The 288,111-nt window shown below is 37.0% G+C and overlaps 6 protein-coding genes across 15 annotated transcripts; 2 read left to right on the plus strand and 4 right to left on the minus strand.

Moving 5' to 3' along the window:
* Positions 1–4,543: 4,543 nt before the first annotated feature.
* On the minus strand, positions 4,544–113,649 carry LOC133529636 (uncharacterized). 3 transcript variants are annotated; one of them, XM_061867392.1, is made up of 19 exons: positions 113,323–113,649; positions 27,799–27,890; positions 26,709–26,864; positions 26,145–26,277; positions 25,486–25,649; positions 24,785–24,958; positions 24,235–24,404; positions 23,105–23,161; positions 22,155–22,320; positions 21,397–21,533; positions 20,398–20,599; positions 19,788–19,928; positions 19,509–19,627; positions 18,059–19,122; positions 17,703–17,800; positions 14,862–14,973; positions 13,751–13,846; positions 12,779–12,908; positions 4,544–6,808 (listed from the first exon to the last, which is right to left on the minus strand). In XM_061867392.1, exons 1-19 carry the CDS (start codon positions 113,447–113,449, stop codon positions 4,597–4,599), a joined length of 5,550 nt encoding a protein of 1,849 aa, XP_061723376.1. In that variant the 5' UTR covers positions 113,450–113,649; the 3' UTR covers positions 4,544–4,596. The 3 variants fall into 3 exon arrangements, with proteins under 3 accessions (XP_061723376.1, XP_061723378.1, XP_061723377.1); XM_061867394.1 differs by lacking the exon at positions 113,323–113,649 and adding an exon at positions 64,526–64,633; XM_061867393.1 differs by lacking the exon at positions 23,105–23,161.
* A 321-nt stretch (positions 113,650–113,970) lies between these two features.
* On the plus strand, positions 113,971–125,539 carry LOC133529642 (uncharacterized). 3 transcript variants are annotated; one of them, XM_061867403.1, is made up of 8 exons: positions 113,971–114,266; positions 114,348–114,433; positions 116,108–116,296; positions 117,392–117,515; positions 118,710–118,900; positions 119,207–120,664; positions 121,124–121,225; positions 122,516–125,539. In XM_061867403.1, exons 3-8 carry the CDS (start codon positions 116,114–116,116, stop codon positions 122,636–122,638), a joined length of 2,181 nt encoding a protein of 726 aa, XP_061723387.1. In that variant the 5' UTR covers positions 113,971–114,266; positions 114,348–114,433; positions 116,108–116,113; the 3' UTR covers positions 122,639–125,539. The 3 variants fall into 3 exon arrangements, with proteins under 3 accessions (XP_061723387.1, XP_061723388.1, XP_061723389.1); XM_061867404.1 differs by lacking the exon at positions 114,348–114,433 and having other exon boundaries at positions 113,971–114,308; XM_061867405.1 differs by lacking the exons at positions 113,971–114,266; positions 114,348–114,433 and adding an exon at positions 115,388–115,701.
* A 1,473-nt stretch (positions 125,540–127,012) lies between these two features.
* Positions 127,013–134,446, minus strand: LOC133529662 (zonadhesin-like). 2 transcript variants are annotated; one of them, XM_061867430.1, is made up of 9 exons: positions 134,280–134,446; positions 133,508–133,711; positions 132,561–132,764; positions 130,066–130,278; positions 129,567–129,752; positions 129,101–129,313; positions 128,571–128,756; positions 128,062–128,274; positions 127,013–127,278 (listed from the first exon to the last, which is right to left on the minus strand). In XM_061867430.1, exons 1-9 carry the CDS (start codon positions 134,326–134,328, stop codon positions 127,184–127,186), a joined length of 1,563 nt encoding a protein of 520 aa, XP_061723414.1. In that variant the 5' UTR covers positions 134,329–134,446; the 3' UTR covers positions 127,013–127,183. The 2 variants fall into 2 exon arrangements, with proteins under 2 accessions (XP_061723414.1, XP_061723415.1); XM_061867431.1 differs by lacking the exon at positions 133,508–133,711 and having other exon boundaries at positions 134,280–134,343.
* Positions 134,447–141,006: 6,560 nt separating this feature from the next.
* Positions 141,007–205,596, minus strand: LOC133529647 (protein phosphatase PP2A 55 kDa regulatory subunit). Of its 4 annotated transcripts, XM_061867411.1 has the most exons (12): positions 205,290–205,596; positions 161,761–161,914; positions 148,572–148,726; positions 146,179–146,379; positions 145,302–145,438; positions 143,849–144,023; positions 143,397–143,460; positions 142,563–142,710; positions 142,181–142,259; positions 141,904–142,031; positions 141,551–141,680; positions 141,007–141,457 (listed from the first exon to the last, which is right to left on the minus strand). In XM_061867411.1, exons 2-12 carry the CDS (start codon positions 161,894–161,896, stop codon positions 141,332–141,334), a joined length of 1,479 nt encoding a protein of 492 aa, XP_061723395.1. In that variant the 5' UTR covers positions 161,897–161,914; positions 205,290–205,596; the 3' UTR covers positions 141,007–141,331. The 4 variants fall into 4 exon arrangements, with proteins under 4 accessions (XP_061723395.1, XP_061723398.1, XP_061723397.1 ...); XM_061867414.1 differs by lacking the exons at positions 161,761–161,914; positions 205,290–205,596 and adding an exon at positions 159,274–159,452; XM_061867413.1 differs by lacking the exons at positions 161,761–161,914; positions 205,290–205,596 and adding an exon at positions 159,180–159,452.
* Positions 159,754–169,004, plus strand: LOC133529659 (cytochrome b-c1 complex subunit 6, mitochondrial-like). The gene is made up of 3 exons (XM_061867428.1): positions 159,754–160,266; positions 167,272–167,317; positions 168,831–169,004. The coding sequence occupies exons 1-3, from the start codon at positions 160,207–160,209 to the stop codon at positions 168,989–168,991; spliced, it is 267 nt and encodes an 88-aa protein (XP_061723412.1). The 5' UTR covers positions 159,754–160,206; the 3' UTR covers positions 168,992–169,004.
* A 1,781-nt stretch (positions 205,597–207,377) lies between the features above and the next one.
* LOC133529644 (ABC transporter G family member 23-like) lies at positions 207,378–286,894 on the minus strand. Of its 2 annotated transcripts, XM_061867406.1 has the most exons (16): positions 286,702–286,894; positions 233,112–233,265; positions 228,666–228,825; positions 227,215–227,477; positions 221,374–221,464; positions 217,663–217,801; positions 217,045–217,154; positions 216,432–216,535; positions 215,672–215,793; positions 215,087–215,211; positions 214,638–214,812; positions 213,914–214,017; positions 213,014–213,096; positions 212,721–212,874; positions 212,102–212,300; positions 207,378–211,609 (listed from the first exon to the last, which is right to left on the minus strand). In XM_061867406.1, the coding sequence occupies exons 2-16, from the start codon at positions 233,231–233,233 to the stop codon at positions 211,395–211,397; spliced, it is 2,166 nt and encodes a 721-aa protein (XP_061723390.1). In that variant the 5' UTR covers positions 233,234–233,265; positions 286,702–286,894; the 3' UTR covers positions 207,378–211,394. The 2 variants fall into 2 exon arrangements, with proteins under 2 accessions (XP_061723390.1, XP_061723391.1); XM_061867407.1 differs by lacking the exons at positions 233,112–233,265; positions 286,702–286,894 and adding an exon at positions 232,974–233,099.
* Positions 286,895–288,111: the final 1,217 nt, after the last annotated feature.

Here is a 288,111-nt window from a genome sequence, read left to right on the forward strand (position 1 = left end):
AATTTGGTTTGTTAATACTAATAACGGTATGAAATTTCCAATGTAAAGTCCGTGAGTGTACATGTTTCGATGCACTCTGTTTATTTCGAGTACAAGGTGCATTGATTTTATCATGTCCTCAAATTCTCGATCTTGAAATAGTTTTGAGTATTTGTGTTGCGATTTCCGATAGATACATTATACATTGCTGACTAACTAGAGTAACTAGGTGTAAGGAATTCAATCGATCGATCAAATAATGCAGCAATGTATCAAAAATAACACGCAATGCAAGGTTATGTGTTGAAGATGCGTTTCGATTTTCGAATGACCTTGCTCGCTACCTAATTCTATACTGTACTTTAGTCTGTAGATTGGCTCAGGATCGATTCGTTCATAATCATTGACATATATATCTAAGGAAGGGCCTTACGGGCACTAAGAATGGCGCTAGTTCAGAGGGCCTACCGCGAACCACGTTCGACGTGTTGCCTCCCTGTCACACTTACGTATGAATTCACAAGTGCGACAGAGAGGCAACACGTCGAACGTGGTTCGCGGTAGGCCCTCAGTGGTGTCACTCTCCAATTTGAGCCAATCGTGCAGTCTAACGCAACTAGTTGCGACCAATCGCGCGCGTGGTGTGAACTCATCAACCAATCGCGTTGTGGCGTTAGACGGCACGATTGGCTCGAAATCGTGTGCGTGACACCGCTGTACTGGCCCCATTCTTATTGTCCGTAAGGCCCGTTCTTAGATATATATGTCAATGTCCATAATTCTATTTAGTCACCTTTTTAACTTGTCAGTATTACCAAAATGTCCACTGATTCGTCAACATTCATACATCGTCACTTTCCTAGAGTCAGGCCAAACTAAGTTGGCAGCGATTTGAGATTTCTGTAGAATGACCCCAGTAGGTAAATGGTTGGATAGATGGCACAAAAAAAAACAAAAAGTAAGTTTAAATTTGGTGTATTTTCATAAACATCCGCATCACTTGGGACCAAAGAAAGACTTAGGTTACAAAGTGACCAATTACATTTAAGTAACTTTTACTACAAATGACTACCTAAGTGGTTTAAGGTCAAAATAACTTAGTGCTTTTTTAAACAATATGTGAATGTTTCACAGTCTCGAGTATAAAGTAAGCTTAATAATATTACAATCAACCAAACATCACATTAGCTGTCCAACTGTGAAACGCACTTATTTATTCTTTGGTTGTATTTACAACTAGTAACCTTAAAGCCTTACCACGAGATTGACACTGACATATTCGCTAGCGTGTACGTATACGCTAACTTACTTTCTATGCATCTCGCTCGTACTGGAATGTTAGTGCAAGCGAGTGTCACACTTGTGGTAAGGCCATAGTTATGTACTTTTCGAGCTCACTTAGCAAAACCTATTCAGAAACAGAAGTAACACAGTGTGTTTTTGTTATAGAATTTAAGATTATGTTATTTCTGTTTCAACATATTACACAAAAAAACTGGGTATAGTATTAAAATCAAATAAGGATAATTTTTTTTTAACTCATTAGTGTTTATCGACTCCGCTATCCTTTTCTAACGATCATAGGCTCAATAATTTAAAATTCCCACCGACCGGCTGGAGTGGGGTCGCGCCGGAGCGCATTTTCAATGTGTCAATACATCGTAATATATGTATGGCAGAAGCGATGGAGTCCGTCCGGACCGTCCGCGTCCGTTCGGAGCCATCCGCATCCGCGAGGAGCCGACCGGCTTGCGGACGTAGAAATGTAAAATGCGCTCCACTCCGCCCGTTCGGGTGGAATCGTACTATAAGGGTCCGTCATATCTAATGTTTACAATTATATTAGAAAAGTATAGGTGACATATGTCAAAGAATTAGGTATTTAGCTTTCAATCACAGATCTCAACCTTTTTAAGACACTCAAAATAATATAAATGCGAATCTTTCACTTCAGTGCAATTTACTAAAATACAGTCACATTAGTTGCCATTTATATTTCTGTAAATACTTATTCCGAATATTATCTATAAGCAGCTAAAGCATCACTTTAATTTCTTCGACGGGTTCAGTCTTCGTAAGATATCGCCGTAAAAGCCAAAATAATTATTAATATCTAATTTAAGTATTATATACACATTCATTGATAATTTGTAATTACAATTAGCTTCCATAAATTTTATCCTTATATTTTTAATGATCCAGAAATCAGAATTTGATTGATAAAAATAGCTAGGTAATGCCTTAATTTGTCTATATTTCCGTTGTGTAACGAATTCATTAAGGTATATTCGTGTAAATTCGAAAATAGGATACTCTCGAAAATTCTAATCATTCACATCCCGTTGCAATAAGAGTACCTATTCGAAATTAAACGCGACTTTTTAAGTATTTTTTCTTTCGTAATTACCCGAATAGACCTACCACAAATTGAATATGTATTTTCGTTAAACAATGGAATATTTATATTGCAGAAGAATAAGGCCTTAACTGACAAATCAGAAAAAACATATCTACTGTTGTGTTACATATAATACATTGTAAGTATGTACTAACTTCGATGTAATGAAATATATATTATGTATTAATTTATGAGAATTTACTTTCCATTTTGTGACACCACATCAGCACCATCTGATTTGTACATAAACAACAATCTGGCAGTGGGAATTACATGAAGTACTAAATTTTATAAATAATGATTTAGATGTTTATATTTTAAAGTTACATTGAATCTCACAACACATTACATGTATCATGCGAATATATAAATAGTTAATTACATAGAATACAACTGTCGTATAGAAATAAACGATTTCTTGCCTTAGCACCAGACTGAGGATGAAAAAAAGTAGGTAGGTATCAAAACATAATGTTACTATCATCAGAGACGACAATTAATAGGGACTGGTAATCTCTATAGAAAGTTGCGTTCCGAATTGGTGTATATTTATCTCGACAAAATGTATAGGATTAACCAGGACGAAAATTTGTACACAGATTATCAGTATTAATCACTTATATCTTTGCTATCACTTTAAGCCCGTCACAGACGGAGTGATAATAGTACATTACGATACAAGTGCGAAAAATAGGAAATTCGAAACGAGTGGCAATAAATTAAAACACGAACGAAGGGAGTATCGTACAACGTTTTACAGTACATATGGCTCTTTAAATGTTCGACACAGTAACGTAATATGCTAATTTTCGCACTAGTGCTATAAAGTAGCACCATATGTACTGTAAATAACTATTATAGTAAAGCTAAGCAGCACACACGACAATGATAGCTAAATATATATCGCTAACTGTCTAGCACCTAAATTGTGAGAGAAACGAAATATATCGAATTATATACCGAGCTATATAGTTATATATGGTAAGGTATCTTAAGATGTCTTGCTATAAGATATGTAAGATACCAAAATACATATTATAGCTTCGTGTGTGGACTTATGGTACGTAAAATATATCGTAAGTTGCCTTGCTATATATCTTTTGGTATATTATCGCTCGTCTGTGACGGACTTTATACTTTTTTCAACAAACACACAACTAAATTTATATCTTTAACTCGCAAACGTTACTTATAGTCTTTATAAAAATACAATTAAACCATTTATTGTATGTACGACTTTAAGACACTTCATGTTAAAAATCACAAACGCGAAAGAAAATGTACAAAATTACAATTAAATTATTTACAGAGATCTCTTAAACTATCCTATTTTCGTATGAATTTTACTGCCCTTTTAAAATGCGTAAAAATCGTCAGGAAACAGTAAAAACCCATACAAATCTTAACCGAAATATATTAAGACGTTTATACATTTTAATGATAATAATTATCTATTCGTCAAAATGCTTTTCCATTATCAAAATATGAACACTGAGTTTAAATACGCTATATTACATTAAAATAATGTCAAATATGGATGATATTACAAAAATATTCCGTTAAATCTAATAACATAAACTCAAGTATAGTTTCTAGATACCAAAATTACGTACCTATATAGAAATAAATAATGCAGCCCTTTTCGCACAGGACATTACAATAACCAATTCTTCCACAAATTGATATAACTATCTATTGACAAATTAACATTTGTGTTGTTAATTTACACATATCACGTTTTGTAACATAATATCGGCTGTAGCATATCAAAATTCAAACTATTCCATTATGTAACGAAAGTAATTTTTGTTACACAGTGTTATTAGGTAATATGCAGAAATTATTAATAATTTTGGTACCTAGAGATTATAGTTATGTCGAATTGTCTGAGTGTCGATTTACTTACTATCAGACTAGATGTATTTGTTTCTTAGCTGCCACTTGTTTTCTTACTTATGTATTATGTATATGCTAAAAGTCAATCACGTCGTTCACGACATTTTGCAAAGATACAGTCGCGCTTCATCGTCCATTCCATTGCGTAACTAAATTAATTAATATAAATTGAATATTCGTATTTGTAACACAATGGTTGTTTATTTTTATTTATTAAGGGTCTTTAAATGTATGATATTTTTTTTGGATTTATACAGCACTGCCTGTGGCCTTTTAAATAAAACTGCTGAAGCTATACAAAACGATAGCAGTTTTCCTTAAACCTATTTCTTAGCTACCGGCTCTTTGCCAATTGATTTTCTATTTTCAAACTTCTGCTGCAAACTCGCCACGTTTGACGGTTTAGACGTCAGCTTACTAGCGTTAGGTTTTATATTTGAGTCTGTTCTTTGTAGTCCCGTAGGCTTTGGGACCACTTTGGGTTTGTTTTTATTAATGTTGTCTGCTATGGCAGCTACGTTAGAGTCTACTTTGGAATTTGTACGGTTTATTTGAGGTTTATTTATATTAGTGACCGGTTTTAGTGTAGGTTTGATTGTTGGCTTTTTATCGGCGGTCGGAGCGGGTCGTAAAGGCGGCCTGTTGTCATTTGGTTTAGCTGTGATGCTAGGTTTCGCAGCTACTTTTGGAGTATCATTTATTTTATTGTTGTTAATAACATCAGGTGCTTTTACCGTTTTGTCAGCGACGGCACAGCTCGAGACCACATCTGGACTGTTCGTTATTTTCGGATTTATTTTATTTGTAGTTTTAGGCGACTGTGGGACTGTTTTAAAAGTCTTTAAATTAGGGGGAGTCACTTGTCTTGAGAATTGTGGTATTTTTGAGTTCGCTTTTGGAGATGCCGGGGCTTTCTCCTCCTGCTTATTTTCTACTTTATCTTTGTTCATATACGTAGGTACATTAACTGCTGATGGATGTAAGTATCCACTGCTAGTCGTAGAAGCTACGCTTTTTCCACCAGAATTACTGTACACGCTTTCCGGCGCTGTGTTCATGTACGTGCTATCTCTGTCACCTTCATTTTCCTTCGCCCTCCCTTTCTTTTTTCTTAAAGTCGACGCGGAATATATAGAATCAAAATTTCTGTTTTGAATTTCGTCAACGATCTCTCCTAGGAGACCCATGCTTTCTGTACTACCAGAATTGGAAGGGATGGGTTTGGGAGTATTATATCCCACTGGTGGTGCTTGGGGTATTGTTTTTATAGGCGGGGGCACTCCAGGGAGAGGTTTTGAATGTTTCTCAGGGCTTTCTTCAATGATAGCGTAAATATTATCGCCTGATTCTTCATCGATATGAGCGAGGGGTGCTTGCTTTTCTTCAATACAATCCACATAGTCTGTTTGTTTAAGATCTATCGGTTTAGGGTTCTGGTAGACTGGAGTTTCTTCTATAGGAGCTGGAGGGGGCGGTGCAGTAGGCCTACCTACTCCTGAAATAGGTCGCGGGGCACCTGAGGGTTGCCTCATAGAGCCGAAGGTTTGTAAAGGCGTTTTGGGAACGACGGGAGCCGCTCTCATACTTTGAGTCCTGTTCACGAACGCTTTAGGATCTTCGGCGTCTTCCGAGTCTGAAACGACCGGCACTGTAGCTACTGGGAGTTCTATTCCTTTTTGTAATATAGGATTCGATATCTGTAGATTCCTTAGCGCAACTTTATCAACAGCTTTGGGTACTTTTATCTGATGGATAGGATTTTTTGGGAGCGAGTGGCTTCTTTCAACTGGACTGCGCTCCTTCTCCTTAGGCTTGTCCTGTTTTAAGAAGGAGGCTATCCTGTTTAAAGATATACCTTCTTTAACCTTCTTAGGTTCTTCGGGCAGGGGCTTCTGAGGGACTGTACTCGCGTGCATGCTTAAAGGTCTTTTTGGTAATTCCGGTGATACAATTGGAACATTCGGGGCCGCTCGAACGGGACCTAGGGTCTTCGAGCCGAGCGGGGATATCAACTCCTTCGCCGTACAAGTGGAAGCTTCGAGTATAGGACTGGATATGACCGGCCGCGGCGGCGGGGTCGCCATGACGGGGGTGCTATCCTCTTTCTCCGCATTCATAAGCGCTTTGATCCTCTGAACGGAGCTGTTAGTTCTTTTAATAGACGGACTGGTCTTCGGACTGTTCGGGACGACCGGTAAAGGCGGCGCGCTGCGGAGGACAGGTTTCAAAACGCCCTGGTTGACTAAATTGTTACTGTTGCTACCACTTCTATGTACAGGTGTGATTTTCGCGCTTTTAACGGGTTCCTTAGGTTGTTCTTTTTCCTCTTCTTTTTCGATAGGGGCGAGGGAGAAGCCCTTAAAGTTGCCGAAGAAGTTGACGGTGGGGTTGAGGGGCGGCGGGCTGGTGCCGGCGAGCAGGCTGGAGCTCATGTCGTCCGGGCGCGCGGCGGGCGGCGGCGGCGCGAAGTTGGCCGCCAGCTTGTGCGCGCCCAGCGAGATGCGGTGCTGCAGGCTGCTCTTCGGGGACTGGACCCTAAGGGGATAAACATGGTTAATGAAATAAAGTGGCGGTTGGATTTTAAAATGGATCCTGTTGTCTGAAATATATAGGATCGAGATAATATATGTTCCTAAAATAAATATTCGGCTTTAAAATTTATTTTTTTCTACTCGTCGACTGTAATGTTTGAATTAAGACTTCGTAAAGCAAAACTATAATTGCTTACTTTTCATGTATGGGCTCCCAACTCAACTATAATATTCTTTACGACATGCTGTAGTCAACTATAAAAAATTTGACCATTCACGTGCCGCCGCGCTTCCATAGAAGTCTAAACGGGCGCGGGGCGCGGGGCGGGAGTCGCGCGATTATGTCTACAATTTTGTCTACTGAGATACTTACCAATTTTCATTAATTATTTAGGTTTTATAGTAAAAAAGTATTATTTTAGATGACTCGTAGAAAAATTATTGTATACAATAGTGATATAATTAAGCTTTTCAATCTCGTATCGTACCTTACGACTGAAAAGCTCTCTATTATATCACGATTGTACTAATAAGTAGGACTCGTAAATTCTTTCAATTATTCTAATGCGATTGACGCTTGACTTAAAAAGAAAATGAATGTTTTTTACATAATACTTTTTGCAAGATAATATTTTCCCACATCCAACCTAACTAAAATATTGTTTATAACGTGACACCCATATTACCTACATTATATGATTCAATAAGACTGATTTTCGATGAACATTAAAGTCTTTAAATTATTCCTCAATTTACACTTATTAGCATATTACATTTCTAGATATCAAAACTACCACTGGTTCTAACCGTACATCACAGCGCCCAGAACTACCAACGCAAAAAACTCGGCAGGACTTATTCCAGAAATTACAGATTGCCTCCTTATGACAGTAAATCTTTATTTTCATGCAATTTTAAGTTACATTTTGAATAGTCAGTTATTACCACATGCATACACGAAATAATATAAATGGCAAATCATTAGTAGTTATCAAAGAGAATTGATTGTAATGAAGAGGTAAAATCTAAAATAAAAGTGCCCCTTTGTTTGTGCTCCTAAGTTTGATATCCAAAACAGATGGCGTTGTCAAACGTCAAGTTTTGACAATCAGAGTTACCGCAAAATTTATAGAGCTGTACAGCGCCATCTCGTTTACCTGTCAAATTCGAAACACGAAATTGTCTTAGATTTTCCACATTACTCGATCAATGCATCTTTGGTAGTTATAAAGAAAAATATATGTGTACAGTAGTTACTTGTTATTGAAAATGTGTTAATATTATGTTACTAATTAGAAACAAATACATAAAATTCAACCTAAAAGCATGCAAATTGTTAGTAAATGAAAACATTTTGTGAAACAACTCACCAAAGTGCAGAAAAACTAAACCACCAACTAAAGATATATTAAATGATACCAGTTTTTTTATGTTAAATTTGTCTGCCAAAACATTCAAAAGAATTTACAATATTATGTATGCTAGTATGTAGTTGCTATTTTAATTGTAAAACTCCTATGGCACTCGAACATATTAAAATTACTTTAAACGGGTTTCATTGGACGTTTATATACTTGCAATATTAAAGCTAGTTTGTGGTTTTTAAATAGTGATTATTAAAAAAAACTGGTAACATTTTTAGGAAGAAGGAAAAGAAGAAAGAGAAATGTTATAAAATTTTAATAGAAAAATATCTACACTTAAAAATATGTACAATGAATTGAGAATAGGGAATATTACGTGAAACCTTACGTAGGGGGCAAACCTTGCGTAGCACAGACTGTAAACAAACCGCCTTGATGCATCAATGTCATATTTATTCGTAACAAAGAAAACTTGTCAAATAACCGTTACTCTATGGTTTACTTAGAGCATTTAGCCAACCGGGGGCGTCTTTAACAGCTTACCCCTCTGTCGAAAACCACGGCCAATGGTCATATACATTGTATGGACTGACGTTTATAATTACGTTACGTACAAATAGCCGAGCATTTGACGTGCACTTCCCCCGCAAAAATCATAGACAAGTGGTCTCCGGTTGGTTAAATGCTCTAAGATGATTTACGGTTTGTGCTAGCGCTGCCTCTGGCGGCAGAACATTGTAGTATTACTCCCTATTCCGTTATGTTAAATTTTATCTTTATCTACATTGATAAAATAATAGTTGTAATACAATGAGAAAAACCCTTAGTGTAAAGACAACGTTATCGCACTATAAGTTGAGGTCTCGCATACAACGTCCATCCAGCATATTTTTAGTTTGTGTTCTTTTTAGGGTTCCGTGCCAAAAAGGTACAAAAGGAACCCTTATGGTGCGACTCTGTCCGTCCGTCAGTCTGTCTGTCTGTCTGTCTGTCTCATCGCTAAATATGTCGAGAACCACTTAAGCTATCGATTTGAAATTTGGAATAGGTATGAACAACGCTAACGCAGACACATAGTTTTTTTTTTTCATACTACCGTTAACTGTGTGCGTCTCAACTTAAATTGCAGTAACTATGTATTGTCTTACAAGCTAAATCGGACGACAATTAAAAACCAAAATCCCACAAAACATGCACGGTCTCTAAGATATCGGGAACAGAACTATATACCAGTATTGGTCGAAACGTTAAACAATTGACCAATAACCATTCCAAATTGAACCTTAAACTGTAACCGTCCGTTACGGTTTACAGTTCGATTTGTAATGGTTAACTTTCAATTGCAATTAACGTTCAGCCAATATTGCTATATACCCGCAACATGAGAAATAACACATTTGAACTTAAATTTATTAAGGTCATTGTATTATTTACCATTAAAATAAAATTATAATGAGCTTTTTTTTAAATACCGTAAAACCACCAATTATAGCCGGTCAAACAAGTTTGTCAGTGAAAAAAGGCGCGATTTTTTCCCTCCGGCCGTTCTGGTAACTAAGTTTCGCAACCAGTTGTTGAAAAATAAGAAATAATCTTGTTACGCAACTAGTTGCCCAAAAAGAAAATTTATTCCTGAACCACAACTACCGTAGATGACAGTGGAGTTTAGCAACCAGTTGTCGAAAAGGAATTAAATATCTTTGTTTACAACTGGTCACCAAATAAGACTTTCTCATTTCGCAGCTATATATTATTGATAAAAAAGCGGCCAAGTGCGAGTCGGACTCGCGCATGAAGGGTTCCGTACCATTTAAGACGTATTAAAAAAAATCTACTTACTAGATCTTGTTCAACATTTTACCACTTTGGACACACATTTTACTTTGGAAGTGTCTCTCGCGCAAACTATTCAGTTTAGAAAAAAATGATATTAGGAACCTAAATATCATTTTTGAAGACCTATCCATAGATACCCCACACGTATGGGTTTGATGAAAAAAATTTTTTTTTAATTTTATGACGTATTAAAAAAAAACTATTCACTAGATCTCGTTCAAACCAATTTTCGGTGGAAGTTTGCATGGTAATGTATATCATATATTTTTTTTTAATTTTTCATTCTGTTATTTTAGAAGTTACAGTGGGGGGGGGGGGACACATTTTTTCACTTTGGAAGTGTCTCTCGCGCAAACTATTCAGTTTAGAAAAAAAATATATTAGAAACCTCAATATCATTTTTAAAGACCTATCCATAGATACCCCACACGTATGGGTTTGATGAAAAAAGATTTTTTGAGTTTCAGTTCTAAGTATGGGGATGGGGAACCCCCAAAAAATTTTTTTTTTCTATTTTTGGGTGAACATCTTAATGCGGTTCATAGAATACATCCACTTACTAAGTTTGAACAGTATAGCTCTTATAGTTTCGGAAAAAAGTGGCTGTGACATAATCGGACAGACAGACGGATATGACGAATCTATAAGGGTTCCGTTTTTTGCCATTTGGCTACGGAACCCTAAAAAATAACATGTTTGACTTATTGCTTTAAGAAGTGAGTTGTCATTGTCGCTTCGTATAATAGTAATTGAAATTGAACAAAACAGAGCAAAAGTCGAGCTTCGAAACATCAAAGAAACTCTTGCAGACGCCAGAGATCGAAGGGGAGCGTATATTTCCATGCTTCAGTATCTTGAATGCTTCCGAACAGTCTTCAGACCGGTACCCAACATACTGAGGATAAATTTCTTGTGCAAGCTCAATTTTTTTATTTGACCATGATTTTATTCTTGCAAATTCTTATTCAAATAATGATTTTATTCTTGAATTCCCAACACTGTATGTAAGTACTTTTATATGTACGTTTGTTTTTGAAGCCTTGGAAACTAGCCACATTTTCTCTAACTGTCTGAGCTCTATTCTTCGTTGGTAACTGGATATCAAACAGGAATAGATATTCTTTTTGGGCAACTAGTGGCCTAACACGATGATATATTCTTTTTTGACAACTGGTTACGAAACTTGGTTGCCAAAACGGCCGGAGGGGATTTTTTTTATGGGACGATAATCGCTCGCGCCTACATTTTTAAATTTGCCGGTTTTTTAACAGACTATATATGTTTTTTTGCAGCGATCTTGACGTCTTTTCATTAAAACCCACTTTTGAAAAATAATTCACATCAAATATGTAACAATTATGATTCATATATGATTATTTATATTTGTTTGCTTTCATAAGCAATATAAACTATTTTTTTAGCGGTTTTGCAATCATTTTCAATAAAAAGACACTTCAGGATTGTTTACCTTTTTTCTAATGCTAAAAAACGAACTAGAGACAAAGGTATGATCAAAAACGAATTCAAATGTCTTCGTTTATTTTCAATAACTCAGTTCTGAGGCAAAATATTTTCATTCATAGTAGAATAAAACTCTGTCAAAATCATATGGGCATTGAACACAGGACCATAGTTGTACGCTCACAGACTTTAAATTGTTCACTCGTCTAAGGTTCAAGCTCATTTGGTTGCTAATACTAACGGTATGAAATGTCCAATGTAAAGTGAACCCTAAATAACTCAACAATTAAAATCCGCGACTTCTGAAAATATCGATACGAAAAATGTGCCAAAAATAAGTATACACTACACCTTAATATATGGGCAATAAAGTTGTGTATACATATTTTTGGCACTTTTTTCGTATCGATGTTTTCAGACGTGACCGTACTATTGAGCTATAGTCGAGTGGTTTTAAGGTACGTAAATGTCTGCAGTACATGTACAGTCGCCATCAGATATATCGGAGCGGCCGAGATGCTCAAAATATCTAAACACGAGCTCTAACGCCTTGACAACAGAAGCGTGTTCAGATATTTGTGGGCACCTTGGCCGCTCAGATGCATCTGATGGCGATCCGAAACTATTGTTTTCAAACACACTGGCATTTAGCTTCACTCCCATTCCTAAAGCGCTATTTAGTAACTTTACGTAGCTTAGACCTCTGGTTCACAAGCTCATTGGTTGTAGAAGCGAGACCAGTGTTTATTATCTCCGGTTTAGGTTTATTTTCGCCTGGCAACTTCGGTTTCACATTAGGCTTAGGACTAACACCAGGCTTCGGGCTTAAATTAGATTTTAGAATTATAGTTTTTTGAGCAGTTATTGGTGAATCTAAATTCTTAACAATCTCTACTTTAGGTTTACTTATGTCATTAATCTTTGCGTGATTTGCGTTAGATTTTAAACCTTTATCGGATACAATTTTCCTTGTAAAATCAACTTTAGGTTTAATTTTGACATCTAACTTTGCAACAGCATTAGAATCAGCAATAACAATATCTTCTTTATTTATTTTGCGGTTAAATTTTCCTATCTCTTTATTTTTCTTGTCATCGGCAGTAATTTTTTGGACATTTGAAGCTATTACCGTCCTATCTGCATTTATAACACTAGATATATTCGCATAATGCGGCGTATCAACTAACTTATATTTAGAGCCACTGGCCTCTTCTACAACCAATTTGTTGACAGTATTTTTAGTATCATTTTTCAACCATTTACTGAACGTTGTGAAGTTAGGGAGGGCCATGGAGGGTTTGGTGTGTACGTACGATTTGCGCGGCTTCTTCCACCAGAGCAGGACGTTGTGGCGGGAGTAATACACGAGGAACAGGACCAGGAGGATCCCCGGGATGATGCCGAGGAAGATCACGTACATCACCACCATGAAGTTTCTTTGGACTGTGGAGAAAATAATAATGTAAATGTAAATTAATAATTTATTGTTAGTCATAACGGTAATGAGAATGTGTAATAGTACATCACGATACAAGTGCGAAAAATAGGAAATTCGAAACGAGTGGCGAATTACTTATTCGCACATGTATCGTACAACGTTTTACAGTACATATGGCCCTTTAAATGTTCGACACAGTAACGTAATATGCTAATTTTCGCACTAGTGCGGTAATGTAGCACCATATGTACTGTAATAGTACATTACTATAGAGGACGCGAAACGAAGGCCAAGTAGATATAGACAGCCGAGCGAGCGAGCGTATCGCACCTGATATGTAGTATTTCCGGACCTAATTTGAAGTAAGTCATGTCAACATTTCATTACAAGTTCGAGAAAAATAATATTATATTAACAATAGCAGGTATTTTGTGGTATTATTACTGCTTTTCTAGTTATTCAAAAAATATTTTTTAGATAGACTGATGTATTGGTGCCTTTTTGAAGTTCTACTATAGATTTTTATGGCAATGAATAAACTTTGATAGATGAAAAGACTGACAACAACTAACTGCAATTCGTGTAATCTTCCTAAAAGTTTTCTGATTTTTGCCTAGTGATATAAAATATGAAATCTCGTTAATCTGACGCCATATAAATTGACATTTAATTTATGTATAATGCCATTTTGCGCGGAGATTAGCAGTATTTGTAATATTATTCCTCCTTGAAGCTTTTCCGGTTACATTTAAAATGAAACGGACGTCTTTATTATAGAGAAATGCCTTATCACCTAACCTAATAGTAAAGCTAACCACATTTACGAGAAAAATAAATAAAAACGAACCAGTAGGATCAGTAGCAGGGCCAGAGTCGTACGAACCACCCGGGCCGGGGAGCGCGCACAGCGGCGGCGCGAAGCCGGCCTCGCAGTGGCAGTTCCCTGCAAACATATTGCGATTATATTCAACTGGGTCACTTAAACACTTAGGGCACACCTATATTTGTATTGGGCTCCCAACCAAAATATTCATTTCGAAACGGTTTAGTTAACTATAATGAAATTGACCAATCACAGCTCGCCGCGGTCAAGATGATGAAATAAAACGATAGCTCAAATTAATTATTTATTTTAGGTTGTATAGTAGAAACAATTGCTTCACTCTTAATATAGTAACATCCATAGACTACGAAAATCGCTTACTGTTGCTTATTAGTATCCATAGGCTATGGTGGCCAAAATCGAGAAAAAAATTGTCCAAAGATTGAATTTAGCGCAGAGCAAGTACCAGGGCCTCATGAGTTACGAGGTGTCATTGACCAATGGCCGGGGCGCGTACGAGTATGAAGGTATCCCGGCTGCTCGCGTAGCTTACATAGCTGTAAACTTTTAGTTTCTTTACCTATATGATATCATAAGTTTAAAGTATTATTTTTGTTGACTCGTAGAAAAAGTATTATATACAATAGTGATATAATCAAGCTTTTTCAATCTCGTACCCAATAAGGTCTAACAAGCTTCGTGGCCTTAACACGGTACTCGACTGAAAAGCTCTTTATTATATCACGATTGTATAAAATACTATTTTGTTTCTTGACTGACATTTTATGCTAATGGTATGTCCTAAAAAGAGGTACGGGCAATGTGAATGTCATCTCAAATCTCTCAAAGGTGTCTCGCTTTGTGTGGCAGGGCACAGCACAGCAGATGTCATTTCAGATCTAGAGTAGAGCCCAACTGTGGAAGTTGGGTTGGGAAAGTATTTTACAAAAAAAACCGCAGCCAAATAACACTAGACCCTACTCATAGTGTTGTGTTCCTGCCGGTAAGATTGCCAGAGCTCAACGAGGGTGCGGGGTGTTAGGGGTCGGTAACGCGCATGTAACTCCTCTGGTGTTGCAGGCGTCCATAGGCTACGGATTTGTTTGCCACCGGCATAGTATAAACAAACGGTTACCGTTGGAGTTGCAGAGGCCGTGGCCGGAGCAGTTGGAGGGGCACACGGAGCCGCGCGCGCCCAGCGCCGCGCGCACCGCCTGCACCGACACGCACCTCTGCTGCATGCACATCTGGAAACGTAACAAACACTCATCAACCTAAGTAGACGACAGAACGGCGGCCAACCAGAGAGCGCGATGCCAGCGCCGGAGTTTCGCACATGCAACACATCGACGTGCAGCGCGACCCGAGCATCGACCTCTTGCATTTTAACCACTGAACTGAACGCGCGTGTCCTAGACAAAGAACCTATCAGTTGTAACTTGCAATAGGCCATTAAAACAATGGTACTATTTTAATGTATTGTTTTATTTAAATAGCGCAATAACGCGCTAATATTTGGCGACCGTGGCAGGACACGTGTCGAATATTATAAGCATTTTTCCAGTGCCTGAGCAAAAGCCGCCATATTGGGACGCAAATCGCCAGCGACCATCACTGCCAGCCATCGCCGCCAGAAGAAGTACAGCCCGAAGACCAAGGAGGGACGGCAGCGGCGACTGGGACCGGATCGGAATAAAGACGAACGACGGCGTCTAGCAACAAGGCGGCAGCGCGTGGCGGCCGGCGAAACAAGGGAAGTGCCGTGAGGGGTGCCTGTTCCTTTCCTTGTTTAATCCTAACTTAAACACCTTTTTCTTTAACTTAACTTAAATTCCTTGTCCAAAAATTGCAACGTAAATTTAAAAACTTGAACATTCCTAAACTCAGTGCATTGACCTTTACTTAACCTTACATGACAACTTAAAGACCATTGAATTCCCTTCTAACCTCCTTAAAAGAGTGCTTATTGTGTATTAATTGCCTTCATTTGTGTTTTACAAATGAAATAAAATATCATGTACTGCTGTGTGTATTGACGTGGATTCCGAAGAAGATATAGTATCTGTTTCTATATAATTTTATACAAACCTCACGTATTTTTTAATTTGGTGGACCATTTATGTCTTCTATTACACAACTATCGATATCGATAAAAAATATTTCTAACACTAGCAAGATTGCGATAGGCTTTTGTTTTGCCGGGAAAATTCCAGGCTCTGGATATGAAGTTGTTAATTTAGATGCTCACTGTTTGTCTATTTTATTGGTTTTGGCTTTGATCTCAGTGGTTCTGAACTTATTTTAATTAGAAAGTTAACATTTTAACAGACTTCAAGATTTCAAAAGAAGGAGGTTATCAATTCAGTTGGTGATTTGTCCTCTTCGCTGTGTTTGTGAAGTAAATTATATTTTTAAGACAAAAGACAAGTTCTGACGATGGGGTCCATGAGGAATCGAGGGAACTCCTCAAATGTTAAAGGCATATATATAGTGATCTTAGTATTTTCATCATCAAATCAAGCATTTACATTTGTAGAAGTGACATTTGATGAAGTGGAACTGCTGATGATGAACAGAATGGAACTCTTCAACGCCGCATAGTTCACGTTTGGCAATTTGTTATCTTCGCATGTTTGTGAAGCAGTTAGGTTTTCAAGGCACATTTTAGTCAAGCTTGATTTCTGATGATGGATTTCATGAGAAATTGAGGATATTTCTCAACACTTTTAAGCTAACTTATAGCCATTTTTATTATTATTTCATGCATGGTGTGAAATGATTTATTTTGAATATAGTTGAATACCATATGTCGGGTTTTACCAGTCAACCAGCAAATCTGAAATGTGTCAAAGTGGGTGCTGTGACAAACCTCCTTTTACCTCTTTTTCTACATAATTAGGCGTAGGACGCTGTCTTTTTAATTTGAAAATATCCCCCTCATTGAAGTCGGTTTATTTCTTAATTTTTAGGGTTCCGTAGCCAAATGGCAAAAAACGGAACCCTTATAGATTCGTCATGTCCGTCTGTCTGTCCGATTCTGTCACAGCCACTTTTTTCCGAAACTATAAAAGCTATACTGTTCAAACTTGGTAAGTAGATGTATTCTATGAACCGCATTATGATGTTTACACAAAAATAGAAAAAAAACAATAAATTTTGGGGGTTTCCCATACTTAGAACTGAAACTCGAAAAATCTTTTTTCATCAAACCCATACGTGTGGGGTATCTATGGATAGGTCTTTAAAAATGATATTGAGGTTTCTAATATAATTTTTTTCTAAACTGAATAGTTTGCGCGAGAGACACTTCCAAAGTGGTAAAAAGTGTGTCCCCCCCCCGTAACTTCTAAAATAACAGAATGAAAAATAAAAAAAAAATATATCATATACATTGCCATGCAAACTTCCACCGAAAATTGGTTCGAACGAGATCTAGTAAGTAGTTTTTTTTTAATACGTCATAAAAAATTAAAAAAAAAAATTTTTTTCATCAAACCCATTCGTGTGGGGTATCTAAGGATAGGTCTTCAAAAATGATATTTAGGTTTCTAATATCATTTTTTTCTAAACTGAATAGTTTGCGCGAGAGACACTTCCAAAGTGAAAAAAAGTGTGTCCCCCCCCTGTAACTTCTAAAATAACGGAATGAAAAATCTAAAAAAAATATATGATATACATTACCATGCAAACTTCCAACGAAAATTGGTTTGAACCAGATCTAGTAAGTAGTTTTTTTAATACGTCATAAATGGTACGGAACCCTTCATGGGCGAGTCCGACTCGCACTTGTCGCTTTTTTTTTATAATATAGAAGGCAACCGAGCAGACGAAATGCCTGATGGTAAACAAAAGAGTTGTCAGTGCGTTGTAAACATTGTGGAAGTTTGCGAAACAAAGGAAATGCTTGAAGAAATTAACTTGGTTAATAATTATTAAGTCAATATTTTATCTACATAGAGATATTCTCAATACCAACCTTATCGGGTCCACACTTGGCGCCGTCGGGCACGAGGCCGGGGTCCACGTCGCTGAGGCCAAGATCGATGATCACCGTGCGGCACGGGATGATTACACCTGCAAAAATAACCAATATATGTAAAGGACCATGGCAACTTTGTATAAGATCTATTGGATCAGTGTCGCACCTTGCTGCAATAAAAACAATATACATATTTTTATATGTATGCAGCAACTCACCATTGTTGTTGTTGTTTATGAAGGTAGCCGTCAGCACGGCCGCGTTCTCCATGCCGAACTCGAGCCGTTCGTTGAGATGCCAACACTGCAGCATGCCGCACATTACGTCTGGTCAGGACGTTGTATACAACTCACCGTTGTTGTTTATGAAGGTAGCCGTCAGCACGGCCGCGTTCTCCATGCCGAACTCGAGCCGTTCGTTGAGATGCCGACACTGCAGCATGCCGCACATTACGTCTGTTGAGGACGTTGTATACAACTCACCGTTGTTGTTTATGAAGGTAGCCGTCAGCACGGCCGCGTTCTCCATGCCGAACTCGAGCCGTTCGTTGAGATGCCGACACTGCAGCATGCCGCACATTACGTCTGTTGAGGACGTTGTATACAACTCACCGTTGTTGTTTATGAAGGTAGCCGTCAGCACGGCCGCGTTCTCCATGCCGAACTCGAGCCGTTCGTTGAGATGCCGACACTGCAGCATGCCGCACATTACGTCTGTTGAGGACGTTGTATACAACTCACCGTTGTTGTTTATGAAGGTAGCCGTCAGCACGGCCGCGTTCTCCATGCCGAACTCGAGCCGTTCGTTGAGATGCCGACACTGCAGCATGCCGCACATTACGTCTGTTGAGGACGTTGTATACAACTCACCGTTGTTGTTTATGAAGGTAGCCGTCAGCACGGCCGCGTTCTCCATGCCGAACTCGAGCCGTTCGTTGAGATGCCGACACTGCAGCATGCCGCACATTACGTCTGTTGAGGACGTTGTATACAACTCACCGTTGTTGTTTATGAAGGTAGCCGTCAGCACGGCCGCGTTCTCCATGCCGAACTCGAGCCGTTCGTTGAGATGCCGACACTGCAGCATGCCGCACATTACGTCTGTTGAGGACGTTGTATACAACTCACCGTTGTTGTTTATGAAGGTAGCCGTCAGCACGGCCGCGTTCTCCATGCCGAACTCGAGCCGTTCGTTGAGATGCCGACACTGCAGCATGCCGCACATTACGTCTGTTGAGGACGTTGTATACAACTCACCGTTGTTGTTTATGAAGGTAGCCGTCAGCACGGCCGCGTTCTCCATGCCGAACTCGAGCCGTTCGTTGAGATGCCGACACTGCAGCATGCCGCACATTACGTCTTGCGGTGCGCAGCGGCGGTAGATCTGGTTGACGCGGTCGTAGCCGCAGTTACCGTGGCTAGAAAACGGAAGTTTTTGTAAAATAAAATAAAAATTAATTTATAAATACCATTAGTGACACATCTGAAAACTATTGCCTAAGCATGATTCGATTAGATTACACGAAGATATTCAAGGATAAACATAAGGCGATTATAATCGATAATTACATATTAGGGGCGAAAACCTCGTACCATATAAATGGTTTTCTTCAGAATTTAATTCAGTAGTGAAAAAAACCCCTTAGATTACTCCCAGCTGGACGCGTTAGTTAATCCTAACGGGATCCCCAAAATCGTAATGACCATCTTCTGTTATGAATGCAGTGAAAGGGTATAGTTGTAATCACGGACGGAGTATAGGCGACAGAGTGAATCTAAAGCTTAATGAACACTGAGCACTTACTCGTCGCCCTTTATGTTGGAGTTGTTGTAACACTTGTCGTCGGAGGAAGCGCCCGTGACGCCCCACAGTAGCCTACATTGGTCTGTGTGGGATCGGCATGAACCACGCACGCAGTAAGCCTGTAAAAAGATTATATTTCAATGGAAAATGTGAATCAACTTTGAAAAAAATCCACCAGTCGTTGGTGAACAGAAATACACTTTATACGTTTGACAGTTTTCTGGTAACATCGACCACTTAGTGTTGCTAACTTAGTAATAATAGTATTTTAGAGTTTACCTGGCCTTTCCCGCATGGCGTGGCATCCATTTTGTGAACATCATGGGGACAGAATTGCGAATGTCCGCTGCAGTACTCGGGCAGGTCACACTCGCGGTCGGCGGCGCGGCATTCTGTGCCTGGTGCTTTGGGACGACATGTCTGGAAAACAAATAGATACAATTAATATTAATGTTCAACAAATTGTATAACTTTAAGAAAACTACCCCAACATTTGTAATCAGGTCCTTAAGTTCAACAGTAGAGACTTGGTGGAGGTTCGAAAACTTACAATAACTTTACCTGTATTTAAATATTTATGCAAGAAATCTTAGTTGAATTTTTATCTAGCGACGTGGTAAATTACTGTAATTAAATTTGATGCTCAACCAGACTAAAGAGGTACCAATTTTGTCTAATAGATACGTCTATTAGTCAAGATTGGTACCTCTCTAGAAGGATAAAAATAAATCTGAACAGAAATATAAATCTACTGTTAAATCGCAGCACTGCCCGTGGCCACATTGGGCCAATCAGGCTAGCAGTACGTCGTACAAGCGTTGCGATTGCTGTCTTCAGAGGAATATGTACCGGAGATTGACGTACTAGGTTGATGAGTATCACAGCGTACCGTGAGATCACAGCACTGGCCGTGGCCACACGTGGCGTTGGGCCGCAGGGTGCAGTCGGGCCGGCAGCACGCCGAGCACGCGGAGCGGTCGGCGGCGGCCGGCCGGGCAGCGCCGGGCGCGGTGCCGCAGTCGCACTGCTCGCCTTCCTCCAGGAACCCGTTGCCGCAGGTCGGGGATTCGGCTAGCTGCTTAGGTTTGTTTCTGGAAAGGGTATAATCGGGTAAGCATGTTCAAAGGTTTTTACTGTCTACTTGTATGAAGAGAAAGTATTATGGGATGTTACAAATTCGAGTTTTTCACACTGTTAATCACCATTTAAATTTTTGAAATTCTTCATGAAATATATAAATTTGATAAGCGTCGCAATCTCGCACGTATTTTTTTTATTTTTCTGAAAATTTTCAACTCAATTTTTTACTATTTTTCCAAGAGATAATTCAATATATATTTTTTCATAAAACGACTTTAATTGTATATAAAACACACCCAAATAACAAATAAATCGGATTAGTATTTTGGCTGTAATAAAATAAAAATGTTTTTTCTTTTTTTTGCATTTTTTTTATAATCTGAAACATTTGAGGCTTAAATTTTAGTGAAAGCACTACATATATTAATCCAGTACGTCAATAATCCAGTAAAAGGAAATTTTTTTTTCGCTATGCAACAAAGAACGGATTTGTAATCTTTAAACCCCTGGAGTCCCGTGGATGCGATATCGCATCGGCAGAAAGGCTACCGTTGAAGTCTGACGGAAGCTAAACAAATTACACGCAATGTCATACAAAATATATGAAAAGTGAAAAACCCCTGAGACTAAGGTTTTTTGAGATTGCGACTAGAGGTTTCTACAAACTACACATGTTACAAGGTTGAACCCGCTATAGGCCATTTTAATATAATAACGAATCAAATCAACTTCTCTTTGACAAACGTCGAATCGAAACCACTACCTACTTGGTTTCGTTTCAAAGTATAATCGTCATAAATAGACTTACCTCAGACAGTAGTCCATGCCTCTCTCAAAAGACAAGGCCAGAGACTTGAGACTGCAAGAAGACCAGTGCACCGGCGTCACCGACGTACTCGAAGGACTCATTATGCATTTCTTGTCAGGACACTCGCAATCCGGTTCCTGCGGGAATCATAATGATATTGTAATGCCATGAAAACCTAGCTGAAATACACAAACACTAAGATTAATACAATATAAATTCATTTATTTCGACCAACTTAGGATCATATTACATTTAACTTATTATATTTAAACGTAAGATTAAAATTTAACTTAAACTAAATTAAATTAAGTCAAATATACTCATATTTTAACCTATTCTGGAGAGGCTTGGACACCAGTACGTGAATCATATGACAGTGATTCAGGCACTGGCAGTCAAAGTATATCTGTTTAGCGTCTGGCAGTTAATGTATAGTAGAGGCTTCAAATAAGTTTACAAGCCATCGTGACGTCATGGAGGTTACGTATTTTTGGTCGGATACTACTATGTATGACACTTTTTGGAATTTTGGATAATTACGTGAGACAGTCGTGACCAAGTCGAGCCCGACTGAACTACTGACTAAAGGCTAATTTAGACGATTTTAGTTACATTGCAGACTATAGGTTACATCTAGTTCAGCCGACTGATCAAATACCGCAATGTAATGAAACTTGTATGCGAGTTCTCGCACCGTCTAAATGAGTCCTTTTGAGATCCTTCGCCTGGAATTCGCCGTCAAAACACATCGTCAGTACCTGGTCGTGCTCCATGCCGAAGTTGTGTCCCATCTCGTGGGCAATGGTCATGGCCACCAGCCCGATGACCCGCGAGTGGTTGGTGGCGACTCCGGCCGAGTAGTTGTACGAACACATGAAGCCCTTGAGGGCTTTACCGACCACGCCCGCTTTGAAGTTCTGGCGGCTGTGGAAGGGTTGAGCTGTTTATATGATTGTCAAGTTTAGTAGAAGTAGAGGTTATTTACTAAACAGATTTTGATGTCTATACTATAATAGTAGTTTAGTAAAATTATGACCTGTTGCGATATGTATGGTCTTGAGTATGTATAAATTTATGAAGAATGTGTAATAACATAATGATTTACATTATTTGAGAACTACTAATTTACAATATACATACAGGGATAATCGATGTATTGAAATCGAAATTGACTAGAAAATATACGATTACGAAGTCAATAAACGTTAAATAAATAAAAAGTCATTAAAGTAAATACATTTTATAACGAAATGTTTAAGCGGTAGGTATCTATCTACGAGTAGCTATCTAAACAATGTAATACAAATGAATATTTGGCATGGTTTAGATTAGACCAAAAACATTTTACAAATAAAGATCCCAACACATGCTACTAATAGTCGGCCACATTAAAGCGTGAATAAGATGTAAAGCTAAAATACAAAAAAAGTTTGATTGGACTGGACGCACGCGGCGGGCGGCGCGGCAAGCTACCGCCGCTGGCGTCCTAAATAGGTTCAGTCCCGCTAGGTACCGGGTGGCGCGAGCGGTGGCTAGCGCGGCACGATCAAAATGTAATGAACCTGTTTTGGACGAAAGCGGCGGCGGCCCTCGCTCGCCGCGCCGCCCCGCTCGAAATCGTTAATTGTAAAAAGTTTCAAAGATCTATATCTCTGTCCTCTCTGACCTGCGATTCCTTTGCAAAACAACATTACCAAAATGAACTCACAAATGGGGCTTCGTGTAGTCGTAGTGAAATTCTTCTTTTTTGATGAACCGAGTTCCCCTGCGATGAGATTAAATAGCTAAAAGACTATGCGTTAAACATCCCAAGCGGTTACTACACGTGCAATATCTACAAACAATCACAGATAGCGTTAGGAAGAAATTAGAAAATAATAAGTGGAAAAAATGCATGATAGAAAAAAAATACACCGCCGTCTGCCCACTTTTGTAATCTAACCCCCTTATCATAAACGTGTGCTAAAGTTGACAGGCCGGTAACAATCGTTTGTCCCTTTCCATCATACCAATACGTCGGATAAGGACATACGATTATTAGCGGCTTGTCAACTTTAGCACACGATTATGAATAAGGGGGTAAGTTTGCGCGTAAAATGTGCTCAAGGGATGTTGCCATTCAATAAAGTTTAGAAAGGAAAAAAAACAAGTAAGTATGTAGAAATAGAAATCGATTTTTCTTCAAGGATGTGTGCTCGATGTTTGTAAATAACGTTGTTAGTTAAGCACATATTTATGTAGATATGGGTAGCATTGGACAGTCGTGTGTATGTCCAAATTGAATATTTCCACTTTGCTTATTAGAAGTAAATGGTAAACAGATTGGTATTTAGAATTACAGTGCAAACTGAAGCATGCGACTTATTTTATTATTCACGTCTCAAACTAATTCCGAATACCATAAAATTTGTAAGTAGCAATTAAACCAAAAGTGATTTTAATACTCCATGACCAGAACAAGGATTCATTTATTGTACCTATGAGAGTAACTGTCAGCGTTATCAACATTAGCTGTCAAATTCGAGGCGTGGGCGAAATGGGCTCTCGCCACCGCCTTCGATTCAAGGGGGCTCGCAAAGCCTACCTTTTTATTATCTTGGGAATAAATATTGAAAAACATGACTTCGCCCACCGTCGCCTAGATTAGTTCGCGCTACGCCGCTGTTCTCACGTCCAGTACAATAAATGAATGCCAGAATCCAAATACACTACTACTTCGTGACTTACGTGCAAACTTAAAAGTTGATTGTGAACTTACCATAAGGCAAGAAGAGATAAGTATCTCTGTCCTCGAAGACATTTCTTTGGATAAAACAAATGTTCTACGTTAGAACTTACGTAAGCAGTTGAGCGTTGTCGTTAGGTATCCTAGTGACTAGTACAGTCTTCCGATAGTGTAGGAACTTGTTGAGTGTGGCGTCTCCGTCCTCTTCTAACACGATTTCGTCGTTTTCTGACCATATCTCAACGCCTACGAGCGCTATGAAGATGTTTAACGGAGCATATACCTGAAAGTGTAAATATTTAGAGTGTCAACATAAGGTAGAAGATGTAGCCAGGCCTTCAACTCTCTCGCTTCTTTTCTGCGGGCCGAACTGTGTAGTCTTTGGCTTTTTCGCTTCCGTAGGCCAAAAGCGATGCCGTAACTTAGAAACTGTTTTACTGTTCCTCATAAAGGTTAGCAAATCTGTTACTTGATTCTCATGCCAATGTTACTTAGTGTCTTTCAGAGGTCGTGTGTGAATCTTGTAGGATCTTCTTCGAGATAAATGCACCATAGACCAGCTGCAGGTCTTTGCCGCTGGCGAGGAACTTACAGCAGTCCACGAGTTCTACGACCAGCACGAGCCCCACGTATGGTCCGCGTTGTATGGCTCTAGTGTCTCACCGAGTTGATGATGTTGGCCAGGTCCTTCATCTGCCGATGGACCAGCTGCAGGTCGCCGCCGCTGGCGAGGAACTCGCCGTGATCCACGACAAGCACGAGTTCCACGTAGCGTGAGCGACGGTCCGCGTTATAAGGCTCTCGGACTAGCGTGTCCTCGTAGGTATCGCGTTTGTACTGGAATGAAGGTGAATTTCAAGATGCTATTCAGTACAGTGATCTGGTTTAACAAGAAGACGGGTTCTTACGTTATGAATAAGTAAAAGTTTCTTTACATATTTGACCAAACTTTGGTACCTAATTCTAACGTAATTTACGTTGACCCAACTCAACACACCCACGTTTCATTGTTTCTTTGGGTGTATAAGCCAACGAGAAATTAATAACAAGTATAGGTACGTATAATATGATAATAGTACGAGTATTTACACGAGATTACACATTTAACACGACATTCATTCAAAAGCTGTCTACACCAACAACCTAAGCTTTATGTAAGATGCTAACTGCTTCACCCGACTACCTTGCATGTTTTGTGGTTAATAGTTGCCGTGCTCTTCAAAATCTGAACAGAACCGAGCTCAAATAACTTGAGCTTAAAACATCAATGGGCTTAGCACGATTGTATCTTGCGCGCAACATAAGCCTCCAAACTTTTTCTCACTATATTAGCCTACAGAAAAGACACGTTTCGAATGACTCACCCGACTGACTCGGGACCTCTTTCTTGCTAATTCTTCTGTCCTCTGTTGGAACAACATGGGATCGTAACTTGAGTTATGTGTGGTGCCACCTTCGTAGCCACATCGGTGCTCTTTAGCTAGGTGTTCGTGGGAGTACAGGAAATGGTCAGCGTTTATGTCGTTGTCTGAAATAAATATGAAATAAAGTAAGAAATTGTATATTCAACAGCACTGAGCTGTCAAATCAGACATCTTCAAAAAGGCAATATTGCAGACTTTCTGTGTCTGTTTCCGTTCAGTAGCTAAATATGAATTGATAATCCACATTCAAGAGTAACATAAACTGACGATCATTGGCATACCTACCTAAATAAATGTTGAAATCTCAGTAAAACCACAGAAGTTCAAAATTTCATTCAGAGAGAATTTGTATAGTCTGAGCCTTAACGCCTTCAAGAATCAGGAGTGATTATATCTTCTCTCTTTGTCAGTTTATTAAGAGACGTGAGAACGTGATCAAAATCACATCAAACCTCTCTAGGCTCAGTGTAAATAGGTATAGATTGTACCTTCGTTATTAACTACTGTGGCATACTTTCGTCACCTATGTTGTACCAATTTATAATGAAGCTAATGTTTTAAAAGCATGTGGTTTTATGCATTGATGTTGAAAGACTAACCGTGTGCTGGTTCGATGTACCGCAGCTGCCGTCCATCGTAGAGGACACCTTTAACCCCATGGCAGGTTGAGACTGCGGCCCATGAGCCCGGCTTGCCTCGCACACGTCCAGAGTACTGGCATATATCTAAGTCCTGGAATCACATGAAGTGTGAAGTTATTTTATGGTTCGAGTAGTTAAAAATATAGCTAAATTTATTTTTGTAAGAGATGTTTCCTTGAATTTCAAGCCATTAATTGAAACCCAGCTTTCGTGACGAATGACATGGAAAAATGATTTGATACTCATATGCTGGACCACAGGCCCACTATCATGGACAAGATGGATTGGGTTGTCTTTGTCCCAGTTTAGTGCGGATTAGGGGCTTAACACACATATAAACCGTGATTACCTTTTATATTGTTTTGATTGAGCTCCCGATATTTCGACGCAGTTACTTCTCTTATTCACGGGTAACTGGAGATAGCGGGTGGGTGTCAAAGTTGTGTAGACCGCGATGGTCGATTTAAGTGTAGTGAAACCAACCGTGAATCATTCAAAACTGTTATATGCCCAATTACCCACCTCTTTCTCTGGCACGTGCACTTTGGTCCGGCCATTCTGCTGGTAGCTCAGAGAATGTCCTTGAGGCACCAGCGCCTCGTTCAGTCGCAGATCTAGCTCGTGCTCTTCGCCGTCTATGCTCACTGTCAGCGTCACCTCTGGATGGTGTGAACCCATCTGAAATGGAAACAATTACGGTAAGTTACCAGTCCTGGTAGTTGTAGTTACTAGTCCTGGCGCCTGTAACACGCTAACAATTGATATTTGATACTGACAATTTCCTGTCCATTTCTGGGTCGATAAGTAACGACGGTACCTAGCGTCAATACCTACTTGATGGACCTACGTCGCTCTCAGGTAAAATTTGACACAATGTTGAAACAGGGGCCAGGAGGCCCGGGAGGTACAAGTTACAGTCGATTGTCTACTGACGATTGTCGCCTATCATGAACAATTCCCCCTATATAATAGGTATATTATATTAGAGAATGGATTTCCATTGAGCTATTGGAAAAGGGAAGTTGAATCAACAGAAACAGAAATCGGATAAACCCAAACTACTTCTTACTAAGGAAAACGTTTACTACGTGGAGGTACCGGATTAAACCCGATTGTCCGCATACTAAGGAGATGAACTATTTATTTACATACCTTAACTATTATTGACGTATGTACATACCTACAGTCAGCATCAATATTAGCGGATGAGACAACGCTCCAAAAGTATCTGCCACTCTAGAAATAGTTTTCTTATAGGGATTAGAGATATATCTCTTCAATTCGCGTTATTAAGTATCTGTCATACTCGTAGTCTCGTTCATTGTTCTACATATACAAAGACATGTGTCTATTTTTTAAGCCATTAGAGAATGTTAGATACTTTTGACGCGTAGTTACTTTTGATGCTGACTGTACTGTAAGGAATTATTCTTTATTGCTCCAATAACAACACATTTTACATACCTACATATATATTTGAACAGTCAAAGTCAAAGTTCTAATTGTTTTAAATTATTCAACATTTCCTTAAAATTACCGAAATTAACAGACCTACAGCGGTAACTTTAAAGAAATGTTTAAAACAATTGGAACTAATCATGTGGGCACTGACCTCATCTTGTGTCGTCGTAATTTCTCTTTTCGTCCTAGTGTGGTGAAATTTCGGCCTAACTATACTATGTTTACTGAAGTCCGAAGATGGATCTGAAACAATACAGAAATTAATTCATTATTGTATTACAAATTAATTATTAGAAGTATTTGGATAAACATGGTCAAACTATAATACAATTTTAAGAATGGTGATGGCGATGGCAGCAGTTAATGATGATGGCGATTTTATTACAAAAGTAGATGCCAATGACTGAACTGCTATTTTCCTAGTAGTTTATCCTGTTTAATTGTTGGTCCTTTATTTTAACAATAGTGTAAAAAACTCACTATAGATAAAGGTAGCGACATCGTAAATATGTAAATGCAGTAGCAGTTGCCAAGAAAGAAAATGAATCATGAGATAACGTAACTTAACTAACTTACTAAGACACAAGAAATACTAAGATTTTCTTTGTAGTATTAGTGAATGTAATGAGTAGGTATTGCACATAACAATGAGAAGGTATTACCTATTATAGCACTTTAACAATACTGAGATCCCATGATTGGTAAGTGTGCGTCTTATTGTTCTATTGTTGTACAATCCTACCCCCGTCTGGTTAGATACTTTAGTAAATACACTAAAATTAAAACTAATACTTATGTATAGAAATTATCATAGAAAGTGACCAGTTTTAATTCCTCTTTTTAAAACATATAGGTAGTGGTGGTTTGTATCATTTATTTATTTGACTATCCTTTTTTCGTTAACCATTGAAAACTCTGGATAGTACTCAACAAACATACATATAATCACACCTATTTCCGGAGCGGTAGGCAGTGACCACGGATTTCCACATGCTACGATCCTGACACACCTACCTCTTTCGTTTCCTTTACTTTCATAACATTCCTCATACACAGTGCTTAACTGTCTGATAATTAGGTAAGCCGGTGGAAATCGAGTTCTGTGGACTCTTTGTCATCGCCACCCAGACAATACAATCTTAGCGAAAGCAAAAGCATCAAAAATAATTATGATAACAATGATTTAAGCCTAATATTCATTAAATATCAAAGCGAAAAAGGTGTGTTATTTTTAACAAAATGTCATAATGTAAGTGTATTATAATATACCAAGTATCGATTATATTAGTCCTTGCTGTAATCAGTCATACATCACAAGGCTCAAAAACAGGAACAGAAATGCAGGAAATAAATATCCTGCGAGCTGTCATTTCCTTTTGCATGTTTACCCCGTTTACCACAGGATATGTAGGTCGTACGGAGATATAATTTGTCTTTCCTGTACCCAATATTTAAACAAATCAAGTGATTTAGAAAGCAATTTGTACAGTATACTTTCCTACACAAATTATGGTTCTCAACATTATCCGTACACAACCTTATACAACAATAATTGAGACAAGCCTGTCGGTAATGGTAAATTTGGTAGCCTAATATTTTGTCTTTTTTTTTTTCATAGCCAAAAAGAAACAAATAACCCGCGTGTTTGATTAATCAAACACACGAAAACGTCCACAACTTTATACAGGGAGAGGGCAGTATATTTACATCACAGTCACAACTTCCTTGCATCCTTAACTTTCTGAAGGAGAAGAGTCAACTTTTGTTTTTTGTGGCCTTCCTACTTAGGATATCCTGTTAGGTGTTACGTAGTGTTTATAAACCACTAGCAAACTTGTACCTATACCTGTTTATTGTGCATGCAGCTTTAATCCCCATGAATGGTTTGAGCCCGGGTACCCCACGCGTCGCGTCCAATTTCGGCATAACCCAGTTACGCGTTATTTTTACGCCTTTACTTACGTCATTTTACCGCGGGTTATGCAAGTTGTTAGATTTACGCGAAATGCAGTTATGGTTACGTTATGGTTCATTGAGTTGCGATTGCAGTAATAAGTTACATTTTGCATCTCTGCCACATTGCAATCGTACCTACAATGCAACGTGCGTCGCGGCAGCTATTCTGTTTCGTCTCAGGAATTGTTCAAATAGCCTATATTTAATATTTATTTAAGCTGACACACTATTACACTAAATTGGGCCATAATGTCTAATTTTAAAAACACATTTCATAGCCGATATTGCGTCCGATTCTGAAGATAGACTCAAGAAAGAGTAAGAAATTGCTTGTTTACTTAATTAAATCGAACCAAGTTTTGCGTAAGGAAAATTCATAGAATTTAAGTATTAACGGAAGAAATTGCAAGCACAATTTAGTTAGGTATAGGTTTTTTCAATAAATTAGTCATTCTATTCCAATAACCATAGGTATAGGTATGTAACCGAAGGACGATTTCCCTTTAAGCAGGATTGTTTTACAAAAATTGTAAGTTTTGTGCACATGTACGCTTCCAAACAAACATTGATAATAAAACTATATAAACATCCGTTATCCCGCAACGTCCTCAAGCCTGATCTCAAGCACTCGGTGTCCCGATTACTGATAACGAATGATTTACGGAGACTGTTCCCTGTTCTGATATGAGAGCAAGTATACGAGAAATACATTACTTAGCCCTGTTTACTTAGAAACATGCAACATGCAACAGACGTTTTCATCCGAAGTTATGAAGAAACCAGGCCTTGTATCAGGTAAATCTCATGTCGGGGTTTCGAACATGATCGAACTGATTGAAATAACGGACCGAAAATTCTATTGACTACATGACGAAAGTACAGTTCTTGATAGCCAAAGGACAGAGTACCCGGACAATACAACGGGGCCTTCTCCTTGAATTTTTAGAATTTCCGTTTATAATTGGCGTAAATAATTGGCATTTACATTAAATATTAGTAAGAGTAAGTATATAATGTGTTCGACTCTTTCTTCAATGACTTATTAATTTTCAAATAACGAGTAAAAACACACGGGTAAATTTGTCTCAAGTTCGTTGCTGGATAGATGATCTTATTGATTGTTGGGCTAGAACTTGTATATCGTATAAATGGACACTATCCATTCCTGTCATAAACCGATCTGGTCATATCTAATTTGCGACCACTACGTAACAGTTATAAAGACATAAACTTATCCGCTTTAGATATAAATATGGCGTTTCCAGAGCAACTTTCTATAAAAGTAAGTACTGAAACTTGTTTAAAGGGAAAAGATAACAAGTGTATAAGGACTTGATAGATTATTCTAGTACAGACGATGGACGGAGTTATCCACATGATGAAGCATTCGTCACTTTTTAACACCGCGTGATAAAGAGAGATGGACACTCATTAACACGTAGACTAGTACCTAAGACCAATTATATTCGTACTGGACTAAAGTAGCCTGGTTGATTCGCATTGATTTCCGAGAGATGGCGTATCACACGCTCAAACGAGAAATGTGTAGTCAGCATCAATAATGAAAGTACGCTTCAAAAGTATCCTCCATCCGGGAATTCTTGTCCAAATATTAAGATGTAGAAAAGGGACTTTTAGCTTTTTGTTAAGCTATAAGAGAATGGTACTTTTAATGGTATACTTTTGATTTCAGGCATAGACAGATCCGTTTCTTTTGATGCTGACATTGCCGACTGTAGCTAACGCTGTTAAGCTGTTATCACATCGCGAAGAAAAATTAGAAAATAACAACGCTACCTAGTATTTTATAAATTCTTCAAAAAACAAGAAAGCCCAAACAATTGGCGTGGGATCAAATTCCTTTTAACCAATCCATATTAATAAAAACAAAGAGAAAACTTCTTTCAGCTGCCTATTTATTTGTTCTGCAATAGCCAATTTCCCGCATTTGTACCTCCAATTGTCTTAATCATACCGTGGGTTTATTGAATAGGTTTTTTAAACATTCCAAACTTACAATTGAGCGCGAAGCGACTTGCACTTGGAATTACAAACGTGCGTTGAACACATCGAATGATCTGCGTTACGATGAACGCATGTTCAGTCGCCATCAGATATATCGGAGCGGCCAAGGCGGCGAATATCTGACCACGCCTCTATTGTCAAGGCGCTAGGGTGCGTGTTCAGATAATTTTGGGCACCTTGGCCTACCACACAACTTTAAGAGCCATTTGCAGCCAACTAAGTCGGAGTAAATCGTTTATACACTGTATATAAACGGTACTGTTAACTCTGAGTTTAAACGGTGAACTCCAAGTTTATTATTTGATCGACTATCTAATCGATTTTACGACAAACGCTTGTAGAAAACAACTTATATGTGACACATTATGGACCGTTGTAAATCGGTTACATCGGTAAATATTAAGGATTCTCAGTAGATATATTAATGTAGGTATATCAACATAATGAACATACCTATTTCGTGATTGTTTTGTTCAAGCCTCCAGTTTAATTGGTACAATAAGTCTAGCGAGGCGTATGGGGCCAATTTATTCGTATGAAGACTGTGAAGGTATTTTGTATCTAATGTTCTGTATATCTACGCTATCTAGGTTCTTATTTCTAGCTTTAAAAACTTCTACCAGGGTACAGGGTCTCAAGAGGTTTAAGAAAATGGGTACGTAAGTTATTTTTTCATTTTTCATTTCAAATAACTTTAAAATACCAGGTTAAAATAATTTCATTATCTGATTGAGATAACGCAGACGCAGTTTTTCGCTACGTGTAATTTGTTATTAAGTATTAGATTTTAATACTTAATAATAAATTACACGTAACGAAAAACTACATGATTTCGAAAGCATGAAGAACCTTCACGGAGCTTTTAACCAATATAACACAACAACATCCGAAATGGCGTTCAAAACATCCAATATTTACGTAAGCTAACCAGAAATAAATGATTTACGTTCTAAAGCTTACTATTCGAGTAAAATCGAAGTCATAAAATACAAAGCACTTAGGTTTAATTGTCATTTAAAACTTTCTTTGTACATTATTTCGACTTTATATGCTTTTTGCGCTACTCAATCTAATGTGCGCTTTCTATTAGTTTTGTGATTACTGTTAGGTACTGAAGTAGTTAGTATTAGCCTCTTTGTTCAGGGCTAGATCTAGTTTAGAAGCATGAATCACCATTTCTTACATTCTTGTCCTTAAATGCAACAAAGGAACTTTGGAATTAAGTACGGTTCGGATTCTTTGTTGACTTGAAATTTTGTTCTAATTGGAATTGTTTTAAATGGTTGTATCTTGAAAGTTTATTTCGTTGCTGTTTTCAAGGTTTTTAGCAAAGTATTAAGCAAGATTATGTCAGTTTCAGTCCCTAAAACTTAAATAGCCTTGTTATTATTCCACTTTTTATTGTGTGACTAGAATGTTTAAGGGTTCCGTCGAGTCTATCCATCGGAATACTCTGGTGTTCATTCCGTCCTTTTCATTATTTAGCTTTATACACGTGAGTGAAAGAGTATAACGATGAATGTTATTGACACAACACAACATCACCAGTTTTATGTCTCCCTAGTCACGAAATCCATAAAACTTTCAAATTAAAAGATTTAAACAGGGGGGTATGGTATGCTATGCACATACTGTAGATTTTATCTGACAGAAAACGTACGCATTATGAAGTCCATAATATTGTGGCTATTATGTATTGAGACATTTGAGACTCGACAGTAACTTTTACTCCTTGTTTGAGGAAGATCGTCTGAAAAGTCACCCGCTTTGTTAGATCAACATCAATGAAAATTATATAAAACTGACTTTCTTGCAACCTCTGATTAAAAAGCCAAAGTAGTTTTGTGTTTTGTAGTTAAAATTAAGCTTAAGTACGTTCATAACCCAATCAACGAAATGGACTAACAGTGACAGGGTTCCTTAGTGAGCCGTGGTAAAAAGCCAGCAGAGCTAGGAAAATTATGACAGAAGGTTTCTGCAATAAGATCAAGAGCGTAGCCAGCTGCCGCCAGCGCTGCTCCTCCCCCCACCACCCCTTTGGCAATGCCATTGAATAAGATTGCTCGCGTGAGAGGCACTAAAGACAACTTTTAATATGTTCACTTCACAAGCCTTTATAAATTAGGCGTCTTCCCTTGTACAACATAACTTTTTTTTGTTGTTCAGTTTGTGTGTCACGCCCATTACGATTCGCTGCGCATACGGCCAGACGGCGTGAGTAACGCCGGTGCATAATGCATTTTAACGACACGCATCGACGCATGACCCTTGCTTAAACAGTTACCAAAACATTGTATCTTGGTCGTAAGCTTGTGTCTAATATAAATTGACCTGACCTGGTGGAATAGGTAATCATGTCCAGTAGATACAAACAACCCATAGTTAAAGCCATTAAAGGTAAAACCTTAGAATTTGAAACATATAATACAGTAACTTTATACATTCGCGTTTGCGGCAAATCCGGTAGTTCCGATTTTTTGCAGACTTGTTTATGAATGATTGGCCCAATGAATTATCCAAGTTTGTGACCTCGAGCGCCGAACACAACTTTGTCGAGAAAACCGCGAATATTTCGTATTTTTTTACATTTGAGCGATTATAACCCTAATGGACTGGTTTTTGATAGTACCTTCTCAGGGCGTTTTTAAAGTAGACTAAATTTTCTACAATACGAGACTAGAATTGTCTCTTCATCATCATCTCCCATCATAAACAAGTCTGCAAAAAATCAGAACTACCGGATTTGTCGCAAACGAACCCCATTACAAAAGGTGGCTTGACTAAGAAGGGTTATTTTTTTAAATTGAACCTGTAAAGAGGTGAAAATTGAAACACTCGGAGGTCAGTGTTCAATATGATCATATCGATATGCCGGACTAATCTAAGGCGATATGCTGTATGTATTAAGAATAACATCCCATGTCTGTTTAAACCCACCAGATATGCATGACCTACTACAGTGAATAGCAACATTCATATGAGGGGTCTCATCAATATGGTGGTGTTATGGCGTCTGCCGAACCTTGACCAAACACTGCTTAGCATTTGAATCGAAACGGATGTTAGGTTGACAAAGAACTGAATCATGTTGATGCAGTCCAAACATCTGATTAGAATTCTATTGTAGCGATCTGTTGAATGCAATCGATTCAAAGTTAAGGTGGGTCACGATCTCATTTATGATTGAATTGATTCAAATTATGATGATGTACCTACCTAATAGCAATAAGCAGAAGAGCGGTCCACGGGTTCCACCAGAGTCACTTATCTGTTGATTTTTCTTGAGAATTTTGAGTTTGAGTTTTGCGTCAACACTAAATTTTTAAACCAATAATACTTGGTAATAATAGGTTTGGTTTGGTTTAAAAAATTGCCAAATATCTTCCTTAACACAGAGTTTCTAATATTCGGCCTGGAAGCAAACTGTATTTTACTGTAACTTCTCCTTAATCGCGGCTGTTTTGTAAGTAGGTACATTTATTGGAGATTGACACACCCTCAATATTTTCTTGATTTTTCAACCAATCTGTTAACAAAGTGTAAACAAAATACCGTGTCATTCAGTCGTTCAGCTAATGCCATAATTCCATTGATGCAAAATGTTATACCTCATTAACCAAAAGATCGAGTTTCGTCAATTTTCGTTTACCCTTTTTTTGAAATCAAGGCAAGGCAAACAACTATTTCGCTTTAGGTAAAACTGAGACAAGAGCATGTCAAATATTTCTTCTCGCTTCCTCGTGTAAGTGTGTCTTCACTTAAAGTATAGTCGCACGTTTAGTTTTGCATCAAAATCAATTTTGCACGAAACAAAGGCGTAATTACACCAATCTTCATTTTTGCATACAAATATTTGTCCCGTTGCGGACATTGAACCATTCTTCAGTAAAAAGGTGTAAATGTTTAGTGACTTTTTGACTTCTAAATTCGACTTTAAGTTAACTACACTAGAGTTTTATTTCAGATAACGTTTACACTATATATTTGAAGCCGAAAAATACGTTTGAAATTTTGCGCGATATGCGCAATGAGCAAGAAATACCTAAGTCCGGGTATCCACAACTAGGAAGAGAAATTTGACAGTATTGAAAAAAAAAAAGTGAAGGCGGAGAGCCAAGTCAATCGCGATAATTTCACGAAATTCTCACTCGCAATTGGCTGTTGACTATTTTTAATTCTGCATATGAGCTCTAATTTTCAAAATAGTCCAGTAAGTACAATCCGAAATATTTAATTTACTAAGAAGCTTAGCAGCTTGACCTAACATGCCCTTGGTTCTAAAAATATATCGTCTCAACAACAGTGTCTGAAGTTACATGCAGTTTGTTAATTGCATATGTGGTATAGCATTACATCAATACGTCAAAATGTCTAAAGTTACAATATTGTTATGACCCCGGCTAACATAAATACAATAATACAAGGTATTTTCAATCCTTAGTCATAGACTTCGAGAGGAAAATAGGTAGAATAGGTTGGTGAATTTCCAATATGACTTGGAACTCCGGTAGTCAAAGAAGTGTAATGTTCTTACGGTAGATGTCGCTAGGGTCCCCTAGACCCATATGGTGGGAAAATTTGCTGCCTATGGATGAGGTCTTGGTGGCTCAGACGGCAGAGCGCTGGAGTATCTATCCAGAGGCCGTGAATTCAAGTCTCACCCAAGGCAGTAATTTATCCACTTTTAAATTTATTCTAAGCTTAAATTAGGTAGAGTCAGATCAGATCAGAAGCTAAGTTGGCAGCGATTTTGATAGCCCACATGCAAGTGTTATTTTAAACGTGAAATTTCTATGAAATTATGACGTTTACTTAACACTTACACCTCTCGTCTGACTGGGCTATCAAAATCGCTGCCAACTTAGCTTGGTCTGACTCTAGGTAAGGATCACATTCAGTTTTATGATTCCGGGTTTCTACTTTATAGAAACCTGTATGTATAATAAAAGTACTTTTTTTTTTATATAGGAGAACAAACAGAGTAAAATGTACATAAGGTTCTATTAAAACTAACTTACACATAAAACATGCATGCTTAGTTCATCATATAAATAAATAAATAAATATAAACTTAAAAAGGGTTGAAAAAACAACTGCATGTCATATTATGGTGAAATCCGTCTAGCAATAAGTAAAGATAAGAACACAAGACTTGTTTTACGCTAGTACAGTCAGCATCAATAGTAGCGGCAGAAACAACGCACCAAAAGTATCTGATATTCTGGATAACTTTTCCAAATATAGATAAATCTCTAAAATTTACATTCAAAAGTATATCTTTTACCGTCTTAATTGTTCTACATATAGAACCATCACGTTTTGTTTAGCTGTTACAGAATGGTATATACTTTTGAAATCTTGTTTGATCCTACTTTTGATGCTGACTGTACAAGGTACTGGGCAGAACGTTTTAAAGGAGGGAGATAACGTGTATGTGACTCCTCTTTGGGTTACATTTTGTTGATTTTTATTCATAGACTGCGACGACCACTTACAGTCGCCATCAGATATATCGGATCGGCCGAGGTGCTCAAAAATATCTGACGCACTCTAACGCCTTGACAATAGAGGCGTGTTCAGATTTTTGTGAGCACCTTGGCCGCTCAGATATTACTGATGGCGACTGTACAATCACGCTGGTCGCACGCAAAAACTGTTAATTCTACTTTATATTCATAAACACGCCTCGCCAACAAGACAAATTTGCCGAGGGTTTACTTATTATCTCCACTTGGCAGTTTCAAAACTGGAATTCAGAACGCCAAGGCCGCCGTAACCGTGTTTAAAACAAAAGCGGACCATAGATAATATGCACGGGCATGCACCAGTACAACAGCAACACTTAAGTAACCATTGGTGAACCTTATGCCTTTAGAATAAGGTTCACAATATGACAATTTACAGTGTGAACTATCTTACGATTTGCATGAAATTTGAATTCTGCTCTGTATGTTGGTAGCGCGATCTGAATTCTGAATCTAGATAAAAGTCAAGGTTGTTGACTGTAGAATCCAGAGTGATTTAAAACTCGAAGATATGTTGAATGTAAACGTTTTGTCCACGAAACCGGAATAAGCAAGGTAAATACATATACATGTATGTAGGTAAGCAAAGTGAGTCATACTTTGTATTGTTATAGTAGCATTTTTTACGGTGTTAGACAGATTTTTCTCGGTACTCTAAATTATGTAGATGACTGATATTTACGTGACTTAATGCAATTTTATTTCGAAAAAAATCAACGTATGATAGGGGGGGGGGGGGGGGGAGGAAGACTGACAATCTTACATTACAAGGATCGACTTTTAGTTTCAAGTTATTAATTTTATCTTCATTTAGTTTAAGTGTTTCATGAACTTTTGGTTAATAAAGAATGGAATAGTGATCATTCAATTCAATGTAAATCAAGTTAAATTACTGAAAATAGACGTAAACAAAGGTATGAAGCCACGTAAATAGAAATAAAAGGTTTTTTCTATGACATACGCACTCGTACCTGTCAGATTCAGATCTATGTACGACATCACATTATTCATTATTTTATGTTTATTTCTCTATCCACTTCCAACTTTCAATCCGGAGGTTGCGGGTTCAAATCCTGGCTCGTACATTGGTACGAGCTTTTCGGAATTTATGTACGAAATGTCATTTGATATTTACCACTAGCTTTTTGGTGAAGGAAAACATCGTGAGGGAACCTGACACATCTGCCAAGAAATTCAAAGGTGTATGTGAAGCCCCCAATCCGCATTGGGCTAGCGTGGGGACTATAGCTCAAGCCCTCTCGCGCATGAGTGGAGGCTTGTGTCCAGCAGTGGGACGTATATAGGCTGAATTATTATTATTATTATTTGTATCTCCTTGGATTTCACGGGCCTATAAATCCCGGTCTTTTGATAGGCTTGCGTGGGGATATAGATCCAACACGTAGAGGCCCTTTGGAGAGATTTAATGTCATGTAGAACGCCTGCTGGAACCAGTTCACAGGTGCAACAATAGATACCCATGAACCGGTCGCTGCAGGCATTGGGACTATTGTAGAAAAAGTGAACAGTAAAACGGTCTATGGATTGAAAATTATTATTATATATTTTCTATCTATGTATATTTGTATCAATGTGTGTTCAAAACTTGCATTTCATTAATTTCAGTGATTGTACACTTTTGTTTGTGTTTGTCATTCATTCATCGTACTTCTGTTCTACTCATTACCTCAAAGGTTAACTGGAAGAGATCCAATACAGGGATAAGTTCGCCTTTGTTGTAACTGTGTAACTGTGCTTTTCGTGTTTTTATTTCTATGTACAATAAAGTATATACATACATACATACATCAGTACCCATACCACGAGTCACTGACAATGTCAACACTGATATACGCTAACGTCTACTTAATTTACTTTTCGCTCGCACTTATATGCCAGTACGAGCGAGATGCATAGAAAGTAGTTACGTTCACGCTAGCGTTTATGTCAGTGCCTAACTGGTGGTAACTGTAAGTAAGTAATTAAAAACACTTTATTGTACGAGAAAAATAAATATTACAACTGTATAGGTAGCCTCTGTAAAAAGAAGATAATATGGCATCATTGCAATAACGTTTTGTTTGTACACAATATTTATCGATGTTTGTTTACATTTGAAAGCAAATACAAGACACAATTAGTACCAGTTGAATGTCTAATCATAGGAATAATTCATACTATTACTAGCTACTGGTCGCGATTTCGTCTGCGTAGAATTAATTATCTTTAGTAGAACTAATAGACATATACAGACAGACAAAGTTAAAGTTACTTTCGCATTATTAATATTAGTAAGAATTACAAATTAGTTTAAGTTTTTAATTAACTGTATTTGACCCAGTAAACGAATGCATTATTAAATTACACGCCTACCAGGGTACCAAGGGTCAAAAGGAGGTTGAATGGGTCCGACAATGGGAGGAAGTTCACAGGAAAGTGACTCATCGCCCCACCGCAGACACAAAGACGTTTTTACTTTTTTTACTCTGGGGTCGTTTCGTTTGTAACTCCAAAAAAATGTTTGTTTAAATTTTAGTCTGATAGCGCAATAAAAATCATGCAAAACTGTAATAAAGTGTCATTTTTATACAGGGCTGTAGCTATGGGGGGCATTAGGGGGCAACGCCCTACCTTAAAATCCAATTGCCCTACCTTAAGAAATATACCAAGGACTTTGATATTATAGGTATTGCGCCCTACCTGTAATTACGGCTTGTTTTTATGTGAATGGTGACAGTTTTATTTCCGCTACTCGTGACTTTGACTCATGACTACATTTGAACGTAGGTACGTACATATACATATGTTCAAATGTAGTCATGCAGAGAAATAAATGATACCACCTCATTCCGATTTAGAAAAAACCAAACAAATGACCTACTATATAGTTCATGTCATCCACGATTACACGCAGATTTGTCAAATCTAACCTTTATTAACATGACATTATGAGCCAAGGCACGCGAATAACACGATCTAGAGATCGCAAATGACAACAAAAGCGTGTAACACATTTTTTTTATTCCGTTTTTGCAGTTTACATGTCGGTCAGTCGGAAATTAATAGGTTTGAACATGCACAAAAAATACGAGCGATTACATACTAGATTACTAGCGAGTTAGTGGTGTACAGATTTATTGTAAAGCATAAAAGCAATATTATTTATGTACATGAAAGTATGTATCTTGTACGTTGTTTTACAACTTGTCTTGTATAATGAGCACCATGATGAGTAAGTAGGTTTTGTAATTTCGAGCTGCAAAATCAAAATAGCATGGACACACTATGAATGTGTATGTGTAACTTTGTGTCTGGGTGTACCTACTACAAGTTTAATTATGGTCTAACCTAATTAAATATTTGTATATCTCTCGGACTCATTAATTTTTAAATAATGTTATGCGATTGTATAAAATAATTCATCAATGTCATTTTGGACATATACATGGATACTCAACAACCAATAAAAAACAACTTATTGTGACCGATCACTTTATTAACACACTTTGTTTAAGTAGCCTTATAGTACGAATATGATGGTCGTATTCGTCTACGTGACAGTGTGATAATGACATTGTTCGTGTCTTTTAATTACGTGGTTCAAAGAGTGACACATATTTTATCACGTGGATAAAAGCCCTCCATTATGCGTCTGCTATATCGCCAAAACTGCGCACTCAATGTACCCGTATTAACAATCTCCTTCCGAACCAGGTTAGATTTTATCAACGCTAAGAATACCCTGCTCCGTTTATAGACACTTTCCTAATCTACCGGCAAAGGTCGGGGTCGTTTCCGATCTGAGATTTCTATTTTCGGAACCTTTCCCGATATCTTAAGTTGCCTTACCTTTGCCAAGGGGCTACATTTTTAACGAGGGTTGAGGAAGAAATCTACAAGATTGAGAAGGAACAAGTATCATAAAAAATAGAGGATCAAACCCTAATTTAAGTACATAGGTTTAAGTATCTATTTAACTATATATAATAATAACATGTACTTAGTGTACCTACAGCGATCTGCAAAATTGCATGGACACATTATGAATGGAATTCATTCATAATGTGGCCTCGGCCACGCTCGGGAACTTTTCTCCGCCTGATGGTAAGCGATTACCGTTGTCTATGGACACCCGCAACACCAGAGGAATTGTAAGTGCGTTGCCGGAATTTGAGATGGGAGTAAGCTCTTTTTTGAAGATTTGAAGTAGTACCGGTTCGGAAATACTGCAGGCACAGTACATAACTTTTGCAGCTATGTCAATTTGTCGAAGCTAAATCGAATAAAACATGATTATTTTTATAATTAAGCAGGCAAAGTCATTCATTGCAAGTACAAGACATTCTCATCGAAATTAGCACTAAGTATGTAAATAAGTGCAATCTGTATCTGCCCTTTTATAACATTTGCATGAAATCCTCGCTGTATAAAATAACGAATGCATTGAATAAATGTATAGTGAGTAGTTCTCATGATTTCCAGTAAGATTAGCATAAAGGCACGTTTTGCACGTGTGTAAACAAGAAATATTACCAATACACCATTCGACACGACTGCAAACTCAGAAATTGTAGTAAAACATTTCCTGATCCGCAATTAACTGGGTATTGTAATAATACTAGAAACTGCAGAGTGGCAATGCGGGCAAAATACCACAGCCCCAGGCCCTAGAGGCCCCAATACTTACATGACCGAGAGATCGCGAGCACAGGCCCCCATAGGCTGTCTTCCACTAAGGCGAAGACGAGCGGAGATGAGAGGAATTTGAGGCATTGGTTGTAATTCACAACTCTTCTCTGCTAGAGAGGCATTGGTTGTAATTAACAATTCTTCTCCGCTGGAAGGGCATAGGTTGTAATTCACAATACTCCGCTCCGCTGGATTACAATCAATGCTATTCAGTGTTGCCAGATGAGCGGATGAGAATTATCGTATTTGAGTGTCAAAATTATCGTACCGATGAAAAAATTTTCGTACGCCTATCAAAAAGGCACTACTCCCAAAATTTCTGGAAATAAGCTTACATGTCCAATGTATTATCAAACAAAAACGCAATTTTCGTCTAAATTGCGCAAAAAACAGTTATATTTGTGTATTGTTGTGATAGATCCAAACGGTTTACAGGAAATTTCGATATTTTTGACGTAAACTATGGAGCCGAACACCTAAAAGGTGCTAATTGTAGCCTCTTTCGCAAGGAAAGTGTCATACTTTGCTTCAAAAACTAGACTTTTTTGGTGTCATTGTCTAAGGGCTGAAATTATCGTACTTTTGCGTACGATAATGCTCTTTGGAACGTACAACGTACCGGAGCCCAAATTATCGTACGTGTACGTCAATTATCGTACGCCTGGCAACACTGATGCTATTGGTTGATTCCTCTGATCTCCGTTCCGACAGCCTTACCCCATTCAATGGATTTGGCCGTATATATAGTTACGGCACTGATAATACTCGTAGACTCGTTCTAGTCTCTGCTTGTGTTGTGATTTTATCGTCATAAAAATCATTAAACTAACCCCTACACCTCCCCCTTAGAGTCTCGTCATAACTATTACCCCTTTTGAACCCTCTTAGGTGATGAATTCTGGGATGACAATATCCTATGTGGATTTATATGTTCTAAACTATTTTATACCTAATTTCATCATAACGTTCAGTCGTTTTTAAGTGAAGAAGGAACAAATATGCAAATGAAGATTTTTTTGAAGTGTTCTCAAGGAAATTCTCGCCTGTTTTCCTTAAAAAAACACACTAACTATATTTTAAAATGAACAATAATATATCATTTACTAGAGAGTGTTTTATAAACAGTAAATAACCTCTTCCAAGAAACTAATTGATAACAGAAACCGTTTTAGCGAAACTACATAGAAAAAATCATAACCATACACATAGGTACAGTCAGCGTCAAATACTTCGTAGCAGTCAAAGTAGTTAAATAGTTCGGTACACCATATATTTAGTATGGTACGTAGATAAAAACACCCAAGTAAACATAGATAAATGACATAATTAAACTTGCACTAATTAAACAATAGATAAGATAGATCGTGCATAAAATACATAATAACAATTGATAACCGATAAGCATAAAAACAAGCGTGAGATGGCGATGACTCATCATGACGTCTATGACTCAAGCGTTTTCCGATGAATCTCATGTTTTTTCCCGATTTTAAGATGACTCTTTGCTAATTTGCACTGATAATACAACCAGTGTAAGGTCACGGACTTTAAGACGACGTATAGTAAATTCTAGCGCCAATCTGGATTTATCTCAGCAAGTACCCTCATGAAAGTAATGTTTGGTGAACCGGTTATTCAACGCATCGAATTCATTTCTGTAGTTGCCGTTACGTGATTGGTTAACTTTTATAGCCGAGAAAATCGCATCAAAGATGTCTCTTAAACAAACATTTTCATTGTACAGGTAAATGAGACCGATTCAACTTCAAGCCTCGAAGTTTTACGTATATTAGTCTAAACAGACACTTCAATACTGTAGTTGTGATTTTTCGGCTAATTCTTGTTTTTTTTTTATTTTAAGCGGTAAAACCTGCTTTGCTGCACACGACCATATAGATACAATAAGCCAGTGCAAAAGTGCAAATTCACTAAAGATGAGCGCGGCTGTCGGGAAACAAGCAAGAGCCTTTTTAGGCCCAGAGGAAGGACACTGGATAATTTTTAACCTGGAAGTCATCCTTTGAGAGGGTGGATTTTACTACGAAAGTGATATATGGAAGTAATAATTCTACGTAGACAAACAATAAACCATAAACGAGACAAGAATTAAATTCCCCGACTGCACAAAAGTATCATTAGGGTCTCCCCAAACTAGTCGACGCCGTTTCGGCAAATCGCGTACGGAAAAAGCTTTATGTCAACGCAATAAGAGCGAATAACTCGTAAATCGGCTCGGCCCACGCGAAACGACGTCTTTCGACGGGAAAACGGCGTTTTGCCGTAAAGCTGTTCGCATTCGTACGACGCTGTTTGCAGCCTACCGCACACGTTCGCATTCATAAATCTCCTTATACCGCCGTACGGTGCCGGAAAGAGTTGAACGGCTCCGATCACGGCCGAGTACCTACGATAAGGACCGGTCAGAGCTGGCGGAAGCCGATCAGCGTCTTCGACGGCCGAACATAGCTGACGACGGCCGAACAGAGCCGATGACGGCCATAATAATCGTAAAACATTTTTGGATCGAGTCTCAAACGAGGATATCGTAAATTAAATTCACCTTCACTTAATCTATATTGCCACAAAGAATCAACCCACGGTCGCCTCCGCTTTTGCTGCTGTTCTATCTCTTCCAACAAGTAGGCTACGATAAAAATGCTGGTAAGCCTTTTTTTCCATGCCCGTCTACGTAAAATATCCATCATCACAGGTTATTATATAATATGTAACAATTACCAAGGAAAATAATCTTACAGGTCTGTTCAATTTCAAACTCAGGTTGTTACTAACAACCAGTCTCCAAAAATGAGATTTACGATTGCCGATCACCCGCTGTCCTACATCTGTTCGTCGGACTCAACGGCTGTACGTGTGCTGTTTGACGTCTCGACGGCAGGACGGAGCACGGGAGAGCCGACCGTCGCTTTACAACTGTTGCGATAGCAAGTCGCAGGCGATCGGGCGTCTCTACGGCCGCAAGGAGGATGAGACTGCTAAACGCAGGTGTCCAACCGCGGAGACGGTCGATCGGCTAAATGCGAATAGTGTGGTGTAAAACACTCGGCGAAAGCCGACTCCGCGTCGACTGGTTGGGGGAGACCCTTAGTATAAATTATGCAAAAACTCTTTATTCGAATTCAATGAAAACTGAAAAGATTGCAAATTTAACATACTTTGCATGTCTTTTGTAGGACTATGTAAAATTGGTGTTAATCATTTAACATACACTTATGTGCTAAAAGGAAACTGTTAGAACATGTATGTTTTGTACTAAGTATTACATTACAACAAAAGGTGCAAACACAAGCTTAATGGTACCGTATTATTGAATTGAATTATGCAAAAGTGACGACCGGTTTGGCCTAGTGGGTAGTGACCCTGCCTACGAAGCTGATGGTCCCGGGTTCAAATCCTGGTAAGGGCATTTATTCGTGTGATGAGCATGGATATTTGTTCCTGAGTCATGGGTGTTTTCTATGTATTTAAGTATTTATAAATATTTATATATTATATATATCGTTGTCTAAGTACCCTCAACGCAAGCCTTATTGAGCTTACTGTGGGACTAAGTCAATTTGTGTAATAATGTCCTATAATATTTATTTATTTATTTATTTAAAAGTAGCTGTCGTCTCTAACATATTATACTGCAACTCAGGGTAGTCGGGGTCTAATGTAGCTCCCGTACTCATTTAGGAGGTTCTTCTACTCCAGTACTTCTGTTTGTCAATTAAATGACTGCCAGTGATATCGAAATCAACTTTATAAGAAGCGCGGCACATGTGGGGCGAGGCCCTTGTCTATAGGATCATAACAGCAGTGTTGTTAGGAATATTCATAAATATTATGCAACTGTTGTTTTTTTTAATGCAGACTTCTAGGCACAGCCAATATTTTCTTTGAAAAAATATTATGTGCAACGGTACATAATTTTACATAATTATCCATTTTACTCTAACTGTATTCTAACCCTGCTAGATAAACTAGACCAACTAGATCTTTCGAATAACCCATGGTTGACTGGTAGAGAATGCCATTTGGCATTAAGTCCGCCATTTGTACTCTTCATGTATTGTGTAATAAAGTTTAAATAAAAATTAAGTTCTCAGGCTTGTCTTTACAAAATACAAGTTCGTTTCGTATTGTAACTTCGGCCCTTGAATTACAAGAGCCCTTATTACGTAACTGTTGCAGAAAATACTATTAAATAGAGGTACAGGATGGATTGTTCCAGTTGCGTCCACGTTCACGATAGGGTTGCCAACCGTACTATATTATATAGTATTGTACTATATTTTGGCTCTCTGTACTATATACTGTTGAAAAAATATATAGTACGCTAAAATACTATATTTCCGACATCCTTCTAATTTGTTCAAGATCGATTATCAATTTAATTCTAATCAAATAAAATTATTTCAAGTAATAAGACAAAATGGCGTGAGGAATGCAACAAGGCTGACATAAATTTAATAAAAGTGAGCTATTAAATTGTCATAATATTCAGGATGAATGTACTGAGTCGTTGTCTCATTTTATTAAAAATTAGACATTACTAAAAAGTGCACAAAGCTCAATAAAAAATATGAATTTAAACTTTAAATAAATATTGTTACTAAAAAGATTTTTTTTACTCTTTATTATTACTGGGCGTATGAGATGACGAGTGAGCAGTTTTACATATATGACTAACTGATGGCATGATAGCTGGAGTCTAGGAATAGGATGATTTTGACAACAGAGAGTGGTCTACACAAAAGGAATAGTTAAGAGGACGTTATCGATTTTAGTCGCAACAATGTCAAATTCATAGATTTAGTCGATGAAATTGTACAACTTCTGTTAACTATTAGAAATAACAAGTACTGGTTTCTATTAGCGCGTCTTAGTAATGAATGATGGTTTTTCTGATGAACATTTAGGTAAACGCGCGTAAAGCACTGATTTTATCTTCTTTGTAAATTTCGTAAAGTTTGGACTGCTAAAAGTTTGTATTACACATATCCTGTACTTCAACTTTAATAAACTACATTTTTTTTTTTATAAATTTGAATTTAGTTATTTGAATGAACGTTAGACGTAATCAATTTTCTCCAGAACTAACTTGAAAACAAGTGACAATTTCTCTGAAAATCGACTTAATTTCAACGAAATTTTGATACTTAAACAATCTACAACATTTGCTAAAACTGTTCTTATACATCATTTTGTATAATTTACTACCATAGTTTTTTGATGAATTTTTAAAAACTGTCCCTTCTCTTCACATATTACTGGGGACGCACGCTTGCGACCTCATTATTAAAAGGCAAGATGAGAAGACGTGCCAATAGAAACCAATACTTGTTATTTAGATATTACGTAACAAAAGGAGTACAAATTTTTGCTCTAAAATCGTTACCATAACTAATCTCAACAGAGTGCTAGTTAGTATGATTAAACGTATATTACACTTATGTTAAGCATTTTATCTAAAAGTACTATATTTTTTTGAAATGTACTATATTTTTAATGCCTTATTCTGGAAAATACTATATTCCACCAAAAAATAGTTGGCAACCCTAGTTCACGACCAACTCATATCAATTAAAAATATCTAAAAATTGAGTTTTACGGAATAAAATGTGCTATTAACCTATTATAGTATACAATTCCATCCGCCACAACATTTCCATCCTCGCCACTTAGCTTAGATGGTTGGCAGTCCTCACCTGAACGTTTCTCCAGAAACTTCCTGCCTCGCACAGCTAAACTGTGGAGTAAACGGTCGCCTGCGGTATTTCCGGACCGATACGACCTTCAAGAAAGAGCGTACTCCCATCTTAAAGGCCGGCAACGCACTTACAAACCTTCTGGTGTTGCAGGTGTCCATGGGCGGCGATAATCGCTTACCATCAGGTGATCCGTCTGCTCGTTTGCCTCCTCTATCATAAAAAAAAACAATGGTGTGGAGAACTACGCTAAGTTTTCATGCCAAGTCTATATCAAGTATGGAGCTTATATTAGGGATATGTTATATTATTATATTCTTACTGCCAATGTGCAAAGTTAGCATGGTCAGAGTTTAGGATGGTTAGTAATACTGCTCACGCCGGCGTCGTAGCATCATACAAGTAAAATTAAATATGTGTACTGAACTCTCTCTGTAATTCTGTTCAAACAATTCACAATGCGGTGTCTGTTTAGTCTACGCGTCAAAATGTAGCTTTCCATATCAAAAAGTACCCTACGCAGTTGCCATAAGACTGTTTTTGATATGGAAAGCCATATGGCAATATCCTCTACTTACCCAGAAGCCTATAAAAAGCCTACCATGTAGGGCTTTCTTTACATTAGACATTTCATACCGTTCGTATTAACAACCAAATTAGCTTGACCCCTACATTGCTCAACAATTAAAGTCCGTGACTGTATCTTCCATTCCATTGTATTTTGATTTTTTATATTGACAAATGAGAGTTGCTTTTGTCTTGGCAAGTTCTTCGGCCCGCGTAGCCAGCATGTCAATCGTTAACGCTCTGTAGCTCGCTCTCTCTATCACTTTTCCATATTAGTGCGACAGTGACAGTTGCGTTTCGTTCGCTACGGAACGTTAACGATCGGCATGCTGGCTACGCGGGCTGGGCGGCTAGAGATATAGATGACTAGGTGGTCCACCTACATGCATCAGTTATGACAACTTTATATACTATCAAAGCAATGCTGCAAGTATAAAAACTGCTATATAGATAAGGTACAGTAATGTCCTTTATATGCAGAATGATAAATTCGTAATAAAACAAACTAATTAACAATTGAATATACCTACTTATTCGTCCGAGTTATGAAATAATTTTTCCTCGTGAACACATTATATTATGTATGACTAATGCATTTCATGGGAAAATTGCACACAATGTGCACAACCGCTAAGTGGTATCTCCTTTTTTGAATGTCTGTTAAAAGCTGTCTTTATATATTCTGGGAAGCCAGCTTCGCCAGTAGAAAAAGGCGGCAAATATGAAAAATGGAGGCGCGAAGGATCTTTTATATGAATTTAGTCCCATACATACTACCATAATCGATAATTTTGTAAGGAGTATAGGGATCGTGCGCGTTGGAGAATCTGCCACCTTGTGGCCTGAATCGGAAACATAAACTGTACATTGACATTTCACGCCAAAGCAAGTGCTCTACAGTTCACGTACGTTTTCATACATTGTAGGGTCTGCCATTTTGTAAGCTTAAACGTGACATTTTCACTACGCGCCAATAAACAGGGGGCTTCTGTGCTGCCCCCTACAGTTCATGCACGTTCCCTATACAGAGAGAATTATTTTCGTTGCCGTTACGTGTAGTTTCTTACTAGGGCCGCAAAGTTTTGGCGTCCTCGACGTAATAGGTCATTATGACACGGCCTGACCTGACCTAGTCTTAGACGGTCTAATTTACACGAATTACGCGTTCCCTACAGCTTTAATAACCATGACTCTTGTTATTTATGTCGGTACTTGAATAGCTCCTAGTCTGTTTAATAAATAGATGGGTCATTTGATAGGGATACTGGAACACAAAACATATCTTCGAGCTTAATTTTGGCTGCAAAATCTTCTTAGGGTAAGGTATGATTTAGCAAATTATATGAGAACACTTTATAATTAAATTTTATGGTTTTAACACTTTTGCGTTAGAAAGTAGCAAAGCCGAAAAGCTGGGGCATGGAGACGGTATCGGCATCGGTTGTAATTTGTAATGTTTTAACTTGTATTAATGCGGCATATTAATCGCCTAATTTCCGCTCGGCTCCCGCCCGGCGCTCATTGTACCATCTTCCATAAAATTTGGAATATTACAAATGTACCCTACCTACTACGTTTGCTGGTGTTTAAACACAAGTAAAGAAAGTTAGTAGAGATAATGTTAAGTAAATTAAAAGCGAAAATCATATAGATTATGGACCTACTACGATACGCCCTGATACTGATACTAACACACCACCATATAATTCACAGTCTCACATACAATTGTGACCTGCTAGTTAATGAGACAGAGATAATATAATCTTATTACTACCTACTGTCAGTACTGTCACTATCATACATCACTACAAGGTTAAGCCGCAATACAATAGACACAAGTAGGGGTAGATGGTCGGTTTTTTATCACCTATCACCATACCTACCTGTCACGTTCTAACAAGTATGTAAGAGCGAAAGTGACGCATGACATGACAAGTGATAAGAATGCGACCATGATACCGCCGCTGTGCGGATATGATGAAATACATTATTTTTTGTGGTCCCATGAGTCTCTGCCGCATTAAGGTACATTCTTATTAGAAAATGACATAAAGATAAAATTGGGTTGAGAGTGTGATACTCTTTCTATCACTATTATATCCATGACTCAGCAACAATTAAAACTACTGCTAGTAAACGCGACTAAGTGATTATGTTAAAAGCGATATGATCTTATCACTACTACGAACATCATACATCATCACATAAATCAGCAACAATCTGAATCGGAGAAGACACCTGCTAGTTAATACGGCAAAGAGATAAGCTTGAAAGTACGATAATCTTAACACTATCCAGTCTATCTACTGCGACAAGATTCACCAGATACTATATCACTCTCAGTATCACTATCACACCTCGCAACAATTACATTACAAAACACACCTGCTAGTCAATGAGACAGCTGTTCGCTGACTCACTCGCGTAGGTGCAGCTTGCAAAATCCACTCATACACACCTCAATTTCAACCGTATCACAAGTGGTTTACGGTTGAATTCAGATTACAGGCTTTGGTGGCGATGTTTTGTATAGCTAAGAGTAAATTAATAGGAAATTCGCTTGTGTTAATGTTATAAAGATGGGTGATACATTTAAGCGATAAATGCGTTTAAATGTATTAGTGAGTAGCGATGAGTGAATTTTTTTCTTAGCACAAGTGCACCACGGCATTTATCTCGCACGCAATGTCTCGGCCCACTCGTTTTAATCTCTTGTCTGTGTCTGATAAGGATTCCGACCGAATTTTTAGTCATCGTTTTGAATTTTTTTTGCACTCTTTCTGCTTTATGCAGAACAACCAAAATTTTAACTGCAGATTAATTACCACCACATGCATGAAAGATTAAACCTACAGGTGCAGTGCAGTGTAATTTCATTTTTGAGGAAAGTTCAGAATGCAAATCTTTTTACTCTGCGATATAAAAAAATCTCTCACAATACCTTCTACTGCTTGTGGAATATTTCGCCGCGGCAACGGTACATAATCCTAACCGCTTTAATCCTTAATGCAAGTCCACTGCAACCTGCACTAATTACACTAATCTACTTTCCTAATAGCGGAAACGTCATTGCCAACTCTACTTTATCACCGAGCACTAAGACTGCATTACGCAATAGCACGTATTTAATTACATACGACTTTACGTAAGTGACTGTTTGACTAGACGAGTTCTTGACCTCTCTAGTCTTGAGACAATAATTGATACCAAGATATAGTGCGTATGATGCAGCTCGTATGACAGTGGCATAGAGTTCAAGATTGCGCGTTTTAATCACTTTGCTTTGCTGACCTTTCTAAATGTAATTAAGCCATATAACAGCGAAATATGCGTATGTGAATGTGAAGAACCGTTGGCCATTTTTATCCTCTGGATACAGTTTTGATGACCAGTGGTAATTACTAGGAATATACTACGTAAATTATTGAAAATATACTTATTTTTACCTTTTGACATCTTTACCTCTTCGATATTTGCATTTAAGGTAATCCCAATCATCGTCTGTGGATGTCGCGGGTTGTGGGCAGCGTTATTTAACATTTTATACAAATCTTATACAATGGGCCGTAGGAGTATATAAGTACCTACATACCTACTTCTTCTTCAGTCGGTCCGTTAATGCTGAGGATCGTTACATCGACATCATCCTTCTGTTGAAGACCAGATTCCTCCATAGGCTTCTATTCCTCGCCAAACGCATGGCCTCGTGCAGTTTTAATGCATAGGTGCAGTGATTTGAGCACACCTTCAGTAGGGGGAGGGCCCTGAGGTCTGGTGCCTTCAACTTTGCCCGTCATAATCTCTCTCTCTAGGCTATCCGGGGAGCGGCATGAGAGATGTTCGAAGTATATGAGAATTAAGTCCTGGCATATCGTTGACACACATATTTATTATGCGTACGTACGTACTAGTAATGGGCAACCGTTGCCTCTGTCAGGCGGATTGTACTCTTGTTTTCTACTTTCACGATAAATAAATCCATTGGGAAATTGCGTCAATTGTTTATTTTCCACTCAATTTTTATACGAAATTACTGTTCAAATCAGTGATCTTTTGCCACCGGGCCTCTAAAATCTAAATATTTCTTGTTCTAATTATATTCCTTCACAATATCTTAACTTCTAGACTTGTTCTAGTCATCCTATCTTGCATATCTCGTGCCATTTTAAATAGCATAATTACAATCTAGACAAGGACAGACACATTTAAAATTCGGGATTCGGGGTTATAATTCAACATATGTGTATTATATTAGATATATTGTTTACACCTTAATAGTACTGCCCATTTGAGAGTTAATCATCAGGAAAAAGATTAACTCTCTATCTCATATCCAAATTATTATTCTATAAATTGGAAAAAATGGCTTAGTAATCTATTAAGTTATGAGACAATGGTTGGTCCTCAATTGGATATCTCAAATTTCGGGACTTGACCAAATTCAATAGCTGAAAATGGGGCGTCCCTAGGCGTTGGTACAATACAAGCAGCAAAACTCTTCTGTCCATCGTTGGACCGTATGCCTTTTGTAATAAGGCCCATCGATCGACAGTTTACAGTGTGGGCGATGGTACAAATTTACAACGATTTACCATGATTAGCATGCATGCAAACCATGGAAAGTCAGCGTCGGTCAAACTCCAATTATTAAGTGAAACTGGTGCTGCCGAGCGTGCAAGGGAAGTCGATGGTTTGTAACTTTAAAAGATTTTACAAGCTTTTACTTAACTTGCCTAGTGGCGTCAGCATGGTCGCATTTTACCGCTTGTCACCATGTCTGTCACGTCTTAACAAGTACGTAACGTAAGTGCGATAGTGACAGCCTGACAGGCATAGTGACAGGCGATAAAAATGGAACCATGCTGCTACAACTGTTAGTATACACGTTAGTTAGTGTGAGTCTAATCTTGGAAGCTAAATTTGACTAAATGATCAAATCAGATGACAATGAAATATTATGATGACATGGAGCTGATCTGATAATGGAGACAGGAGGTGACCATGGGAACACTGTGATAAAACAATGTAAACTAACTGTGTTTGGGGTTCTTAGAATTGTCTCGATGAGTATTGGTTGCTTGTGGAAATAAAGGTACAGTCAGCGACAAAAGCTTGTACCAAAAATTATCAATAAAGAGATTGCGGAGAATTATCCGAGTTTTAAGAAATTCTATACTTAAAGAAGATATTCAGTTCGAGTTTACATTTAATTTTACCTATCTAGTAACTTATAGCTCTATTACTTACTTCAGTTGCACTTGCTGCTGTAAATTGGCACAAAAATGGGCACATGCAATTATCGGGACATTTAAAATACCTAGAAGTTTCTTTCTGTGACAAGGTGTTTCAAAAACCTTTAGAAAAATAGTCATCGATTATAATTAAGTTAAAATCTAATACCTGACAACAGGAGTTTGTACGATCAGTACCCCTAGTGTAAATAAATTCTATTTCGAAACGTGACGTACGCGTTTGCGTTTAGTCTCATTTTGTATTGGATTTAGAAAGAGCGCGCCAAGCGGGACGTTTTGGAAACTCAAAATCCTATACAAAATGAGACTTAACGCAAACTCGTTCGTCACGTTATGATGTCGACTAAATTTACACTAGGGGTACAGATCTGTCGCTTGCAATGAGTCGCATGGCTCTGAATGTATTTTGGACGTAATTCCTTGAAAGATCTATATAGATTCGGGACTCTAAACACAATGCCCCATACAAAAAAACTACCATTTGTCCAAACAAATCACACTCGAGACAAACAAACCAATCTTCACCCCACTCACAAGTCTCACAACCTTCCTGCGACAAGGTTCCATTATTAACTATCAGTAAGTGAGGTGGAACCCTGTAACAGTAGTGTAGTGTGAAGACGATTTCAATTTGTCGCCTATTGTTGTCACAATGCGTGTAGAGTGGCTTCATCGTTATTATAATAGATGGACGTGTCGCGTCCGGTTCGAAGGACCATCTATTTCGTAATTAAAAGAATATTTTCTCGATTTTTATGTCGCGATATGACGTTTCCGCTAGCTATCAAATTAAAAAACAAACTTTATTAAAACGGCGTGATCGCTTTAAGCTTTGGAAAGAAAGAGAAAGTAATTTTCTTCGCGTGTATGAAGACCTAATTATGTGCTACGTAGGTTTTTTCTTTGATTTCCTTTAATACAATACAGTACAGACAATAACTACACCGTGTAAAAGGTGTCGTTAGATTAGTCCTAATTTAAATACCTACGCCCGAGGGCGACACGATCCAATTTTTTTCAATCATTTGAAATGTAGAAAAGTAATTTTCTTCACGTGTATGCAGGAGACCTAATTATGCCACGTAGGTATATACTTTTTCTTGGTTCACTTGAATAGAATACATGCAGCCAATACTACGCCTTGACGGATTTGTCGATGGTTTTCTAAAACGTGAATTTAACTTTATTTCGAGGAAATTGTTTTCGTTCGGTCGTGACCTTGCCAGTTAATAAAATTCCTAACAAGACAATCAAGCATTTAATGTAGTTAAACAATTTTCAGTAATTAACAGCAATAAAAATTACCGGAGTGATGATGTGCACAAGCCCTTAATGCCAAGAGAATAAAGCTCATTTTAATAGTTTTGCGTAAGCATATGACACGACCTGCTTATTAGAATCATATTAGACTGTTTATGAATACATTTGAAGTGCTTTGAGAAGCATAAAAGCAGGTATAACGATATAAAACAGGGGAGAAAAAAAGGAAAAGTTCCAACGCACGACAATCGCAAAGGTGGTTTTTATAACAAATCGTTCTGGTTTCGTTCTTGATCTTGACCTCAATATTGCAACAGCCACTTATTTTTATTATCGTTATTATTTAATTAAAACATTGAAACGGAAACCGATACTCGATAGCCAGTTTTAATATCCGTTTTTTGATATTGATGTTAAAGTTTGGATTTGCGAATAATACAATAAATACAACAAACACAATACAATCAAGATAACAACTCCTTAATTGCCAAATAGTACATTACGATACAAGTGCGAAAAATAGGAAATGCGAAACGAGTGGCGATAAATTAAAACACGACCGAAGGGAGTGTTTTAAATCGACACGAGTTGCGAATTACCTATTCGCACATGTATCGTACAACGTTTTACAGTACATATGGCCCTTTAAATGTTCTACACAGTAACATAATATGCTACTTCTCGCACTAGTGCTATAAAGTAGCCCCATATGTACTGTAAAGGTATTTTTGGATACATTTCGGTCAAAATAAACACTAGACTACTAGACTAATTTAAAAAAGAATATAAATGTATACCGTATGAAAGGCGTCAGGAAACAAATTGCAAATGGCCTTTTATATATGTATTTATAACTTACATTATATGTCTTATGTGTGTGTGTGTTACGTGTGTGTGTGTGTGTGTGTGTGTGTGTGTGTGTGTGTTTATGTGTGTGTTATGCGTATAAAATATTTATTACATACGTAGTAAAGACGGCCAGTATCACTATAATTGGTGTTATGAGTCCACGTCCGCGGACAGGTTCAACTTTCCCCTCAATTCTGACATTGTGCAGTTGCAACATCCACTGCAATATTGCATGCGACCTTTAAATCTTTTAATATAAACTTACCCGTAAGTATATAGTCTAAACCGGGTTTTGCAAAGAAGATAGCCAAGATAGGTTAGGTTCGTTTGGTACAAAAAATGAACTTGAAGATTTTTGTTTCTTTATAGTTTGGATATATATATATATATATATATATCATAGAAATCACTAGCGTTCAATTAGAATTTAGGTGACTTTTTTTAAACGTGCTTTCTGATTGACTTTTATAACCTGAGGGAGCATGTACCTACCTACTTTTATAATCTTAAAGTTGGTAAAGCCTAGTTTTGAGTGTTCTTGACGTACGTACGTCTGTACAACGACGGAAAAAATATAAAAAAAATATGAGTTAACCATACGGCCGTCGGTGGAAGATTTTTTTTAACACTAATAGATAGTGTTTTATCTGTCCCTTTCTGGCAGCGTCCCTGCGCCGCGATACGATGAGGAAAAAAGCCTTCTGAATTAATTTAGCAGTTTGAATACTATACCTACAATAATGTAAAAAGAAAACATCAGTGACAGACATACAGGAACACCGGGACGAATTTATAAGTGCCCGTTCTGCCAAATTTAGCTCTGTGCACTAAAAAAATAACAAAAAACTATCATTTTCTGCGTTCACAATTGCCTTGCGGTAAGCTTCAAAGTGGCCGTAATTTAATTTGTTTGATATAGTACGTTTTTTGCGACAGAGAAGCCGTATTCTGCTAGTGCACTTCACAGTACAGTAGACGGAAAAAAGTCGTAAGAGAAAGGGTGTTTTTACTAAGTGGTGCCCTTTTATGTAAGGAAAGAATACGAGGAGATCTAAAAATAAGTTGCAATATTGGTAGCTTGCGTTGTGGACGGCAAATTTGGTAAAGTGATATGTAGTCATAGAGAACTGTTAACCTACCTACATACGTAGCTACAGACTGGTTACACACAGAGAAGATGGTGACCATTTCTCTAGGTATTCTAAAGCGGTATCGATATACGGGACAAAAACGGGATAGGTACAAATACGGGACGCGATCTGCGATGCAGACAGTCCCGTATATATGCGGGACGTATGGCAAACCTAGTTATATTAGGGTCAGACGTCAGAGTATGCATAAATACATAATAAGAATTCATTACGTATGTAGGTATGTATAGTGCACCATCGTCTACGAATAGTTCGTGTCATCCAGGATGACGCGTAGATTTGTCAAATCTAACCTTTAATACCATGACAATACGAGTCAAGGCAAGCGCTGTCGTGAATGAGACGATTGGTTTATTTAAAATTCGAAATCCTTATGCAAATACAAGATCCATCAATACCATATTCATCATGTTTATCGGTTTAGGTTTTAGGTTTTTTTGATCTATGGTTTTGCAATTAAACAGTAATAGTTATTTACTATACAAATGCGAATAGGAAATTCGTAACGAGTGGCGATAAGTTAAAACACAACCGAAGGGAGTGTTTTAAATCGACACGAGTTGCGAATTACCTATTCGCACGTCTATCGTACAACGTTTTTCAGTACATATGGCTCTTTAAGTGAATGCAGTGACAAAAATTGAGAAAGGTATGTTGACATGGTTTGGACACGTGGAAAGAATGAGTGAAAGAAGGTTAACAAAGAGAGTGTATAAGGGAGAAGTAGAAGAGGGAGCTGGAAGGGGTAGACCTCGGCGGACTTTCTCTGATCAAATCGGGGAAATCCTGAAGAAAGGCCAGGTCAAGAGCACCCTAAACCGACGAGCGTGTATGAGGAATGTCATGAAAGTGAAGGAAGCGAAAGAGGTATGTCAGGATCGTAGCAAGTGGAAATCCGTGCTCTCTGCCTACCCCTTCGGGAAATAGGCGTGATTATATGTATGTATGTATGGCTCTTTAAAATTTCGACACAGTTACATAATGTGCTAATTTACGCACTAGTGCGGAAAAGTAGCACCATATGTACTGAAAAATTCTATTATTACTGTTTAATTTAAACAATGTCGACCTACATTTGGAAATTAAAATTGTTAAGTTTTAATTTTGTTCGCGAACTGCCAGCAGCGTTACGAATTTATGAAACATCTGTTAATTAAATACAAAGTGTGTCAATCGCACTATGTCCTGCTAAGATCATTGACCCTCAAACAAGAGAGTTAAAATAGTTATTTACGATACAAGTGCGGAAAATAGGAAATTCGCGAGTGGTGCTGGTGATAAATTAAAACCCGACCGAATAGTGTTTTAAATCGACGCGAGTTGCGAGTTACCTTTTCGCACGTGTATTGTAGAACGTTTTACAGTACATACCTAATATGGCCCTTAAAATTTTCGACATAGGCACGGAAAGTGCTTATTACAGTAGCACCATATGTAACAACTGTAAACTTTGGTTACGTAGTTTTTTTTTAGATACTTCCATAACAAGATTATTTTCCACTTGATTATTCATTCGGGTAAAAAAGTGTTATCTTATTGATACTTTATAAGAGACAATTATCCCAGCACAAAATATATTATGTCACGAAAGACTGAAAAACCCCTTCTGTGTATAAAACATAAGGGTAAAGAGAAGTGACCTTAGTTTTGATTCTGAGAACTATCGAATCGACGTAGATTTTGTCATTATTCTGAAGATCGCAAGAAAAATCGACCCTAATACAAAATGCATTTCTACTACTCTATAATCAAATATTTATACTAAACCTCTATTCACTACAAAAACCTGGGCAGAAATCATTATAACAAGGTATTTTCCCAACATATTTAACACATGCCATATAAAAACCTTGTAAAAATGTGCTTGTAAACCATAACCGTGCGAAATATGTCGGCCGTGACAGCAGGCATTCCTCTCGAGAGTGACGCACACAGCTGTTTAAATGTCGTGGAGATAAAAATACGAGATTTAAGACCAATGCACTGTGCAACACAATTTTGAACCAGAATGAGTCTACCACTTATCTCAGTAAAGAGGTTGTGCGGTGATTTATATTTATTTTTTCATTTTATTAACATATGAGTACTAATATAGGTACAAATAAACTTCATGCCGCTAAACCTAACCAGCTGCTAGAGCCAAAGTAACTTTTTAAGGTCTTCGTACACTATATAAATTCCACATAATTGCAACACCAATTCAACTCAGTTTTGGTTCAGCTTAGCGTACGACGAATGGACGACGTGTAGACAGCATAGTTACGTAAAATTTGAAAATTGCACTGCAGGAAAGACATAAGGCTTTAATTACAAGCTTTTATTTAGTTTCACCTGTCCCGTTGTCTGTCGATCTTTAATTAAATCTTGCAAGTTAAATTTGATCCACTTCCCGGTTTCCGATTGAGCTGAAATTTTGCATGCATGTATAAATCGGATGACAATGCAATATTATTATGATATAGAGCCGATCTGATGGTGGAGACAGGAGGTAGCCATAGGACCTCTGTGACAAAACAAGGCAACCTAATTGTGTTTGGGGTTTTTAGAACTGTCTCGATGAGAATTAGTTAACTGTGGAATGAAAAGTACAGTCAGCGATAAAAGCTTGTACCAAAAATGAAATTTTTGCCAAAAACTTTTTTACACTATGCTTAACAACCGACTCTCGCTTATTTCAATAGGTATTTAATTTTGAGTGGTTATTGAGTTGTAAGACCTTTACCAAACGACTCAGTGACACGGTAGTGTAAAAAAGCGGCCAAGTGCGAGTCGGACTCGCGCATGAAGGGTTCCGAACCATTTAAGACGTATTAAAAAAATCTACTTACTAGATCTTGTTCAACATTTTACCACTTTGGACATACATTTTACCACTTTGGAAGTGTCTCTCGCGCAAACTATTCAGTTTCGAAAAAAATTATATTAGGAACCTAAATATCATTTTTGAAGACTTATCCATAGATACCCCACACGTATGGGTTTGATGAAAAATTTTTTTTTTAAATTTTATGACGTATTAAAAAAAAACTACTCACTAGATCTCGTTCAAACCAATTTTCGGTGGAAGTTTTGCATGGTAATGTATATCATATATTTTTTTTAGATTTTTCATTCTGTTATTTTAGAAGTTACAGGGGGGGGGGGGGGACACATTTTTTCACTTTGGAAGTGTCTCTCGCGCAAACTATTCAGTTTAGAAAAAAATGATATTAGAAACCTAAATATCATTTTTGAAGACCTATCCCTAGATACCCCAAACGTATGGGTTTGATGAAAAAAAAATTATTTTTAAATTTTTATGACGTATTAAAAAAAAACTACTTACTAGATCTCGTTCAAATCAATTTTCGGTGGAAGTTTGCATGGGAATGTATATCATATATTTTTTTTAGATTTTTCATTCTGTTATTTTAGAAGTTACGGGGGGGGGGGGACACACTTTTTACCACTTTGGAAGTGTCTCTCGCGCAAACTATTCAGTTTAGAAAAAAATGATATTAGAAACCTCAATATCATTTTTAAAGACCTATCCATAGATACCCCACACGTATGGGTTTGATGAAAAAAGATTTTTTGAGTTTCAGTTCTAAGTATGGGGAACCCCCAAAATGTATTGTTTTTTTTCTATTTTTGTGTAAACATCATAATGCGGTTCATAGAATACATCTACTTACCAAGTTTGAACAGTATAGCTTTTATAGTTTCGGAAAAAAGTGGCTGTGACAGAATCGGACAGACAGACGGACATGACGAATCTATAAGGGATCCGTTTTTTGCCATTTGGCTACGGAACCCTAAAAAAGGAATGCGGTCTAACTATGGTGGCGAATATACACGCCGACGTAGATTTCTGATATTGTATTTTTTTATTCTTTTAGCAAGATCACACATATCGACTACCCTTGATGGTTGCCACCTTCCGAATGCTCGTCTGCAGATCTTTATTCTTTTATCAGGGCGATAGTTCTGAATTCAAATCTATAACTGTTGCCAGTTATCTTCAAAAAGGCTGACAGTAGCCATTGTACTCGACCGACGACATCAGGTGCTAAATTTTATTGTAGCTAATTATATCTAATAGGGTAAGTTAACTACAACAATAGGTCCACAGGACGCGCACTTCCCCCTACTTCCCACGGAATTACACCACTTGCACATTGTCATAATCATAACGTATACAACTCATTGTTTGTGTTTATGTCTAAATACACAGACACACAGGTAATACAGTCAGCATCAATAGTAGCGGATGAAACAACGCGTATTCTCTGATATCTCAGCAAAAAGATATATTGTCTTTATACCTATATGCGAACTGTTCAAGATTTTGGAGGAACAATCTAGGATGACATACTTTTGGCGCGATGCGTTTTTTATACTCTACTATTGAATGGTGTCAACGAAAAACGTGGCCTAGTAGCTTCACTGATGTAGATAAATAAAAAAATAATAATAATAATAAAGCCTTTTATTTCGAGTCCAGGATTACATTACATTACATTAATTTTAAGTCAGCGTTTACATAATTTAAGTAGGTATGTCATTTTCTTTTAATTTAGATTGTTATTTGTTCAGTCAATTTTTAGATATTAAGTAACATATTATTTTTTATAACAAATGATTAACTATTTGTAACGGACAAAAACCCCTCATCGGGTGAAGGCCTCCTCCAAGGACTTCAATCTATCTCTGTTTGCAGCTATATATTTCCAGTTTTTACCAACTATTTTATTAATGTCATCAGTCCAACGACTGTTTGGTTTGCCGGAGCGTCGTTTGCCTGCAGGTCCCCTCCAGGTGGTAGCTTGCAAGCTGATGTAGATATCAAGATAAAATTTTGAGCCCCAAATAAACTTTCAATAGAGGATATCTCGAAAACTATTAAGCTATCGAAAAACTTGACTAACATAAACTTGTAGCAAACTTAATCAACTTTCGTTTGTTTAAGTAATCATATCGCTAAGACGAAGATGTTTCCAAGATATAAGTGAAAAACCGAAAAATGGGACCTTCAAACCCCCCCTTTCCCCGGCTCAAAGCTACGGTTGGGGACTTTTTATATGTTCACCTCCTAACTAGTCCAAACAAAAAATTGTGTTCCAAGCATTTCCCTCTATACTTTCTTGTTGCTTGGCCTATAATGTTATTGATTCCCGCATGTGTCCTTTTCATCTCCGCCTCCATGGAAGACAGCATTAGTTTAAGACTGACGCTAAACATCTTCGTGTTTAAGTAAGGTACCTAACCTACTATAAACGCAACTATAATCAAAGAAGGCGAAGGCGGAAATGTTATTTAAGCGTAACGCTCCGTTCCACGCTATCTGCAAATCGACAATGACAGGCTTAATCCATTAAACGGCTCAACCCAGGTACGAGGCGTTGACCTGACCAGGGGTCGGCTAACTTTTAAGAAGTGCAAGCTAAAAGCTTCTTCACACGTTGCAACAAATGGTATGTCAAAATTGCCGGCTAAGTAGGAGTAACGATTACAATCGATCGATCAAATGCCGTAATGTATTGCAAATCGTGTTATAGGTGACGTTTGTAGAGGCCATAAGGGTCTCCCCAAACCAGTCGACGCGGAGTCGGCTTTCGCCGAGTGTTTTACACCACACTATTCGCATTTAGCCGATCGACCGTCTCCACGGTTGGACACCTGCGTTTAGCAGTCTCATCCTCCTTGCGGCCGTAGAGACGCCCGATCGCCTGCGACTTGCTATCGCAACAGTTGTAAAGCGACGGTCGGCTCTCCCGTGCTCCGTCCTGCCGTCGAGACGTCAGACAGCACACGTACAGCCGTTGAGTCCGACGAACAGATGTAGGACAGCGGGTGATCGGCAATCGTAAATCTCATTTTTGGAGACAGGTTGTTAGTAACAACCTGAGTTTGAAATTGAACAGACCTGTAAGATTATTTTCCTTGGTAATTGTTACATATTATATAATAACCTGTGATGATGGATATTTTATGTAGACAGGCATGGAAAAAAAGGCTTACCAGCATTTTTATCGTAGCCTACTTGTTGGAAGAGCTACAACAGCAGCAAAAGCGGAGGCGACCGTGGGTTCATTCTTTGTGGCAATATAGATTAAGTGAAGATGAATTTAATTTACGATATCCTCGTTTGAGACTCGATCCAAAAATGTTTTACGATTATTATGGAATGACTGCAACAAAATTTGACTTCTTATTGGATTTGCTAAGACGAACACTTCAAAAACAGAACACAAAATTAATGTGGGTAATAATTCAAATGAACAAATACAAACGCATCAGTAGCTACTTCGGCCGTCATCGGCTCTGCTCGGCCGTCGTCAGCTATGTTCGGCCGTCGAAGACGCTGAACGGCTTCCGCCAGCTCTGACCGGTCCTTATCGTAGGTACTCGGTCGTGATCGGAGCCGTTCAACTCTTTCCGGCACCGTACGGCGGTATAAGGAGATTTATGAATGCGAACGTGTGCGGTAGGCTGCAAACAGCGTCGTACGAATGCGAACAGCTTTACGGCAAAACGCCGTTTTCCCGTCGAAAGACGTCGTTTCGCGTGGGCCGAGCCGATTTACGACTTATTCGCTCTTATTGCGTTGACATAAAGCTTTTTCCGTACGCGATTTGCCGAAACGGCGTCGACTAGTTTGGGGAGACCCTAAGCAATGCATTTCAAAGGGCCATGAATATTGATTAAGTATATTGATTTAGAGCCAGATGTACCGTAAACTGGGGCTACCTAATTTGAATCACGGGGAAAAATTGATAATAGATTTTTGAGCATATAAGTTGATTTTTGAACGCACGCTTAAGAACGCAACCTTAATATAAATAATAGGAGGGAGGCTGGATAACCCTTTTAAACGACATTGGGCGTCGTTGCATGCTCCAATGCACCACGATTGTAAATAAGGTATTATTAAGATAGAATTAGGATAACTAACATAGATATAAGTAGGTTCTATTGTACCCAACTAACAAATATGGACTGGAATTTGGTCTGAAATAAATATATATTGATTGATTGATTGATAAATATATGGAGAGCGTTCAGAAACTTCTAATAATTAAAAAATCGATGATCAATGTTTCCCCGTGATTCAAAGTAACCCCAGTTTACCGGTACCAACCACAATGAACCTTCAATGAACGGACTGTTCAACGGCATTTGGCAGTGAATACTATAAAAACACCCAACTACGTCCCGTCCCGTACTTCATAAGTTCAATCGTAATAAAGTATCAACTCTTTTTAGGGTTCGGTACCCAAAGGGTAAAACGGGACCCTATTACTAAGACTCCGCTGTCCATCCGTCCGTCTATCACCAGGCTGATAGCTAGACAGTTAAAATTTTCACAGATGATGTATTTCTGTTGCCGCTATAACAAATACTAAAAAGTACGGAACCCTCGGTGGGCGAGTCCGACTCGCACTTGTCCGGTTTTTTGTACAGTCAACTGCAGAGATAATTAAACCTGCATAGACATTTGTTTGCATGGGGCCCGGGTCAATTACGTTACGTTATGTAAAAAATAAACACAATATTTAAAACTACGAGCGCCGATTTTTACTCTGAAATACAACTCGCCAGCCGCGTTTTGCCTACCTCTGTATTAAAACGTTAATGCACTTTAAATTCGTTAAATCGACATGTGTCCGCTCCCTGTTCATTCTTCACGAATGTTCGCGACTCGGGCGATTATATTTATTAAAAAAATAAACACTTGTGATAGACAAACTTTAATACACACTGAAAGGAGTCGATGTCACGAGTCTCCCTTCAAGAAATACAGCCCGCTGCTCGGAACAGAGCTCTCTCTTCCTTGCCATAAGAATAAGGCCCAAAGGGTATCTGTCTGGCACAAAACACTGGAAACTCGAGGTACTACATAGTTCTACTTACCCGTAATTTTTGATGAATGATGATTGATTGCGTTCTACACTTATCAGAAGTCTCAGTACCCAATAGCAGATAGTTACTTACCTGAAATAATAAATGTCATATTAGTTATAATTAAGGTTCATTAAAAGCAGCGACACATCCTAATGTAATCTATGGAATTAAAAGTCAAATGTCAGATAACTTGCGTTGTCTACCATTAACTTATGTAATTTACTTATGCGGAGAAGACCGGCATTAATTTTTTTGGTTGGGAAGATCGTCACAGGGCATTAAGAAGGCTCTTGTATGTGTGTATACGTACTTCGCCCAGACACAGTCAGAATAGAAGAGCGTTGCACCTGCTCTACCGATCTTCTGTAAGTGGAGTGGAAATTGTATTAGACGCTTTTCCCCACATGACTTTCAGTGGCGGCGCGTCACAAATATTCGTAGGGAACCCGGAGCTAATTTTGCTTTCCTTTTCTCCATGAACCGATCGTGAAAGTACTTAACGGGCTGAAATTAGACAATTAGTTCTTTGAACGATCCGCCACTGTTGACTTTAGTGCTATATGAAATGATGCATCTGGTGTGGTTCGGCATTTAATCTTAAAAGTTTTCAAACTAAGGTGGATACTAGGAAATATTATTTATTAATGCATTTCATATATCAAAATCACCACATGAGATGAAACAGTATGTTGCCGAGGCAATCGCAAAACTTGCGACTTCTAATGGGTTTAGTTTTGGGTCATGGAATGGGTTTAACCTAATCTGTGCAAGTGTGCATTGATTTGATAACCAGCAGAAAATTACTCCCGTCTACAACAGTTAATCAAATGGCAGTTAGACAAGGAGGGACGACAGATGTTTATACAGCTGTCACTTTTCATAAACCACGGTCCGTTCTAGCGACCAATTTAGAACTATTACTGTAATTCGTTTTGCATCCCTTTCGATTTGCATATGTGTGATAAAGATAAAAGCTACAAGGCGCTGCGCTTATTTTAGTTATCTTCACAAATAATCATTTCTTTGCTCTCCTGTTATTTCAGCAACAGCAGGTGAATCTCTAAACAATACGAAACAGACTTTAGGCTCATGTAAATAAACATCACTTTCCATTGTATGACTCACAGAGGCTATTCATTTGACGACTTTATATCGCGAAAGTAAACACGTGTGGAGAAATTTTGTAAATGGAATTATGACTGAGGATTAAGATATTATCACTTTAAAAAGAACCTTAAAGTTTTAACAGCAAAGTTTATTTCTACTAACCTGACATCAAAAGTGCTGCCATGATATTAACAAAACCCAAAAAGTGACCTTATTTGTTCCTACGTAAGGTTTATGTTCCGTAATCTGTTGTAGTCAAAGGTGTTTTTCGTCGGTAAACTGACTCGGCCCTTATAGCCAAAGACAAGACTAGGGCAAAGGAAGTCTCAATTTAACGTAACTCGATAATAGCAACAGTTTCCTCCGCTCTTCCGTACGTTAGATCAGTTGGATAGCATGCTGGTTCCAATTTTGAATTTGCGTCGAGGATTGTGTGACAAAGGCCATTTCCTGGCTATGGTTTTTAGAGGAAATGAAAAGCGGCCAGTGATGTTTTTTTTTTCTATTAAATTATGGTTCGTTAGGAACAGCAGCGGAATTTTTCACTAGAAAATATGCGGCAAATGCAAAAAAAAAATCAAACCGAAACAGTGGACCAAACCTCTTATTCTCACCGAATTAAAAAAAATCGTATTAAAAATAAACTAAACAACCTAATCATCAAACAATGTGTCATAAAAACTCTCAAAGATTACCATAAAAAACGCGTTCATTTCGTTCTAAATGCAAAAAGCCAACGGGACATTTTTATTTTTACCAAAACTCGGCAGACGTTCGTAAAGAAGTAAAAAGATCGTAAATTGTACGAAAACTTTTTACAGGCTAAACCTTTTTTGTAGTTAAGTGATGCAATGAGATATCCAACATCTGCTGTTCCTATAAATTGAGCCAAATTTAGAAGCAGATGACAAACTAAGACTTTTTGCGGTCTCTGACTTTGACTTTTTTTCCTTAACCACCTTGGCACGCGGCAGCCTTGGACACGAAATAAACATTTTTTAATTTTGATATCTTACAACTGGAGCATACATACATTAAAGCAAGAAGATCACAATATTTAATTAGCTTGAAACATCTGGTTTCGTTTAATCGCCACCTGGCTATTTAAAATAAACGGACACTAAATATCAAATGAAACAATGCAGTCGAGCAGTCATCCAAAGGATCTGGCCACTGTATTCCAATCAGTCACCAAAAATTCATCTCAAGGTGTCCAGGATAAGTGTGACCTCATGTTATGATAGACTACAGTCTGTCAAGCCATTTCCGACGTCGAAAAAGCGGCAAATCTAAAATTTTTTGGCGCGAAGCGTGATCGTCCAATAGAAAATTTGACGAACGAAAATTTCTACTGACTAGTACTCACAAAGTTGTTTGACCAACTATATAGTACGATGTTAATTTCACATAACGATTACATATAGGTAAGTATATCCTATTTTTATAATGTTGTGATGACCAAATGTTGTGGTCCCATCCCACCTACTATGGTCCCATCGGAAAATAGGTGAACTACAATTATGACCATGAAATATTAAGTTTATAGTATTATTTGTTTTACTACATAGTATTATTATTGTTTTGTTGTAGTTCGTAATGGAGAACATATTGATATGTTCGTCTTCATCTCGCCCGTGCTTTGTAATAGTTTGGAACTTTACCACTGTATTTAGATTTGACTTTTTGCCGTGCAGTTGGCAACACAGCATGCTCAGACGCGCTACGCAATTTTAAATATAGAACGCGCTTGACAGTTCGACGGTTTCTAATATGGAACGGACAATGGTTGGGCCACTGTCTTCACGCAACACTTTAAATGACCATTGGACGTTCTCAGGCTTTTGCAATACGGTTAATTTACTAGAGTGATGATCAGTAAATTTTATATAGTTCATGATGATTCGATTTTCGTTAAGTTTCGGTTATTTAAAACGCTTGACGTACCTAATAGAGTATACGCCATTTCATTCACCATGGCAAGATTGCATAAATATGTCGCATTGTTCACATTCGCGAATGCGAATCTTACGGAATGTTACGGAATATGTAGTTCTTATTATCATTCCCAATTAGAAAAAAATCTGTTAGTCGGGTATGTCCTTAAACTACGTCCAAAAGAGGGGTATGGGCACTGTCATTTCGCTTAGTGTGGTAGGGCACAACACAGCGGATGTCATTCCAGATATAGAGCAGAGCCCAACTGGGGAAGTACCCCTTACAGAAAACCGTAGCCAAATAACACCAGACCCTACTCATAGTGTTGTGTTCCTGCTGGTGAGTAGGGTTGCCAGAGCTCAACACAACCCCCTGAGTTGCAGCTGCTTACCATCAGGCGGGCCGTATGCTTATTTGCCACCGACGTATTATAAAAAAATCAACGGGTTGCAATACGGGAGTGCCAGCAGAAGTGAAAACTTGAATATAAACGTTGTGCATTTTTGATATTTTGGAATGGTAAGGGAATAATTTTGCACGAATTGCTTTAATTATCAGTATAAAAGTACTATCATTTATGTAGTCAAATACAATATTCATTTATTGCGCTATCGTACACAAACATAACAATTTATATTACATCAAATATTTAGCACTTCAGAACTATTACAATAATTTAACATTAAACAGTTTATCTCTCAGAAAAATCAACTTCCATCCATAATTTCACCATCGACTCTTACACCATCATCATTACTAGAACCATCATGGATATTTTCGATCAGGTCACGTGTCCGTCTTACGAATTTTCAATGTCACATGACCTCTCGCGAGTTAACATTTATTCCCCATCATAAAAAGTGCACACAGCGCCGCTAAAGAAGTTTTCACTTCAAAAAACATAAAACATATGTTATCTTAGAACGGGATGTTATAAAGTATCGAAAAAACGTGTCTTGCTATTTCAGTCAATCTCGGTATAAAAAGTACTGAGGTAGACTGAAGTAGCATGACAACTAGGACCGTTTCCGAGAAAATACGATGGAAAACAATTATGCACTATATCTGTAGGTACTTAGTACCAGTTTTGGCGATGCATTTATTGAGTTGCCATAAACGTTCAGAGTGGCTAAATAAAACGACACGATAATTAGCCGGCGAGCTTATTTTGGAATAACGTTTTGTAGTAACCATACAAGTAAGTTCTAGCAGTGTGGACGATGGTACAACACAGATACAATTAGCAAACAAAGTGCTTATACCTTGTTCTGCACAAGGCTTATTTACTAATAAACAATGGTTTAGGAAGTCTTTGTTTGCGTAAGATTTTAATTAATATCTACTGCAAAATTAGATTGTTTAGTTAAGCTGCTTTAAAATATAGACGAGAAGTTTCATTTGTGTCACTTAGGGACTGTTTCACAATGTCCAAGTCAAGTAGTAGCTATTTAACGAATAAATTGACTGCCAGATAAAACTTTCTGCAAAACGTAGCACTTTATCTACCAGTTAAGCTTATTTGAAAATTGTGAAACACCAAAGATGATTTTATTCGTCAGATAAGTGGCAAGTAACTTATTCAGGACTTTACTTGGACATCGTGAAACGTAGTAATGAGTGAACGTGAGATGTAGTAAATAATCCTTTCCCGTCGTATTTTCTCGGGATCGTTCGTATTTGTCATGCTACTTCAGTCAACCTCAGTACATTTTGTACAGAGAGTGATTGAAATAGCATAACACGTTCGTACGTTTCCGTAAAAACCGATGGGAAAGGATTATTCACTACATCTTAAGGGTATATTTTACCGCAAGACGTACCAGTGTTGGCCGAACGTTAATCAGAATTGACCATTAACCATTACAAATGAACCGAAACTGTAACTGTCCGTACTAAGCCATAGATTAGGAAGATTTTTAGCAGTATTATTCTAACACAATCGACAGTGCACAGTAGAAACACAATCTAAAAACTTCGCAACACCATAAATAATTATAAAAAACAACAGACTTGCAAAATTGCCGCATAAAGCTAAGAGCAAGTTGCCAAACTGAATCGATTGCAGTATTGCAGAACGTATAACACATGCTCTCGGCCAATTCGATGTAGGTGACCTTTTCAATCAACGGGGTAAAAAACGCACAGTTAAACTATAGCAGTATATCAAAGTTCAATATTCTGCATTAATTAATATTTTATTCTAACCTGAATCATAATTTTCAAATAATAAAGGATAGGAGAAGGCGAGAGCGAAGTTTACACGCTTTTTATTATCTTATTGCGTTTCTAGTTTGTAATGGAAGAGTATTCCGTGGTGATCGTTAAGATACTGCTTATTAAAGCGTAACCTGTGTTGTGTTGTCAGTGTCACTATGCATTCAGTAGTTAGTTTGTGGTTTAACATGCTTCTATTAAGAACTTGTGAATTGAGATAACAGCGAGCGCTTCTAACACTTGTTCACACATCGCATGACACGCATGCGCGTATTTAAAGTACTTATACGCTTGAATTGACGTGTGTAAATGTTTTTTTTTAATGATAATTTGTAATGTTTTTGAGTACTTTAATTGTATTAGATGTATTGTACAGTTACACATTCATGCTTTAAATTTGACAGCCAAGTAGTAGAAGAGATTTGTTTGGCTACAAACAATATGCTTTATATGCTGTAGGCTTTTGGCTGTCAAAAGTTGACGTTTAAGAAATCAATTCATTTTTTTATATACAAAAAAAAATCCTTTATAGCTACATACGTTCTCCTGTATTTTGATTCATTTTCAGAATTTCGCTTTGACAACTATGGGCAACAGTCTAGAATCTAATATGACTTTATGGGCACTAATTCAAAAACTAATTACTTTAACAAATTAAAAGCTTTAAAGGAGCTTTTTAGCTCGCACCAGAGCAAGGTCACGCGATAACGGTCTACATTTACGTTATGATTGATAATGACATGTTGTAACGTAGTTTTATGATCTACTAATTAACTGTCAGAAATATTACGCCACATAATTATAACGGATACAATCGAAACAATTTTTCGAAGTTAAAAACTTTAGAGTCGGCCCAAGCTAACACTGCACATCAGACTTTGCAGGTGCAGAGTGTGGAAGTGCTACCATAGAATAGAATAGAATAGAATAGAATTTCTTTATTTGCCAGAATACGTATGGTACAAGATGATAACAGAAAAGGTTTTACATATAAGTGTCAGTATTCAGTCGAAGACACGACATGCAAAAATTAACATAAAATAAATCAGTATAGAAAAATTAAGAAAATAAAACAGTGGCTAAATTTTTCATAGTAAAATAATAATAATAGTAACATCCACTTGTAACAATATACGTCCAAACAGTATCCTGCTCCCCCATCGTTCCCTCATTACTAAGGATCGTGACTCCTCCGACGGAGTTTCTCAATAGCTTCTCTCCAGCGGCTTCTATCCTCTGCCTCGTGGAGGGCCGTGCTGAACTGCTGACCGATATCTCTAGGCTTGATGCCACCTGAGGGCCTACCGCGAACACCGAAGTTCGCAAATTGCGGACATCTTGCTCTTTTACTCGAATCAATAAGTAATTAGGATGACAGAGAAATGTGCTCGCAATTTGCGAACTTTAGTTTTTGCGGTAGGCCCTCGGTCTGTCCAACGTTTAAGACTCTGGCAACGAGGCCTTTTTCCTTCCAATTTCCCGGTGGAAATAAAGAGCTTAGAAATACGATAAATTAAACGTTTATAAGTCTGTGCAGAGAATTAGCTTGGACATACTCTAAGATAACAGTTTAAACTTAAGCACAAAGTTAAAATGCAAGCAACAAATCAACAATAAGTAATGATGGTGCAGCATGCAGCGGAGATTCTCTTTAGTTCACTCTTCATTAAAATTCTAACCTCTGCTATTATTATGAATCTTTTAGTATGGACAGCTTCGTCATACTCATAAGACTCATAATCATAAGTATTGCTCGTAACAGTCGCATATTTAAGTGATTAGCAGCAACTAAACGGCACTCAAAGCAAGGACGAAGATAACGAGTAACGACATCGCATCCACTGATAATGACCTGCCTGTGTGTGTTCCACTCGCCCGTGCAGAAATCCATATCCTATTTATTCGTTATCTCCCTCTTTATTGCACTTGCAAAAGTGACACGCGATAACAAAATTGCGATTTTCTATATATATGCGGAAGTCCAGACGACGCAAGCACTGAGATACCTTGCGAAAGTTGCGAATCTCTGACGATCAGAAGCACAAGCGATTTTCTACCTTAACCTTACACCAGATTTAAAGTATAGTTTTTACGAAACGGGGCCAGGTTATACCTCGGTTATACAGAGTCATTTTGTGAATGATTGCCCAGCTACACGCTTATGATCTCCCAGTGGGTCGCAGTTTGCAAACCCGCTTGAGATATAATAACGGTAATTATATGCTAGCACTTGTGACACGAACTGCGATCTATTTAAATAAACGAGTCTTAGATAAGGACTAGTAATTGAGTGAAGGAACTTCATAACTATCCTACCATTTGCGAGACATACTTCTTGTACTTGCAGATTTTAATAAGAAATATAATTATATAGTACTCGTCTCTAAACGGTCAATAGTCTTACATGACAGTACACAATAGGCAGTGTCTTTCGGCTGTTTTAGGGTCCATAATTACGCCTTAAAAATACTATCACTTTACGTTCCGATTTAATTATTTTACTAGTCGTGTTACTAATTCGACTCGCATGTAGTTGTGCCGTTCTCAAGAACGTTCTCAATTTACTATGGGGAATATTCTCAAGCGAGAACATTTCCCATACAAAGGGGAAACGTTCTCGAAAACGGTACAATTCCTCGCGCATCGATTCAAACATCGGTCCAACACCAGGAGAACGACACTTTTCCCTATTCCGAGATTTTCGAGGCACTTCACGAGGAATGCTCCAAGGAATTATTAACACACCACCTCACATGTTTTTTTAAGAAAATAAATTATATTACATTAAGTAAACATTACAGACAGAGAATCAACGTAAAAAAAAAAAAAAAAAAAACAAATTAAATTGCGCTGCAAAAGTTGTTCATCTCTCTTCCATTATTGACTTACTATTTCTTAACAAAACAGAAATCCTATACGAAAGCCATCTGCGACAAAGTTGCGATTACATACAAACGAAAACAATAACATAATATCGCCCACACAACAACAAATGTGTGGGCCGGGATAAATATGTACAAGTAGTCTGAAACTGCCAATGCACATGTATAAACTATTATATGAATGTCTTAACTTCAATGTACACTATAAAAACGTTTAATATACAAAAATGTAAGGACAGAGTAAATTGAACCAAGTGCAATAATAAGACAAAATATGTATATAAATATTCTAGCCGCCCAGAGACCTATAAAAAGGTCTCAAGATCCACACCATTTTTAATCTTAATTTTTACACATCAAAAGTACATTTGTCTTGGCATTGTGTTTTAATATTATTTTATGTTATGTGGACGGCTAGAGGATATGAAAATATGCGGAAATTATAGGTTTTAAACAGTACCCCTAGTGTAACTTTGATCGACATCATAACGTGACGAACGCGTTTGCGTTAAGTCTCATTTTGTATAGGATTTTGAGGTTCCAAAACGTCCCGCTTGGCGCGCTCTTTTGAAATCCAATACAAAATGAGACTAAACGCAAACGCGTACGTCACGTTTGGAAATCGAATTTAGTTACACTAGGGGTACAGATAGCTCGTGCAGTCATATTTGCGTGAAAGAGTATGAAACATACATCCATTCTCATCCCAATCCCAACACGTTCCACGTTAGTTATGTGTGTATTAGTATTTAATACAGCTTTGTTTATTTCCGTATTTAACATGTTAAATCATGTGTTCAATGCTGTCTGACACTTTCCAACAATACCTTCAACTCCATTATCAAACGTCAACCACGTCAAGGTCACGACCGTTAAAGCCTGTCTTAACGCTGTGCTTAACGGATTTCCATAACTGCGCGTTCTACTTTCAAATTAGTTTAGTTTTAGACCCGTTGGCGGCTCGAGGCTTTAAGATTACTTGATTACTTTAAAATTCCAAGGATTTTTAACCGAAATCAAAAAAGGAAGAGGTTTTTAAATTCGTCGAAACCTCTTTAATAATGAGCTATGACGTATGATTAGACTTGGACCTACCAACTGCCAAGATGAAATGCTCTCTTCTTAATAGTACAGTCGCCATCAGATATATCGAGGCGGCCCGAGCAGCCGAGGTGCTCAAAAATATCAGAACACGTGTTCTATAACGCCTTGACAATAGAGGAGTGTCCAGATATTTGTGATGCGATGAGCACCTTGGCCGCCCCGCTTTATCTGATGACGACTGTACAACCATCTAGTAAAAAAACCCGTTTAGAACTTTCGGTAGTTGTTTTTTGGTAATCTAATATTAACCCTTCAAACAACTTCCGTAGCTATTTCTTAAGTAACAAATAGTTGCAAATGTGATTTACTCATTTTGTACAAAATATACGAAAAACTTAATACCTCTCGAATTTAAAAACGAGACGAATGAAACAATAATGAATTTAGGAGGCAAAAATAAGAAGAATCGAAGAAAATATACTTACCTATCTTAGGTTAAAATGGCTGTGACAACTTCAAATCTATACGGGATGTGTTGTTGTGTGGCCTCTCGCTTTTATGCAATAACTATACTTCTACACTTCATGACCAAGTACACGATATAAACTATCAACGTCATTCGCGTTTTTGATTAGACAACCATTTGAAGCAGTCAAATTGGTGCGTTCGCCGACCCCCAAGATTGGTCAACAATGGCTGGAGGCATGCCAACGATGTCAATTTGTAAAATCATCAATCTGTACTCCAAGTTCTAGGTATTTGCGTAGCGCTACCAATACTATAAATGTGGACTATTTGAGTAAAAGCTTGTCTCAGGAGGCCATCCGCCATCTTTGAGTATTGACATTGGTGTAGGTAGGGTAGGTATGTATATTATGTCTGTCACTCCAATATCCACTGAAAGAGAGATGAACATGTACGATCTTCGAATTTTGCATGTTCGTGGTAGCGGTAAAGTTTTCTTCTTCCGACTTCTTTTGAAGAGGTATCGTGTCTACAAAAGGTAATACTAAATTTGTAAAATCTCTCGGTCAAATTATACTAGAAGTCTCAGATACGAATACAAAACGCTTCGTGAAGAGACTCATCATTCTCTACGAAAATCCACTTAATTTCAAACCACTAAGGTAATTTGTCCTATAACACGTTAAAGATAGTCAACAGGCATTCTTCGGAAGTCGCTGATTGATAAAATGGCACCAGCAGAATGAAATAGGAAATAAATGAACAAATGGTCTCTATATTGGCGCGAGCGTAGCTAAGATTGTGAATTGTGCGAATGGCTTGAGTAAGGCCAGTAAGTATCTATTCAAGTATCTTGTTCCAATAACAATTGAACTATATGACAGTCATTTATTATTATTTATGAATTTATAGCTTATAGCTGATACGATATCATGAAAGACATTAATGTTATTGTCACCGTGGCGAGATTCAATTAGACCCAGAATGCATGGTCCGTGTGTTGGGTAACTCACAAACAAGCTGCACCAAATCTGATCAGGATCTCAAGGATCCGATCGTTAGATAAATCATTTCTTAGGGAAAATTTGGCAGCACACGCCAATCGTATAAATCTACAGGGGAAAAAATTCTCTAGCTATCAGCCAAACTGAAATAGAATGACAACTGTGGGACACTTCACAGGCTCTTAAATAATAGAACATAAATCGATCGGCACAAAGCGGTAACGGATATCTATCTAATCTGCAAAGTTTAGATAGATAATATATCTTATCACAACTCTTGAGTTGAAGTCCTTGCTTCCGAATGTCACTAATTATGGCATATGTTTGCCCCAGATCAAGGTTCCTTCCGCGAATTTGCGATGATTCAACATGGTAATGTGGGTAATCAACACCAATGCCGTGATGATGCAAATTGGAACCAGTTCTTATTAGATAATCTTTGGAATTCAGCGCCTACACATGTTTATGTTGGTCAAGTAGGGGTAAACGTGTGAATTTAGTATAGCTAGCTATAGCTATAATAGCTATAATATAATTTAATAGCTAGTACAATGATCAACACACACCCTCCCCTCCCTCCTCCCCACAGTCCCTCGCTACAGTCGCTACCCGTCCCCACCCATATAAAACTACAAGGTTGTTTTTGGCAAATTTTAGACCTTGGGCGTTGAGTAATTAAATCACAATGACATGACATGCAGTCGCTGAGGATGAAACCGGAATAAACAATAGGTAAGATAAGGAGAGAGAAAGAGTTTTGATAACTGTGTGGTGGATTGGTTGTCTGTGTCTGTTTGACATTTTTTTTAGCCCAATATTGTGTCTCACTGCTGGACGAAGGCCTCTTGGACATATGAGCAAAAAAAAAACATACATGCGTGTGCTTTTACATGACTACAACATAATTTCGTATAAGACATGCGAAAAAGTTCAATTACTCCTAGTCTGCTATAACAAAACGTTCTAATTACAAATTAATTCAATTACGAAGAATGATTAGACAAAATTAAGTCCATAAAACAAATTACTTTACTCTACATAGTCTATTGTCACGCGAACACAAAACTTCCAGAAAATTAGAACAGACAATACGTAGGTATAGGTATAACAGTTATTCATATATTCTTTGAGGTCAAGTTTAAGACAAAATTGACTGCTTTATTGTTATGCAAGATAATATGAATCCTCCGCCAGTCCGGCAATGCGAATGCGGCGATTTGGGTACGTACGCTTTAAATTTCACAACTTTATACGAAATGACACATAAAGTAAAGCATTTTATAGGGATCTCCCTTAGGAGCGACCGCAACTTTTTTTATTTCTAAGGGTCGGGTTCACAATGCTTAAGTAAAGTCCTGTATACCACTTGCTATTTATCTGACGAATGAAGTCATCGTTAGCGTTTCACAACATTCAAATAAGCTTAACTGGTAGATAAAGTGCTAAGTTTTGCAGGATGTTTTAGCTGGCAGTTAATTTATTTGTTTGTGAAACAGACCCTCTCACTGTTATATTTTTTATTCCAAACCATGTAATATCATCAAAAGTCAAAAGTAGCAGCGTTAGTAACCGCAACTCTGGCGGAAAACCCGACTTCAAATTATGAAGACCGCCTGACCGGAAGAGCATTAAAAAAAAACATTTCAAGAGCAATTAAATGCCAATTTTGCACCTCAAGAGCTGCGTGGCGCTAAACTGTGCTAAACGGTTGCAAAAAACGTAAACATACGCCTACGATGGCTGTTGTCTGTGTGTGGCGGGCAGTCAAGCGGGTTTAGAGGTTTAGATAACGTTGCGTTAGCATTTAGCATATGTCTAATTACGTTGGCAGATGTGGATTGTAGTGTAGTGAGTCGATATAATGTTTTTTTTTTTTTAATTTGGAGTCATTTATAAAAAAGTTAGTAGAGATTAATAATCTCTACTGCCAACTGCTAGTGCTCTATGTCATGGAGCAAAATAAACAATTTTCATGTGTGATGAAAAGTCTGCCAGATCATGGCCACATCTTCGGTCCTATTGAGGGCTTTTCTATGTGTCTTCGAGGATTATTGCTTTATTCCCTCCGTCCGCTACTGCATACACCACTCTGACACTATGAGCTATGTCGTTAGCCTTGGGTATCCTGCGGCACTCCACGCTCTAAGGCCTCACAGCAGTCGCAGCTAAATCCCGCTCATAGCTCGCTCCACACCTTCTGAGTATCTCAATTTGATTACCTTCTCAAAACTCTTATCGGTGGAACAACCGCTATTCATTCCCTTTCTCTGCTATTTTATGAGCTCCAGATAAGACATTAGGTTCATTAATCTTCCCTTAGCCTGACCTAGGGTTGCCAACTATTTTTTGGTGGAATATAGTATTTTCCAGAATAAGGCATTAAAAATATAGTACATTTAAAAAAAATATAGTACTTTTAAATAAAATGCTTAACATAAGTGTAATATACGTTTAATCATACTTACTAGCACTAAGATTAGTTATGGTAACGATTTTAGAGCAAAAATGTAAAATTGATAGATTTAGTCGTTGAAATTGTACTCCTTTTGTTACGTAATATCTAAATAACAAGTATTGTTTTCTATTAGCACGTCTTCTCAACTTGCCTTTTAATAATGAGGTCGCAAGCGTGCGTCTCCGGTAATATGTGACGAGAAGGGACAGTTTTTAAAAATTCATCAAAAAACTATGGTAGTAAATTATACAAAATGATGTATAAGAACAGTTTTAGCAAATGTTGTAGATTGTTTAACTATCAAAATTACGTTGAAATTAAGTCGATTTTCAGAGAAATTGTCACTTGTTTTGAAGTTAGTTCTGGAGAAAATTGATTACGTCTAACTTTCATTCAAATAGCTAAATTCAAATTTATAATAACAAAAATGTAGTTTATTAAAGTTAAAGTACAGGATATGTGTAACACAAAATTACCATTTTTAGCAGTCCAAACTTTACGAAATTTACAAATAAGATCAACAAAATCAGTGCTTTACGCGCGTTTACCTAAACTTCCATCAGAAAAACAATAATTACTAATTAAAAGAGTCTATTTAAAAAAAAATTAAAGATAACAAGACGCGCTAATAGAAACCAGTACTTGTTATTTCTAATAGTTAACAGAAGTTGTACAATTTCATCGACTAAATCTATGAATTTGACAGTGTTGCGACTAAAATCGATAACGGCCTCTTAAGTATTCCTTTTGTGTAGACCACTCTCTGTTGTCAAAATCATCCTATTCCTAGACTTCAGCTATCATGCCATCAGTTAATATATGTAAAACTGCTCACTCGTCATCTCATACGCCCAGTAATAATAAAGAGTAAAAAAAATCTTTTTAATAACAATATTCATTTAAAGTTTAAAGCTATATTTTTTAGTAATGTCTAATTTTTAATAAAATGAGACAACGATTCAGTACATTCATACTGATTATTTATGACAATTTAATAGCTCACTTTTTATTAAATTTATGTCATCCCTGTTGCATTCCTCACGCCATTTTGTCTTCATACTTGAAATAATTTTATTTGATTAGAATTAAATTGACAAATTAGAAGGATATCGGAAATATAGTATTTTAGCGTACTATATATTTTTTCAACAGTATATAGTACAGAGAGCCAAAATATAGTACAATACTATATAATATAGTACGGTTGGGAACCCTAGCCTGACCTGACCTGATTAACGCCACCGCCTTTTATTCCTTTAATTTTTTCTTCTATTATGGACTTTATGCATACCTGGTGTCATATCAGATGCCCCAACATATGGCCTCTTCCGTTCTCAATAGTCTTCATCAGAAATCCATTCTTTCCTAATAAATCTAAAACTTAATTCTGTCCAACTTACTGCTATTGAGAAAAAAAATCCTTAATTCCCTGAATAAATACTATGAGTAATCGATAAGCGCCGGATGCTGATAACTCTCTTCAAATCTATTTACAAAAAATACCATAGTCTATTATACACAAAGCAAATAATAAATTATGGAGCGATTGCAATTGGTGCCATTATGCATTGATAATTACTTTTCTCACGCGAACTGAATATAAATGCGTTCTTCGTTAATGAATTACATTTTTTCATGCTAAACTTTATACAAAATCAAAATAATCTATACTACGAAATATATTGAAGCAAAAGTATACTACTATTTAGTACAGTGTTATTTATATTTTATACAAAACAGGAATAAAAGTAAAAGAAAAACTCAAACGTAAACAAAAGATTACACGCGACTGATATACATATTCCGAGATAAGCAAATTACAATCACTGTTGCTATCATGGTCCCTATGCTGTGGACACAGGGTACAACTAGGTACAATTTCGAAACTAAAAGCAAATCAGACACATAATATTCCTGGATTTCCTGTATATGCCATGGTCTATATGTTCTAAGACCAACGGCTCAGGGCATCGCTTAAGTACTCACCAAAAAAAATTACGCCATAGTTTGACAAAAGAGCGGTTGTCACATATGTTTGATCCCTGATTATAAGATAAGATAACGTTCAAATCTACAAAGCCAAAGTGCCAATATTCAAAATCCGTACTCGCTTGAGTCATCAATACGTGAGTATCATTACGATTGCTGTAGAGACATTATTGATGACGGGTGTTGAAGAAGGAATGTTTATGCCTTCCGACCGGTTTGCAGACGGTTATATTTAACTTTTTGCGAATAATAATAGTTGGCGGTTGAATATTTAATTTTCTCAATGGCGAACAAATATTCGTTAAGGTTACTTTCGGTTTGGGATTGGGGCAAAGTCTCTGTCAATGTCTTCAATGAGTTGAGTGACATATTCGACGTAATAGTCACGACAGCAACGCAATTTATAATGATAATTGACAGTGACATCGCCTGTTTCCGCTGCTTGAATGCTGCACCAGCAACGCTGCAGAAGTAACGCTGCCGTACTATCCCATACTACCTATACCTAAAGGTATATTTTCTCAAACACGGCAACCTAATCCCAAGTCTTCATCGAAAAACAACCGATAAACACAAACTGTATATTGTGTACCTAAACCAACTTTACTCAGACCTGATTGGTCAATAAGTTCCCATTTATTCCATTAGCAAAAACATTTTAGCATTCCGGCTAGAATTTCAGTCCAATTATCTAATGGAACAACACCTTGTTTTAGGCGTTTTTGGGTTCCCTAACCTAGGCGTGTCTGGATAGCACAGATCGCTTCGCAGGATGTCGCATTTAAGATTTTAGTATCTTTATGTGTTTTCTGTCGTGTCGTGGCATCACCGAATGGGTCCTACGGAAGACTAGAGCTGGTTTCATTATGTGTTGAGCCCATTTCGTGATGCACACCATATGTCCTGTTTTTTTTTCTGCTATTGTTGTCTGTACATGTTCGTACCTGTTTTGTAAACGTCACGAATAAATATCTTTTATCTTTAAGACAAACCACTCAGGCGCTCCCATACTAACCCTTAGCGTCTACGCCAACTTTTGGAAACACCAAATTTTTCTGAATATAATTGAATGAATGAAATGGCCTAACTCAGGTGTAACTACGGACGCAAATGTTTTTGTGGACATTTGACCCAAATGTTGTCCACGTTTGGTGCGGTTGAGTTAATTATTATATTATATTATTGGATACACTAGCAGCTGAAAGCTGATGCATGTATATCACTGCCCTTGTTTTTTTATACGATTAATGATAAACATTTAATTGCAGTTTGTAATATACAAGTGGGATACAAATAACTCGCGCTCACTATTTCTGCAGATATAAAATAATGCCTGTATTTGTTGACACCGATAGCTAGAATGTTTACTAGTTATTTTTACAATGTGAAGTTCATGGGGGGGTAGTCTGTGTCAGCCAAAACAGGCCAAACTGATTTAGTGGCCGTTTCCCCATAGATTTATTTAAATGAGCAATGAATTGTATTGCGGCGTTTTTATGGCCTTCGTGTAATTGAAGCTACGCAACAGTGGCCAATTATTAGGAATTTAACGATTGTTACAGCAGTAAATATGTCACGCTAAACAGCTATTGTCAGAATTAAAATGAGATTTCTCTTAAAGGTACATAATATAGTACACCACCAGGGGCTGTGCTACAGGGTCTAAGATTGTTGCGAATTGTATCGTATGTTAATTGTAGCCTAACTTCCTAATAAATGTGAGATCACTCTCAAGCTCTCACGACACGAATAGACGGTACCTTCAACAAAATCAAGCTAATTGACAAGACCAAGTTATTATGCTTACCATCATTTTATGGTGTTCATCAGCAGTTCCACGCTTTTCGAGAAATGCACGAGTAATATTTCCCAGATTGAAGAGTTCCTTTGATATCTCCAGGATACCATCATCAGTTCGTGACCCATCATTATCATTGATGATAATGGGACGAACTGTAAAACCTAAAGCCCGGGAATTTAGATATCGGAATATGGGGTTCGGTACGCGGCTATCGTGGCCGCTGCTCATGCACTGTTAGTGCTTGAAAATGGAGACATAGGCTCTCCAAAAAATTGTCCCGCGATTGACTAAAATACGTGACGTTAAACCTTAAAGTTAGCGAAATTTTCCCAATCGGCCTAATCATCTACCATGAGAAATTGGGGACCTTAAAAAAGTCGCCATGAATCGAAAACCTCTTTCACAGGAATATATATTAAAGGGGTCCACTGATTACCAGTTCGCCGGACGATATCGGCCTGTCAGTTATTCGCAAAAGCTGACAATCGCGAATAACTTAAAGGTCGATATCGTCCGGCGAACTGGTAATCAGTGGGCCCCTTTACGTAAAATACAAACCCAAGGCCTGAAATCCAACACTAAGAATTACAGCCCTGTATCTGCGACAGATGTTTAGATCTAGAACCGAACCCATAACGGAAACGCGTGCACGTGCACAATTGTGTCAGGCACGTAACAAAGCAATGGTGCGATTAGATCGAGATAAACTTCACATTGAGACGCTCGCTGTACCAGCTGTTTCTGGCGTTTCTGCGTTAGGAAATTATATGCAATCTATTCGAGACCGATTACTTTCCGAAGTCATTAACTTGCAAAAAGTTCGACAAAGTACAAACATAACTCAAATTAATCATAAATTTATATCTTTACCAACCAAACTTTAGACATTCTATTGAAAAACTTTACGTAACCAGGGACCAACCTTTTAATCTAGGTACAAAAATTTCATTCAATAATATTGAATTCACCTCCCGGCACATAAGCTAAAGGTTGAAAAAACTTCCTTTTTTTTTTCTTTTTTTTTTTTTATTTATTTAAGGTCGCTTTTTAACAACAAAGGTCATTAGCGACCACAAGAGAATTACAATTTTTTATATATATCGATTAATTTTATAAACCTGAGTACATGTAAATATCCATTATTTAAACAATCACTTAAGGTGTTAGGCAACTTACAGATGTCTTTTTCTTTTACAGTTTGTCCAGACAACTATTACAAACACTTTCCGAGAGCATTCACTCAACTCTTTTTGACGCCAGCATTATCAGCCTAAAGAAATGGTTGAGTGTTTTTACGCACATCGTCGAAGGAGCTGACACACACACAATTTGTTACAACTCACAATCGTCCCTAAAAGTACTATCGACAATAGAATCAGGTGACTAGAACAACTGAATCAAGTGTCCGTAACAGAGTCATCTTTGATCTTCAACCAAGATTGTCGTCATACATGGCCATTGTCTTTTTTTCTCAAGTGCAATTTGTGTTACATACTCTTATGCGGCGCGACCACATGTCTGACGACCAAGAAGAGAAAGGGCGTCAGTGGTATTGAATGTAGTATGTTTTGACGTCGTTTGGTTAGTGTGATGATCTTGAAGTGACGTTTAACAGTCCAGAAGCGATTGGACGTAATTGGTATTGGATGTAGTAAGTTTGACGACGTATTCACGATGTGATGGTTGGATATGACGTTTATGGGGCAATGTCAAAGGCGTGGGAATGAGGAAGCTTGTGAAAGTGTTACGGAGTACAGACTACGTCTTGCTCTCTTGCCTTATCTAATATTTATCAATAGAGTGATACTTAAGGAACGTTTAGTTGTATAATTTCTAAAGGTTTTGTGCAAATTGGTTGGAAATTTAGAATAAACCTGTGCGAAACCAGGGCGGGTCGCTAATATACTATGCAGATTATTTATGTGAAGTGACGCATCGTAAGTTGGCAATTCTTTTTAACCTCATTTGGGAGGATAAAATAATAAATTTTAAAGAATTATCTTCTCATTTCGACGCTACCACTGCCCTGCCTCATAATTCAGTTCAGTTGGTTGGTGAGGCAGTTGCACGGTGGTTTTCTAGTCGAAGATAACAAGTTAGTAAGACTGATTGCAGTTAATTTTTAGTAAGTACTTTGGCTATTAGGCATACAACAAAATTAACTTTTAACCTAAGAGTTCTTACCTGTGCAACCATGGTAGGTAATTTTTTTTACAGAACTGAGATGTAGAATCACGGGTACCACATTGATTCCTGTAAAATTGTAAATTATGCTTCGCAGTGTAATAAGACTTCCTTATGACGATAATGTTGCAAGTACGGCCGAGGAAACTGATTCTTTACCAGTTTAGGGTTCACTTTGCATTGGACAGCTCTTAGCATAAAGTATGGACAACCGGTCAGACTATACCAAAGGGGGGCCGATTTTGGGATTTATAAAATTTTCATCGAGAGTGGTGTCATTATAACACTATTTTTAAATGATTGTAATGTGTAGATGATGTCAAAACAAGCATCTTTTATTGGAATAACTTTTCTCGCTCGGCTCGCGCGCTGTAAGGTCGCAGTTCTACCTAACACTCCTCCTCGCTTTCGCTCGTCCTCGTACCTACACCGACCTTCTTTAAGGTGCCATTTTCAATTTGGATAGTTAAGACCACAGAGATAGTGAGGTTAATCATATTTTTTTTTTATTTTTCTTTTTATTTTTTTTGTTATTTGTTGTATTTGTATATATTTTTTTTTTTCATTTTATATATTATTTTCTTAATAATAACTATTTGGCCTGTTGTCTTCGTGGACAATTGGGCTTGCACCTGCAATTAACTGCCTTAATTCCACGTCGACCGACCGTCCCAGCTCCCTTCAAAAACTTCAACCTTTGAAGGCCTCTAACTCGGCCATTTTTAATTTTAGAGAAAAGTTTTTCCAATAAAAGATGCTTGTTTTGACGTCATCTACACATTACAATCATTTAACAATAGTGTTATAATGACACCACCTCGACCAAAAATATTCTAAGGCCCAGCCCCCCCCCTTTGCTACAGTCCAAGCGGACAACCAAATTTACTTGAATCGCAAACTGCTAAAGAATCAATTTCCTCCACAGTACATTAAAACGATAATTTACTGTCCTTAGTCAACAACTAAATGCCACATTGACATTAAGGAGTGAATTAAAAATGATATTTACTCGGCAACTAGAAAGGTAGGTGTGTCATGTTTATTGCGCTTCTGTACTACCATTTTTAGGGACCATCAGCGCTGTTTTTTTAAAGATCTTTTTTTGGGTTATAAGTTTATTACATTGCACATTGTGGTAGATTTCTGAGTTATCAATAATTTCTCAGACAAAATAGTTGGCTATACTTATTCAGTTGTAGCTTTAGTAACGAGCGTCTATGAGCTGGAGAACAAAATGTCTGATTAGTTATTCTAGCAGAGGTTTTCTTATATTCTTATATTTTTTACTTACCCTTTTCCAGGCATGGTACGATTCATCGACCACATAGAATAGAATATGAACTTGAACAATTCGATTTCAGGTTCAAATTAGATTAGACTTTCTGGAAATGTGACTTGTCTCCAAATGATCGTCAAAGCTGGATTATTTGTAATATATTTGTTTTTTTCGGAAAACCTTGTAGATTGGTGCGACCTGAGAAAGGGCTAAAGTGAACAATGAAGGCTACCATTTTAGGTACGACGGACTGTGTCTGTTCAGTCGATTAGTAATGCGATGTACACGCCGGGAATCCGCACGCCGTTCCGTTGTGTTTGCGGGACATCGCTATCACGGGCATGCTGCTGTCTCGCTCACACATCGGAGCAGACTGTGGATCCGCATCAATGTGATGACCGCGCTAATGAATGAATGACTGCTCCAAACCAACAGCCACAGGTTCCATTTGAATCGGAAGTGGACTTCCCAACTAATTTCCATGACCTACTGCGTGTTCCGTTGACGAATTAGAGAGCTCATACAATCACGCATACTTGCCTAGTCCTACATTATTGCAGTAATGTTGACTGTAGCAGGCGTCCCCGAACTGAGGGTCTACTGCTAACATCGACATTTTATCTGCCTCTTTATCGCTCTTGCATATTTTATTGCTCTTGAGTGATAGAGAGGAACATAACGAAACTTCATTTTTTTATGTTAGCGGTGGCTTTCAGTTTTAGGGCGCCTACTGATAATAAAGCAGAGACGCTTTCTATATTAGATTTTCGTACATTGACCCGCCTGTTGCTATGTCTATTGCACGCACATAATTACTTATATATACTTATATATTATATATTTTGACGACCGGTTTGGCCTAGTGGGTAGTGACCCTGCCTACGAAGCTGATGGTCCCGGGTTCAAATCCTGGTAAGGGCATTTGTTCGTGTGATGAGCATGGATATTTGTTCCTGAGTCATGGGTGTTTTCTATGTATTTAAGTATTTATAAATATTTAAATATTATATATATCGTTGTCTGAGTACCCTCAACACAAGCCTTATTGCGCTTACTGTGGGACTTAGTCAATTTGTGTAATAATGTCCTATAATATCTATTATTATTATATATTGCTGTTTCGCCCATGATGCCGGTTGTCAATGTCACAGTGCGAGCTTGACAGCAATATACGAAACAGGCAATGTATGAAATTCTATGTGGAAAGCGTCTCGTCTTTAGTAATAAAAAAACGATAATGTAGAGTCTAGAGTCGGCAATGTGAGCATTTCGATTCCTGGCGCCCCGGGGCTTCGTGTTGTACAGTTTGGAAACCCCTATTATAGCGTCGCGACACACAATTTGGGTACCCTTGGACTAAGAGCCCACAGAGAGTGATCATTATAAGCATAGTAATTTTCAATTTGGCTAGTCTGGCTGAACGACAAAAACCCAAAAAAAGTTAAATAATTAAATTAATTACTGTGGGTGGTAATAAAGAAACGTGTGGTATTCTGACATACAGCTTACATATTAGAGAGCACGTACAGCCATACATAATCGTAGTTTTATGGTCACATTACAATTTACAATTGCTAGCTTTATTACATTTGCACAGTGAAAATATGAGCAGTTATTTGACTTGGGTTGACTGACCGGATGACCCAGTGTTTTTGAAATGAAGCAAAGAGCTTCAGTCAGTAGAGCCGAGGAAGTTTTTGAAGATCAGTAGCAATGTACCTACACATAGGTACCGATGTTATTTACCATTTTTTTGGGGTGTGATGACATTGACGTATTTACTATATCAATGTACTGCATGTATATTGTATAGGTACAATATATACTTGTAATACTGTTAGTAGGTCTCTGAGTGAATGCCCTTAGTTTATGATTATGAGAATTGTGACCATTGTTCGACGCCTAGCGAAATAGATTCGTTACATATATATGATTCTGTTAGTAGGTCTCCGAGTGCATGCCCTTAGTTTATGACTATGAGTATTATTCGACGCCTAGCGAAATGTCACCGCTGCCATAATGACGACGTTTTTACCGTGTCATTGTACTGCAAGTATAATACATGTATATGGTTCTGTTACTAGGTTTCCGAGTGAATGCCCTTAGTTTATGACTATGAGTATTATTCGACGCCTAGCGAAATGTCATCGCTGACATAATGTCGACGTTTTTACCGTGTCATTGTACTGCAATTATAATGTATATTTGTGATTCTGTTACTAGGTCTCCGAGTGAATGCCCTTAGTTTATGACTATTGTTCGACGCCTAGTGGAATAGATTCGTGGGCGTGTTTCGCTTGGTGATACTGATAAGGCAGTTTTAAGGTTACATACAATTTACTATTGCTTTACTTACTTATGCTCATGCTGTTATTACACTAGCAATATCTACGAGATAATAATTTAATGTTAGCATCATCACCGGCCTATATAGTTTCCAAACTAAACTACGTGGTTATCACAGTGATGTGGATCCGCACTCAGCTTCGATGTGTGAGTGAGACAGCGCTACGTAGTTAGTATAGTAATGTCCCGCTCAAAGAGAAAACCGCCTAAGAGAAGTCTTCACGCTAACCTTCATTGGAGACTTCATGTATTTTTTAATTTCTCAGCTGTACAGGTTTCCTTAAAACGTTAACATAAGTGACGAAAAACTCATTGGTACGAGCCGGGGTTCGAACCACGACCTCCTGTTTGGAAACCGCAAGCCTTACCGCTTGGTTATCAGTGATTCCGGTCTAGATATTACAATATTTATTATTTACACTACATACCTATATAAGTATTTACTCTTTATGGACTATAAGGTATATACAATGCATAATAATAAAAAACAATGCAGGAATTTATTTAAATATGTTATCATTTTGGTGAATCAACATTTTATTGTCACTCGTTGCCATGGTTACTCTCCTGGTTTGTCATGGTTTTATATAAGCGCTTAAATTAAGCATGGATTATTGTGGTAGTTTTAAAACCTTTATCATATACCAAAAATGTTTATTTATTATTATTTATTGGAAACATAATATACGGCATTATAGTCGAAACCAAAGCATTGTACAATTCAGATTATTAAATAGGATTACACAATAGGAAAAACAGATCAGGCAGTTTTTGCACCCAGGCATGGACTAATTAATCTACTAGGACAGCCGATCCCCATACTGCAAAGCGTAACTTTATATTTAGTTCCCAAAAGTGAAGTAGATGTCTCTAGTAGTGCCAAATGTTGCAATAATGTGATTTATATTAATCTCATCTGACGGGTTAGAATGACAACTATCGTCATGCTATCGTCTCGCCTTACTGTTAATGATGGTTTCCGTGAGATGGCTCTACGACCATACCCGTACTGAATGCGTTTCGTTTGACGCATATTTGAAGCTATTAGATACATAAAAAAATATACATATTCATAATTTAATTGCATTAGCAATGTCTAACTGACTAATAATTTAATAACACTAATACATTTTTCTTTAACGTAATTATAAATGCCTGTAAAAAAATATTTATGTTATTAAATTATCAAAAATATCTTCAAAAAACCGAATATTCATGTTTTCGTGCATTGGAATAGGTACAATTCGTTATTGTTATTGATGTCGTTTGCTTTTCAAGTGTTTGGAGAATATCGTGTTATTTTTTATTTTGAGACCTTATTTTTGAGACCTAAGCGTGTATTCCGGATAAAGATTGTGCCTAACCTGTGACCTAGCAAGAATTTGGACTTCGAGTTGCCCTCCGATTGGTTTTGTGATTGAGAAAGATGTCGTATACGAAGTGCGTTTATTACAATTGTAAAAACACAAGTCAAGACATTTCTATGTTTCGGTTTCCAGTACATGATCAAGAGCGTCTATTACTATGGATTCGAAATTCGGGTATGTTAGCTATTTGATAAATTATGTACTTTATTAAACTATTCTTCCCTTCATGTTTTCTACATCACCAAACCATTTTAGCATGTTTTTCAACATCTAATCATACCCTAAATCACAGTCGTAACTTAAATGTTGTATAAATATGCAGTACTTATCTACTACGTATATATTTATGTAATAAAGTTACTAAAACTCTTTTGTAATTTTCAGGGAATATTTACCTGGATTCATTAACAATTGATGAACTAAGTCGTCGGTACATTTGTGCGGCCCACTTCCATCCAAAAAACTTACATAATGGGAATTTAAGAAGTCGTTTACTTGGACCAGCAGTTCCAGAATCATTCCAAAACAAAGCAGGAGTTGCAGGTAATTTGATAAGGAAAATATAATTATAAATATGGTAATGTTTCAATTAAGGTAAGGTGGGGTAAAAGACAAACATAGTTTATTTTGCTCCGGGTAAGACAATTATGAGGATTCCATATAAGTGTTTGTCTTGTCCCAGTGACAGTCTTACCCCACCTTACCTTACATTCTATTTTAAGAAAATGTTTTCTATCATTGAATTTAATTGCAGTCAGGCTTAAATGCTTTGATGACACTAAAAGCCAATTTATTGTAAATTGAGGGTCCTGTGATATTAGTGAACGGGAATGTTTATGGTGCGACTCTGTCCGTCCATCTGTCTGTTACATAGCTATTTATTTAGTCATTTGATGCTGTACAGATACTATCTTTTCAAACTTGCCTGATAAGTACTGTCATAGAAAACTGTTCCGTTCTAAGGTGTTTCTATAATGAGAGTTCTGTATTTTTTAAATTTATTGTTCAGGTAACCTGCCATCCCCTGAAGTCTTGAAAGTGATGACACCAAAGAGGTTTTATGCCAGAAAACGAAAAATTTCCCCAATTGAAACCAGGAGTTCTTCACCAACAAGTTTAAATTCAGTCTTCGAGGGACCAATATCTACTCCAACAGGAAGGTTATCTAGGAGGAGTGAATTTCTGGGACCACAGAGAAGACTGTCTAGAAAATGTTTGTTCCAAGAACAACAAGATGACACGCCAAAAACAAAAAGAATGAAATATACAGCTTCTAGCTTAATAAAAGAAAATAAAGCGTTAAAAGCACAGATACGAAGACTTCGGAGTAAATCCAAAGTTTCATCTGGAGTACTTCTCATAAAACCAGGTGATTTTAGAAGTGAAACAGCAAAAACTCTTGCTCTAATGCAAACACGAAAAATAAATGAAAAGAAGAAGTGGACAAAAGAAGAAAAAAATGTTTGCTTATCTTTGTTTTACAAATCCAGCTCGAACTATATGTTCATGCGAAGACAAGGAGTGGTGCTTGCCGCGCCTTCCACTATTAGAAAATGGCTGTCAGAGTCAAATTGTTTACCTGGCTTGTGTCCAGGAGTGTTTACACAGTTAAAAAAGCGTTTTGAAAATGCCACCATAAAAGAAAAAGCTTGTATAGTGTGTTTCGATGAGATGTCAATAATGCAAAATTTAGAATATTCAAAGAAACATGACATTATTGAAGGCTTTGAAGATTTAGGAAAAAATCAACGAACTGGTAAGATGGCAAAATATGCATTAGTGTTTCTTATAAGAGGATTGTATTCAAATTAGAAACTGCCTGTTGCATATTTTTTATCCCACAGTAATGTGAAATCTGAAAACTTACAATTACTTTTAAAAGTTGTTCTGAATAAACTTTTCGATAGTGGGCTATTACCCAAAGCCGTAGTATGTGACCAAATGTCTACTAATCAAAAAATATTTAAAAATTTGGGGGTAACAAGCAAAAGTCCGTTCTTTTATTGTAATGGTAGAAAAATTTTTGCGTTATATGATGCACCCCACCTAATAAAAAATATTAGAAATAACTTTTTGAATAGTAATTTCTCAAATGATGATAAATTAATTTCTTTTCAAGATGTTGTACAAACATATAATATTGACAAAAAATCTTCAAAAAGCAGGTCACTTACAAAAATAACAGAGCGCCATATAAATCCAAACAATTTTCAAAAAATGAATGTGCGTCTCGCTACACAAATATTAAGTCATTCTGTAGCAGCAGCTATTCGAACGGCTCAAAATTCCGGGGAATTAAAAAATGAAACGGCAACTGCCACTGCTGATTTCATACAAATTGTTAACGACATGTTTGATGGGCTTAATAGTAAAACGAAATTTAACAAAAATCCGTACAAGTGTGCCTTATCGAAAAAAACAAATTTAGTCAGAAATGCCATTTTAGATGGTCAAAAATTATTTAAAAACATTGTTAAAGTTTCAACTAAAATCACTAAGAAAGGACAAATAAAAAAAATATGTACTCGTCCACCATGCTTTGACGGTGTTGTCCAAACGTGCGAAGCAGTAATGCAGTTATTTAATGAGGAAAGTACAGATCCACAGATAACTTACTTAATTACAAATAAATTAAACCAAGATGTGATCGAAAATTTATTTGCCCGGTTCAGGCAAAAAGGTGGGTCAAATCGAAACCCTACAGCAAAACTGCTTCGCACTATTTTTAGGAGCAATATTGTAAATTCTTTTATGAAACTGCCTACTGAAAAAAATTGTGAAGATGACGATGAAGAATTCCTTGAAACAACCGACGTTGTGGGGAATTCTTCATCCTTATCTGAGGATAATGTCCTTGAAGAGACTGTACAAACTAGTACTGCTAGTACACAAAAACAAAGTACGGCAGAAGCCTCATTTGTAACTTCCGTGAATCATTCTCAAATGCCATCTACATCAGGCTCCTCGTCATTATTAATTGATATCTCCACTCCCTCATTAGAGGAATGTTCAATTGCTTATTTTGCAGGGTATCTTGCAAAGAAATGTTTAACTAAATTTAATAATTGTGAACGTTGTTCCAATAATTTGGTCAAAATAGAGGTTGATTTACAGGATGAGAAGCAATTATTGATTTTAAATAAATCTTATAGTTTTAATAAAACTATCAAACTCAAAATGCCTAGTGATGCATTTTACCAATTAATCAGTTTGGCTCTTGATGCCTTTGACATGCATTTTGAAAACATTTTTCAAAATAATATAAAATCTCGTCTCTTTAAATCAGTTAAGAATTATTTGAAATGCGAGGCAGAAGATCAGCTCAATATTTTATGCACAGAACATATAGAATATATTTTAGACCTCATGATTTTGGTGAAACTGCATTTTTATTGTAAAAATCAAAAAAGTAACATCTTAGAAAATAAAATGAACCCTAAGCTAAGAATAATAAAGAACATATAAACAACGCTTTGTGCTTTTTTATTATTATTTAACCTTATTTTCGTTAGTCGCAATCTCTATAGTAGGTACATTACGATATAAGTGCGAAAAATAGGAAATTCCCAACGAGCAGCGATAAATTAAAACACGACCGAAGGGAGTGTTTTAAATCGACACAAGTTTCGCATTACCTATTCGCACATGTATCATACAACGTTTTACAGTACATGTGACCCTTTTCAATTTTCGATACTGTGATGTAATGTGCTAATTATCGCACCAGTGCGGTAAAGTAGCGCCATATGGACTGTAATATTTAAATACCTACAATACAAGTGCGAAAAATAGGAAACTCGTAACGATTGGCGATAAATTAAAACACGACCGAAGGGAGTGTTTTAAATCGACACGAGTTGCGAATTACCTATTCGCACGTGTATTGTACAACGTTTTTCAGTACATATGTCCCTTTAAATTTTCGACATAGTTACATAATGTGCTAATTGACGCGTGTCGATTTAAAACACTCCCTTCGGTCGTGTTTTAATTTATCGCCACTCGTTACGAATTCCCTATTTTTCGCACTTGTATCGTAAATAACTATTATCTTCGTAGTATGTTTAAGGAGTATCCTTGTTTAAGCCTGAAACGCGTCCGTTCGCCGCAAGCGTTTAGGGTCTCCCCACACTCTCGGCTTGGGTCGGCTCGCCATAACATTTTTACGACATGAACTTTACTTGTCGCTCTTATTGCAGAGCACAATTAGCACAGACAATGCTTATTATTGTTATTATGGTGCTACTTTATCGCACTAGTACTGTTAAAAGTACATTACGATACAAGTGCGAAAAAAAGGAAATTCGCAACGAGAGGCGATAAATTAAAACACGATCGATGGGAGTTTAAATGTTTTGACTAGACTATTAATGATGTAACGTCGGAGGTCAATTTAAAACTTATTAATTATACGCGATTAATTCCCGTCTGCTATATATGCACTTGAGAATTTACTTCTTTTCGCACTTCATCGTAATACTATTCCTATTAGCGTCTGCCGATTCCGCGTCAATGGGAATTATTATTAATTATCTATTCGAGTTGTATCTCCAACTTTTGTGGAATGGTTTTTTCCATTGATTCTACTCAGAACAGAATCGTACGCTTTTTCCATTTTTACTAAGAAAAAAAAAACTGACTGAAAATAATATAATCAATTCAAAATCTAAAATGAAATGAAATGAGATAGGTGTGAGGAGGCCCTAAATCGCATAACAGACGCAGTGTTCTTGTATGCATAAAACTAAGTTAGTAAATATTTTTTTAACTTAGTTTTAATACTTTTAACAAAGGAAAAATTACAAAGCGCTTGCCGCAGCGTTTAACGCACGCGTTTTTTTGTAAAAAAACAATGACGTGTTTTCGAGACACAGCATATGCATTCAATTGATCACACCAATCGCATGCGCTGCGAAATACCGCACAAAACAGCCGAGCGCTTAAGAGGATATGGGAGCTGAGATTTAAATATTTTAGGTGAATATATCCGTCTCGCTAAAGGAAGTTGCTCCTAAAACTAAACCATAATAGGGTTGTTTCCAATTTTTTGAAATGCTTGTATTACGTTCTATATTAACTAAAAGTTGCCCTAAAAATCAACTTTTATACTACTAAAAACGGCTTTAAATATGTTAAATTAACAAAATATATTTTGACAGATGCTTTCGCGCCCAAAACGCTCTTTGAAAATTGTGTGACGTCACAGTTTACGGGTTGACACATAACTACATACACACGTAGAAGATACGAACTGTCAACTGACATTTGTCATTTCTTGTTTATCGCCTAACTGTCAACAGTATCAATCCGAGAGTTGTGACGTCATCAGAATCTTCAATGACATTTCGGGTTTGGTCACGTGACATGTGCCAAAAGATATTTTAAATTCAATATTTACAAAAATATGGTCATTACAGGTCCCCTAAAAGTAGTTTAACATGTTCTTATAATCCAAAAGAATTTATTGGAATACAATTCTGCCCTAAGATTTGTAGATGGAAACAACCCTATTCATAATTAAATTCCATCAAATCTACTAGTGTGTTGCCAGTAAAATGAAACGTTCCATAATTAGTAAATATATTATTGGCGAAAGAATGCACGTAAATAAATAATTTACTACTAATTTTAAATACAATATTTAAATGCTTAGTTTAACCCATTCATGGCCAAGACCCGTCGAGCCTACATATTACGCCAGGCCACCATACAAACCGTTTTTAGCTAAAACGTATGACTCAGCTTATGGGTCTCTGGCCTGGCGCGCACGGTAAATAAATCGCCGCTTATGAAGCCGGCTAAGTTGAACAATTATGCAACATTTTTACTAACCACCTTTTTTTCTGTGCTTATCAAAAAAAATGTTGCAGTTTGTAAGAATGAACATTTTTACTTTTTTTACATACTTACTAACTTACTGTGTTTGTTGTTGTTTTATGGGTCAAATCTCGGAAGTTCAATTTGAACCATTTCCCTTGGACCCCTCACACAAAACAAAATATATTTTTTTAAACTTGTAATTATTTGTCACACACAATTAGATAATACAATATTAGTTAGTGGTGCCTGTTTCAACTGCCTTATTTTATATTGAAGGACAAAAATTAATGAATATTAACATCATTGTTTGTAGGAAATTGCCTAAGATACAATACAACGATCACCAAATATTATGACATAAAAGTACAGTGGAAGAAAATCCTCGTTGCCTTGCCCCTCACACAAAACAAAATATTATTATACTACGGTTTGGTAAATATTGCGTGCCATAATTTAAATAGTAATCGGTTTTAAAATGGTACAATATCCAACAGCTTCAACATGAAATAAGCTTTAAAATTTGTATGCCTATAGGCACGACATAGTGATACCAAAATATTTATGTAACATCTTGTAATCTACCTAAGTTGTACAAATAAAATCTTTCAATCTTACGAGTACATGCGGTCCGCGTCTGGACCAAGGTTGGTGTCTAGCAGTGGTTGCCGCACTACGCTACGGAACGGATAATTATTGATACATTTTTATATAGACAAATTTGATAGATTTTATATTAGGTAAATAACCTATGTATTTGGCATTTCCTGCAGTAATGCAGTCGACAGTATTGCAATCACACTCAAATTTTAAGGGTTCAATGTAATAATGGAACCCTAAAAAGCTTTTTGTTACAAAATTAAATATCTACACACTTACAAATTATTGGTAACGAAGTATAAGAATGTTGTTAAAATACCCCTACTCTGACGGGAATAAATAAATACTGGCAACACGTTTTTGTATACTTGTGTGCGTTCCTGAGCGTAAAGTCCCCTCCAGACTATGCGCGTGAATCGCGGCGCGACTTCACACTCGCACAACTTCACGGCGATTTCGCAGTTTGGTTCGCGGCAAGATGGCGCCGAAGCGTCAGCTGATCGGATTTAGTTTGCGGCAAGGCTCTGATTTAAACTGGGAACAGTCAAATTGATTTTTGGTTGATCAAGTTTGCACCTATTCGCACCGAATATAACCAAGTAGCCGCCATAGAAGGTTATGACAGTTTAACAGATTAACCGACTCGTGAGCGAATCGCGGCGCGAAGCGATTGCGAGTGTGGAGTCTAGCTAGTTCGCGCTTCGCGTCTCCTTTGACGCGGGCCAAATACCGACATAAAACGGGGAATGAGGCGCGAAGGCGTGAACAATCTGCGAAATCGGCGCGAGGGCCCTCCACACTCACGTTCGCGGCTTCGCGCACGAGTGTGGAGGGCCCTTAAGACACGAGCGTCGCACGCACACGCCGATCGTGTTTCGGCTTCACTTTTGGCTGATTAGCCGCATGGCGACTATCGGTCTCTGTGTATTGTGTCTATGCCTGCGAATAAATCTCAAAAAACGATGTTTCGTACTCGAGCTCGACTGTTTCCTCCTCCAAACCTGAACCAAATGTAACGAAATTTTGAGATCTAAATAGTAGTGAAATCACCCGAGTCGGAATGTTTTGCTTTTTAGGCTAATTGATGTCAGTTTTGAACACCATGCTTCTCTTTGCGGCCTAGTAAATTAGGCCGTTTTTGCAAAATTAGAATTGCACTATCACCTTAAGAAACAAAAATATCAAAAAAAGGAAAACAGTCCGACACATATATTTATAATAATAATATGTGTTGAAAAAATCATTGCTCTAGCTTCAAAAACACGGAGGAAACAGTCGAGTACTACTTTTGTATGGAGAAATAACCACTCCTGTTGCCTCTTAACACGTCAACTGACGCACGCGGCTACAGCCTAATAACAACCTTTGTGCATTCCGACAAGGTTCACAAAGACGTGTATCGTTCAAAGAGTTAAATTAAAAAAATATCTTTATTTAACATAAAACGTAATATTTAACAAATGCACATTGCAGTGAACTCCACTCTAGGCCATGTTTGGGGTCAAGGTCATGTTTTAAAGTTTGCCATAATCTGCATTGTAAGTATAGAATTTGGTATAGAATGTGACCTTAAAAAGACCCTGAAATATACGACATTCGTAGATAAATTGAAATATGTCAGGGTCTGAACGTCTAACGCGTCTTAGCTCAAGCGAATTATGAAGACACAGACAGGTATATGGATGCGAGCGAGACAAAACACAGGGCGAGACTCATGTAGGCCAATGCCCATATAGCAAGATGGCTGACAATTTACTCCAGTATTATCATAAAAGATAAGATATAGCAAAGAGAATATGAACCACATGCCTTTGCGTCTATTGCAGACGATTTATTTTATACTTTGCTGTTTAGACAACGGGTTTAGTGACTGCGACTGGTGAAATTATTGCGCCATCTATCCGCTCGTTTAAGAAAAACTAAGAACTGCAACTAACAACTACACCGCTTCTAGTGGCGCTCTCCCGCGGAATAGATTACGCAAACTACAGCCCGCTCAATGACAAACGCCATCTAGGTTTAATACAAAAAAATGATTTCTTCCGGAATACGCTATCTAATATGGCGATCGCAAGTCCTAGTAGATTAATTAGTCCATGACCCAGGTACGTCCTTAAACTACGTCCAAAAGAGAGGTATGGGCATTGTGAATGTCATCTCGCTTTGTGTGGTAGGGCACAGCCAGTGGATGTCATTCCAGATCTAGAGCAGAGTCCAACTGGGGAAGTACCTCCACGTTACAGAAAACAGCAGCCATAACACTAGACCGTACTCTATAGTGTTGTGTTCCTGCCGGTGAGAAAGGTTGCCAGAGCTCAACGAGGGGTGGGAGGGGGGTGTTAGGGTCACAACGCGCATGTAACTCCTCTGGAGTTGCAGGCGTCGGAGCTACGGATACTGCTTACCATCAGGCGGGCCGTATGCTTGTATGCCACCGACGTAGTATAAAAAAAACGAAGTACCGCAGACACATCTGATACACAGCCATCCATCGATTTGCAAACGTGATATGTTTGCAAATCGATGGATGGCTGTGTATCAGATCTGGTGCCCATGACAGAAGGGATTTCAGCATCCTTAAGAGCAATTCCTAGCTGAGCAACTTTCCAAATCTCGAATTTTTAAAGCTATGTTTCTGTCGCGCTGCGGTGGGCGGGAGCCGGAGCTATCTAAGTGTGAGTGCGCGCACACAGACGCGAGACTCGTGCGCTCGCTCATTGCGCGCCATTCCGTCGACATCGCCCGCGAGCCGGACGGAATTTATTCTGCGCTGCCCGACGCAAGTTGTTTTTGTTGTTACCACGTAATATTGTTTTTCATTTTTATATTATACTGTATCTATTACACCCTAATACTAAACACCCTATCACCTGTACTAAATGTATTTTACACCTATTATGACGAAATAATAAATGATTGATTGATATTAATTACCATATAGGTAAAAACTGCAAAAAAGAATGATGTCTCAGCTTCGGTTGTCGTCGTACAGTCAAGTGCAAAAATATGTATCGAAAGAATCGTCTCATAAATATGGTACTACGCTCTTATTACACTGGAATAAGATGCTATGGGACATATTTTTGAGTAAGATGTGTACACCCATATTTTTACACTTGACTGTACCTATCCGTATCAGTAAGTTGGGAGTGATCATGGTGTGTTGTGAAATTTTGTAAGTAGGTATAAATATACCTATGGTTAAACTACAATCTATTTAACTTGTAGTACGATGGGGCTAAACTTGGGCCGCCTTATTGAAGAACGTATCGCAATGACAATCTGGGTAAAGTATGTTGGGATAATGCCGGACAATTTTGGGACCAATAGAGAGAACTCGTGAAAAAATGTTTTTTCGAGATCTCAACACGTGACAGATTCTTGAAGTACGTAGCGAATCGTTAAATAATAACCGTAGATTCGGCCTGAATTTTGGTAATCTTCAATATAGAACGGTTTTAGTTTTGTACCTGTGTAAAGATGAGACATACTTTTTTTAGGGTAACGAGTGTTTTGCCATCAAGGGAGAACATTGGATGGTGAAAAAAAGTTGCTTCTAATGGAAAGAGAATAAGGCATCACAAAGAAATAGGTCCGGTGTCTACCCTTTTGTATCCGATCTTAACCCTGATACAATAATTGGTAAAATTGTGGCTCTCAAACTTTGATACCTATGTCATAAGGCAATTTGATAAGTAAACAATGTGCTAAGAAACCTCTTATTGTAAGGTTTACCCGAAGTAATAAAAAAAACCCACTAAAATAATAGATACGTTGCGAAGTTTTGACAATTTAAGATTTCGTGAACTATACAGGTTTAGGGAAAGTGTAAATGTATTGTTTATTGAATGGAATGTACTGGAAGATATTAAGTACTTAAGTAGGAGGGACAAAAATCAAAATAAAAAATAATCGTGCCCAGTCATTTTTAATGAAGGTCGCCAAAAAAATAAGAATCAAACTTAGAAATCAAAAAGACTAAGTAGTTCTTTAAAAAGGTCAAGGTCACTGAGAGCCCATCTTGAAGTATGGAAAATAATTAAAATTGCGATTTTGTTGGTTTAATTTTGCAATAGTTGATATACAATCTTTTTTTTTTTGATAAAATGTAAGGATCGTATGTAAAGAGTAAAGTAAATATATCGGAAAAGAGAGCCCTCTTGAAGCATTTTAAGGAAACTAATTTCGAAGCCCTATCTCTATTTTGTATCCGAATGTATGTAAATGTATGTATGCGTGCACATCTACATATGCATCCGTATGTGTAGGTACTTTATTGCGAAAAATTGCTCATTTGCTATCTTTTTTACTTGATTTTGTTATAAATTTCAACATGTATCATCATCCCTATACAATATAAATACTCTTTATTGCACACCTCAATAAAAGAAAACAATACAAAAGAAAACATACACATAAGCACAGGTAAACAACATGCGGTCTTATCGCTGAAAGGCAACCTTTGGGTTGCGGAAATTAAAAAAATTACATTGTCAGTAACCGTCGCGCTGGTAGTGGTACTGGATAAAAATAATGGTACGAAAGTGTGATCAAGAAAACAATAAATGTGATAATTAAGGTCAGTAGGTAAATTGAAGAAAATTTAAAGTTTGATAATCACTGCTGTTTTTTAAATAGGTAAAGATCTGATTGTTTCTGGTCCGATCTTTCAAATTACAAAAACAAACACAGTTTCATCACAATACGCAAAATAAATTACAGAGCGAAGATCGGATAGAAGGAAGAATTCGCGAAATTTACCTTGCTCTCTGTGATTGCACATAGCACAAGCCCGACTCCCTGAGCGACGCGGGGACACTGACAGTCGAGGCGCAATGAAATGGCGTCTTACACAATGTTGCCAACATTAAAAAATAAAGCCAAATTAGGGGGAAATGAATGTCCTACGTTCTTCACCCGCATCCGGTATTTACCCAACATACCTTAATCGTTGAACCGCCGCATTTCAAAATGGCCCTTATTTTGATATCGGCTAGCCGTAATGTAATACGGCGGATTATACAATACGACTGCGATACTTATATATAAATCCCCTAGTCAATGTAATTTCATTAAGTTTGCTATCTAGTGGCAAACATCAAAGTCTTTTACTTGTGACGCACAAGTGTGAGCAATGTAAAATACTATATTTCTAAAAAAAATTGCCTACTACGTAATAAAAGAAAATGTGATTATTAAATTATAATACGAAAGGTGGTCAAATCGCAAAATGCTGTCGTTTTATTTAAAATAATGAAATAATTAGACCAGTTCCGAAAGTACCGGGAAATCCCGGTTCTTTAAAACAGTACCGGTTCTGCAATCCCTAATAAGGATGTTATGCCCATCACTATTCCTTCTGTGTACGTATATTTAGAAACTGTCTCCGCCTCCAATTCGTGCGATAAGGACAACTGCAGCTCGGACCGAAATTCACTCGCAAAAAACTCAAAAATCGAGGTTTCGCTCTCGACTGTTTCCTCCTCCAAAACGCAACTAATCATTATGAAATTTTGGAAATTGCAAGAGGAAGAAATAATCTATGCCGCTATGTTTTGATTTTTTGGAAATTTTTTGATATATTTGTATACTGTGCCTTTTTTTACAGCCAATTCAATTTAGCCGTTTTTGCGATTTTCGAGGCGCTGTATCTTTCTTCAAAATAAAATAATCCAAAAAAGTAAAACATAGCGGCACAGATATTGATGATATTGATCTTATTTGAAAAAATCACTGCTCTAGGTTAAAAATCCAGGGAGGAATCAGTCGAGAGCGTTTGTATGGAAAAATCGCAACTAGGAATTCCTCTTAAAGCCGCACAGGGCCAGTTATTCTAACAAACTAGGCTACTATTGTCCCCTGGCTGACGGGACAGAATAGCAACAAGAAATAGTTGATGCACCCATTTATAACACATAACACTCGCTTTACTACAGTAAAATATTTATATTTGGACACTATGGAAAGTAGAAGAAGACAACAGAATTTTGAGCTAAAGAAAACTTATCTTCTGGACCACATTTAGTGCCTTTAGTGGAATAATAGTCAAACTTCAAACATTAACCGAAAAGGAATACCTATAGTAGATAACCTCGTCCGGCCCAATGTGATCCCTAAAGGACATATTCAATATTTAGCAAGTTATGAATGAAAGGCCTGGAAAGATGAGATTACAGTGAAACTTCTTTTTTTTACATAAATTATGAAACAAAGGAAAATCAACTGTATTTCCAATTCCAAACAATTTGGTTTCAATTCCAATGGCTTCAACTGATTATGGTGGAAGGATGAGGATAAGTGCACCACGTAAATTCACTATCCATTGCGAGCGTCCAAAAAAAACGTAGGCAAATACAAATAATGCTCAATTGCCCGATAAATAGACAAGCCGATGTGAATCGAGTTATATGAACGCCCTGCTACTACATGTCCCATATGCTTCTCATTTCCAATAACTCCCATACAAATGTCATTACACTTAAATCGGACGTGACGTGTCCAGAGGAAACGCTCCGTGTCCCTCCATGGAAGTCGTTCCCATCCTGGTCCCATCCAGAAATAACCGCCACCACCATACACTATCACAAACTTAGGCTAAAACCTCAACCTTAACTTAAAGCCGTAAGGTCCATTTTTGAACAGTCATCTGTCGATACATGCACTTCAAAATGGCGTAAGTCCTAAAGCATATTTCTAAGTTTTAACGTTTCGACATCAGCCGTGAATCCAAGGAAACTTTACCACCTTAACTCAAATGCATAAGGCATACTTATTGAAACAGTTTCTTAAAGTAATAAGGTCGTAAGGGTGTAGACTTGATTAATAGTTTAAGACGTTTTTGTGTAAGTTAAAGTGTAGAAGGATCAACGTACGCTGGCCGTTCTAAAAACAGCTGTTGATGCGTTGGCTTCGGTTTTTTCTTTATTGCTAGTGATTTAATTAAAGTTTAAGTGTGCTTGAGAAACAATCGGTACTTGTCGGTACAGTCAGCTAAAGTTAAATCACATAGATTATTCTTACCAAGCGCATATTAGGTACTAATGGTCAAATATATATGAAGCTTTTATTCAGTAGTTAACATCCTCAGAAACTATAAGAAATATAAATTAAATAGGAAATATGTATAACTTTCGTACAAAAGCTATAAATTGTGTTGGTAAACTTTTGCAATTGTAAAAAGTATTCGGACTCGACGCTTAATATAATAAATGAATTCACATCACCATTATATTTATTAAGTATGTACATATTTAAATTATTTTACAGTACATATGGTACTACTTTACCGCACTAGTGCGAAAATTAGCATATTACGTTACTGTGTCGATCATTTAAATGGCCATATATACTGTAAAACGTTGTACCTTCGGTCGTGTTTTAATTTATTGCCACTCGTTTCGAATTTCCTAAAGCTAAAACAGCTCTGTAGTGATTAAAAACGAAAAATCTTTTTGTGAATGTTGAATCCTGTTTAAAATATTATATTTAGCCAACTTACAATAATATACATTTAAAATATGAATAAATGTCTGGCATCTGCTAGAAATGACTGAAATATAAAATGAGATGTGTTTATTTACATTACCGACAGGGTAAAAGCCAATGATAAAGTTATCTTTCTAAGAACATTTTACTGTAAAACCCTGATATATATCTACTTTTTTACTGCCAATTACTCTACCAAGAAATTGAGTTAATAACAAGTTTATTAATATAATTTGACGTAAATAGGGAAAATGGCGTCGTCGTAAAATATCATTTGTGTCGAAGTCTACTCACAAGTATTTTGTCGCTAACCATAAGGACGAGATTTGCTTGTATCTTTATAAGAATAACCTGTCAAGGCGTCCTTATGGCAAGCGACAAAGTGGGACGTTTTGCCAGGGGCAGACACATTTTTTTATTCTAGTAAAATCGTATTTACCTTATATTATGTAAATTCGTATTAATCGTACGTTCCTCGTGATTTAGTACTGAATTATCCAGTTCTCTGAAAAAAGCGTTCACTCAACTATACCTTACTTGCGCCAGTAGCAAAAGCAATCGAGCAGAAGCCTGCCTGATGGCAAATAGTTACTGTAGCTCACGGACGCTTTACTATGTATATTCGTGTTTTAGAATAGGGGCTGGAATTCATTCCATATTCACACTGAGGTATTTAAATTAACCCTATAATACCACTTTTTTTTTGATGTTTCAATCCAAACATTTAAAGCTTCTTCGTGTTATCAATGCACTTATTACATTATTTAGATATTTCACGAAGCATGGTTTAATCAAAAATGAATTCTAATACATGAGCAAAAAGAACGAAAACGCTTGGACTTGATAAAAACATCAACATATCTACGATACGACCACGAGACGACATTTACGATTCGACTATAACATCACCGAATAAAAACAGTCTCAAGCGACATTGATGTGAGCGCTGACTTTGACTCCTATCGATATCCAATTAACGTATAATTTCGATTGTACCACTTCTACAACATTCATGAAATGCAACTATAACTCAGGATAGTGCATCAGTCACCGTGCTACGCTCATAAAAGTTCCTGGCGACTAATAAATATAAAGCTACGTTAAAAAATAAACAAAAGAATACATTACACGCACATGTGACGTAGTCACAACGGATGTCGGACGCGTTTTGTTTTTAGAATTCGATGATGCATTTGAAAAAACCGACGCGGGTGTCACTTCAAACTATGTATATTACGTCTCCTCATAGTTTTAGTTAGACTGCTGAGTCGAACCAAGTGAAATTTCTATGAAAATATAACGCTTATAATGTCACCGTCTCACTTTGTAGCTGCAAAATCAGTACAAAGTAAGCTTTATAGACGAACTTCAGATACCTATCTATCTACCTATCTATATACATAGCACTCAGTTCAAGTCCGTTCACTACTCAAGAAATGGAACGTTGCCAAATAAAAACACATACTTAGGAAATGTAAACAATGTAATTCTGATACTTCGCTAGTTCCATACATGTGACCATTAAGTAAAAACCAAAAGGTACTTACCACCGCGTACTTAATAAAAAACTTATGGACAACGGCGTACTTTCTGTCTCACTTCCACAATACAATGCAGTGAAGCCATGTAAATTTTCAAGGATTACGCTTACGCCATTGACACTAATGTCTTGCAATTTCAATGGCTTAACAATTAAAGTCCGTACCATACCTAATATCGGTTTTAGAGCAGGATATAAAAAATGGAATCAACCAATAAGTAAAAAAAAACTGCAGGGGCTGTAACACGGTCGCATTTTTATGACTTGTCACTATGCTTGTCACTTTCCAGCTTACATACTTGTTAGAACGTGACAGCCATAATGACAAGTGGTAAAAATTCGACCGTGCTACAGTCGCAGATCACTAAAAAAAACATGTCTACATACCACATATTGGCAAGTGCATAATGAATCAGCCATAAAAACAATTGTTGGCCAATCGGAAGCCATGATTCATAGAGGAAATAAATGATTGTATGCAAAAGGGAGGCAATTACAACATCCGAGGTACAGTCATGGACTCTAATTGTTGAGCCATTTAGGGTTAAGAGGCTGTCAATACCTAATGCGCGCACACTGTCTATTTGTATCGGAGTAAATGAGATAGCACTGTCGCATGTTACTGGGCCTGGGCAAGGGAATAATAAGAAAAATATTTAAATAAAAAAAAGTGGATTATTAGTGTAATATTTTACTCAACAGCGGTTTAGATATAAATGTTTTGAAATTGTGATTTTAATTGCAGACCCAAAACATAAAACCGTTTAATTGTGATTTTACAATTATTTTCTATCGAGCCGATTTCGTTCAATCATGTATCGAATCGAGTACAACCACGGTCTTTGAAATATAATTAATATGAACATATATTTTTCTTACTTGACTAAAACAAATAGTCTTTCTTAAAAAACTGTTTAAGTAACATCAATTTCAAGGACATTGTTGACAGCCTCTTAATTTTACATTGGACATTTCATACCCTAGGTACTGTGGAGGTTGGAAACCTTCACATTCTCGTGATAGATAACTGGCAACGATTCCATGTTTCAACGACGAACGACGAGATTTCTGATAATATATAATAATCTATTTTAAAAACTCTGCGTTTACATCGAAACTGGTGCACAAAATAGTAGAAAAATATGGTGCAAAGCTCAGGACTTTCACCCGAGGAGGCGAGATATGTGAAGGTTGGAAACCTTCACAGTCTTGAGATAGATAACTGGCAACGATTATTTGAATTCAGAACTATCGCCCTGCTGAAGGAATAAAGATCTGCAGGCGATTTCATTCTTTCATTCTGAAAGAGGCAAGCATCTGAGTTAGTTAATATTTCTGTGATTAGTTTTGAAGTAAAAAATATTATTATATATTATCAGAAATCTACCTCGAGTGTTTACATTCCCCACCTCAGATAGACCGTATCCCTTTACAGTACTATGGAGTATACAAAATTATTGGCAACTTTGGCAAGCCTGCGGCTTCGCGAAGAACTCGTTGGTTGCATTTTCGTTCAAACTTTTACCTAATTTGTATGTAAGATTTTTCGGGATAAAAGTAATGTGTGTTAATCCATAGTCCATAGTCTCAGTCAACCATAGAAAAGCAATCAGTGTGACTATTATTTCAATGTCGTAGATCTAAGACAAAATATTAAATGGCAGAAAAAACTCCGATAAAACTGGTAAGTATCAGACAGTATAAGACAAAAATTACTAAGCGCGACTCCGCGCGACCCCTCGCCTGTTTAGTATTTTCTATAGGAGCGCGCCGGCACGTCATTTTTTTATAGTTGACTACAGCGTATCGAAATGAATCTTATAGTTGAGTTGGGAACCCATATATGAAAAGTACGCAATTATAGTTTGGTATACGAAATCTTAATTCAACCATTACAGTCGACGAGTGGAAAAACAACATTGGTGAACTTGTGGACCTTAGTTGTAAGCAGTCTTAGTGGTTGCAATGAGGCCTGTTTTGAGGTAAAAAGTAACATACGACCTACCATGAATACTTCGGCGATTATATTTAGCATGTGGCATTCAGTGTTCGAGGCCAATGGAGTAAGTTTGGGCCTAAGTAGTACCTACTTGCTTACAGGCTGCAGATCTGTTTTTGATTGCTATACAGATAAAGATAGTTTATTATTCAAGTAGGCATATTACAATGCGCTTATGAACGTCAAATAAAGCTAGAGCTACACCGGCTCTAACCCTACACCTCTGACCCGAGAAGATTTAAATCCCCCCTCAATTGGAGGAGGGTATCCCAATATGGACCGGCAAGAAACTCGGCGGGACAGCTCAAATCTACCGCGACCGACCCTAATATGTTTTAATTATTAATATATTATGAACTGATGAAGGTTTCTAAGTCCTGCCATCTCCGTCTGGGCCTGGCACATCCGCGCTTAACTTGCGGCATGCGGCAAACGTGACCCGTCTTCATCAGTAACTGCCGTAACTGGCCAGAAATAGCACGACAACGAGAGCTGTGGATATCACGGGGAGAGGCCTTCGCCCAGCAGTAGGACACTATAACGGGCTAACTAAAAGAACAAAAATCGTTTCTTTATTAAGTATCTATTCATATAACAATACTTTAAGTTATTTAAACTTATGGGCGGCTTTCAATTGGCTGATTAATGATTATCTATTAATGTGTTTGTTATTCGAATACCTAACGGAATAGTCATCGTTTGACTATAGGCCTGGAAGTCATCAAATACGAACGGGACGCTGAATACTTGAATAGGTAACGTGTCGCGTTAGGCATCTTAATGTGTCTCGCTTTGCCGAGCGAATACTTGTTCTTTAAATGTACTCTACTAATACTGCTTAATAACTTTGCCGTATACACGGTGTCAAACGAAAGCCAATAGCAGAGGACCATGAGAGCTCAATGTTTGTCCAGCGAAAATTAATTGTTTCGGATTCGGAGAAATCATCGAATTTAATTTGCTTACACGCTAACATGCTAACCTTACTTTTGTACTTGTACCACAATTATTTCATAAGGTTGAATTAGAGTAGCAAATGCAGTTACAAAATAAGTCAAGACACCATCAAACCTTCTTCACCACTCTTCGCATAAGTATTTAATGGTGCTCCCACATTGGCTGTTATAAAATGTTATATAACATCGTGTGATAGGGACAACATGATATTACTGATAGTGTTCTCTTATGTTGTCCCTGTCACACAATGTTATATAACATTTTATAACAGCCAATATGGGAGAATCATAACTTTTTATATTTTGAAACAATAAGTTTAATAATGACAAGTTCATATTTTTTTTCTAGAATTTTTGGTTGGATAGTTTACAAGCCTTAGGCATTTAAGTGACCATTTTACGTAATTTCACGTAGGGACGCGCCTTAACCAGGTTTGATTAAAACTTGTTTTGTCATTTTAGTCTCTAAATGCGCCTGTTGTTTACCTCTTCTTAATGTGCTGTATTATTTGGATTGTTTTTATATTGAGGTGTGCAATATAGAGTATTTGTATTGTATTGTAAATGCGGTCAAGAATACACCTTTAAAATCTGTCGGGTTACTCGAGCCCATAGTGTACATGTCCCCATGTGGTAGCTTTTAACTTTCTTAAGGTCCTCTATCATTAGCCTTCGTTTGATCCATATAATGCGACACCCTGTAGATATGCCATAAGGATAGATCAGCGGAAAAATCTCTACTTCCCTACAGTCTGTTTGGCTATTACCTCGTCGCGCTTAAACCGCTGAACCGATTTAGATGAAATTTGGTATGGAGGTAGTCTGAGGCCAGGGAAGGACATAGGATAGTTTTTATCAATCATCATCATCATACCACGCAGAAGAAGTCGCGGATAGAACCTCTAGTTCATACTAAGCCTGAATTAATAATTAAGTATCCGATTTTGTGACAATAAGCACTCTAAACTGCTGATTATTCGCAATGCATGATGCATTGCCACTAAATCAGTGCCGCTGTCAACAGCAATACATTCCAGCATAATTTTCCGGAAATTAGTCCTTAAAGCCAATCATGTGTACTAGAACAAAAGGTCGTAGATACACAAGCCTTCTAAAGACGTACGTCGCTTCTACTCCAGCCCACTTAGGACGTAAGTTTAGAACATGTGGGCTGTCATGTCGTGCTAGACTCGGTTTGACTCATCAGATCGAAATTAAACGGGTATTTGTAGCAATATGGTTGTCGATGAGACACGGTGCGTTTAGGAGAAAAACGGTTACACGAGTATTGTAAGGTTAAACTAATTTTACGGTTTAAACTCACTGTAAGTGCTAGAGAAAGGAGACCTAGGCTCAACGAAATATGTCGCGCGAGTGACTAAACACGTGAGTTTAAACCGTAAAATTAGTTTAATGTTAGAGTCAGACCAAGACAAATCTGCAACGATTTTGATAGCACACGCAGTGCAAGTGTTATTTATACGTCATAATTTCATAGAAGTTTGACGTTCAAAATAACACTTGCACCGCGTTTACTATAAAAAAATCTTTGCAGACTTGCCTTGGTCTGACTGTAGTATGTCTCACGACAGTTTAAATTCGGTTATTGATGTTTTAACACTGAACGGAATTTGCCTTGACATTGTGTTGCATCTCTTCCCTTAAGTAAGAGGTGCTTAACGCAAAAATGTAGTAAAGTTATGGTTTTAATCAAGGGCAATATCCATGAAAAAATCACATAGAAACTAGACTATATTCGAAAGGGCAGACTCGAACCAAAACCTTAAAAGGTTAAAATTGGCTCGATAGCAAAAAATCCCGAAAACGTGTAATTTTAATTTACTTTTCAGTTGTTATCGTCAGTCGTCACCCTGCATACCATAAATGATAACAGTATAATTTTAGCTATTGACAAAGAGAATTTATTGTATGTAATAGAGAGGGAGAGTCTAAGGAGAATTCATTGTAACACAGAGAGAGAGAGAGAGAGAGAGAGAGAGTCTAAGAAAAAAACTTGCCCCTTAATTTGACATGCAAAACAAATGGCGCTGTACTGCGCCGTATGGCCCGTATGTTTTTCGGTCTCTAAATTGTCAAACGTCAACAATTGGCAATCGGAACTAAACAGCGCCATCTCGTTTACCTGTCAAATTCGGAGCATGAAATTGTCTTAGATTTTACGCATCTTACTCAATCAATGTATCTTTGCTATTGATATTGCGAGGGATGTGACGAGAAACATTTTAAACAGAAGTATATTCTCAGAGCAACTGAGATAACAGGTAAGGGCTCCTCTACACGATGGCCCATCGTACGCCAGTCTAAGGGACGCAGCTATGCAGTGGAATGAGATAGCAATATCACTTGCTCCCTCTAACGCATAAATGCGTTTCTTGGACTGGCCTACGCTGGGCCATCGTGTAGAGGAGCCATAAAAGCCCACGCAATGACCATTCTTCCGGCGCAAGTTTCGCGCGGTGAGCCATATCTTTTGTCCCCGTCTAATTTCCTGGCTTTACGGCAATAAAAACGTCACGCAGTCATACGTCGAAAAGCTTATGCGGTAACGGGATCGTAAGTAATTTATAACATCAAGTTAAAATTTTATTGGCAGATTTTTGTGAGGTGGAACCTTTTCTATTAAATTGCGGCTATCAACGTCTTCATGTCCTGTATCAGAAATTACGGAAAATGGAACCCTGTCATTTTGAAATGAAGTTTAAAATCATTGTTATAGGGTGGTCTTTTTTGACATATAAAATCGAAGCTTTTTTTTGGTTAGGTAATTACAAAAAAAACTAAGCTTATTTACTATATCGTTAAACCTGCAAGGGTTGTCTCGATACTCCATTCCGTAGTAGATTTTATACAAAAATGAATTATCTTAAAGCATAACAAACTGTTCAGTGGTTCATAATAACTATACTCAGGTTCGGGTTATTATTTATTACTTTTATTAGCAATTTATAAATTACAAAAAACCGATACCATTGCACTGAGCGTTTATAGTTGCGTTTGTTACGACTTACGACAAACCTAAGGTACGCCTACGTAGCATTTTTTTTTACGTTCATGCCTTGTGAGATGAGACTCTCGCTACGCTCAAGATTCCATTTTTAAACAACAACTTTGAGGTTAAACAACAACTTAACCCCCTGTAAAACAAATAACGACATTTTCGAAATATAATTAACCATTGGAAATGCTGTCAACTGACCATTTTTATACACCTCCATATCAGTACATCTGACAACTTCCTTTCGTATGAATTGCGTATGCAATGCGAAGTTATGGTCAGAGACTTGTGAGGATTCAGGAAGGTTATTCAACTTGGCAGCCGCAAAGGATAATAACGAGTACATACTTGATGCCATATCATATGACTGTCAGCCTATTAGCACGGAGAATCTATCTACAAGGCCCGATTAGGAAAGTGGTATGTTCTTTGCCATGTTTTAGTGATAATTTTAATTATAGCGAAGTAATTATAGGTATACGATTCTCAAAGGCCGAATTCTTTTTAACACAGAACCTAACTTCGTTTTCCCGGTGCACTGTGGGCTGAAATTCGGCTCCCATTGACATAGAAACCAAGTTGTTATTTTCAATTTTTTTTATTGAAATAGGTTTTGTCTAGCATTGTTATGGTAACTTTTGAATTTGGGATAATTTGGCATAAAGAGTGTCGAGTTATGATTTTTTTTTCGTAAACAATGTATGCAGCAGGAACAAAAAATCAATTTAGTTCAAAAACCGCAAAACAAATCGTAATGGCCTCACAGATGGCTACGAAAATAATTACTTGTGATTTTTGGCATACTAAATATTTCCTTTCATAGCTGGACTTGTCTGTTTGTTTGTATTTTGTAGTGTGTAGCGTTTGAATAAGTATGTATAGTTTTTTTATGAGTATTTACCGTATGTACTACGAACGCACATACATAAAATACGACCATCAAGAAAAGAGCGTAAGTACTAAGCTAATTTTACGTTTTAACTGAAGTATTTTTTGATTAAACTGATTTCATATTTATGTAAATAATTTCTCATAGTTACGAATGCATCCAGTGACACACAGCAGGCCATATCTCCGGACATGTCAATGACACAGCGCTTCGCAATAACGGAAGCTGGCCCACTGTTCCACATCCTTTGATAATGAGCTTTTACTCTGGTACATTACTAATTAGGTATGAATAAAACAATGTACCAATTAGGTATGAATAAAAATTACACTGCATTTACCACTGCAGTATTAGAGCTGTAGGCTATGGCTGTAGGTATAAATCGTGTCATTGACGCCTGCCTTGAGTCGTATTGTCATGTTATTAAAAGTTAAATTTGACAATTCTGCGCGTCATCGTGGATAGTACGAACTATAGCAAAGTGGGAAGAGGGTCTTCACATTATTGGATGTTTATGATGAGCGGGACATAGCTATTGCGTGCGTAGGATGTCTTGCTCACACACCGGTGCGGCATGCAGCTCCACATCAGTGCGATAAAAATATTATTGTATTACTGATTTACATCAATAAAAAGACGACAAACGGACATTTTATTTGATATGACATACGTACATTATTGTCATAAATCATAATATGTAAGCTGCCACTATCTCAAGGCTAAATAGAGCCAGGCTCTACCTGGCTGAAGTTACAAAAAAAGCGATGAATCTTAAATATCAGTCTAAAGCAAGGATTACTGATTAGTTTCTTCAGGGTTCCAGGTTTAAAAAAACCATGGTCCGTTTCCAATTGAATTTATGAAGAAAGCAAAAATAATTGCTTGGCGGTGCAGATCCAGACCGCAATACACCATTTGGTGACCTCTGGTCTAAAGTATTAGCGAAATGATAAGTCTGTGGTCTAAGCATACAGTTTTTCCACTTATAGTAGAGGCATAAATTGCATTTTATCTTTGTAGACTATACAAAGAGGTGCATCATTAAATCAATATGCATATTAACATAGTAATGCTTCACGGAGAATTGCAATAGATTGTGTAGGATTACAATTATCATAAGAATGTATGATAAACAGGTTCACATTCCTTGCAAGTCTGTGATGAATTATGATTTGTGTTAATTTTATTTGTTTTGATTCTAATTTTAACTGTGTTTTGATGTATAGAGAAGCAACACAAAATTACTGACCACATAATTGTAATACATTATAGACAAACAGTACAGCTGTTTTTATTAAAGTTGCAGGTAAAAAACAGTCTATTAATGTTCGCCCTTAACCTCTAGGCCCCAAAGCATCAAAACTTATCAAGACAAAAATTTTGATGTGTGAAAATAAAGATTTAAATTATACTAGTTGCAAGGAGATAGCATTATGATCTCAGTTGCCAGTTAGTTTTGCAGCAAGTATAATTTCAATCTTTAATGTTAATCGCAACTCTTCAACTAAAACAAAATTAATCATCACTTTTAATTTGTTGCTTGCGATAAAATTTTAAATAGTTAATCATTAATCAATTAAATTTTGCCCATCTCTGATCATAGTTTTATCTTCTTTATCCTTGTTAAGACCAACCAAGAGTGAAAGAGATGGCATTATGACCTGACTCTCTACTTAGTTTTGCGGCAAGTATAGAATGGAATGGAAGACCTTTGTAGGTATCTGGGCAACTAAAGTTGGGCAACATTTTTTTCTGTCACAATGGATGTGAAAAATGCTCAGTAATTTAATATACAAAATAAAATGCATTTGTATGGGATAGTTCATGGAATGCTTCTAGTAGTCTAGTCCCTATGTGTCCAAAAAAATATGGCTGGACAGCAGGACACTCTCGGTTTTGTGTTGGTTATCCCAGATTCCAAGGTCAGTGGCTGTTGAACTTTGTCTCTTGCAAGCTAGCAGGGCAACCAAGGACAAAACTATTTTTGTCAGTTGATGCTTTATTGAAAGCATATCACATAGGCATATCTTCTACCAATAGGGTGTCTAAGTGTCTATGATATGTTATTTATTTACATACAAATTCATTATTGTTTATGTGTTTCGGAATTGTTTTAATAAATAATAATAACATAATAAATCCAATAAGAACAAAAATAAAGTTTAGATTTACCATATTAAATTTGAAGGATGTATAACAATAGTAATTATAAAAAAATACTTAAAAGATTACTTATACTTGTTATAGTATATTTGATAACCAATCACATCAATAAGTGTATTGCTATATATACCTATTTATTCCCAATGGAAATACTTTTAAGCTATTTGTTTGATCATCAATGGAAATCATACTGTTTCTAGTGTTTATGTTTACTGATAAGAAATTCAAAATAAAGTTTTTTTTTCGATGCTTTTAATATAGCAACGACTTACTTCCATAAGCTTCCGTGCAGCGCGTCGCCAAGTCCAGTAATATCAGGAAATACACAAGATACAAGCACCAGACACATGAACCATCACCCTTAAACATTTTAGCACTTCTTTTTGTGTTTTGTGACATGATTAAGAACCAAACACTATTAGGGCTGAAAGCTACTATTTACACCATAAATATCAATGAAACATTACATTTTAATTATAAAAAAATAAAGTTTTTGTTCTAACAAAGCAATTCAGGACACAACGTTCGTAAAAACAACTCGACTGTGACTTTGTCCGTTTCAACGCGCACTCAGTACGAGACAATGCGACGCACTCGCCTCACTTCACAACATTTGCTCACGTCAATGTCAAAGAATACATTGTATGCTATCTGTGGTCAAAACGTCAAAGTGTTGGCTTTTAGTTATGTTGGTGAAACTGAATTTTTGATCATTTAATATCGTACGTGAAATACTATTTAAAATTGGTCGAAGAAGCTTATCTGTGGTGGTTGGGTTTCGGTGTTGCTAGATTGCTAAATACAAAGAGAAACGGGGAATTTTTAAGTTACGTAACCATCATTTTAAATGACATCTATCAACAAATGATCAAATGATCTATCAACAAATTGAAAAATGTTTCCTATATTTTATAAGTTTTTTTGTTTGAATATATAAAATCCTTGTTGGAATAAATAAAATGTGCTGTGATGTGAAATATTACGGACAATTCTATAATATTAATTGGCAACTTGTTAAAACTGTCATGTCTGTCATTGCCATTTCTCAAAATTACCCTTGTCGTTTTAAAATAAATACATTTTAAATGAAAAGCTTGTTATAATGTGAACTGTGTCTTACTATTCATAAAAATACTGAAGCGTAGGAATCTTCTTCAAGAGTGAACGTTTTAAAATTTATGTTCGTTTGAGGAATAATCTAAGTAAGGGGATTCCTGTAAGTGCAATTGTCGCCCAATGAAAAAAATCAAATTCATTCGTAAGTACATCTACAAAATGAAATGTTTGAGGCTTACAGGCTTAGTTCGAGCAGAAACCCCGTGGTGTACATACTTTGCAACATACAGTACAACTCTGCTTTTGTCAGGCTTGCTGGCTAATAAAGTGAGTAGAACATTATTAGTCATTTATTTATACATAACTGCCTTTTTACTCTAGATAATATATTTATTTTCTCTAGGACAAGAGAAATAAAATTTATTTTTTACAAAGGTATACTCTAGCTCTCACTCCAAGGTTTAGAAGCATGCTTACATATCTAATTATAAAAATGGCCAGAGACCTTAATTACTCCCTCTTAGTGTGGTGGAAAGAAAATTCTACGATATTGTCCGGAGTCCGTAGGGCAAGTATGGGGACTGGGGCATATTTACCGTTGGGCCATGAGGGGCTGGGACAGTTGGCTGTAAACCAGAATCTATTTTTTTGGGCAGCTATGGGAGTAACCTATCCAGAGTGGAAATGGCCAAATCATAAAACATGTCTCAAACCCTTAAAAGTACTGACAAAAGAGCATAAACTGCATTCTAAAATTTTATTTTTATTTATTAAATAAATAAATTGTCAACATCAGTCACTGCTGCTTCTAAACTAAAAATATCCCCAAAAATAAATAGAAAAATCAATGAAGGTAAGTCTGAAATATAGAGATTACATAGGTATCCTAATTACATTCATATTAGTATTTTCCTAACTGTAGTGAAGTAAAAATTGGCTTGACTTAATAGGAAAGTGTGTTTGCTTCTTATGGCTTGAATCCCTAGCAACAGAGTAACACTTGAAACTTTAACCTAATAACACCCAATAAGTATGTTACTTGACATTGTAGTAGGTACTCAGCTTTCAATACGAGTGTAAACATTCACATTGCAGTCGCAATAAATTACTTCTACTTCTAAATTCAATTATAACAAAATGTTCTAAAATATATGAAATCTTTTCAAGCAAAAGGTTACTACATTGTCACTTACTATAAGGACGAAATTTGCTCATATCTGTATACAAATATATTGTCAGAGCGTTCTTATGGCAAGCAACAATGTAGCACCTTTTTCTTGAAAAAGACACATAATGTGGTTTAGGCTAAAAGCATAGCTTACTCAATATCCTGTTGAACCATAGCTCTTAATGCAAAGAACTAAAGTCTATATTTAAATGATCTTATTACATTGTTGATAAATGATCTCAAATACCAACTGTTGAGTCAGTAAAGGACTGTTTTGGCTGAGTGGGTGCTTATCAAGACTCATTACTTAATGTGTTTTTAAATATTATTAGTTCTACTACATGTTGACAAAATACTTAAGGTTAGTTTAGTTTATAATACAGATGTGTTGTGTTGTGTGTTGTCACCTAATCCTGTTTTAAATTTGGTATGTTATGTTATGTTTCTGTAAATAAAAAGTGTCAGCAATTAATATTCTTGTATGGAACATTTTCATTTCTTTAAGCATCATCTAATTTAAATAGGTAATAACATTGTGTAAAAATATCATTGCTGTATTTTTATATTGAAATGAAAATCCCTGTTTTGGAAAATGGTAAAGTAGAAAAACTCAATGCCATGCATTTGGAGTGAGACTTCAGGGAGAGACTGAATTCACGACTTGGAGATAGAGACCGGACGGCCTATCATGAGTGTATTCTTGCGCATGGCTCCATATATCTAGCTTGACTTAAAGTATGGACTCACGCTCGACAGCGCAAGTCATGCTAGGCAGTCTAATTAGGGTATTACTAACTTTTCCATTTGTTCTTTATTAAAAAAAATATCCACAGGTGAACATGTCTTCAGTATTCAATAAAAACTCAATACTAACGGGATGTGTCGATTACTTCTGCTTGGCTTGCGAGTCGCAGCTTCGGAGTGATGAGGATGCCATCCAACACATCGGCAAACCCATACACAAGAAGAACCTGGATGCAACTAGCTTTCTGGACAAGCATAAGGATGACCGTGTTAGGAAGGTATGTTTCTAGATGTCTATAATGTTTATGTTATAAATGTAGGTTTCATTATCAACATCGCCTCCCCCTTGTAGTGTCCCCTCCTAGTCCTTGCTGCAGGATCTGCTGGAGCTGGAGCTATCCCAAGTATCAGTATCAGTTTCATTATTCTAGGCCTAGATTCTGGCAAGATAGCATGATACAATTGGATGAGGGCAAAGCATACATGGTTATGAAAATGTACATAATGATGATGATTTTTAAATAAACTCATAGAAAACTGTCAAACTTTATAAAAAGCAATTTAAAGCAAAGCTCTATAATGCATTCATATGCATTGCATTTGTAATGCATTATAGCCGGTATAAATACATTTCTTCCGCTTTGTGGCGAAAACGGCATACAAAAAAAGAACCCACCCAGCGGGTCACTGGTGAATGTGTCAGATGGCTTGGTGCAACCAGTCCTAGAATTTATAGATGTCAAAGAAATTATTCACGACGCCGCGTGCTTTTACTCCTTATGTCATAATAATATTAAAGGTTAAATTTGACAAATCTGCGTGTCATCCTGGATGACACGAACTATAGCATGGAAAAAGCCGTCAAAAATGGCAATCCTATGCTCTTCCATAGACTACATAAGCTAATGCATGGAAATGAAAACATTCTTAAAATGATTGTCACTGTTCTGTAGATATTTCCGTTTTAATGCATTATTGATTCTGATTATACCAATAACCTCTTTGTTTGAAACATTAAGTACTTAGATAAGCAAAAATGATAAGATAATAGATGTCCGGAACTGATAAGCAAAAATAATTACGATGTGACGACCGGGTCTGGCTTAGTAGGTAGTGACCCTGCCTATGAAGCCGATGGTCCCGGGTTCGAATCCCGGAAAGGGCATTTAGTTGCGTGATGCACACAGATATTTGTTCCTGAGTCATGGATGTTTTCTATGTATATAAGTATATATTTATCTATAGGCTGTGGCATCACATTGTGATTAATATATGTTTGTCATTCTTCCGAATATACTTCTTCACATTTAATATAAATAAACAGGATGAAATAAGGGCATAAATATGTACATATATCAAATAAAACTCTTCAGATCAAGAAAGGCTACTACTGCGAATTTTGCAACGTGTTCATGCGGACTGCCGCCAAAGTGGGTCCCCATGTGGCGGAGCCCGCGCACCGCGAGAACAAGTCCGCCCGACCGTTGAGCAGACAAGGTAAGGTTAATTAAGAGTTACTGACCGAGCGTGACTGAAGGTCTCCGTTTAATTGAACGAGCGTTAGATAAGGTACGTTTGGGCAAAATGCTTTGGTATGTCCAGATTTTCTCCTCTGCAGGTCGCGTTTGTCAACCGATTCTCGTGATATTTCGTGAAAAAAAGCAGGTTCGGTAGCTATTTTATATTTTGTCATTTCGCTTTTATCTATGGCACTAAAGACCATTGTGAGTTTGCTGTGATAATTACTCAACGAAATAAGTACTTTTTATTTTTACATTTTTTAAACTAAAGTTGCGAGGTCTGCAGCTCACAGAGCAACTAGTAAACCAGCGCTCCACCATAGCTCTGCTATTTTGAAAATTTTCTAGAAACTTAATTGACAAAAAAAAAAAACATCGAACCTGCTCACATAATTTTAACAGAATTAGCTGAAATGTGACAAGTAGTAGTAGAAAGTAGAACCTTTGAGGAGAGAGGGTAAGACCGCGACAATAAGTCAGTCGGACCGTTGACGAGATGAGGCAAGTCAATGTGTGCTGCCGCCAAAGTGGGCCCCGTGTGGAACCACGCACGCCGACAACAAGTCCATCCGACCGTTGAAGAGAGAAAGAGTGATGATTATATAAGTAAACTGATGGCTCTGTGAGCTTTAGACCTTGCGAACAGAAAAAAAAATCGTATAAATATGAAACCTGCTAACAAAACGAGACGAGTCGTTTAAGAAATTCGAGTACGAGAATAGAATCTGATGGAACAGCCGGACAGACATACTAAATATTTTTGATGACTGGCCACGTAAGTCCATCCGACCGTTAACCTTTTGAACGCCAGACGGCGAAGGAACATGCCGTGCGCCGGACGCAGGCGATCATGATTATTTAAGCGAAATTGAACTTTACGGAGTCCCGCGTTAGTCCCTATTGCATTGGCGAAACTGTCGGCTGTAGCCGTCGGCGTCCTTGGCAAGTCTTTCAGATGTCGGTCATAGCCGACGGTGGCGGTCAAAAGGTTAACGAGATATTTATTATTTATGTGTACTGCCGCTAAAGTGGGATTTTGTGGTTTACCCTCTATGTAGCGAAAAGCGCCCACGAACAGAAAATTTTGCGGGTCGTTGGCAGTGTGTTAACATTTTGCTCGTTTGCAAGTTTCTGCTTAATCCAAAGTAAATTAAAAAACGTTTTCTTGCAGGCAACGGCGTGCTAGCGTTCGATAACGTGTTCATCAACGAGAACGCGTGGCACGGCCTCATCGACGACACGTGTGCGGTCTGCGACGCCGAGTTCGACAACGCACAGATACATAAGACTGACACCTGGCACGCTCTCAATCTAGTGTTGGTGGAGATTGAGATCGGGCCGGACAATAATGTCTATAGAAAGGTAATGTTATAGTAAACTTTCGTCATAATTAACATTAATGTCATCATCATTTATTGTATGGACTTACTGAAGACAAATAATCATCAGTCATGACTTTATCTTTTGGTCTTTTGCATCAGTCATCACTTTTTCACCGATTGGTTAAAGTTTCCATTAAAGTCTCCGTCAAAATCCATTTCTACCTTAAGAAGAAAACCGGTTCCCTAACCGGTAGGTATTTAAACTGCCACTTCATTAACCTTTATCCGTTTTTCAGAGCAGGATTCTCCTTATTATTTATATAAATTTTATAAATATTGTTTTTAGGTTGACGAGTCCACATTCCAATGCCTGACATGCAACATGGTTTGCGCTCAAAACACAATGGCGGAGCATTTCGAAGACGCTGAGCACAAGAAACTGTACCAACAGTGCTGTGTATCTGCCAAAACAAATAACAATCAGAAACAAAATGGTACAGAAACGGCAAAAAATGAACTGGCGAATAAATCCTCGGAAAAAGAAGTAAAGGAAGAAAAAGCACAAAAGACAGCTGAGAAAGAAACTATTAAGGATGAGAAATCTAGCAAATCTCCTGAAAATGAATCTCCAAAGAAAAAGTCAAAGCAATCGCCTGAAAAAGAATCTAAAGAGGAAGCTACGAAAACAGAAGTTGAAAAGAAGTCTGGAGAAGCAAAAGAATACGAAAAGAAGGATACGAAGACGGCTGAAGTTGCAAAGCAAGAAGTTAAAAAATCAGGAAAAGGAGGCAAGGATGCGCTTGGAAAAACCGATAGAGACATTTGCAAAGGTTTAGGAGCCGTGAACTATATCACCAGGGATGTCTGCGGGAAGCAATGGTGCATCCTCTGCGATTGGGCCATGGACGACAGCGCTGTTAAAAGTCACATCGAAAGCAGACATCATCAAACCTTACTCAAGATGCACAAAGAGAGACAAGCTCAGAACCAAAATGGCGAACTCGAAAATGGCGAAGACCTTAATGAAAATATGAGCAGAATCTCTGATTCCGCGAGTGAGTTTCAGAAGAATGATATCAAGCTGGATTTAATTGACAGTGGCGCATACTGCAGAAAATGCTCAAAGAATATCGACTTCGATTTCGATGTGATTAAAGATCATATTGAAGAGCATAAAAAGAAACCGGCCAAAGAAGCCAAAGAAGTAAAAGAGGTGAAACCATTCCCAACTGGAAGTGAAACGAAATCTTCAACGAATCTCTTCACGACCCCCGTTCACAAGAACGATCCAAAACCAAAGCAGGAAAAAAGAGAATCTCGAGCTTCTTCGGTAGATTCCAATCGCGAACTAGATGAAATTGACGCGTTCGCAAAACAGCACAACTTGACATACAACATTGGCAACAGCAATGTATTCTGCCGCCTCTGCGTGACCAAAATACCGGCTTGTCTCAAGAACATGAGAGAGCACGTAAACGGAACAGGACACAAAAGCAAAATCGCCAAAACGACCGTTAAATCAACAGTAAACGCGCCCACTATGACTCCTTCGCATGTCTTCATAGACAACGTTATAACTGTTGAAAACATGTTCTCAAAGGACATTGTGATAAATGAGAAGTATGTGGTGAATATACTGAGCTTTCTGATGATCACGAAGAACGGTGCGACGCTTAGGTGCCAGGCTTGTGAGGTTAATGTAGCCATGTCGGAGATAGACAAGCATAAGAACACGCCGAAACATGAGAGGACGATGAATGAGGCTATGGTGGCTTCGTCAGAGGATTCGGAATTCATTAGAGAGGTATACAAAATACACTTATCCTATAGCGTCCCACCGTCCTAATAATAGCTACAATGAAATTTAAATGGAAGTTGCTTTTTTTTGTTTCGTTCGAGTTCTATTTTTTCTTGTATGGTGCCGCCACTTGAGGTTATTTAATTCAGTTAAGTCAATGCTTTTTGGTCTAGGAGGTTGAAGTTGTTTTTATTTTTAGTACACAATAACTGTTCGTAGTAATTTAGAGAATTAAAATTTAACCGGTTAATGATACCGGTTAATAGTGGTTTACCCCATTGAGTCAACAAGGAACTTATTTTAAAGATGCGTGGCAATAACTGTAAAATAACTACGTTTAGTATTTAGGGACACGTAGTACGTGTTTGTTATTCACGTTGGCCATATTAAGCAAATAAACGAATATTTGGGGAAATTTTACTTTCTTTCGATTGACCTCTCTTATCTCCGGGTGAACTATTTCAGATCCGCCCGAACCTGTTCCACTGCGGATTCTGCAACCAGCTGGAAGCCACCTGGGCCACCATGAACGCTCACCTCAAGAGTACGGCGCACCGTCAAGCTAAGGTTCCTTTCCAGATTTATTTATTTTATCTGTCCCTGATTTATGACTCTTAGGACCACTTGCATCATCCCACTAACCTGGGGTTAACCGGTTAAACCGTTAACCCAGTGTCAAAATGTACTGGTAACCATGGTAACCTCAGGTGGCCCTTAGCGCCACTTGTACCATTCTACTAAAGCGTGGTTTACCGGTTAAACCTGGAGTTACCATGGTTACCAGTACAATTTGACACTGGGTTAACGGTTTAACAGCTAACTCTGGGTTAGTGGGATGGTGCCAAGTGGGCCTTAGTAGCGCGAGAAAGTCTATAGTTCGTTTTTTTAGCATTACAAAAAAGGTAGGCTTATGGACCCGGGTACGTCCTTAAACTACGTCCAAAAGAGAGGTATGGGCATTGTGAATATCATCTCGCTTTGTGTGGTAGGGCACAGCCAGTGGATGTCATTCCAGATCTAGAGCAGAGCCCAACTGGGGATGTACCTCCACCTTACAGAAAACAGCAGCCAAATAACGCTAGACCCTACTCATAGTGTTGTGTTCCTGCCGGTGAGTAAGGTTGTCAGAGCTCAACGAGGAGGGGGCGGGTTTAGGGTCGGCAACGCGCATGTAACTCCTCTGGAGTTGCAGGCATACATAGGCTACGGAGACTGCTTACCATCTGGCGGGCCGTATGCTTGTTTGCCACCGACGTAGTATAAAAAAAAGGGTAAACAATCTTGACATGAACAAAAATCATGAATAAAAATGAGTTACTATTACTTATGAAAGCAAAAGAATCTAAATGATCGTATATGACATATAATTGTTACATACTTGATGTGACTTATTTTTCAAAAGAGTTTTTCAATATAAAGAAACGTCAATACCGCTTACCTTCATTCTAATGCTAAAAAAACGGACTATATAATCTCTAAAGTAAGCTTTTACATGACCTAATTTTTCGTCTTGGATTACTCCGATTGTAAAACAACTGGTGTCCAATAAAAACATCATTAAAAGGTTATGGTTTAAAGATATGTAGAGGCTAACTGCCTTCTCTCTCTCTTAGCGTATGTTATCTAGAAAAGCGCCGTCTACAATTTAACCGACTACACCGAACCGGTGCTTAACACGATTAGTGCTTGAAAATGTATATCTAGGTTCTCTGAAAAATAGCAGGCTTGGTTAGTTGAAAAAGGCGGCAAACTTGAAGAATGTAGGTGTATAGAACCAGCCTCCCATACAAATTTTGAACTTCGCGTGTTCTACTGAGCTGGCTTGACAAAGTATAGTAACACATAAGTTTTTTCCAGACGTCGGCATCGTGGCGCATGCAGGAGTACGTGCCGATGATCGCGCAGCACAGGATGCGCCAGCGCATGCAGCTCGACTTCTTCACCAGGATGCTCGTGGGGCAGATGTTCGGAGACGACTAGACACGTCATACTGTTAGATGCCGATTATGATCGACGAAGTTCCTCTCTAAAACTACGTATGGATAACCCGGTATGTTTTGTCACTTAAATACCGTATAATTGATAAAATCAATTAACCGGTTAAACCTGTAGATTTAACCGGTTTATTTACAAATGAAATTTATTTTAGAGACTGTAATATACATCTTCCTGATATTGGTTCCTACTGTATCTTTAGAGTATGATGCACAGTTTGGACAGTCAAGGTCTAAAATATCGAAAAGAACTAAGCGCCAAAAAACATGTGTACACGTTCATATTGCTTAGACATTAAGGTACTGTATAGATATTTTTGGTGGCTCTTTATCCTTATCGCTATTATACCTTGACTGTAAAAGATAATGGAGTACAGTAGCCATCAGAAATATAATCTGAACACGTCTTTATTACCAATGCGCTAGAGTGCGTGTTTAGATATTTATGAGGACCTCGGCCGCTCTGATATATTTGACGGCGACTGTACGTGCCGGAGATAGAACAAATGTTAGGTACTAATGATTAGTCACATGCTGCAAGGCGCCGTTTAAAATTGACAGAGTTCGTCTGCATAATGTTTCATATAGAGATCGAATCGGTATGTTTTGTAGTTAAAAATACTCGTGTCTCAAATAACCGGTTAAACTTACTAATTACCGGTTTATGTGTTAAGTCTTATTTGATTTACCGGTTATTGAATAAAAGAAATCCGTTTAAAAGCTGTTTTATCTGGCATTCTATTACCGGTTCCAAATTACCGTATGTAGGATCGAAAATCCTTTAATTTTTCAATGGCTAATATTTTTTACGATGCAACTGATTAACGTTAAGTGTAGTATTTTATATTTAAGATATTTCTATGTTTTGTTATGTAATATAAGTGATTAAAATGTACACTAGATTTAATATTTTTGATAAGACCAAAAGAGATTCCATTTCGTTCGTGGTTTAACCAAGTATTAAATATCTTTATTTCGAAACAGACTATACAACGTGTTACACCAGCCACTGAAAGTGAGTAGTACACATTGTGGTGGTGGTACACGTTGTATAATAGGTCATACTGAGCAACTTTTGAAACCAACCCCGAAATCGTGTATACAAATAAATACAATAAAAAATATACAACGTGTACCCACGTCAGTTTCAGTGGCTGGTGTAGCGCGTAGTTGTTAGTAATAAGGAAAAACAAATAAATGAATACACAGTTATCCTATACCTTTAAACGAGCAATTCTTCTATATATATATTTCGGGGATCTAGGAAACGGCTCTAAAGATTTCGATGAAATTTTCTATATGGGGGTCTTATCTCTGGCAAAAAGCGCATTTTTGTATGTTTTCTGAGCTTACTCAAGGCGATTAATTCTAAAATTGCTCGACAAGTTTCGATCCATGACAAGGAGGAGGAACGTGAGTGTGTCATTTTAATATAATATGTGTGAGCCTCACGGAGTTAATTAAGTAAGCGCATTTCCAATACAAAACGAATACACATAGCGTGTTCTTGGCAGTGAATGTGTTAATTTCTGATCTGAATATTCCACTTTTATGATAAGTATGACATGGTCCATTTCATTTAACACATTCACTGCCAGACAAAAAACGGCGCACTACCCCAGAAACCGGTGGTCTATAGCTGCGTACAAAACAACCCGCCCAGCGGGTTGTCCGGCATCTGAACAAAGTTCACGAGCGCCCACCAGGTGGGTTCCCATCAGTGAATGTGTTAAAGTTGTCCCAAATAGAATTTGAAATAGAGGTGGATTGTCAAAGAAAACTCTAGCCGCAGTAAATGTGACCGCCATCTTTAGACACATTATTAAAACTTTTAGAACGCCATTTTCTATGATCCTTATTCTTTCACTGTTAAGCGTTAAATATCAAAAAGTGGCGTCATCTACTAGCTCATATCTTTGGCCTATGCTCTATTAGATTAGATGGAGAAACTTTTTGATATTTAACAAATTTATCCCATATCAGTGAAAGAATGAGGATCAAAGTCAAATGAACAAAATGAAAAGGTGGAAATTGCATTCTAAAAGTTTTAATCATGTGTTAAAAGATGGCAGTAAATTTATTGTGGCTACTAAATTTTCTTTAAGAATCCACCTCTATTTCAAATTCTCTTTAGTTGTACACTAGCTACACTACATTTCCCTTTTTTAAATTTGTATGTTTTTTGTTTATACTCAGGATCACGAGCTTTTTCGATGCTGATTTAAAAAAGCAGTATCCCTTGATTTTTATTTAGTAGTTTGTATGACGGTAACTGAATGGAAGGATTTGAAAATGTATGAAAATTTCGAGACACTTTTTTTCTCCAATTAGGATCGAAAGAAATCTGCGTAAAATAAACATTAAGTTTCTAAAATTTGAATAAAAAGTGTAATAAAATGGTCGACTTATGCACAAAATCTGGCGTTCTCAGCTCGTCAGTATCATCGGTTAGGATGAGTACGTATTTCTAAGTGTCTCTTTGTGGGACCCTCAGTTGCCCCTTATTAATATGAGACAAAGTGGTCCCTTTTCGGTTGAAACGACACATTTGTTTAAACTTAATTACTGTGTACTTGAATGATTTTGGTTTTTTTTTATGTCCTATCGTTAGTATGTAAGTTCAACCTAATAGGTATCGTAAGTTGAATCGTTTGTAATGTCGTAACTCGTAACTTAAGCATAATATTTAAGTTGTTGCTATTCGTGCCTTGCCATTTTTAAATTAAGTAAAGCTAATTTTCTGTTGATTTCAATCTATTATCTATGTAAAATGTTGAAAACTTGTTTATATGTGATTTAAAATTCCAAATACTATAAAAATCATCTGGTCAATTTCTTGTGATAAAATTGTTGCTTTTACTATAATAAAGATTATTCATCATGCGAAGACTATTATTTTATTTACTGTAGTATTTAAACAGGATTAAATAGTACATTCTAAAGTGCGATTAAAAATATTGTGTGTGCCCCGGGCGGTACAAGAATTATAAACTCGTGTTCATTAAGCCCGATGCTGAAGGCCAGGGCTTAATTAACACGAGTTGAAATAGAATTTTTGTTCCTGCTCAATACATTTATTTCGAAAAAAAATCATAACCGACACTCTTTATGCCAAATTGTCCCAAATTCAAAAGTTACCACATAACACTGCTAGGCAAAACCTATAGGGAGCGTGCATGAACGGTAGGAGGCAGCACAGGAGCCGTCAGATTTTTGGCGCGAGGCGTAAATGTGATGTTTTTTGTTCCGATGTAGCCCACAAGATGGCAGAACATACTAGGCACAAGAAAACACGTGACGTGTACATGTGCATGCGCATGTTTATGGTTCCGATTCAGGCCACAAGATGGCAGACCCTCCAACGCGCACGGTCCCTATTTCAATCAAAAAAATTGACAATAACAACTTGGGTTTCTATGTCAATGGGAGCCGAATTTCAGCCTACAGTGCGAGGGGCGTCAACAAGAATTTACTCTTAAGATATCCAGGAGCAGAAGGCTAAAATAAAATAGAAAATAGAGTACAGTCTACAGAGAAATATTATAATATATATACTATATGATATGTCAGGGAAATTGGTTACAAGGGGCAGCCAAGTAATATAAGTGTGTGTAGGTGATGAACGTGATGATGTTTAATCTATGATGTCTATTAATAATAATATATAATAACACCGCCGGCCTCGACAACTAGCGAAAACATTGTTATGGCAGGTGCCCGGACCTTGCAATAACCTAGTCTCATTATCTACCCAAACTTCAATCCATAGACCGTTATACTGTTCACTTTTTCTACAATAGTCCCAATGCCTGTTGCGATCGGTCTATTGTTGCGCCTGTGTACGGGTTCCAGCAGACATTCTACATGACATTAAAGCTCTCTAAGGGGCCTCTAGATGTTGGATCTATATCCCCACGCAAGCCTATCAAAAGACCGGGATTTATAGGCCTGTGAAATCCAAGGAGATACAAAAATAAATAATAATTCAGCCTATACATATATATACCATACGTCCCACTGCTGTGCATAGGCCTCCTCTCATGCGCGAGAAGGTTTGGGCTATAGTCCCCACGCCGGCCCAATGCGGGTTGGGGACTTCACATACACCTTTAAATTTCTTCGCGGATGTATGCAGAAATTTCTCAATGGTAAATATCAAATTATATTCCGTAAATAAGTTCCCATAAACTAATCGGTATTATTATTTCATTGGCCTTTGAGTCTATTACAGACTATTCAAACAGTGTCAGGTAGGGCGGCAGCGCTTTTCATGGCTGTGTAGGCCAATACGGGAGCGGCAAACACGACCAGGATTTCTATTGGCAGCATGAAGTAGGTAGGTGTTGTAAAACAATACAAATACAAACGGTTCAGTTTATTCCTGTCAACAATGTTCCACGGGTTAAATGTGTTGAACCCGTTTTACCCGCTGTAAATGTTGGACTGGTGGAATCGAGCCACGTTTTCTTGGATGAGGGTAGTAAATATGAGGGGCTGGTGTGGGTGTGGTTGAGACGCAGATATTGCCATCTCACTCGTAGCCCACTGCGGAGTGACAGCTGCCCTTGCAGTTCTCGCTATAAGGACCGTCGCAAGCGAAATATTGGCTGATGCCTGGGCATTTATCTGAAACAAAATGAATGATCAACTGAAATAGATATTAGTGACATTATCTATGAAAAGGGACCTTACTGTCGGTGGCGCTTACGCCATTATCAACGATGCTCCCATATTATGAAGAACGCCGCGCTACGCAGTGCGGCGTTTCATAGATAATGTCACATTATATACCACAGAAAAAGTGACCAAGCCGGAGGCCGGGATTGAACCGGTGTGTCAGCTTACGTGACTAACGTCCTGACCAATAGACCACCCGGTCACGGCGGTTGGTACCTATCCCCTATTCTCGAGGAGGTAATATTAGTAATTATGCTATCTTTGAAAGGCTGGATAGCACAAATCGAAAATATGTAATAAAATAAGTTCCCTAGTTGTAAAATTAATGATGTCTTATTTTTACCTAAAAATAATCATTAAAACTATTGAGCTTCGAAGTAGGTAGGCTTGAACACACAACCTTCAACATATTGCGCCAAATTAATAGTTAAATCACGTAGCATTTCACAAGTATTGTGTACATATTTTTGGCACTTTGACCGTTAGATATTTAATACCTATACTGTACCATGATTGGGATAATTCTTTCACTGGACTGTGTGAATTCCGTCTAAATTCTGTGACATGTGAGTGGATATTTCCACACTGTTTATAGAGTTGTTTTACCATTACACACGCACTACTTGCAATGCAATAGACAAACGAACTTACTGGGACAAGTAGTGAAAAGCCAGTTACGACTCTGGCCTTATGGAAATAATCTTACAAAATTGCTACAATTAAAAATCTTACCACACTGTTCTGCAGTGATGCATTGACCATTAGGCTTGTTTCTAATGTATCCAGCATCACACACGCACTTATTCTTGCACTCGATCAAGCTTGGTGGTGGACAGGTGGTATGAGGCCAGTGTCGGCTCTGGCATGTTCGTTCGCGGGGACAGATGTAGACGCAGGAAGGGACTTCGTGGCGGGTGGCGTTGTCGCAAGACACCGGCTCTGGGCCTGGGAGAAATAACCTTGTTAATTGTGTACCTATAGTGTAAATGCGTCATACATAGGCTACGGACACTGCTTATCATCAGGCGGGCCGTATGCTTGTTTGCCACCGACGTAGTATAAAAAAAATACACATATTTATGATATAATTTCCTTTTCTGTTGGTACCCAGTACTGTAGAACACAAGTCCACAATTTAGGTAGGTGGCCTTCATTTATCTTTAACGTTTTGAAAAGGAAAGGCAACTTTTGGTATTATTTCACGTTACGGGTTGAAATTGATTCAACAGATTCAAACTCACTTTGTGGCGTTTCTGTCGTAGTAACGGATGGCGGGTCCAATATTTTCGGAGGCGACGCCGGATCGACGTAAACGCATTTGCCATCTATGTCCCGTACGCGGTTTGATAAACAGTAGCAGTGCCCTTCGCAGTTTGCTTCGTTTTCGCCGTCGCATTGGAAGTACTCGTTTTCGCCGGGGCATTTGTCTGAAATTGGAAGTAGATAGATATACCTCGCTATTTTGGGAATAAAAGAAGGTGCAGAGGGAGGGTTAAATGTCCGCATGGATAAATATCCGTCGATTGAAAAGCAGGGTCCTTACTCGTATCCTTTAGGACGTTATTGTCATCCTCTAAAAATGTTTGTCGTTTGTTTAAACTTACGAGCGTAAGTAATTAAGACAATTCTCGGTTCGTTCGTGCATTAACAGTATTTGGAACTCAGAATATTGTTTCTCTTGAACATAGGTAACATACTATTGGCCTGGACTGGGAGATTAGTCTAAATATTTAACTGTTCTCTTTGGGTGAGAATGGTTAGATGGACTTACCACATTGTTCTTCCGTGACACAAACGCCGCTAGGCTCGTTTCTCACGTAGCCCTCGTCGCAAATGCATTTGTCCGTGCATATTATCTCAGGGCCAGGTGGAGCACAGGGTAGGGGAGGCCAAAAGCGGTTCTGACAGGATCTCTCTGGAGGACATCCGTGTACGCAAGCTAGGGTCTCGTGCCTGGTGGCGTTGTCGCACGTGAGCTTGGGGCCTGAGGGTAATTTCATCATGAAGTACAAAATTCGCGTAACGAGAATAATTTTCTCTATCGGATTAATATTCTAGGACATCTCCTTTTAATAGTTAAAGTGGGCTTAAACGTGATATTCAGATAATAACAGTGCAGTACTATCGTTACCGTGTTGCTGGTGTATCTTAGCTGGTGGAAAAGGAAAAAAACTTATGATTTTCTGTTAATGTATGATTTTATTACGTTTCGGGTTGAAAATAAACTTCAAACTCACATTGTGGGTTTTCTGTCGTAGTAGCGAGCGGTGGGCCCAATATTTTCGGAGGCGACGCCGGATCGACGTAAACGCATTTGCCATCCATGTCCCGTACGTAGTTTGATAAACAGTAGCAGTGCCCTTCGCAGTCTGCTTCGTTTTCGCCGTCACATTGGAAGTACTCGTTTTCGCCGGGGCATTTGTCTGAAATAGACAAAGCAAGCAATGCAGGCGAGGATTGTTCTTTCAGGAATAAAACAGAAGATGATGAGGCTTCATCTAACTCTCGTAGTGTACCTCATACTGTGCGCAAAGCGATTCATCGATCCTTAGTTCGCCGAAAAGCGTGCTTCACACTGTCTAGCTCAAACAGTTATGGCTTGTATAAATAGGTATTTACACGACGCGCGTAGGATAAGTTAAGTACTTAATACCAATTCAAAATTCACCGGTTTTAATGAAATTCTTCAAATGGAAGAGTTTTTTTGCGATGGTTATTAGGTACTGGGCCACTTACCGCACTGTTCTTCCGTGACGCAAATACCACTAGGCTCGTTTCTTACGTAGCCATTATCGCAGATGCATTTATTTGTGCATTTGAGCCAAGGCGCCGGCGGGGCACAGGACGGAGGCGGCCAGTGGCGGTTCTGACAGGACCGTTCTGGAGGACAGCCGAATCTGCAAGCCAGGATCTCGTGTCTGGTAGCGTTTTCGCACTTAAGCTTAGGACCTGCGTGAGACAATACCTACATCATATTATCCGTACATGTACGCGCAAATATACTTACCTAACCTACTTCAATAAAATGTGGCTAGGATCAATCCGATAAATATGAAAAAGCACCCAAAAAAACGTATTATGCTCAAAAATGTATGGAATGGACATGGTTCACAATATCAGCGAATGGAATTTCGTACAATTTTTTCTTCGCCGTAAAGTAGGTATAGGTAAGCCTCGTCAGTGGGGCGACACTCCTCCTTTCGGTCATTTTCGACTCCGGTCGGCTCAGCATTGCTCCGAGCAATTATTAGGGTTGGCATAACTTGACGTCTCTTTGCGTGCTCGACCACAGATAAGACTTGAATTTTGACAACCTTAAATAGCCGAAAGAGATAGTGCCATACATTAGAAAGGGACAGCATGATTCGTCCCTGAATCGCTGTCAAACTTCGGTTTTGTAGGAAGTGACAACTGAAAACTGTTAGTGACAATTCTGTAGGGTAGTCAAAGAGTAGTATAATATATAGGACAAAGAGAGCCGTTTCGTGGAACTTTTGTGTATCCATTTTGAAGCGTCATCTGTAATTCTTAACCAAAAGCATTAACGCCAATATTACCTACCTATACATACGTATGGGGCCTGTTTACACATTTATTGTTTAGTGCGAGTTTATATATTTGCTACAATTGCATAAACTCACACTAAACTCACACTAAACACTAATCAATATGTAAACAGGATCATATATAATTTGTTATATCAAAAGTTTTGCTGTGTGCGTGTGTACTTAACACTTCCAGTACCCATTAACAAACAACTTTATTATAATGTTTACTTGATGTAAAATATATGGGCAAACAGATATTGTAAAGACATGCCAGTAAGCTTTCTATCACCGCACCGCTCGCCGTCGGCAGGGTGTTCATCCTCACACCCTAGAACCTAAATGGTCGCGTACTGTGTGGTTTAAGAGGAATTTCCTCCCGCGAACGCTTCGGCTGTGGAATGAGCTTCCTGCCGAGGTTTTCCCGAGGGTCTACAGTATGGGGTTCTTCAAAAAAGGAGTGTACAGGTTTTTAAAGGGTCGGCAACGCGCATGTAATGCCTCTGGTGTTGCAGGCGTCCATAGGCTACGGTAACTGCTTACCATCAGGCGGGCCGTATGCTTGTTTGCTACCGTCGTGGTATATACTTAACTTTTGTATAAAAAAAGTAGTACAATACACTGTTATACAAAGTACGATTTTAACAAGAAAATTATAATGAAGTAGTTAGTTAATTATTGGATAAAATAATTTTAAACGGCTGTATAATATAAAGAGGAGCACGAAACACAATTAAGCATTTTTTTATTTTGCGGGTATGCACAAGTTTTGAATCCAAGGGCAGAGAGCCTACCGCGAACCACGAACGAAGTTTGCTACTGTGACGCACTTGTAAATGTGTACGTAAGTGTGACAGAGAGGCAAAATTTCGTTCGGGGATTCGCGGTAGGCTCTCAGATAACAGATAAAGTGTAGCCAACTTGGATGCGGGTATGCCATATTAAAAAAAAACTACTTGTGTTAAGTGAAAAATAGATGGCGCAATTTTTTCGAAGAAAGGGCTTTATAGGCAACTGTCCCGCCCCTGACGGCAGTACTACGAGTATTAATTATTTTGTGGCCTCGTGTCACGTGCCGGTACATTGAATTTTGAATGGGTTAGTGCACGGTCTAATTAGCATTTAATCTATGGAGCTGCCCGTCTAATTCGCAAATTGTCTATATCGCATTTCGTCTAAAAAGCAACTGGTCTACTTTTTTTGAGAAGCAATTCTTCTAAGTAGCAGTTTGCTTACTAAGCAACTAGTCTAAGTAGTAACTCGAATGAATAGCAGTTCGCCTAATCTACCATCTCACATTGGATTTAATGTAAAATTTCAAGAAAAGTAATATTTTCCTTATACGTACAAAATGTCTGAAACAGTCCTGAAATTTGGTATTTATGTAAATCAAAAGCGCCTTTTTCGAGTCCACACCATTTGCCATTTGGGGATCTCAAGGAATCGCAGCCATCTTGGAAAATGTGTACCATCCGGAGAAATTCGCGTTTTACTCTAAATCTACGTTATCTAGTAAAATATGTCACGTGGACGTGATACGACCTATTAGGGGCTAATACGTATATCTGGTCGCCAGACACTTAATTTTTGCTTAGAGGGACAAAAAAGGTATGTTATTTGTCTGTGTCTGTAAGATAGCAGAAAATATTCGGCAATAGGGATAGATCTAAATAACCCCTTACTGACCTGGTGGAGCTTCCGTCGGGGTTGTAACAGGCGAAGGCGTTATCGGTGGTGGCGGTGACGGGTGGTTGTCGATTGGAGGAGGGGCGGTAGATACGCAGGTGCCGTTAGCGTCGCGACCGTAGCCATCTGTGCAGTGGCAGCTGCCCGTGCAGTTCGCGCTGTACGGACCGATGCAGGTGAAGTACTGGTTGTTGGGACATTTATCTGAAAGGTAGGTCCTTATGTCAACTATTGACATTCGAGTATATCCAAGGACGGGTCTTACGGGCAATAAGAATGGGGCCAGTACAGCGGTGTCACGCACAACGAATTTGAAACGCCACAACAGCGCGATTAGTGAGTTCGCATCACGCGCGTCATGGGCTGCAACTAGTTGCGTTAGAGCAGCGGTTCCTAACCTGGGGGTAAAACTGGTATTTCAAGGGGGTATAGGGTATAAGCTTTAATTAAAGATAACAAATATTAGATCTATAAGAATGACTATTGATGATTATTGGGAGGAGGGGTAAAATCAGGATCCCTAGTTAGTCTAAGGGGTGACAGGACTAAAAAGGTTAGGAACCACTGCGTTAGAGTCTTAATTTAGACTGCGCGATTGGCTCGAATTCGTGAGTGATACCACTGAACTAGCACTATTCTTAGTGCCCGTAAGGCGGGCCATACACGCGGCGCGGGCGGGCGGGACGGGTCCCGTCCTTAGATATCAACCTAATTCTTATTATTTTTTGTCAACTTGTTCATGCATGACGATATACCTATCACGTCTCGTGTTTACCGTAGATATTTTCTATAATAATGATTATTATGCAGTTATTATTATTTTAGTTCACTGTACAGTTTGGACGACAACGCGCAACATTCATAGTAAATTAAAAGCATCTCAATAAAAACATGTTGTGCTGTTTTTTGTTTTTAAGTGTGTTATAAGATCATATTTGCAAACTTACCGCACTGTGCGAAAGTGACACAATAACCTCCATACTTATTCTTCGCGTACCCGTCTTCACATACGCATTGCACCGTACAAGGTCCCATAGGAGGCACGCAGGGAAGTTCGGGACCGTTCCTGTTCTGGCATGTCCGCTCTGGGGGACAGGGGTCGCGACATTGGACGACCAAGTGTTGCGACGGGTCGCATTGTATGTCAGGATCTAGGAAGAAAATTTAGTAAAATAGTAATAATTTCTCTTTCGCATTGTATGATAGTGGCGCCCACCTAGATTCAGGACACATTCGTTATTTAAATAGTAATTCTTGCCACGATGGGCGTTATCAACTTGTAGACGGGTAGAGCTAACACTACCTGCACGACTTTGTTTTGCAACGTATAATTTTCGTAGGTTAGATACTTAGTGAAATTATAACTAGGTACCTAGTTCTATACCGTGAATGATTCCCCTATTTGATCGAAGGTATTTGCTTTTTTGTTTGAAATGTTGGTGCCCTCTACCTACTTAGTTACTGCTAATTTACTTATAGCAGGTATATACTGCGTTTTGTACCTACCTAGAGACAGACCAAGGTAAATTGTCAGCGATTTTGACAGCCCAGACGGAGTAAGTGTTTTTAAGCATCAAACTTCTAAGCAATTATGACTTTTACTTGCAACGTATGGGCTATCAAAATATCTTGGTCACTGCCAACTTATCTTGGTCAGACTCTATGCTCCAGGCAAGTTAAATATTATGAACATATTTAAATGAAATAAAGACCACCAACCTGCTCCACACAGCCCGAACAGGGCTAACATCAGTAAAGTCCGAAGCATGTTGCCCTCTCTGCCGTTGGGACCGGATTAAGCAACATCGTGCCTGCAGCAGAGTTTATTTCATTATTTTCCTTACTGTGTAGTTGCCTTCATTATTTAAATCAACATTATACTGGTAATACAGTCAGCACCAAACATTTTGTAAAAATATAATTAGGTAATTCTGAAAATCACCTATGTCATACATACCTAATCAATTCGGAATAACCCGAATACACCTTATTCCATGTTTTATAAGTCTAAATCGGAGCCCAGTCATTCTTATACATTTATATATAGACATAATATGAGGTTACTTGTCAAAGTTATATTTACTGCTAGGGTAGATATCTAAATCTTCTTTACCCCTACTACCACCTACATAATATTTCTAATTAACAGATGATTTTCTATCTTACCTAAACCCTGACCAGTAATATATGATCACGCGCCATATTGCGGAATTTCATTGGAACTAAACTTTTCATACTTAAATGAACTGTCACACTATACATGAGAATAACAGCGCCCTCTTGACAATGATCATATGTTTCTGGTCGGGCTTTAATTATAGTGTATATATTTATATACGTATTGCAAATATCATTCTAATAACTTTTGACCGTTTGTGTTAAGGTAAATCCCATGTAAATCTAATACACAAAAAATGTGTAAATACTATTTTGTATGTTAGATTTTCTGCTAACTGTATATATTTAAAAACAAAATAAATACATGTTGGCGTCAACAGCATCTGTTTAAACTTAATAACAAGTGTGATAATTATGTGTACAGTCACGTCTAATAATATCGATACGAACACAGTGCCTAAAATATGTATACACGACCTTATTGCCCATATATTAATTAAGGTAGTGGATACATATTTTTGGTACTTTGTTCGTATCGATATTTTCAGACGTGACCGTACATTTTTATAATTGTGACGTTCTCAAGCAAAAGGTACCACATTGTCGCTTACCATAAGGACGAAATTTGCTCGTATCTTTGTAGAAATAACCTGTCGGAGCGTCCTTATGGTAACCGATAATGTGTTACTGGACGTGGACTATTATTATTTGTTAAATCTGTCTCTGCTTCAATGAAAATAAATTATATTTATTATGAACTTTTTTTTCAGGAATTCCAGGACTAACGTAAAAAACATTTTTTTCGTAAAGAATTCCACATTTTTGGAACTTAAAAAAAGAGCTACCTAAAAAAAAATCTTATTTATGTTGTAAACCTAATAAATCCTTAATTTTTAACACGCTTTTATTAGGTCGACCTGTATGTAACTATGTAATGGAATCTAAGGTTACTAATTTAACCATCTTCCGAGGATCGTAGCGTTATGAAAATTGGCAGCAGTATGTAGTACTGATGACAATACAATAATATAATATGGTACTGTCGAACTGATCTGATGATGGAACATCGTATCATAGCTGTTTGGATTTGTTAGAAGTCTTGTAATGAACTTTGACCACGATTAGGTTTCAAGGTCTGATGATGAAGCCGGAAGATAGGCACTGGCATTCCATGATGGAATATATCGTATCATAGTCGTGTTTACACTTGTGAGAAAAGTCACGTAATGGACTTTGAATAAGAAAGCGTGTTTTTCTAGTGTTTTTTAAACTATTAATTTATAATTTATATTTTAAGAAGTTTACTATGGGTATGTTATATTAACATTAGTAGGTACCAAATAAAACACACAAATCAGATATAAAAATTTATATTATAGGAAATATTTTGGATTCAACAACAACACTTCCCGTGGGAACGCCGCGCCCCGCTCATGGCACATACTGACAGTCCTTCAATCCATCAGTACGTCTACTGACAATACACTTTATAAGGCGGAGGGATTATATTTCCCACTATGATTTACCTTATTGCGAAGTGATAGGGTTCCATTTTGAATAATTTCTTACAATTACAAAGGGATAAGGCCGCTTGTAGACACATCCGGTGTTTTCCTCGGACAATTGTCCGAGTCCGGCGACGATGTCTTGTTTTCTTGGGTGTAGCTGTCGGTAGCCACATACAAAACTGAATGTAGTCGCGTAACACGGTCCGTTGTCCGGCGAAAACACCGGACGTCTACAAGCGACCTATAGGTGCGTCTAAATTTAGCGAACGCTATTCACGAAAGGATCGCCAACATCTTAACCTTTTGACAACTATGACTATTTTACACAACACGCAATAGTAAACTTTATCAGAATGTACTAAGGTTAATTTTATACTATAACCTTTTTCGGCTATTGCAGACTGTTGATAATCAAGACATTTATACAGACAAGTATATACCAAATGTAAATGATTGTGTTCGTCATTATTACTACAGTAACGGCGACTTGTTATTGAGATTTCAGTATATTCTGTATTGCGCTTAGATAATCCTCTCAGAGCGGGATCGGTTAAATAGTTATGAATGATGCTATACAAATATGGGACTAAGATATCAGAAATTGTGCAAAATTAAACCCTATCAATTTGAAACAAAGTACAAAATCATGTGGGAAATATATTCCCTCTGCCTTATAAAGACTGTTTTGGGGATATAATATCAATAGACGAACTGACGCTTTTACTACATTCAACATTATTGCATTTATTACATTGTAAAGCTCTTGAGCACAACATAGACGGATAACTGTGTATATTAAAGTGACAAGCATATAAAATTCACAAAAACGTGTACATATTTCCAGATCACTGGTTTCAATTTGAAAGTTTAGCTCTGCGCAAACCAAATGCTTGTGATCACTTACCGAAATCTATTGCAAGTTCTGTAGAACTTTTCAAATCGAGTCTTTGATCGTCACAAAAAATACGCTGCAAATTTAGAATCCGTTTCAACATATTTTTGGTTACATTACCGCAAACAGTAACTCGTTAGTACAAATTTGAGCCCTTTCAAATATTCCATTTTATTTGTTTGCGTTCGATGCCAATATGTCTCATATTTTCAAGTTGCAGGTGCATTTGCAGCGTTCAAAGAAAATGTTAGTCCAAATGTAGGTGAGCATCACAAACATTGGTCGGGCAGGCGAGGCGCGGGTCCAGTGGCTCCCAATTCGTTGTCCAAGACCGCACTCGAGGTCTCCCTACCTAACACCGCTCAACTGCGATTTTATCACATTTTATAAGCCCTCCGTTGATCCCTCGATGCAAAAAAAAAACTGATTTCTCTGTCTGCGCTCTCACAGTTTTTGCCTAACTATTAACTAGACTTAAACTATCTCAGTCACTCGTCGCCTCTCGCTCGCACAATCGCACAACTATACATGTCTTTGCTTGTACGCTACAAACTCACAGTATATTACATTGATATTTCGGGACTGAGCCAATTCCTGTACTGTCAAGCGATGTCTAAACATAGCTGCAGAGCTTTTTTTGAATTATCACAAATCGTTTTTTGTTTAACTTACATCTATCGAGCCATGGCTATGTAGCGAACAGCGTTGTGAGACTAAAACTAGTTTTTTTTAGGAATTGACTGCGCCCCTTACATTAGAAAAAAAAAACTAAAACTTAACACATCCTATACAATCGATCAACATAAAAAATGGAGATTTTTATAACAATCCCAATCTATGGAAGTGCCCGAAATTGAGATAGGACTGAAGCAAACGCTTTATACAGAAGTCTAAACATGGATCACAGGCCTCAGAGGCGCCTAGAAAACATTTTACAAAAATCAAATTCATCACAAATAGTTTTTCAAACATAATTTCACAGAAGCTTTACACAATTTAAGTACAAATATATATAACTCTGTACATTAACATACATTGTGACAAAATATACTATATTTATATTATTCAGGCCTCCATTCGTTCGCTATATTTACATTCTAGAAAATGTTTTAAGCATTCCCTTTCATATTTATTCAGGAGCGGTACCACATAGTCAACCGTCAATATTTTTCACAACCGACAAAGTGGTACCTATTTTCCTGATACAAAGACATTTCAGGGAAATTCCATTTTGCAAAACAATAAGACCCAGTAATGGGCACGGGCATACTTGGACACTTTATTGAAAGACATTTAATAGCTTTCTCACTACGAAATTAAAAAGTTGCGTTCTTACCAACTTACGAATTCTTAAGATATGAATAACGCTATCACATCTCGCGGTCTCCGAACGCCACGCCAACTATGCCTAAGCGACTTCATAAGTAAAAAAACGATCACAAATATTTAAAAAAAGTACAATAATAAATAAAAAAAACGATTAACAAAAACTGTACGCACTCTAAGGCATGAGCCTAAAGGGAAACGGCGTCCGTGTAAACGAAAGTGTTACGTATATGTAGGTAATATTACTAACACAATTTTGCTGATAATCAAATCTGAAAAGTATCATACTGTTTGTGAAGTACATAAATGACGGACATATTACCAGCAAATCAAAATTTGTAGTTACATTTAATAAGACTTACCTCACGCAGATTTTTTGAAATTAAATCATAGATATGGGGGTAAGAGTGCTTATGCAACATTGCATGTAACTGTGTAGCAAATTCATTGAGTTTCTAGGCTAACATGTCATTTAAACATCTGTAATAACAATGCATGGTTTAAGTTTAGTATACAGATATTCAAAGGCAAAACTACTGGTACCACATTATTTGTCAATAAATTCTAATCCTTATTGGATTTCTTTGTGGTACCATTTCGCCTGACAATGAGACTTAATTTGCAACACCATAATTATAACTGTGATATTTTAAAATGGAAGCCATAACTGTGGATTTTTGACATATTGATGAAATTCGTCCGTCAATAGCTGATATCTTCAAAAGTTTAATTCGACATAGCAATGCCAAAACCCACTTTATGCAACTAAATTGTTATTGGACACACGAGGCATTTGCTTGTACAATTATATTATTATTTTAAGGCATAATGTGATCATGATGCAGGAATGCACTGCTATACCGGATTTACTTTCAGCCGCTTGAAATGTACACAAACTGATTTTTATAGTTTTGACATTTTAGTATTGCTTGTTACATTATTAAACCTCAATTTTTGATCGATCGCTCGACACAACTGTCTGTTGAATTGCAAAGTCAGCATTCTCTTTCGCACAGTTCTTATTAGAAATGTGTAGTTTTTTTCTTTTACTGCGCGACTCGCGTCAAATGTTCTACATCCGCTCTTTGTAGCTAAAGTGTATATGAGGCCGTAGGTAAATTTGTGCAAGTCTCCATACATTTCAAGCTAGCAAGCAGAGTTATTTGATAATCCTAACTAATCTCATTTTACTCGGTTAAGATAATTCACCTTACGGTGTCATTAAACAATAAATACTTAATTAATCGCTTAGAACCTTAAGTTATTACAAGCGTATAAATTATATCAGAGTTTAACTAACGGGCTTACATCCTAACTAGATACTAGAACATTGTATAGTTGACAACTACTTTGATGTCCGATTTAGTCTTTCAGCAACGCCATTTGCCTCGGGAGGGATAAAACCACTGCAAGACAAGATAATATTCGGACAAAAATAATTACTTGTGTTATATTACAACATTTAGATCGCCAATAAGCAATGTGTCAAACGCCAAACCCTTTACAAAATAGCGAAGATATAGGGGCTAAGTAGAACGAATCTCGACTATACAATGTGCTAGATATTTTTTAACAATACTGCAGTGGTAGCTGTCAAAACGCAACTTCATTGAACCAGATTAAAACGGTGACTAGTTTTAGAGGTGGCAATCATGTTTACACTTTTGTATGAAAATATATATTTAACATGGGAGTTATTATTTCCAATAATACATTTGAAAGTTTGCATATTACTTCTATCTCCAGAAGTATTTTTGGTTGACCTTGCATTAGTATTCTTTAATCCCAATCCCACTTCTGATTACAACTTTAGGCAAGATAATGCTACCATATAAATAGCGACTTTAGCTTTGTCGTATATCCATGTAAACGTTTTCGTAGCGCTACGCTCGTAGCCAATTCCAGCGTTATCCCGCTTTGTAGAGGAAAATGTGTTAAATATTCCCTGCATGACGAGACAAGTTTCTTTTGATACACACAATCTGAAAGTGAGAGATGGTCGTTAAAACTAGGGGACCAATGTAAGATGACAAATTGATAACTACCACTGCGATTTCTACCGTAAGTTTCCAACTGGACCTGCCTTATCGACATCGGAATAAGTTCACGTTTCGAGTTACACAGAGGAAGATCAGCCCTTGATTAAATTGTCGATATTTTTTCTGTTTCCCCGACCTTATGCTAATATTGTATGAGGATTAATAGACTCCAGTATGTATAGGCGTGGTGGATAACTGCAGTGAAGAGTATCGCTGTACATTTTATCATGTCGAAGTTCATACTGTGGTTGCGAGGACAGTCCAAATAGATAGTGACGGCCATAGTCGCCAAATATATATAATATCACAACACACCTTTGTTACCATAGAAATAAGGATGTGTTCAGATATTTTGCCATTTTCGCCGATACTATCTTTCTGATGGTCATTGTATATACATTGAGTGTACGTACACTCTGTAGGTTCCAGCGATAAAAAGTTCATCAAAATGTGTTTTATGTAACCCAAGAGTTTGGGAGCGTAGTTCAGCCTTTATCTTATGTTTACAGGCATTCTGACTGATTGACAGTTGTAATCCATTGCTTGACAATCTTCTTGACGAGCTTTTGCCTCCAGGGCATATCAACTCGCACGACAGGCGTAAAATACCGGGCCTCTACCAACTATACTTAGAATCCTATTTGTGATAAGGCTCAAACTAAGGCCTTTCCTGAGAATTCAGAGTTTCAAGGCTCTTAAGCACTGTATCTTCCTCATTTTGAACTCCAAACCTTTGTGATAAAGCTCAAAACTCAAGGCTTTTTCTGGTATCTCGCCCATTTAAAGGCTCAGTTGAATTTACCTCGAAGGCCCTTGCATTTTGAGCCGTATTACCCCACGATAAGGTCCTCAGATGTGCCTGGAAGGTTCCGGGAGGCTCGGCGAAGGCTAGAACTTGTCCTGGAAGATGAAGAGGTTGTTGGTGGCGGCGACGGCGATGATGCTCTCGTGCGGGTGCCACGCCGTGTGGAGGATCTTTTTGTTGAAGTCCAGGCAGTCGACGCTGATTTCGTCCTGTGAAGTTAGGGTGGGGATTTAGAGGTTTACGGATCGACATAATTTGACGCTCTGTTTAGCGGTATTTCCCACGTGTCGAACCGCTCATACCTTCTTCCTCTTGGCGGTGGTGGCGACGCGGCGCGGGCGCAGCGGCTGGCGGGGCCGCGCCGCCGCGTCGCGCGCCGCCTCCAGCGTCAGCTCGCCGCGCCGCCCGCCGGCGCACAAGCGCTCGAACACTCTGAGGATCACACGCCACATTACTCTACGTCAAACGAGGCTACACTCTAATCCGAAATAAACCATCTACGAAAACGACGTCTAACATAATCTGAGGAACGACACTTCAACGACTACGAAATAGGTGATTGTACATCCACTTAACAAAGGACAAGTGACAGACAGAACAAAACCTCTCGAGTGGACGAAGCCCCCGAAAACGGCTGAACAAAAATAATACTAACCTAAAGAAACCGTTGTATGAGCCGGTCATGAGCCGCTGGTCGTCTCCGCTCCAGCAGCACTCGAACTTGTCGAAGATGCAGTCGTTCTCGTACAGCGAGCACAGCTTCGACCGCAGATACTCGTGCACCTAAAATAAATAAATAAAACGATCGTACAATAAAGTAGACCTAACGTTTAGTTTTAAAATTATTAAACTAAAAGTATTAAATATTTCATTTAAAGCAATAATTTCCTTTCCGCATATCATTAATAAATTAAAGTAAAAAGAGCACTTACTGGATATGTTTCTACTGGTTTTGTTTCCATTCTAAGATCCCATACTTTTAAACCTAAATAATCTCTTGACATCATATATCTGAAACAAACAATTTTTTTTAAAAGATAAAAAAGCTAGCGTAGATTAATTAAGGGCTGTTACAATTTGGTGCCGTGACCAGGATGTTATTTGTTTATGACGTTTTTAATTATATATATTTATTTACAAGACGAAAAATGCTAGTCAAAGTTTTATTTTCCTATTCTTCTATTATATTTCCTACAGTACAGATTTAAAATTCATTTGCCAATTTATTTCTTATATTATGGGATGGACTTTATCATACTAAGGCTTATCGTAAATGCTGTTTTACCCTCCAAATAATATTGTTATCATACTCACCGTCCCGAGTTACTGAGCTTGACATCGGAGATAGAGGAGATGATCTCTGAGAAGAAGGAACGCGCATGTGGGTCCTCCGGCTCCTCGAAGAGCTTGGCGTGGCGGTCGCACAGCGCCGCAGCTCGCATGTCACACAGCCTTATTGTACCTTAACACACACAAACATATTATAATTTAGCTGATTAGGATCACCTACTGTTTAGTAGTTTTTTTTTCTTTTCAAAATAGCATAAAGCACTGAAAAATCAGTGAGATAACGCTACTTTTGCTAGCTGTGCTCAGTATCATTCAATTATTTGGAAATAAGAACTTACGGTACAACGAAAACTAGTAACCACATTTTTAAGTAATTCAAAACTGATTTAGCTTCAAAATAGGTATAAGAAAAGAAGATATGTTCTACTTTTCATATCTCCCGGTCCTAAATTTAGTATTAAATCCTATTCTTAACGCTATTGATTCCAATTTCACAGCCAATTTTCTTTGTGTGGTAGGCTGCTAGAATAGTACATTACGATACAAGTGCGAAAAATAGGAAATTCGAAACGAGTGGCGATAAATTAAAACACGACCGAAGGGAGTGTTTTAAATCGACACGAGTTGCGAATTACCTATTCGCACATGTATCGTACAACGTTTTACAGTACATATGGCCCTTTAAATGTTCGACACAGTAACATAATATGCTACTTCTCGCACTAGTGCTATAAAGTAGCCCCATATGTACTGTAAATATAATTTATATGATGTGTACAAGTCAAATGGTAGTCAATGTCAAATTATAGATTAAGGAAAAAGCTTATGAACTATAATTATCTGTCTGAAACTACTCACCCTTACTACTAGAATATACAAAGAGATTGCATTCAGTCGGATGAAACTCTGCCGCTGTGATCACCTGAAATAACAAACATTAATTGCTATTTGTCGATAAGAGTTACCTACAGAGACATATTTCCTGGGATCCATCATTGGTTAATAATATAAACATCTCTTAGTAAACGTAATTCTTAAGATTTTCATTATCAGCATAGGAACAAATTAATAACGTTAGTAATGTGACTTCAGTAAACCTCCTTCTTCGATATAACACTATGAGCGCATCTTTCGTCCTAGTCCAGATGTAACATGTAGCACTTTTGCTGGCGGATACGCCAAAGTGATAATTCCATTTTAAAAACTCTGCAAATTGGCCATACTAAGATAATGCATGATTCCGTGCTTCCTCTTTCGATTAAATCAAAAACAGAATAATCTTTCATTATTCTTATTCTTCATTGTATTACCTCTGTAAGCTCCTCCATATTGGCAGGCTTGATGTCCACTATGTTGAAGCTCTGGTCCGTGATCTCCAGGTGCCACAGGTTGATGCGCAGGTCGTCCGCGGACAGGTACGTCTCCTGGTCAGAGTTGAGCGAGATCGAGTTTATGTGGTAGGTGTGCGCGTTCGCGAATATCCGCCTGTAAAGCAAAAAAGGAATAATAATACAAAGTTAACGGCGCTTATTTGTATCTCTGAAAGTAGACTAAACGTTTTCTCTATGAACTAAAAACGTGGGAATTTTGGAGCTATTATTTTAGTAAATACTTCATTAACTAGTAAAACCTGCTAACAAAATTCCACGAGAATCGATTGGATGTGTCCTATAGAGGAGAACATCCGGACAAATAGACGGGCATACGAAAGCATTTTAGCCCAAGCTGAAACGCAGACCTACGCTCACGCCCGCTCCATAAAGAATAAAAATTGCCGGAGTTAAATGCCTATGACATAAACATTATACGGGTGAAGAGACATTACGAAAGTAAGTTTTTGATATTTGGCTTTGGAAACCTAAAATAGTCAATAGGTATTGCAAACAACCTAGACGGTTGTTGGTTGAGGATTCAAAACTGAAGCGCTTGCCTAAATTTAGCTTTAAATTCAATTTTGAACTGTAATGTAACTGCATATCATATTCCCTGCTTTAATCATAACGTCTATAACCAAGCGATACAGATGCATACGTCTACATAATACATCAGACGGTGTATGATTACATGACACCAACGCAATAAAAACCAAATATACAATTGACGTCATACAGATGACTTTTCTTCGTGCATTAATGATAACAAAATATGCCTATAAACAAATTAAGTTTGCCACGTTTGTTTAGTAGATAAGACTGATATAAATTAATGAAATATTCGACGAATTGTTATCGGCACTTGGAATGTTATTAAATATAAGTCATAAAGTTGATAACCACAATTGAGCCAATCACATTGAGATAGGAATACCCCTTTTTATATCTTCTTTATTCGGAATGATCAGATTTGCGCAGCAGTTAGTAACAAACTTGTTATTTTTTCAACCAGTGTCCCCAACCTCAATTAGGTACAATTAAATATCGTGTACTATCGTCGAAATAAAACTGATCCTTCTTAAACATTGTTATGAGACCACTAAAAGTGGTTATTTGCATTTTTATCAACATTTGTACTATAAACAAGCCGTGAGTAGCATATTTGAGCAAGTACTTACGATCAGCGTTTAAATTAAAGAAATTTTCAATTTTAAAACTTATTTGTGCTTTTAGTTGCCGTCTCTTTGACACGGTTCATATATAATGGCGGTGATTATGGCTCGATAAAGACATGATAAAAATGGGTAAAGCAGATTTTCCGACAGTCCATAAAATACAAATGCTTTATCTTTGTCATAACTCATAACGCGGCTTATAGTTAGTAACTTACCGGGAGGACGCCTCGACCATGGGTTCGGCGGGGCGCCACGTGGGCACGCGGAGCTGCGTGATGCGGGACGGGTCCCGCGCGCGCCCGCTCTCCTCTCGCGTGTTGTAGCCCGTCACGCGCTTGTCGCGCTCCGATACCTGAAATATAACGGAATAAATACATATTTTATGGAATAACCTTACACAAGTCACATAGATCCACAGTGAGCTCATTAAGATCTGAAATTCTTAAGGATCAAAGTAGATTACGTTTCTAAAATTAAACTCAGGATTATTTTAGACTTACTCGAGATACTAAAGAGTTAAAAATTTCAAGATACTTGATAAGTCAAAAATGTTGCCAGTTTTGGAAATGTTCTAATTCAAATTAAATTGCTTTATAATGTCACTAACTTTTAACCGTTATTTAATCTTATAGTCTATTCAACGTAAAAAGTAAAGAGAAGTGTAAGAGGGCAGGGGTATTACAATTTGCTACGAAAATTAAAACCAGTCCTGACGTAGTTTTGTGTTGTACCAAAATGGTAGGGATAGGAAATAATTTATTTTTTAAATCTTGACCGTTAAAGGGTTGAACCGTTAAATACCGTGAGTATTAAAGTAACTTTTTGACTCACATGTGAAAATATTTTTCTGTAGTTAAGTCTAAACGCCTTGGTTGCCTGACACCCGTTTAAAGCCATTTTGTCGGAGGCAGCAATAATACCCCTGGGTATTACAACTTTCTGCCTTGACCAGGATTCTTATACAAAAGAAAGCATTAATTAACCATATCTCGTCTCGTTGCACTCCATGATTACATATGTCGCATTTATAGGATCTTTATTTAATTTAATTGGACAAAAGTGAATCTCAGGAAAAAAGCTAGATTTCCTCACCTTCCATAGTTTAATAGTCTTGTCGTTAGTGGATAGCAGAAAATGAGCCTGGTTCTTGCGCTTGAGCCACCGGATCTTGTTGATCTTCTCCTCGATCTCCAGCGACTTGAGGTAGTCGAACTCTGGCTCGTGGGACTGGAATGTTGAGTACACGTTGTACTCGCCCTTCTTGGGCACGCACTGTTTTGATGCTGGGTCCCTCTGAAACAAAAAATAGTACGAAAATTAAAACCAGTCCTGACGTACTTTTGTGTTGTACCAAAATGGTGGGATAAGAAATAGTTAATTTTTTAAATTTTGACCGTTAAAGGGTTAAACCGTTAAATACCGTGAGTATTAAAGTGGTGTTATTGTCAAGGTGACTTTTTCACTCATATGTGAAAATATTTTTCTGTAGTTGTAAACGCCTTGGTTGCCCGACACCAGTTAAAGTCACCTTGTCGGAGACATCGGCTACGATCTACAATTGTAACAATTGTGTAGTATAGGATTTAGTTTCTAATTCCACATATTTTAGCTTTATGCGGACGCTTAAAAGAAACATTTATACTGAATTTATACGAACTGCTACGACAAAACAGTAAGTACATATGAGAAAAAGCATGGAAAGTGAATAAAATGAAAGAGGTGTCAGGTTTGAACAAAAGAAATCCGAGATGTCACCTACCTTTTCGCAAACAGGAGCGATTGTTAGTATGCAAACAACCAATCCAACCAAAGATAACAATCAAGACCCCACTTAAGAGGGCATCTTATTACGAACTTATGGTCAGTACGTTTTGCAATGCCTGGTCTTTACAAACAATGGATGTAAACAAAATAATAAAATCATGTTAAGCCGGCGCCTTTGAAACGGATTGAAAACGTAGATAAAATCGGAACGAACAATAAAACGTTTATATCGCGCGTGGTGAATGCTAATTCGCGTTACTGGGTCGTCGGTGTCACTGATCTGCGACAAAACGAGGATTACAGGTGAGCTTAGGGTATGTCAGTCGAGAAGTGTCGTCTACAAAACCTGCTCAGTAATATACGCTTCGTGTTTATCGAGTAGGTATTGTTTAGGAACTAATATTTATAGATTTTCTCATTTATTTGTCGAGAGAGATTATAGTACAAAGCTAAGTTTAGGGTATATCTACGGCTGTTGTTGTCCTGAATACCAATAAACTAAAAAGTATGTGTCAGTCAAGAAGAGTTATTACTAAATCTGAGACCCACGTAAAAAAAGATAAAGTGTAAGTATTTGCATCTTTTAGAGGCGGATACTTTAGCATTTCTTTATCTTGAGATACCTACACACAATCAAAACATGTTTTTTGACCATTAAGATAGGTATAAATTAAGAAAGATACTCTTTAGATAAGATATTTTATGCTAATTGGTTACTATGAAGAGGCAAATCAGCTCACAAGTCTCTTGATAACTGAACTCTTACGATTCTTATCTAATCAAGACTACAATGTTAGAATTAATAAATTCAACGGTTGTTTTAGCTGAATAACATACTCGTAGTAGACTAAAAATTTCAAGACCCCTTTTTAATTCTAGTTACCAAGCGTTTGCATTTAATATACTCGTAGACCATAAAATACGCATCTTAGATCCTCGCACGTTCATTTGACGACTTTATCACCCATTAACCAGTGAAACGTCGTAAAAAGATATTGATCGCGTAAAGCTTGTTACCATTACATGGATTTGTCGTAAATAACGTTTGCGATAATCTGATACCTACTGAACAGGTGACGAATGAATGCGTGATGTCAGTTCAGATAAGGAGTGATAAGATTCTAGCTAGACGTTTCTTACAAGTTCAATATGGCCAAGTTGAAAGATAAGAGAAGTATGCAGAAAATGTAACGAACAGGATTTTTTTTAAATCGTAACTGCTAAATCTTGACTGCGTTCCTAGTTGGGATTTGGGATGTTCACATTTTGACCCTATAAGGTATAAGGAAAATACCTAGAGGGAAGAGCCCAATTCGCTGTTGAGTGTAAAATCCTCAAAACTATCAAAATTTAAGTTGCCAAAGCGCCTCGGGATACAGAGATCGGGAACATCGTACCTACGTGAGAAATAGCTGTCCTGATACGACACGACCCATTGAAATCTCGACGCTAAAAGACAGAAGTCAGTGAAGGCCTTAACCACTGAGGTTCCGGGCGGTAGATTTTTGTGAAGCACTCGTCTTTTGTGCTAAAATAAATCCACTCGGGTTGTTGCGCGAGAACTCGAGGCCCCAGGCGACCTTACTTCCCAATCCTTAACGCTTTCGCTGGAGGAGGGAAAGCCATAAACTACCTGTAATATTCGCCACCGTGGTTGAACTCCACGAAGGAGATAAGGTCGGCTTCTGTGACACCACCTGAGTCAAACAAGTCTAAATTACCTGGAATATGACAACACGGCCTCCCTTGTCGCCAGTGGCGAGCAGTTCGCCATCGTGGTTGAACTCCACGCAGGAGATAAGGTCGGCCTCTGTGACGTCGTCCTCGAGCGTGCCTTTCACCTGGCTGAAACACCATGTCGTCTCCCCACCATTGCCTGAAAACATAGCACGTGTTAAAATGGATCCAAGTTTTAAGCCGTGTTGGGTTTACTGGATGGGTTTTAGGGCGAAAATAGCATATTTAGGCGGATGAACCTTTAAACCGACCGAATGGAACCTGTCCACAACATTTAAATTATTACATTTAAACTAAAAGTAATAATCAATCAATCATCGTTTATTGCACCATGGTAAAAATACAAACGTTGTTACAAAAAGCAAATATTTCCTTAAACTCAGTATTATTAAAATAACTTTGTACGGAATATACTTATTAACTATAATTCTATCTGATCAATAATAAGTTATTTAACAAATTTATCATTGAGAAAATCTGTAACTGAATAATAAGCTTTTTCTGCAAGGAACGATTTCAACTTATTAATATATAATTTTATGTTATACATTCAAACAAGACATTTTTAGTACCAGAGACATGAAAAATGCCGTTCTAAAAGTTGATATGCCAATCTCTCTGGCGCTCTGGTATATTCGAGCAAAAAGAACCAATAGACGAACTAACGGACAAACTGACCAAAGAGCATAAAACCTTTGACAGTCTTATTGCAATCAGTAGGACTAAGATGGTCGGCCCTTTATCATTTGTCACCATGCCTGTCACGTTCTAACAAATATGTAAGCGCGAAAGTGACGGGCATGGTGACAAGTGATAAAAATGGAACCGCGCTGCCTTACGGATTATTTGATAAGAACATTTTTGTTGTTAACAGATTTCAATCTGTTATCTTTCTCGGTTTCAAAGAACTCATCTACAATAAATAACTGTCATCTGTAGGTACTTTTCCTGTGTGATAAGATAACAAGCAATCACCTGTTAAAAGTAATATTGAAGCAAAAGGTACCAATTTGCGGGTTACCAAAGCGCTTACTGACATACTGATGCTTAGAAAATACTCCTTATATTTAATCATAGATACTAAAGAAGTATGAATAGATTGAACCCTGACCTTAAGTTTGTAGTGCAGAAGATGTGTTATTTTATTAAGAGTTGCTGACGGACTGAATTAGATAGTTGCTCTGGCAAATAAGAAAAGCATTGTCTTCCTTTGTCTAACTTTATATGCCCAGTTATGTTTTTATACTACACTACAGAGCAATGACAATGAGTCATGTTTTATAGAAGTATCCATAAAAAAATCATGCGTTTTTAGGGTTCCGTAGCCAAAATGGCAAAAACGGAATCCTTATACTTTCGTCATCTCCGTCTGTCCGTCTCTCTATATTTAAACTCATAAGTTATAGTTTAATAAAATTTGGATCACACGGATATTTTGTACGGCACTACTTAGTTTAGAAGTTCAAATAGCATGTTCATATCGTAGGAAGATACGGACCTCTCCATTATGCGTGGTCCGACACGCACTTGGCCACTTTCAATATTCTAGATTATATTAAGTGGATCCTAAAGATCTAATAAGTTTTTTCAAAACCTAAATCTGATAATCATAATTTTTTTAATTTATGTTTTTCATGAACTGCCTACATATAATGGAAAAGGTACCTAGTTACATAAGATAAATGCAATTGAATGATAATTATCAGCAAATAGCAATTGAAATGGACTTTAGTTCAGTTCAGTATAATTGATTGGTTGTTACAGTGACCTTTTATCTTGATGTTAGTATATACATGTTATGTATTTACTTGTGTTATGCATTATCATTGCTTATGGTATTGCTGTAAAGCTTAGCCAAGTATTTATTTTAATTGAAAGTTTTGAACAAGCAGATCAAATTTATTCTTAAACTTGATATAAGTGTTGTAAGAATAACATTTGTATGTCTGTCTTTGGCATCATAGCCCTCAAATGGATGAATACATTTGACTAAATTCTTTTGTGGAGGTTTTTTATACTTAGTTACATTTTATAATTTTGTTAGGGTTTTTTTAATTTGGTAGTTGTTTTATAATACATAATAATAAATATTGTTATTTTTGGACTTGAGTTCATTTGCATTCCAGCGAATCTTGCAGTTAATTGTAGTGAATCAGTAAGTCACAAGCTAGTAGAACTAATTTATTTTTATTGCCCCCATGACGAAGATAAGGATTGTTATTCTTAGGAATTGTTTGTTGTAGATAACAATCAGAATTTTGATATGTTACCTATATCTATTCACATGTCTTCTATTATACTTGCAACTATTTGATTTATAAATATGTCAAACATCAAGATCATAAGTTACATCCAAAAGAGGAAAGGATTAGTACTAACTAACAGAGATTAAGAGTCAAAAAATCCTTCATAAAAATAAGCCTGTTAGTAGACATTGGTATAATATGAGACAGTAAAAATCAATTTACAAAAGCTGATATCGAATGTGTATTTTTTAAGCCTCATATTTTTTGCTGGCCAACCCGCATAGGGCCTGCGTGGGGACTATAGCCCGAGCCCTCTCGAACATGAAAGGAGGCCTGTGCCCAGCAGCGGGGTGTATATGATGAATTATTATTATTAATTTTATACCAACTGCTGTAAATTGATTTCAATAATAAAAGAAGTTATGGAAATTATTCGTAAATGCAATGTACTCTAAAAAGGTATAAGCTAAATAGGATAAAGATTAAGATAATCACACCATTTATTAATCTTGAAATTAGAATTAGCAAGTTAGATTACATTTTCTGTCACAATACTATAGAAAATCTAACATAGGTCATAGCAGGTAAAATTGCACAAGTTATAAACAAATTTAGCAAATTATTTGAAAGTATTTCGTCAAACTCGCAAAATAATTTCCCAACAGTGATTCCCCCATCCACAAAACTAGAACTGTAGTATATTTTTTTTCTTTTCCTTTCTACTTTAGTCAAAAACTTTTAATTTGGGAGCCACATTCAATTTTATTGTTATTGTAGAATGGTTACAAAACCCAAAATTAAAATTGAGCCCATACAATAACTACTACTACAAAACATAAGAGCAAGGAATCATTGTTGGGTTCATAAGAGGAATAATTTGTTTAAATACAATCGTTTTATACAATTAAATTCAACATACAATCACACACTGTGTTCCAATGGAGTCGGCACGAAGGGTTCCGCCAATTCGTAAAGTTATCGTGTATCCGAATCCGATGATTCGAAAACCATGGCACTTCTTTTTTTTTGAGCATTTTAACTTATATAGAGAACCATATGAAAATCCTAAATTTTTAATAGTACATCTTGAATTAACACCAGCGTTAAAGTCAATTAATTCTTACTTAATTCATTTTTTTTAAACATACAAGTGATATCTCAAACACACCTAAACAACAAATGCCTTACAAAGATGTCTAACCTGTTCCTACTGTAATAGAATACTTTGAGAGAATAGGAAACATTACACCTCTTTTGTGATGTTGGTTAATAGACGAGCAGGATTTCCAGTTACAGGTTCTGAACATAGATAATAGGCTATGGATTGTATAATGCTGTACCTTGTTGTAAGAAGATAAGGTCCAATTTTGTACAATAATGTCAGGTACCTACAGAAGATCCGTTTTTCAAAGTCACTCATCAAAATATGTATACCTACATTAGATATACACATTATGCTTAGTGGATCAGATAAGTACACTCATATAAATATGTAGTATGTAACATGGCAGTAGCACCATTTTATGAGTAGACACTGAAGTAAGTGGAGGTCTTGATCAAGCTGTCACATTAATTCAATTTTTGCAAATACATATTTAAATCATAAAAAAATTGTAGGTTTAGTTATCGTTATTAAGTGAAAATCAGCTTACAAATGACTTAGTGGACATAAAATATTTTACCATTGTATGTTAAGGTACAGTTGCTTGAAACAAGTTAATAATACCTTGTCATGTATTTTAATACCATTGTTATCGTTTACTTCGAGCATTGTTATTTGACCTAAGATATTTTAAGATCTGAGAGTTTATTAGAAGACATTGTATGGTTTATAGTAGCAAGGCTAACCCATCAATGTACTCAACGAAACAGTCACCTGCAATAATATGTTACACAACGTAAGCCGATGCACATGACTGTAAAAAACATGTAGTTTCAAAGTTGAGCTCATCACGGAAAAACTAACAGAAACTAACAGAACAGCGGCTGAGATGGTATGAACATATTATGAGGCGTGACTACGACCATGTGGTGAAAAAAGACCATTAGACCTGCCCAATACCAAGAGAGGATCTGCCACCTGCTACATGGTGGTCCACAGTATCACAAGATTTGGAGCGAGCCCAACTGTCAACTGCGACAACCCAGGACAGGCAGTCTTGGCACATAAGAACGAGGAGAGCCGACCCCAAAATAATGGGATAATGCAAAGACAATGAAGAAGACTGTACAAAACATGCTTTACATATAAATTTAAAAACACAAAAATTGGCCTGGGGCTTACGACTTGGATTGATTGAGACTTGGATGATTGACCTGGACTTATTGTGACTAAGTGCTTTAACAAGATCTTTAAAATGTTCGTGTCTGATGTCGAGGAAATTCTAGTTAGGTATCCTCATTTATGCCAGAATATTGAGTTTTTATGAGCATTTGTTACTTTCCTCAGGTCACGGCTAAATAGTGTAAGGTTTTACAAGTACATATTTTTAAATTATTATCATTTAATTAAGGCATGTCTAGAATTATTTTTTGCTTTTTTTTGTAGGAAACTCAGTTGAATAAGTTTTCGGCAAAAAAATATTTTTGGTACAAGCTTTTATTGCTGACGGTACTTTTTTTTGCACAGGTAAATAATTTATACTCATCGAGACAATTCTAAAAACCTCAAACACAATTAGCTTGTGTTGTTTTATTACAGTTTCTATGGCCAGGTCCTGTCTCCATCATCAGACCAGCTTGATGGTACTATAATAGTGCATTGTCACCCAACTTACATGTGTATGCAAATTTTCAGCTTGCATCGGAAACTGGGAAGTTGGTCAGATTTAACTTGCAAGTTTTGACCCATACAAACATACATAACTATGTATGTTTTAAGTTAAATAAAAGCTTGTAAAAAGAAAAACTTTAGATAATATTATACTAAGAAGACAAATCAGACTAATATACAGTTCAAGTTCATAAATATTTTAGAAGTCGATTGTTTAAGCATTTTTAAATCCATGAAATAAATTTTAAAGAACAATCAGATTTTATTTTAGATTCATATTTGGTGATGCTCAGAAACTGATTAGTAATCCATCAACCAGTAAATCAAAGCTTGATATGTTTTATAAAGAATAGGTCACAAGGAAACAAACAATTTGGCACTGGACCAAGTGCTGTCTACACTACTCTACACATTAGGAATGTAAAGATCCCTGTCCTTGTTCATATGTGGAATAAATGTAGATTTTTTATACTACGTTGGTGGCAAACAAGCACACGGCCTGCCTGATGGTAAACAGTATCCATAGCATATGGACGCCTGTAACTCCAGAGGTGTTACTTGCGCGTTGTCGACCCTAACACCCCACACCCTCGTTGAGCTCTGGCAACCTTATTCACCTGCAGGAACACCACCACCACACCACTATGAGTAGGGTCCAGTGTTATTTGGCTGCGGTTTTCTGTAAGGTGGAGGTAGTTCCCCAGTTGGGCTCTGCTCTAGATCTGGAATCTGCTGGACCACACTAAGCGACAATGCCAATACCTCTCTTAAAACGCAGAGCGCTGGCAGTAAGAGCTAATATGTTTATTCACAGGTTTGCGCGTTGTACAGTGGAGGTCAAGAAAACATTATTTATGTCGTATTGCCAATCATTCTACACGTGCAGCCTGTGGATCAATTATACGAAGCGCGCTTACAGTGCTCTGCGTGTCCAGTTCAATAACGGCTTCTGGATGCTGTTGGGGCTACCATGCTTTTGCAGTGCCTCAGGCATGTTTGCGCAAGCACGTATGGACGATTTTCTTGCCATAATGAGGAAAAGAATCGCCTCTCAAATGAATAGCTTGCAGGGTAGCACCAACAGCTTGCTGGTAGATATAGCGGAGATGGGACTGTCCTTTTTTTGTCACTGGGCTTCTGCTCATCGTCCTGTGTACCAAGACCCCATATGAAAAGCTGTGAGACCTAGGTTAAGATGTACTAACACTAGTATTGTAAGTCTGTATATAACTAACAATCTATGGGCAAATTGGCCTGAAATGAAGAATTAAATCAAAACGATATACAGTTTCTGTTAACTGACAACTTGTAAACTTAATCACAAAGATGTAAGGCCATATGATGGTCAGTGTTACTGTTAATGAAAGATATATCGTAGCGGCCAAGATGCTTAACCCTTTATAAGACATGACGGTGTTAGGAATTAAGCAAACTTGAGCCCTATCACTGAAATAAAGTTAAAAATTAGGTAGGAAATTTAATCCTTCCGACTTATAAAGGCTTAAAAATATCTGAACACATACTGTCTCTTCAGATATTTTTAATCTGATAGCACCTGTACTTGTAAATCAAGAAATTAAATCTGATAGTATATTTTTTTGTCTCATAGTTTATATCAAATGGAAATGGAGCCACATGATGCACTCCAAAAAGGACAAAAGATGTCACAGAATGGTACCCAAGAGGAAAGAAAATACCCCAATGTAGACCATACAAAAGATGGGAAGATAACTTTCAAATAACCGCGAGGAGTGGCACCCTGGAGGAGGCCTATGTCAAAGACAGCCTGACAAAGAAGAAGAATCAGAAAAAGAGTATACTCTATAAAGTAAATATAGTTATTTATAGTTTTTTATAGTTAAAAACAAGTTAATTGTATAATTGTAAAAGAAAACGTAAAAATTTAAGTGTCAGGAATAAAGGCATAATTTTAACATGATCTCATAATCACACCACGCCTGTACTTGTAAATCAAGCAATTAAATCTGATAGTATATTTTTATAGCCTAATTTTAACATAATAAAAATAAAATAAAATAGCCTTTATTTACAGGACAAAGAACAGTACTACTATCTCTCTATTATCTCCCATCTTTTGTATTCTTTGCCTGCTTGCCCTTCGGCAAAGGCCTCCTCCAACCTTCTCCACTCTCTCCGATCTATTGCCACTCTGCTCCAGGTACGGCCAGCTACCTGCGCAATGTCATCATCGCGCAATTTTAACATGGTTTCAATTACCAATTACCTTATGAATTGGAAGATTTGATGACAGTTGCTATCATGAAATACCGTGAAATTTCGATAATCCGTGACTTTGATGGTCTGATACACCCAGTAATCAACACTAAATAGGGCTGCAAGGTGCAAGTGATCATTCTATGCCCAAATAGACTATATGGGCTTACATTATCACACTTCAATCTCCTTATAAATGGCTAAGTTTCTCTAATTTCCAGTAATCAGGCTTTTGTGTGAACATTAGTGCTGGATTAGTGAGATACTGTGTTGTACTGTACTCATGCTTAGGTAACCTGTGACTATGGGCACTGTCATTAAATTATTATAGTCAGAGTAATGCAAGAATTGATTTTTCAGTTATGAATTGACGAAAAGCGGGATTCCACCAGTATCTGGTAACATATTCAGTACAGAAATGCTTGTGCCGCACACTGGTGGAAACCCGCCTTTATACCTACCATAATTGACAGCCTTATGATTTTAGACTGATTTTTCTGTGGTTAAGGAAATTAGTGATTCTTAATTTAAGATCCAAGCCCTTTAACTTTATTACATACAAAAGTGATTGTTCTATCTTTTAATGCTTGATTGGTTGATGTATTGAATTTATAGAAATGGCAACATTCAACACATATTTGGAACATTTGGGCCAGGTAGGGAACATTTCGGGGCTTAAATGTTAATTTTTGACGGGGCTACTTTGTGGGTTACTTTTATTTTATTTCTGTATTAATTTATAATGAATAATGATCTAGTGTTAACAATTTAGTTTTTAGTTAGCTTTAGGTAAGATGTTTGAACTATTAAAATAATTATTTCTGCAACACGGACTATTATATCTACAAATGACCACAGCTGAGTTGCATGAATATCACATAGAGTATGAACAACTATGCAATTAGTGCATACAATTGATTCCAGTCCATTATATGACATGGCATCAATCTAAATTATGATGCACAGGCTCAGATAACTGTTATATAAAGGACATGTGACAACAACAATATGGTAGGGTGACTGCTATAGTTATTGGCCACTCTTAACAATTAGACTGCTATAGATTGTGTCATTCACTGGTGTGGCTTGACTAATATAGTCATGTTATTAAAGGTTAGATTTGACAAATCTGCGCATTATCGATGATGACACAAACTGTATTGGCTTGTTAGGGTTCGGTACCTAAAGGGTCCCTATTACTGAGACTCCGCTGTCCGTCCGTCCGTCCGTCTGTCACCGGGCTGTATCTCATGTTCCGTGATAGTTAGCCAGATGAAATTTCTACAGATTATGTATTTCTGTTGCCGCTATAACAACAAATACTAAAAACAGAATAAAATAAATATTTCTTTCCAATCTCGAGTTTCTCATCCAATCACCGAAGTTAAGCAACGTCGGGCGGGGTCAGTACTTGGATGGGTGACCGTTTTTATAAATAATGGTACAGAACCCTTGCTGTGCGAGTCCGACTCGCACTTGGCCGGTTTTTTCTTTCTAGTTTGTTAGACCAATAATAGCAGTCACCCTATGCATGGTATATTGTATGTTTTGTGTGTATTTTGTGATAGGTTTCTTTCATTGCATTTGCAACAAATACTGACATGTGTAAATTTATTAGTTTCGGCTGCCTATAGGTTGTTCAGAAGAGCATTTAGGCGATGCCTGCCTGTTGTTTACCTCTACTTATGTTGCTGTTTTCTTTCTGTGTTATTTTACCCTATAGTGTGCAATAAAGATTATTTGTATCAGTATGCATATTAAATGCTTAATAATTTCATAGTAATGAAATACATATGACTCTTTTCTTCTGCCTCACCTTTTTCCCTTTATGCAGGATTGACTTTCCCAATAATGTGGAATATATATGACTGTTTGCTGAATTTAGGGCTGCAAGGTTCATTCAATATTTCTAAATAATTGTCCTTAGTTTAGTAAATAAGTGTACATGGAGGTGTTTAGTTGAGAAGGAGGCTAGCTCAACTGGTCTCAGTTGATAAGAGCTGGAAGTAACCATTCATGATTTCAACAAATTAAGGGGTATTTACCCTAGAGCCAAGGGGGCAGGCTGCAAAACAGGTTTATATTTCCTTAAATTAAATACATTATTATCCATCACTTAAAGGGGCGGTGAATTGAGCCAGCCCAGGGTGCTAAATATTTAAATATGCCTCTGTACAAATTGACAATTTACCTGCAAATCCGATGTCCCTAATGAGAGAAATCTTTATTATCATAATCAATTGTCCATAATATTCAGGAAATGAAGTAATTTCACTAAGATTTCTTTCATGATTTTCATGCTTTTAACCCAGCGGTTGATTTTGGCTATCATAAATGCAAAGGTTTAATAGTAAGTACAAAAATTTCCATAGCTTTTATTATTCAAATTGCTAAAATATAAATACTGGGTATTTTAAGCAGAATGAGTCGCAGATATAATTTGTAACACTTATATTTTAAGCGCATTTACAAATGATGAGGTCATTGACTTTGAACTATCAGTTTTTAAACAACATATCGCGTTTCAAGTTATCGGTTTATAAACAATCAAATATTTAGTATAATCTGTTTAAAATTTGTATAAATTACTTCACACAAGAAATGTTATACTATGCTGTTAAAGCATGCTCTGTGAAAAATCTAACAAACATTATTACTGAAAAATGCAAGGAAAATACAATATAGTCTAAATTCACTAAATAAAAGGTAGATGTAAAATGAAGGTATATTTAAAGATTACCCTAGAATTTGAACAAAACAAACAAGGTATGGTCTCTTTCATAGGTTTACCTCCATTGAACTGAGCAAAAAGATTGCAAACACATGTAGGGAGTCCAGTAAATCAAGGCAATCTTCATTGTATATTACCTAACACCAACATCTGGCTACAATATGAAAAAAATCTTAGGTATACTGTGTCTCAGACAAATATGTATCGAATTAAGCGTTTATCTCGTGTTTAGAAGGTTTAAATATGTGTATTTTAAGCCTTACATGTTAAAGAATTGTATGTGATCGACGTCAAACGCTAGGCGCTTCTCTGACCTTCACAATCAACAATTATTTCAATCATCTGTTACATTGCAAACAAGTCTCATTTACAGAGTTTTACACAAATATAAGACTTCAATAATGTAAAATATACCGTAACAACCGTTGCGAGAACCATCCCCGTGCTCAAAACTCCAGTGTAACAGCGAAATGTAATAAGTAAAGGTTAAAAACGATCGGCTTTGTAAGTTACGACAAAATAACCAAACACTTCCACTATTCTATGGACACTGTTATCAAAACACTAAATACAAAGGTCACACCAATTACAAGAACATTGCATTTACCGTCGGAGTTTGAACGATAAAACATCTTCGACTTATTGCGATTCTCGATTCCGATTTCGCCCTTGAGTAGCGGGCGCTAAAAGTCACCACTTACCGGCCATGACAAAGCCCAGCACAAAAACTTAAGAAGTTCGATAGTTTTAGTACACAATCACTTCAATGTTTTGCTAAAACATCACATAGATTTGCAGATGAAAACAGATTAAAATCATTTCAACATTACATCGGTAAAAAGCAATGGCGCTCAGAAATACAACAAATTGCTACTGCAGAGTTCAGTGTTGCAATACTTAAGGTTACAGTTTCTACTATTTCTACTATAGCATTATTATTTTTCTGCTATTCGAGCGTAATTAAATAAATAAAGCTTGTAAAAAAATGTTATATGAGAAAATTGTATTATAACTCATATTGATGAGCATGAATGAACAAAGTACTATCAAAAAAGTTTTTTATCTTTAAAAATTTATTTATTTTAGAATTGTGCCTTCTAAACACAATTTTCAAAGAAACATATATACAAACACGAGTATAATAATGAATCCCTTCAATGTCGAATGCTTATGAAAACTATAATATTTAATATACTTTAGTAGATTTCATTAATGCTTGTAACACCGGCCAATCAACTGTCAAATAGAAATATTTGTGTTGAACCGAGTCGTTTGAAAGCCCGCAATTCATGATGTACATAGCGCTGCCATCTATTAACAACTTTGCAAATTACGACGAAGCGAAGCCGTTCGGGCCGTATAGTTGGCAGCATTGTCGTTATTCCCGCCAACTTTGTATGAATTCAATACTTACTAAAGTTTTGATTGAAACCTTTGATTTTTTTTTATATTTCGGAATTTATATGTATACAGGGTATTCTAACGTATTTCCATGCATTTTGATTGATAGCTGTCAGCTTATACTCTTTTCATATTTTTTCTGTCTATCAGAATAAAAAAATGTCAATGTCAAACTTTTAAATAGTACGGTGGTTATTATTTCCGAAGCCTTAATTTTTTTGAAAAGTAATATTATGGGCAAAAAAGATGAAAAAAACGAGGAAGAGGAAGAACAATTGGAGCTATGGAGTGCAGTAAGCAATTATAAAACTAATATCCTTCTCTTAGTATATTAGTTAAGTAGGTAATAAAGGCTACAAGGGCACTTTTACAGTTGTTATGAGTCTGCTGGTCACGATATACTGATAAGTCTATATGCAATTAGGTCAGAGTATAGGAAAGGGGGGGCTTTTTGATACCACGTCGGCGGCAAACAAGCATACGGCCCGTCTGATGGTAAGCAGTCTCCGAAACAAACTTTCATAAATGTTATTTTAAACGTTAAACTTCTATGAAATTATGACGTTTAAATTTTAAAATAACACTTGCATAGTCTGTGCTATTAAAATCGCTGCCGAGTTAGCTTGGTTTGACTCTATCATGTGGACTCTATACTGCTCTGACACATGGGTTGGCTGTACAATTAAAGTACCATTTGAGGTGGCACAAGGACACGGTAACGGTGAGATGTGAGATACAGTTATATCGTACAAAATATTCGCGATTTTTTTTTTCAGTTCTTCGGCCGGAAAGCGTCAACTTTTGGCCCGTTGCGCTAAGCGAAGTTGCCGCTTTCCGGCTCCGGCGAACAGAAAAAATAGTATACACAGTACACACCTCGGCCAGCAAATAAGAAAGCCTCAGATCAGGTCACATGTAATTGCCGGCCGAGGCGAAGAAATTTCTTACTTTACTGCCTACTAGGTAATGTACGAGTACTATATCGAGTCTATAATCTATTATGACACCGACTATGACTGCGCGGACCTACCTACCAAACAGATGTCTAATTCCTAATATTGGGATGGGCCACCGTTTGAGGTGGGTTACTTGAATTCTTATGTACTAACGATCGCATATTCACTCTACATATTTCAATAATAACAATCGTCGATGGAGTTACACACAACCGCGTGTTTCAACTGGGTCATATTATTATATGGGAATTTTCCATTTCCCAAATGAAAGTTCTTTTTTGTAACTTTTCGGAAACTGTCCGCAGCTTGCACATCTGAATGTAGTTGTTATTAATGTGTATGTGTGTTGGTGTTATTTTTGTTTTTTGGTTTCGGTCATTTTTAACATGCTTGGATGGAGGGGTGCTTATTTTAGTGTCGGCAAGGTCTACCCTATAGATTAGGTACATACTATTCATGTGTGAGTGGTCGAATATGATGCTCAGCTTGTGCAGTCTGTTCTGCCGCGCTTCGGCGAATAGGCGTCGCGTCGCTTGTTCTTCTACACTACCATTGTGGCCATGTCACCATCACTTACCGTTCTTATGTGAGTGGTCGAATATGACGCTCAGCTTATGCAGACTGTTCTGCGGCGCCTCGGCGAACAGGCGTCGCTTGTTTTTCTGACACTACCATCCTGGTCATGTCACCATCACTTACCGTTCTTATTATGTGAGTGCCTGAGTGGTCGAATATGACACTCAGCTTGTGCAAACTATTCTGCCGCGCCTCGGCGACCATCCGCAGCTTGATCTTCCACACTACCACCATGGTTGCCATGACAACACTTACCGTTCTTATGCGAGTGGTCGAATATGACGCTCAGCTTGTGCAGACTGTTCTGCCGCGCTTCGGCGAACAGGCGCCGCTTGTTTTTCGGCGACGACTGCGTGGCCAGCGGCGATACTACCATCGTGGTGGTCGCCATTTCACCATCACAGATAGTCTGGAACAAGGAAAAAATGTTTAGGAAGCTGTTATATTCATGGCACAATTAAGGATCAGCCAAACCGCTGCTCAGAATACGCTGACGCAAGTATCGTTATTTGAGCGTTCTTATTGACGCGACCACACGTAAGGAATGTAAGAAAATATGTGTCTGTTGTCACATCTATGTTCCAAAGCAAAATTAATTCCTTACATCGACGTGACAACGGACGTATAATTCCTTACGTTACAACCGGCGTAAGCAAGCGATTTAACTAACACAAATAATAAAAAAAACACTAGGCTACCTAGAATAATTAAAAAAAATATATTTTTTTATTTTAGGAAAGTACTACTAGTACGATACTTAGCGTAACGTACTTTGAAAATAGGGCCAAAGTCACTGAAACCTAATTACAAGTTACGAAAACAATGCGTCAGTAAGTGTTAAACAAAGAAATAATATGAGTAATGAGAACTGCCAATATAATTACGACATTTAGTTTGCGACACGCAAATAATGGTTTATCCAGTGCGAAATCGTGTTGTGTTTGTTTATTTGTGAATTATGTGAACACGACGGGGGTTGTACTCAACTGCAAATGTTTTGTTATCGTCATCTTGTTAGTAGAGTCTATGCGGAAAGAAAAGAGTTGTGGAATGTATGAGAACCCATACATTCCGTGACTGTTCTCTTTCCGCGCAGATTCTAAAGGGGCCCACTTATTACCAGTTCACCGGACGATATCAGCCTATCAGCGCGGCTTACGTGGGCGATGACTCGCGAATGCGACGCGCCGGCCCAACGGCATTCGCAGATCGCCCACGTAGGACACTTCCATATGTATGTATCAAAGGATTGAATTCACGCGCGCCGCGCCGCGCCGCTTCGCGTTAACCTAACAGGTATTCGTGATTGTCAGCTTTTGCGAATAGCTTAAGTACTTAGAATTGATTTGTATTGTAAAAAGAAGCGGATTATTGTACTTAGACAAATACTATGTATTGCATATTACACCTAAATACTGAAATGAATACAGCAACTCAAGGAGAGGTAAACAACACGCAGTCATATCGCTAAAAAGCAATCTCTTCCAAATAACCTTTAGGTAGCAGAAATAGGCACACTTACTTAGGTAGCGTCTTAAGTTTTTAAGAACAATATATGTGTGCAAACATACTCAAGAGCAATGAAAATGAGTCACTTTGTATAGAATTTCTTATAAAAATTGGCCTAAAATATTTATATTGGGAATTGAAAACCTACGTCTATGTAAATTATAAATCAGGGTTCATATATAAAAGGCCTAAAATAGTAAATATCTGTACAACTTAAGTAAACCACATCAAATGAGATTATGGCAAAACTGCGTTTTTGTAAATACACGCGTGATACATCGTTTGTAATTTGTAATGTTTTAAGTTATATGTCAGATGCCATATTGCGTTGCGAGCCCTAACACGCAACGCAACAGCGGACAGACATGCAACGCAAGCAATGTGACTTTTGTTGGCAAACCAGCGTTTACACAGTCCGTTGTTAAAGAATTAATTATTATTCTTTTCATTTCATTTTATTATTGTTGAGCGTTTATGATGATGAATTAAATATACAATTATGAATATGTAATGCAATTATGAATAAGTAACATAATATATTTAATTAAGATTTTTGCATATAATTATAATTTATTTGTCAATTTTCAATTTAGTTTATTATTTGGAAATAGTTACCACTAGTAATATTAGTATTAAGATGATTGCAATGCCCTAACAGGGTATCATGTACCTACTAAATAATGTATTATACCATCTTCTGTAATGAGCATGATCGCAATAAAATATGAATATGAATATGAAAATGGCTGACGATCATTTGATAATATAATAAATACGCGGTCAAAGTGTTGCCATGTGATTAATCGAACTAACCACCGTCTCCTGCCCCACATACTAATTAGTTTTGTCATTATTGATTACAGAAACCGCAAGAATGCTCTCATTGCTCTAATTAAGATTTAACACGATAACAAAGCCGTAGCGATAATTATCATTGAAAACTTAATAATCTAATTACGTCTCCCTCTTGGATATAACTAAAGTTAAGGGCTTAAAGTCTAATTTTCTAATTGAACCCTTACGCAGTGTCTTACGTGAGCGAATAACTCGCGATGCGACGCGGCACGGCGCGGCGGCCCAACCGCACAACGAGATCGCCCACGTAGGACACTTCCATAGGTATCACAGGATTGAATTCACCCGCGCCGCGCCGCTTCGCGTTCGCGAGTTATTCGCTCACGTAAGCCAACACCTTATTCTGATGAAGGAGTAGGTATCATTTTCCAATAACCTGTGTTAGGTATATGACAATCATTACTTATATGCATAAATAGTGAACTTTTTCCCACAACACAAGCCTCCTTGAGCTTAACCTGTGGAGCTCAGTCAATTTGTTCAAGGACGTCCTGTAATAACTATGTGTAATTCAATTTTTTCAATTCAAATATACTTTATTCATGTAGGCCTAGCAACAAGCACTTATGAATAGTAAGACAGTATTACATATAATTATCTTAATCTAATTATCAGAGCAATTTATTGATGTTGTAAATATTATTCCATATATAATACTAATGAATATAATTCATAGATCAAATTTAATACTAAAAATTTCACAAAATATAGTCATACAAAAAAAAAATGTATAAAAAATACTAGTCTAGATTGTTTCTAGAATAAATTCTAAATGTCAAACAAATATAATAAAAACAACAAAGGAAATACATGCATTGGAATATCCATTTCATTGTATTGTCCACATCAGTGATAACGTGTTTTTTTATAAGGTTTTATTTTTGCAGTATAACTATGTATGTTTGTACGGGTCAAATCTTGCAAGCTAAATTTGACCCACTTCCCAGTGTCCGATTGAGCTGAAATTTTGCATACATATGTAAGTCGGATGACAATGCAATATTATGGTACCATTGAGCTGATCTGATGATAGAGACTATGAGGATGAGGAGACCAGGAGGTGGCTATGGGAACTTTGTGATAAAGCGAAGCAACCTAATTGTGTTTAAGGGTTTAAGAATTGGCTCGATGAGTACCTATTAGTTGCCCGTGGAAAGAAAAATAAGTCAGCGATAAAAGCTAAGAGCTAAGATGGATATTTTGCTAAAAACTTATTTATCTATGTAGTCACAATAGGAAACGCGAAAATCCAGCCAATCCTGTCAATAATGTTAAATATATTTTTTTTTCTTGATGAGTGCGAAGGCGTAGGATAAAAATTTAGGGAAATTAGGCCAAGCCTAATTAAAATAAAACACTACTAAATTGACATAACTTATGCTAGTAAATTGAGTTACGAATGGAATTTAGAAAAAAAAAAACTTGGACCTGAGCCCCTAGTGTACATTTATTCGATATCGTGACGTGACGTACGCGTTTACGTTAAGTCTCATTTAGTATGGGTTTTAGACACAGCGCGCCAAGCGGAACGTTTTGGAAACTCAAAAACCCATACAAAATAAGACTTAACGCAAACGCGTACGTCACGTTACGCCATCGAATAAATGTACACTAGGGGTACTGTATCTAGACAGAAAATACCCTTCACGAGACTTGTGATATCCCATCAGTACTGCACTGTGTCGCATCAAATTGGTAAGAATCGGTTATGATTGGGATCGCTCATTAAACATAATCAAGCCGAATGCCACTTCCATTACTCACATTATAATTTTTCGGTGGTTCCCCTTTTTACTCGACAATTTTGTAGGCATAAATAACTTTAGAATTTATTTCGACTATGGTTTATGCCATATAAATCTTAAAAGAATATAAACAAAAACAAAACAAATAATTTTAATTAAAAAAAACCACGTGACTCTGTCATTCAGCAAGTATTACTTTATTGTGTAACTTAGTTCAATAATTTTAACTACTACTGTAACTGGTTCCCCGCGATACAGGCGTGGTGGCCTAGTGCGGAGACCCATGACATATTCTGTTACGTGTTTTATTCATAATACAATGTGTTGATAAAACAAAACCGATGGATGGATTGTGTGAAAGAGGATATGAGAAAGAAAGGAGTGAGTGCTGAGGTGACGAAAGATAGAGGAGAATGGAAGAGAAGAACATGTTGTGCCGACCCCACATAACGTGGGATAAGGGCAGGAGGAAGAAGACAATGTGTATTCTTATTCTTATACAATGCATGACACAAATTTTGCACGTACGGAATTTTTTCATTGGCGGAACAACAGATTGAAGATGTTTTTTGTAACATTAACGCTATTGTAAAAAACGCTAAAAAATACTTCCACTCTCAGCTCCCCTAATCTACGGAATACCTGTTTTGTTCTACTTTGTGGTCAATTCCATGGGACATGTTGTTCAGTATGACGATTTTCATGATTTTTGTTATTCGTGATCATGATCCCGTAATCCAGTATATTCGATGGAATTGATTTGAAAAACTCGATAATTATTACAATATACTTAACCTGTCTATTTAAGCATTTAAAAAAAAATGTGCTTAAATGATCAAAGGGAAATCAAACCATAAATTGAAAATCTAAATAAATTACATCATTTACATCTGAAGCTTCCTTTTAACTTGAAAATTATTTAAACGACCTATATTTCAAAACATTCATGACCACGATAAGGTAGATAAATGGGATTAATACGTCCTAAGTCCTAAACTATTTTCTCTTAGGTTCATTAAATTGTTATTAATATTATTAAATATAACTGTTAATTCAACCTTCATTAAGTATTATCCTTCTTACATAATTAAGGCAAATGTTTGTGAAGGTGATATTCCTTACCCTACTATTTTAAGCGCATATGGCTTAACATAGCCTGAATGCCCTGAATTAATTTCAAATGAAAAGCACACGTAATAGTTTATCAATTGAATTATAATAGGTACATTAGATTAATGTGGAGAAGACCGTCTATAACCAAGACAAGCTCTTTGGTCGGATTTAACCCATTTAGCACGACCAAGTGTTACATTACATATAATACCGCTTTATTTATTTATTTTGTAGTAGCTAATTCACTTAACTCTTAAAACAAAAAAAAACCAGGGGTATGATTTTTTTTTACTTTTAGGGATATCTGGGTTAATTATTGTGTTTGTAAACATACTCAACTTACAAAAGGAATGAAGCTCTTCCTTTCTTACTGTGTCTGAGCGGCGTATATGTATATCAAAGTACGAGAGTTCATTCATACCCCACGACGGTCTTCCCGCAAACAATTTTATTTGCCGGTGACCTTAAATCAATATAATAATATACATACCCAAATAATACAGTTTTTGTCCTCAATTAATTGAATTCATTTTTCTCATTTCAGGAGGCCAATGACCAGCTGGTTAGAGAGCGTGGAAAATGCCTGGGACGTAAGTTAACCTGTTATGTTATTTATCCAACCTTAACAGTCTATGTGCCTACGGATGTAAAATATACAATAACCCTGGTTAATTGTGACCTGGATAGCTGGTAAACCTCAATAATTGCAACCAAGTGGCCGGTCCCATTGACACCAAAAGGCCTCTATACTTGAAATTATGGAACGTCTTTAAATTACATTTTGATACATCCCTGAGAATGAAATGTCAGAGTGCTTGTCACTATGAATATACTTACATGTCATCTTTAAACTTAAGTCATTATCAATATTACAAATATGTGGCACCTATCAGACGTTTTACGTTTACCTTATTAGGTAGGTAGTTGTTTGATTCCCATTCTCAATGGCGATGGCGGTCTACTATGACGTATGGTATTGGTATTCCGAGAATCAATGTTAACAATTGAACAGTCATCGGCACGATTTCTTTTCAGAATGAATGAGTTCTTAAGTCATGAGATATATATAGGTCATATAGGTGACTGTTGTCTCAAACGGGCTATTCTGAACGTACCTTACTGACTAGTATCGGGACAATCACGAGATAAATGCATGATAAGTGATAACTGAGTGGCATTTAGTTAGATGTCATTCTGATAGTGATATCAGTTCGGTACGTTCGAATTATCCATAAATGCGAAATGTGCATGCATAGTAATCGTACAAAACATATGTAGTGCATGAAATGTTATTATTAATAACGTCAGCGCATGAAAAAGGTGAATATAAAATAAAGTTACCTAATGGAAATTTGGAGAAAATTCAGAGACCATGTGGAAAGTTTCCCAATACTTAGAAACTTTGTCAGAAAATCAGTCATCTACTTCTAGGCTAAATTAATACCGTGTCCTTATTCACCACCATCGTGGCATATTCGCTTATGGTTCCACTGAACGAAAAACGAAACTAGCGACTTTCAACATGGAGGAGTTTTTGCCGAAGGGTGTCAAGTTTCGCCGGTTCCGAGGCCGACACTGCACTTACTTCTGACCCTGCGGAGTTGCCTAATGCATCGCAACCATTATGTGATTTGAAGTGTTCAGTTTTAAAATATATTTTTATAATATATTTGCCAGTTTTAAGGTATTTATCTATGGGCCACTAGTTGCATGAAATAAAGATTTTCATTTCATTGCATTTCTATTTTTATTTTTATTTTATTTTATTTATTTGGAGATCCAACAGCTGTGACATTAACATAGAAAAATATAGTAGATACAGGAAGCCAATTATAGGAACTCACAGGTAGTTCGTTTATAAAAAAACTAAGGTCAATGTGGATTGTGGAGAAGACCGTATGTTAGGTAATACCGTCTACGAGCTATTTCGTCGCTTCTAATTCTTGCGTTTGTACACTTACTCGAATTATACAAGGTCGGTAGAGCAGAAGGAGCGGAGTACGTATTTGTACGTGAATACTTACACTATGACAGTCTTTCCAACCAAAAATTTTATATGCCGATCTACTCCACAATGATTTTCGTTTTTTTTTCTTTTTTTAGAGAATCACCACGTGCAAGTGATCTTCAAGGAGCTGGAAGAGTGTCAGAAACGAGTGAAGGGTAAGGACTATACTACGGAGACGTGCCACCAGGAGATGAAGGACTTGATAGAGGCCGTGGACCACTGCGTTGGCGACAAGGCGTTCCTTTTATTGAAATAAAGCTTATACGGTATTTATGCTTTTTTCTTAACACGTTCATCCCAGCCGAATCTTCCTCTCCTATTGTCCCACATGGCTTACTTAGGGAGATCAGCTCTGCAGTTTAAACCAAATAAAGAGTATCGAGTAGGGTAAATATAAGACACGGGTAATAATAAGACATTCCATTTAAAAAGGAGTCTACACACAAGGCTTATTTTTAAATGGAATAGGAATTAAATAGTTTTTTTTTTTCATGTTGATGTCAACTTAAGCCCGTAAATTTAAAACTTAAAATACGCGATTAAGTCCCGCTTGTGTTAGTTAATAATTTTTTAAGTGTTTACAATTTTGTCTTATTTTTACCCGTGTCTTATATTTACCCCACCCACCTGACCCGACTGAAACCACTATAAAATATTGTCTTCCTTTCTGAAAGGTTTGTTTGTCGATTTAGTATGTTTGTGGCTTAAAACATAAATTTACATCAGCGCTCAGCGGGCGTAATGTTTTCAAAACTCAAATTCGATGTTAATATCTTAATAAGGGTTTCTAGGTGACTACGAAACCCTAAAAATGGGATCAGATCTATACTTCGGTACCTACATTCTTATTTTCGCATTCATATACCCTTTATATCGCCCTACGGGGAAATTCAATATGGTTTAGAGGGTACCCTCATATAATATCTATGCTTTCGTGACATTTGTGCGACTGTGCGGACCCAGCTCGCGTAGCCAACGTGCCTATCGTTAACCCTCCGTAGCGTAGTTATCTCTCTCTTTCACTCTTCCATATTAGTGCGACAGTGACAATTGCGTTTCGTTCGCTACGAAGCATTAACGATTGGCATATGTTGGCTACGCAGGCTGGGATAGCTGGGATCCTTAAGTATGACGGATGGCGTCCCAGAGAAGGTAACGGTTTATTTGCGCTTCATTTTGTTGAAATATAGAAAATGTTTTTGGAACCGGTAGGGATTAAATTGACATCACCTTTCAATTCGAGAATGAAATGAATGAATTGATGTTTTATTGATAAAATGTTACTAGTAAAGTTTATACTTGTATGTAAGCAGCTAAGCGTTACTTGCACCATCCCACTAACCCGGTTAAATGGTTAAACCATTAATTCAGTGTCAAATTGTACTGGTAACCATGGTAACTCCAGATTTAACCGGTTAACCCCAGGTTAGTGGAATGATGCAAATGGCCCTTTATGGTGCGTCATATGTGGCTTTCCATTAGAGAACGGTCTTCATGGACATGGAGCATAAGCACTTTTCTCATGGAAAGGTCCTTTATAACCTCATATAAGTATAACTGAATGTTTTATACATATATAGGTATAACATTATTTGTAAATATACCTTCGATATCTCTGTTTCCCAATCCATTGCTAAGTAATCATGACTAAAAGCTAATAAAATTCTATACTCTAATGCATCTTCGAAACATGAGTAAGGTTACATACATTGTCATATTTATCTCAAACCAATAAGACTCAATTTCAAACAACAGCACTAAAATGTAGGTTTATATGAGACAAGACGTTTACACCCTAGGTGCTGGAATTTATGACATGACATTCCTGACTGCTCGTAGAGGAACGATGTCGACCTAGATTCAGGCGCCCTAAAATGTTGGTACTGGAAAGACAAGTTAGTCATAAGACTGGTAATTATTGAGATTACGCAATCTAGTAATATGAAGATGTAGATGTCAGACCAAGCTAAGTTGGCAGCGATTTTGATAGCTCAGACGGTGCAAGTGTTATTTTAAAGTCAAACTTCTATGAAATAATGACGTTTACTACTTGTACCGTCTGGGCTATCAAATCGCTGCCAATTTAGATTGGCCTGAATCTGATATCTTTTTATTTTTTTGTTAGTCGGCTAACATTTTTAAATTACAGCGCCATATTATGTAAATCGATATCGATACTTCATGATTTCATCTGACAACTACAAAACAAACCAACATAAATACAGAATAAGCTATAGTATCTACAGTATATATGGTGCTAATTTACCGTCCTAGTGCGGTAACTAGCATTATATGTGCGTATTTAAAGTGCCATATCTACTGCAAAACGTTGTACAATATACGTGCGAAAAGGTAATTTACAACTCGTGTCGATTTAAAACACTCCCTTCGGTCGTGTTGTAATTTATCGCCACTCGTTGCGAATTTCCTACTTTTATCGTAATGTACTATAACATAAGTAACCATATAACCATGGCAGGCATAGGGGCAACATCCCCAGAATACGAGTATGTTTGTAAAACGCCATTTACAACACTGATGAGAAAAGAAATAAAAATAACAATGTTTATTCGGTTTAAGTATTACTTAAACAGTTGTAAGTGTTAGCGCCTCTTTTTAAGTCACAAATACCTGTGTTATGATATGAGGCACCGCTCTTAGTTTGTAATTGACCAACAATATTTTTATAATGTACTGTGAATTTAATTGCCAGTCTTTATTATTTACTTGTGTGCGATATACAGGATGTTTGGTAATTGGATTATCCGTGAAATAGAGCGTGCGGCTGAATTCCGGAGCTGTACACGTATTGAAGTTCTAGTGTGTACATTGTGTGCAATATAATAGCAGTACATAAGAAAATTAAAAACTATAACTTTGGATCAATAATATTGAATCTTTTTTTATATTTATTCTGCATTACTTGACATTGTTTCAAAATTAAGTGTAACCTTTACTGAAATAATATCGGAAGTAAAAAATTATCCGCAATGTAATCAAAATCGCATGCAAGGTCTCGATCGGTCTACACGGGGCTTTATATAAATAGATTTAATCAGTTAGGGATACAATCCATAATATTTACATAAACAACATTTTAAAATAAACTAACTTATTAAAACGCATAAAATACAAAAAAGAATATAACTAAAGTAAAGAAACATATCTATATACATATATTTACAAATAAAAAATGGGGGCTAGCTCGTCGCCCGATGGTAGGGTGCCCAGAAGGCTGGTGGCATTACCGCGCTGTATGGCGATGCCAATTCGCTGGGCAAGGAAAGAACCAGCCCTCTGGTCACCCGTAGCATCAATGAGACGCTTCGCCAGCTCTTTAAAGATATTTATATAAAATAAAGAGTGCCCATATGATATCATATAACACTAAAATTAAGGTTGCTTGAAATTATATTGAAAACTATCAAGATTATTCTAGTCTGCATTGAAACGCGCGTCGCGTTGCCGGCGCTCGCGTACCGAGCGCCAACGCCATCTATCGAGCGTTATTTCGTGAAATCGGAGAACGCTCAGGAATAAGGGCTCTTAATCTCACCACTACTGCATTCGTAATATGTAATAATTCTTTATTGCAACCATAGTACAGTATAGCACAGCACTGCACTTAAAGGCGAGTTTAGACAGGGTCAGCAACTGACTTCGATTTCGAGACAAGTCAGTGCTGAAACGAGAAATACACAATGTAAATTGATTTGAAGTCAGTGAAGCGGTGGGAGGTCAGCGCCGACTTATATATTCGCAGGCGAATATTTTGAGGTCAGTCGGCTCCCGCCGATACTGATTTGTGCACTGACCCTGTCTAAACCCGCCTTAACAGTATTATTCATGTTGTGTTTTGTTATTGTTGCGTCGCTGCGTCGCTTTCGTTTGATATATTGAGGAAAGAGATGCAGAGAAACTCTATAACTACCACGAACTTAACTGACTTGAATTCCTAGCAACTTTAGATAGAAACTTAGACATTTAATTGGAAATCTAACTTCAACGTTGTTCAAATAAGATAAGCTTAGGGATTACAAACTAAAGAGTATTAACTTACACTTTGAGGGCTTTGAGTTTAGTTTTCTCTACGCCTTTGCCTGAAATCACAGATCGCATACCTACATATGTGCAAGTTTCCAAAAGTTTCCAAGAAGTTGGAAGAAATCTAGGAAATTTCAGTATAAATCATAGGAAATTAAGGACTATATTTATTTTATTAAATCTTTATTGCTCATAAGACAACACACTGTACAAAAGGCGAACTTAATGCCATAAGGCATTCTCTATCAGTCAACCGTCATTTTGGAAAATTTCGATCCCAATACAAGTATATCCGAAATATTATATGTGGAAATTTCAAAAAAGGAGGTGGTAAAATCAGTTACTGGGCCATATTATTTAAAAGTTAAATACAACATTTTATTTGTTTAATGTTTAGATATTCGTTATAATATAAGCTTTTTTGGTTCTTATTTATTTAATCGTGTGGCTTATTTATATAAACATTTCAAACAATATGTAGGTAGCTAAATCAAATAATTATAGATCCATAGTCAAGTAATAAAAAGGTGTATCAATTTATTCTCATTCTAATTTTTCACAGACTGCATGATGCAATGATGGACCAAAATATGTGAAAATTTTAGACGAAGTGGGACTCAATATGTGACCGGCAAAACGACCACTTTGTCGCTTGCCATAAGGACAAAATTTGCATGTATCTTTATACAAATAACCTGACAAGACGTCCTTAGCAACAAAGTGGGACGTTTTACCGGCAGTGGTCGTACATAAGTGTTACCCATTTTTTTTATTTAAAAACTAGCCTTTAATAAAAATAAAGAAAATATTTCTTGTTAGTCTTGGGGCTGTAAAGAGCGGTTAAAATCGTTCTGGAAAATAATGCAAATAGATGAATAACAATTCGATCACAATCCTTATTCTGTGTAAAATGTGCTGAATTTGAATCTTTTCAATGCGGAGTCTATAATAGGTTGTATATACCTTGACCGTCCTCAAGTTAATATTGACTCTGGACGGAGCAAATTCTTTTAGTCTTAATTGAAATGCCTCAACGTACTTGGAGCATAAGAATTGTTCACTTGACCGTAAAGTACGATTCCCACTGAACGGGCGGAGCCGGCGCGCATTTCACATTTGTGCAGCTGCAAGCCGGTCAGCTCCTCGCGGACGCGACCGGCTCCGGACGCACATTCAAAATGCGCTCCAGCGCGGCCCGACTCTGAAACTCTGTTAATTAACCATTGCAAATTGAACCGTCTACTGTAACTGCGTGTGTGTACCGTTACGGTTCAATTTGTAATAGTTAATTTTTAATATTTTCAATTCTAATTAACATTCAGCCTACACTGACACCTGTCAACCTACCCATCGAGTTTGAAAAATACAACAATACGTGGCTACGAGTATTAGTGACGTACGTGGTGACACTGGAGGCATTTTGATGCTGACTTTTATTATATTATTTAATTTATTATATTAATATCCTAGTCTGTGACGCACGATGCGTAAAAATGTAAATGTTATGTTAACACTGAACTAAAATTTAATATAAAGAGAGCAGTAATACTTGTTTTTTAAGCATTTGCGTATGTAGTGTCCACTGAGCAAAGGTTGATCAATCAAAGTACCTACCTCAATAACTAAAAATTAACAGGTAAAACGGGTGAATATTTGGAATCCGTATATATTTTGGAGAATGTACGTAAAATCATAACCTCTTGTCTGGATGATAAGGATCCCGATTGAATTTTTAGTCATAGGTACTTTTGCATATTTTTTTTTTAAATACAGCATAGCAGCTTTGGACCCACGATTTTTGACCACCATACATATATGAAAGGTTATGGTGCACCCACATTGGCTGTTACTTATAAAACGTTACATAACATTGTGCAACAAGGACAACATAATAAAACACTACCAATACTCATGTTGTCCCTGTCACAAGATATTATATGTATAACATTTTATCTACTTCTATATCAAATTGTCCCAATAATATATTGAGAAACGATAAACTAACGGCCTATATTAACAAACTAGTATCTGTGGGTGCATCGTAATTTTTAACTTTACTTTATCGACCGACCGATATCTTAATTACATTGAAATTTATAACATCTCTGAGAAACAAAGAAATTTGATTTGGCCTCTATTCTAATATCAGTCGAGATGAAGTTTTATTCGAATTTAAGTGTCAGTTGCGAACAATTTTAACAAATTTCCGCATGTTACTTGATATCGATCGATATGGCAGTCGGCCGCGACTCTAGTTCAAAGAGTAAAAAAAAGCTCTAGTTTGTCTCTGAATAAAAAAAAGCAACGGATGCGTGACATGCGTGAAAAAGTTTGCATTACCGCCATTTTGATGTCTAATTATATAGCAGATTAGTCTGTAAGTATAAAATTGCCCTGTTTTGTTGAAGTCTATGACATTGATGTAGATAAAACAGTGTATGTAACTGTATATAATTACTATAATTAGGCATTAAAATACTCGTGTGATCCTTTTATGAAACTCATTTCATTCATTTCATAAATCCACACTCGTATTTTAATGCCTTTCATTATGTAGCAGTCACATCAACTACTGTTATAACAGCCAATCTGGGGCCACCATTAAATCTTGGCAAAGGGGTTGTTGTACGACATAATTAATTACCCATGATTAATATAGAGTTCATAAGGTCACCCACAGTGGGAAATTCCCTTAATATTTACTATAGGAAGCTCGACTTTGCTCCTAGTAAACCGGAATTCCTTATAAATATGTTTACGACTAGTCGAGGTCGTTAATAGTCGAGCGAACTGCGACCTTATTAGTGGGTAGTAGAGTTTATTATGGTGAACATAGAAATGAGGTGTACGTGAGAATTATGGAAGTGGAAGCGGCTATAGTGCTAAGTACTTGCGTGAGCTCTTCTCAATCTTTCTACTCTGTGTGCTTTCAGAGCGCATTCGATAACTATATATACTTAGTGCGAGCGAGATGTATAGAAAGTAAGTTACGCAGGCGTTAGCGAATATCGGCCCGATTCCAACTTTAAGATCAGTCAAACATTTGCTAAAGATACGATGCAAAAGTGACGTTTCTTCAAACAAAAACATCACTTTTGACACTGACTTATCAAATCCATATCGTATCTTTAGGACACTTTTGACGTATCTTATAGTTCATATTGTGGTATATGTCAGTTTGACACTGATAAGTCGTGGTTAGGCTACTACCTACTCTCTCTTTTAAAATAAAATTTAGTATAACAATTAATGAAAAAAAAAGTGTAATTACATTACTAATGTAGGTTATAATATAACAGTCCGACGACCGGTCTGGCCTAGTGGGTAGTGACCCTGCCTATGAAGCTGATGGTCCCGGGTTCAAATCCTGGTAAGAGCATATATTTGTGTGATGAACACGGATATTTGTTTCTGAGTCATGGATGTTTTCTATGTATTTAAGTATTTATAATTATATATTATATACATCGTTCTCTAGGTACCTACAACACAAGCCTTATTGAGCTTACTGTGGGACTTAGTAATATTTATTTATTTATTTATTTATTTAACAGTTGCTTGTGAATTGTAAATTGGCTACACGACATAAAATAAATGTATAGACCTTAAAGACATATTACATTAAGGACACACCCTTTAAAATAAAGAACTTCCTATTCTATATTCTCAAATCTCACCTCACCTCACATCACACCTCACATCCCTCGCAACGACAAAAAAGGTTTCGCTACATTTTGAGAACCTCTGTTTACCAAGGAACTGAAGTGCATTATGTCATTGGCTGAAGTGGGAACCAGCTTTTATCGGCAATATCGGGTTCCCGGGAGTCCCAGACTTTGTTCCACGAGGTACTTACGTGCTGGAAATATTGTACCGCGAAATTTGAGCAGTAGCTCCGAATTGTACACATACACGGTTTTAACCTTTTAACTTTTCCGGTTTTTTTATTTTCATATTTTAATTTTATTTTGTAATGGTTAATGGTCAATTCCAATTAGCGTTCGGCGAAAACACTGGTACCTATCCATACCTGTTTTTTTTTTTTTTTATAATACGGGTAGGTTTCTAACATTGAGTAGTTTACTTTCGTTGCTTACAAAGGGTAAGCCTTTTAATAACGGCAAGTCATTAATATCCTTCCCAAAATTAGTCCTCAACATGTCATGCACAGACCCGCAACCCCAAAACTTTCTCCCTTTTACACACACTAAGCATGAACTGGGTCAAATGAATGTTTTCCAGACGCTGTTTCATTTCGCTTTCTTTGATTAAAAATTTGAAAAGATGCATCTGTTACCATAAAAACCTGCTAAAACACATTATCTTCTGTTACTTCAGTTATAACTAGTTTTCTCAAATTGCCGATACGCTATTTCATTTCGCCTTCTTTGTTTAAACAGTTGTAAAGATTCATCTGTTACGGTAAAAACCCGCTAAAATACGTTTACTTCAGTTCTAACTAGTTTTCCCAAAATGCCTGGATCAAAATGAAGACACCGATTGATTCCGGCCTCGACCACCAGAGGGCTTGGTCACTTTTTTTCAGTACTTATATGGATATGACATCTACATATATATATTTCAGTTTATAATTTATATAGGTACCTAGTGTGACTACTTAAGAGGGAAGTATACCACGTTTTTCCACTTCTAATTTTTTTAAATTCTCCAGGTTTTTTTTTAGTAAGTTATTGACACAATGAAAAACTAGGTTTACAGGTTTTTTTTATAATTTTCAAAACAATTTTTTTTTTTAAATCGTAACTTATAAACCTAGAATATATTATGCTGAAGCGATCGACATCCACATCAAAATCAAAGTGATTTGTTAAGATTTAGTTATTGGAAAATGTGTTCTCCCGAAATGGTACTTCATGGATAAAATACCGTTACTTCGCTAGGGTCGCAAAGCTATCCTTCCGTCTTAAAAACATAGGTACTTAAATAAAAATATTGATAGATCTCTATTGATATTATGATTTTTGAGTCGGGTTATGATAGCTAGAGTCGGACCATAAAGTGACCCAGCCACACTTCGTCATTTCCAAGTTGTTGCAGAGTATACCTAAAACAGATTTGGGTGAAATACCTAAGTCTAGACAAATGGGACCCTAATTTAAAACCGGGACGTGGAGCCAATGACCCCGCTTCGCTGTCACATAAATTATGAAACAATTTCTCTTTGCATTGTAAATCGGAATTTTAGTAAAAACGATAAGGAATAGAGTCAGACCAGGATAACTCTGCAGCGATTTAGCACACTATTGTCACTGTAACAAAGTACGAAATTGAATTGAAATTATGTTCATTTCTTACTCGTACCTAATTAATTAATTAAAGATATTTTTTAGGGTTCCGTACCCAAAGGGGGGTCCGTCTGTCCGTCTGTTAGACACTTGAAATTTTCACAGATGATGTATTTCTGTTGCCGCTATATATAACAAGAAATACTAAAAAGTACGCCTATTAGCCGTAAGCGACGTGTTTGGTTTGAGTTAAGATATGTTCATTAATATTGACCAAGGTATTGATTAAGTTAAGTTGATCTCATTAGTAATTTTTTTACATTGTTTAAATTTGTTTTGGCAGTAACTAAAATGGTACATTATAAATAAGTTTATGGCAAAAATTTGATTTTTGGTACAAGCTTTTATCGCTGACTGTACTTTTCTTTCCACAAGTAACTAATACTCATCGAGACTATTCTAAAAACCCCAAACACAATTAGGTTACGTTGTTTTATCACAGAGTTCTATCACTATGGCCACCTCCTGTCATCAGATCATCTCGATGGTACCATAGTATTGCATTGTCACCCGACTTACATATGTATGCAAATTTTCAGCTTCATCGGAAACCGGGAAGTGGGTCAAATTTAACTTGCAAGATTTGATTACAAACAGACAACGGTCAGGTGAAAGTAAATAAAAGCTTGTAATAAAAAAGTCTATCAATTCATTGCAATTTCTGAAATTTTCGTATTCCGGCCGCATTCAGATCAAAACTCCTGACATGTCAGGAAGAATCCTGACATGTCAGGAAGAATCCTGACGTCTGGTAATCCTACGCGCGAATGGCCCTTAGTAATTAAGTAAGATAGGAACCAAAAGTATTCGGTGACCATTCATGCATGAAGTATCAGTACCCATAGTGTAAATAAATTCGATTTTGAAACGTGACGTACGCGTTTGCGTTTAGAGTCATTTTGTATTGGATTTAGAAAGAGCGCGCCAAGCGGGACGTTTTGGAAACTCAAAATCCTATACAAAATGAGACTTAACGCAAACGCGTTCGTCACGTTATGATGTCGATCAAATTTACACTAGGGGTACAGTACGGTCAATAAATTAGGCCAATCGCGCTTTGTTGAACATTGTCGTTATATGTTGTCGTATGGTGCAAGGAAACAATGAGTCTGAAGCCACACGACCCAAAACAATCACAATGGCATGATATCATTCATGGCATGACGCGGCAATGTTGTGCCTAACAGATTCAGTTTCGAGGCACTGAAGTGTGTCGGCCAAGTCAGGAGTTTGAAAATCAATAATCTTTAACCTCCTTATTCATAAAACTTTACAAGCCTTGATAAGTTATGGGATAAACCCTTTCTTAAAAACGCATAAGTCAAAATGAACAGATTAAAACAAACGATAGCTAATTCAGGCTTGAACCGCCTTTATGAGTAACGCCATAACAAAACTCCTAAATTTTAAATTATAATATAAATTAAAAACAAGTCGATAAAATTATTACAAGGCAATTTAGTGCATTGGAACTTTAGTTAATATTAAGTAACCTTTATCAAAACCACAACTAAATCAGCAATGTCGTTTTGGAGATAAATGGGAATATTAATTTGTATTCACGAAAAAATAAACAACATCTCACCCTAAATGCATATTACTGCCCCGTTATATCAGGGATAAAAAAAGAACTCACTATACAAACCAGCTTATAAGGAAAATAAAATTACTTGTTAGGTATTCATTACCTATAGGAGTTCAACTCATCAGAGAAATATTCAAATCAGTAGGTATTTCTTTATAGAATTATCTCGACTTCGGGGTTCCATCAACAGACCCGCCTTGATGAAAATGACACCAAGTGTATGGTTTGACAGTTGATATACTCAAACTCTGCAGTACTGCAGGTACTGATGTGCCGTCGCCGTCAGCAACATTTCAAAATTGCGAAATTTCCACATGGAATAAATTCGGAAACTATTTATATTTTTGTATGGGATCCAAACTTTCCATTACCAAAATAAAAGTTTCCCTTGTTTCGTGTGAAATTTACCTGAAACATCCGAGAACTTTTCCAATTTTCCACAACTTGGATCTCTGCACTCTAGACCATTTCAATCCCATTTGATTTCTGCACCTTTCGTAACTTGGCTTATTTTTTACTTGGTTTACGTAATACTATGAGATAATGTATGATCCATATTACATGAATAACTGTGAAAGTACAGTTATTTTATTGTTTTTACAGTCCAATGACCGACCAGAAGGCTGCGTAAAATGGGCTGACTTTTATTTTACGTATTTTTTTTCTGGTTTCGATAAAATTTGTACAATATAAGAGCAATTTCTTTTTTTCCGTTTCTTCGACGAAATTAATATATTTTTTTTGTCAAAATTGGGATTTTGAGTGTTGGGGAACTCTTCAAACTTACAAAAAAAATTGACCACGAAATAATCATCGACCCAAATAAGACATCGTTACAGTAAATCGAGTACTTACTTAGTGTATATTAACATTATAAATATTATCGTCAGATTTCGATAAAAGGTGTATAGATAGAGTTCCCTATTCTATACAATATATGGTTATATATTGTATAATCATATATAATCATATATTGATTGTAGTAATATATAATTATATATTGTATTACAATGTTACCGTATGCCCTAAAAAAACTTCCTCTGAGGAACGAAAACGCATGGTATTTTTTTTACTCAACGGCACATTACATACCTATAGATCCATTTCTCGAGTTAAGTTGTATTTATTTCTCCCAGAATTGAGCTCTTTATCCGAATGCAACGAAAAAAAATTGTCATCAAAGTAAAATGGGCTCATAAAATAAAAACATTACCCTTCTTTGTATTGTGAAAAATCGTGAAAGCGTGCAAACATAACAGTACAAGAAATATAGTAGGCAACTCCGAATTGCATAAGTAATAAGTTTGCACGCAGTTTGGCTTCAGTAGTTATATCTATAGTAACGGTTGTTGAGTTTGCGTAATTGGCATTATTTGAACTGTACCCCTAGTGTAATTTTAGTCGATAGCGAAACGTGACGTACACGTTTGCGTTAAGTCTCATTTTGTATGGGTTTTTGAACAGCGCGCCAAGCGGGACGTTTTGGAAAGTCAAAAATCTCATACAAAATGACACTTAACGCAAACGCGCACGTCACCTTTCGCTGTCGAAAATATTTACACTAGGGGTACAGAATCTTCATTTACAAGGGAGTTGCTCAAATTAAAACATGCGATGGAAGTCACGTTATAACAGTCTCCAGCCCCTGAGTTCAGTGCCATACCCATGAAGAATTGTTGTAAATATGTAGATATTTATTTCCAAGACGAAAGTTTTCTTTGTTTCCTGTGAAGTTTTCCTGAAATTTGCAAGAACTAGCCCGACTTTTTGGAAACCATCCGCAACTTGCACATCTGTGATTGTCTTCGAGCAACACCGGCTTCGGACACGTCGGAAGGGAGGAGCCCACCGAGGGTTCCGTACAAATTTAACTTATTTTTTTTTTAATTTATAGTTTTGAGAGTTTTCCCTGGACTTGTAGTATAAGACGATATTACTAGCCAAATTTCATAGTTCTACGTCAAGGGGAAGTACGTAGTTTTTACGTTAACTTAGAAGTTTGATTTTTTCGCGGCTCAAAGGCCCATAGACATGAACAACCAATAACACACACAGCAGCCAAATAACACTAGACCCTACTCATAGTATTGTGTTCCTGCCGGTGAGTAAGGTAGCCAGCTCAACGAGGGGGGGGGGGGGGTGTTTAGGGTCGGCAACGCGCATGTAATTCCTCTGGAGTTGCAGGCGTACATAGGCTACGGAGACTGCTTACCATCAGGCGGGCCGTATGCTTGTTTGTCACCGACGTAGTGTAAAAAAAAAAGAGTATATGGTTTTAATTTAAACTCGATACCTCCACGCGTTCCCGAGATAAAGGGTCTAGATTTGACAGACAGACAGACGGACGGATAACAAAGTGATCCTTGGTTCCTTTTTTTCCTTTTGAGGTACGGAACCCTAAAAACCGTAGTTTATAATGACGATTTTAGACGTCTTCGTCGTTCGAAGGGTTAAAAGTCTAAAACTGATTCCACATATTGAATTAAGTAGGTTTTACCTTTACTGTGGTATAATGATTAAATGCTAGTTTTAAAGCGAAGTTATGTACTAAAAGGAATGTACAAAAAAAGGTACGTATTTTTGCCAACCATTATTTTCATGAACTTCAACATTGATAACGGGGTTCGTTTACAAAGTATGTGATCCGGCCTATAAACCTAGTGATTCATTGGTTAGTTTTCTTTGCCAATACGAGTACAATGTGAGTGCCAGCTACATTTGTTTGCGTTGTAAATTGTAATCAGTTCAATGATTTTCCGTACTGCAGTTATTTTTAATCCTTACGATTGTCTTAGTTATACATATAAGGAAGTGTTTGTTATAAGTACATATATTATAATTTATAGTTATTTTAACACAGCCAACTGTTAACAGATAAGGTGACTGTCTAAATATGTCATCATAATATCAATTGTGTGTTAGACGAACGAGAAAAGTGAGTCTTAGGGCTAACTAGGCATAGGGAGCCATAGTTGATTATAAAAAAATCATGTTTGTTTTATGTTTTTAACATTCGTTATAAAATATCTTGAGTATGATTGATTTTTAGGGTTCCGTAGCCAAATGGCAAAAAACGGAACCCTTATAGATTCGTCATGTCCGTCTGTCTGTCCGATTCTGTCACAGCCACTTTTTTAATGAAATTTGGTAGCGGACGTACCTAATACAGATATACATACATATCACGGCTATTTCCCGAAAGGGTAGGCAGAGACCATGGATTTCCACTTGTTAACTTGTTACGATCCTGACATACCTCTTTCGTTTCCTTCACTTTCATAACATTCCTTATACACGCTCGTTTAGGGTGCTCTTGACCTGGCCTTTCTTCGTGGCGTAATACAGATAAGTAGATATATGACGGTTAAAATGTACGTATGTATTCCGAGGTGTGGCCCTAACCGAAGACCAGCGCTAGCCCAGCCCGGCCAGCACCATGCCGAGTCGGGACCATTTCGTGGCGTTATGTTTTGTTACCGGTTATTTTTTTCTTTTATTTTGTCACGAATAATGCTCTCAATTCTCTCTATTAAATTCTACTTTCGGGCTTAACTAGTAATTGTTACTAAAGTATTTTATAGTACATATGTGTCCAAATTCATAACATAAATAAACCTTTTAATAATGTTTTTCACGAGTCAGAAAACAAGAGAAAACAATTAATCTAACATTCATTAGGTTTATTATCATTATATTATTTAGGTTTAAATATGTAATACGAGTATGTATAATAAACACAAAACTAACAACTTGTCAAGTCAAAGCCTTTGAAGTTGATAAGCTGGGAGAATTAAGTAATTATTTGCTTTTCGGTTGAAATTAAATTCAAAATTGCGTATTCATGAAATTCTGGTGAGACCGATTTAACTATAAGGTCAACTATGTTTTCATGATAGAGATGTTGACTGATAACTCAATTCAGCTTCTTTTGGCAATAAATTATTCTTATTTTATGAAATCTTATCTATTTTGAATTTTGAAAATGATATCTTTGGAGGTCTATACAGGATGTTTATTTAGTCACCTGCAATAATTTACGGGCTGAAAATATAGGTCACATTGAGCAACTTTTACTAAGGGACCAAGCCCGAAATCGCGAAAAAAAAAACAACGGGTTGCACTCCGGGAGTGCCGGCAGAAGTGAAAACTTGAATATTAACGTGGTGCATTTTTGATATTTTGGAGAAATTGAGTAGCAGTTTTATAAAAAGAGATAGTTCTCTATTATGTCTACGTAAATAAATTTGAGTGTGGAAGATATTTTGAAATGCTAATTTTAGTGTTAATATATAACATATACAGTAATTCATGAGACGTGAGCAGGACTACAGCCTACAGAATCAGTAAATGGTAATGAATCGTTCAATATCATATTAAGTAAAACAATCACGCTTCTTTTCTGTTATTTAACTTTTTGGTAAGGAAAAATTTGAGTATCTACAATCATGGACACCCAACAACACAAAGATAAAATTCAACACAATTAACAAAAATTAAACCTCTTTAACCGTTATGACAGCACTTTGATTATGAAGAAAATAAAATGTCACACTTGAATGAGATACGATTTTTCAAAAGTAACCAGGCTTCGATGACATTCAATTTGCACGTCACCATGATGTCACGTGTCCGTCTTACGAATTTTCAATCTGACGGTCACGTGACCTGACGCGAGTTTAACATTTTTTCCCCATCATAAAAAGTGCACAGCGCCGCTAATGAAGTTTTCACTTCAAAAAATTTACTCTCCCATAGAAAATGTATGAAACAGCGAATTTCTGTTTCGCGATTTCGGGTTTGGTCCCATAATTCATAATCATTTAAAAAAAAAGTAAATAGTAAAAGTTGCTCAGTATGACCTATATATTTACCCCGTAAATTATTGCAGGTGACTAAATAAACATCCTGTATGTCGGTGGCCGATCGTAAGATCAGGCATATCGTGAAACGTGAAAATCTTTGGTTCGTTCCCTGAGTCGACGAAGCCCTGTTACCTACGTAGAGCTCCAACATTGGAAACCATTGTTCCGTGATGGGAAAGAAGCTATCTGATTAATTTTGTGTATTAAGTATATTTAATCGTGTGACCGATCTTAAATATTATTAAAAAAAAGAAAAAAAAAACGTCAATAGACCGACTGCGAAAGTCGCTAAACCCGTTCTTCTGCACGTGCGAAGATCACGCGACGTATGTTTAGCGAAGGTCATCTAGAGACGTAATTCATTGTTGGGGTATTCCAGCCTGTTACCAATTTGTTCCCACTGGTAACAGCTCGGACAATTTTCCATCTGTTACTGGTGGTAAATGATGGGAATTAAAATTCCCTGCTGTTAAATAGGTAGTCGGACTTTGCTAAGTTTTCATACCAAGTGTTACATCAAGTATGGAGTTTATAAGTATAAGGATAAGTATGCATCATTCTTACTACTATAGTTCGTTTTTTTTTTTGCATTAGAAAATGGTAAACAATCTTGACAAGTCTTTTTAATGAAAAACGTTTTTTTTTAAATCAGTAACTATTATTTACGAAAGCAAAATAACGTAAGTGGCCGTAATTATAATTGTTACATTTGTTACATATTTGCCGTGATTTATTTTTCAAAGGTGATTTCAATAATAAGACACGTCAAAATCGCTTACCTTTTTTCAAAAAAACGGACTATAACAAACGCATGTACATATCGTTATCGCGGAAGCAAAAACAAGCCTGTCAAAAGAACACATGTAACGGAATGTCTGTTTTGTATAAACGGAATATTCTGCCTACACACTCTAAACATGTAAGATGTGCTTCATATCTGACATGAAGTTTTCGTTGGAAAAGGTTAATACAACTCGTATTTCACTTTGTCAACTTGAATAATAAGTCACAAATAGAAATTTTCATACCAGTACCATTTACTTCTTAATGTATTTTTTATTTATTTTTGTAATAGATGACCAACATTTTATCAAAACTGTAACATTTTGAAGTCGTTGTATTTGTCATAATCTTTCAGTACTGTCAAATCGTTGTTGCTCCCGCGACAACGACGTATGCATATACTAAGTTTTTGCAAAGTTAACGTGGTCATAGTCTATTTCTAAAGTATCCTGGAAATAGCTACCGAGATACCTATTATTTCAGTACTTTACCACCACGATATAATTAGTAGAAAAAACGTACCTAGTTTTTACCAGGCGGTAACAATTTCGCAATTACAGGTAAGAATAACCCATTTTTTCTCGCCAATTGTCACTAAAAACTTTAAATACATTCGTCATGTCGGAAATGTCATTAGTTTAAGTAGATTTTTCCTCCTACTTTTTACACTCTTCGTTTCATGTCAACGTAACTGGTTTTCCCTCTGTATTTTTGGATTTGAAAAAGACAAAAATGCCTAAAAAGCAAGTGAAGCCAAGGTCAACAGAAGCGTCATTTACCTACATCAAACGCTGTCTATTTTGTCAACTTTGTTTAGGGTCTTTGAGTTCAGTTATTTATGAAAATCTTGATAATTGTTTTTGTATTTAACCCTTTGACCGCTAAATACGTCCACAGTTTGACGTCCTCAGGCTTGCCTTCTAATAAGGATTACGAGTTATATACAGAGTGTTGGTTTAGTCACCTGCAATAATTTACGGGCTGAATAATAGGTTATACTGAACGACTTTTACTATGGGACCAACCCCGAAATCGCGAATTTACTCTCCCGTAGAAAACGTCAAGGTCAGACAGCTAAAATATATGTGACAGCTAATTTTTTTCATATTTTCGGGGTAGGTCCCATAGTAACAGTTGCCCAGTATTATTGCGTGTAACTAATAAATTAACACCCTGTATGATAGTCGTGGCATTCAAAGGGATAAAGTGACGTAATAGAGATTGGAGTGGACATTAAAAATTGTTTAACATTTGGCAAAATATAGTAAAATAAATTTTGTAATAAATATTAATGGTGTAATTTGTACGTGTTCGTAGTAATTTTATAATTTAAGTGTCGTTTAATTTAATTCCCTGTAAGTGTGTTGGCGTAAGCTGTAAACTTATGAAACAACATTGAAAAAATAAAATTATCTTCCAAACAACTGTCGATCAATCAAAATTAAAAAAAAACATCCCAAATTATGAAAAAATATCGCCACAGTGGGACTTAATCGCACAGCGACACGCTTTGACAACTGAGCATCAGAGGCGTAGCGAGGGGGGGGGGCTAGGGGGGCCATGGCCCCGGGCGGCACATAAGAGGGGGCGGCAAAAACGGTATTTAAAAATATAAAATTAAGATATCAATATTTTCAAATCAAGCCACGAAATGAACTAACGCACCGCGAGAGCGAACGGCGTGGGGCGGGTGTGCGGGGGCGGTCAATCGCTACCGGAGTGCGGCGTTCCAAACCACCGACGAGTTTACTCGCTTGTCCGCTGGTTATAGGTATAACCTATAACACGCCTATAACCCTATATGACGTCACATCAAATTTTTAACACGGCGCCTTCTGCGCGCGATCTACAGCCGGGCGCCCTCGGCGCCATCATTCGTTCAAAAATAGTTGGGCGCAGCCCGATAAACGTGGCGCGATACGTGCGATTCAATGCCGGGCGCCTTCGGTGCCCTCATATTGAAAGAGTCGGGCGTAGCTCGACGTAAGTGTCGCGCTGCGGGCGATCGAATAACGGGCGCTTTTCGGCGCCCTCATGCAAAAGCATCGGGCGTAACCTAATGCATTGGGCGCTTTGCTGCTGTAGGTACAGAAGGCGCCCGCCCAGCCACAAAAATAATGTAAAATTACTTTAATAGTTATTTTCTGCCCTCCGGGCGGAAAGCGTTAAATTTGCTCCCGCTGCGCTAAACGAAGTTGCCGCTTTCCGCCTCCGTCGAGAAGTTCGTTTAGCGCAGCGAGAGAAAAGTTGACGCTTTCCGCCCGGAGGGCAGAAAATAATTAAATACGAAATTATAACCCCATAATTAATAATTAAATGTAAGGCAGACGACTACTGAAAATCGCGCTCTAAAACGTATGAAATAAGAAAACATTCTCACCTGAAATAATCTTTACCTTTACATGAAGAGGGAAGAATAGCTTTGCGATCCTAGCGAAATAACGGTATTTTATCTATGAAATTACATTTCGGGAGAAAACGTTTTCCACTAACTAAATCTTAACAAATCACTTTGATTTTGATGTCCATCCTCCAGCATAGTTTATTATAGGTTTATAGGTTTCGCTTTTTTTAAGAATTATTTATGTGTTTATTGTTTTTAAATTTTGAAAAAAAGGAAAACCTATAAACTTAGTTTTTTCATTGTGTCAATAACATACTAAAAAATAATGGAGAATAGAAAATATTTAGATGTGGAAAAACGTTTTCTCTTTTTGTATGGACGATCCCGTGCTATATACTTCCCTCTTAAAGCTTATGACCGTAGCACACAACCACGGCTATCCTTTGAATATTTTTGTGAATATTGAATATATACAATGGGAATCAGACAGATGTTAAAAGTGTATTCTTGATCACATGTTTAGAAACTAAAATGTCATACAAAGTTTTCTAAAATCGGTCTTGTTACAAAGATAATGACAATTCTTGTGAAAATTCGTCTTTGAAATAACTCAGTGAAAAACGCTTAAATTAAAGTTTTAAAGGAAACTCGCAAAATTTATCTGCAACTAAAAAAAAAAAACTATTTATTCATTCTAAAGTTTTTTTGCCAACATATAAAAATAAATAACGTGTCGTGTGCAAAAAACACATACACACACTTTTTTTGCCGAATTTGATCAAAGACAAATAAATTTTTTGCTCTTTAAAACAGGAATACGTGGTTAAAATCTGACGGGTTTCTCATTCATACAGTGTAATTGTATACACTGTATGAACGTAATTAAGTAAATTATGTTACATTGTATTTATTTATTTAAAAGAAGTAAATATTCAATATTTCTGTGTGATTGTTTCAGATGTTTTTTTTTCTTTTTTCATAAGTTTATGAGCCAAATTTTCAGTAGTCGAGTTTTTGAAGATATTCTTTGTATTTTACCTTTTCCAACTAACTTTGTCTTGTACTTAGTCGGTCACAAGTTTTAGAAATAAAATGTTATACAAAGCTTTTAATAAAAAAAGTTTGCCATGATTTTTGTGCTTAGTTTGATAGTTAGTCATATAATAAAAAAATCTAATTTAATTTAGCTTTAACAATAATGTATTATGTTAAAATGAGAACCGCACCATTTCGATACTTCTCTGAGATTCCCACGTGACATGCTGAGCCTAGTGTGGGGATCAATGTACTGCTGGTCTTGTAATGCCAAATTCTTGAAATAAATATTATTCTTATTCTTATTCTTATTTGATTTGAAAGCTTGTTTTATACTGATAAAAATGTAATTTAATTATTTTCAAATGTAAAGCTGTTTTTTTATTAATTTACTACTTGTTTACTTTGGGATTGTCGTTAGACGCGAATACACACGAAATAAAAAATAAAATAAAATATAACTTTTTTTTCGAATATTACATATGTTTGAACCCGGATCCGTCTTTAAAAGTCATCTCGCTCTGTGTGGTAGGGCACAGTACAGCGGATATCATTCCAGATCTAGAGCAGGGCCCAACTGGGGAAGTACCTCCACCTTACAGAAAACCGCAACCAAATAACACTAGACCCTACTCATAGTGTTGCCGGTGAGTAAGGTTGGCAGAGCTAAATGAGGGTGCGGAGTGTCAGGGTCGGCAACGCGCATATAACTCCTCTAGAGTTGCAGACGTACATAGGCTACGGAGACTGCTTACCATCAGGCGGGCCGCATGATTGTTTGCCACCGACGTAGTATAAAAAAATGTTGAACACTTAATGCAAAACTGTATCTATAAATTTTTTATCAGTAAAAATCTATGTGACAGAACTTATGACCTGACTAAGTGATGTTGATCATAAATTAGGGCGGCAAATTTCTGATCGGCCCCGGGCGGCAAACACATACGCTACGCCGCTGCTGAGCATGAGGCATTTTGGAAAAATACATCAAAATCAATCCTACAGCGATATCATCTTGCCCCCCCCCCCCCCCCCCTAGTTCACTGGCCCTGGCTACGTCCTTGTCAATTATGTTTCCATTTTACCTTAATACATATATAGTGAACGTACATAAACTGTAGGGAGCAGCACATCCCCTTTTTTATTGGCGCGAAGTGTAAATGTCACGTTTAAGAGTCCGCAGCAAGGTCGGCCGAATTTCACATTCCAATGCAAACGGAGTCCCGTTCTCATTTTAAAACTACGTGTTGGATTGTAATGAAACTTTGCACATACTATTACATGAGCTATATCTTTAATTAGTTTATATGGCTCCAACTTATAAAACAAACGAAATAGAGCAATAACAAGTTTTGTATGACAAACTTTAATTTGCTGAATTTTTGTAAAGACTATGTTATCTGGAGCTACATAAACTAATTACAGGTATAGATATACCTTCTCCTAGTGTAAGTGCAAAGTTTCAGAGTAATCTTTTAAAATGTAACTACGTTTGTATGGAGAACTAGTTTGTAGGCCACATAATGGCAGACCCTTTAACGTAAACGGTCCCTAATATACTGTATACATATTTTTGACGTGGCCTCTACGTTTATAGAGGTGGACATATATTTGTGGAATACTTAGACCTAAAACTGCGCCAAGAGGGATATGGCAGCTTTTAAGATACGGAGTGGCGCAAGTGCGTTGGAGATGGTCGCAAGTTCTGCGACGAGGCCTGGTTTGCGGCACTGGCAGAGAAAAGGGAAAAAAGGAACCGTAGCGAAACGTCACAGTCCGTCGCGAACTTCCCTTGCCAGCTCTGTGGCAAAGTATGCCGCTCTCGCATCGGTCTTTTCAGTCACCAAAAAAGATGTTTTGCGGACATTGCATCATAGATCTTCTGAAATAGACGCTAAGGCCAGTATATGTAGACCTAAAATCGTTGTTCTTTTAAGATAGTTAAACATTTAGGCTGAAAGAATACCGCTAAGGGACATTAGAACGGTCTATATGTGTAACCACGCACCGACGCGACATTATTAAATTATGTATGAGATTCCGCAGACTATGGAAATACACGTCTAGTACGTGTGTTATCATAAGAAAATAATAGCTATATTTTAGTATTTACTGACGATTTGTACAGTCACGTCTGAAAATATCGATACGGAAAAAGTGCCAAATAATGTATGTATACACGACCTTATTGCCCATATATTAAGGTAATGTATACATATTTTTGGCACTTTGTCCGTAACGATATTTTCCGACGTGACCGTACGTATATATTTCTTGGAACTTATCTATGAAATATCATTTGATATTTAGAAATCGCTTTTCTGTGAAAAAAAAAAATCATGAGGAATCCGGACTACTATTGTTTTTGGCAAAAATTTCACTTTTGGTACAAGCTTTTATCGCTGACTGTATTTTTCCTTCCACATTCTAATTTAACTTTAATAACAAAACTTTCGTGAGACGAAACAATCATCGAGAAAATTCTAAAAACCCGAAACACAATTAGGTTGCGTTGTTTTATCACAGAGTTCCTATGGCCACCTCCTGTCTCCATCATCAGATCAGCTCGATGGTAGGCTCCCTAAGTGAGCTGTGGTTACAAATGCCAGGACAACGAGATTATGGTATTTCTTATAGAGTTGTGCCCGCTCGGTCTTTAAAAAGAGCGCTCCGTTCTCGGTCAATCGGTCAAAGGAACTAGTTCGCTCTTTTAGTTCCTTTAGTTCACTTGCAATAATGAGGATGACTAGGTATGTGTCTTGCTCTCGCTTGTAAATAAACAGAGCGAGAGCTTGAGCGAGCGACTTTCTTGACCTTGACTCATTCCGATCATTCGCTCCCGACCGATTTGTTACTAGGTACCGACGTACCGACTACTGAACTAAAGGACCGAGACCGATTAAGAGCGCTTAAGATGAACTAGTTCCTTTCGGTCCGTGATGGGATTTCATTCCTTTTAGTTCTTCGGTCCTGACCGACTCAAGCCTAATTTCTTAAAATGGCACAAACTAACAATGTGACACAATCAGAATTCGAACCCGGTACCATCGGCTTCGTAGGCAGGTTTGTCACTGTGACAAGGTATAGGTAAGCACAAAAGTAAAATTACTTGATTGTAACTCTTCATCGAGCCTCAACAATACTTTTGACGGGTATATGGTAAACTTATCAGCTCAATGCAAAAAAATCAGCGGTTTTGTCGGGTTTTTCACAATTGTTAAACATTTCAAAGAATGGTAATTATTATGCTAAAAACCTAGGAAAACCCGAATCATAAGACGTTAATAAGAAAAAAACACTACTTTTAAAACAATGTTGTTTTTTTGGTTTTTATTTTTGTACATTTATCCACAATTTAATTTATTAATATATCTAAGAGAGATCTTTTAATACCACGACAGTGAATAAGCATATGGCCTGCTTGATGGTAAGCAATCACCGCAGCGTATGGACGCCTACAACTGCAGAAGTGTTATATGCGCGTTGCCGACCCTTTAAAAACCTGTTTATTCCTTTTTCTGAAGAACTATACTATACCCATACTGTAGACCCTCGGGAAAACCTCGGTAGGGAGGTCATTCCACAGCCGGAGCGTCCGCGGGAGAAAATTCCTCTTAAACCTCACAGTACGCAACCATTTAGGTTCTAGGGTGTGAGGAGGAACACCCAGCCGACGACGAGCGGTGCGGTGATAGAAAGTGGCCTTTGGTATCATGTTAAACAAACAACGATCTAGAGGGTAGCTGAAAATTAACTCCCCCCCCCTCTTGATGCCCATGCATCTTATCTATGGATGGTACCTTTAAGGCGGTCTTTTTATTACTTCCTGGTTTTAACAAGTCAATTAGCTAATGGGGATTGAACTGTTTTGAACCGATGCTAACCGGTTAATAGTTGTAATTGCGGCAATTTGCCGATTGGTGTAAGTTCAGGATACACGACACGTGATTATTTGTTGTAAACAAGGCACATTGCAGTGAGCTGCGAAATTGCATGCAGAAATTATGAATGAATTCATTGATAAAGTCGACATGCACTTTTATGGCTGATGGTACAGTCATAGTATTAAATATCGATACGGACAAATTGCCAAAAATATGTACACACTACCTTAATATATGGCCAATAAGGGCGTGTATACATATTTTTGGCACTTTGTCCGTGTCGATATTTAATACCTTGACCGAACATGACGACCGGTCTGGCCTAGTGGGTAGTGACCCTGTCTAATATGAAGCCGATGGTCCCGGGTTCAAATCCTGGTAAGGGCATTTATTCGTGTGATGAGCATGGATATTTGTTCCTGAGTCATGGGTGTTTTCTTTGTATTTAAGTATTTATAAATATTTATATATTATATATATCGTTGTCTAAGTACCCTCAACACAAGCCTTATTGAGCTTATTGTGGGACTTAGTCAATTTGTGTAATAATGTCCTATAATATTTATATTTATTATTTATTTATAATTGACCCTTATATATATAAGGCCCAGTAAGTTCGTGTTCTTCCCTCACTCTCACCGAGCGTAAATGTGAGTGAGAGGGAAGTACGTGCCCGGGCACACAATAAAAAAGTCAAATACGATAATATGACCGATTTATAGTATAGAAAATATTAAAGTGCATTTTAGACTATGTACTCTTTATTGCCACACCTCAGTAAAAAGATACAAGAAAATAAGCAATTGATTAAATGTTGAGGCAGTCAACAGGCGGTTTATTAAAATGTTGACCAATCCGTTTTCACAATTTTTAAAGGTATAATAATGTTATTTTGATATAATATTAACCCCACATATGTATTTTATGGGATAATATAAATATCATAGACACATAATAAAAGAGATAATGGAGTCGACCTTTAGTTTTATATGTCCACCCACGGCCACGTAGCATCTAATGAGAGTAGCATTAAGTTGTCACTTACTTACTTTATAGCGGTATTATAATAGTTATATTAAGTACCTCTTGTATTTTGCGATAGTAAATAGGCAAATGAAATTACTTCCGTATTCGCCTACTGCTACGCCTACTATTCGCTATGTGCACGACTGTCACGCAACCTAGCATCCGCAAATCTAGGGGAAAACGTCAATTCACTATATCTTATAAAACTACTCCAAAACTAAAAACTGAACGGATTTTCATACGACTTTCATCTGTCAGTAGAGTGATTCTTGAGGAAGATTTAACTGATTTAAGTATATAACTTGTTAAGGTTTTGTGTAAGTTGGTTGAAATATAACGATGTTGTCGGAAAAAAATCACGCTGGCTAGGAGCTTTAATCGAAAACGCTGCCTAGTCTGTTTGCGCTTTAATAACACAATGTATGGGGGAGTTGTCTCTCTTTCATGGGTGTACAAAAATGTCCGCGATGTTGAATCTTTCCGAACAGACTCTAAGGAGAACTTACTATACCCATTCTTAACTTCCAGAAAAAGATCACATAATATGTGGCATTTGCAAAGCGATTTACACAGATACAGTATTAATGATTGCTAAATTAAATACGTTAGTTATATTTAGCATTTCATACAGATTACAAGGTCCCTTACACCATACAATTTAAATGAATATTTCAGGAGTAATCGTAAACTAAAGTTTCATTTCGAGCCATATAACTTGTACGAAATGTTAAAGACTCTATCCGCAGTTAGTTCTAATTTTTACCACCTTATGCGCTGGAATGGCTTTACTTACTTACCCCCAACATGCACTTCGCACGTAGCCAATACGGATATTTCGATTTAGGGTAAAAATAAGAATATTAAAACCTAGAAACCTAGTTCTAAGTCTAGATTTCAGTTAAACCAAACTGCGATATTCTCCGTTCTTACCACAGATGTACAAATTGCGAAGAATTTCCAAAAAGATGGAAAAGTTCTAGGAAATTTCAGGAAAACTTCACAAAATATTTCAATTCCCATGTAATAATGAGAAGGTCTTACCAAGGAGTTAAAGAGTTATATATGTAGGTATGGAAACTATGGCAGAATGACCTTGGTATGACGTACTATTAATAGTAAATATATTTAGTGAGCCTATAAATAGTAGTCTAAATGAGAAGACAATAATAAACTTCTTAAGTCAATAATGTTATATTTTCTGTGACTAAACATATCAATGTCACGCATGAGTGGCTTGTAAACAGTGTCAATAGGTCACATTGATATAATAAGAATTGACACTTGGCTGCCAATATTAGACATAGACATAGACATAGAATTTATTTATTTAACACCACATTGAAACATGTTTACAGGCAATACTACAAAACATTACAAGCCTTAAAATGAAACTTAATTAGGCACAAATTTATGTTTACATGTAGATAACTAAACTTTTAAAATTATGATGCTAAAAAGGAGCGAACCTCAGCATGTGTTGCAGCAGGCTTACCTACTACAACGCTGGTTTTCAGGCCGACCCTTCGTACAATACGAATTTACTTGCTGCTTGTCGGAAACTGTATGGCTACTGACTGTTTTAGTTTGTGTAGAAAATAATATAGGTATGCAAATATATGTTTATGTTTAAGGATATATTTATAAGATTATACTGTATGATACTATGACATATGTGATAGTAGGTTTAATGTTTAGGCTAAATAAATACGTTGGGTAATAAAGTATATATTGAGGAAATAAATAACATGAATGTAATAATTTTACTATAAGTAAGTACCGAGATTAACAAAGTTGAACGGCGCATAAGAACGATTTCGACCACTACAGATACGACGGCTTTACTCTAGTACCAGGAGGTAGCATGCTTTGAAATTCTAGAAGTTGTTGTTTGAGTTTTAATTTAAAAGTACTAATTGTATTTAAGTTTTTGATAGGTGGCGGTAAGTTATTCCAGCATTTGAGAATGACATGTTAATTTTGTAAAATTATGGAAGGTGGATATGAGGAATGTAATCTCCATATACCAAAAAGTGTCATCAAAAAACCTTAAATAGGTGGTGCTACAATACCTAGAATATTTGAAAAAAAAAAATCAAATCATAGACAGCGCACGTCACTCCGTCAATAAGGCCTAGGTTCTTAGTTACTCTAGCGCGACTCTGGAGAGATTTGGAACTATTATTTATAGCTGACAACTGGACACTTTTGCATCAGTTCTGCCTATGGAGATTGCGTTCCTTGCCTTCGTTACCTTCGATATGTAAAATGATGATTATGGGTATGGTCTTAAACTAAGAACTAAGCATAGAGTGCTCAATCCATACATCAGTTTTAGTACGAGTACCAAAACGCTTATTATTTTCGTAGTCGACGACGACGACCTATACAAACATGTAATTGTCGACGTCGTGGCTGACGAAAATTGTGTTTCTCAACAATTTACAGTAAATATTACAAGCAGAAGAAGTTGAAAATAGAGTTCCGGTTAACCCGGTTATAATATAAGCTGAAAATTGCTGAGCATTACACTTTTCGTTCGTCGCAACATCTATTGTAATGTAGTACTAATAATTCCTCTACTCGATGCTAGATGTCGATTACGAAAATAAGAAGCGTTTTGGTACTAAAACTGATGTACGGAGTGAGCACTCCATGCTTTATAATTCTTATTTCCCTACATTATATGGTAGTATTCATTCACCATTCGTTCCATTCACCTTTTTTTAAAATCCAAGACGTATACTAATGTCTAATCAATTAGGAAGGATGTCATGATTCGTTCGAACAAAAGAACAATACTTGGGAGCGTCTCTAATTGCTCTACGTTGAATCTCTGGTACAATGAGCATAAACAACAACACACAGACATACAATCCTACCAAAGGATAATTACATTTAGCTCATTGATGGATAATAGGGGCCTGGGCCTAGCCAAGTGACAATCTTTTATAGAAAACGACAACCGAAATTGAAATAATATTTGGAACGGAGCGTAACTTTTCGTACGCGTCTATGATCCCGATACATTTATTATTTTTCTCGATACATTTTTTCATCTTCGATTGACATTCGAAGTTAAACTATTGGAATATTGGCCTCCAGGGGTCTCCAAATTTCGTGATAAAAACTGTCGGCTAGATTGTATGGCTTTTGGCTTATCTGAGAGCCAAAACGTAGCGGCTTACAGGCTGTACCGTACATATCTTTATCTCCTTGTGCTTGTGAATTAGCGAGTGAAGTGACAGAACTTATTGCAGGTTTAATTCAAAGTCGATGAAAGTGTATAGTCACTCGGAAAAACCGGTAAATCTCACATAAGCTACGTCACACTCGTCCGTGGGAACGTTGCGGTAATGATGGCTTGCACGCAGTTCCGGTGGCTCACGTGTCGGGCCACGAGATATGTGCACGCTGTCTAGGCTGTGTCGTTGCTAAACTTAGAAACTATCTAACACCTACCCTAGCCGCTCACAAGCCTATAAAAATGTCTCCCTTCAATTCTGATTTGAATCTTTAGTTTGACAAATCAAAATTGGATTTGTCTTGGCAAGTTTTGAAATCGGGGCGGCTAGAGGTGCCATGTGTATTTTAGGTAGGAATTCGTGATTGAGTTTAACCTGACACAGATTTCAAAAATAAGACCTTATACAGTGTGGATCTAACGAAGGTATGAGTATAGTGGACCTTCAGAGTTTCCAACTTGATCCCCAATGTACCTTCAAGTTCAGTGAAAATTCGTTTTGGAGAAAACATAGAAGTGTTGCTCTATTGACCATCACAACATTTTCAATCAAATCTGATTAATGTACATATATAAGATTCTGGTCTCCCAGTTCTTTTGTAAGGGTATATTCAATAGATACTTAAATTCATACTCTTTGAAATAATCAAGTTACAACAGTGAGGTTAATTATATCAGGTAAAAAAATAATTTCCGAAACTTTACCTAACTTAATAATTAATCAATATCAATAATTTTTTCAGGCGTTTAAAAATTCAAATTTAGAGTTATGAGATATTGTACTTATAGTCTTATACATACTTAATAGACAGAGGGCCTACCGCGAAAACGAAAATCAAAATTTTGTTACCTGTCTCTCTATTGCTCTTACATACGTATTTGAGCGATAGATAAACGTATTTTTATGACATTAGTGAATCAATACAACATTTTAAAATTCATAATTTTTAGATAATTTAGTTTAGTAATTTGACATTGACACACATTGACATTTTTTTTTCCAATATTTTGCAGTACGGCTTCTTTTATATTTGTAATTTATTTTTGTGATTAATATTCGAATGCTGAAATTCCAGCCGAACACGTAAAGAACTGAATTTGTATACTAACAGCTTATCAACTCGTGTTTTATCAAATAAATGATTATCTTATCTAATCTTAGCTTATCTTATCTTATCTTATCTTATCTAAATTCCTTTATTCACGACCAACTTGCACCATTTTGTGTTAGTAACAATTTTCATTTTAAGGCTAATGTTAGTATATACATAATTATTTACTGCCTAATATACCTATACTACAATTATAGATAATAATAATAATAACTCCACGGCCGATTCGGCCACGGCGACTGCTATCAACTCCGTTGCTGTCTCTGGTGTGCTCGCAAGTGACTGATGTAGCCGATCTTGCTACCAAAAGTTCGCGAACATTGCGGGCATGTGAGCACACCATTTTCGTAATTATAGTGCATAGCCGCGGGTGGTCTGGCTAATTATAGATAGAGAGGCAGTTAAAGAAATTTCGATTTTCGTTTTTCGCGATAGGTATTGAGATAATTCTGACCAAGTTATTAGTGAGCTAACTTCTGATTACATTGTGACTGTGACGTATTAATAACAGTCTGCGTCTAACCCAATTGTAATGATAAAGCCTATTAACTAATTACTGTGTAATTGTCAATCATTAGTGGCCAGCGGTCACGTAGCCGCGGACACTTGTCATCAAACTGTCATTAACTCTCGTCACCTTGTCATTGATAGATGGAGATGCTTGGCATTTTTAGGTTAACCCTTTGAACACCAAACGCACCCAATTTAGGTGAGAAACAAGAAAACTTTTTGAATTTTTAAGTTATCTTATCATATTAACCTTTTATCGCCCACTGCTGAGCATAGGCCTCTCTTCGAGTTCGTCACTTGTCCCGGTCCTGAACCACAAGCTCACCAAAATACTACTGAGAACACCTAGACACCAACACACTAAACAAACACCTAAACAATATGGGTAAACCAGACAGCCCCATGTGCAGAGCGTGCATGGAAGAAGAGGAAACAACTAAACATATTCTCCTCGACTGCAAACAGGTAGAAGTATACAGGAACAAATACCTAGGGACTCCGTGCACACTAGGAGAGGCAGTTAGCAACCTGAAAACTTTGCTAGGCTTCGTGGAGGAGGTTAGAGTAGCGCTATCTCGTTTCACGCAAAATAGGCGCAATGGTTGTCGATTTGCGGAAAAAGCTCAGAAGTACTAACTAACTAACTTGTCCCCGTCCTGAGCTAATCTCATCAAGAAGTGACCCGCAATCTTCCGAATGTCGTCGTTACCATTGCGTTAACATTTTGGCCCACCTGCCAGCACTGTCTGCTTACTACGTTAACTAATGCTTGTAATAATATGTGAGTTTGGACCAATGATGTTAAAATTTTCGTGATGTTTAATGTATACGACAAGTGGTATTTACAAGGTCAATGAGTAAACGTGGCAGTAAGACAATTAAAAAAAAAAACAAAAGATATGGCCGCGTGTTATCTAACCTTGACATTGGCGGAATCATCAAGCCTTTTATGTAGCCATGACATAACACACGAAGATTAATTGATTACTAAGATACACGGTATTTTTTGTAAATTCTGTTAACTTCGGGGTATGGCTAAGTACATTTAAGGAAATTGTATGGCATAGTTATTTATTTATTTATTTTATTTTTCGTAAAAGTAATTAATAACACGGACATTCATTTAAATTCACCAAACAATTGAATTTCAATGACATTTTGAATATCGATCGTCCGAGATAGTCGTTTGCGTTTAGTAGCAAATGTATAAACACATACTAAACATTAATGAATATATAAACAGGCCCTAAGGCAAAGTGTGCATGCTCATAGTCGCCTTATAAAAGTAAATGATTTATTATCTCCAAAATGGATTTAATTAGAACACCGGTTTCTTTGATAAAAATACATTTGCACATTTGAAATTAACGGACTTTAAAAAAAATACCGTGTACTCAATTGAAGATAATATAAGAGGTTTATCTAACATTATATAAGTTTATGCTAACAAATTTATAAAAATGATAGTAAAAATAGAAGTTCAAATTGAACTTAATTTTCGATTTTTATGTTCATTTAAATTTGCATGTATTTCCTCCCAACCTCAAGTTTACAGCGCATCTAGATTGCGGACTAAACATGACATACATTGATTGATCGATTACAATAGGTATGCCCAATGTCACTGGCCAGTGACATTGGAGACAGTGACATTGAGTAGACTTGAGGATGACTCACCGGCCCGGGGCCGCGGCATCCGAGACTTCGTTTTCTATGACGGGTGATCGGTGATCACTTCATGCTTTCTATAGAAAACGAACTGTCGGACGCCCCGGCCCGAGCCCGGGCCGGTCTAACGTGAGTCATCCTTTATACTATAGGCAAAGAGAATTTGAAATAGAGGTGGATTGTCAAAGAAAATTTTGTAGCCACAGTAAATTTACTGCCATCTGTCGACACATGATAAAAACCTTTAGAACGCGATTTGACTTTGATCCTTATTCTTTCACTGATTATGTGTTGTTAGTTGTCAAGCGGACCCCAGGCTCCCATGAGCCGTAGCAAAAAAGCCGGGATAATACGAAGAAGATGCACGGTTAGTGTCAAAAGTAACGTTCCTGCCTGATAGATTATATCTATAATCCAGATCAAATTCATCCTTTCGGGCATTCAAATCGCGGGCAAAAACTAATATCTACTTAATCATACGTCGATCAAAATGAATAATATTTACATACCAAACCTCCGCAACCCTTTGCATACCCTAGCCTGATAAAAATCCACATGGAATAATGAAATAAAAACAAACCTTCCTTTGCATAACGTACGAAGCAAAACACTTATTTCTACCAATAACATTCTACATATTTGATGTGATATTCAACTGGGTATGATGTTTGCGCATTTATCATCATGCATCATCATTCTTGCATTTACAAACTTGTTAAAAAGTCAAGTAATTCTTTGATAGATTGATAGGACCTTATTTTTAATTTCGTATTAAAAATGCACCCGGAACGCTGGGCAACATTGGCCACGGACTGGATCACATAGGATGTAGGTATCTCCGGGCAAAGAAAGACCCAAACAGAAATGGCGGGATGACCTCGATACATTCTGTAAAGTGTGGCGGGAATGTGCATTGGACAGGACCAAATGGCGGGAAAGATAGGAAGCCTTTGTCCAGCTGTGGGACACTGTAATAGGCCAGAAAAACTAAAATATAAAGGCTATAATGGTGACTGGCGGAAGTTTCTTTTCTGTCTCAAGTCTCATCATTTCGACTTATCAATAACCTTCTGATACCGTGACATAATTATCGTGGTGGCAGAGCAATATTAACAATTATCACCTAATTTGACCCCTACGTATGATCTATGAAAATTAATGGTCTGGAAGAATTGATCGAATTTCTGAACCGTGGTTAACTCAAGTACTTAGATAGGATAAGATATTGAGGCCGGGAAACGAAGGGTTGCAGGCAAAGTAGATATAGACGATTAAGGATACGCGGCCGGCAATGCCGTTTCTCGCCGAGACAGATATCCTAGTGCTTTTCTCAAACTTGCCATTGCAAGTATTGCAAAAAAATTGTAAGTAGTCAATTTGTTTTACGAACCTACTACTTGATGGTTGAGTGCCAAGACGTGTCACTATTTGATTTTTAAAAACAAAAGAAGGTTGCTTTACAGGCCTAGGTGTGTAAGGCTGTATGAAATTCCTTTACATATCATCTTCAGCCATCGCACCGGATACATAGTATTTCCGGACCTAATTTGCAAGTTTGAAAAAAAGATTTCCAATATTTATGTTCTCAGGCACACGTTTATGTTATTAGACCCGTTAATGACATTAAATAGGTAAGTGTTATAATATATTTTTGTTGATCATTTCACTAAGTACAGACGAACTCAGCATTACGTGCTCACGACCCAATAAGGTGATACAGCAAACTGGTTCGGAGCAAGGTCTCCTCAAGGCAACACTGATGGTTTGCTGTGACAACATAATGCTTGCAATTTTATAAATCGTTGTAACTTTGTTATAGTAATGGTAAGTCATTTACTTGTGAAGACCATATAGATCGTGTCATTCACGAAGGCGTGCCTTGACTCGTATTGCCATGTCTTTAAAGGTTACATTTGACAAATCTGCGCGTCAACGTGGATGACGCGAACTATACAGGTTGTTCCAGGAAGTAGATCCAACTACCTGCTAATAAATAGTAACTACAATTACATACTTCGCAAGTACAAAAGAGCCTCGCTAATTCAGACCCTCGTGAATGCACTGATCGCTGTAATCCGGTCGGTTTGGTTGGACGCGCGCACTTTTGTTTTGGCTCCTCTACACAATGGCCCAACGTAGGCCAGTACAAGGGACGCATTTATGCGTTTGAGGGAGCAAGTGATATTGCTATCTCATTCCACTGCATAGCTGCGTCCCTTGTACTGGCCTACGCTGGGTCGTCGAGTAGAGTAGCCCTGTGATAGTCACGGAATTTTGAAATTTCTTTTTAGACAAAGAGTGCCTTCGAAATTAAGAAAGAAAATGTAAAGCAGAATAGTATACCTACTTCGTTGATTTTCAGTTTCATCAGTATGTAAATACATACTCACTTACAGTTTCATCTGTATATGTTAGCATCTGTCAAAATATATTATGTTAATTTAACTTATTTAAAGCCGTTTTTAGTATAAAAGTTGAATTTTAGGGCCACTTTTAGTTGATATAGAACGTAATACAAGCGTTTCAAAAAATTGGAAACAACCCTATTGCTGCTTCAATATGACAGTCCTTATTATTGTCATTTACCTCTTCAATCGTGACAGATGTGTAACTGTCAGTACAGTGGTATTGATACCTTATCGTCGAGGCCGCCGTATTGTTTGTCTGTCTGTCTGCCCTTGGCTTAGAAACTTTTGGCGTGCAATTAAAATGTTATTGACACGATTTGGTTTACTTCCTATTTGTTAAGGCTTGGTGTTATTCATAACGTAAGCAGCTGTTATATTGTTGGTTAAAAAATATAACAGCTACTTACGTTAATTAATTTATAGCGAGTTAAGTTGCGATACATTTTGATGTTTGATAGTGTTTACTGGAGCCACGGGGTTTAAATTTATCAAATTCCTACTGGCTTATAGTGTAAGCTTAAAATATACGTCTTAAAGGTCATGACCCGCCGTAACTATATGCAGAGTGAATAGGTTACCAGAAGAATAGGTTAGTATAGAAAATCCTAAACTATGGGAAATTTGGAAATGTAAAATATCGTTCCCTATAGAAAATTGAGGGACAATTCCAAAACTTTTCGATGTGAAGTTTTTAGCTTTTTTTTGTTGGTATAATAGTAGTTGTGCACAAATTGCACTTTACACACAATTACATATTTTAATATTGAGTCACGCGTGACTTAATGTTATTTGTTGACATTCATGTTGCTTTATTATCAATCCAAGTTACTATGTTTATAAGTTTGTGCAAGAGAAACATCCAACACGAATATGTGCACTTAAACGCTGAAAATTTCCGTTATTTGTTGATGGAAATTATATTCTTTTTTTTATATTACGTCGGTGGCAATCAAGCATACGGCCCGCCTGTTGGTAAGCAGTCTCCGTAGCCTATGTACGCCTGCAACTCCAGAGGAGTTACATGCGCGTTGCCAACCCTAAAACCCCCCTCGTTGAGCTCTGGCAACCTTACTCACCGGCAGGAACACAACACTATGAGGAGGGTCTAGTGTTATTTGGCTGCGGTTTCCTGTAAGGTGGAGGTACTTCCCCAGTTGGGCTCTGCTCTAGATCTGGAATGACATCCGCTTTGCTGTGCCCTACCACACAAAGCGAGATGAAATTAACAATGCCCATACCTTTCTTTTGGACGTAGTTTAAAGACGTATCTACCCGGGTTCAAGTTCTAAGGCCCTTTATTTTGTAATTGGATTATATTATTACCTAATATTAGTTGTTATAGCGATAATAGATACTGCTATTCTTTGAAAATTCCAACCTACCTGTCATAGATCGTGTCATTCACGACGACGCGAGTCTTGACTCGTATTGTCATAAAGGTTAGATTTGACAAATATGCACGTCTTCGTGAAGGACATGATCTATACAGTTTATAACATACCGCAGCTCGCGGTCAGACAGACGTGTAGACAACGGAGGCATAATAATAAGCATATATTTTAGAAATAGGTACTTAACGAAAAATTTGAACTCGTGGCTCACCCCGGGGTGCGGGTCACCCCGAGAATATCACGGTATTTTTTGTAAATATTTCATTTATTTCAAGAATTATGCTGACAACTTTCTTTTGCACTAAATATATCTTTAATATTTCTGTTTATCAATCTTCGGTTATGGAACCTTAAGAAGGTCATGTATCGTCACGTGACCTAAAAGAGCCATCAAGTAACAGCAAATGCTTGTCGAAATGTTTACCTACTTGTTGTTTTCATCTTAGAAAGTGGTAAAATCGTAACCATAGACGTAGATGGATACACAAGTGTGTATCCATTTGTATAAGTATACAGGTATATTGGAATAAGGTGTTGTATTGGCTATGTGACCGACTATGGCACCGCCCACAACTATGAAATACATTAGTTAATTGATATCTGTCAAATAGCAAGAAAATTTGGACCCATGAGAGCTTTTTTCTCAACTTTCTTTCTTCTTCTTTTAGAACACTGATTTCGTGTCACTAGACTCCCTTACAAAAATCAGGTACATGCCATTTTTGTATGGGAGCAAATCTTTCTGCTGCGTTACCATACACAATATAACTTTTATCTGATCAAGTTGCTAATTTTTATGTGTTCATTAAATACTTATGCATCTAATAAAGCCCGTGTTAACAAAAAAGTAAATAAATCAACATAGTTTTTGTAAAATCGATTTTTCTTTGCTAGGGAGACTAGAGACACGAAATAAGTAGGTATTCTAAAACTTGATTCACCCTATTATTTTATTCACTACTACGCACAGTCCACCTTATATGATAACAAGTTATGAGTCTTATGATTGTAGTAGAAGAGAAAAGTTTTCTTTGCAAAATACGTATGTATTATGTACGAGTAGATTACATGCAGGCCATGCAGCTATACTATTCGAGTTGATTATATGAAACCATCGGTATTTCAGCAACAAAAGACGATCATATTATTTTTCATACATAAAATTGTTTGAGTAACATAAAGTTTTTGAATGTAAACATGACTTGACAAAAAAAGTTTGTACTCAGGTTTTACTCATAAAATACTCATTAAGAAAATTGTACTAATTGTTCCCAATTTGATAACGAAAATGAACATAAAAATAGAGTTTAGAGGCAAGGACAGAAAAAATCAAGTTAGATACAGGTTGGACTTACCTGTTGCTCTTGCAGGTTAAACGTTCTGATGAAGGTCTGATGTTTCTATGAATCCTGCAAAAACTGTAAATACAGTCTAAAAAAACGTCACAAAAACAGCAATCAAAATAAAACTAACGGGACAAAATAGTCAAATAATTATGTTCTAAGACCAAATTTTCAGATCACTTCACTCAACCGTTCAATAAGTGCACGTATAGATTTTTTTAAGTTTATAGTTTAACACATTAGTCACAATAAGTCAATATTTATTACGATAAAAGCCGGCAAACCGCGAACGCGTGTTATCGGCATGAAAAACGTCTCTACAATGCTTTAATAAAGAGCGTACGTAAACATCTGAGTGGTGTACACCTATTAACCTCACTTAGCAAGCGAAATTCGATTTTATTGGCTGGGAATAAGATATCAAAGCTGTTGTAAATAACTTTGTACCGTACGCGATCACACGTAGTGAGTTTATTTACATCTGAGGCTATTGAACGGTTAGTTCGGAGGCTCCATCTATTGAGAAATATTTGAACTGCATTCGTCGTTGAATTTAGTTAGACTGAAGCGGGCTCGCCGTGGAGGTGCAAGGCTCAGCTAACATGCCTGAACATGGATTTTCATGAAAGTAGGGGTAGATGGCTCTGTTTATAGCTATTTATTCATAACTATTCCCGTTACCCTGTCGCACTGACGTTTCTTTTTTATAGTGGTTGAATGTTTTTTTTATCGACCGTCTCGATATCTATGTTTATATTATGCAATAATGTGATTGATTTTTCGTCTTTTAAATCTCTGCTAAATCCCAATATAGCGTAGGTATTAAAACTTCTTGATAAACAATAAGTAGATAACTCACTGGTCTTACGTGAAGCGATAACCTTACATAGATAAGAGTCAGTGCGGGAAGAGATTCTCGCACTATTCTAGTCTTTCTCCGAGTTTCCGCACAGTCTCTAAATGAAAATAATTGACCTATTTGCAATTGCATGTCACATTGACACAGCCGCACTCCCTTGCAGTTCTTGGTAATAGTGTCTAATTAGACGGAGTATCGACAGCGGCGCTTCTTGGCCACTATGTTTTATTCACCCGGTATAAACATGGGCGAACATATTCACACACACAAACACACTGATGTTTCTAGGTTGCGTGACAGTCGTGCACATAGCGATTACAGTACGGTTATGTTTATTATAAGGTTTATGATTTATATTCTTTGAGGCCTACAAATTACAACTAAGCGAAACGGTTAAGAATTTGATAATTAAAAGCACTCGTGCAAAGCAAACGGAACTTTATTCCGTCCGTCCGTCTGTCTGTCTAAGCCCTTTATCTCGGGAACGCATGGAGGTATCGAGTTGAAATTAAAACCATATACTCAGGTCTACAGCCCCTTGAAGCCTTGAAAAAATCAAATTTCTCAGTTAAAGTAAAAAAAAGATACGGCCGTTTATGCCGCAAAAAACGTATATTTCGACACTCTCAAGGGAATCAAAATTTAAAGGGTACCCGTTGACCTAGAACTATGAAATTTCGCAAGTCTTACACTAAAAGTTCAGGGAAAAATCTGAAAACTATAAATTTGTATAAAATAAAATAAAGTTAAATTTGTGGAACACTCGGTAGGCGAGTCCGACTCGGACTTGGCCGGTTTTTTCATTACTTATGTTTGCAATACTGTAAAATGTAAGTTCCTCCAGAACTTTTCAAGTACCCTCTTCCATCAGGTACGTTTTCCCGTTATCAATAAAACATGTTGAATCCATAGTTTGTTTTGATACTTTTGAGGCCGTAGAAATTTTTTTGCGACTCCCTTTGTATTTGACTTATTTGTTTCTAGAAAATAGCCTAGGAAGTGATTCATCTTAAGTAGCTAATGTAATTGAAGCGTTTTTAAATGCTTTATTAGATTAATTTAGATAAACCGAATATTTCGGCCGAATACTCGGATGTCTCAAACTTCATATTCAGCCTATCTATATATAAAATAGTCGTGGCGGTTAAAAGGTAGATACTGGTAGAGATTAGGTATATATACTCGTATCGTATGTAGTTGAGTTATTAATTACTAGGGTTAAACAAATCAAGAAAAACTAGTTAGAAGTTGAATATTTTTATTCATAAATACCCTCACAAATCACATTTGTATCACGAAATGCTATAATTACGGCAATATGTGTGTTTTACTGTCTATACATTTTCAATAACAACATTTTCTATATGTTACATTCTAATAACTAAGTACACAATTATTTTTGAATACCGTTAGGGGAATCATATAAAAAATATTGTTTTCTCTGTGGTTTTACCTCATCTACTCTATATCTTTAGGTATTTAAATAAAAGTAAACAAACAATTTGTACATTTTCGGGTAGTTATAACTTTTGTTGGTTAACAAACCAAATACAAAACTGCCTGGATCTGTCACTGAACGACCTGACTTTAACCTACATTATTTGATCGTGTCATGTTTTCATCTACCCTCAACTGCCTTAAGGAGCCATTGGAGGGTAGATTTTGTTTACTTTTATTTAAATACCTAAAGATACATAGTATAGGCATTTGTTACAATTTTGGAAGATTTAACAACCGAAATCCCTTCTAAGAGCTTACTCCTCTGTCGAAAACCTCGGTAAATGGTAATAAGTTTTGTGTGAACTGAGGTTTATCTGATACATTTGACGAGCCCCTCCCGGCCAAAAATCGGCAGACTGTTTCGTACAGGGAATTACAGACAAGGCATTTCCAGTTGTTAAATCCTCTAAGGTTACAATGGTCCCAAGAATGTTAACCCTTTGTGCGCTATTCGTCATGATGGTATAAATATTTATCAGTATTACCATGACATGAAGGCATAAATATTAATAGGCCATCTATAACACTCCTGAAATCTCACTATGACGACTTTAGGAGTTCATGGCGTACAATGGGTTAAAGTTTATCCTGATTTTTTTTCCTGAGAACATTCGTTAAACAAGGTGTAACAAAAAAAGTGGGGAACCGTTTAAGGGCATATTTGGTATCGTGTCCTAATTAAGAAAAAATGGAAATAAACTTTTTGACGCGTAATACTTTTTGGCCTTTACATGGGTGGTTGGCAGACTTGGACGATAGAAAAACGATTTTTCGCGTAATTTTTTTTTTCAATGCTTTTTCCTTATCAGAACACCATACCAAATATGAGCTTAAACGGATCCCCATTATTGTTGTAAAAACTTCGAAAAAAATAAAAATGTCTAATTGTTGATTGGTTATCATCGTAATGACGTCTCCATCCACATCATACAAATATAACAACGAAAAATTTCGCTGTATGGAAGGTAGAGGCAAGGAACATATACTCCATATACCAAAAATAGCCCGACAAAAAACCATAAATTGGTGGCGCTACAATACCTACAATACTTGAGAGAAAAATCTAATCATAGACAGCGCACTTCACTTTGTCAATAACGCCTAGGTTCTTAGCGTTACTCTGGCGAGATTTGGAACTATTATTTATAGCTGACAGCTGGATACTTTTGCAACAGTTCTGCCTAAGGAGATTTTTTTACTTGCCTCACCTTCCATATTTCGCTGCGAGACATCAATTGTAATCACTTAGATAGCATTACTTTTTAATATAAATTGTATACAGGTTGATTTTGTCATGTCTGACCATACTTTAAGTGGTGAATATGTAGAGTTCTTATCAAAACGCGGGTTATTCGCAGTCGACAGTCGTCTAGTAGCAGATTTATCACGAAAAAATATTTGCTGTACATTTGGGTTATTTTTGGCGAATCATGTCAATGTGTAACAGCAGATTTTTTTCGCTAGATTCTGGGGCATTTGGGGGCGACTGGGGGATTTTTTTCGCTAGAAAAAAACAGTATAACCTACATATTCACTATTCAGTTTTCTCAGACATAAAAAAACTCTGTACCAATAGATACTTATTGTATTGTATACCTACTTGACACCGGCAGTAATATACTGTCTGTGCAACACTTTCAAAATAGTCCATTTTCTTTACAAATTATTATTCAAATTCATACAAAGTAAATCCGTATAAAACTTATTACGTAAAAGCTATATACAAGCTACCCGATGAGCTATAGCTCAAGAACTACCCTTACCTACGAATAAACAAGGTGTAACCAGAATTCGCGTCAACATTTTCTGCTTTTTCCTAATCAAATTACGATACGGATTGCAAATGGATCATCAGTATTTTGGTTACAGCCTGTATATTATTTACATACAAAATTGTTTCAATACCCAGTTTTGGTTATTAACCCTTACTTTGCCATACATTATTACCTATTAATTATTATTAGCACAACGCCAACATCATTGGTACAATAATTATACAGTTAAAAAAAAAGGGTAACTTGACAGCTTACGGTATAAGTAACGCGTATATTCGTTTTTGGCGTTGTTGGTACGACACTTTTAGGGGCTCAATTCTTGGCATTACAAGGGTTAAAAACTATTAAAACTCAATTTTTATAACAGATTGTGATATCGTTTTCTAACATTAAAAATGTGTTATTTGAAACAAGGTAGAGTCAGACCAAGCTAAGTTTGCAGCAATTTTGATAGCCCAGCCATAATTTCATAGAAGTGTAAAATAACACTTGCACTGTCTGGGCTGTCAAAATCGCTGCCAACTTATCTTGGTTTGATTCTATATATTTTTATAGAAAATTTAATATATAAACCCTTTGCTTAGTAAATTGTATCAACTACCTATTTATAATATTTTCTTGCTAACATAATACATAACTTATATAATACATCTTATAACCTTATTGAGCAATCTACGTAATTCTATTTTACATCCATAATGTGGATTACACCTTTTAAGTAAGTAACCAACTTGTTTTTGACTTTTAAACACCATAATATACCCCCATATTCATAAAACCAAAGAGATACAGAGGTAAAGTATAAGAAAAAAACGTGCGCCTTAGTTTGACATCCAAAACAGATGGCGCTGTACTCCGCCATATGTTTTGCGGTCACTGAATTATCAAACGTCAAATTTTGACAATCAGAGTTACCGCAAAATGTAAGGCTCTGTCAAATTCGAAGCACGAAACCCGTCGGGTCGGCAACGCGCATGTAACTCCTCTGGAGTTGCAGGCGTACATAGGCTACGGAGACTGCTTATCATCAGGCGGGCCGTATGCTTGTTTCCCACCGACATAGTATAAAAAAAAACTCTTAATGGCTCAACAATTAAAATCTGTGACTGTATGAAATGCCATGAGTCTTTTAAATGTCACTTCATTTCTTTTAATACTTTTTTAAATTATTAATACCACTAGTAATACAGTTGATATATAGACACAGCCAAGGCACTCAAAAATATCTGAACGAACATGCACTTAGACTTAAACTTAGAGGCGGTGTTCAGATTGTGCGATGACTGTACGATCAAGGTATTTTACTATTAAGTAAGCCATTTAAATCGATCATCAATACTTAATTACCTACCCTAATGAAATGTCCAAACTAAACCCGATTAATCCTGAACTGTAGTCTATATAATACTCCACCAGCTTTTCATCCGAACTTTTTTTTAATAAAACACAATTTCAAAGATACATCAAATTATCCACACTGTGATAAGTTCCAAAATTCAATATACTAGAGCTTTAGAAACACGGGCACAGAGTAATAATCCAGCTACGGTGATAATAACCCGTGTAAACGGATGTATTCAAGATGTCGGCGCCCTTTTCCAGAATGTTATATTCTGGGAACTATGAACAGTTGATATGTTCAACAAAGCACAAGTAATTTACGTCTTCAGCCTTAAGAAACACATGCCCAGCGTGATGACAATCCACGATAAAGTAATGAGGAAACCGGTGTATACAGAGGTATCCTAGAAGGTGCAGCCCTTTTCCATGATGTCACATTCAGGCAATGATAAGTTCAACTTTTAACACTATTATATCTTCCTATACTTCAGCGTTAAGAAACACATGCCCAGCAATTCATGATGACAATTCATACTAAAGTGATGAGATAGGTGTATACAGAGGTATCCCAGATTGTGGAGTCCTTTTCCATGATGTCACACTCAGGCAACTATGATTAGTTCAATTTTTAACACAAGTAATTTACGTCTTTCTATATTTCAGCCTTAAGAAACACAGGCCCAGAGTAATGGCAATCCACGCCACGGTGATGAGAAACCCGGTGTATACGGAGGTATCCAAGATGGTGGCGCCCTTTTCCATGATGTCGCGGAGGGACTTCGAGGGGATGGTGAAGGGGAGGCACAGGGCGATGTATTGGAGGTACTTTTCCATGCCTTCCAAGGGCCAGACGATTCCTGTAAGGAAATTTTTTCAATTAGTAAAGATTATCAGTCTAAAAGAGTTACTTCTGTGAAAGTGAATTAAATACTTTCAGGGTAATTATTAGGTGGCTTTAAGGAGTCTTCTTTCTATTGTATTTGTGATAATTAAACTAGCGACCCAAGTTTAAGCAATTTACACAAAACCTTAACAAATTATACACCTAAACCTTCATCAAGAATAGGTGAAAACTGCATGAAAATCAGTTCAGTAGTTTTTGAGCCTATCGCGAACATACAGACAGACAGACGTGTCGGGGTTTGATTTATACGTTGTAGTGAAGATAAACCGGATGAATCACTATTTCTATGGCATTTTATTCAGGCATTATTTCTTACGTCTTTGTTTTGTTTTGCTCACTGTTATGTGTAAAAAGTAGTTTTAGGTAATATGACGATGTACAATCAATACAAATAAAATCTATTCTGTTCTGTTCTATGGCTTTAAGAACCAATATAAAAACTTACCGCACAGCAATATCATGGGGTAGAAGCTTCCAGTGGCGATGAAGAAGGACATGGTGTAGCTCGAGCAGCAGACAGAGAGCAGGAACCCGTAGCACATTCCGCTAAGGCCTTGGAGGAACAACAGGCAGCCACAGGCGAACAGAGAACCCCTGGTGGGTAGTCCATAGCCTAAGTATCCCAGTAGCATCATTTCTATGGTCTGGAAGTGAAATACATTTACATTTCAGGATAATATTTTGTGAAAAGCTGCGTAATACCAAGCTATGGCTAAAATAATAACTGATTTTTATAATCCAAACCCGACGTTCTATAGATTTATGCCTCCTACGTCTATGCTGTAAAGTCGAGCACGACATTTGGAACAAGTGAAATTTTGTTTTACCACGAGGTCCTCCACCAATCCACCGTGACCGGATCCAATAATAACGACAATAAATAAGGCGCACTAAGTAGATAGATGGGTTTGGATGATCTGCAAATACCTTATTCCATATTCAGCTCTCCATCTAATTTCTTCCTTGGGAAGAGACATAGGATGCTTAAAAAAAAGATGAGACAAATAACGGGAGTGAGTAACAACTATTCCTTATAGTTATTTGGGATGTTGATATAAAAATACCTGTACTAAAATAACGGTGGCCTGTATCCCGATATGCACATGCAGCATCTCTTTTGGCTGTACCCCGGCGACAGCACTTCGCTCCCACACGCCTTCCAAACGGTCGCCGATCATCAGGGTCGAGGTTACTACCGCCGCCAAGAAGAAGATTATGCTGGAATAAACGGAAGTCTATGTAGGGTCATTAAATTTTATGAAGAAATGAAAAGAGCTTTCGCAAATCGTAAAATTTTTGCTTAACTTACAATATTTGTTAAACATCTTGTTAATCAATATAGATATCATCTACTCACGTGATCATAACGCCCGGTGCCATGTAAGCCACGAACTGCCCGTTCATCTTCCCGTAGATGGGCTCGTTGAAGTGCACTGGAATCTGATAAATAAATGTCTCACGTACTGTTCTTTTATATAACAGGATATAGTTAAAAGTTTAAAATTCAATATAAAAAATCTAAAAAATGTAAACGTCACTTAACGCGGTTATCACATTCAAAGTGAAGATCGCTTTAATGCCATGTTGGTTTTTGAATTGAAAACATAGTAAATTTAAGCCTCTCTTGATTTTTTTCTACCAAATCAGGAAGGAGCCTATCATAAGCCAGATGGAAGGAAAATATCGGTTTGGCAGCAGAGTTGGAGACCAAGGCAAGTTTAAGTTTAATGTGCTATGTTTGAGGTTTTGTTCAAAATGAAAGGACATGCTGTTGTAGTATGGAGGATTTAGGAGGTACACAGAGCTTAAAGAGTATATTTTAGTTACAGTCCAGTTATTTTGGTAACTTACTTCTACTTTAGAAGATACACGCTAAAAGTGATGGTCCCTAAAATATATGATGGGCGCTAGTGTATTTACAAATACAAAGACCGTAACATATAAGTAGAGAAATATAAATATGCCTGAAATGAAAACGTTTATTCTAGTTTCGTTACCTTAGTGAAGTTTAGGTACAATGTGATACGATACAGGGTGCTTGCTGAAACTTTACATGAATAAATATAAACAATATATAATTATATGATGTATACATGAATTTTGAAATTGCTAGATGAAGTTGCATTTTTCAGTCATGATGGAAAATCTGGATTACAGCTAATCGCAAGAGTCTGATTGGTTGAGACTAGATATTAAGATGATTTGTGAGGTTATATACAAATATATACATACAATTTGTTTTTATCTGGATACGAACCTGCACCAGTCGTTCAGGTCTGCCGCATGCTGTCATCGCCCGCTTCGTGAAACCTTCGTAAGCTTTGTGGAACTTTAGTTTTAAGAAATTGGAGATTTGGTGATCTGGGAAACGACAAGTAAGCTTAATTATTTCTGGAAATTTACAAATAGATTAAAAATCCCTCATTAACATAAAAAAAAAACATTTATTCGTGACGTTTACAAAACATATACGAACAAGTACAATACATCAAGAAATGGACCCAACTCAGGTTAATGCTATTAGCTATAAAACCAGCGCTGGTCTTTCATATGCCTCAATCGGTGATACACTATTAAGGTTATTTTTATTTATATATCTTGTCTAAGCAATGAGTTTCATTTCTTGAGCTATATTTCTAATAAGCAAGTTACATTTTAATCTGTCTTTTAATTGCTAGTACACTTTGTTAACGTCTACCACTAAATACTTAATTTGGATATCATAATCTAGTACTGGTGCATTTAGTTCGATTGGTCCATTTAAGGATATTTTGAAGGTTAACTTAAGTATATATGGGATGGCAGCTGCTGCGATAATTATAACATGGCGGCATTTAACTTTGATTAGTTATTTTATAGTGCAACTCGTGCAACTAGTATTAACCAAATTAGTATTAAATTCAATCTTCGTTTTTGTTTTGTATTCAGGATCCAAATCAAAATCGCTAAGGAAATTTGTTCTTAGTTGATAATAAACTTACTGGTCATATCAAGCCACACGCCGACTGTACTCTCATCCACGATATCATCAGGTACATCACCCTCACGAAACCGTTCCCCCAAAGCCTCACTGAAGTTCCGCGGGATGTACACTGCCCCGTAGAGCTTGCCGTTTGATACTTCTGCTTTGGCATCTTCTACTGTGTCGAATGGTATCTGAAATGTCATTTCAAGTTTGACAAGGAATTAAGCTTGAATTTGGCTAGGTATTCAAGACCAACCAAACCTTCTCTGTTACATATAGTCATAATTAACTCGACTTTCCTTTGCAACGAAAAACGACGAAATTATATCACTCTCGCTGAACGCTTCTGTTAGTAACTTAGGTATCACGAAGCTTACTTGTATTATCAATCATAGATTTGCTTAGTAAATACAAATTGACAGCATGTTACAAATAGGTATAAGATATTTTTATAAAGTTGATTACCTCATAAACTTTGTACTTGGCCATTTCTTCAATTAACCAACAACTTAGCATATATTGCGAGCAAGTGTCATTGTCGTATCGTACGATAGGCTGTAGGCTGCTATTTTGGCAAATATTGAGACCATCTGGAAATACAACACAACATTCTTTATTGTACACCTCATGCAGTTTACAACAACCTGTACAGCAAAATTAAAAAAAAAAACATATACAAAGACAGTAAATAAAACAAAAATAAAACATATACTTAAAATGCATTTAAAGGTTTTAACTGGTTTTTAAGGATTTATTTTAGGGAAAAAAGTCTTTGTACTTTAGGCTCACCATTATCAGTAAAGCGCGGTAAAGCTTTCGATTGTGTTAACCATATCGATTAGTAAACATAGTAGTAGTTATTTGAACTGAGTTTCCTGAACATTTATCCTGATGTAGTTATTTAAGAACTCATAGTCAAACTGCTAAAGTATATCTGTTTTAATTAGGGTGAAATATTTAGTATTGTAGTAAGTATATATTATAAGGCGTTACACAAGGTAGTAGGAGCGACACTTTTTCTTCAATGTGTGTACTTAAATAGGGACTTACATGGTGATAACCGTGCTTCGTCGTTGACTACGGCGACGTGCAGGTCACGTGGGTCGTGTCCTATAGCCGAAAAGAATGCTACCACTTGGATGATAGGGAATAGAACCGAGAATATTAGCCCGCTGAAAATATAAAGTGTGTTTTTAGAATATTTTGTAGAACATATTTTTTCGTTTTGATATTCAAATAGTTTGGCCGGGGCCGACAAAACTTTTTTTCTAAAAAACAAGAATAACCAAAAAAGATAACTGACATACCATTTGGTTTCTGCATTAAACTATAGTATGGGGTTCTTCAAAAAAGGAGTGCACAGGTTTTTAAAGGATCAGCAACGCGCATGTAACACCTCTGGAGTTGCAGGCGTCCATAGGCTGCGGTGACTGCTTACCATCAGGCAGGCCGAATGCTTGTTTGCCACCGTCGTGGTATAAAAAAAAACTGATCGTTACGGCACACGTTTGGCAGCAAGCAATAACTTTGAGAAGTGCTCAAAGAGAATTAACTGCTTATTGGAGTAGGTTTTTTTTTATATTACGTCGGTGGCAAACAAGCATACGGCCTGCCTGATGGTAAGCAGTCTCCGTAGCCTATGTACACCTGCAACTCCAGAGGAGTTACATGTGCGAATGGTAAGGATTTTTTGTAATTATTATGAGAAATTGGGTACAGAATTTAGCTTTAGGATGAAATCCTAATATGCCAATTAAACGTAATTAATAACATACACGATCACGATTGAAAAAATAACAAAATATCTCACCCAGGATGCCTGGAGAATTGCTGGAGGCTCTTGATGAAGACGGCCTTGTACCGCCCCCGCGACTTACCGCTACAGTCTTTGGCTTTCTCTTTTTTGGTTAATACCTGAAATTTAACAAAATAAACCAATAAGTGTGATTTATCATTCTATTTTATCCATTGAAGAAGACGAGTGGTTAAAAGAGAGACAACTCTTAATGCCTTAACCTGGCTGTTAAATTAAAAGTTACAGTCTATCTATTCATTAAAATAGCGCGTTTTGAAAGTTTGTACAAAGCACTCATAAATTACAATGTGAATTATATTTACCATTGTAAGGTGCTTGACGGCATTTAATTTTTTTATCGGCAATAAGGGGCAAATTTAAGAATCTGCTCCACATTTTTTTTGTAGAAGGAAAGGAAATACGAATTAAATATGTGAAGGCAGTTAACAGGAATTGGAGGGTTGAACCCATGGTGTGGTATGGGACAGACCTATTCAGAAGTGGACTCATATAGGCTGACAGAAGAGAGCGGAAAATCGACTCCATTGTTGTGCCATAGCAGTCACATACATCCAGAAGTGGACTAACATAGGCTGATATTGATGATGTAATAATTGTGTGAACTTACATCAGTGCTGCTGGTGACTACACTAAAGTCCTCCCTGGAGTCGAACTGCCCCCGGCTCTCTACGGCGTTCACCACGCTGTCCGGGATCACATCTGGAGACGTCGTGAGAGCTGAAATAACGAATATTATTGTTAAGTAATATCTACCAATTCTACAAATCAGGCAATACATATAACATGAAGTTTAATGTAACGTTAAATCGAGTTGCTATGGCATCGGTTCTAAGGAGGAGGGCCGAGATTAGACACTGAGTTTAACAAACGTCTTTAAAATGAATGAGACTACAATACTATTATATAGAAAACAAGCACAAATCTGGACAGTTAAGCTAGTGGAATTAGCTAACTCTACAAAGATCAGACTTGTTACTCTATCTATTTAGCAGCACAAAGAACCTTCTGCAACCATTCTAATGTGAAATGAACTCCTTGACGAAATTTTCTGGATTACACTTGTTTTTTTAAGGATTGGTTATAGCAATCAACCAATAGAGATATAAGCTGAACTGATCGAAGCTGGATCTGATGGCTGGAATGGACGGTTGTCAATATCACTATGGGGTATCCCGTGTGAAACAAGGATCCTTGGTACGAAAAGAATAATTTTAATGGAACTTACTAGATCTCCTAGGCGACAGCTCATGATGCCTCATGGCAAGCTGTAGGAATGCTTCTTCCAGGTTATTGCAGTCTAACTTGCGCATGAGTTCTTCTGGAGATTCTTCTGCTAGTAACTGGCCATCTCTGAGCAGACCGATCTGTTGGAAGGAAAAATTAATAGATAAATTATTACTTAACAAACAAAACTACTTACAATTTTTGAAATAAAAGGAAAAATGGAAAATTCACCGTGGAACTCCCAGGTTTGGGATACCGGTTTGTCGCACTACCAATTGAGCTCAGCTTACTCGATTGGAGCGAATATTTTCGTCATATTACTCATACACATATACTTGAATCTAGTAAGTATTCATTTGCCTTTAGAAATATCAAGTACCTAACCATATTCTTAAGCCAAAAAAGCTTATCGTCTGTTATTAATCAAGAAAATTGACTATTAATTCATTAGGTTATTAGCTACCTACTCGTAGTTCGTGTCATCCACGATGACGCGCAGATTTGTCAAATCTAACCTTTAATAACAAGAGAATACAAGTCAAGGCACGCGTCTTCGTCGATGACACGATCCATATTGTTATTTCTAACGTCTAGTAAGTAGTATGGTGATCTTCATCTTCACCTTTGCTCTTTAACTTGTATGTAAACGAACTAATCGTTGCGCTTAGCAAGCATCACGTTGGATGCCACATAGATGATGTATGTGTAAATAATTTATCTTACGCAGACGACATGGTGTTGTTGAGCGCATCGGTTTGTGACCTAAGAATACTTTTGGAGACATGTGTGAAATATACTTCCGAGCATGGTCTAATTTATAACACTGCTAAGAGCTAAATCATGGTGTTTAAGGTGGGGCCCAGAGGCCCACAACATGTTCCCTCTCTTGTCCTTAATGGAGTACCTCTTAGCAGGGTTCAACAGTTCAAGTACCTCGGACAAGTGATAACTAAGGACCTTAAAGATAACGCAGATCGTTGGCGGCACGAGCGAACATGATTGCCCACAGATTTGCACGTTGTTCAACTTCCTTCTACACTAGCAATCTATGGGCCATTTCACTCAAAAGTCGTTTAACTCCCTACGCGTCTAATATATAACGTTCAGGGTGATGTTGCCGCTGCCGCGCCACTGTACATCGAGCATGTTCGCGGAAGCGCGCACCGATTGCTTCTACGCCACTGCGCAAGCGGTGCACGGCGATCCGGCGATGCTTAGCAGAGTGCGCGCCACTCGCGCCAGCCGCAACAGTGTCCTAGCAATGATCGCAGACCAGCTGGACTGGCCCTATTTGAGAACACTGTATACGTGTTCACGTAGGTATGGGTGCCAGTAATTGACTAGCAGATTTTATGTATTTCTATTGAATTTATAACAAATTTTAATTTATTTTTTATTGTAATGTCTATTTTAATCTTATGTTAATATAATTTGTATTGTGTGTACCTAATATAATGTGGACCATTGTTGTCTGTAAATAAATAAATGATTATGATTAATAAATAAAAATTTGCTCTAAAAATATCCCTGCATGGAAATCTTGGTTTAGAAATAATGTAGGTAATTATAAACAATCAGTAACAACAACATATCGCGTGCAGATATAATTGATCATTGACGTTGCCACTTGTAGACCTTAGATATTAATCAGCATTACAAAAGACACGGTGAAGTAATTTGCAACTAAATTGAGATAAAATCGTTACCAGTAAGCAAATAGTTTACACAAAGATAGAAAATAGCATTAGTTAGTTCAAATATATTTATAACGCCTCAAAATCTCACGAGGAAACAAGAAAGAAGATGAGAAAACGGGTCACTCACGTAAATTAGGTCGAATTTCGATTTCGATATATTTATACGTTACGTTAAGAGGATCCTACGTTATGGTGAACCTTTCGAGAATCCTTTAACAGAATCTCGTTGCACCTTTAGCAGATTTTTTTTAACGAAATGCGACCTAAATTGCGTGAGTGACTCGCTTTAGTTTTTAAATAAGTAATATTATTTAGAGTTTGTGTTAATATGCCTTAAATAGATAGTGTGTTATAATTGTTTTTTTTGTTTAAAATTCTTTTGTAGCCTTAAAATAGAATTTATTTATTAATATTTTGTACAATCTCACTGCATTTCTTACAGCCAACAAAAGAGTGTATTGGGCACGTCTAGAGATGAAAACATAAATAATGATATCACATTATTATAATCTAAATATGCCTTCTCAAGATATTTATACCAGTTTCAGTTTTTACACTTTACTTGCTTCGTGGTAATAGGGACTCCAAAGGTTAAAAAAAGTTCAACATACGAGTAGGTTCCGTGGGAATCTGCCTAATCCAACACATTTCTAATAACAACAACAGCAAACTAATTGCTTAATGCAACAGAAAACTGTGTCGCCGCCATAATTTTTTTTAATCGGATTTAATTTCATAGAAGGATAGTTCTGTATGCGGTTGTGGCTATTTGTTGTAAAGTGTGTACCTATCTATGGACCAGGCGCCTCCTAAATTGCCTGAAAAAATAATATTTGGTTTGATTTGATTTGATTAAGTGCCATTATAATTATAACAAGTCGTCTTCGTCATTCCTGATCAGTAAAAAAACATCTAACCACCTGTATGCGTATTTATAGTATTACAGCAGCTCGGAAATAAACTTTGATCTCCTTCCCTTGCATGTTCTAAGATAATTTGCATTATCGTAAGATAACCTTGACATAGACGTATTGTTGCAAGCGTTTGCGCAGTTTCAGATTGATTGGTCAACGATTTAGAAAGTATTGTCGTATTTGTTTAGGTAATGTTCGATTAGAATCTTGCAAAGATCTGACAGTATGATCAAGTCACTTCAGTACCCACTTTAATCAATTAGTTTTCTTTTTACTAATTTTACTAAGGTATGCCAACAAAGAGCATTCTATCTATCTATTCTATCAATTTGAACGGTATAAAATGACTAGTGTGTTGTGATAAAAACACATATGATTTGACAGTTTTTAGACATGAAGGACGTTATTTTCTAAAGATGACTTGACAAGTTGACAGATGTTACGTTATCCATGAATAAAAACATCTTTACCCATGAATACAAATGAATGACCGTAATATGATAAGATTCATATGAATCTTATACGGCTAGTATATACTAGCCGTATCTTATCCAACCTCGACATTGGCAGAATCATCAACACCTTGATGGAGCCATAACACGAAAAATTGATTGATTAGATCCGTCCGTTTCATTTGTGTTATTTGGAAATGTTTCGTTATAATTAGTTAATTACATAACAGCCATAAAAATGAATGAATGATTGTTTACAATATAAAATGTTTTAGGATACAACCCGTAAATCGCTAAGATGAAGAGGAGAAGAAACACAACAATAACATCTGTTTAATAAGGAAATATCTAACAGGTTTTTACTAATTTGAGTTTATTGTACATACTTTGCTAAATCATGGCAAAGCCAAATTGGGTCCTATTAAAACGAGAAAAGCGTCGTTATTGGATTTACCCTATATACGAGTACATGGATGAAAGATATCGCTTTTTAGTGATAAGACCGCCTGTTGTTACCTAGGTATATTTCCCTTTCTAATATTTTTCTTTCTAATTTCTTTGTATTTTTAAATGTAAAATATAAAAATTCAAAGAAATGTATTGGTGTAACCAAGAATATGTACTTACTTACATAGAAATTGGTAATTACCTTGTGCGCCTGCTTAGTTTCGTCGATGTAGTGCGTGGTGATGATGACCGTGGTTCCTCCTCTCGCTAGTTCTGATAGAAACTCCCATATTCTGCAAAGAGATAAATAGAAGTATAAAAATCAAGATAATGTGACAGATAATTATCCCAGAGTTGAAATATTTACAACAGGTCACTCACGTAATTTGATCGACTTTGGCTCGACATGATATCTGCCTAATCTGTCTAGAGAATCGCGGATGGTGGCCATTGCCTTATATATACTTCGTAAAGACGGCTCTTACGGGCACTACGAAGTGAGCCAGTTCGTTGGTATAAAAATCGAGTTAGCACAATCATGTTCGCTCGAAACGCTCGACATGTTTCACCCCATACCGTCTGCGCCGGTCCGTCAATGCTCCTGACGACACTCCTCGGTACGGAGTTAAACATGTCGAGCGTTTTCGATTTAAAATACGTGAGTGACCCGTTTTGACATATTTAATAAATGAGCTACTATCTGATCAATCACGATACATATACAAAAATTATATTGCATGAGGATGCATGAGGGTAACTCTTGCTTCTATATGTCAAGGCGTTATATTGCGTGCTCAAGTATTTTTGAACAGCTCGGCCGCTGCGATATGTCTGATGGCAACTGTACCCGGGATAAGTTCTAACATGGCGTAGGTATGAGAAAGTCAAAGGTCTTAGAGACAAGAGTAATAAGCTCTGACATTGTAGGTAATCATTTTGAAATTATAGAAGAACGAGAAACTCATAGCTAATTTACATCAATCATTATACACGTGTATCCTTCACAATAGTATGAAATTTCACAGAAATCTTCCGATATCTATTTATGAACTTATTAAAAAGCAACATGTTTAAGTTTTACAATATCCAGTCGTAACCGTTTCCACATGCCATCATCAGGTACACCTAACCAAATTGGTGGTTTTCGAGATTAGACCTACAAACCTTCAAGAAAAGAGCGTACCCCCATCTTAAAGGCGGGCAACGCACTTACAACCCTTTGGTGTTGGGGGTGTCCAACTGTCCATGGGCGTCTCGTCTGCTTGTATGCCTATAGTAAAACAATGGTAAAATAGGTGATTTACTATGGAAAACGCCCAAAATAAAATGCATGTGCCTATAAATATTGAGAAGTTCTCTCAATTGCTCAACGATCTCATCATCAGATCACCTCGGTGGTATCACTCTTTTCAACCAAACACACTCAAAACGGACGGCGGATTTCAAGGTTATTGGTGACCATACATTAATTAAATGTTTTTGGATAATTGTTGGCCCGGTAATCCAAAGATGTGGGTTCGCGTCCCACGTTGGCCAAAGTTGATCATCGTTGATTTTTTCATTGTGATTGACATCTGCATATGTAATTATACATAAGAATATCATAGAATCACCTCCTTTGTGGAAATGCCATCAAATTTCCAACCTACATAACGAGAACTACTGAAGAAGTTGGAAATGGCGCCTCATCTGAAATCCGCATCAGTATGATAACCGTTTAACCGTGGTAGTTTTTATCTATTCGTCATTCTTTCAGTTATTACCATTTCGGTCTTTTTAACAGTCTTGTGGTAGTTTGTAAAGCAAGACTTTACATAAAAGCGAATCAGACCGTGATGATTTTTCAAGGTCACTTACGATATCTCAGACATTACAATTAGTTGATTGTGATTCTAAGCGAGTAATTAAAGTCATGCTCGTCGCGTGTAGGATTCGCTTGGTTTGCTTCTTCTTGTATAGTCAAGCACAAAGTAACGTTCTTTAACGTAGAAAACAGTCTGTTATAGGTGGACAGGTAAGCATTGAGGCAAGGATCATCAATATTATAAATCAAAATTTGAACTTCTGGGAAAATAGTTGCCGAGTCGCCTTTTGTCGATTAATAATACTAATCTTGATACATCAATAATTTCAAAGATTCTCGTCTCTCCTTCATATGGTAAACGAAAGCTAAAGAAGTAAGATTACTTGTTTCTCTAGGACGAAAATGACGAGCCGTACAACGCGATAAAAATCAGGAAGTGAAGTTCTAGTAGCATAAACTTTAAGTTTTTTACTCTTTTTTAAGCGGTGGGGAAATAAGAAGGAGGACATGTGTGCTAAATTCTGTACGCGGCTTTACGGTATAAAAGGCAAAAAAGTGTGCAGAACATTCCTAACACTTATTGGTTATCTTCTTTTGCTGTTAAGTACGTAGCGAAAAAATCTCTGTACTCTTGGTCAACTATTGTGAGGATTAATCCCACAAAGGCCCTCTCTAGTTTAGAATAGTAGTTGCTATCGTAAAAACCAGTATTAGCACCAATACTTGTTGAATGTTGAATTAGGTTAAGACCCAGACCCCAGGCTCCTTTATTATGCAGTGTCGTTTGTGGTGGGGTTAACCTTTTCGCTGCCATTGACTATATATAAAGTCATAATATTTCGTCCACCATACGCCACGATTTCACATCAAGTCGTTGTTTTGGTCAGGTTTGTATAGTTGCCATTTTTAACGTGGCGTTGTTGACACTTTATTACTTCATTGACATGGCGGCGAAATGTTAACCAAAATGCAATGTACTCGTAAGCGGTGATCATCAACCACATCTAGGATGCCCCATTTCTCAGCATTTGACGAAATCTAGGGGACGACCTAATTTAAAGCTTTTAATTTGAGTACTCGTATAGATAATTTTGAACACTGCTTTTGCTGTTTACTGTACGCAGCCACAAAGTCTCGGCCATTGTGCACAGGCGTGTTTTGCAACTTTAATTAAACATTAGCATCGCAGCCGTGACGAACCTCACTTATTCGCTGTTTTATCTTTTTTTTCTGTACTAAACCTATTCGTTAGGAGAATGGTACGAATTAATTCCATCCCAAACGGAGCGATCATCTACCAAAAGATATCTTATAGCAAGGCAGATACCTTGCGTTATATAGCTCGGTATATTACGATATATTTTGGTATACTTCATCTCTCTGACAATGTAGGTGCTATACAGACAGCAATATATATGTTGGCATCCTAGGTGTGTGTGGTGCTTAGCTATAGTATAAGATATCTGTCGGTATCTTACGGTATATTAATATATACTATCGCTCCGTCTATGATGGGCTTTATGAATGAACATTAGGTCAATCTCTTGTTTTTTTGCTCTTCTGTCCCGTGAGTCAGGGGAAAAACAAGTAACAAAAAATGTTACCTTACCTTACACGATTAACTTGTTAAGAAATGGCCTTGAAAGTACTTAAAATCTCTGTTTAAAGCGAAAATACATCATTGTCTCGTGTACAGGAAATATACAAATAACCAGTAAATTCGGCGACTAAGATTGGCGTAACAATGTCCGGTGCATCCAAGTAGCCATTGCCAAACGGCGGCCTTGGGCAATGCAATTGGCAACGAGTCATTCTTGCAGGTGTCCCCAGGTATTTCAGCTAATTGCCTTTTATAGGACGCAATATAAAATTACACACAGTACAATTGCAACGTCAATTGGTGATTCAAGTCAAGTGGTACTTTGTTTTACCTACCTACTTGGCTCGCGAAACATTTTTTACAATGAGGATAAACGTGATAAGCTTTTTGCAATTTTTTAAGAAATTATGTCCTTAGGTATGCCAAATCCAAAGAAATACAGCTAACAGAGTTTTGTTTGATACATCAAGAGAATTACTTGATTACAATTAAGGGATGACAAGGCCATAAAAGGCATAATGTCGGTTATCGTCCTGTTTATCGATATTATACAGGATACATTTCGGGGAGTGCACGATGGGATTACATAATCTAATCCCCTCATCTCCGTTCTGCCACCGTGGAACTAGACGCGGACATGCGTTCCCCCTTACGTCGTTACTCTGCCACTGATTCGCACTAAACGCTATGCATCCTGCTTTACTCGTATCATGCGAACGGCTATGGAGTGGAATTCACTTCCTGAAAATATATTCCCAGTCCACTATAACTTGGATATTTTTAAATCGAGAGTCTATTATTAAGAGGGGTCTTTTGGGTACGCATGTTCCATCCTAGACTGCATCGGCACTTACCATCAGGTGAGATTATGTGGTCAAATGCTTAACTTTTTCCAATAAATAATAAATAATAATATCATATTTACTCTTGCTTTTGCCTTTAGAACTCTGACGACAAAACACTATTTCTTAGTGCTAAAAGGAGGAAGACATATGGAAATACTGAACTAACATGATTATTTTGTTTTTATTTAAGGCCCTTGTATTGAAATTGACAAACAATTAAGATCCTTACACGAAGGTTTGTTTAAACACACAAGCTTAAGTGGGACAGGGCTGTGCATATATTGTATGTTGATCAAGGGACCAAGACGTCTAAGAAGGTTATAAAAATGGAGGGAATAAAACTTAAAATATTAGCAAATTTATAGTTTTTACCCCAAACGACGTCTCAACGTCAAAAACCATTCCCTGTGTCAAATTTTATCTATAGCGCAAATGTGATTTTTGTTTTGTTTTGTCTGTTTTATGTTAACCTGTTTATGTGAATATAGTGACATACATACATACATATAGCTAGCTTGTGCTAATGTCGTTGGCATGTTCGCGGTATTTTTGTTTATGACAGATGACGGTTAAAAATTGGCAAGCACAACTAGGAAACGAGACAGAAAATTCCATAACCAATTCGTCTTTTAAAATCGGAAGTATGGATTTACCAATACAATTATATAAATATTTATCTCAAACACGGTTAAAAGTCAATTCACGTAATGTTGATAACTGAGTAAACTTTCAATCGGCAATGTTTTGTGGAAATCGGAAACACCTTGACATGCTCATTTGTTCATCTGGGTAAATACCGCACTGAGGTTTCTTCGTAGAATATTAAAGTGGATATAAACGATTAGCTTGTACTTAAGTTTTTAATGTATAGTCCTTCAACACTTAATTTATTTACCTATTTCTTTAACACTTAATCGATCTAAGGTCAATTGTAGAAGAGAGTTCTTCTTGAGCTGAAGTAAAATTGCTCAACTGTCCAATTAGGCAAACAGGTGGAAATCGAGTTCTACTATGCGCAATTCACCACTGCACTGGTATCTACTTACTTGTCGTGCGACCAGATTGTGGGCATCTTTCCCTGTCACTCTAATTAAGCCTTAATGGAGTAAGAGATAAAGATCCTTGCAATTGGCGAATTTCAGTTTTCGCGGAAGACCCTCAGGTTGTTCCAAGCTGTTATAATTTGATAAAATTATTACATATATTATTATGTCTGTCTTTTACGAATTATCGGGACCATGGGGTTCCGGACATTTGAAAGGCGTGCGAGGAGCCTAAGCCAACATATATGTATATTATTATTACATATATTTATCTTATATATATTAATGTTTCGACGGTTTAATGTTATTGGTTATTGATAATTACAGGCCATATTACTTTAGCACGAAATGTACCGATATCTTAGAAGAAAAAACATCTTAATTACTTCCCCCATTTTTCTGAAGATACTAACTACTGACATAGTTGCTATTTGAGTATTTTCTTACCGAACAACCAAAATTACAGTATTTTTGCTTGTTTACTTAATTTGACACCCTTAATAATTCTTTAGCTTGTTGCAGCTGAGATAGTAAAATAAGTAGACCATGTCATGTTGCATTATCCAGTTTAACACTAAAACTCCCAGTTTAACTTACTCCCAGTTACTTTAAAACTAAAGGACACAAAGCTATTTAATCACAGGATCCAGACCAACAGTGGGCTCATAAAATATGGTAGATGGATGATGGAAGACTGCTCAAGAATTCGTATCTTTCACTGAGAACACTAAGAGTAGTTAAAAGAACTTACCGTTCTCTAAGCACAGGGTCCAGTCCAACTGTCGGCTCATCCAGGATAAGCAGCTCAGGTTCATGTACCAATGCAGCTGCCAACGATACTCTTCTCTGCTGTCCTCCAGACAATTGCTTAATCAGTCTTCCAGCCGGCGGCAGATCTAGAAGATTGCTCAGGAACTCGAATCGATCGCTGAGCTTTTTCATCTTCATGCCGTAGATCCGGCCGAAGTAGTAGATCGCGTCGCGCACCGTTAGTTCTCCGACTAGAGCTATGTCCTGAAAGTAAATGCTGTGGTTAAGACTTTTTAATAAACTACGAAAATCATACCAACGGGTGACGGGGTGAGCGGCCCGATAAGACGAGCAATGGATTTTTGATATTTGAACTATATGGGTTCCACGCACGTGAGTTCTTATTAATATGAAAAAAATCTAAAAAAAAATAACGGATTAGACCGCTTGTTCTTCGATATGGTCCTTATTTTGGAATATTAGACTAACACGAGAAGGAGATAAATGAATTTGATTTTCTTGCTTAGGAAGGGGAAGGAAGCACATAAAAATTAAAAAAATGGAATTTCCGGGAATAATAAATACAAACAAGTTATAAAATGTTTGTTTTGTTTTAATTGTCGAGAGTTTTTTCAATGATTATGAAGCTGCAGAGATAACTGACCATAGAAACTTGTTTGCAGGGGGTCCGTTCTCTGCAGATTTTCAACATTTCAGGCTTGGGATGGTCATCTTTAAGCTCCATTATCAAATAACGATAAGCCAGAAAGACACCTTGCATCGCCCAAAACCCCAAAGGTAAGATTAGGATTTTTCTTTACTGATGCCACTGATGCTTGACTTTTGTAAAAACTATCATGTAATATTGCTGTCTCTAATTTACCGGAATAGAATAACTGTCTGTTGCATGTCGCATCTTCCTATCCCCGAACTACCTACAAATCATGTCCGTCGTATCGAAGCTTGAAAACTTACGCAATTACACACTTATTATCATACAATAAGGTGCATAATTATAGTGATTCTCTCTTACGTATGTAAGGCGGATATAGGTAGAGATGGATTACGTATGATATAAAGGTCAACAGGTAAATCCTAATCGTTTTGAATTGTTTCCGTCAGAATCCACTAAAGAAAGTCTCTTCCCATAAGTACTTAAGTTTCCTTTTGAATTCAGAAATAATTTCGCATTGATGATTGGCATAGTATTGAAGTTTTTCTTTCGTTTAATCGACTTAACTAATTATACCTCAAGTTAATTGAACAAAATAAAATCAACTGAATTCCCTGCACTATAGGTTCAAATTTCAGTGGCAAATTTTGAAATTTCATATGTATGACCAATTCTGTCCTCCATCCGGACTCCATTCTCTGTGTTGCAAAACAAATTCATAGTCTCTTTCGCATCCACTCATACCTCGAACGCTCCGAAGGGTGTTTCTTAGTTCTCACCTGAGGCATGTACCCAACCCTGGGTCCAGGAACGCCGCTGCCCTTCTCCCCAGGTCTTCCACCCAGCACCCACACCTCGCCACTGTCCAGTTGCCTTCTGCCAACGATGCAGGAGAGCAGTGTGGTTTTTCCGCATCCTGATGGACCAAGAAGGCCGTATCTGCAAAAGGCAATCATTGATTTAGTTCTTTGGTTTCATGGTAATACCTATACAAATGAATATAAAAATGTGTAATGAAGTGCAAAAGATTGTAGATGCCAATGTCATTGATGAAATTGATGGCGCTGTGTGGCGGTAATGGAGATACGAGTAGTCAATCTATAACGTTTGACAATCTATGCTTGAGCTTGACAAAGGGCGACAAAAACGCGAGCGAACCGGAGGTAGGATTTCCAATAGTTAGTTATGTTACTTTTCGTGCCTTTTTTTACTGATATGTTGGTTTACGAAACTATAATAACTGTAATCGATAGTTTTAACAAAATTATGGTTTTTATATTGATTTTCTATACCTATCACTACATCATCCGGTCAGCGGCGCGACGTGCGTTTAAATATTGACTTGGTAATTATGAAATTCTTATAAAATCATCTGTCAGGTACAAACTAACTTGGACACGAATGGAGTCGTAAATTGTTAGCATTATTTAACTTCCTACAACGCAATTACGCTTTAAATAAAAACAATACAGATCCTACAAATTTTGAGATATTGAACATAAATCCCAAAAAAGCAGAACATGGTGTTACCTATTACGTAAATCTTTTTTGCAGGTTAGGTGCATATATAATCTTAAAATAAAGATAATTTTTTTTTTAATTTATTTATATCACAACAAATTACAACTAAGATACACCACTCAAACTTGCTAGAAGAAGTTTATGCGTGCAAATGCATCACTCCGCTCAACTGCATGCTTAATGTGTAGTAAATAAGTAAGTACAATTAAGGAAGGTGTACTTATATAGGTAAACAAACGTATAGCAGGTAACATTCGCCATCACACATTCCCGTCCGTTATGTAAGATGAAATATTTAAGAAGAGAAATACGGTGACTGCTTACCATCAGGCGGGCCGTACGCTTGTTTGCCACCGACGTGGTTTAAAAAAATACCACGCGCAATCGTTGCTTCTTTGTTTGGCCTAAAGGTTGACTGGTAGAGAAGGCCTTGTGGCATTAAGCCCGCCTTTTGGAATTGTATAGTTTATCTGAGCAATAACGTTTAAATAAATAAATAAAAATGATAATAAAACACGTATTTCTCACGAATAAAATAGTCGTTGAACTTAATCGAATCCAGTTCCAGTGTTTCAGAAAAAAGTTACGTATTAAAGTTCCCTAAATGAAGAAAGCTTTACAAGTAATGTAGGTTCTATTTTAATAGATTTAAGATCGAAATTAAAACGGACTGTATAATGAACATAGTATATGTAATGCCGCTTTTCCGTCGTTGCATATTCTTATGCAATGAACGGTCATGTTCAAGTGTATTGCAATTCCCTTCAACTGGCTACGCATATTAGGCGAACTCTTTGTAAACTCCTACAACCCAATGACTTTGGGTACCTATTTTTTTAGGCTTCTATTCCGGGCAAAACGGAACCCTTATAGATTGGTCCCGTGTTTTCGTCGTCCGTCAGCATATCGCAATCATTTTACTAGATCAAAATACAAGTATAGTAAGTGTAGTAGTTGACGACCGGCCTAGGGGTTTAAATTTTGAATCCCGGAACACAGATATTTGTTCCTGTGTCATAGGTGTTTTCTATATGTATAAGTATGTTTATCGTCGCCTAGTACCCATAGTACAAGCTTTGCTTAGTTTGGAGCTAAGTTGATCTGTGTAAGATGTCCCCTGAATTGATATTTATTTATTTACATATATATTTTTTAGGACGGAGGGAGTTGTACTCTATTAAATTTAAGTATTTCTGTAACAATATTTTCTCATATGTTTACCTGTAGGTAGACATATCTACATATAAGTATACATTCATATGACTCAATTGTATGTCCGTTTACTGTAAATGGAAATAACGGTACCTACTCTAATCAGGTGGTGCTAATAACTTACTTGCTAACTGTACTTTTGTGTGCAGAAAACTATGTGTAAAAATTGTCGTCGTAGGTGTTGTGATGTTTATCTGTCCGTTTCTTTTATTTTTAGGATTTAAATTTGTAGTCTGGTATCTTCTAGATAGTGTCAAACGGAAACCTTGAGGGTTTAAGAAAAGGATGAAAAGTTTCGAGAAAAATTAATAAGTATAGGCCGTGCCCTGTGTGTTTCTTTGTGGTGCAATGTGTGTATATACATAAACATTACATATATGTCCATCCGTTAATCAGACACATTGTCAGACTTTGTCAATGTATGGTAATAATTAGATATCATACTGGAGATCTGTACGCCTCTATGTGGTTACGCCTCTATGTTTTTAGGGTTCCGTACCCAAAGGGTCAAACGGGACCCTATTACTGAGACTCCACTGTCCGTCCGTCCGTCCGTCTGTCACCGGGCGGTATCAAATGAACCGTGATAGTATTTCTGTTGCCGCTATGACAACAAATCCTAAAAACAGAATAAAATTAATATTTCTTTCCAATCTCGAGCTTCTCATCCAATCACCGAAGTTAAGCAACGTCGGGCAGGGTCAGTACTTGGATGGGTGACCGTTTTTATAGATAATGGTACGGAACCCTTCCTGTGCGAGTTCGACTCACAGTTGCGCCTCCTTTATGTATAGTAAACACATCAATTAACATCTTACCGGTCATAGACCTTAAGAGTCATAGACCTGCTTAAGTTTGACGTTTTATTAAAAGAAATGTCGCCATACTGTCCATGAGTATACATTTAAATTGTTAATTATAATTGAAATCAATTGTGTATTTCATTAAATACGACGTAAAATACCAATATGTCATTCAACTTCTTAGCGTTATAAATTTTACAGGTTGAACTGAATTATCGACGGTACTCCAAACTGTCTTTTACATTTGTCTTGATTGGTGCTGCCATTTCATTTGTTACTTACATGATGCCTCGCTCCACGGTCATGTTAAAGTGCCGCAGCACGGGCTTGTAGTCGGGTTTGTCCTCCCTCCCATATATAGTACGTGTACGCCCAGGACACGACCACCGTGAGTTCCGCTCCGATACGAGTATTTCGTTTGTTACTTACATGCTGCCTCGCTCCACGGTCATGTTAAAGGGCCGCAGCAGGGGTTGTAGTCGGGTTTGTCGTCCCTCCCATAGTACTTCTACGCCCGGGACACGATCACCGCGAGCTCCCGCCCCGCCATTTCTAGAAGCTTGCAATGCTATAACAAGACGACAAGTGAAACACGAAAATATACTAATACTGTCAGACAGTAAATCAGTACTACAAGCGCTATGCAGCGACAAACTTAATTCAGAGCTCATACTCGAATGTCATCGAAGCCTCACGGAAGTGAGCAAAGAAGGCAACAAAGTAACAATTCAATGGATAAAGGGGCATAGTGGATCAAGAGGAAACGATGCAGCGGACGAACTGGCCAGGAAAGGCTTAGAAACGCCGGCATATGGACCCGAGCCCATCATACCCCTACCAATATCCTATATACACAACCAGCTAGACCTAAATCACAGACAACTGCACAATAAATACTGGAAGGAAATGGCCACATGCAGGCAGACCAAGGATTTTCTACCGGAACTGAACCACAAACTCACCAAAATACTACTGAAAACACCTAGACATCAACTAAGTAAAATAGTAGGATTAATTACAGGACATAACACACTTAACAAACACCTACACAATATGGGTAAAACAGACAGCCCCATGTGCAGAGCGTGCATGGAAGAAGAAGAAACAACAAAACATATTCTCCTAGACTGCAAACAGGTATAAGTATACAGGAACAAATACCTAGGGACTCCGTGCACACTAGGAGAGGCAGTTAGCAACCTGAAAACTTTGCTAGGCTTCGTGGAGGAGCTGGGGTGGTTAGAGTAGCGCTACCTCGTTTCACGCAAAATAGGCACAATGGTTGTCGATTTGCGGAAAATGCCCAGAAGCACTAACTAACTGTAGTCGGTTTTATCGTCCCTCCCATAGTACTTGTACGCCCGGGACACGATCACCGCGAGCCCCCGCCCCGCCATTTCGTTTGTTACTTACATGCTGCCTCTCTCCACGTTCATGTTAAAGTGCCGCAGCACGGGCTTGTAGTCGGGTTTGTCATCCCTTCCATAGTACTTGTACGCCCGGGACACGACCACCTCGAGCTCTCGCCCCGCCATTTCGTTTGTTACTTACATGATGCCTCGCTCCACGGTCATGTTAAAGTGCCGCAGCACGGGCTTGTAGTCGGGTTTGTCTTCCCTTCCACAGTACTTGTACGCCCGGGACACGACTACCGCGAGCTCCCGCCCCGCCATTTCGTTTGTCACTTACATGATGCCTCGCTCCACGGTCATGTTAAAGTGCCGCAGCACGGGCTTGTAGTCGGGTTTGTCTTCCCTTCCATAGTACTTGTACGCCCGGGACACGACTACCGCGAGCTCACGCCCCGCCATTTTGTGTACTTAGTGACGCATGCTTGAGATACCTGAGGACGATAACAAAAACGTATTATGATAGGAAGAATGCAATAAATGTGAAACAATACAATAGAGAAGTATGACAGATGTCACATTGTATGTGCATGGTACCTAATAGTTCGTTTCTTGACCATGACTTAAAGCGTTTCGGGTGTGCGACTGTGTGCATGATATGATGTTATCACAAAGGTCATACACAAATTTTAACAGCTTGAGTGCGTAAAAAGTGCCAGCTTGAGTGGACAACATTCGGAAGATCGCGGGGCACTTCTGGATTAGACTACTCCTCCTCTAATTGAGGGGGGATTTAAATCTTCTCGGGTCAGAGGTGTAGGATTAGAGCCGGTGTAGCTTTATTTGACGTGCATAAGCGCATTGTAATATGCCTACTTGTATAATAAACTCTTTATCTTTAGAACCGGGATAAGTGGCGTACACTAAGATAGAGTAGTGGGTGATAGGAGGCTAAAATTATGATGATGAACTTTGGGTATGGGAGGAGGTGAAACACTCCTAATTGCTATCTTGATCCGGTTGCGTATGATGCATAGTTATCATTTCACATGCGATTAGCGCGACCATAACACCGTTTGAAGAATCCGGTAAGAATATTACAGTACCTAAGTAGATTAGACATAAAGATTTAAAAAATCGCCTGTGCCAGCGATATAGCTTCCGATGCACAGACAGAAAGTATTAATTATACAAAAATGAGTTTTACATGTGAAATCTCACACAGAAACCATGTCATTATCTGTCATTTTAATCATTGCCGCCGCGCCGTCTGTTAATTGCTAATTAGTAATTAGTACTAAATTGCCGCAACACGAATGACACTATACATTTGCATGTCCACCGTCATTACCAACGTCCGGTTGTATGACATTGTTTTTTATAACTACTTGTCACAGAAAATTGCGTTCTTATGAATAGGTATTCGGATCTTGAAACTTGTAAAGAATCAAGACGAATACAATGGACATATCAGTGGAGGTTTGTTATTAATCTTGAATTTAACCCTTTGTACTCCAAAAACGCTTAAAGGCGTCGTGAGTAGTGCCTATTTTAGCGTCAAATTAATGTGGCGTTCTATCAAATTAACTTTACACGTATCAAGTATCTTGTTAAGATTGTACCTACTAAGCTACGAAATACCTATGAATCTTAGGTAGGTACCTATGACAATATGGCGTATGCGTAAATTTTTTGAATATTATAAAAATAACAAAAAATCAGAGCGATATGTCCCTACATATCGGTCTTATGGAAACCTCTGCTTTATGTGTTTTTGAACCTTTGTACAATACATTTATCGACTTTGTATTTAACGTTCCAAAAAGAAAAAGTTAAAATAGCAATCAAAACCCTAAAAACATTAAAGATGTAAATTTAAAAACTACGATCACATTAAAATGCAATGAAACTATCATAATAATATTCTAATCGTAGTTTTTTTAATACCACGACGGTGGCAAACTAGCATACGGCCCGCCTGATGGTAAGCAGTCACCGTAGCCTATGGACACCTGCAACTACAGAGGTGTTACATGCGCGGTGCAGACCGTAGTTCTACCTTTTTTTTTTATAAATATAAACCATTGAACATTTTAATATCTTTAAGACAATGCTTCTGGAATATAGCTATAATGTGGTCGATACTATTTTTCATTTATGAAATATGCACTCTTTTTGGCCATATTTTTCCTTTGACCGTTTTTCTTGACCTTCGTAACGGTCCGCCGCAAATGGCAGCCATTCATTGAGTAGGTTATGTCATACATCCTAATATCTCATTTTTGTACGACTATTGCAGCAACTTTTCTGTTAAAAGTTTATCTACTTATCTGCTGAATGACACGGCATTTTTACGAAAAGAATGAAAATGTTACACTGTTACACTTGTTCCTGAACACTACTACATATTTATGTTTTATTACGTAGCTCTAAATGAATACTGAACAGAATTAAGGGCTGGTTGCACCGCATACAACGAATCTATCATTCCATTGAGAATTGATAAGAATAATTTTACCTAACTGCGATCACGTTGACAGACGGTTTAGTGTAACTGGCCTTAAATAGTTAAGCAACTGTTTCCGCAAAATTTTATCTCTCAATCTACGTGTATACACAATAAATGTGTTAGTTAATGTATTTGTCGTGGTAGGTCAATAGACTTGCTCTAGCTAGTCGTTGTTTTCCATTGGTGTCGACACGATGACAGATTAAATTAAAATATTAAACATTAGACTAGGTTTCTTTGGTGGTAAGAGTCAAAATTGCATCATCATATAGGTATGTAACGTTCGTCAAATTAATCTCAGATTAATTTAAGTCTGAGAATGGTTGAAGTCGTGAAAATTGGTATTTGATAAGAGTCCAGGGGCATAAACAATTATTAGGTAGAAAAAGTTAAAAGAAGCCCATTTCCTAAATATAATGTGTAGTACTTAACGTAGAAGAACTATAAATGCTTTTACAAATTACTAATAAACATTTGAAGAAAGTATGGATACTTATTTGCTATTATTTCTTGAGTTGTTGATGTTCTACTAAGCATTTAGAAATCCATCGCAATTAACCTTGAACCCTTTATTACGCAATATTGGCCAGAATTTTATTTAAGTATCTATTTGTTTCAGCATTTTTCCCAAGCAACATTAGGGCAATTAACTACACAAAATACCCTTTGGCTATTTCGTGTGCGCTAAAGAACTAGCTACCTCTTGCTGCTAAGATGCAGTTCTTACACAAAATGGACTTTGATCTCCAAATATGTCCGTCTGTGTCGGCAGCAGCGGCAGGCAGCACTGATGCAATGCATTACGTGCGGATGGCCGGACACCGGGGCAACTTTACAATTATGTCATCGACCGGCCGAGGTCGCGGTGGGTAACAACCTTGCTCGACCCAGTTGGACGCTGGAGAAATTGGACGGTCAAGGGAATGGGTCAGGTTTTGTCGTAATAAGAATTGAAAAAAAGGCATGGGGCATTATTGTAAGGTTAGGAGCAGTGATATCTTTGGTACCCTTTTTAGACGATCGGTCTAGCTTAGTCAGTATCTAAGTATCCACAACACTTGAGCTTACTGTGGGATTTAGTCAATTTGTGTAAGGATGTCCTATAAAATTATTTACTTATTTATTTATTAATAATGGATATATACAGAGGATTATTATAACTAGCTTAAATCTAAAATGGGCCCTTGAGGCATTGTACCAAGGATGCTGGCGGCATTTCCTCGTTGTATCGCAATACTGATACGTTGTGCGAGGATGCCGATGCCGCCAGCTCTTCGGTCACCAGTTACCTGACGCTTCGCGATTTCTGCAAAAAACTTATGCGCGCTGTGTCCCATAGTTTCAACGCCAAATAGTATTTTATTATTTATTTGGACAATCCCGAGCTACAGGTTTCCTTCCAACTCCTACTCTCAAACTATCGAAAGCCGTTGGGAATCCTGTTCTACGGCTACTGCTAGAGATCCAGATGATGCCCTTTGCTTACTAAGTTTAAGCGTGAAGAAGGAATAGGCAAACAAACAGAGTTTTTTTGCATTTATGATATTAGTAAGGATATTGCCCCGTTTCATATTGAATGTATAACATTCACCTGCAATAATATCGTGCACATCGGAGGAAGCGAAAATATAATGGCTCGATATATGAATACAATTATGTCAGACATTTTTGCGCATTTTGTTACGCAAGATATTATCGCAGGTGACTACTCGCTCACAGAGTTATCCTTCTTACTATGTATATCTATACAATAGTAAGAGAAATGTCGAATTATTTAGGTCAGTACAAAAAAAATATACATAAAAAAATAATAAAACTTTAGACTTATGACGACCGGTTTGGCCTAGTGGGTAGTGACCCTGCCTACGAAGCTGATGGTCCCGGGTTCAAATCCTGGTAAGGGCATATATTAGTGTGATGAGCATGGATATTTGTTCCTGAGTCATGGGTGTTTTCTATGTATTTAGGTATTTATAAATATTTATATATTATATATATCGTTGTCTAAGTACTCTCAACACAAGCCTTATTGAGCTTACTGTGGGACTTGTCAATTTGTGTAATAATGTCCTATAATATTTATTTATTTATTTATTTAAGACTAGCTTAAGCCTAGTCAAAAAGACCCTCCCGAGTTGTCCCCGGCGTAATATATAGTAAGAGTAAGTAACATAGGATATGTTACATCAGCTGCCTCTCTTAAATCGGCTAGCATAAAAACTATGAAAAATAGTGGCCGATAAACATGTTTTATAGTATTTTTCAAACACGTTGAGTACAGTGACAGGTGTGATCACCATAAAATTTATAACCTTAACACACCAAATCTTGCAAAATTGTATTGAGGTGACATCTGTCAGCGTACCCTTTCTGTTTCAAGAATACTATGATAGGTAAAAATGGCCCTTCCGTCGCAGTGTTAATTCTGCTAAAACTTAAAAAGATGCCTAACTTCTTATTTTTTGCATGGTGTTGTTGTAGTGTGCGTGTGCGACTGTAATGATTGTATGTGTAAAATTAACATAGATCAATACAAAAGTCGCTTTTGCTCTCTCTCAACGTAATCCGGAGGCTTCTGGCCCAAGAAAAGGCGCAATTGGCCCCAATTATAATTATATGCGTATTTGCATGCATTCGCAACTATTGAAGATTGAATGGCATGTCGAAAGATGACCCTTTGTCATAATCTGGTATTGAGTTACTGATTTATCTTGACCATAGGCCAAATTGAACCTCATATCTTTGAAATAAGGTTTACAAATAAGTTAAACGTGTGGATGGCAATACAGTCGGGTACAAAAGCGGCAGCGTATAGCTATTGTAAGATATTAAATTAAGCAATAGGTGGCAGGTGACTTGACATTTATAACGTAATAATGTGACCGATTGGAAGTCAATGACCTCTATCTGAGATATAAATACAATTTGATACATCGCGCCGAGGATCTATCCAATGGAATATAATTTTTTATTTATTGATGTTAGACTTTTTTGGCGTTTTGGAAACAAAACAATCTTAATTAATCAATAACTCGCTATTGTTTTTATAGAAAATATAACTGTTTTTCTACTGGTGGACAGGACATTAGGAGTAAGGAGTAAGTTATTCATTTATAATGTGCTTAAAGCTTAAAATGTGCCTAGACCTTCAAAGTTAGTTATGCCTGAGCTAAAAAAACTTAGGATTATCTTAGCAGTTTCTAAGTCATTAGGGTCTATCGGAGTCTAATCTTAGGATCAGTTATACTAAACTTCAAAATTCAGCAATTGGGCCACAATGGCACTTTTACACGTCAACATGGAATTTACATATAAGCAAAAACAAGCACATCAACAATTATAAAATACAATTAACTGAAAATATTAATGCAAACTAAAGCATTATTATTACTAAGAGATGTATAAAGTCTCTAAGTTGGGCGAAACACAAGGAATAGGTATAAACATCAGTATGACTCACTGTTCTCATATTGTAGAATTCTCCCAGTGCATTGCAAAGTCACATACTTAAATGTTATCAATACGTATTATACAGATGATTTTAAAGTACAGAAAAAGAATAAACGTGTGACTCGCTCATCTAAAAAAGTAAAATTGTATCAACCTGCAGCCAAAAACTATTATGGTCGGAGAACCCAAGAATACTTAATCCCAAAAATTTACAATGAATACCCAATATTGCTAGATATCCCTAAATTAAAAATAGGTAGCCTGAAAGAAAAATTTAAAGAAATATTAATAGACAGATTCGATAACTCCATAAAGCATGAATAGTAAATTAAATACCTAACATTAATATTAGTATCTTAAAATAACTTCATATAAATCAACTATTGTAGTGCCTCTTGCCACTTGTGTTGTAAAAATGTAACTAGTTGTTAGTTTATAACCAAACGTAGTAATTAGCGTTAAGGTAGTTTTTTACTCACCGCTGTGCTCCTGTCCCGCGCCCGCGCCACCAGTGTTGAGTCACCAATCCTACGTTTACCTACTTCATAATTGTAATACCTACATAAAAATTGGCCATGCCGGGACGGTAGGACAGTGCAAAATTATGTACCTTTTTATAAGTATAACGAGCGAGCTCATCGCCAACAAACTGTCTCGCAGTTTGGCGAATATTTTGTTTTGTGGTACACATATTTTATATTTTAATGTTATAATAAATAAAAAAAAATAAAAAATGTCGAATAAAAAAAAACTATAATACTAATAATAAAAAACACAAGATACAAAAATAAATAATCTTAAATTATTTAGAGCTGTAAATATCTCTAAGTGTCAGAACTAAATGATTGTATTATAGAGTATTAAATTATCCTTAGAGATGTATAGGGTCTCCAAGAGTCAAAATTCTGTCACCGTTTAAACTTTCGCTAAAATTTATGGCTAATTTCATAGTTCACTGCTGGATGCGGTTAATCAGTCCGTCAATTGTGCATGATGCAAATGTCCTTTGAAGAGGATTCGAAATACTCGATTCTTTACCAAAACCTGTAGTTGTGCCGTTCTCTAGAACGTTCTCAAATTTTTTACTATGGGCAATGTTCTTGCTCGAGAACAAAAGGGAGAACGTTCTCGTAAACGGCCCAGCTGTACCAAAACCAATGGAAACTGTCAAACAGACAGCAAAAAGGCCACCGGGGCACATTTCATATCAATTTATTACAAGCAATAAAAATAACCAAAAATTACAAATGAGTTTTGTCTCCGACTGTGCATTCAGTTACATCAGCGACGGACTGTCATCCGATGACGCTTGCATAACATTGATTACTTATAGGAACACCTAATGAGAGACCATGCTCGGCTGCGTATGTTACATGTGGTGTCTATACTTCCCAGTATCTATGTACAAATAGAAGTCACTTATTCTATTGAACTAATACACATTAGAGTATTTTTAATTATAAAAATAGTGGTAACATGAAATTCCAGCCTCCAGGATCACTTTCAACAAATGTTATCGCAATTTAAACATCAGTGTAAAATGTTTTGGTTACTTTTTTTTAATAATAATATGCTTGTCATTTAGCTTAACAACCCAAGGCAATCGTATCAACGTGTGACAAATCCTTATAAAAAATATGTAGTACTATAATGTATTGTACAATATTTTAGAATGTAAATAAATTTAATTTTATTTATGTTTACATTCTGAATTAGGCACGAGAAGCCATCTTGAATAACAATCGCGAAATAATCTATTGTTATTCTTTGTCAGGACATTTGAAGTCCAAAACTGATTTCGTGATGTGAGAATCATAACATAATATTGTGCGCTATGAATAGAACATTACTTTAGGAGAACGAATAAAATTTTATTAATATAGTTTAAATATAAAAATAAAACAAAAGTTAGCTATGTATTTACATCCTAAACAAAATAACATGGCACTCCAGTACGGCAAAGATCGTTGGCACTTTATCATTTGTCACCATGCCTGTCACGTTCTAACAAGTATATAAGTGCGAAAGTGACGCACATGACATGACAGGTGATAAAAATGCGAACATGATACCGCTGCTGGGGGCCATTTTGTGGGCACGTTAGTAAGGTTTACAAAATAATATCTTAATTATTCAGGTGTGAAGAAATAAATAACATAACTTAATTTCTATACATGTCATTTGTACTCGCATATTAGTGCAAGCAAAATGTATAGAAAGTAATTTACATAGACGTGAGCGAATACGAAAATTCTGAACTAGGGTGGGACAGAATTAAGGTAGGTATTGTAAGGGGGGGGCAGCTGCCCACCCCCCCCCCTGCCTGTACCTGCCTACGCCCATGCTGATTATATTATTGTTTATATCCTACCGTAAATGTGAAAAATACTTTTTCAAATCACCGTTATTTCTAGTTGAAATTAGTTAATAATAAACTATTTACTTGCTTATTAAGTTTTATTTAAGTAATGACCGATACTTAGAATAGTTTGACATACCTATCTAATTAAACTGATTCTATGTTCTAGATTTAGCGTTTTAGCTGAATTTGAAAGGTAAACACTACTCGCAGTGCAGTGGGACAAGGGCACGCATAAGTATTTTTCTTGTTAGTTTTTTTGTCCATGAAACCTAGGCAGGTTGTCAAGTGATATTTAACATGTCAGATTATATGTCAAGTATTTGTAAAGATAATTAATTTGATTGCGATTTGGCGTGAATTTAGTAAATTTTTCGCATTACTCGCGACGCGCGCCGCGCGCCCATAGAATAGAAACATCGTTCTACGAAATTCACACTAATGCTTTATTAGACCCATTTGCAAATGGTTCGCGAATTGTACACTAGTTAGAAGTTGAACGTACATTTATCGCCAAAGAGATGTGTTTCTTTATTTAGTCCAGTGCTGCTATTATACATACCTAGGTGTCTGTATTTCTCTCATACGGAGGGTTGAGCTATATTCTTTAGGCATGCCCAAATAGGTAGACACTAATAATAATAAAAAAATTACGTACGTACGTACACTTACGTACGAGTTAGCGAGTGCGACAGAGAGGCAACACATCGAACGTGGTTCACGGTAGGCCCTCTGATAACGTTTTGACAGTACGAGCTTTATGGTTTCGTCTTGGCAACATTTTAGATGAAAATGTTTTTGGTGGGTCCTCTTTCCAGAGGCCGATGGGAAATATTTATCGCTGGGTACTGTACATACGCTCGAAAAACATTACCATCCTTCTGACGCAATCGGGTAAAAATGTGTGTATACGTATAATCTCATAAAACCTAAGTTTTTAAGTTTTGAGTCGTAGTAAAACTACTGTGTCCAGCTTGGAAGTTCGCAAACCACTTGCAGCTCGAAAACCAGGGTGCATAGACAAGACGGTGCATGCAACTGTCTCTGTCGCACTTATATGGAAGAGTGATAGAGAGAGATAACTACGCTACGTAGCGTGAACGATTGTCATCTTGTCTACGCACCCAGTACTAAGAAGCAGAACCAGTAGTATCTATAAACAAATAAATAAAATACTAAATATTATAGGGACATTCTTACACAAATTGACTAAGTCTCACGGTAAGCTCAAGAAGGCTTGAAAGATATATATAATATACAAATACTTAAATACAATACATAGAAAACATCCATGACTCAGGAACAAATATCTGCGCTCATCACACAAATAAATGCCCTTATCGGGATTCGAACCCAGGTCCATCGGCTTTATAGGCAGGGTTCAACCCACTAGGCTAGACCGGTCGTCAAAATGTATGTCGATAGATGATATTGTATGCTACTAGTACCTGATTATGGTCAAATCCGACCTACTCAATACAAGATGGACAATAACCTGTCAAGTACTAGGTTTCATCAGACGTTGGCGTGTATTCGAGGCATTATATAATCTTATAGGAAATTTAACCGCGCGGTATCTCTGCCAAGGTAACCGACTATCGAATCTCTTTGGTGGGTATTATAGGCACTGGTAGTTTAAAAGTTAGATAATTATTTGTATGGTAATTGGAAAACTTGGCGTGTTGGAAATATGCAATTTTTATAATTATATGTATTTTATTTGGTAAAAAAATCAAAACTTAGTAGGTATAAAACTGTTTTCATCGCTCCACAAGCTTAAAGTGTATACCAATGGTGTATACTAACCGGTTTCATTATAGTATTTTATACAACCTTATTGTATACAATACTTTTTCTACTAGTCATCTAAAATAATACTTTTTCTACTATGTAACCTAAATAATTAAAGAAAATTAAGTAAGTATCTCAGTTGTACAAACTTAGTAAGGACATCAACGCGTGCATAATATTTACATACACATTATGGATAAGTGAGGTTTATTGACTAGCAAGAACTTGCGTGCAATTTTCACTACATTGCGGTATCTGTACCCCTAGTGTACATTTATTCTATAGCGAAACGAGACGTACGTGTTTGCGTTAAGTCTCATTTTGTATGGGATTTTGAGTTTGAGATTAGTTGTTTCTAAATCCCATACAAAATGAGATTTAACGCAAACGCGTACGTCACGTTTCGCTATCGAATAAATTTACACTAGGGGTACTGATCAAACCTTTGAATGCAGTTTACCTTAGTAGTCGGCTATGTGACGTAAATTGCATGCAAGTTCTTGCTAGTCTAACGCCTCGCTTTACTCATGAAATAGTCACGCGTTGGTGTCTTTTCCACTGGACCTCAGCGCATTGCGCTCGGCTAAATGTATGAACGACCTTGATTTGCCGCTCGCCGCTTGCGTCCAGTCCGCGGCCTAATGGTCCGATTCGAACTTTAATATACGTCAAAAAATTCCTAAAGATACGATATGGATTGGATGTCAATGACAAAAGTGTTGTTGGAAGATACGTCACTTTTGACACTAATATCTAATTCATATCGTATATTTTGCAAATTTTTGACGTAGGTATCTTAAAGTTTGAATAGGGTCTTACAGCCTAGATGCCGCGACCCCAATCTTACGTGGCATTATTAACGGCAAATGACTAGGATTCGTTACAAAACTGACAACAAATATCAAAACGGAAATTTAGACTTAACCAAACATAAGTAAAGTTATTTTTAAAGTTTAATATTGACATAGTTTTGTTTTCATCAGACCTCCGGGGGGCAGGCCAGGATTTTGTCATACAGCCTTGTTGCTTTACTCTATTTCGAAGCAATCTGCTGAACCATGTTAAGAGATCGTCACAAAACTAACAATATATGTCAAACGCCAAGTGTTCAATTGTCACAAAGCCGTGAATAATGTCAGACGCCGTTAGTTTCGTCACAAAACTTTTATTCATACTGAACCTAAGTAAGTTTATTCATAAATTATATCGGGATAGGTTCACTTTCATTTCACCTACATTCCGGGGCAGGCCAGGATTTTGAACCGATAGCCCCGTTGCTTGACCCCAATTCGGACCGGTCGGGTGACCCACGTTACGTGGCGTTACGTCGGAGCGTTGCCTCAGTTATCGAGATAAAAAGTATGGCTATGGACAAATTTTTTAGGGTTCCGTAAATATGTCAATAATGTAATTGTAATGATTGGGTGGGCTACAAACACGTTGATAAAAAATGTTTAGGATCTTACTTACAAATCTTTCACTACCTTTCTTTTAATTATTTCTATCTCATTAAAAATTAAAACTACAATCAGTTAACGTATACCAATTCATCTACATTTAAAAATTCAGAAAATCAATTCTAGAAAATCGTTACAAGTTACACTTGAAAAAAAAAAATTGTGAACGTAATGTTGGTACAACATGTAAAAATAAAAAAAATCGGCTAGTTCTAATGAACTCAAAGACCATATCTAGAATTAAGAATCATATTTAAAAACCATCTTTTCCGACAAAACTATCGGTTAAATGGATCGGTTTATCTGTATGGGAGTTTCAATAATGTAAATATTTACAAAAATTATGTGTCTGACTCAAAAAATTCACAACGTATCAGCATTGCGATACAACGAGGAAATGCCGCCAACATCCTTGGTACAATGCCTCAAGGATTTATTTTAAATTTCAGCTGTTTATTAATAGTAATACTTACCTCTGTATATATCTACTATGTATAAATAAATAAAAAATATAAGCCGCTACTTTCTTCAACTAGACTCATAAAATCGTGAACACACTGTACAATTTTTTGATGTTGTATTCATATGCATGCGTTTTTATTTGTGGTATATGAAGTTAGGGAACCCTGCATTACGCGTGGACTGGTATGCACTTGGCCTTTTATTTTAATTTCTGCAAATGGACTAAGGATTTTTCAGTTCAGGTTAAGTAAGTGATTTAAAATTAAGTACGCAATATATGCAATAATGCCGATATCATTTGATCATTAACTAGTTTACATAATTTTTAATTTGGTCTGTAATTCAATGTGTTCATTATTTGCTCCATTCGCAGCTTTTTTAAATACTTATCCACCTATATACGGACCAGCCCGCGATTGGCGCGCCAACATGCCAATCATTAACGTTCCATAGTGCGTTAGCGTTTAACGATTGGCATATTGGCTACTATCAGTATGTATATAAATGAAAATACTTCGAAGCATTAACTACTGTATATAGTCGTTATTAGAATAAAATAAAATAATGTAAGAATAGCAAAAGGAACGAAGAAATAACAACGTTATTTTCATCACACTTGCTCGAAAATAGTACCCGGTGCATAGTCGATTAAAATATTTTTACACAATTTTCTATCGTGCCTAATCGTTGTCAAACAATTAATATGGCGGACGAATGTTTGAAAATATCACCGTATTTAAGAATTATTTCGCTTAAATTTAGTTTTTTCTTGGCAGGTGGGATGAAAAACATTGTGTGACTCCGGGGTTAAGAATATTGCAAACTTGAGTCTTTAATTCACTCCAGCCTGCGGCTATCCTGAATCTATAGACTCACGTTTACATTATTTCACTTACCCTGGCGTTGTACAATGTACAGTCGCCATTAGATATATCGGAGCGGCCAAGGCGCTCACAAATATCTGAACACGCCTCTATTGTCGAGGCGTTAGAGTGCGTGCTCAGATATTTTTGAGCAACTCGGCCGCTTCGATATATCTGATTGTGACTGTACCTATTATAATGTAACTCTAAGGGCCGGTTTCACAATGTCCAAGTAAAGTCCTGAATAAGCTACTTGCTACTTATCTGACGAATAAAGTCATCGTTTGCGTTTTTCACAATCTTCAAATAAGCTTAACTGCTAGATAAAGAGCTAAGTTTTGCATGAAGTTTTATCTGGCAGTTAATTTGTTTATTCATAAGCCATCCGATACTTGGACAATGTGAAACTGACCCTTAGTGATATAATAAAATAGAATAGAGAATAGAAAGCGTTTATTCGTGGAATAAATAAAGAAAACAACAAGTAACATAACATAACATATAAGCCACGAAATGGCCCCGATGGTGGCTGGGCTAGCGCTGGTCTTCTGTCGGGGCCATGACCGTGTACAGCACGAAGCGTAACACAATGTTTACAATAAATATTAAAATATATATATATATATATATATATATGATAGTGTTTGGCCCTCAATAAAGTCTGAAATAAGATGAGCAAGATGAACAAGATAGTAAGAAAGTAAGTCAAGGTGTAGATGGTCAAGAATTAGCGCATGCGCAACGAGTGCGACTGCATGTTTGCTGTAGATTGCACGCTTGGTGTGAGCTTTGCACGATTTGCGCTAATCAGGCGCGCAATCTGAGACAAACTTGTGTACTTGCCGGGTAATCGCTAGATTTGGACGCACCTCGAGAGACATTTCGCACAAATAACGGTATTCACGCTATTCAAGACAGTGCGTGACGACGGGACGCTGGCGAAAGCGATGTCTGTATTCATTTCATACTAGATACGATTTAGTTTATATCCGATATGTATTCATGTTAGGAATTCATGACGATTATTGGATGTCCAAATATTAGTATGTTTTTTTGACGGTTGACAAATAATTGACCGATTTTTTAATTTGTCTCACCTCATACCGGGTGTTTCCTGTAACAGGAGCAATAAATTAAACTGTTGGTTGTACTCCTCAAACTCACCAACATTTGTTCACCACCTTTAAAAAATAATTTACAGTACATATAGTGCTACTTTATAGCACTAGTGCGAGAAGTAGCATATTACGTTACTGTGTCGAACATTTAAAGGGCCATATGTACTGTAAAACGTTGTACGATACATGTGCGAATAGGTAATTCGCAACTCGTGTCGATTTAAAACACTCCCTTCGGTCGTGTTTTAATTTATCGCCACTCGTTTCGAATTTCCTATTTTTCGCACTTGTATCGTAATGTACTATTATGTTTTAATTTTAGTTAAACAGAAGTTATATCGTTTTAGGAGTACAATAACTGGTTTAATTATGTGCTCGTGTTACAGGAAACACCCGGTATATCGGTCGTCGGACCAAAAGTTAACTCTGCACCGTTCTTGCAATTATGAAGTTTGGAAGTTTCATAATGAATGTCAAATATCTACGAAAATATGACATACTAGCGACCCGCCCTAATAAATATACACCTAAATCTTACTCAAGAATCACTCTATTGATAGGTGGAAACCGCATGAACATCCGTTCAGTAGTTTTTGAGTTTATCGCGAACATACAGACAGACGCGGCGGGGGACTTTGTTTTGGTGGAGTGGCGGCCTAGCGGTAAGAGCGTGCGACTTGCAACGGGTGAGTTTTTCGGAACTTATGTATCATTTGATATTTACCATTCGCATTCCAGTGAAGGAAAACATCGTGAGGAAACCGGACTAATACCAATAAGGCCTATAGTTTACCCTCTAAGTCGGTAGGTCAGATGGCAGTCGCTTTCGTAAATACTGTCACGCCACGGATTAGTTGCCAAACGGACCTTAGGCTTCCCATGAGCCGTGGCAAAAACGCCGGGACAATGCGAGGAATGGAAGGATGAGTGATAAGTCGCCGTAGGTTACATTCTGACGCAGCTAGAAGATATTAATGCAATTCCTCTCCGAGATCACAAGGGCAACACTCTCGAATCATCGGGGTAATCTTAAAGTTTATTTAACACGCAATAAACGGCCCGATTTGAAGAATGATTAAGACTCGTTTAAGATCTTGGAAAGATCTTTAAAAGATCGATAACTAAACGACAAGTCAAAATTGACGTTTATTTCGATTCCGCTGTGATCCCAGTAAGATATTTCTAACGTCAAAGTGACATTGGTTGCCCGAATCGAGCTCCTTCTGTCAATTATACGATATACAAACGATATCTAAATGAGAACTTATCTAAACCAGAACTTATCGTTATCGTATCTCATTCTTCGACTCGGTCCATAAGTCTCGTTTTAATTTGTAATAATGTGTAGCATCTTCGTAGTTAGTGATGATCTAAGAAATCGCTTGTATTACCTATATGTCACTGGTTCAGGCCACACCCAGTGTAGCGACTGTAATATCTCATTTTATGTATGACACAAACATCACATACCTATAACATCGTTTTTACAGCTTGACGTAACAATATTAAGATGGCCGCTTTCAGAATGGCCCGGGAAGAGGAACTCACGCACTTGATACAGATTGTGAATATGATGTCACATGTTACATGTACGTTACATCTACACTGAGATGACTATTTATGTCACACTGTTTATAATGGCATAAAACTTGATCGCTTACAATGGGTGTTGTGTATTCGAATTGAATGTTCTTGGCGGCATGTATGAAGCAGAATTAAGCACTTTCTGCGCGCGGTGTATTAGTTTTATAGGTTAGGCCCACAGACCACCTATAACTGAATAAGCATAATTGAGTCTAAAGAGGATTAATAGATGACTTAAATATTTACAAATACTGTACAATATCTTGGGTACCGTGTTACTGATGTCTCGTTGGAAAGTTTCTAAAATTCCGAAATTTAAAGAAATGGTCAAATTTCGAAAGCTTCTCATATTTTGTTTATCTTGAAATTTCCGAGAACTTTTTAATTTTTTTGTAACTTTCCGCAACTCTGTTACTCACATCTGGCGCACATCTGTTATCAAAAGTCGGTCAAAACAGGTTTTAAAACATGATCGTGAAACCTTAATTATTAAACTATCATTCAATATAATTTGTACAATACAAAACCTCAATTTGCCACCCATACGACCTAAGTTCCGAGCTTCTTCGACTACTTCAATGCAATTAATTGACTGCTATTTCAATAATGGAATTGCCTATCTTGATTTTACGACTTTGCTGTTGCCATTGAAATATTTGAGACAAATCGTCGTTAATGTTATTTACTGCGAAGGAAATTGTATCAAGCTTAAGTGGGAGATGTACTTGAAAGTCATCAGCATAAATGTGGTATCGGTAGTTCTGAATCGAATTGACTATATCTGTGATGAATAACATATACAATATTGGACCCAATATCGAACCCTGTGGGACGCCACGAGAGACGAGTGAAGCTTCAGAGACCCTACTTAATTAATTTTATTATCTGTAGGTGACCACTTAGCTAGAGAATTATTTTAGAGCAAGAGTATAAACCGAATGTAGTAAGCAAATTTATAGATTAAGAAATTGTGGTTAATAGTCTCTGAATCAATTTTAGTCTACGGGGTTTACGTGTGTACTTGGAAGTGTCGTGGTTGAAGGCTTGCTTGGCTGCATGAAACTGATTTCCAAAATGTTAAGCAAGTAAAAATATAGTATACAAACCATTTCCAGACCAAAAAGCTACCTTCGACAAGGAAATCAACGCCCATCTTCTTTAGCAATTGCTGGAGATAAGTGGTCAGCCAGTCCAATTATTTTAATCACGATTAAGCCCCGTGTTTCGGTTATTATGTCTATGATATCACACTAACTATTTGAAGGCGATTGTACACTGTTAAGATCAATTCCTCACCATGGTCTCAACGCAATTAACTGACCAGCGCAATTTTAAATAATGTGGGCTTCATCTTATGTAACAATTATCTGGCTCAGAATGTACTAGCGAAAATTATAGACTTTAAGTCAGCCGTATGTCTTTGTAACAAGGTTTATGATAGGTTTTTATTCGATGGTAAGTACAATATAATATAAGAAACAGTACATTGACTTTGTATGATTCGACTGAGAATACAATGGCGACTGGATATTTTTTTGTACTCGAATGCTGGCTGCCGCTTTATACGTTTGGACACCAGGGTGCCTAATGGCCAATCGTTTGCGCTACGACCACGAACCGCTTTCTGTCTCACTATCCCTCTTACATATTAGTGCAATTGGGAGCGTGCACGACTGTCACGCAACCTAGTGTCCGCAAGCCTAGGGGAAAACGTCAATTCACTACATCTTATAAAACTACTCCAAAACTAAAAACTACTGAACGGATTTTCAAACGACTTTCATCTATCAATAGAGTGATTCTTGAGGAAGGCTTAAGTATATAACTTGTTAAGGTTTTATGTAAATTGTTTGAAATATAACGATGTTTTCGGAAAAAATCACGCTGGCTAGGAGCTTTAATCGAAAACGCTGCCTAATCCGTTTGAGCTATAACAACACAATGTACGGTGGGGTTGTTTCTCATTCATAGGTCTACAAAAAAGTCTGCGATGTTAAATGTCTATCTTTTAAGGATAACTTACTATATCCATTCTTAACTTCTAGAAAAATATCACGTAATATGTGGCATTTGCAAAGCTATTTACATGGATACATTTTTAACAATTATCCAAATAAATACGTTAGTTATATTAAGCATTTCATACAGATTACAATGGTCCCTTACACCGTACAATTTAAATGAATATTTCAGGAGTCGTAAATCAAAGTTTCATTTCGAGCCATATAATTGTACGAAATGTTAAAGACGCTATCCGCAGTTAGTTCAAATTTTTACCACCTTATGCGCTGGGATCGCTTTACTTACCCCCACCATGCACTTCGCACGGTCCCAATAGAGAGACAGATAGCGTTTTGTTATCATAGCGCAAACAATTGGCATCTGGTCTAGGCACCCCGAAATATAATAGGTACGTGTTTAATACGTGTACGTGTCTGAAAGTGACGTCTTTAATGCAAATAATTCACAGATTTTTTTTAACGTATTTTTAATCACTTGTGTTTTAAGGAAGAAGACTACATAAAATAGCATTTTGAAATAAGATTATTAATAATACACTTAAATAAAGAGGATTTATTTTTTAAATATTTATATACCAATACACAGTGTATTTGTATAGCATCTAGCTGATTTTATTGCTCCTGAAATTTGGTAGAGATTATAAATAAATGATATATGATATACATAATTAAACAATTTTCATCAAGTTTCTGTAGCAATACCGCCGCGAATTTTGAAAGTTAATGTACTATTTATTTATTACTTAAACTGGCACGGTACTTAAACAACACGTTGATAGACAAGAATTTCAACTATAAAACAATAAATGCATTGCGGTAAGATTACCGCAATGTATTTATTGTTTTATGACTAGTTTATCCATTATGAGATCATAATGTATAAACTAGTCATTAAAAAGCGGCCAAGTGCGAGTCGGACTCGCCCATGAAGGGTTCCGTACCATTTATGAAGTATTAAAAAAACTACTTACTAGATCTGGTTCAAACCAATTTTCGTTGGAAGTTTGCATGGTAATGTATATAATTTTTTTTTAGATTTTTCATTCCGTTATTTTAGAAGTTACAGGGGGGGGACACACACTTTTTTCACTTTGGAAGTGTCTCTCGCGCAAACTATTCAGTTTAGAAAAAAATGATATTAGAAACCTAAATATCATTTTTGAAGACCTATCCTTAGATACCCCACACGTATGGGTTTGATGAAAAAAAATTTTTTTTAAATTTTTTATGACGTATTTAAAAAAAACTACTTACTAGATCTCGTTCGAACCAATTTTCGGTGGAAGTTTGCATGGCAATGTATATCATATTTTTTTTTAGATTTTTCATTCTGTTATTTTAGAAGTTACGGGGGGGGGGGGGGGGACACACTTTTTACCACTTTGGAAGTGTCTCTCGCGCAAACTATTCAGTTTAGAAAAAAATGATATTAGAAACCTCAATATCATTTTTAAAGACCTATCCATAGATACCCCACACGTATGGGTTTGATGAAAAAAGATTTTTTGAGTTTCAGTTCTAAGTATGGGGAACCCCCAAAATTTATTGTTTTTTTTTCGATTTTTGTGTAATCATCATAATGCGATTCATAGAATACATCTACTTACCAAGTTTGAACAGTATAGCTTATATAGTTTCGGAAAAAAGTGGCTGTGACAGAATCGGACAGACAGACGGACATGACGAATCTATAAGGGTTCCGTTTTTTGCCATTTGGCTACGGAACCCTAAAAACGAATTGCTTGTAAAGACAGGTCTGTAGTTTTTCCTGTTGCCACAAAGTGTCCATTTTTTTTTCACTGCTTGCTCAGCTCGTAAATCTTCTTTATTCCTTAAAAACGGATGATAAAGTTGCATTTTATCCACAAGAGTGGCAAAGTAATTAGATGTAAATGAGTTGTTGTGGAAATATTAAATAACGCTCATTTTTAATGTTTTACAGTTAGTATTTTGGTGAAAAATTTTGTCATTTACCCGGTAGCAAAGTTTGTTTCACCTTTGTACCTTGAAAACCTCTCAGTGTTCAAGATTAAACTTTTCGAAGCACTCGCTACGATCATGGCTCAAATTTTGGAATCTTCTTGCTCGGGTATCAATATTAGCACGAGGAGTTAAACAAAATCTTTACACCCTTGTAAAACAAATAACTATTTCTGCCAGCAAATTCATGATTATAATTATTTCCCGTAATTGCATATTTTTAAGGTTCCGTACCTAAAGGGTTAAACGGGGCCCTATTACTGAGACTTCGCTGTCCGTCCGTCCGTCTGTCACCAGGCTGTATCTCATGAACCGTGACAGCTAGACAGTTGAAATTTTCACAGATGATGTATTTCTGTTGCCGCTATAACAACAAATACTAAAAACAGAATAAAATGAATATTTAAGGGGGGCTCCCATACAACATACATATTTTTTTTGCCGTTTTTATAAATAATGGTACGGAACCCTTCGTGCGCGACTCCGACTCGCACTTGCCCGGTTTTTCTTTATTTTATAAACGTGATAGACGTTTCACGTTACACTTTGACTATTACAAAAGATGAATTACGAACTAGTTAACAGTAAAAAATCTTGTTGACATTCCTTCCGCGGTATTCGGAGATAGATAAACTGAGATTAGTGGGCATATATTTAATAGAATTATTGTAAATTATATTATAAATATATCCGATTGCTCTAATTATAAAATGGAAGTGCCTCTTTAACTTTGCTCAACCCGTTACCATCAAGATGTCGTCTCTTTGGCTTCCCCAATCCAAGTGAACGAGTCTGTACCACACTCTCCTTAGCTTCCGCTTACCCCTACCACTTCCTAACTAACGTGTTGCCAGGTAAGTCATGAAACATTACCCATCACTCTCACATTAATTTAGGTATTTTCGGAATGTTGCCAACGTAAAACACCCTGTTCAATAATTTCAATATATCCGAATGCGATACCCATGGATTGACAAATTTGGCAAAAACAATATGTTCATAGTATAAACAAATAGCAATTGACTTATATCTAAGGACGGGCCTTACGGGCACTATGGTGCTAAGTCAGTGGTGTCACTCACGAATTCGAGCCAATCGTGCAGTCTAACTCAACTGGTTGCGACCAATCGCGCGCGTGATGCGAACTCATCATCCAATTGCGTTGTGGCGTTAGAGCGTTTTTACATTGTTAGGTTAGGGGCCGTGGGGTTGGATAACGATCGGTAGCGAAGAGCTGGCCTACACCAGCTACCCACACCGTCCCCAAAACGACGGCCATATGACCACCCCACCGGTCGGTGGGGAAGCGACCCGCGACAGCCGCCGCAGCCGTGAGGCGGTAGCGGCCCCTCATACCCCCCTGACGGGGGGTATCGACAGATTACTCACATTTTTACATTGTCCGATCCGATATCGGTTGTAGGAAGGACGTAAATTGTAAAATATATGTGCTTCTTTGTGTTTATTTATGCATTTACTAAATCATTAATACTAAAAAACGCAAAAAAGACGGACTTCATGCCATATGGCACTCTCCCGCAGCTTTTCCGACACGAGATCGGAAGGTGCTTACGACAGTTTTAGCTATGTCGGACGATAATTTTTGTTTTTTTGTTTGTGTGCGTGCATGTGTAGCAGTATGTTTCTAGTAGTGTGCGTGATCTGAAATGACCGAAAAGGATAGACTTATGTATCTTTTAGTATTGTTTGTCCTTGTCTATTGTAGGATCCTACATCCGGATCAGAAAATATGAAAACGCTCTTAGACTGCAGGCTCTAATGCGTGTGCGTGACACCACTGTACTGGCCGAATCCTTATTTCCCGTAAGGCCCATCTTTAGATATATGTCAATGCAAATAGCCTAATAATTCTAGTGTCTTTGTATTACACTCTGTTTCTGTATATACTTGTCTGTTGATATAAGTACCTACAATAAAAAAAAACTGTTTAACTTGAACTTCACTTTTTGCAAGAAATACATTATTTGCCTACTAGTATGTAGTTTACTGAGTTGAAGTGCAATAGTAAATACAAATTATGTTATTTAGCTTGTTCTGTTTTTCTATTGGGTTTGACTGATGACATATCGTATAGTAAATATTGCAATGAAGCCAGAACATACTGCGCCAGAACAAACACATTTGACCTAACTAACGGAGCAATACAAGTTTGTTATTTTGTGGTATATTTCCTATGTGTCATATTATTATACAGGTTTTACAACCCCTCGTGATCTGCGAGTTAAAAATAATGTACCTACGGCTGGAACTGGATTTTTTGTCGAAAACGAAACCGAACAGGGTTTGCTCTAGTTTCGGCCGGAACCGAAACATGATTTTTATGACGAAACCGAAACCAGAACTTTGGTTGGGCATTAACGAAAATACAATCTGACTAAAAGGTTCGGCAGAAACCGAACCTTCGAGGATAGAAAAACCATTTGCTTAACAACAAAAACTTACGGAGGTACTAGGTAAAGGTATTGATTGGGAATTTATACGTTTATATTTTTGGTGAATTCTAAGATGAATCAAGTTTTCGTTAAAATTCCCACAAATTAATGCAATACACCGATTAACTACTTTTTTTCATGGCTTAAAATAATTAACGTTTCCCAAATTTAATGCTTCTTTTTTTTAACCAACTTAAAATAAGTAACTGCAGACAATTATAACAACACATTATAATTAACGCAAAGAAAGCGCAAAACTGGCTAGAATGCCAATCAAGCATTAGCATAGAAACCCGACCCACGTTTGTAGGTACGATAACTGTTGCCATGATAATGTCATATCTCTATACGACCTTTACTATGACATACGACCTTTTGAATGGCATATGAGTCATTGTCCACCGAATTAATTTTGCTATTACATGACCACTTTGTTTGCGGTGCATTGTGTAGTGAACTAGGAATATTTTTGGTTATAAGATATCGATGTGATTCCTTTTTCTGGTTGATTTTGGGGTATATATTAATGGTCACACTGAACAAGGTTCCCAGTGGCACCGATATGAAAATATTGAATAAAATATACCCGGGCCATACGTTGCGTGTACATCGGGCCTTCATATCAAGGTGTCCATTACAATTTTTTTCGCGATTTTGTGGGTAGTCCCAATGGCAAATTTGCTTAGTATGGCCGCAGTATGTTGCTCACTATATTCAAATGAATGGTTATAGAAACTCAAATAATCCCGTATGTTTTTGTCGTATAAGGTTATTTGAAGATACGAATTTTTGCGTCCTCGCTTAAAAGTCTTTTGCATGCGTATCTATGCGTAAACGTGCACGTGCACGTGTGTGTTGAAATATAAAGATTCTTATGAGAGACGACACACCGCTTGCGTTACGTGTATGTGCACGGCCACAACATTTTAGCGCACGCGCACGTGTGCTCTTGTGGTCTGGCCTTATAAAAAAAACTTATACGCTCAGATAATTATGTAAGCACTTTAAAATATTGGCCCGGGCGTGACACAACAGGATGGTAATTAATTTAACGGAAATACTATGTGTTACACTGATTATAATTATTACTGATTATTCAATAAAATGGAACTAGTCTTCGGGGTCTCAAAGAAATACTCCTTCAACATGTCAATGATCAAAATGTCACGAGTAATTTGCAAGCTTTTTACGCAATTAAATTCCGTGAATCATTATCAGGTCAGGTAGGGTAAGAAGAACATAGTTTATTATGCTTGGAGCAAGAGAAACCGTATGAGGAAAGTCCTTATACGTAAATTACGTAAGTATTTTAAGTTTTGTTTATGCATTTGAATTATTTAGTATTACCATTTAGGTAGTTTAGTTTTCCATATCTTCAAACATCTTTAATTATTTTCCATACAAGTATTTCTCTTGCTATTATCCCACCTAACCTAACGAGTATTTTGTTTTACCATATAAAAAAGATACGTTTAGAAAGAAAGAAAGAAGAAAGAAAGAAAATGCATTTATTTAACGCCACAATCCAGAGAAAAAAAACATTGGACGCTAAAATAGGATCCCAACTCAGCATAATGCCGCGGCAATCCGTGGCGCTGGTTTTCAGTGGGAACCTGACTTAAAACTATGATAGTGGCACATACGCCAACGAAACAGAAAAGTAACAGAACGTTTAAATACGGTACCTACTTACATATAATGGGATCAAGATTTAATTCGCATAATTTAAAGCAAAGAGTATTCTTGTCAGCCATAAACCTTCTAAAATATTAGCTTTTCCTTCAAAACGAGGTTTTTCTCGAAAACAAACAGACGGAATAAACATTTACATTGTCCGCGCAAAGTCATTAGCTTTTCATAATTTACGTAGTTTTAATTACATTTGTAATTTGCGGTCAAGCAACTACATTTGTGGATAAAGTAATCAAATACGTCAATAGTGAACTCAAAACTGACGCTCTATTCAAACGGATACGTAGTTGAGTCATAGAAATTAAGGTAATCTGTAAAATTCCCTAATTTGTTTTTATGTTAATATTTTTTTGATTTCGTTCAGTGAAATTCCAAGATTCGATTAATAGTTCATATATGTAGTTATTAATTAATACTACCGACGGAGTGTGGACGCGCTATCATTAAACACGATGTAATAGTTTAAAAACATGCCGTCAAAATCCAAAGAAACATAAATCACAGTCTACAAACTTTTGTTTGGTTCCTGACAGTTGAAAATACTAAAAGATGACTCACGCTATAGTCGCTATACTCAAAACTAGAACTGATACGTCACTGTCAAAACTGTCAATGTCACTGTCAAGAAAACATTTCAGGTTTCGACAACTTTTTTCTTATGTCCTTCTTTATATTGGCCAACATCATTGATAAATAACCGGCCAAGAGCATGTCGGGCCACGCTCAGTGTAGGGTTCCGTAGTTACTCTTCCGTCACAATAAGCTAAACTGGAGCTTAAAGTGTAGTAAATGGTACCTTTCACCCGAGTTAAACAAATAGGCAAATTTGCATAATCAGTACCTAATTAAAGTAAGTCTTTTTACTATGAAGGGAAAACATTTTGCGATAACTCAAAAACAGCTAAACTGATCATGTCCGCTATAGTTTTCATTTAATGTCTTTCTTAAGCTCTACTTCCACGATTTTTTTCATATTTTTTGGACCTATGGTTCAAAAGTTAGAGGGGGGGGGACACATTTTTTTTTCTTTCGGAGCGATTATCTCCGAATATATTCATTTTATCAAAAAGTGTTTCTTGAAAACCCCTATTAGTTTTGAAAGACCTTTCCAACTATACCCCACACTGTAGGGTTGAAGCGAAAAAAAAAATTCACCCCCACTTTACGTGTAAGGGAGGTACCCTAAAAAAAAAAATTTTTAGATTTTATTATACGACTTTGTCGGCTTTATTGATTTATATATCCATGCCAAATTTCAGCTTTCTAGCACTAACAACCACGGAGCAAAGCCTCGGACAGACAGACAGACAGACAGACAGACAGACAGACAGACGGACATGGCGAAACTATAAGGGTTCCGTTTTATGCCATTTGGCTACGGAACCCTAAAAAGGTTTATACAAATAACGAAGCTTAACACAATAAGGTTGCGTTGTTCTACCACAGAGTATTACAAGACTAGAGAAGTCCTTTAAGTCTCACTCGAACAAAACTGAACAAAAAGCAAGAACTCAACGAGGCGGATATCATCACGGAGTGAAACGAACATTCTTACTTCTAACACTCAGAGCCCCTAGTGTAAATTTATTCGATTTCGAAACGCGACGTACGCGTTTACGTTACTTCTCATTTAGTATGGGATTAAGACACAGTGCGCCAAGCGGAACGTTATGGAAACTCAAAATTCCATACAAAATGAGACTTAACGCAAACGCGTACGTCACGTTACGCCATCGAATAAACTTACACTAGGGGTATAGAACAGACGTCACATGTCGAGTAAGATTAACAAACCATGGTGTCACAGCCAGTAGCCGTTAAAAATGGCGGTGATAACAATCATAAAGCGAGCTTGACACTATTATTCAGCGATTTTGTCGATCAGCTAGATGTATGTAATATAATAAATTACATCTGAGTTCGTTCTTAACCTCAGATCATAGAAAGTACTAGATGGCTGACGGAGGCGTGGCGCGTGTCGCCGCGACATGGCCACATCGTGGCCATACCGGCCCGCCGTAAGACAGTAGCAACTTAGCTGTCATTGAACAATGTGCGCGTCAATTTTATTGAAATGCCGAATTATAGCGCTATTTTGTGTCGAAATAGGAGTGCATCCAAAAACTATAAGGATCATGGAGTTACATAGTACATTTTTTTTCACGTATTAGTCAATAAAACCACACATTTTAACAAATAAATCCAGTGACATATGATTTTTCTGAGTCAGACCATGTTGTCATACAAACGCGTGGCAATTTGTCTATGCATTCTACATTGACGCTTTGGCATGGAAAACTATTTGTAGTGTCCTTAGCAACGGCGCAATGCATTAAACCGCTAGCGATATTCACAGGGGCATTATTGTTTCTTGGTACGACCGCCAACCGCTCCCTTCATTGACGCCGCGAAGTAGAGTGGTGCTCGTGCATATAATTGATCTTTGAGCGTTATCGATAAAAATGTTTGGATATAGTGTATACACACATTAAAAATAATTACTTTCATACGAAAGTAATTATTTTTCAAGTAAAATTTTACAATTATTTTATATGCACCTAATGTTAAATTTAATATTTTTTAATTTGGATTAAAAATCGAAAAGGTAAGCCAAAAAATAAACTGATTTAATTAAGTACAATTGTACAAATGTTTTATTTCAGAAATAAAATAATAACAGTATTACATTTATGCTGGCCCCCACACTAGGCATAGCCTGTCCTGTGGTGGATAATAAGGTTTACAAGTAAAAAAAAACAATACTACAATTGAAAATAATAATATACAATTATTTAGAGTAAACAATTGAAAAAGAAACGGTGGTGAATGGAATTTACAGAGGTACAGTTTACAGTGAGTCAAAAAAGAAATATGTTCATGATTGCAATTTTTTTCAGTTTCCCTAAAAATCCCAGTATTAACGAAAAATGGATAGATGCTACAGGAAGAGGGCCCTAACTGGTTTATGAGCGAGAAAAGTGTTATTTGTTCGGATCATTTTCAAGAAAAATGTTTCCAGTTACAGTTACAGATAGAATATAAATATGTTTAAAATAATAGTATATTGTATACTTAGTCGATCCAAAAGTTCTATCAGAAAGATTTTTACTGATAATTATGATTACTGTTTCCTTATTATTCGTACATATGATATAAAAGCTTATTTAATGGTGCATTATACTTACTATATAACATGCTGGAATTGCTTTCAATTGGTGACGAAATATGCTATAATAAACTGAAACTTTTTTTTAATGAAGCGCTCGCGTCTAACGACAATCCCAAAGTAAACAATTTAAACAAACATTCCATCAAATAATTACTGAAATTTAAACCAATTTGATTAGTTAAGCATAAACAAGCTTTCGCATCATGGTACATGTTTTTTTAAATTAAAAGCTTTGTATTACATTTTATCAGTAAAAACCTTTGTGAGAGAACTTATGGCTCCACTAATATACCTTACACGTACCTTAAAATTCTTAGCTCGTAAATAAGGTCAAAAATTTAAAGGAATATAAATTAAGTCTATGGCAATTATTACTTAAAACAAATATGTCAAAACTCTAAGGTCATTTTCAGAACATGTAAAATATCGATAGCTCTATCGAATTGTCCTCACTCTAGTGCCGCCGCTCTAGGCTCCTACACCGCGCGGTTTGGCCAATCACAGCGCGTGAGTTGGTTGTTTGGCCACGCCTTTAATGATGTGGTGGGGGACAGTTGGAGACAGCGAAACTCGTTGAAATTATGCTTCGTTATAAATCTCCTTACTTCTTATATCTATGTTCTTAACTTATTTGGAAATTATTAAAATGTTATGAATACCCGAAGTGTTACAAGTACAATAGGTACCAGCTTTCAAAGAAAAATCACGGATGCTTAAGTTTATTATGAAGTCTTGTATTTATGTAGAAATACGTGCTTAAAATTATGTCTTTAATCATAAAAAAAAATGTTTAATTGTTATAAAATTCTACAGTTGAAATTAGTTCACAGTCTATAATAATATAAAAATAGAGCATACAACACTTTAATAACCACTATCATATCGATAAAATGCAAATTACTAGATAATATGATGTATTAACGAAGCTAGAGTGTTCAAATTGTCATAGTCATGTTATACTACTGTGCCCGACGCTACGTATAGACTTGGCGGACATTCTTTGCATTTAAAGAAGACATTGTTATAGTCTCGAGTTCATTTATAGTCAGACTGGTCACTATAGACTGGATTCTATTCAACTTAATCATTAAACCTTACCTATGTTATGACGACTATGGGATTTACGCTTCAATACCCTTTTATTTTTGGTCGAATACAAACACATACATATTATATACAATCGTAACATCATTTTCAGTGGAGTATCGTGTTCATTCGAGTCGGTATGAGATTGAAAAGCTTGATTATATCACTATTGTATACAATACTTTTTCTACGAGTCATCTAAAATAATACTACGTATAGAAAACCTAAATAATTAATTAAAAATTGGTAAGTATTTGGACAAATGACGAACGTGAAATTGATTAAGATACGTTTAAGATCTTGGAAAGAGTGAAATTGATTAAGACATGTTTAAGATCTTTAAAAGATCGATAATTAAACAACATGTCGAAATTGACGTTAATTTCAATTCCGCTGTTATCCCAATAAGATCTATCTACAATATTTCTAAACATCAAAGTGAGAATGAGAACGTATCTAAACTAGAACTTATCGTTATCGTATCTCATTCTTCGAATCGGGCCGTATGTCTTCCAAATGGGAGCGCAGCGGTACGTGATTGGCCAAATTCCTTATAGTTGACTGCGGCGTATCGAAATGAATCTTATATTTGAGTCTTAGAGTTGAACACATAACTATACGGAATCTTAATTCAACTATTACAATCGAAGCGTAGCAAACAGTGGTTTTAGTATGAGTTAGAACTTAGCATAAGGGCTCATTTAGACGATGCGACAAATCGCATGCAAGTTTCATTACATTGCGGTATTTGATCGGTTCGCTGAATTTAATGTAACCTTAATTGTCGTACTTCTTTCTAAAAGCTGTATGAGAAAGCATAGAAATGTATTCAATTTGTTAAATATTAATATTATAATTGTTGTATTGATAAGCGCTGGTGGCCTAGCGGTAAGAGCTTGCGACTTGCAATCCGGAGGTCGCGGGTTCAAACAAGGCTTAGTTTACCCTCTGGGTTGGAAGGTCAGATGGCAGTCGCTTTCGTAAATACTAGTGCCTACGCCAAATCTTGGGATTAGTTGTCAAGCGGACCCCAGGCTCCCGAGCCGTGGCAAAATGCCGGGACAACGCGAGGAAGAAGATTAATATTATAATTGTCTTTAGGATTCCGGATCCAACTTATATGTAGTTTCGTCATGTCCGTTTGTCCGCCCGCGGCTTTGCTCCGTGATCGTTAGTGCTAGAAAGCTGAAATTTGGCACGGATATATAAATTAGTTACGCCGACAAAGTCGTAAAATAAAAACTAAAAACTTAGGGTGGCATCCCCACACGAAAAGTGGGGATAATTTTCCGCTTTTTGGGTTTCATCCCTATAGTGTTGGATAGGTCTTTTAAAACGAATATAGGTCTTAAAAAAACATTTTTTTGATAAACGTAATATTTTCGGAAATAATCGCTCTGAAAGAAAAAAAATATATCCCGCCCTATAACTTGAACTATGGGTCCCAGAAATATGGAAAAAATCGTGAAAGTAAAGCTTAGTAACACTTTCATGGAAAACTATAGCGAACCTAATCGAATCAGCCGTTTTTGAGTTTTTGCAAAAAGTCTATTTCGACGGACGAGTAACAACGGAATCCTATTCTGAGTATGGCCCGACGTGCTCTTGGCCGGTTTTTAATACTTCGTTTTTAACTATTCTTCATTGCAATTAAATCGTAAAACAATGTTATAAACTGAATTTCATTTATAGACTGTATAGTATACGTATTTCATCATAGGTTAATTTATAATGCATGTGTCGTGTATTATGTTATGACGCATCATGGGATTTACGTATAACCTTTATATTTAAAATCATAAATATACATATTACGCGGAATTCTACCTTTTTATCTTCTGATACGTAAGATGACAAAATACGTAAGATGTGATAATTTTTTTTTTTAATTTCTATTTTTATAAAAAAATATATTGTTGTTCAATTGCCAATTAAGGAAGAGTGGTGCCTCTTAACACTTAAAATAAAATTACTTACTTAAAATAAAAAGATAGGTATGTGTCACTTAAAATAAAAAGAGGCGCCAACACTTACAACTGTATCGGTAATTCTTAAACCGAATAATTTTTTTTTTATAACAAATTTTATTTAGACTAACTTAAGTCTAGTCAAAAAGATCCCCCCGAGTTTTTTAATAAAGCTATTAGAGTCAGACCAACCTAATTCTGCATGGCATTTGCAATGACAAAGTGTGCCAATGTCTTTATTAACGTCAAACTTCTATGAAAATATGACGCTATTCAAGCCGGGGCAAAGTTTAACTACTTATCCAGATTTTTTTCATATCACAGCGATTATTTCTATATTAATATAAAATATTACATTTATCAAAAATGATTCTTTAAGTTCCATATTCGTTTTGAAAGACCTATCCAATGACACCCCACACTGTAGGGTTGAAGTGAAAAACAAGTCATCCCATTTTTTCGTGTAGGGGGAACACTCAAGATTTATCAAACTTGATCGAGACTTCACACTCTAGAAGTTGATAACTTGATCGGGACTTCACACTCAAGAAGTTGATAACTTGATCAGGACTTCACACTCAAGAAGTTGATAACTTGATCGGGACTTCACACTCAAGAAGTTGATAACTTGATCAAGACTTCACACTCAGGAAGTTGATAAATTGATCGGGATTTCACACTCAAGAAGTTGATAACTTGATCGAGACTTCATACTCAGGAAGTTGATAACTTGATCGGGACTTCACACTCAAGAAGTTGATAACTTGATCGGGACTTCAAACTCAAGAAGTCGATAACTTAATCGAGACTTCACACTCATAAAGTTGATAACTTCACACTCAAGCAAGGTTTAACCAGAGTGAATTTTTGTTACACCTTATATAGGTACGCCATAGACATTAATTGATGACCCATCTAAGGTTCAAGCTAATTTGTTTGTCAATACTAACGTTATAAAATCTCCAATGTAAAGTGAACCCTAAATGGCTCAGCAATTAAAGTCCGTCACTGTACCTAAAATCTATAGTCAGAACAGCCAAAGTTGGCAACGATTTTGATAGCCCAGCCTGTGCAAGTGGTAAGTAAACGTCTTAATTTGTGCTGTGCCAACTTATCTGGGTCTGATTATAGCTGGCTTTCAATCTGATATGTCTATAAACAGTGTTGGATGAAACGTTAATGCAATTCAATTCAATTCAATTTTTTATTCATAAAATTTACATTGGCCACCATTACAAATTGAACCGTAAACTGTAACCATCCGTTACCGTTGTATCTGTCTATAAATACTGATTTGACCTGTCATGTCAACGTCCCTATTAGACATGCATTAAGATTAGCACATGTTGTCTTAAGTGATCTAATTTATTCAGTTGTCATACGGTCAATCAATAAAATGTCAGACATGTCCCAACAATGGTAGCATTTCTCAACGCTGTAAGATCGTTTTCGTAAGGCTGTAGTACGAAATAAAGCGGAAAGTGTTATTAAATATGACATTGACAAGATAATAAAATAGGTACTCAAAGAAAACAGGGAAACGACAAGTTTAGACTTAAATATTTGTAATAATGTTAAGGTATATCCCGAGAGGTATATGAGGATTACATTTGTATGGAAAGGCGGTCATCTCTCTCACTTTCGTCTTAACTAAAATCGACTAAGAGAATCATCAATCAACATCAATGCAATGCAATGTACAGAGCTCTCCTAGACCTCTAAAACGAATGAAGTCTACACTTTAGTTTCTTTTAAACTTTTATAAACAAGAAATAAACAGGTAGGTATATTCCCTCCATTACTTTGAACTTTAGGTGTTAGGATTTATGTTTGTATAAATTACTGATATTCAATCAACCCGGAGCGTGTAGCCACCCTAGAAAAGAGTCAATTGAATTTACTAATCAAATTAGAATATTGTCTATTGAAGAAAAGATTTACTTTTCACTAGACCCGCCCCGCTTATCGCTTCATTTACAAGCACATCCTATTACATTCTCAGACCGATTCAACGGTGAAATTAACCTTGGATTCTCCTCACGCACCACATTACCCTTGAGCGTGTGCTACTGGATCTGCGCAAGAGTTTCAACTGTTTAATGTTAGTCGTTTAAAGTTTGGAGACGAATGTTTAGTCGTTCTTTGAGTTTTTTTGGAGCATGACTCAAAATTAGATGAGATTTTACTTCAGATCAGCCACGATCTGTGGCTCTAAAAAGGTAAAAGTATTCTATAAAGACAACGAGGTAATAATATGGATATTGATACTACAACGAATACTGTTATGAAACTTTTAATAGGAGCAGAGAAAGCACTATTATCATTTCACTTTTCATTTTGCCTACTACTAAGTCCTTCTCTCTCTCGGGTCGGTCCCTCATATCTGAGTTTCGTGGTTGGTTGCATTTGGAGCGGATGATCTGCTTCCACCGGTTTCTGTCCAACGCGTCTTTGACCATAGAGTCATGTTAAAACGTTTCCAAATATTGGCGGGAAACAACTGTAGGTAATCGATTAAATTAGGTCTTCTTCTTCCTCATTTCCTCATGACTGAGGGTCGCGACCACATGTGATCGTTATTTTGTGCACCAAGGCTCTCCATTCTGCACGATTTTCCGCCTTCCTAATAATAGGCGCCTGTGTAGATCCCTGGCAGACCTTCTTTACAATGTCCACCCAGCGGGTTGGTGGATGTCCACATTGTCCACTACCCCGTCCTCAATCCAACATGCCAAACATAATGTACTTTAAATTAGGTACGTAGATTGTTTTTGGTATGTATTTGGCAATAGTAAAACGGTTTTTAAAATTTCGTCGCATTGCTTATGTTTACTCGTAGTCGCTCAAGCACGTGTGTAGCAACTATACTTATGGTATGCTTTTGGCGTTTGAAGGACAAAAGTAACGACATAGGACATCACGCGGAGCACGCTAAAGTGGTACTTGTAGGTACTCGAGCCTTATGTAAATTAGGAGAACTTGACTCATTCCCACGAGTAGGCACTGATGTGTAACCCGAAATCGCGAAATTTCCCACATAGGAAATTCTCGAAACTTTTATCTTTCTTTTTTTCTGTAAAATATTCAGAGATCTCTAGAGTTAGACCAAGATAATCCTGCAGCGATTTTCTGGCACAAAGCTTGGAAGCGTTATCATTGACGTCAAAATCTTATTGGAATTTTTCTGCTATTTGCACGTCTGTACCTACTTATGACACTGGACTTATAATAAGATTAATCTCTTGAGTTGTGAGTCCAGATACTTCTTTTTACAAGGTTATATTTAACATGTTCGTATGTAACTAACTTTTTTAAATCTTGCAAGTTAAGTTTGACCCACTTCTCAACTTCCAATGAAGCTGAAAATTTGCATACATAGGTAAGTACGGTGACAATGCAATATTATGGTTCCATCGAGATTATCTGATGATGGAGACATAAGGTGGCCATTTAAGAACTCCTTGATAAAACAACGCAACCTGTGTTTGGGGTTTTTAGAATTGTCTTGATGAGTATTAGTTGCCTGTGTAAAGAACAGTACAGTCAGGGACAAACGCTTGTACCAAAAATGTTTTCTTTTTTTGTGAAAACTTGTTTCGGATCTTTTTGAAGTATTGGAGATGCGTTGCGCTTCAATGCGTTGCTATGTTCTTGAACAAGAAAAAAAATACTTGAAACCAAAATTAGACAGATTATGATGTCACCAACATTTTACATATTTATTAGGTATTGTTGAAATCGCCATCATCAAATGGCCGTCGAATGGCCATCATTTTCTATGACATTCAAACAACCGATGTAATCTATAAAATGTACGTGGGTATTTGACGATTATCGCGGGCGTATGGTTTTTTCACACGTAGACCTACAGTCGCCATCAGATAATATATCATGACCGCCAAGACGGCCAAAAATATCTAAACACTTAAGCGTCTTGATAATAGAGGCTCTATTCAGATATTTGTGTACACCTTGGCTGCCTCGATATATCTATTGGCGACTGTACAGTAAATTTTTTTTTTGTATACCATTTTGTGTCACAGTGACAATCAATATTTATGTAATCCCCAATTTGGGATCACTAAAATAAATCTTCTTGGATCTGACCTCCCTAAGACTGGCGACTGGTTTGGGACTCGGGGTTTCGGTATGTACGCCACATATATGCTCTTGTGGCACGGACGTGCACCGACTGGGACACCATGGATTATCTTGTCAAAAAAGTGCAGGGCCTGCGCTTTTTGAGCCGACTGGTATTATCAGGGATGATGAAGAGGCCTGATGGGATGTCCTTTTGGTTCCTTGGAGCCTGGCCCGGATGTTAAGTGTGGGATGCTACCTGCGTAGACACACTGGCACCGTCCGACCTCCAACGGACTAATGTAAAAGCGGGCGCAGCGGAAAGCGCCGCAATTTTGAAACGTAATAAATATGAGCCTCGGTAGGGAGTACCATTTTGTACCATTTGGCGTTGCAACTCTAGGCCCAGCGCGTAGAAATCGCGAAGCGTCTGGTTGACGTAACCGGTGACCGAAGAACTGGCGGCTTCCTAGCACAACGTATCAGGATTGCGATAGAACGAGGAAATGTCCCCAGCATCCTTGGTACCTCAAGGGCCTATTTTAGACTTATAGTTATAATAATCCTCTGTATATATCCATTATGTATATTATTATAGTAAATATTATACTTTCATTTTAATAAAATAAAATAAATGTATCATTTTGTGTCACAGTAAGATATATTTAAATAAATTTCTATGTCCGGAACACAATTGTTCCGTGATGGGAAAGATATACATCTAAAAATGATTGAAACTGAAACTTGACCTGACAATCAAACCTATTACGAGTATATGTATAAATAGTGCTGCACTGTTAACATTAAATGTTATAATAGGTAATAAATATAGTAGGTAAACAATAAATAATACCTACATTCCAATATGTACTATTAATGCCATTATGTGTGACCATTAGACGGCAACCACAATCGATCATTATCAATCTTGATTGCCCTTTAATAACAAGGATGTTCCGCAGTTTAGTAATAAAAGTGGAAACAATGGACAATGCTTGAGGAAGATCACATTTCCTTTGTTTGAACGCAACTTGAGATAAACGGAACGTGTTGCTCCGAGAATCTCCGTTTGAGTCGCTTAACTTGAAAAGTTGAAACTCGGATAAAGGATGACTCACGCTAGGCCGGGCCGGGACCGGGCCGTAGCTTCCAGTGGTACGGTTTCTATGGAAAGCACCACGTGACCAGCCGTCAAGAAAATGACATGTATATCGCTTCAATCTGACATCATTGTATATCGCTTCAATTGTTGTTTACTCTGAGAGTACGTCTGAATGTCGGCCAAGTTAGACCAGTTTGACAGCACTGGCTTCCCTCGAATGCCGCCTCGCACGGACGCCTTGGCACGGGGCCGGCCCCGTCTAGCGTGAGTCATCCTTAAATCTCTTCTTTCTCGGTTCCTCATAACTGAGGATCGCGACCAAATGAGGTTGATATTTTATGAAGCAAGGCGCTTCGTTCTGCACGATTTTCCCCGTCCTAATAATAGGTGCCTGTGTAGATCCCTGGCAGGCCTTCTTTACAATGTCCACCCAGCGGGTTGGTGGATGACTGCCTCTCCTATATCAATTTTTTCTCATGAATACATCCCGAGCAAACAACCCGAGTGTTTTATTTACCTATTCCATGCTTAAACCAAGAATTGTTTAGATAGACCAATTTAAATTAAAAAAAACATTGGCTGTTGGCAAATAGTATGGTTTTCTTATTTTCCTTTGTACAAAGCAAATACAGATCACGTTGGCGATCACGTGCGAATGATGCCGTGGTATGCGAGCCTATTTCTAACAAAACGATATAAAATTAAATCTCGATCAATCTACTGTTTATGTACAGTCAGCGTCAAATACTTTGTAGCAGTCAAAGTGGCCAAATAGTTCGGTACACCATACTAAATATATGGTGTACCGAACTATTTGGCTACTTTGGTTGCTACAAAGTATTTGATGCTGACTGTACATACCTATGTATCGTATCTTACTGGTCTAAATGGTCTAATAGTCAGCGATTTAGGCTTGAAGAGGTAACAGACAGACAGACAGATAGACGGATAGACAGATAGACACGCAGCGCAGACAGATATTAGTATGGATTAGTGCGGATAGTGCTTGAAAAACTGAATTAAATCAACATTAGTTACGTATCTTTTAAAGAGGTGTGAAGCTTTGAAAATTTCCAGATTGCTTTTTTATAAACCTTATTATTTTTAACTAAAAAAAAGCAGCCAAGTGCGAGTCGGACTCGCGCATGAAGGGTTCCGTACCATTTATGACGTATTAAAAAAAATCTACTTACTAGATCTCGTTCAACATTTTACCACTTTGGACACACATTTTTTCACTTTGGAAGTGTCTCTCGCGCAAACTATTCTTTTTAGAAAAAAATTATATTAGAAACCTCAATATCATTTTTGAAGACCTATCTATAGATACCCCACACGTATGGGTTTGACGAAAAAATATTTTTTTTTTAATTTTATGCCGTATTAAAAAAAACTACTCACTAGATCTCGTTCAAACCAATTTTCGTTGGAAGTTTGCATCGTAATGTATATCATATATTTTTTTTAGATTTTTAATTCTTTTATTTTAGAAGTTACAGGGGGGGGGGACACACTTTTTTTCACTTTGGAAGGTTCTCTCGCGCAAACTATTCAGCTTAGAGAAAAATAATATTAGAAACATTAATATCATTTTTGAAGACCTATCCATAGATACCCCACATGTATGGGTATGATGAAAAAAATTTTTTTTTAAATTTCATGACGTATTAAAAAAAAACTACTTACTAGATCTCGTTCAAACCAATTTTCGGTGGAAGTTTGCATGGTAATGTATATCATATATTTTTTTTAGATTTTTCATTCCGTTATTTTAGAAGTTACAGGGGGGGGGGGGGGGACACACTTTTTTTCACTTTGGAAGTGTCTCTCGCGCAAACTATTCAGTTTAGAAAAAAATGATATTAGAAACCTAAATATCATTTTTGAAGACCTATCCTTAGATACCCCACACGTATGGGTTTAATGAAAAAAAAAATTTTTTTTAATTTTTATGACGTATTAAAAAAAAACTACTTACTAGATCTCGTTCGAACCAATTTTCGGTGGAAGTTTGCATGGCAATGTATATCATATATTTTTTTTAGATTTTTCATTCTGTTATTTTAGAAGTTACGGGGGGGGGGGGGACACACTTTTTACCACTTTGGAAGTGTCTCTCGCGCAAACTATTCAGTTTAGAAAAAAATGATATTAGAAACCTCAATATCATTTTTAAAGACCTATCCATAGATACCCCACACGTATGGGTTTGATGAAAAAATATTTTTTGAGTTTCAGTTCTAAGTATGGGGAACCCCCAAAATTTATTGTTTTTTTTTTCTATTTTTGTGTAAACATCATAATGCGGTTCATAGAATACATCTACTTACCAAGTTTGAACAGTATAGCTTTTATAGTTTCGGAAAAAAGTGGCTGTGACAGAATCGGACAGACAGACGGACATGACGAATCTATAAGGGTTCCGTTTTTTGCCATTTGGCTACGGAATCCTAAAAACACGTTTTTCTCAAGAAATAACTGTATGTAGGCATAATATGTCTCTTCAAAAAGGGGTTTACATATTTTCAAAGGCCCGGTAACGCTGATAGTGATATGATATGACACCCCTTTAGTAACAAGACTTTGTACTTATATTATACGGTAACTGATTACTATCAGGTGGACTGTACGCTTGTTTTCAATCAACATGGAATGAAAAAAAAATGCTTAATAGAAAAAAAAACATGAAGTTAATTTAGCAATAAAACTACGAGAAAGCCTAAATGTTTTTGTGTGTTTCTGCCGCCGGTAAATCCGCTGGACCACGAGTATGACATAAAAAAAAAATAGGCACGATTTGATTGAATACTTACATATAAGCAATATAAGCATGTTAAACCAGGTAGGTAACAGACAAAAATAGAAATTTACTCTTGATTAATATCCCAGTCATTAATTCTGTGAGTTGACCGCAGCGCAGGTCAATCCTGATTGTAAAAATGTACCACGAGACGATTCTTGACCTGCTTAGGTAACTAATATCAAAAATCCGGACGGCGACATCGGTTTTGACAACCGCGGCGGCAATACAGTCGGCAGTATTGTCGCGGTAACAGTTTTGAATGATTCACGGTTAGTTTCACTAGACTTAAATCGATCGTAAGGTTATCACGGTCCATATCCCGGTCGATTTAAGTCTACTAATGTCGCGCTTCAATACTGCTCCAGTAATGCCACCATAAAATGACATGCAGCAATGTAACTACCGAACCGTAATTCCCTACAAGAATTTTTTCGACTTTCGAAATTGATGGAAGCCATTTTTAGGGTGCCGTACCCAAAGGGCAAAACGGGACCCGTATTACTAAGACTCCGCTGTCCGTCCGTCCGTCCGTCCGTCCGTCTGTCACTAGGCTGTATCACATGAACCGTGATAGCTAGACAGTTGATATTTTCACGGATGATGTATTTCTGTTGCCGATTTTTTTTAAAGAAGAAGATTATAAAGCCGCATAGCACACTGCATCCGATTCGCACGCCGACATGCGAGCGGGATGTCGCTATAAGACGCGCATAACGTTATCTCGCTCAAACTGTATCGTGTTATAAAGCGTTTACAAAGACCTCGAGGTCACACATAGGTCCAATTTTATAGTTCGTGTTATCCACGATGACGCGCAGATTTGTCAAATCTAACCTTTAATAACATGACATTACTAGTCAAGGCACGCGTCTTCGTGAATGAAACGATAGAGTATACTTGTAAAATGCTATGATTGGAGCAACTCAACTGAGCTGAGTATTCTACTCCATTTAATATTATATTATAAGTTTTAATACCACGTCGGTGGCAAACAAGCATACGGCCAGCCCGGTGTTAAGCAGTCACCGTAGCCTATGGACGCCTGCAACACCAGAGATATTACAGTCGGTCATGGGCGCCGCCAGGATTACTTTCAGGGAGGTGCATATTAAATGGAATAGAAGAATCGATGCAGTAATTTATTTTTCTTGTGTTATATAGTTCCGAGTTATGCTATCAAAATCATTGCAGACATATATTGGTCCAACTCTATTGCTTGTGCAGACGCGTAAAAAAACATATTTTTTTTATATTGTCTTTCCTGCCAGGGGGGTGCAAGTGCACCCCCTTGCACCCCGCTGCCGGCGGCTTTAAAGCTTAGTTTTCGTAATTATTTTTAATTTACACAAGTACTGGTTAATCTTTTGTACCGTAGTGTTTTATGTGTGCTGACTTCGATTGTCCTATGTGCTCTGTCTAGTAGTTCAGGTGGTCTGTGATCAGTACCCCTAGTGTAACTTTGATCGACATCATAACGTGACGAACGCGTTTGCGTTAAGTCTCATTTTGTATAGGATTTTGAGGTTCCAAAACGTCCCGCTTGGCGCGCTCTTCCTAAATCCAATACAAAATGAGACTAAACGCAAACGCGTACGTCAAGTTTCAAAATCGAATTTAGTTACACTAGGGGTACAGTTGATCACAAGTAAAAGTGTTCTGTGTGACCATCCTTGACACAGCTAATGCATGGTGGTTTCCTGCCAGTCGGAGCGACCCGAGAAAGCGGAACATGGTTAGTATAGCTACGTTATTAATGTGGCTATAGTAAATACGTGTTTAAGTCGGGTCGTTTATTTCTACCATTAGTAGTTAGGCAACCTCAACTACCGGCTATACTTGCGGATCCGTATCGAAAGACCGCCATAATGTAAAAAAAACCGGTCAAGTCCGAGCTCGTTTTACTCGCGCACCGAGGGTTCCGTCCGGGTACAAACTTTGGCGAAGTTTTTGGAAGTGAAAACTCCTTTAGCGGCGCTGTGCACTTTTTGTGATGGGGAAAAATGTTAAACTCGCGTCAGGGCGTCAGGTGTCACGTGACCGTCAGATTGAAAATTCGTAAGACGGACACGTGACATCATGGTGACGTGCAAATTGAATGTCATCGAATCCTGGTTACTTTTGAAAAATCGTATCTCATTCAAGTGTGACATTTTATTTTCTTCATAATCAAAGTGCTGTCATAACGGTTAAAGAGGTTTAACAAAGGTTATATAGATTAGATTAGATTCATTTATTTCTTATTGGAAATGTACATTATATTTTACATGTCAAAATAAAATGCATTCACAAAAAGATCGTCACAACACAATAACAATAATAATAATAACGAATGGTCTCATAGCGAAGAGTCTCGACCAACACCTTGAGAGACTCTCGCTAGGTGGTTGGATCAAGGGTCAGATGCAGAAGGCGGTGATCTTGGACACGGCGCGGATAGTGCGCCGGTTCCTCTCTCTGCGGCCCTGACCACCGGCAGCTTGGGCCCTGCCCCGCTGCTGGCGGCACCCTAGGTTAGTTTTTTTATAATGTGTTTATATATATTTTGTATTGTTTTGTAAGTGTTTTTATATTTTACTTTTATATTCATATTATAAATGACCTAGCCTAAGACCAAAAATAAATAAAGGGAATAATAATAATAATAACTACGAATCGGAATAAATAAAGAATAATCATCTTAAAATAGAAGTAATGAGACCACTTAATTAATAGCAAAAATAAAATAAAACAGTTTATTGTGTTGTATTGTATCTTTGTGTTGTTGGGTGTCCATGATTGTAGACACTCAAATTTTTCCTTACCAAAAAGTTAAATAACAGAAATGAAGCGTGATTGTTTTATTTAATATGATGGTGAACAATTCATTATCTTTTACTGATTGTGTAGGCTGTAGTCCTGCTCACGTCTCATGAATTACTCTGTAAATTTATTTATTTATTTATTTAAACTTTATTGCACAATATAACAAATAAAGTACAAATGGCGAACTTAATGCCTAAAGGCATTCTCTACCAGTCAACCATCAGGCTAAACAGAAACAGTAGTACGTGCAGGCATTAAACAAAAAAAAACAGAATAAGTAATTTAAAACAAGCAAAATAGCGATAAATAATATATACTAACGGCTATAAACTTACATAAATATACTATAATTAAATATACATACATATATATTAATTTATGTACCCAGTGCAAAAAATACTATGACTACGAAGGACAATTAACCAGAGAGCTTGTCGAAAAAGTGCTTGCGTAACATACGCTTAAACGAGAGCTTGGTTTGAGCCTTTCTGATGTTGAGTGGGAGATCATTCCAAAGCCGGATCGCCTGAACGGTAAAGGAGTTAGAGACAAAACCAGAACTATGACAAGGAACAGTAAGCTTGAGACTACGGGACTCGCGAAGGGTGCAACCTGTTCGGGCAGTTATAAAATGAAATTTGGATCTGAGATAGTCGGGTGCTGTTGGATCGAATAAAACAGAGTATAGTGTGCACAAAATTCGCAACGATCTACGTTCACGAACAGGGAGCCAGTTAAGCCGACGGCGATATGCAGATATGTGGTCATATTTACGGAGTCCGAAAATAAATCTGATGCTATTATTAAGAAGCCGATCTAGTTTGTTCAGAGAAACTTGTGTGATATTCGTGTAACATACATCAGCATAATCTACAATAGGTAATACAAGAGCCTGAACAAGGAGCACCTTAGTGCCAATCGGAAGGAAGTGCTTAAGCCGGTATAGGGCTCTAAGTGTGTTAGTGACCCGGCGACATACGTCCGACACCTGCGGTTCCCACGTCAGGCCGCTGTCAAGAATCAACCCCAGGTTCCTCACCTGTGATGCCAGTGGTACAGGAGTATCCTCGAACACAACAGGAGGCAAGTGAGCAATGTCGGCCATGGAGAGTAAGCGGGGACTTCCTAGAACAATAGCCTGGCATTTGGACGGATTCACGGAAATGCCGAAACAACGGGACCAAGCAGAAATGCGATTCAAGTCCTCGTTGATTTTCGCTATAGCAAAATCCAGATCGTTAATACTACTATGGGTGTACAATTGCAAGTCATCGGCGTAAAGATGGTAAGAGCATGCAATGTGAGACGCAATCAAATTAATAAAAATGGAAAAAAGAAGTGGAGATAGTATTCCGCCCTGCGGAACACCAGACGTGAGGTCACACCAGTCAGAAAATGCATAACTGTCAACGCGAACCATCTGACGTCGATGTAAATGTTATATATTAACACTAAAATTCGCTTCAAACACTAAAAATCTTCCACACTCAAATTTATTTACGTAGGTATAATATAGAAAATTATCTCTTTTTATAAAACTGCTACTCAAAAATATCAAAAATGCACAACGTTAATATTCAAGTTTTCACTTCTGCCGGCACTCCCGGAGTGCAACCCGTTGTTTTTTTAATAGTTATAAGTGTTTTTTGTTATTTAGCAATAAATTAAAAAAGGTGAAATACTTTTGACCACATGTACCTATACTATATACATATAATTGTGTACAGCCCCATCTATCGGTAAATTGTGTTTTTCTTTTATGGTAGAGGAGGCAAACGAGCGTCTGCTCACCCGTCTGATCACCTGATGGTAAGCGATTACCGCCGCCCATGGACAACTGCAACACCAGAGGGGTTGTAAGTGCGTTGCCGGCCTTTAAGATGGGAGTACGCTCTTTTCTTGAAGGTTTGAAGGTTGTATCTGTCCGGAAATACCGCAGGCGGCAGTTCATTCCACAGTTTAGCTGTGCGAGGCAGAAAGTTCCTGGAGAAACGCACAGTTAATTTGTGCGACGATGATATGAATAATGTTGGTTTTTCAAGGATAATTCATAATTATTTATTACTAGCTGTGCCCGCGGCTCCGCCCGCGTGGTATTCGGTCTGTATCAGTAACCGGCTCATTCACCGCTAATTTCTCTGCCTCTCCCCTGGAGGTGGAACTTGAAGTAAAGTTGACAGATGGATACGCTAGAGGACTGTAGTCTAGATAAAATATTTTACAATTAGGTACCACTTAATAAAACTACACTCCAAAATCAATTGGTTGTTATTTTTTTCAAATTCGTCCTTATTTAAATTTTTGACGTGATTTAAACGACATAGAGTAGTAGATGTATATCGGACAATACAGTTCCACTTTTGTATTTTTTTTTTTACGTCCTTAACTGTACCTATCCAAATCATGTCCATGGAAAATATCATCCAAATCGGTGCTCCAGACCAATCAGTCTAAGCATGAAAAGGTAAGAAATATACCCATAGAAATCCATACTTCCGAACACTATCGAATTTAGGTGTAATACCTATTAGTTAGAAGTAGGATTAGAGGAAAGGAGAATACTCGTAGATATCAAAAACTTGAGGCCGAGTATTTACATTTTGTTTACAGTTATGTTTATGTATGCACAACTAAATGTTTACATGTAATTATATCTACAGTTACATACTAATAATTAGGTATGTAATAGTATATTTACATAACATTGACATTTTACAATATTTATTTGTACACCACATTGCGAGTCTCCCCGGCGGATATCAGCACGAATAGCTCCGTGCAGCTGGTAACGCGCGAGCACGCCACGTAGAGCTGCCCGTGCGAGAAGCAGCCCGTGCGCAGGTCCACGCCAGCGGCGCGCAGCGTCTGCCTCTGCGACTTGTTGATGTTCATGGCGAAGCAGACGCTCACGGAGAACTGTAGGCGCTTGAAGTGGAACGGGAAATTGCTCAGGATGAGGGGGATGCGCGGGATGACCACGACTTCGGCGGCGCCGCACCCCGTCAGGATCTGCACCTCAATGAGGTTACGCTGCAGATGCACTACTTTTAGCTGGGTTCCGTTGCATAACTTCGGAGGCGACAAATTTCGAAGAAGCATGATTGGAACTCCAACTTTCAGGGTTAATGTGTGTGCTGGGAGTCCTGAAGCACTCAATGAGCTAAGGAACTAAGGAACTCCACCACCCGGTAGAGTTCCTTAGTTATGTTGTGACATTGCCTTCATCCAAGACAGTGTTAATGGAATTATATACTGCATGTTCACCTTCGATTTCCGCCTGCTCATTTTTCTGCGTGAGCATGGACCGTTCCTCTATGGGCGTGAGTATGGATCTCTCACAAACCCAAGAATGGCTCAGGTCTCCGTACACGCTACGAATTAGGTTTTCAATGGATGGAACGATCCTGTATAACGTCTCTGGTAGTTGTGGCTACGCCTAAAATCACGATCGTCGCTATAGTTTCGTAACGTCCATGCGTTGTGAGACTTTCGTGAAACGTTCGCTTTTTTCGGGAAGGCATTTTCAGTTTTTAGTTCTTATGGCATTTTAACGCGTATAAAATGCGAGTCCCAAATCGTTTGACATTTACACCGCAAACATCAGAGAATTTTTTTTTCATAGTACCCACCTTCGTAGCTTATTAAGTGCTTAAAAGAGACGATAAGTATGAATATGGATACGATAAAATTACGATTAGGTATAATTCATGACGGAGAAAATATTTTTTTAAATAATTATGCAGTTATACGCGTGTTGATGTGTGTTGATTATGCCACTACTTAACTATGTAAGTAAACTCATTTTTAACCGACTTCAAGATTTCAAAAGGAGGAGAATCGAGGGAACTCTTCAAATATGAAAGTCATACATATAATGATTTTTGTATTTTCTTTAACAAATCTAGCATTTACATTTTAAAAAGTGACATTTGATGAAGTGGAACTGCTGATGATGATCAGAATAGAACTCTTCAACGATACACAGTACACGTTTGGCGATTTGTCCTCTTCGCTGTGTTTGTTAAGTAAATTAGATTTTCAAGACAAATTTTTGTCAAGTTCGAGTTCTGACGATGGGGTCCATGAGGAATCTAGGGAACTCTTCAAATGTGAAAGGCATACATATAGTGATTTCTGTATTTTCATCAACAAATCAAGTATTTACATTTGTAAAAGTGACATTTGATGAAGTGGAACTGTTCATGATGAACAGAATCACGTTTGGCAATTTGTTCTCTGTGCATGTTTGTCAATCCTATTTAGTTTATTTAATAATTATATTTCTATCCTATTTAGTTTATTTAATAATTATCTGGTGCTTTATTTCATGCATGGTGTGAAATAATTTATCTTAAATACAGTCGAATACCCTATTGCGGGTATCTTACCAGTCAACCATAGGGCAAATCTGAAATGTGTCAAGGCGGGTGCAGTGACAAAAAAAAACATGTTACCTCCTTTTCTACATAATTAGGCGTAGATATTGTATGAAATCAATAATCAACAATAATCGTTCTTTTACCGGTCTACCTCATTGAAGTCGGTTTTTTTTTCTTAAAAATTATTAGTTTACTTGATTACTAAATTTTTACTCAGTTTCCCAAAAGATGGCACTCTGCAATGTATGGCAATTAATTTACTGTCGTTTAATTTCGTTGTATTATTACATCAACACAATTGAAATTGAATTGATATCCGTACCCCCCTCTTCTAACTTTAGAGTTAATTTGGCAAAATCCTTCCTCGGTGGCTTAATTTCCGCACCATATCTGTTAGTTTAGCAGGGTACTCGATACTCGTAGCACAAAAGTTTGCACCTCCTTCGTAAGTAGCGCCATAAGATTCAGGTGCAAACTTAACTCAATCGAGTGTAGTGGCTACCCCCCATTCTAGGGGTTGAATTTTTATAGCCTATAACTTGGCCGGGCATTTTCTCGACAGATTAGTAATGTTTGCATCAAAATCCGTTCAGCCGTTTTCACGTGATGCGAGGTCAAATAAACAGACAAACAGAGAAACAGACAAACAGACAAAAATTCTAAAAACTGTTGGAACGTGTTCTGTTAATGATTCTTAGTATCCCCAGTCTACTTTTTTTTCGAATATCTTCCATGTACAGACTTTCGACCCCCTTCAGCTTTATTATATGTATAGATGTGAACCAATTTAAAAATAAAAATAAAAGATATCTTTAGTGTGATTTCATAGAATAATAAACATTCATAAATTTGTTTAAATTGCAAACTGAATTCGGAAATGCTTTTTTTTAATTAAAAAAAAGCTTATCAAGATAGAGGTCTGGTTAATTTTTCCTGTAAAATTTATGTCTATGTTAATATTATGTACCTAAAAAATCATAATTTTTCTTCGGTTAACTTCGGAGATAAGAAAGGGAGGGGGGGAGGTATTTTTTTACATTTTTCTTTATAAATCATAATAATAATACTTTTGGATTAGCTCTTTCAAACGATACCCCATTTCACTTAGTAACAAGACTGAAATAAAAAAACAAAAAAGCAATAACTTTTTCATACGTTGGGGTTAGCCTTGTTCATTACTATTCCAAATTTCAAATCGATAGCTTATGAAGTTCTCGAGATAATTGGCATTGTGACAGACGGACACAGTCGCACCATAAGGGTTTCTTCTGTACCTTTTTGGTACGGAACCCCAAAAATCATCTCAATTACCTACAAGGTAGATTCATCACCCACAAACGCTCCTACTCATTTACTCGCTAACCGGTCAGTTGGAAGTTTCAGAAAAATAATGCACCCAATTAGAGTGAGTTGTTAAGAAAAGTTAATCATTGTCCGTTTTGTGACAATAATTAAGCATTAAATTTTAATAAAAACATGATTTTGGTGTTTATTTTTTATACTACGTATGTGTCAAACAAGCATACGGGCCGCCTGATGGTAAGTAGTTTCCGTAGCCTATGGACGCCTGAAACTCCAGAGGAGTTACAGGCGCGTTGCCGACCCTAACACTTCGCACCCTCATTGAGCTCTGGCAACCTTACTCACCGGCAGGAACACAACACTTCCCCAGTTCCGCTCTGCTCTAGGTCTGGAATGACATTCGCTGTGCTGTGCCCTACCACACAATATTCGCAATGCCCATATCTCTCTTTTGAACGTAGTTTATGGACGTACCCGGGTCTACATCCGGGTTCATAAACAATATTAAAATGTAAAAAAAAGCGGCCAAGTGCGAGTCGGACTCGCCCATGAAGGGTTCCGTACCATTTATGACGTATTTAAAAAAAACTACTTACTAGATCTCATTCAAACCAATTTTCGGTGGAAGCATGGTAATGTATATCATTTTTTTTTTTTGATTTTTCATTCTGTTATTTTAGAAGTTACGGGGGGGGGGACACATTTTTTCACTTTGGAAGTGTCTCTCGCGCAAACTATTCAGTTTAGAAAAAAATGATATTAGAAACCTAAATATCATTTTTGAAGACCTATCCATAGATACTCCACACGTATGGGTTTGATGAAAAAAATTATATTTTTAAATTTTATGATATATTTAAAAAAAAAAACTACTTACTAGATCTCGTTCAAACCAATTTTTGGTGCAAGTTTGCATGGCAATGTATATCATATATATATTTTTTGTTTTTCATTCTGTTATATACCCTCACGTATTGGTTTGATGAAAAAAGATTTTTTGAGTTTCAGTTCTAAGTATGGGGAGCCCCCAAAATTTATTGTTTTTTTTTCTATTTTTGTATAAAAATCTTAATGCGGTTCAGAGAATACATCTACTTACCAAGTTTGAACGGTATAGCTCTTATAGTGTTTAAGTCTTGTGTTCCAAATTAATATGTATGAGTCATTGTTACTCGAAATAAACGAATTTTAATTTAATTTTTATAGTTTCGGAAAAAAGTGGCTGTGACATAATCGGACAGACAGACGGACATGACGAATCTATAAGGGTTCCGTTTTTTGCCATTTGGCTACGGAACCCTAAAAAGGCAATAAGTTTATTCCCATAAAGATTTCATGCTTAATTGTCGTCACAAAATTGACAGCGATTAACTTAACTACGAACGCTATTTTCTGAAAACTCCCAGTTACGAGAATTATGAGTGTAGCTCTACAGTGTATTTGTTTTATACATTTTCTTACAAAATCTCATTTTAGAGTGTTAACAAAGCTCTAATATACATAACGTGGGACTCGAAAGTGTTTAGTTTATAGTTGTGAAACGCAGTTGGGCAAAACGGTAATCGACCTAGTTTGCTGAACCGATTTTGATGAGATTCGTCGCTGGCTCTTTTTGTAATAAGTGTTATTTAAATACTTTTGCTTGCGGTTGTTATTAATTTAAATAAAAGTAGTTACAAATATTTTGTGTTTAGAATATTATATATGTTATACAGTATGTAACACAAAAGGTAAAGAAATGTTTAGGTCATACTGAGCAACTTTTACGGCCCGATTCGAAGAATGAGATACGATAACTATAAGTTCTGGTTTAGATAAGTTCTCATTTCGATATCTTTTGTATGTCGTATAATTGACAGAAGCAGCTCGATTCGGGCAACTAATGTAACTTTAACGTTAGAAATATCTTATTAGGATCACAGCGGAATCGAAGTAAACGTCAATTTTGACATGTCGTTTAGCTATCGATCTTTTAAAGATCTTTTCAAGATTTTAAACGTGTCTTAATCATTCTTCGAATCGGGCCGACGGACCGCCCGACTCTCGGGACCTAATTTGACATCTAAAATACAATGTTTTAGAAATAAAAATCTGAATCAGAATTGCAAAAGTGTGACAAAAATATGACTCTAGACTTGATACTCGTTACGTCTATAAAAATAATAATGGAATCATTGTCTCTATTGGTAATGATCTATTCATCATGAAACCACATAATGTTTGCAATAAAGTTGACGTCGGTACTATTGTGCAAATGAAGTATTCATCAGCAATTATGATAAATATCAATTAAATTCATGTTAGCAGGTATTATTTACAGAAAACAGGTGATTATAGTTAATGATGGCATTAAACATACAGTACGTATCGTCATTTAAGCAAAAATTTATCTTCGTCAGTCTAGTCTACCTGTCTTAATTGCTTTCGTAATGGTTCTAGAAAAGTCTCATCTTTTGACTAAATCTTTGTTTAACCCCAGCGCAAAAATATGATGGGTAGGTATTATATGTAAAATAATGCAGTGATTTGAGTGAGTTTGCGAATATTTTCAAATTACCTATTCGGAAAAGGGCTTTTTGTCTACCCTGCTAGGGGGGCAAAAAGTGGCACTTTTTTTTCCCCCTGCTGGGACCTTCGAGCCACACTACGTGTTGGAAGCCGGTGTTGCTCGAAGGGTGGGGCAATGCAAACAGTTTGAGGTTTCGATACAAGTGTTTGTCTTGTCCCGGTGATAGTCTTACCTTACTAAGAAAAAATAATACATATGATACTTTATGATTTGGTTAGGCAGTGCCTTACCTGAGCGAATAACTCGCGAACGCGAAGCGCCGCGGCGCGGGTGAATTCAATCCTTTGATACCTATGGAAGTGTCCTACGTGGGCGATCTCCGAATGCCATTGGGCCGCCGTGCCGCGCCGCGCCGCGTCGCATTCGCAAGTAATCGCCCACGTAAGCCGCGCTGTTAGTTTTAACTTGTTTTGTTATTCGGGGATTGTAAATGTTAAACCTAGATTTAATAAGTATATTAATCATTAAAATATTTTAATACTGTTTAAAAATGGAATTATTGGTATATAAGATGTATGCTCCATGTTCATAAGGAACCTTTTGTGGTCGAAAGCCACATATTTAGATTCTTATTTGTATATTTAAATCAAAGCCACACACACAGCAGGGCCTGTAAAACAATCTTAAACTTATTTTCACTTTGAAATATATATATATATATATATATATATATGTATTTATATTAAGCAAAGAATGCCAAAAATGCATGTTAAATATAAAATAAAATACTTAAAATAAAAACTCAAAAATAATCATGTGACTTAAAGGGACAAAATTAATGAGATACCTGTCGCAAAACTAGGTACCGCCATAAATTGCGTTGTTTACGTAAATGCGTTAAATGTGATAAAAAAAAGCAATTAGGGACCTTAGGGTTTCTAGCCATGCTTATTTTGGAATACCCGAGGATAAATACAATATACACAATTGTAACAATCCTAAACACAATTACTTAGGTTGCGTTGTTACAGGAGTATATAGGCTACGGAGACTGCTTACCATCAGGCGGGTCGTATGCTTGTTTGCCACCGACGTAGTATAAAAAATGTGTCCATCATCAGGCCAGCTCGATGGTACCATAATATTTAGGTCATACTGAAAGTTCCTAGAATCTTATTTATTTAAAAATCTTTAAAAAATCCCTGACATATAATTTTCAAACAGCATTCCTAAAATACAAATTGTATCTAAAATTCTAAAAGTAGACAATAAGTTATATTTTCAACAAATAAACATTTTCATTGCGTGACTTCTAAATGGCTCATTCCAGAAACTTTCAGTATTACCCACGTATTGCATTGTCACCCGACTTATATATGTATTCAAATTTTCAGCTTCATCGGAAACCGGGATGCGAGTCAAATTCGCACTTGCAAATTTCGATTACAGACAGACAGACAGACAACGGGACAGGTATATCTAAATAAAACCTTGTACAATCGAGTTCATAAATATGTTTACATTTCTTCACCTTAATCCATTGCAATAAGGTGGAAAAATGTTTATAAAATTACGAACTCGACTGAATTTAAAACGCACAGATTTTTTGTTGTTGACGGATATTGTGCAAGAGTAAATAGGTAGGTATGTCAACTTTTTTTAAACTTATTGCGAACAAATATCGGCCATCTCTAGCTACGAACTCTATCTATGCTGTAAACGTTTTAGAAATCATAATACCTACTTGTATTTATGAAAACATATTATGTAAAAACGATCCTACCAATTAATTTCTATACCTATACTCAAGAGCAAAGAATCCGGGTCATTTTTTTTTTACAAAGTGACCACTATTTATAATATTTCTCTTGTATATATTTGTTTTTATTTATATTTGTTTTTGTTTTAATCTTGTATTTATTTAAAACGCACAGATTTTTTGTTGTTGACGGATATTGTGCAAGAGTAAATAGGTAGGTATGTCAACTTTTTTTAAACTTATTGCGAACAAATATCGGCCAACCTCTAGCTACGAACTCTATCTATGCTGTAAACGTTTTAGAAATCATAATACCTACTTGTATTTATGAAAACATATTATGTAAAAACGATCCTACCAATTAATTTCTATACCTATACTCAAGAGCAAAGAATCCGGGTCATTTCTTTTTTTACAAAGTGACCACTATTTATAATATTTCTCTTGTATATATTTGTTTTGGAGCTGACATCAGGGGAAAAACGGCAATTAAATTTATATTTAGTTTAAAAAATATGTTTACAATTGCATATGATCTTTTTCGTTGCATCGTTTGACCCCATGGCATATTCTAGAACATAATTTGATAACATTTGCCAAAACTAGTTTCTTTTTACAAGCTTTTATTTAATTTTCCCTGTTAGTATGTATGTGTGTATCCTGATGTATGGGTATGCGGCTTGGACACTAACACTCAAGGAGGAGAACAGCCTTCTGGTCACAGAACGTAAGGTGTTAAGGAAGATTCTGGGACCTGACAAAAGAGACGATGGCAGTTGCAAGATTCGAAAGAATGCCGAAATAGAACAACTAATAGCCGAGCCGAATATAATAGGTGAGACCAAAGCACATCGTCTCCGCTGGCTTGGCCATCTCGAAAGGATGGGTGACGATCGGGCAGTCAAGAGGGTTTACTTAAGTCGCCAACTGGATGCCGTCCTGTTGGTCATGCTAAATATCGTTAGGCGGATAGAGTGGAGGCAGATCTCCGTGAGCTCGGCGTCAGCGAAAGCTGGCGTGAGTTCCCTCTGCACCGAGAAAAGTGGCGTGCTCTTATGTTGGAGGTCAAGACTCATTTTGGGTCATCGCGCCAGCCAAGTAAGTAAGTATGTATGTGTGTAATGTTTGTGTGGGTCAAATCTTGCAAGCTAAATTTGACCCACTTCCCGGTTTCCGATTGAGCTGAAATTTTGGATACGTAAGTCGGGTGACAAAGCAATACTATGGTACCATAGAGCTGATATAATAACGGAGACAGAAGGTGGGCATGGGTACATTGGGTACCCTGTGATAAAACAACGCAATCTAATTGTGTTTAGGGTTTTTAGAATTAGACAGAAAAGTACAGTCAGCGATAAATGCTTGTACCAAAAATGAAATTTTTGCCAAAAACCATTTACATGCTTTTAATAATTCAATAAAGTCAATTATTTCACATTCTTGGTGAAGAATTAAGGTGGCGTTGAATCTGTATCTGTCGATTTCCTTGACGAAAATGAACGATGAAAATGACAGATCCAAACGTCACCTTTGTTGATTAAAAAAGAAATGTAAAGGTGAAGAAATAATGTTTTGTAGTAACTGAATTGTCAAACGTCAACTTTTGACACGTCGAGTGTTGCCAATCGCAAATTCAAAGCACAAATTACAGTCAAATACGAGTATATCTCTGTTTTTTGGTAGTTGTCGAATTTTTTATATTATTAGGTACATACATTTCAGAAGGAAACCTACCGATATTTTTATATTTCTTACGATGCACAGTGCTGACTCATCCGAAAGTGATGAAATTGCACGAAAGTGAAGTTGAAATTTGAGAGTAAACCTCAAACGTGGAACATATTGAGTAACTTGGTATCTTATCAACTTAAAAATAAAGTCTAATTTTGAAATCGGGTCTGAAAATACATTAACAGTAATAACAGGCGTACTCGAATTCTAGTTATTCGATCTGTTCTCGATATGATACTCATCTGTCAGTGTCAAAAGTGGCAATTAAACCATAAACGTCACTTGAGACTGACAGATCAGAATCATATCGGAAACAGATCGAATACTAGAATTCAAATATGACTATTTGATCTTATTTTAGTGGTGAAAACTGTACATTGAGTTTTGATTACAATTTTACAATATTGTAAAATATTAGTTAAATTTAATTATTACTTATATCTACGGGATAAGCAAAGCCTAGAAAATGTGTCATGTTCTATGAAGCCTTTGAACTGTAATGTTCTGACATAGTATGTATATTAGAGTCTGTGCGGAAAGAGAAGAGTCGTGGAATGTAGGGAGCCCATACCTTCTTCTACTCTTCTCTTTCCGCACAAACTCTACCTACTGGTATTGAACTGGAGATAATAGTTGTCTTAAAAAAATTAAGTTATCTTTATGGAACTAGGTTTTCAGGCTAAAGCATTCACAGATCAATCCAATGCAGACTAATTAATCCAATTTATGATTTAAAAAGTATGTTTTAAGATTATGGAGCTATTTTAATTCCCAGGAACGGAATGTATATTCTGATTCTAATAACTTGTTATGAATTTGATCTGGATTTCTTCAACCAAAAAATCGTATCCATAACAAATTCAGATCAAATTCAGAACCTGTTATCACGATCAGAATACAGCTTTGGGGCTATTACATTAAATACCGGAAAACAATGTAGTATGATATTGATAGCAATATTAGGCAGGTCTACAGGTGTATTTGCAAGGGATATTATTTGTGTCATTTATACATTACATTTATAAATTAGGTATAATTTCAATAAAATCGGGTTAGAAGTTTATCCGTGAAAAGATAACTGACAAAAATTCAGTTCGAGTTTAAGTTTTTTTATTTATTGATTTTTCTTCTTAAGTAAATTACTAAATAAATTATTTAATTATACTCTGGCAAACCCACTTTGTCTGTAGTAAAAGGCGCCAAACACAAATTTTCTATGGCCCAACCCTTTACGCCTACCCTACATTTGAAAATTTGCTGCCTTATCTACTGACGGAACTGGCTTGCCAAACTATAGCCTTTTGATTTTTCGCTCTTTATTTTAACTGCTGGAAATGCGTATAAAACAGTTTAATTTTTTATTTTAAATCATTACTGATTGACTGAACTGAAATTCTAACTTATAACAATTACAATTTTAATTTGTAAAGAGTGTTGACAAGTTTATCCGCAAGAACGAACAAAAGTTTCATAACAACGCGAAAACAACAAATAACACTCACCACTTTAAAAAAATGTTTCACCTCCTTTTACTTTTGAACTGCAACAATATACCACTTGCACCAATTATGATTAGTCAAAAACCTAAAACAATAATTTGAATAACAAAACAAATTCCACAAAACAAAATCTAAAAAGTCAATATGTTTAAAAAAAAATTTTTGCGTTGCCGCCAAAGTGACAGCTAGTTTTTTTTTTCTAGATGCCGTCGATCGCGCGGCGCGGTCGTCTGTATACTGCCAGGGCGCTCACTCTCTCTCCACAGAGTTACTAAACCTTGAGATCTGGCAAGTTTGTTTGCACCGCAAGGATCTATTGGCGGTGTATCGTAAGCTCATTATGTAGTATTTACAGTGTAATTATTGCGCGAATTATGTAATGTTTATCTTTTTAAAAATTCGACTCATTATCGGTATTTATTTTGTAAGGTGATTTGGTACACCATCAAACAAAAGCAATCAGAAATTATTATTTTCTACAATCAATAGAGAAAAATTCCACTGGTTGTGTTTCCCGCTGTGGCTCACCACAGCCGACTAAGCGCTTCCTCGAACCTCTTGCATAAATTATAACGAATTTTCCGCCCCGTGGAAGAAAAATAGCTGTGATTTCAATAGAATTTATGACATGTGACATATTGAAATGACAGGTGACAAAATTGATTTCTAAACAGCGGTTTAAAAACCCGTCACGTGCGTGTCGGGCCTCGTGTGATGGAGGGTTCCGCTCGTTCATACGATATAAAAAGCCATTACAGCAGGATGGACACACGGACATGATGGATATAAGGGTTCCGTTTTTGCCATTTTGGTTACCCTAAGAAGGGGACTTCCCCTGGTCACATAACAACTTTTGTCATATTTTAAATTGTCATAACACTTTATGCATAAAATTGTAAGTCATAAAAATCTATAGTCAGATTTATTCCTGAGCATAACTGGATTTTTGTCATAAATGAGTTGTCATAATTTTTATAGTAATTAATTTAATTCGCATAAAATTTTAGATTAGGTTCGTTAGGTATGCACAAAAAATATATGAAAACTGTTATGTATCTCATCAAATATGATGGCACAATATAATATGACTTTTCATTTGTATGCGAAATGATGATTATGACACAAGTTGTTATGCGTATCCAAGATATGACTTAAGCTTGTATGCAACCCAAAATGGACCCCCTAAAAAGTAGTTTAACAATCCAAAAAGCCGTTGCCCATACAAAAACTGACAGCACAGTAGCCATCAGAAAATCGGAGCGGCAAAAGTGCTCACAAATATCCGAACACGCCTCTATTGTTAAGGTGATAGAGTATTACCGTATGGACCCGGGTACGTCCTTAAACTACGTCCAAAAGAGAGGTATGGGCATTGTGAATGTCATCTCCCTTTGTGTGGTAGGGCACAGCCGG

This window comes from Cydia pomonella, chromosome 21, assembly GCF_033807575.1.
Source record: "Cydia pomonella isolate Wapato2018A chromosome 21, ilCydPomo1, whole genome shotgun sequence".
Lineage (NCBI taxonomy): Eukaryota > Metazoa > Arthropoda > Insecta > Lepidoptera > Tortricidae > Cydia > Cydia pomonella.

Bases quoted from the DNA above. Each gene is read 5' to 3' on its own strand.
- LOC133529636 (XM_061867392.1), bottom strand. From the start codon at position 113,449: ATGTCACAAAACACAAAAAGAAGTGCTAAAATGTTTAAGGGTGATGGT. The intron at 20,600-21,396 runs GTAAGTCTATTT...TACCCTTTCCAG, and splicing joins GGCATGGACTACTGTCTGAG to AAACAAACCTAAGCAGCTAG. The intron at 13,847-14,861 runs GTAACCGTTTGT...ATATGTTTGCAG, and splicing joins CGGCCTCTGCAACTCCAACG to GGAACTGCCACTGCGAGGCC.
- LOC133529642 (XM_061867404.1), top strand. From the start codon at position 116,114: ATGTCTTCAGTATTCAATAAAAACTCAATACTAACGGGATGTGTCGAT. The intron at 117,516-118,709 runs GTAAGGTTAATT...GTTTTCTTGCAG, and splicing joins CCGACCGTTGAGCAGACAAG to GCAACGGCGTGCTAGCGTTC. The intron at 118,901-119,206 runs GTAATGTTATAG...TATTGTTTTTAG, and splicing joins ACAATAATGTCTATAGAAAG to GTTGACGAGTCCACATTCCA.
- LOC133529662 (XM_061867430.1), bottom strand. From the start codon at position 134,328: ATGCTTCGGACTTTACTGATGTTAGCCCTGTTCGGGCTGTGTGGAGCA. The intron at 133,712-134,279 runs GTTGGTGGTCTT...TTTTCTTCCTAG, and splicing joins GTTCGGGCTGTGTGGAGCAG to ATCCTGACATACAATGCGAC. The intron at 127,279-128,061 runs GTAAGATTTTTA...ATTTTGTTTCAG, and splicing joins CATCACTGCAGAACAGTGTG to ATAAATGCCCAGGCATCAGC.
- LOC133529659 (XM_061867428.1), top strand. From the start codon at position 160,207: ATGGGCAAAAAAGATGAAAAAAACGAGGAAGAGGAAGAACAATTGGAG. The intron at 160,267-167,271 runs GTAAGCAATTAT...TTCTCATTTCAG, and splicing joins AATTGGAGCTATGGAGTGCA to GAGGCCAATGACCAGCTGGT. The intron at 167,318-168,830 runs GTAAGTTAACCT...TTCTTTTTTTAG, and splicing joins GCGTGGAAAATGCCTGGGAC to AGAATCACCACGTGCAAGTG.
- LOC133529647 (XM_061867411.1), bottom strand. From the start codon at position 161,896: ATGGCGACCACCACGATGGTAGTATCGCCGCTGGCCACGCAGTCGTCG. The intron at 148,727-161,760 runs GTAAGTGTTGTC...CTATGTTTTCAG, and splicing joins CGACCACTCGCATAAGAACG to GCAATGGTGGGGAGACGACA. The intron at 141,681-141,903 runs GTTAGTATTATT...TGTGATCCTCAG, and splicing joins TCATACAACGGTTTCTTTAG to AGTGTTCGAGCGCTTGTGCG.
- LOC133529644 (XM_061867406.1), bottom strand. From the start codon at position 233,233: ATGGCGGGGCGTGAGCTCGCGGTAGTCGTGTCCCGGGCGTACAAGTAC. The intron at 214,813-215,086 runs GTAATCAACTTT...ATGACATTTCAG, and splicing joins CCAAGTACAAAGTTTATGAG to ATACCATTCGACACAGTAGA. The intron at 211,610-212,101 runs GTAAGTTTTTAT...ATTTCCTTACAG, and splicing joins CCCCATGATATTGCTGTGCG to GAATCGTCTGGCCCTTGGAA.